The sequence below is a fragment of the Carcharodon carcharias genome, chromosome 9 (assembly GCF_017639515.1).
Source record: "Carcharodon carcharias isolate sCarCar2 chromosome 9, sCarCar2.pri, whole genome shotgun sequence".
Classification (NCBI taxonomy): domain Eukaryota; kingdom Metazoa; phylum Chordata; class Chondrichthyes; order Lamniformes; family Lamnidae; genus Carcharodon; species Carcharodon carcharias.
In genome coordinates, this window is record NC_054475.1 from 96,764,650 (window position 1) to 97,053,007 (window position 288,358).

A 288,358-nucleotide genomic window follows, 5' to 3' on the forward strand; every position below is an offset into this window, starting at 1 on the left:
TCAGATGACCACGAACTACGACCTGGCCAGGTAGGGGTGCAGGAGGCTGAAGGGCAAATGAACAGACTGATGAGGAAGAGACATCAACACTCAGAGCTAGCAGCTCAGATACTTGCAGTGCACAAGTTTTAGTGGGAATTATAGAGGTGGAATCACAACATGAGTGGGGGATTTTATGAAGCCCACAACAGCAGGAAATGTGACATGCAGGGGGGCGACTTAATTCAGTGTGATAGGGAATTTGGACTTCCAGACGGTGGGTTGAGATGCAGAGATAAAGGCAGCTGTGTGTTTGTGCGTGGTGAACATTATGCCAGCCTGTGGCGGGTTCCTACTTGTAATACATTTGCAAGCCATGAATAGGGAAACACTTGTTTTTAATTATCCCGCATTCAAGTTAAAATCAGCAGTGTAAGAGAATCTCTAAGGCACTCAGTTCAAGATCGTTCAAAGCTGGTGTTCACTTGTTATCTTTGTGCAGTTTGTGTTAGGCCAATGATTTTCTCTGTTTGACTCTATGGCAAAAGGGAGGAGAGCAGGAGAATGGACTCTTACATGGAGACCGGCAAGGGAGAGTCAGGAGGGAGGGGGGTTACTGGAGTGGGGATGGGGACTTGGATGAGTGGAAAAATGGATCCAGGGGACAGAGGGTGGGATTGGGGGCATGTAGGCGTGGCAGAGGGATCCAGGGGAGTATAGAGTTTTGGTCGGGGACATGGAGGAATGAATTGGGAAGGTGCTGGTGTTCTAGGTGTGCTGGTAGAGGGGGAAGCTGGTGGGGCTAGTCAGTCAAGGTAAGAAAATGAGAGGCCTAAAGGGCGGTATCAGGACTGTCCTAATGTGGGTCCATCTCATGGTGTTGGCTGGCAGAGGCCTTACAGGGCTTTGCGTTCACCCACAACATTTCAATTGTCCACACTGAAATTTCTTTCAGGCGTTGTCCTTCGCAATGCAAAGAGCTGAGTCTATAAGGTCAGCCAGGTTCCACAGAGAGGTGAGTACAACACTGGACACTAATATGAACATTTAATAAACATTCAACATGCAAAAACATAACATTGTTTCTTCCACAATAAAGGAAATTCCTTAAGTCCGCTGTAACCATCAACATGAGGCGTGTGCTTTTTTCATTCATTCATTGGGTGTGGGCGTCACTGGCCGGGCCAGCATTAATTGCCCACCCCTAGTTGCCCTTGAGAAAGTGCTGGTAAGCTGGCTTCTTGAACTGCTGCAGTCCATGTGGTGTAGGTACACCCGCAGTGCTGTTAAAGAAGGTGTTCCAGGAATTTGATCCAGCAACACTGAAGGAACATCAATATATTTTCAAGTTAGTACGGTGAGTGACTTGGAGGGGAACTTCCAGGTGGTAGTGTTCCCATCTATCTGCTGCCCTTGTCCTTCTAGATGGTAGTGGTTGTGGGTTTGGAAAGCGCTGTCTAAGAAGCTTTGATGAATTCCTGCAGTGCATCTTGTAGTCAGTACATACTGCTGCTACTGTGCGGTGGTGGAGAGAGTACCACTGATGATCAATAGCAGAGTCAGGACTTTGACCTCTCTGACTAAGCTAGTCTCAACAAACAATGATGATGTAGATATGAATAAAACGAAATGAATGTCATGTGAAATATTTACAGCCGCAATTTAATTTTGGAAAAAATCTGTACCACCTTTCTGCTCTCAAGTCTTAAGTTAATGGAAATAGAGTTGGGCAGGAAAATTGTGGCACAACATTCCTGTTTTACCAGAAGGCTCTTTAATAGGCCCTCTGTGAATGTAGCATTGTCTGATGATAGGTTTCACCAATGAAAAGCTTTCATGCTGCTAAATCAAACGTGCATTACATGCCTGCTGCTGACACTTAATAATTTAATCATAATCGCGTGGGTAATAGGAAAAAAGCGGTTAAGACAAAGTAGAACACAATTGTGGTGACAACATCAGGAATAGTGCACTGTTGACAAAATCCTGGTTGTTGAGTCAGCAGGCACAAGTGGGCTGGATCCAGCGTAGGGAAATGAGATAAAGTGGGTGTCAACACCCAGAAGGCACGTTGTACAGGAATTGTGCAGCAAAGGATTTAGATGAGGACTTCAGTAAGTTGGCTAACAGGAAAAGACTGAAGCCATGTGTACCGCAATGCTTACAGCATTGTCAGATCGCCAGACAGCCTGTTGTCATAGTCAGGGAGCATGGAAAAGTGGTCTCCAGTCTGACACCAGATTTTATGCAGAGCTACGCGCCCATCCTTTCCAGTGTGGGTGTGTTGGCCAACTCCATGCGAGCATGTAAGAGTTGACCTTCCAGACTCTGATGGCTGAGACTCAGCTTCCATTGCAGCCACAGGCTGAAGCCTCCCAATGTCTGAATGCTGCAGGGGAAGCATGGACTGAAGTCATGAGATCTATGCTTTTGCCATGGAAGCCCATCGTGGTGCCATGCAGGCTAAGACTGCTGCTATCATTGCTGTTAAAGCCAGTGCATCTTACCAGAAGTGATACAAAAGAGGTTTACGAGGATGTTGCCAGGAATGGAGAATTTTACTGATGAGGACAAACAATTACATGCTTAATACTCACCGCTGTCAAATTTGGGGCTTTTTTCATAAATTGTCTTTTAATTATTTGATTTGCTATTGCATCACTGTCGCTTGGTAATCAGAAGGACTGGATTGTTCCACTTTAACCTTATCTGCATGAAATTATAAGGATATTGCATGTGTGTCAGGTATAACTCAGCTGGCAGTACATCTCCCTCTAGCTTTAAAATTGTGGGTTAGAATCCATTGTTCACTTAATTTTGACTGAGATTTTGTACCCTCCCACAAGCAGCAAGTTAAACCAGTTTAGCTGCTTGGTACAAACTGTTTAGCCGTGAAAGTGAATCAGCTTTGGTTAGATGGCATGTCCCCTCTGACCACTTCACCATTGTTTTCAATGCTTTCTGAAAATAGGTCTATTGTCTGCAGCTGTTGTCACATTGGAAAGTTACGAGCCTTGGATGTTTTTCAGTCCGTTCTGGAGTTTTGCTTGGAGTGGTGTTCATGGTCGCCGCCTCAGTCCCTTCGGACATGGCCAGCTTGGCCAGTTCCCTGGGCAGTAGCAGGCACATGATGGTCTGGATCTCCTGGGAGCTGATGGTGCTGCGCTTGTTGTAATGGGCCAGGCGGGAAGTCTCACCCGCGATGCGCTCGACAGCATCTTTCATGAAGGAGCTAATGATGCTCATGGCTTTGGAGGTATAGAGGAGGGTCAAAGATCATTATCTCCACCCATTTTGGTATAGAGAAGAGATACATTGCTCAATGTTTAATGTACTATGGTAATTTATAATTTATATTTAAATAAAAATAAATAAAGGTGGAATAATTAATCATGGTGTAAATTTGATTGCTTGTTTCACAGACAATATCAGATATTAAAGATTAGATTAATTTCCAGGAGATCATTCTAAACTGACGTAGCGTTTCCCAGTCTTTTCTTTCAGCAGGTTACCTCCCAGGTGAGAAAGACAAGCACGCAAGGTGCTATTTCGGGGTAATGATCTGTGTCTCTAATTTACATATAACGGATAACAGGAGTATAACAAATAAATAAAAAGTGGAAGGGAAAAGCTCAAGCGTTTCCTCATTCTTTAAACCTCTGTTATTAACATCAATTAACATAATGGGCTGGGTTTTTGGGTTGTTGGGCAGTCGCGGACGGGATACGGTCCACCACCCGCGATCGGCTCCCGACCGCGCTTTCACGCTGATTGGCCAATCAATGGCCAGCCAGTGTGTAACGTTCGCTGAACGTCTCAGCGCACCTGGGGTGGGGGTGGGAGGAGGTCGAGCGCTGAAGACCAAGCAGTTGCGCGGGAGCGCGCAATGGAAACTCATTGAGGGCTGAGAGCTGCCTTAGGGAGCTGAAGGATTTTAAAATCAAAAGTAAAAATTTGGAAATTCTGATAAAACATATCACCTTATAGGACGCACATGGAAATAAACATCATGAAAATTATGTCTAAACTTTATTACTTTTTAAAATTAATTTTGGAAACTTCATCCTGCCCGTGGATGAGGTTTTCTCATAAACCGAAAGGCTGCCTGGCCAATTTGTCCGCCTGCCAACCATAAGGTTGGACAGGCAGCGAAAAATCTGTCTTAATTAATATTTTAATGACGTTAACAGGCCTCTTAATCGAAATATCGACATCGGGATGTTGGCCAATTTCATGTGAGCACTTGCAGAGCTTACTGTGGTGCAGAGTTTGATTGTCGAGACTCGGCTTCCATTGCAGCACAGGCTGAAGCCTCCCAAAGTCTGAATGCTGCAGTGGAAGCTCAAAATGAGATCGTACCATCTCAGAATGTTACCATAAACTTTCAGGCAGCCGCCATCAAGGCTATGGATATCACTGCTCAGGAGCTTGTTGGATCTCACAGAAGTTCAGCCATCTATGCTCCAGAAGATTACTTGGATTGCTGAGGTGATTCTACAAGGGAGTGGTGGTAGCTGAATGGATGCCAGCATTTATGATCCCTGCACTGACACTCCGCTATTGCCCTGGCCTGTAAGCATGCCAGCCTGGGTGGTGCAGTTCAGAGCCAGGTCTTCTAGGCCTAAAGCTGCTCAAGGGTGGCCTGCATGGCCATCAATAATCTCCCCACCACCCTTCCACCGGCCCTGATGTAGCTACTCGTGTAGCATTGCTTAGGAGAACTAGATCAGGCAAAGACAACTACAAGATAGGCACTAAGGGAATGCACAAGTGGTGAGTTTTGTGGGGAGTTTATTGCATAAAGTTGGTATGGAGTGGTTTTGTAGTGACTTCATTTTGAGGAATGTGATCAAGAGGACATTATGGTGGCCAGTAACTGAGGGTGTGTGACTTGAGCAATATGGATCTGCATTGTATTTGTGGGGACTGGATTGAAGTAGTCATTGATAGTCTATCTGGAACATGGACTTGTCAGCTGACTCCTCCTTTCCTTCACCTCCTCCTCATCCTCCTCTTCCCAAGGTCACTGCGAAATTGATGGTGACAATGACTGTGCCCTCATGACTGCCAGATTGCGAAGATGCAGCACAGCACTGTGAATCAGGATGCCCTTCTCAAGTTAGTACAGGAGTGTACCTCTAGATTGTTCAAGGCAGTGGAACCTTTGCTTCGGCACCCCACTTGCCTGCTCAATGCTGTTTAACATTGCAGTATGGCTTTCGTTACATGTTTGTTGAGCACAAGTAGTTGGGTTGTGGAGGGGAATCATCAGCCAAAGATGTAGAGTGTCAGACCTGGTTGCCTCTAGTTTGAACTGGTGGCTGAGAGTTTGCTGGTTCTGAATTGTGCCCTGTACGCCAAGGTCTAGACCATTAATATATATCAGAAACTGTACGAGTCATAACACCAGCCCCACCATAAACCTTCTTCCACTCTGAAAAAAACAACCACTCAGTCTCTTTCCTGTTACTCAGCCAATTTTGTAGCAATGTTGGTGTAGTGGGTCCTCCACAGCAGATGGAGTTGGTGGGGGAAAGTATCAAGCAAAGGAAATGGTCAGCCCCTGTGGGCCCCTCCATGGAGGAACATTGTCTTTGGTAAGCTGGGGTGATCAGAGTCAGAGGCTATGAGGAGGGAGCAAGGAGCAGAAATTCAAGACTTGTGAGCCAAGGCCATGAGCAGGGTAGCTTGAAGCTTCTAACTGTGACTACAGAACTGGGAAGTGGAGTGCACAGGACAAATAGCTGCTGGAGGTCTAGTCAGATTGCTTATACAGCACCCCTGAATCCAAGGAGAGGAATTCCCTTTGTTTCTGGGAGAGAAGGTAAATTGGGTCATATGGTCACAGGAGATTAACAATAGGAGTTCCACCAGCTGAACTCTGCTGTCCAGCTGATTAGAGATCAGGAGTTAAGCTCTCAACAGTATCCTAGTGGATCGGAGTGTTGGCTGCCAATATGCATTGCTAATAGTTCATTCCTCTGAATTAAGCTTTTCCATTATTGTTGATAATGATTTGATGCCAGTGGAATAAAGGATCCATGTTTTCTAACCTCCATGCAATCTGTGTGCTTGAATTTGTTCCATGAGCTCCGATGGCACTTTATCAAATGTCTTTTGGAAATCCATGTTTACCACGTGAACCACATTGCCCTCAACCACTTTCTTGATTACTTCATTGAAAAACTCAAGCAATTTAAACATGATTTGCCCTTAAAAAATCCATGATAGCTTACCTTAATTAACCCACATATGCCCAAGTAACTGTTAATTTTGGCTTTAATTATCATTTCTAAAACCTCCCCCACCATTGACATTAAATTGACTGGCCTGTAACTGCTGTTACTGGGATTACTATTACACTCTTGTTTGAACAGAAGTGTAACATTTGGAATTCTCCAGTCCTCTGGCAGTAACCCCTATATCTAAGGAAGATTGGGAAATTATGGCCATTTCCTCTGCAATTTCCACCCTTACTATCCTCAGTGTTCTTGGATGTATCTCATCTTGTCCTGGTGACTTATCAACTTTAAGTAAAGCCAGTCTATCTAAAAATGCCTCTTTGTCAATTTGAAACCCTTCAAGTGTATGGACTACTCCCCCTTTCACCATGACCTGAGCAGCATCTTCTTCCTTGGTAAAGACAGATGTAAAGTATTCATTTAATACTCAACCATGCCCCCTAACTCGTTTTAGGTCCATACTCAGCCCCACTCCTCCTTTTACCACACTTTTACTATTTATTTATTTATCTATTTAACCCATAAGCTTAGTGTTGCTAGCTCTGGTTGAGTGCATTCCAGGAGATTGCATCACATGCCTTAAATTACAGGAATGGTCCAAGCAAGTTGTTTCCTTTATTATTTCTCAATGTTAATCTCCACCAACCACTGGAAATTTCACCAGGAAAGTAAAACATTCATAGGTAACACTTCAACTTGGAGGACCAATAGGCATGCATCACTTCATAAGGATCTCTTCAGGTCTAGTTTATATTCATTTAATAAATGCAGTTGCTAAAGAGCACACACAAAAAACACACTGAACTATTACTGATGTTATATAATTGCCTTGAGTAATATTTATTAACATAATCATCAGAAATACACAATGAAAGAATTTACAAATAATCTCCTTCATACAAGAAACAGAAATATGATACAAAACCTTCAAGTATTACTTTATCAAAGCTTCATTGGTATCTCCTTCACTTTCTACCAGGATTCATAATATTTGATATTCAAGTAGTTTTGACAAAATCACACATTATGCGTGGATTAAAACCCAAGCAAATAATGACTGTGGTCATTTGACTAAGTCACACCTTTTCAAATATTTATCCAATTCCCTTTTGGAAGTTGCTATTTAATCTGCTTCCACCATCCTTTCAGGAACAGTTACAATTAAATCTAGATAACAAAACAGTACAATAAGAAGGTATAGCACCAGTTGCTCAATATACATATGTCTAAAAATTATGGTATAATATTAGCATAATTCATTTGAATGGCATTCAATTGTCTACAGTTAGCATTATATCTTTTAAAACAATCTTTCTCTTTTAAAATATTGGAAGACATGGGATTATCTGGACATTCGGATGCTGAACTGGAGTTTTTTTTTAAAAAGGGTCATAAGTTTGCCTTGGAACTGTCAACAAGCATGCCTTTTCCAAGAAATCACCTGACCAGCATGTAACTCTTTCAAGTACAAACCCATTTCCATCTGTTTCAGATGAAGTTACATTGTTTCATAGTTTGCCATTGTGAGATTTGAACTCTTGATCTATTTTTTTTTTCAGATGAAATTACATTGTTTCATGATTTTAACCATTGTGAGATTTGAACTCTTGATCTTGGGGTTACAAACCTAGTACCATAACCACTTGGCTATTTAGGCCAAGCCTGACCAGCATGTACTTGAAGAGGAAGAGCTGTTTGTTTGCTTTGAACTGTAATCACTTTGATTGTTGGGGGGGAAAAAAACTGGTGAAGGCACAGGCAACTGACTTATTGGAAATCACATGGCTGAGACAAACTTTAAATTTTGAACCTGTTGTTTGTGAACTTAGTCTTTTGGGGAATAAGCTAAGAAGGAAGACTATCCTAGCTGGCTCTCCCCCTGCCTTGCCTGAAATTCCGTGTGTGGTTATCAATCCACAGCCAGAGACTTCTCATCTACGCAGAACTTGTCTGCATTTGGGCCTGAAAGGCTGGGAGAAGAAAGATTGGTCTGGCCCTATTTACATCCATGCCGTTGTTCCTTTGGAAAGAACATCCCGACAACTACAGTGACCAATGAACAGTCTTCACTCAAGGGGGCACCAGATCGACAGTGTCAAAACCCTGCGAGTTTTATTTTTATTCTTATAACGTTTTCCCCAACTGCCCATATCTGCAGAGACTTCGTCTGTGCCTTCTGTGTGAGTGTGTGTGCTGGGGAATTTTTAAAAGGGATAGACAATTGTACTTCCAGACAACAATTGTTTTTAACCGGTTCTTGCAACTTGAAGAAGTTTTGTTTTGTAATAAATCCATCATTCTGAGTTTATCGAAAGAAGCCTGGTTAAAGTCTCTTTTATTCTGCGTAACAGTAGCAAAGGTAATAATTGGCCATTTTGGTGAGTGAATTAAACTTTTAAACTAATGGTATGACCTGAGGAGTCGTGGGTCTAGGTAAACTGCGCATTCCTCCCGTCCAGGTCGAAACACTAAAACAGAAATACCTGGAAAAACTCAGCAGGTCTGGCAGCATCGGCGGAGAAGAAGAGAGTTGACGTTTCGAGTCCTCATGACCCTTCGACAGAACTTGAGTTCGAGTCCAAGAAAGAGCTGAAATATAAGCTGGTTTAAGGTGTGTGTGTGGGGGGGGCAGAGAGATAGAGAGACAGAGAGGTGGAGGGGGGGGTTGTGGTTGAAGGGACAAACAAGCAGTGATAGAAGCAGATCATCAAAAGATGTCAACGACAATAGTACAATAGAACACATAGGTGTTAAAGTTGGTGATATTATCTAAACGAATGTGCTAATTAAGAATGGATGGTAGGGCACTCAAGGTATAGCTCTAGTGGGGTTTTTTTTATAATGGAAATAGGTGGGAAAAGGAAAATCTTTATAATTTATTGGAAAAAAAAGGAAGGGGGAAACAGAAAGGGGGTAGGGATGGGGGAGGGAGCTCACGACCTAAAGTTGTTGAATTCAATATTCAGTCCGGAAGGCTGTAAAGTCCCTAGTCGGAAGATGAGGTGTTGTTCCTCCAGTTTGCGTTGGGCTTCACTGGAACAATGCAGAAAGCCAAGGACAGACATGTGGGCAAGAGAGCAGGGTGGAGTGTTAAAATGGCAAGCGACAGGGAGGTTTGGGTCATTCTTGTGGACAGACTGCAGGTGTTCTGCAAAGCGGTCGCCCAGTTTACGTTTGGTCTCTCCAATGTAGAGGAGACCACATTGGGAGCAACGAATGCAGTAGACTAAGTTGGGGGAAATGCAAGTGAAATGCTGCTTCACTTGAAAGGAGTGTTTGGGCCCTTGGACGGTGAGGAGAGAGGAAGTGAAGGGGCAGGTGTTGCATCTTTTGCGTGGGCATGGGGTGGTGCCATAGGAAGGGGTTAAGGAGTAGGGGGTGATGAAGGAGTGGACCAGGGTGTCCCGGAGGGAGCGATCCCTACGGAATGCCGATAAGGGGGGTGAAGGGAAGATGTGTTTGGTGGTGGCATCATGCTGGAGTTGGCGGAAATGGCGGAGGATGATCCTTTGAATGCGGAGGCTGGTGGGGTGATAAGTGAGGACAAGGGGGACCCTATCATGTTTCTGGGAGGGAGGAGAAGGCGTGAGGGCGGATGCGCGGGAGATGGGCCGGACACGGTTGAGGGCCCTGTCAACGACCGTGGATGGAAAACCTCGGTTAAGGAAGAAGGAGGACATGTCAGAGGAACTGTTGTTGAATGTAGCATCATCGGAACAGATGCGACGGAGGCGAAGGAACTGAGAGAATGGGATGGAGTCCTTACAGGAAGCGGGGTGTGAGGAGCTGTAGTCGAGATATCTGTGGGAGTCGGTGGGTTTGTAATGGATATTGGTGGACAGTCTATCACCAGAGATTGAGACAGAGAGGTCAAGGAAGGGAAGGGAAGTGTCAGAGATGGACCACGTGAAAATGATGGAGGGGTGGAGATTGGAAGCAAAATTAATAAATTTTTCCAAGTCCCGACGAGAGCATGAAGCGGCACCGAAGTAATCATCGATGTACCGGAGAAAGAGTTGTGGAAGGGGGCCGGAGTAGGACTGCAACAAGGAATGTTCCACATACCCCATAAAGAGACAGGCATAGCTGGGGCCCATGCGGGTACCCATAGCCACACCTTTTATTTGGAGGAAGTGAGAGGAGTTGAAGGAGAAATTGTTCAGCGTGAGAACAAGTTCAGCCAGACGGAGGAGAGTAGTGGTGGATGGGGATTGTTCGGGCCTCTTTTCAAGGAAGAAGCTAAGGGCCCTCAGACCATCCTGGTGGGGGATGGAGGTGTAGAGGGATTGGACGTCCATGGTGAAGAGGAAGCGGTTGGGGCCAGGGAACTGGAAATTGTTGATGTGACGTAAGGTGTCAGAGGAATCACGGATGTAGGTGGGAAGGGACTGGACAAGGGGAGAGAGAAGGGAGTCAAGATAACGAGAAATGAGTTCTGTGGGGCAGGAGCAAGCTGAGACGATCGGTCTACCGGGGCAGTTCTGTTTGTGGATTTTGGGTAGGAGATAGAAGCGGGCCGTCCGAGGTTGGGCGACAATCAGGTTGGAAGCTGTGGGAGGGAGATCCCCAGAGGAGATGAGGTCAGTGACAGTCCTGGAAACAATGGCTTGATGTTCAGTGGTGGGGTCATGGTCCAGGGAGAGGTAGGAGGAAGTGTCTGTGAGTTGACGCTCAGCCTCCGCGAGGTAGAGGTCAGTGCGCCAGACAACAACAGCACCACCCTTGTCAGTGGGTTTGATGACAATGTCAGGGTTGGACCTGAGAGAATGGAATGCAGTAAGTTCAGAGAGAGAGAGATTAGAATGGGTGAGAGGAGCAGAGAAATTGAGACGACTAATGTAGCGCCGACAGTTCTCAATGAAAAGATCGAGAGAAGATAAGAATCCAGAGGGAGGGGTCCAGGTGGAGGGAGAATATTGGAGATGGCTAAAAGGATCCATTGAACTGGGAGAGGACTCCTGCCCAAAGACGTGAGCCGGGAGATGAAGACGGCGGAAGAAGAGTTCAGTATCATGCCGAGCCCGAAATTCATTGAGGTGAGGGCGTAAGAGTATGAAACTAAGTCCTTTGCTGAGCACTGAACATTCAGCATCGGAGAGGGGAAGGTCAGGGGGTATAGTGAATACACGGCTGGGGTTGGGATTGGAAGAAAGGGTGGGGACGGAGGGACAGGCAGGGGTGGAGGGTCCTAGATGGGTGTTGGTGTCGATGAGTTGTTGGAGCTTGCATTCCTTAGCACTTGAGAGAAAGAGAAAAAGTTTCTTGTTGAGGCGTCGGATGAGCCGAAGGATAAAATGAAACTGGGGGCACACGCAGCTTTGAAAAAGGGTACGGCGGTGCTGCTGGAGGGAGAGGTCGAGCGTGTTCATATGGCGGCGCATGGCACTGAGTGTGGATTTCAGAATGTGACGGGAACAGCAGTCCGAGAAACGTTTTATGTCCCGGAGATACCTGTAATCCTGGGTGGGTTCGAAACATGAGGGACACTGCTCTTTTAAAAGAAATTTTGACCAATTTTAAATAAGCAAATTAGGACCTGTGTTAAAATACCAAAGTAATGACAAAAATAAAGTGTAAAATAACTCCCAGTCATTTCTAGTCAATAATTACAATGATCTTAATTTCCTATTCAGTGTTTTCCAAAACCTTTTTTTCCATTATTTGTAAGTTATTAACTGATATGGATTCACACAGCATTTCCTGGACACATTACAACAGTATTCTAATTTAGATCTACTAAAGTAATAGAAACATATCAGTTCTGATCAATGATTCCCCCCGGAATGTTAACTTCTTTTTCACCTTCAGATACTGCTGTGTTTACTGTTTTAATTCCAAAATTCTAGAATGTGCAGTTTTCCTTTTATTTTTACTATTTATATTATGAAGGTACTGTCTTCTTACTAAAACTAGTATTGACAAAATTCATAGTTTAGTATTAGAATAGTAGAAAGGACATTCTTACTATTATACTGGGATAGAGTAGAAAAAGTGCAATTGTCACCAAGATTATGACAGGAAGAATGATGTCATATAGGTAGGTTGTAGCTTACTGGGTGTACAGGCTATTGTTTCAACAAACATGACACCACAAATAATTTGGTACTCAGCTTCATATCCTCAGGTGGAAATGTAACATGACCATAATATGGGTAGCATCAGACTTCAAAGCTGAACAATGCAGGTGTAACCCTGAGGTTTACTTGAGCTCTGTCTCAAGTTGAAGATGAAGTTTCAGCTCTTTAATGAATGAATTCAATGATTACATTGATAAAGGCTGATTTTATTACAGTTATTTATATAAATATACATCTTATGACTTTTACTTTATGCATGAGAGTGATAGAACTGATATTTAACTATTCATTAATTGCAAAGTTATTACCTGCTGATTGTTATTCAGTTGGATCAACACGCTTCCTATCAGGTCTTTGTAGCCCCGCAATATAAAATTCTGCTTTGGTAAGGTGAACCAATAACCATGAAAGTGTAGCAAATCATGATCTCCCATGTTCCCTTTAATAAAAGGAAACCACTATGTATCACTGCATTATACCTACTGCCACATCCATCATTGATAATGAGAAGTTACCCGCAGGTGTAATAATCTTATCGTTTGCACTCTATGACTATATGCAGGTGTTCTATGCATCTTCATTGCATATCAGTTTTGAAAGTTTTCATTATTTGAGGTTTGCCATTAGTCAAGCTTGTGCTTCACTTGTTCAAAAAGCTGAATGACTCTCACTGCTGGGACACAGCCTTCTCTTAGAATGGTGATTCCTTCTGAAGAAAGTAAATAATTTCTGTGAGAAGCGGATGAATCATAGCCAAAGCCCAATGCAATTACTGCTGAAGTGGTCTTTAGGGAATTATTGAGAATAACTGAAAACATGTCACATTAAAGCTAACATCATAATTTTTGAAAAGTTCATTCATGTATTAAGGTTTGTGCTAGGCTAATACTAGTTATTGGATAAAATCAGTTTACATTTGTATTTCTTCTATGAACTTCACAGCTGTCAAGATGAGTTGCATCTGACTGACCTGCACAAGTATTAATAATACATACATCATTATAACAAGTGCTCTGATGGAAAATTGCTCAGCACTAGAGACTGCCAGATGTGCAGCTAGTCCAACTGTAACTTCATCTCATAATCTAACCACCACTATGTTAACATATTAAAACTAATATATAATTTGAAGAAATAGACACATCCATGAACATTAAGGGCTAAACAAATGTTGATGCTTTTGGATACAGTCAGGTTAATCAGTAATTAAAAAAATATATAATTAACATATTTGAACAAAATTCTGTAATACCATCATCAATCTTGGTACAGTTGACGACAGTGGAAGCAACCAATTCATTGGAGTTTCCATCACATAAAACGCCATCAATTTTGTATCCGAGGCGCCTATTGATAAACATGAACACGCACATATTGAGAAATTCATGTACCATAAGGTAAGACAGCAATTAGTTCAATGGCACTATTTGAATACATACGAGATAACCATGTCATGGTGGGTACTATCAGGCTCTCCACTAGGGTTGGCTGACGTAATGGCTAGTGGACCAGTCATATTCACGAGATGGGCTGTTACAGTGTGGTCAGGAACACGGATCATGATGCTATCCTTTGTACCAACACGGTCATAGGCAGCACCAACACCTTTAATAAAGAATACATTCTGATTCCTTAGAATCTCATATAATTTCATATTGAATATAACTGATAAAACTGGCTGTTTGAATAGGGATCACTGATGCTTTGAAATGTTCAACTAATTGTGATGCATACCTAGTTTCTTCAGCCATTCTCCTTTCTTCACAATACAGCTGATCCCTCCAGGGTAGACATGGTTCATGAACTCCCAGAGCAATGGGCTGAATGGAGGATACACTGCAGACAGCTGATCCAGATTGGAGATACAGATACAGATGGGCTTCTCCATAGGACGCTCCTGGAAAATCATGGGCAGCAATCATGCATTAAAAGACTGAAAAGTGCACCCTGTGGCAAATGATATTACTGGGTAAGAATAAAAAGCTGTAAAAATCACGTCTGAAGGTACAGCATTTATGTCTCATTGCTTTTGGCATCCTTACCTTTATGTTGTAGATACGTTCAATAGCTTCTGGGTGTTTACAGGAAGCTGCCAGAGCATACACAGTATCAGTTGGGATGCCGCACACACAACCAGAATCTAAGATCTTTGTGATAGTTTGTAGACCACTAGTTTGCCGTGAAGTAGAAATGGGACAAGGCAAAGAGGCTTGATCTTTCTTTTTGTTTGTTCCAGCCTGTGATTTTTGAATAAGAAGGTTAAGATATTTCAGAAAAATAATTGGATTTTAATTGATGTACTATAATGAAAATGATCCTTCAGGTTTTTCTAAAATGAATCATCAATGTGCAAGGTCTAGGTTGCAGAACTCTTCTTCAGAACTCAATTAAAAAGTACATTGCAGAATAAAGTAGATTATAGTCAAGATGTTTATGTCAGTTTACCTGTTCATGAAATAGTATTCAATATTGTTTACATTTAAATAAACACACTGTCCTCTGTTTAATTAATGGACAAGATATTTGTAAACAAAAAATAGAAAATTGATGGAGCATTTGGAAGTTATTGAAATTTGGATGACATCCCAAACCATAAATAGTATACTTGAGCAGTTTATAAACTACCACGAAAGTTAAAGACATGTATATGATACAAGGTTTACTTCTTAACTGGTGAATCTTTTTATGGTGTTGTTCACAGAAATTCGAATGATAGGCTACTTCATGATAGGAGCATTATACCATGCAATCAATACACATGGTTGCTAAAGTGGTGCAGTGTTTAAATGCCTTCCATTTAAGGTCATCAAACTTGACTACATTCAGTAAATAGGTCAATTGGTGTTTACTTGCCATTTGGTAACAAGTTTGCAAAGTTGTAGGTGCATGAAAATGCATCTCCACGTAAGGATAAAAATGCTTTAAATGGTTACTTTAAGATATTTTTGTCAGACTACTGTTTGATATCGGAAATATAATGGATTCTATCAAAACCATATGTACAATAATGCACATGTTGGCATTCTTTAACTATTGAACCTCACATTACAAAGGACATTTTTTTAAACGTGATTATGATGTTAGTCCAACAAGTTTTACTGGAAACACATTTCACGAATGGAGTGCTGTCCTTCTTACAAAATACCTGCACATTTATAGTAAGAATAAAGCACTTATTTTCTTTATTCATTCATCATATGTGGTCATCACTGGCTAGGCCAGCATTTATTTCTAATTGCCCATTCCTAATTGCTTTTGAGAAGGTAGTAATGAGCTGCCCTCTTGAACCACTGCAGTCCCTGTGGTGTTGTTACTTCTACACTGTTGTTTGGGAGGAAGTTCCAGGATTTTGACACAGCAATAGTGAAGGAACAGCAATATATTTCCAAGTCAGGATTGAGTGGCATAGAGGAGAATTTCCAGTAGGTGGTGTTCCCATGCATCTGCTGCCCACATCCTTCTAGATGGTAATGGTCATGGATTTGAAAGGTGCTAAGGAGGCTTGATGAATTTCTGCAGTGCATCTTGTAGATGATACACACTACTGCCATTGTGCGTCAGTGGTGGAAGGAGTGAATGTTTGTGGAAGGGGTGCCAATCAAGCTGGCTGCATTGTCCTGGATGGTATCAAGCTTCCTGAGTGTTGTTGGAGCTGCACTCATCCAGGCAAGTGGAGGGTATTCTATCACACTCCTGCCTTGTAAATGGTGGACAGGCTTTGAGGAGTCAGGAGTAGAGTTACTTGCAGTGGGATTCCTAGCTTCTGACCTGTTCTTGTAGCCATAGTATTTATATGGCTAGTGTCACAACTCACTGGGGATAGTGCACTGTAATATCAAACCCCACTGTTCCCTGAGCCGCGACAAATGTAAAAAGTTTGACCAAACCACCAGATTGCCCCAATTCTACCTAACTGTTTAATTTAGGTTAACAGAATGCGAGCACCAGGTTTGTACATGTAATAATTAGTTAACTGTTTATTGAACAACTGTCGTTAACCAGTGGCAAAAGAAAGAAATATGAACTGTTAATTTCTAACCCTATAACCTAAACTCTACCCCTTCTTAAATTCATATACACACGCATACAAAAGACACACAAAAAGCATGGATTTTATGGGTGGGATAAAACAGTTCAATAGCACCAATTCTGGAGTACAGGATTCGATGGGTTGATTTTGATTGGTGTCTTCCAAATTTCCTTTCAGTTCTTGTTGATGACACGAGGTGGTCTTCCTGTACTACAGTATTTAGTTCATTGGTTGAGTACTTGCCTTTCAATGTCTCTAACAACAATTTTCCTCTTTAGCTCTTGACAGGTGTTTTCAGAGAGAGAGCAGGTTATAGAGATATGAGGAGAAAACCATGTGATCTATTATTGTGGAATTACTGGAATCTTCCACCCACAGGAGAAAGAGGTTTTAGGTCTTGGTTCTTTCAGGCTAGGAGCCATTCTGCTGCACTGCTTCTCACACAAAACCCGGTCACCTGGTCAGGAGCCAATTAAAATGCTGCTGTCAGGCAGCTCTCTTGGTCCAGGACTCATTTCCGGCACCACCCTGTCTTTCATAGCACACTCTGTTCTGGGACTGCAACATTGTATATATCTCTCATTCTGTTCCAGTGGACATGTCTTTCAACCTGCAGCCATTGTAATTCTAATCCACAGTCCAACAGAAAATAAAAAGATATGTCCTTTACAACAGTCCAACAGAAGTAAAAAGATATATTCCTCATACTAGTCAGTTCAGTTTCTGGTCAATGGTAACCCCAGGATGTTGATAGTGGGGAATTCAGCGATGGTAATGCCATTGAATGTCAAGGGATGATGTTTACATTCTCTCTTATTGGAGATGGTCATTGTCTGGCACTTGTGTGGCGTGAATGTTACTTGCCAATTGTCAGCCCAAGCCTAGATATTGTCCACTTCTTGCTGCATTTGGACATGGACTGCTTCAGTATCTGAGGAGTCATGAATGGTGCTAAACATTGTGCAATCATCAGTAAACATCCCCACTTCTGACCATATGATGAAAGGAAAGTCATTGATGATGCAACTGAAGATGGTTGGACCAAGGACACTACCCTAAGGAACTCCTGCAACGATGTTCTGGAACTGAGATGATTGACCTCCAAAAACCACAACCATCAACCTGTGTGCTAGGTGTAACTCCAACCAGCGGAGAGTTTTCTCCTGATTCCCATTTTCTCCAGTTTTGCTACTGTGCCTTGATGTTACACTTGGCAAAATGCTGCCTTGATGTCAAGGGCAGTCACTCTCACTTCACCTCTGGAATTCAGCTCTTTTGTCCATGTTTGAACCAAGGCTGTGATGAGGTCAGCAGCTGAGTGGTCCTGGCAGAACCCAAACTGAGCATCAGTGAGCAGGTTATTGCTCTGTGATAGCACTGTTGATGACCCCTTCCACCCCTTTACTGATGATCGAGACTGGGCTGATGGGGCGGTAATTGGATGGGTTGGATTTGCCCTGCTTTTCGTATAGGACATACCTGGACTATTTTCCACATTGTTGGACAGATTCCAGTGTTGTAGCTGTACTGGAACAATTTGGCTAGGGCTGCAGCACGTTCTGAAGCATAAGTCTTCAGCACTATTGCTGGAATATTGTCAGGGCCCATAGCGTTTGAAGTATCCAGTGTCTTGATATCATGTGGAGTGAATCGAATTTGCTGAAGAATGGCATCTGTGATGCTGGGTACCTCTGGAGGAGGCTGAGATGGATCATCCACTTGGTACTTCTGGCCGAAGCTTGTTGCAAATGCTTCAGCCTTATATTTTACACTGATGTGCTGGACTCCTCCATTATTGAGGATGGGGATATATCTGGAGTGAGTTGTTTAATTGTCCACCACCATTCATGACTGGATGTGGCAGGACTGCAGAGCTTAGATCTGATCCATTGGTTGTGGAATCACTTAGCTCTATCACTTGCTGCTTATGCTGCCTGGCATGCAAATTGACCTGTGTTATAGCTTCACCAGATTGGCACCTCACTTTTAGGTATGCCTGGTGCTGCTCCTGGCATGCCCTCTTGCACTCTTCATTGAACCAGGATTGTTCCCCTGGCCTGGTGGTAATAGTCGAGTGGGGGATGTGCTGGGCCATGAGGTTATAGATTGTAGTTGAGTACAATTCTGCTTCTGCTGTTGGCCCATAGCGCCTCATGGTTTCCTAGTCTTGAGTTTCCTCATCTGTTTGAAATCTATCCCATTTAGCACAGTGGTAGTGCCACACAACACGATGGAGGATATTGTCAATGTGAGAACAGGACTTTGTCTCCAAAAGGACTGTTCGGCGGTCACTCCTACCAATACTGTCACGGGCAGATGTATCTACCGCAGGCAGGTTGGTGAGGATGAGATCAAGTATGTTTTTCCCTCTTGTTGGTTCCTGCCTCAAACCAGTCTAGCAGCTATGTCCTTTAGGACTTGGCCAGCTCAGTTTTGGTGGTGCTGCCGAGCCACTCTTAGTGATTGACATTGTGAAGTCCCCCATCCAGAGTACATTCTGTATCTTTGCCACCCTCAGCGCTTCAAGTGGTGTTCAACATGGAGGAGCATTTGCTGAGGGAGGGTGGAACATGGTAATCAGCAGGAGGTTTCCTTGCCCATGTTTGATCTGATGCCATGAGACTTCATGGGGTCCAGAGATGTTGAGGACTCCCAGGGCAGCTCCCTCCCGGCTGGACACCACTGTGCCTCCACTTTGCTGGGTCTGTCCTGCCGGTGGGACAGGATATATCCAGGGGTTGTGGTGGTCGTGTCTGGGACATTGTCTGTAGGGCATGTAATGGTGAAGACAACTATGTCTGGCTGTTGCTTGACTAGTCTGTGAGACCGTTATCCCAATTTTGGCACTAGCCTCCAGATGTTATTAAGGAGGACTTTGCAGGGTCGACAGAGTTGCATTTGCTGTTGTTGGTTCCGGTACCTAGATCGATGCCAGGTGGTCTGTCTAGTTCCATTCCTTTTAGAATATCCGTATGCATATTCTGTCAACATGTTCCATTATAAATTCCTACGTACACATTTAAAATGGAAACCGCCTATTGTTATGAAAACCATACTTATCTCGTTGAAAGCGGAGGTTGGGAATCTCAACTCTCGATGGGACTTGGAGCTTTTGCACTCACGCACACCAGAAGCGGGCTGTTACATGCACAGCTGCATAGCTTTGCAATTTTTATATTCCGTGGACCCAGTGCGACATTGCAGAGAAGAAAAACAGCATGAAAACCCGAGTCAGGTGACCGGGACCAGAGCGCCATTTATGGCTAGTGTCCCAGGTAAAGGACATGGGAAGGGGGCTGGGAGCAGTCCCAAAAAGAAGAGTCCCAGACAGGGGACAGAGGCAGGTCCCCTTTAAGGTGAAAAATAGAAGAGCAAAGAAACAGGTTGCAAACAAGAAAAGGGCTGTGGTTTGCAGATTTTAACTAAAGAGAACTCAGGGGAAGCCTGATAATTGAAGGGGCCTTAGGAGAAGCCCTGAAGATTCAAGAAGGCAGTCAACGTTTGGTGACTCCGTGCTGCAGGCCGTTGCGGCAAAGGTCCCCCTTAGGAGCAGTAGTGTTCTACTCATATGGCCGACGAGCTGCAGTTGTGCTTGTGAGTTGGTGCTTGAGTGTATGTGCTTGGGAATCCAGGGAACATAATCTCGGGAGATGAGATTGAAACCTTGTGCATTGGCCATTGTTGACTTCGTCCAAGTTGGAGCGACTTTTGAGGAGAATTCCCAGGTTAGATCTTCAATGCTGAAGACTGGAATCCCTCGTGAGTGAGACAGAGTTTCAGTGAGATTGGTTGACTCACAATGTTACTAAAGTCTGGGTTGTTGTGAAATCAATCTACTCTGTCTCGGTCACATTGTGCCATTTATTGTGCCATGTGGTGTGTTTGACCACAGTTTGCTTGTTATTTCACATGTACCTCATATTAATCCTGAATTTAGAGTATAAGACAGATATTGTAAATAGTTCATCTTTCTGACCTTGTATAGTAAAGTTTATTTTTATTTGTTCAAAACCTATGGAATCTTGTGGCTTTATTCCATTAGCAAGAGTTCTGAATCTCAAACTTTGTCTACTTTAAACAAAATGTTATTAGTCCCTAACCGAATCTTACCAACAACTTTGGGGTCTAGTCAAGGATCATAATACTATGTAAACTTGTCATACTGGAATCATGCCTTCAAGCCAGTGTTGCCAATGTGTCTCTCAACTCCTCACCTTGTACTGCATAGACATTCTTGTGTTTCAACCAACTTAACTGTCTTGCTTTCCAAGCTTTATTAAGTCATGCTATTTAAATATAAACAGCAATATAAAGTTAAAAAAATAAAAATAGGAACAGAATGTTTATCTTAAAAATTGGGACCTGAATTATATCTACATGCATTGGTCCAGCTAATCCCTGCCCTGTAATCCTGCTTCAACTGAACACCAAACTTAGCCTTAACATTATTGTGCAATAAATTGAAAAATAATTAAAATTACAAACAAATCGATAACATATAGCATTTACCTTGTATAGAGAGTCACCCAGAGGAATTAGTTGTTTCCCAAACACATGGTTGGCAAAAGAGGCAATTGCTCCATAAACACAGACAAGACTGAACAAAGTCAGCATCACACCTGTGGGATTAACAATGGAGAGAAATAATTGTCAATGCTCACATGGCTATAAAAAAAACATTTTTTAAAAATTAAAATAACTTGAACTAGTGATTGACCTTCCAAAGGAAGAGGCAGTCGCTCCAGGGTGAAGAGTAAAAAGCAGATGATTATCACTTCCATAATGACTGTGGCTAGGAGTAGCACCATGTTAATATAAGTAGCTGTGATAGAGCACACCAATAAATGAATTCCTCATGGACTCAAGGCATTGAAGTACACAAACTGAAATGAATTGCAATTAAAACACTCACCTGAGATAACCAGAAACATGTTGACTATAAGGAAAGCTACCGCTCCTGCAGTGAATCCACCATCAGAACTGGGATCAATATTTAACAAATGACCTGCATGAAACACATATTTATGAAACTCCTTACATACAGACATGAATATAAATGTACAATACTACTGTCATTAGCATTTGAGCAAATTGAGCAAGAAATTAAGGCTGAGAATTTCCAGTGAAGATATGGTGGCAAGAAATTGTTCATGGAAATTTCCAGTCTACTGAGAATTGATTGAGATTTGAAACTTTCTGTGAGAGGTGTTTTTGTGTGAAATTTTAATACACATGTAATGACTTCCTGTCCTTGTTAACATGATTCTATGTTAATATGACTTCATACAATAAGTTGTTAATAGTGAGGAGAAAAGAGATAAGTTGTTAGGCATTCATAACATTTCAAGGATAAAGGAGGGAGTGCTCATCTAGATAGCTGTGCAGCAGAATGGTATCACAATACAAAATCACCTCCATTCTTGCAAATGAATCCTGAATGCATAAAGTTTAACGAGGGACCCAGGGATCAGCACATAGGGAATGATGACACAATCTTAAGACTTTGTCCATGCATTACTTAATATGCTATCTTACTGTAACACAACTGAGAAAAATAAAATGTGTTTATCAAATCTGAATAATATGCAGAAACATATTTTATAGTTGCATGGCATTGCAATGTTTCTGTGGTATGAGATTTTTAAGCTAGAAGTATGTTATGTAAGCAATGGATAAATGTTACAATGAGGTTGGTATAATAATAAGTGTAAATTAAGCCCAAAATGAATGTGCAGCACATACATGCCTACATACATATATTCGTTCCCATGAATGAATTATGATTTTAATAGTACAGAAATATTTCTGTAAAAATGATCATTTTAGCATTGGGTAGATTGATAACATAAAAAGGGCACACTCCTTGTAGCAAAGGATAAGCCGAACAAATTAAAAGTAAAATTTTGTTTAGTTAAAGAAATTTCACATTTAGAGAAACAATAAAAAATTGTTGCACATACATACATAATATACACATATATTTATAAAGGATTGCTTGTCAGAGTAATCCTGCATTGACAAGTATACCTGCAAATCGAAGCCAGGTCCACGTTGCCCAGATAGCTGCATAACAGAAGGGTAATATAGAGCCAAAACGCCTTCCTCCTCGGACTTGAATCCTGGACACGTAGAGTTGGATTAGAGTTCCAGGGATCAGGACCCAGGGAATAGTAAGATGAGCTTGGGCCTGGTCCAAGTTTGCACTCTGGATTGCGGACAGGGCTGCCAGTCCATTGCAAATGTAGAAGAGGGCGTCTGGAAGCTGCACAGTAGTAAAGGATGGGGGCTCCTCAACTTTGGTGAACCTCTGTTTTGGGGCAAATAGAATATTCTGAAATGTTTTTGAAGAGAGGATTTGGGTTCCAAAAGGAATCAGTGCCTTTTCTGCTATCGAGTTGATTAGGCTGGCAAATGTTGCATAAATGGAGAGGGCTGTATACATGGAGCAAACTGCTCCAAAAAATCTGTAATATGATACACTGTTAATCTGAGGAATGGTGGAGATGGTGAGAAGAACAAAAAAGCCATTATGGATCATTTCAAGTTTGTTTATATTCAGAGACATCAGGCACAAAATCAAAGCTGTGACCAAAAAAAACCAGTCTCCTGTCATCCTGGCTCTGCTGCTGTCTAAATTATTAACATTTATGAGGACTGTTAAAATGAACTCCTCCCAGGACTTCACAAGCCAGTACATACTATGGACACAAAACTTCGTGGCAAAGTAGACATCACTGCGCAAATAACCATAGTAGCTGGCATAAAGCTGAGCGATAGAATTTATGCTGACCCACACAGCTCCCACATAAAATGATTTAATGTATCCAAAGCAGTAAAAAGCAAAGAAGAAGGGAGAAATCACACTGCACAAGTTACCAAGTGCCATTGGCTCAGCATATTTGGTGTTCTTCTTTTTCTCTTCACCTATGGTCTTAGAAGATGATTTATTAGCTGCTCCAAGAAGCAGCACATTGAATAATGCATTGCCAAACCCTGGAAGGATGTACCTCTGGGTGACTCCCTTTAAAAGCAAGGCAGTGGCTCCATAAAGCCCAAAGGCAACAATCACTAGTTCAAAGATTCCAGATAGTATTAAAGCCCATTGACTAAAGAGGCCCACAGCCTCAAAAATGAGGGTAATTGCTATGGCCCCAAACACAAAAGGCATGATGTAATTAGTTGTAGCTGAACAGAAGGACAAAATAAATGCTACACTGATGTAAGCTACTAACCCTGCAACAGCTGACTCACTAATAGGAGCCAAAGCCACATTTAAACTATTATTTACAACACTGATGTTTTTTAGATTCAGAGTGCCCAAAGTGACATTAAGAGGGGAGTTTGCTCCCAGAATAATCCGAGTTGCCCCAAAGCTGCTCCACAAAGCTGAAAATGCTATAAAAGCTGTGCCACCTAGATGGTCGTACTTTCTGAAGGACATTAGTCCAGCAACAAGTTGTGTCACTCCACCAATCAAGACAAGGTGAACACCTAAAAAACAGAGAATGGAATCTTCAGTAGAATTGGTTCCTTCCACAAGTTTCTTATTATATGATATGAAATATACAATCTTCATATTTGTTTCATTCTTGACCACTATAACTTTAAACAAGGTCAAAAGGCAATACTTAAAAAAAGGGGTCTTGGGATTTGGAGACCTTTTAAAAAGAATCTCTCATTCAAAATCTCCTTAGCATTTGTTAATACTGCAGTTTTAGGTTAGTTGAGAAATGCTTTCTGCTTTGCAACACGTTGTTTTTGACTGACTTCAAAGGGGAGCAGTGTGATAACTTCTGGAGGAGGCAGTGTCAAGGTGCTGGGATTTGACAGCACAGAGTTTAAATAGTTAGGGAATGCATGTTGGAGTGCTTGCACTCATAACTATTATATTTAGAAATTAAAAACAAAAAAACTGCGGATGCTGGAAATCCAAAACAAAAACAGAATTACCTGGAAAAACTCAGCAGGTCTGGCAGCATCAGCGGAGAAGAAAAGAGTTGACGTTTCAAGTCCTCATGACCCTTCGACAGAACTTGAGTTCGAGTCCAAGAAAGAGTTGAAATATAAGCTGGTTTAAGGTGTGTGTGTGGGGGGCGGAGAGAGAGAGAGAGAGCGGTGGAGGGGGGGTGTGGTTGTAGGGACAAACAAGCAGTGATAGAAGCAGATCATCAAAAGATGTCAACAACAATAGAACAAAAGAACACATAGGTGTTAAAGTTGGTGATATTATCTAAACGAATGTGCTAATTAAGAATGGATGGTAGGGCACTCAAGGTATAGCTCTAGTGTGGGTGGGGAGAGCATAAAAGATTTTAAAATATTTAAAAATAATGGAAATAGGTGGGAAAAGAAAAATCTATATAATTTATTGGAAAAAAAAGGAAGGGGGAAACAGAAAGGGGGCGGGGATGGGGGAGGGAGCTCACGACCTAAAGTTGTTGAATTCAATATTCAGTCCGGAAGGCTGTAAGGTCCCTAGTCGGAAGATGAGGTGTTGTTCCTCCAGTTTGCATTGGGCTTCACTGGAACAATGCAGCAAGCCAAGGACAGACATGTGGGCAAGAGAGCAGGGTGGAGTGTTAAAATGGCAAGCGAAAGGGAGGTTTGGGTCATTCTCGCAGACAGACTGCAGGTGTTCTGCAAAGCGGTCGCCCAGTTTACGTTTGGTCTCTCCAGTGTAGAGGAGACCACATTGGGAGCAACGAATGCAGTAGACTAAGTTGGGGGAAATGCAAGTGAAATGCTGCTTCACTTGAAAGGAGCGTTTGGGCTGTTGGACAGTGAGGAGAGAGGAAGTGAAGGGGCAGGTGTTGCATCTTTTGCGTGGGCATGGGGTGGTGCCATAGGAGGGGGTTGAGGAGTAGGGGGTGATGGAGGAGTGGACCAGGGTGTCCTGGAGGGAGCGATCCCTACGGAATGCCGATAGGGGGGGTGAAGGGAAGATGTGTTTGGTGGTGGCATCATGCTGGAGTTGGCGGAAATGGCGGAGGATGATCCTTTGAATGCGAAGGCTGGTGGGGTGATAAGTGAGGACAAGGGGGACCCTATCATGTTTCTGGGAGGGAGGAGAAGGCGTGAGGGCGGATGCGCGAGAGATGGGCCAGACACGGTTGAGGGCCCTGTCAATGACCGTGGGTGGAAAACCTCGGTTAAGGAAGAAGGAGGACATGTCAGGGGAACTGTTTTTGAAGGTAGCATCATCAGAACAGATGCGACGGAGGCGAAGGAACTGAGAGAATGGGATGGAGTCCTTACAGGAAGAGGGGTGTGAGGAGCTGTAGTCGAGGTAGCTGTGGGAGTCGGTGGGTTTGTAATGGATATTGGTGGACAGTCTATCACCAGAGATTGAGACAGAGAGGTCAAGGAAGGGAAGGGAGTTGGGTCACAGGAGGTCCAAGGAACATGGGAAGAAGATTGACAATGCATTGGAGTTGTATCCCATTCAGCATTGCTTTCTGCAGTCTCTCAAAACTTATTTTAGTGGTCAGAATGGACCCTAACAACTTTAGTGTTTCTGTGAAGAAAAAACTGCTTTGCAGTGATGTTAATAAATAGTACAGTTTAAAGACAGCTTAATCTCAATGTCAAGACGCTTTTATAGAGAGCCTGAACACAGAAGCCTTGTAAAAAAGAGGGAATGTGCTGAACATTAATGAATGTGACCTCTTCCATTGTTTCTTTATGGCACATTCTATAATCTACTAACTATAGGGGAGCCAATAGTTAATGGGAGTGAAGTTCTCTGCTGGCTGCCCAAACATCGGCCATTACTTCAGCAGAAGAGCTGAAAACCTCCACAGGAACAGCATAAACAGCATCTTCATAATTTTTCTGGGGTTCCTGCAGCTCTTCCCCCAGAGTTCCTGCATAAATTTATTCCTAATAAGTACATTATGAGGTACTTTCTGATCAGCAAAACAGGTTCTAGAAATATTTTTTTATTGCACATGGTATATTAATCTTCCCTTTAGTTATATATCACTCTTCTAATCTAAAACAAATACCTGAATGGCACTTCTTTATGAAATACTCTTTATTTTCCCTATAATAACTGTCATAAACCTGACAACTAATACAAAACATGGACTAAGAATCGCATATACATTCTTTGTTTTATTTACAAAACAAATATTTCATATCAGTGTTATGAAATCCGACTGCCCTGAGCGTCAGGAACATTCCTGAGTAATGCTACTACAAAAAAACATCTCTAAGTTTTTCATATAATTGAAGTTTAGTTCCTATTGTTTTCTAAGCAAAATAAGAGGACAGTTTATATAATTTTGGGAGGAGATCACTAATCACAGCTGCAGTACACTGCTGTGTTTTTACTAACCTGCCAAGATGTTTTCAGTTCCATTGGCCAAAATGCCTGTATTGACTTGAGCGAAATTCTGAAGAGCTACAAGGAAGGCACTGATTACATTGGCCAAGAGTCCCAGGACTCCTGGCTCACTGTAGAATACAGCAGCAAAACCTTCTGAGCTGGACATTTTCTTTAAGTCTAGAATGAATAAATAAATTATTGTGTGAATTAAACAACATGCACTTCAATAATCAGACATTGCCTTTAAATCAAAATGAATGAATTTATGATTGAAATACAAAGCCCACCAAGAACTTGACATTTTCATTTATGACACAATATATCATTCACAAAAATTACCTATTGTTTCAAAAGACATAGTGGCCATAATGGGTAGGAAAAGACTGGATAAACTTATATATAATAACAAATAAACCATGTACAATACCATGTAAATGTAGACATAACAATAGATAGAGACACAAATATGGGGCCGGGTTTTCACCTTCCAATACAGCTGAGTACAGAAGCAGGAGTGTGTGGGGAGAGATCAAATTGAATATGCAAATATTCATGTCGCTAATCAGAGTGTTGATTTGCTGGGACTCTCCTGTCCCTGGGCTATTTTCCCCATAAGTGGTGGGTAGCCTAATTGAGGGCAGTTGAAAACCTGTTAAGGCCTATTATCAAAGGCTGACTGAAATTTTCCAGTCAGCCTCCAAGCCCCCTCCCACCCGGTGTCATTGGGGATTAGGCTAGTTGCTTGGAAGCTGCCACCATGCATCAGGCCCAGGGTTCAGTGCTCCAGGTATGCTTTGAGGCCCTTCCCAGCTGCCTGGCCACAGCTGTATTGAAAAACATTAAACTGTATTGCACTTTATGTATTGTCAACTTTGAACTGTTACATAATGTATTTTTACAACTTTTATGAATAAAGTATATTTTTGGGAAAAATAATTAGCTATTGTGTACATCATTTGTTACACTGAAGTTGCCTTGGTAATGGTGTAGCTCTTATCACCAACTCACAATTTGATCTCTCCCACCACTACTCTGCTCCTTCTATTATTCTTTCTCCTCCTCCACACAGAATCAGTATGGAGAAACTGTTCCCACTCATGAAAGGATCAAGAATGAGAGGGCATGGATTTAAAGTAATTTGCAAAAGAAGCAAAAGTGATATGAGAAAACAACTTTTTCACGCAGTGAGTGGTTAATGTCTGGAATGCACCAGCTGAGAATGTGATGACGGCAGGTTCAATCAAAGCATTCAAAAGGGAATTAGACTGCTATCTGAAACAATGTGCAGGGTAATGGGGAGAAGGCAGGAGGATGGCACTATATAAATTGCTCATTTGGAGAGCCAGTGCAGACATGATGAGCTGAATGGCCTCCTTCTGTGCTGTTAAATTTCAATGATTCACTATTCTCACCTTTTAAAATCCTTGCTTTCTATTATCTCGCAAGCCTCCCCTGTGATGATCTCCTTCCTTGTATCCATGAGCCTTGATGAATTTCATCTGCATCTCAGTTGCCTTTGCTTCTCTTCTCATGGTGCTCCTGTCCTCCCTAAACTTTTCCTTCCATACAAATTTTGCCTGCTCATAATGAAGGCCACCAACTTGACCTTGTGATCTTCTTTGACTTCTCTACTATGGTATTGATCCCTCACAAGACCATCTCTAACTACCATCTTGTTTGCCTCATCACAAACTTGAGTCTAATCCTGGAAAGAGGTCCTTGCAAGTCACTTCCTTTTCAAACTCCAAATTTCCTGGGCTTTGACCTTCTTTCCCCACCCTCTACACTCTCTGTTCCTCCCAAGCTGGCATCTGGCGCATCCCCTCCCTTCGCCCCATCATTGGCAGCTGCATCTTCAGTTGCCTAGGCCCCATGCTCTGGAATCACCCCCCCTTAAACCCCTCCACCACTTTTAAGATAGCATCTTTAATGCAATGAAATGTCCCAAGGCGCTTCACAGGAGCATTATAAAACAAAAGTATGACAGCAAGCTACATCAGGAGATCTTATTTTAAGAAATATCTTAAAGGAGGAAAGCAAGGTAGAGAAGTTTAGGGAGGAAATTCTAGAGCTTGGGGCCTAGGCAGCTGAAGGCATAGCCACCTTTGATGGAGCAATTATAATTGGGAATGCACAAGAGTGTAGAGATCTCGGAGAGTTGTGGGGTTGGAAGAGATTACAGAGCTAGGGAGGGGCAAGGCCATAAAAGGATTTGAAAACAAAGATTAGAATTTTGAGATCAAAATGTTGCTTGCCCAGGAGCCAATGTAGATCATCGAGCACAGGAGAATGGGGCTTGCTGCAAGTTAAGACACAGGCAGCAGAGTTTTAATGACCTCAAGTTTATAGAGGGTAGAATGTGGGAGGCCATCCAGGAGTACGTTGGAGTAGTTGAAGACATGGATGAAGGTTTCAGCAGTAGATGAGCTGAGATAGGGTGGTTGAGCAATGTTACAGAGGCAAAAATAGGTAGTTTTAGTGATGGCATGAAGATAAGTTTGGAAGTTGATCTCAGGTTCAAAGGTGACATCGAGGTTATGAACAGACTGGTTTAATCTCAGGCTGTTGCCAGTGAGTGGGATGAAGTTGGTAGCTTTGAATGGAGTTTGGACTTTGGACCAAAAACAATAACTTCAGTCTTCCCAATATTTATTTGCAGGAAATTTCTGTTTATCCAGTACTGGAAGTTGGATAACCAACTGAATAATTTAGTGACAATGGAGGAGTTGAGGGAGGTGGTGCCGAGGTAGAGTTGGTTGTTGAGATCATGTATGTGAAAACTAATGCTGTGCCTTTTGATGTGTCAGGAAGCAGCATGTAGATGGGAAACAGGGGACCGCCAAGGATTAAACCTTGAGGGATACCAGAGGTAATGGTACAAGACCAAGAAGAGAAGCCATTGCAAGTGGTTGTTTTTGGCTACGATTTGAGAAATAAGAACGGAACCACATGAGAGCAGCCCTACCCAGCTGGATGACAGTGGAGTGGCATTGGAGGAGGATGGCGTGGTCAACAGTGTCAAAGGCTGCAATCGACAAGAAGAGCAAGTTTACCTTTGTCACAGACACCTAGGATGTCATTGTGACTTCGGTAAAGCTCCTCAAAAACTCACTTCTTTGACTAAGCTGTTGGCCACCTTTCCTAACATATTCTTCTATACCTTGGCACTCATCATGAGGAGTCTGAGGACATTTATCTATTTTAAAGATGCCATACTAATGAAAGTTGCTGTTGTTAGAAGAATATTCTAACATTAGTACTCATTGAAACAATTAAGCCCATTAACTCTACATTTCGTTTTAATAATCAATTAATCAGGGCTGCATTAGACAAATACAGGGTTGTTTGGAAATTTTCAAAAGAGCTTCAGTGACAGGAGGGTTCAAAAAGTGACTAACAATAAGTGACTTTAGAAAACCTACAGGAGACCCGAAGGCCTCAGCCTTGTGAATATGGCGCCATCTATTGGTAATGAAGAATGTACAACATCAACGCAAGTTTCTTTAAATTTTCCTGCATGATGTTTCTGGGGGATCACCATCCCGGCTCCTCCAAAACAGTACCAGCAATGACCGGAAAAGAGTGCTATATTAGAAGCAAACGTTTTAATATCACATTATAACAGTAACAGCATTGCTATTAGCAAAACGGAATAATTCAGAAAATGGCTGCAGGTGTTGGAAATCTACCTGACCTGCCGAATGTTTCCAGAAAAGTTCAGAAAAAGGACCATTTCTGGGACCCATTCTTGAGGAGCCACAGGAGCCCAGGGAACCGAACTGGAAATAGAACCACCAAATCAGTGATTGAAGTAATCGTTTCCCGAGTCAGTTGTCGTATTTGCTTTCAGAACTGTGTTAACGCTTGTTTTCGAAACAGAAATGAGCCCATAAATTAGTAGAAACATTAGGTCTATTTCATCTTTTCCCTGAAATCGTTAAACTATCATTCGTCAACTCTCACTGAATCTGATCCACTCATATTTTAGAAAGAAAAATGTTGAGTACATTGCCATGAACGCATTTCTTCAATCGGATTTCAGTTGACATTAATATCAAATTATCTAACGAATTTGAGCTCTTATCATATACTCATATTCGACCTATATTTCAGTTTATTCTCTGCTGGAGAAAAACTTAGCTATCAAAGCCAAAGATTATATACATATATACACACACACATATGTATGTATTAAATTAGATCAGATTTATATTTCTTTAAATCCATATATACTTTTGCTCTAGATTTTTTGGATCACTATTGTTTCTATATTAACAAACATCATCCTCTAACTGAATGAATGTTAATGCTGCTTACATGTAATGTTCCCGGAGCACCTTCCTCGCGGTTTTTTCAAACTATCCTATGCCTCTCAATTTTATAAGTTTTGGCATCGAAAGAGGAAGTAGCAGAAATTGTGTTCCTGGCACACTTTTACCGACAACAATTTTTAATCCTCATTATCTCTCACAGTTAACTTCCTTGTTCGTCATAGTAAGCGCGTACAAATAAATTACAGGGGCTAATACGTCAAAATAAAAGCCCAGAAATTTGGAACGAGGAAAAATATTTTTTACCGCGTGACCATTCTTCATTACTTTCACGTCTTATTCGCGGAGATACTATATTTTTTATCGTAATACTAAAGTTATATTTCTTCCTTGCAGGATTAAAATAATCTGAAAGTCGTTTTTAAAAAAAGTGTTGAGGCTGCGGCAGATGGAAACTCATTTCAAAACGCGGAATGATGCTATTAGCTGTCGTCAGGGTAACGAAGAGTCCAAACATTTATCATTAACCTTGCTTCGTTCCCAAACCCTACTAAAACATTAAGATAAAAGCAAAAAACTGCGGATGCTGGAAATCCGAAACAAAAATAAAAATACCTGGAAAAACTCAGCAGGTCTGACAGCATCTGCGGAGAGGAACACAGTTAACGTTTCGAGTCCGTATGACTCTTCACCAGAACTAAGGAAGAATAGCAAAAAAGGTGAAATGTAAGCTGGTTTGATGGGGAGGGGGAACAGGTAGAGCTGGATAGAGGGCCAGTGATAGGTGGAGATTGCCAAAAGATGTCATAGACAAAAGGACAAAGGGGTGTTGACGGTGGGGACATTGGCTAAGGAATGTGATAATGGTGACATTAAGGGTAGAAAGCAGGACCAGCAAGGGACTCCACCTATCACTGGCCCTCTATCCAGCTCTACCTGTACCGGCCCTCCCTTAAACCAGCTTATATTTCACCTCTTTTCTATTTTTCCTTAGTTCTGGTGAAGAATCATATGGACTCGAAACGTTAACTGTGTTCCTCTCCACAGATGCTGTCAGACCTGCTGAGTTTTTCCAGTTATTTTTGTTTTTGTTCTTTCTAAAACATTGTCTGCAAGACTATAGAAAATGATCCATCCGGTTTTGTTAATGAACGGCAGAGATAATGTTACACAATACGCATTATATTCTTAATAGAACTTTAGAACTTCAGATGACTCCTAAGATACTGAAGACTAGGCAAGTTACTTTTATTCACATACGTTGCTTCTACCAATCTTTTGCCAGTGGCACGGGAAAGATTAAGAAGTCACGCAGGTTTTGCGGTCCTTAGCAGCATGATTTAGTAAGAGACTCTACTGTAGCCCTTGATTACAATACAGTGAGTGATGATACACGGAATAGCAGTTAAGTACAGCAATGACAGATTCAGAAGCCCTTGAGGAACAAGATAGAAAGAGAAATTAGAAGAATAGGAGGCTGATTACCAAGGAGAGATACCCCACATAAGCTGCACAAATTCTGCCCCTATTGTTGAATGAATTCTGGACAGGATATGCCAAGAGGAGCCCTGCCTCCAAAACCAACCATTTTTACAAAAAGAGGACCATGACCCCACCAGCAAACATCAAGCCATTGGTTCCAAGACCATTGCTGACTTCATCACCTCTGGTGATCTTTCTTCCATGGCTTGCTCCCAACCACATGCTTCTGCCTCCTTCGCAAGATACACAAACAGGACTGCACTGGTAAATCCACTGTTTCAACATGTTCCTGTCCCACAGAAATTATTTCTCCTTCCCTCAGCTCGATCTATTCTCCCTCATCCAACTCTTCCCACATACATATGCAGCTCTTTGATTGTACTCCATTGCATTTAACAGTTTCCAGTTTCCTGGTCCTTCTTTTCACCACAGACATCCAATCCGCCTACACATCCATCCTCCACCTGCATGGCCTGAGGGGTGGTCTGCTTCTTCCATAAATGGAGGCCCAACCCTTTGCTGGCTCAATTTGTTCTCATATTGAACAATTTCTCTTTTGCTTCCACTCACTTCCTCCAAATAAACGATGTTGTTATTGGAATCTCTCAGGGGTCCTAGCCATCCCTACCTTCTAAAGGGAAATGTTTCTATTCATGTCCCCTCCCTCACCTGCTCTTTGGGTACATTGATGGCTGCATCTATGCCATTTCCTGCTTTCATCCAGACTGGAAAATGTCAACACATTTTCTTTCAGTTCCCACCTTTCCATTGCCTTCACATAGTCCATCTCATACTCTTCCCTTCCTTAATGTCTGTCTCCATTTCTATAGATAGGCTGTTGACCAATATCCAACATAACCCAATGGCCCCCACAGTTATGTTGACTACACTTTCTCTCACCCTATTTCCTGTAAGGACTTTATTCCATTCTCCCAGTTTTTCTGTCTCTGCTGCATCTGCTCTGGCAATAGCAACTTCCATTCTAGCATTTCTGATATGATTTTCTTTTTCCTCACCTGAGGAATCATTGACTGGAATCCTAACAGGATCCTTGACTGTTTATTCCATTTCCTGTTTTCAGCCCTTTCCCTCCTTTTCAGAACCATAACAGGTTTCCCTTATCCTCACCTTCCATTCCACCAGCCTCTGCATTCAATGTATCATCCTCGACTATTTATGTAACCTCCAGCATGATGCCACCACCAAACACATCTTCTGCTATCCTCCCCTTTCAGCATTCCATAAATCCTGCTCTACTCCTCAGTCACCCACAACACTTCCTCTACTTCCCATATTACCTTGCCATGCGAGCACAGGAGCCACAACACTCCACCTTTTAGCTCCTCCCTTCCAACTGTCCAAGGCTCCAAACACTTCTTTCAGGTGATTCAGCAACTTACTTGTACTTCTTTCAATTTATTATGCTTTATACATTGCTCCACATTGGTGAGGCCAAACATAGACTGGATGACCACTTTGCAGAACACCTCCATTCAGTCTGCAAATGTGACCCCAAGCTTCAAGTCTTTTTTGACTCAGGCAAAACTATCCAATCTCCCTGGTGACTAGGCTGGCCACCATTACCTTGATGGAATTCTTTCAGCTCTATACCTTTAGTGCACCCTAGAAGAAAACTTGCCCATAAAATTGCACAAAGAAATAGTGTTCAAGCAGACATAGGGAGAAATAACACTACAGATCTTGAACAAGATCTATGCATGACTGAAAATTCTCATCTTTCTGTCAGCTGTCTGCTCAATCTAGCATAGCCAAGAGTTCCCAAAATGTGAATTCAGAGTTTGGCATTAGAATCGGACCACCTGAAAATCTAAAGTGCCACGGGAGCAAGCTTTAGGTCAGCAAATGGTAGAAAACAAATAGAAAGGAATCTGGAAACTAGACCTCACATCCATCATTCACAGTAGAATCATAGAAATGTAGAATCATAGGATTATAGAATAGTACAGCATCAAAGGAGGTCATTCAGCTTATCAACTCCACACTGGCTCTTTGAAGAAAAATCCAGTCAGTTCCACTCCCCTGCCTATTCACCATAATCCTGCAATTTTTTCTCCTTCAAGGATTTATTAATAAATGTGGATGAAATATGAGAGAGTAGAACAACAGCTCAAATACTGGCAATAATGGAGAGTAAAAGCTGAATAAGTAGAGAAAAAGAAATGTAACACATTGAAATAGTTTGAAATCTACTAAAGAAGAAAGATAGAAAGGAATATCCCTTATGAAGCAATATTGAGAGCGACCGGAGGGCTACAAGGGAGGTGGGGCAGTATTCAAATCTGGGGCGGGTTGGCAGTTTTAGAGACTTCACAATCCTGTCTTTCTTCTTCCTATGTGTTATTCATTTGGCCTATGTAGTTTTTGATCTACTAAGGCCCCAAATGTTGGTTGCTCTTAGTGGGCTTCCCAGATTAAGGCTGGGATGGCTTGGAATTTGACTTTGTTTGGATATGAGGGCCAAAACCTCCAAGGTTCCCTCGTACACTAAATTGCAGTTCATTCACATCAAGGATTCTTTTTCCTTCAAGTGATAATACACCTTGGACTGTCCATTCTAACTTAGGATTTTCTTTACTTTCTCTGGCAAGCAAACAGAGGAAGTTAAAAAGCACCCCATAGTTACAACAACAGTGTTGATCTTTAAGGAGACCACAGTTAAACTTCATAGGCACTAACCATAGCCAATTTGGTAGCGCTCTGGCCTCTGATTCAGAATATTGTGGGTTCAAGACCCACTCCAGAGGTCGAGTACAAAAATTAAAGCTGACACCACACTGCGGTACTGAGGAAATGCTGCACTGTCCTAGGTGCTGACTTTTCGATCAACATTAAACCGAGGCCAGGTTTGCCCTCTCAGGTGGATGTAGAAGATCCTACGGCACTATTCTGAAGAAGATTAGGTGAGTTCTTCCAGGTGCCCTTGCCAACCTTCACCCTTCAATCAACATCAGATAAACAGGTTACCTGGTTATTGTCACATTGCTGTTTGTGGGAGCTTGCCATACACAAATTGGCTGCTGCATTTCTAACATTTCTTCAGTGACTAAATGTCAAAAGCACTTCACTGGCTGTAGAGTGTTTTGGGATGCCCTGTTGTTGAGAAAGGCAATTTGGAAATGGAAATCTTTCCTTTTTTATATCTGCCCTTCTCTATTGGATGAATGGTGGAGAGGACAGCTTACAAATTCAACTGTTCAGCACTTGTTTTCCTGGGAAGTGATCCATTAAACTGTCTGCTGGGGCCGGTTCCCAGAAATGTTTGGTGCACCCATGATGTACAGACTAGCTTAGCTCTCAATGGAAAAAATGTATCAATTTACTCTTGCCCTTCTTCCCCACCCCACCCCTCACCTGGACCAGCTGTATCAATACTGTGGCTAAAAGAGCAGGTCAGAGGTGAATATCACACCTCCTGGCTCCCCAAAGCTTGTCCCCAAACCTGAGACCTCTACCACCTAGAAGGACAAAGAGAGCAGGTACATGGGAACACCATCACCTGCAAGCTCCCCTCCAAGCCACACAACATACTGACTTGGAACTGTTCCTTCACTGTCACTGGATCAAAAACCTGGAACTCTCTTCTGAATAGCACTGTGGGTGTAGCTGCACCACATGGACTACATAGGTTTAAGAATGCAGCTCACCACCACCTTCTCAAGGGCAATTAAGGATGGGTAATAAATGCTGGCCTAGCCAGCGATGCCCACATCTTGTGAAAAAAGAACAGCTACCTCTTTCACCACAAATATATGTATTCAGCATCTGTAAGACATAGATTAGTCATGGTGTGGTGTCATGGTCTCTGCCTAAAACTGACAAAATGTATTGAAGACTTGCCTCCTACAGGTTTTTGCAACAGCAAATCACACAACATAATCCCGCAGAAGAACAGTTAGCCTGGTGGCATTGACAACAAACTGACTTTGGTGCTCTGCTGAATAGAAGGAGTGGTCTAATTCAAAAGATCTGGCAAATGTAGAATAGATTCTGTGTACCCTGACCTGTTGCACCACCCATGGGTTGTCCATTCTGGTCCTACAGCATGTTAAACCATATTAAAAATGGGTAAAACTATGCTGTATGTACATGCCATTCTATATGTAGATACAAAGCATTTTAAGAAATGTAAAATCTTAAGAAACTGCTGAAAAGAAAGGGAAGTTAGTTCTGGACAGCAATGTCTAACCAACAATAGTTCATTTTTCATCCATGGAAATTAAAATCATATGGTGTGTAATCAACTTGTCTGTCAAGATACTGGCCAAATCAACTTCATTCTACGTGAGGCCAAAATTATAATTAAAAGCAAAGGAGGGCGGGGAAAGAATGAGCATACAAAAAGCACAGAAAAGCAATCAAGAAAGGAATAATAAGAAAATACAAATTCTCCAGTAAGAATTCCTCTGGTTTCCTTATGCAGTATTGCAAATACATTGTGAAAGTGTCCTTATTCGGTATTTATAAATGAGAAACGCAATCCACAAAAATAACTCACATTTGACAGAACTACTGAGGATTTTGTTGTGGGATTGGTTATCAGTGAAATCAATTTAGTTAAATAGTCTAAGTGGGTTCAAAAGGACATTATGCGTCTTGAATGAGCAAGTAACAAAGATGATACCAAACAAACAGCCTCTTTGCTAATCCAAAAAACAGTCATCTTATTCTATAATAATAAAAACAAAAAAACTGCGGATGCTGGAAATCCAGAACAAAAACAGAATTACCTGGAAAAACTCAGCAGGTCTGGCAGCATCGGCGGAGAAGAAAAGAGTTGACGTTTCGAGTCCTCATGACCCTTCGACAGAACTTGAGTTCGAGTCCAGGAAAGAGCTGAAATATAAACTGGTTTAAGGTGTATGTGTGGGGGGCAGAGAGATAGAGAGACAGAGAGGTGGAGGGGGTTGGTGTGGTTGTAGGGACAAACAAGCAGTGATAGAAGCAGATCATCAAAAGATGTCAACGACAATAGTACAATAGAACACATAGGTGTTAAAGTTAAAGTTGGTGATATTATCTAAACGAATGTGCTAATTAAGAATGGATGGTAGGGCACTTATTCTATGCTAATCGATGATGGGAAGTTAGGGAGGTTGTTTAATAGGTTCCTTCTCAGCATTGTAGTTTGACTTAACCAACCTGTGCCCTTACCATACCACTACTGCCACCCTCTGGAGTTGGTGGTATTACTTTTGTGCAGTCACCTACAGTTCTGTCGAAGGGTCATGAGGACTCGAAACGTCAACTCTTTTCTTCTCCGCCGATGCTGCCAGACCTGCTGAGTTTTTCCAGGTAATTCTGTTTTTGTTTTTATTGTTTCAGGGCTCTGTTATTACTCGGGCGAGCACAAAAAAGGCCATCATTTTGGACTCCCAATGTTTTGGCTCTCACTGGTTTGAGATTACTCTGGTTTGGTTTGCAGCTTCAATCAAATTCATGGATTAAGATAAAAACAAAATATGCTGGAAAAACTCAGCAGGCCTGACAGCATCTGTGGAGAGAAAAACAGAAACGTTAACTCTGCTTTTCTCTCCACAGATGCTGTCAGACTTGCTGAGTTTTTCCAGCATTTTGTTTTTATTTCAGATTTCCAGCATCTGTAGTATTGACTTTTATCATTGAGCTATTTGAGGCAAAGGAATGTTCTTATTGACATGAGGTACTTTGGATGGATTTTGATTTCTGAATGGCCAAGCTATGCCCACCAATCTGACATCAATCAGGAGCAAAGAGGCCACTGTGATTTAATGACTTGATCCTCATTTCAATCTGACTGGTGAGCTGTGTTTGCCAAGTGGGCATCTTGAAGCAACTGGTGCCTTTAAGCCACAGCAATGCTGGTCATTTAGGATGCCAGGGTTGGGTAGGAGGATTGGAGAGGTGAGGCTGACGAGTGTAAGCCTGTGCCAACAATGGCCTGCAGTAGTAGTTTTGCATGGGTCAGAGGACTCCGACTGCTCCTGGCCCCACAAAAATAAACACAGACTTATCACTGGGATCCTCTTTGGCTGGACTGCCAGCAGATACTGACCGCAGTCTGCCCAGCACATCACTCTCCTCTGATATTAATCAGTGTCTTATGTTCGTTATAGCACCCCAACTGAATCAGGAAGTGCACACGTTAGCCAGTGGAAGGCAGGGGAGGATTGTCACAGTGACAACAAGGAACAGGGCAGTATGTCATTAGCCAGGCTCTATGGCCCTATTTCCACCAGGTCTCAGAACCTCTCCAATTGAGGGTTATAATAATATCACAGAATCATAAAGTGCAGAAGAGGCCCTTTGGCCCATTGAGTCTGCACCAACATGTGAGAAACACCTGACCTACCTACCTAATCCCATTTACCAGCACTTGGCCCATAGCCTTGAATGTTATGATGTACCAAGTGCTCACCCAGGTATTTTTTAAATGATGTGAGGCAACCTGCCTCCACCACCCATCCAGGCAGTGCATTCCAGACAGTCACCACCCTTTGGGTAAAAAGGTTTTTCCTCACCACCCCCCCCCCTACCAAACCTCCTGTCCCTCACCTTGAACTTATGTCCCCTTGTAACTGACCCTGCAACTAAGGGGAATAGCTGCTCCCTTTCCACCCTGTCCATGCCCCTCATAATCTTTTACACCTCGATCAGGCCTCCCATCAGTCTTCTCTGCTCCAATGAAAACAACCCAAGTCTATCCAACGTCTCTTCATAACTTAAATGTTTCATACCAGGCAACATCCTGGTGAATCTCCTCTGCACCCCCTCCAGTGCAATCACATCCTTCCTATAATGTGGCGACCAGAACTGCACACAGTACTCCGGCTGTGGCCTCACCAAGATTCTATACAATTCCAACATGACCTCCCTACTTTTGTAATCTATGCCTTGATTGATAAAGACAAGTGTCCCATATGCCTTTTTCACCACCTCACTAACATGCCCCTCCACCTTCAGAGATCTCTGGACACACACGCCAAGGTCCCTTTGTTCCTCAGAACTTCCTAGTGTCATGCTGTTCATTGAATACTTCCTTGTCAAATTACTGCTTCCAAAGTGTATCACCTCACACTTTTCAGGGTTAAATTCCATCTGCCACTTATATGCCCATTTGACCATCCTGTCTCTATCTTCCTGTAGCCCAAGACACTCAACCTCACTATTAACCACCAGGCCAATCTTTGTGTCATCTGCAAATTTACTAATCCTACCCCCCATATGAGGCAGAAGCTGTGGTTACATGCCTTTAAAACGTTTTAGTATACTATAAGGCATCGGAGCGAAATTGGTCAAATTCGAAACCAAAGATTGTGAATAGCCAACCCATTTTACACACCGCCTACTTAAATCAAAAGAGAAACGAAAGTGTGCAAAAGGATTTCCCTCGAATTATTTTTGTAGTTATAGGGAAGTAGGAGGGAATTACCGCAAATCAAGTTCAACGACATCTCGTTTTACATCCTCCTTTTCTGATCTAAGAATGGGGAAATCAAGGAAAGTACAATTATTCAAATCTTTGGCAATAACAGCTGACCATGAGGAACGTGGGTGGAGAGCGGGGAGAGTGAGTGACGTGATTTATCGGTTCTCTAATTTCAAGATGCTATATAAATGTCCATCTCAAGAGAACAGTATTCGATAACTCAGTAAAATTTGACCCGATCGCAAGTGCTGTTACAGAGAGAAAAACACCACAATGTTTTCCAAACTGCAGGTAGATATTTTGATAACTTTGAAAAAATAATTTAACTCTTGCTCATTTGTAATTCTTTATTGTTTTAAATGTATTTTTAAAGATTAATTGCTAATACTGATTCATTGTTCCTCTTCAGAAAATTCCGCCTTGCTTCACAGTTGGAAAGCGACTGTACCATAACATTTCCCGCGAAGGTAAATATTCTCCTGCCTGGTTTCTGTCTGTTATGAAATTAACATAAAATGACAGCGGTTTATCCACTCGTGTATGCTTCTTTTCTGGAGTCAGGTGCACAGTGCAATATGCGACACTGAAAGTGGGAAGGACTGTGCGATGTCCCGGTAATCCTGTTTGCTTCAGCTCAAAGACTGCACTAAAACAAAATTGCGTCGAAACCCGTTCAACATATTACAATCGCGGAAAGCGTACAGCAATTCTATTCTAAACGAATTGCTTGTAGATCGATAATGAAGTGACCGAAGTTGCTGTTTGTTGTTGGATAGATGGGTCAGCTAATTTCAGCCCAAATCTCGGATTCTATAATAAAACCTAAGAAACAAAAGATATGTTTTTATATTTCAACTTTAACATATGAGAGCGCACACACTGGCAGGGAAATGTCTAAACCTTTACCAACGTGATTTTTATCTGTTCTCGTTTTATAAAGTATATAGCTTTAAATTGGCGGAATCAATTTAATGTATTTTAAACAAATGAAGCCCTCACTTGCACCATTTTTATGACCGCTATTGTTTTCTCTAGCTTTCGAGGCACCGGATTTGAAACAGACAGTGACAAGCAGTTTTGGCTCATTTGTCTCAAGAGTCAAAGCGGATCATCTCTCAGACACGATTTTACACAGGAGTAAACGCATGATCTTGGATAACATTGGAGTCGGAATTCTGGGCAGCACTAGCCATGTTTTTGATATCTGCCTCAGTTACTGCCAGGTAATTTACACACGAACTCGTTTCAGGCAGACAGTCACCGCAACACCCTGTGCTGAACGAGTACTCCACAAAATGACCCAGTAACATTAAGACTCCTACATTAATATCTGCACCAGTTTCCGTCAAGCAGTTAAAGTACAGCTTTAAACACAATTAACAGCCGCCGCAATGTGAAAGCGATTAATTTGGAGACCGTTCTAAGCTGATTCTCAAAGTCTGTGGGGTAGATCTAAAGGAGTGTGCGTAAATCGAGGGATAGCGAATCTCCAACTCGTTTTACATCCCTCTCGATTTTCAGTGATTTCAGTGGAACACCGATTTGCGGCTCAATCCAATGATTACTCGTCATATATTGTCCAATGATAATCACTGCCTGAGCCAACTGACACCCCATAGGCCATTTCCTACACTAAGCCGTCCAATCCCTTACTTTCTAACCCGCTCCCCTTCTTTCCAACAGCAAATGTTTGCTCAAGATCCAATCAGCTCAGTATATGGACGCAAAGGATTAAAACTTTCTCCCACGCTGGCTGCTTTCACCAATGGAGTCGCGGTAAGATATTTATACTCTACTTCCGTTGGGCTTCACATACCAGACAAATACCAGAAAAAAAATGATAAAACTCTCCTCATCTCAACGGACTCTTCTGGCATTTCTTACTGTTTCCATAGAGTTAATATGAGGCTCTGAAGAAGAGCCATTCGGACTCGAAACGTTACCTCTGCCTTTCTCTCCACAGATGCTGTCAGATTTGCTGAGTTTTCCCAGCATTTTTTGTTTTTGTTTTTGTTTGAGTTAATATGGGCGTTGCCTCTTCTTCACCTTCAGGCCCACTCGATGGATTTCGATGATACCTGGCACCCTGCCACTCACCCCTCGGGAGCTGTACTGCCTGCTCTCCTAGCTGCTGCCCAGATGTTGCCTACAAACTCCAAACCCAGTGGTCTTGACTTCCTGCTGGCCTTTAATGTGGGCATTGAAATTCAGGGCAGGTTAATGCGTTTCTCCCAAGAGGCGAACAACATCCCTAAGAGGTAAGGTGCTGATATTAAACTCCATACATTGCTGCATCAGTGACGGCCAGATTTTGCGGCTACTAGCGAACGAATAGTGCCAGCTATTCATTAAATTTAAACTTGCCTACAGAATTTCTATGGATTTTTGCATTGGAGCACCTGGTGATTAGAAATTAAAACTGTAGCACCCTCAATAAGGGGACCTGAGGCCTGTGTCAATAGCACAAAGCAGCTTTATGTCTCCTCAACCAATCAAATTGAAAACTCCCTACAATGATATGCAGAGTCCAAACCAGAAAGTTAAATTGGAATGTTTAATTTGATGTAAAATCATTTACTGAAAATAAAATAAAAATAGTGAAACAAAGATGGGATTAAGAGACAATAAAAGAATAGGAAAAAGGAAAAAATCTTCAACAAAAATTAAAAAGTGAAGGAATAAAACTCACCATTGTAAAAGGTCAGAGAAATTGTTTTTTTCACATTCTTTCATGAGATGTGGGCGTTACCAGCAAGGTCAGCGTTTATTGCCCATCCCTGATTTCCCTTGAACTGAGGGCAGTGATGAGTCAACCACATTGCTGTGGGTCCGGAGTCACATGTAGGCCAGACCAGGTAAGGATGGCAGATTTCCTAAAGGACATTAGTGAACCAAATGGGACACTAGCTTTCTATTCCAGATGTATTAATTTAATTTAAATTCCACCAGCTGGTGTGGTGGGATTTGAACCTGTGCCCCCAGAGTATTAGCCTGGATCTCTGGATTACTTATCCAGTGACATTACCATGATACCAGCATCTCCCCCAGACTTAAGACATACAACGCTGTCTAAAAATCACTTAGATTGGAATAGATATATCTTAACCTATTTCTGGTGTGTTTAGTGGGTAAGTAATACAACTTCATGATCGTCATGTATTTGAGGTGCCAAGTCTTTCAGTGAGGTACTGGAGTGGCAAAGGTTTTGGAGGAGCAGAGCAAATCAGACAGCAGCTTCCCAATTTCTCTGTTCAACTGTTCAAATGCGGATGCTAGAAGTTGCTGTCTGATTTACTCATTACTAGCCTCTATTATTTACAACACAAATCCAGGCAATAAAAGAACATACAACACCCTAAAGAATACATTTTAACATCTAGGTACAGCCCAAAAATTATCAGTTTTATTACAATTCATTAAGAGCATTTATGTAAATGACTGCTTGGTGGGTAGTGAGATTACTTGGAAATTTTTGCAATGGATCTGACCTGTAAAAGAGCACATTGCAGAACTACTAATCACAATCAAACTGTTAATTCTGTTGGATTAAAGTGTTACTGTAATGCAAAGAAATAAGCAAAAGGATCAGGTGCTTGAATATCTTTTTGTTTATTTTAACAGATTTCACCCTCCCAGTGTGGTTGGGACAATGGGCAGTGCCGCAGCCATAGCCAAATTCCTATCACTGAATGCCAATCAATGCATTAATGCCCTGGCTATTGCAGCTTCACTCTCAGGGGCACCAATGGCCAATGCAGCCACTCAGGCAAAACCCATCCATATTGGCAATGCCACACGGCTAGGCTTTGAGGCAGCTGTCCTGGCTTCTAAAGGGATGGAGGGAAATGTGAAAATTCTAGACAAGACCCTTGGCTGCTTTGGATTTTCTGCTTTCTATGGTGATTACGAACCTCAGAAGATTGCACCACTTGAGCAGACACGTTTTCTGCTTGAGGACCAAGATATTGCATTTAAGCGCTTCCCTGCTCATCTGGGCATGCATTGGGTAGTAGATGCTGCTGCCTCAGTTAGGCAGTTGGCGATTGATAATGATGGTGCCTTTTCACCCTCTATGATTGACAGGATAATTCTGCGTGTCCCTATTTCCCGATACATCAACAGGCCATTCCCAGAGTCAGAACATGAGGCTCGCCATTCCTTCCAGTTTAATGCCTGCTCTGCATTGTTGGATGGTGATGTGAACATTGAATCATTCACGGAAAGTAAACTCCGACGAGATGATCTCAATGAGTTACTTAACAAAGTGGAGCTTCAACATCCTGAAGATAATGTGGCCAGTTTTGAGAAGATGTACGGAGAAGTGGTTCTGGTCCTGAAGAACAGCGATATGCTCAGGGGAAAATGTGACACCTTCTATGGACACTGGAGAAGCCCACTGTCTAGAGAATCACTGCTCACCAAGTTCAGAAATAATGCTTCATATGTGTTGGAGCAGGACAAAATCGAAGCTATTATCAACACTGTTGAGAACCTTGAAGAAGTGAGGGACAGTTCCACTTTAACTGTTTATTTGCAGTGAAAAATATCGACTTCTTTGCACTAATATTTAAATGTTAATTAGCAGGTTGATCATAGGTTTTCATATTTGGTAGGCGATGTGTAATCTGCATTATAAGGATTTAAACTCCTGAAACCTTGGGGCAGAAGTTGTTGGTATTACAGTCCATTGCTGCAACTGGGCAAGACTTCCCTCCACTGACTAGTCAGCTCTTTGGCATCTGGCCAAATTTCCGGGATTGGTGGAGTGGTGAGTGGGGGTTTTGGGGGGGAGGGTGCGGGTGGCAGGTGTCATTTTAATGTTTAGGACAGCAACCCACACCCATCAATGTGCACTTGTCTTGATGAGGTGTGGGACAAATGGAGTGGTACCCTGTGAGATGTAGCAAATTAGTTGAAAAAAATCATCACTGCAGGGAACAAAGAAGCTGTAATCACAAGGTAATTTGCTTTTAGAGAGATATTACCCCTTTCACTTTTGGGGCCTTTAATAGGGCCATAATGCCATTCATGGGGTTAATTTTAATTCCCCAAAGTTGGTGGTAATGGGAGAAAGGTTGTCATTGGTTTCTCTCCATTTTGGAGGATGGCTGTTGCTTGTGTGCGTAGTCACCTGTTGTGCATTCTAATGTGGCTGTGGAGCCCCACTGCAAACCTGCATGGCTTTCCACAGTGTGAGCAAACGGAATAAATTGTCTGAATTTGTTAGGACAGCCAGTCTTACCAGCCTGGCTTTTGTCCTAATCTGCTTGAAGGAAACAATGCCACTCCTTGAGATTTCTCCCCAGGTAGTTCTTGTGCATTTTCTCCCAATTTGTGCTGGACATGCCACATTTCCTGAGGGAGATAGGTAATGTTCTCATCCCTTAAATGCTGCTGATCAGCTGGAATTTCAACAAAGGCCTATCACCACATGGTCCCTTTTATTATGGTTTTTCAAGGTTCAATAATGTATGTAGGACCCTGATTGCTTTTTAAAGAAAAAGCTGTATACTTGATGATAATTCCTTGAGCGAAGCAAAAATAATTTCAATTAATTTGGGCTACTGCTGGCTTTGGAACCCCTCCCACATCCAAACTAATCTTGTTGCCAGCTGCCCTAGCCAATGTTGGCCAGCCTGTATCAGGCAAGTTGCATCTAGTCGCCAATTTACTGCCCCTCAGCTTCCCAATTCAAAGTGAACGAGATTGGAGCCTCAAAATCATGGCCATCTTTTTACAACTGTTACGCGTGGGTGGCCAGCAAGCCCTACCAGTTGGCCACCCAAAAATTGAAGTTGAACCCCATGTCTATTCTCAACAGGCATGGCTTTTATTTGGCCTAAAGAGCTTGTGAATTTAGAACACCTCTGAATATAACTCCAAAACTAACTGTGAACCTGGGCTGGGGAAAAGTGGAAGTCTCAACTGTCCTTTGATTGCAATTTATAAAACCAGCGATTCTGGGTTCCACCAAAAATATGGACAATCTTCTCAAGTTGTACCCTCTCTCACCGCAGGAGTTTCAGCCTCCTGGTGTTTTCCACTTGTAATTTCCTGAACTTTGATATTTGCTACTTGATATATGTAAAGATAACAATTGACTGTAAAATATGTAATTTATTTAATAGGCAGGTAAACAGAAATGCTTAGAAAAATTTTGTTCTAAATTATGTGATGCTCTGATGATTACTTAATTAAAACTTACACTATTTAACAGAATACCTTAGGTTACATGGATGGCCACAAAGCACAAAGTAATAGGGCACTTGTAATGATTTTTACCTCAGAAAGTGTGAGCTGCTGGATCTCAGGATACATTTTACAAGTTTAGCCTTGGAGTAAAGCAGTTGCAGCTTCAGATTGACATTAAACTTGCACAAAATAGAGTGTTAAGGCCTGAATGGACTCCAACAGAAGAGGAGCAAGACCTCATCATTCAGGAAGTTTCATTCCACTTCATTCTGGCATCCAGCCAAGCCTTCACTCAAGATTTAGGCTGCATTCACACCATAACTACAGCATGGGTGTAAAGCAAAGCTGATTTGAACTGACACTTGAACAGTTATATTGTAAATGCATCCATTCTATTCCAAATGTGTCACATCATAGATTAGACATTTCTGATGTAACTCAATACATCGTTATTATAATTGTTTTGATTAACCAATAACATAATACTTTAAATGTTAATTTTGATAATTTTACAATAAACAATGCAATTTAATTTGTTAGCTTATGACTAGCCTTGTCATCAAGGGATCATTTGACTGGGCGTGCCATCAAAGAGCTATGGCAAAACTGGAGTCAATGGGAATCAGGGGGAAAACTCTCTGCTGGCTGGGGTCATACCTAGCATAAAGGAAGATGATTGTGGTTGTTGGAGGTCAGTCATCTCAGCTCCAGGCCATCACTGCAGGAGTTCCTCACGTAAGTATCCTCAGCCCAACTACCTTCAGCTGCTTTATCAATGACCTTCCATCATAAGGTCAGAAGTGGGGATGTTCACTGATGGTTGCACAATGTTCAGCACCATTCACGACTCCTCAGATACTGCAGCAAGACCCGGACAGTATCCAGGCTTGGGTTGACAAGTGGCAAGGAACATTTGTGCCACACAAGTGTCAGGTAATGACCATCTCCAACAAGAGAGATTTTAACTGTCACCCCTTGACATTCAATGGCATTACCATCGCTGAATCCCCCACTATCAACATCCTGGGGCAAGGCACAAGTCAAGTGTGTGATGGAATACTCTCCGCTTGCCTGGATTAGTTTAGCTCCAACAACACACAAGAAGCTTGACACCATCCAGGACAAAGCAACCCATTTGATTGGCACCCCATCCACAAACATTCACTCCCTCCACTATCGATGCACAGTGGTAGCAGTGTGTTCCATCTACAAGATGCACTGCAGAAACTCATCAAGGCTCCTTAGACAGCACCTTCCAAACCCGCAACCACTACCATCTAGAAGGACAAGAACAGAAAACCACTCACCATCCTGACTTGGAACTTTATCACCGTTCCTTCACTGTCGGGTCAAAATCCTGGAACTCCCTCTCTAACAGCACTGTAGGTGTACCTACATCACATGAACTTCAAGAAGGGAGCTCACCACCACCTTTTCAAGGGCAACTAGGGATGGACAATAAATACTGGCCCAGCCAGCAATGCCCACATTCCATGAATGAATAATCAAAAAAATGTTGATTATATGCTCACTTTTCTAAATGCATGCTTCTTTTGCAGAGACTTTTTAAAAAATCATTCATGTATATGTCCATCTTTCAGTCACACTACTTAAAGGATATCTCAGTGCTCAACAGCTAGTCTAATTGGATTGCCTGCATCTGTCAAGATGTCACTAAGAATATCTGGAGGCCTTGGAACACCTTCCTGGCAATGACCACAGGAAATTGTCAATGCAAGGTCTGGATCAGCAAAGTGCAGTTAAAGGATTGTGTAATTTAATGCAAAGACAATTATAGCTTTCATTTAGAATAAAGCTTCATATCCAATGAAACTAACAGCCAGCTGAAGGCGGACAAAGGATCAGATGCTTTTAAAGTTTCATGGCTGTGTCTCTATGATACAACTTTGATCACAGAGCATAAATGAGCTGCCCTCAGTCAGACAGGAGTCAGACATTCTCAGAAGTTATGTGAAGATCTATGGAGTGTCCACACTGCATGTCCTCATCATCTTCTTGCAATCCAGCAACTATTCAGGCCTCCACTGCGTTTCCATGACAGGAACATTATCACAGAGGGAATGTGCACTGCCATAAGCCAGGCTGGAGTCAAACGTTCACAGATGCAATGTGAGGATCTTATGGTGTCTCCTCACTGCATGTTGTCAACATCCTCCACAAATCTAGCAGCGATGAGGGCCTCCCGAGCATGTCTGCCTCATCTGGCCAGTGTGAGGGCCTCATCGCCATCATCGTCACCTTCAAAGTCCTCCTCACCCTCATCAGAGGAGACCTCCAGCTCCTCCATCCCCTCCTCAGCCAGCTCCTTTTACCCATTGCAGTGCCAGGTTGTAAAGGGCGCAGTAGGTGATGACGATGCATGACACCTTTTGTGGACTATATTGCAGGTCTCTACCAGACTGGTGCAGGAACCAGAACCTCATTTTCAGCATCCCAATAGTATGCTCCACCAAGTTGCGAGTTGCAGCATGAGCCTTGTTATACTTTCACTCTGCTGCAGCCTGAGGCTGCCACAGAGGTGTCATCAGTCACGGCCTCTGTACCCTTGTCCCCAAGAAGCCATCTCTGCACCCTCTGTAGACCCTGGAAGACGTCAAGGTCTGTGACTGACTCAGAATGTAGGAGTCATGGACACTCCTTGGAAACCGTACACAGACCTGCAGGATACATTTTTGGTGGTCATACGCCAGCTGCACATTCAGTGAATCAAATCCCTTGCAGTTGACATAGTCGACCTCTTGTTGTGATGGAGATCTGAGTGCCATGTGAGTGCAGTCAATGGCGCCCTGCACCCTGTGGGAAACCCGAGACCTGGGCAAATCCAATTGCTCTTGTACTCTAACTGTACTGGTCCTGAGCGAAATGCACAAAGTTGTGTGCCTTCGTGAAGGTGGCATCTGTGACTTCATGGATGCATTTGTGGGCGAAGGCTTATGATATCCCACAGAGGTCACCTGTGGAGCCCAGAAAGGAGCCACTGGTGTAGAAATTGAGAGCCGCTGTCACTTTTACGGCCATTGGCAGTGGATGCCCTCCCTGCCCACTTGGCGCCAAATCCTGCAGTAGCTAGCAGATGTGACCGACCAGTTCCCGAGACATGCGCAGACTTCAGCAACACTGGTTCTTGGTCATTTGCAAGAATGAAAGGCAGCATCTATAGACCCTGGGTCAAGCTCGGCTCCCACCAGCAACTGCTTGCTTGGCTCTTCTGCAGTGTGTGTGGGATCCCCAGCCGCCCCTTCTTCCAGAGGGTGCTGCTCTTCCCTCTGTGCAGCCAGGTGCCTCTGTTGCTCTCTTTTTCATCATCTTCGGTCTCTGTATGCCACAAGGCACACGGCTAGTTCACTAGTCTCCATGATCCTTCTGTACTCCTCCTGCAGGATAAGATGTATGGGTTAACACAAGTATACTAAGAACCTCTCTTGGTTAATTCTGAAGGCCCCTTAACGCATCCTGGAGAGCGCTGACTACCACTTGGATGGCAAGAGATTAGTGCGCTGTATGGCTGCCTGAAACCCCACCTTTCTCTGCCCCACTCCACCTGACCGATTGGCGGCAGCTTTGCTCACTGGACTGCATGCTGTGCTCAGCTCAGGCGCAGGTATTCTCCTAACCCACACTGCAAGGCTGTTAGCTTGAACCATGGAAGAGACCGGTCCAAACTGGGATGTTGATATTGCAAGGGGCTGAGAGTGCCCCCACCAGTGACTGCTCCAGGCCAGCTTTAGCAAGGAGATTGTACAACGTGCCCAGTTGTCCAACTGTTCTGCAGTCCACTAAAACACTCATTAGTTTGCACCCGAGGGGTGAAATGTTCTGGAGCACTTGGCAGCATTTTGATGCCTCTGCGTTGCTTGAGTGGGCAGATTAGCTAGAAGTTCAACTTCAGTCATATCAATGTGGCTGCGCCTGAACTGTCTCAGCTGCAGAGGAATGGTCACTTTATACAAGGTGTCCCTAATGTGTGGCCACTTCCCTCGCCTACCCGCTCCCCTACCCCGCACGTGCTTCAAGCATAGGGCAGTCTTTGCATCCCACCCCGCCAAAGTCACTTCAATCGCAGGGCAGCCTTTGCCCCCCATCCCCTCGCCGACAAAGTTGTCTCAACCTCAGGGCAGCCTTTGCACCCCCCCCCCCAAATGCGCCTCAACCTTGAAGTCCAACAGGCGTCCTTTGAAAGCACTCTGCAATGTTACTGTGCACTCACCTCCGAGTTCCCCTCAAAGTGCAGCCCGCCAAGTGCATGCCTTTTATATGCTGTTGTGAAACATGTCAGCATGCAATCACGCCAACATGGACGGACGACCCAGCAGTGGGGGTTGGAGGGGGAATGACTCTGGCAGGCTGGCCTAAAATGATATGTTGATGTATTACAATGATGTTCCCAACATCCGATGGTGGGAAACGTGAGCCGCCATCAATGGGCTGAGTGGATGATTGCAAACTGGTTTCACGACGTCATGAAACCGATCCTTGGCCTTCTCGCCATTTTGTCCGCTCACGCCACCGAACATGCCCGTTGCCAGTGAGCACGGATGATTCCGCCCAATGACACAGCACGCAGGAGTTTCAAAACAAGACCCAACTGTCATAAGACCTGGGATTACCTTGATGGCTATCTTTCAGATGCCAGAGGCCTGGCAGGCCCCAGCATTCTGAGGGGCTCATGTACAGCTGCAGGAGCCTTCCTTGTTGTTTCAGCTACATGAGGCACTGTTGTCACTGGCAGAGAGGCTGAGGCACAATTGTCCACGTTCAGAATACCCTGAGAGGAGCTTGCAGATGTGAAAGGCATCCACCTGCCTCATAAGGCACACTTGTATCTCCCTGCTATCCTCAGATGGATAAGGAGCTGAAAAGACTCCAGGTACCTTGTCCTTCTCTTATCTTGCCGCTACTCCCTTGATGGCATGCTGGTCTGTGCATACCTCCTACATTCGCTATCAGGTCTTCTGGATGTGGTTCTCCACGAGAATCACCAGTCTCTCAGTGGAGGAAACCACATGTGCAGATGAGAGGGAGATTGCATCACGGCCAGCATGGGCTCCTCCACTGTCTGAGCCAGGGTGCACATACCCTCTGGAATCTCCTTCACGCTCCTCATGCTGAACTTCCAGCATCTGTCGCCTTGCTGATGACTCCAGAGGTATGTTATCAGCCTGGGGCTCAGCATGAGCCTGGCCTCCCATAATATGACATGCCTGTACTTGGTATGACAATAGGTCAAGTGGTTGGGCAAAATATTGGCAGATGGAGTATAATATGGGGTTGTCCAGGAAGAATAGAAAGACAGAATATTATTTAATGGGAAAGAGACTGCAGAATACTGCAGTACGGAGGGATTTGGGTGTCCTTGTACATGAATTACAAAAAGTTAGTATGCATTTGCAGCAAGTAATTAGAAAGGCAAATGGAATGTTGGCCTTTATTGCAAGGTGGATGGAGGATAAAAGTAGGAAAGTCTTGCTACAACTGTACAGGGCGTTGGTGAGATCGCACCTACAGTACTGTGTACAGTTCTGATCTCCTTACTTAAGGAGGAATAAAGTTTCATTGGAAGCAATTCAGAGAAGGTTCACTAGGCTGCTTCCTGGGATGAAACATTTGTCTTATGAGGAACGGTTGTGTAGGTTGATCGTATACTCATTGGAGTTTAGAAGAAGGAGTGGTGATCTTACTGAAACATGCAGATTCTGAGGTGGCTTGACAGGGTAGACGCTGGGAAGATGTTTTCCCTGGTGAGGAACATCTAGAACTGGCTGCATAGTTTCTCAATAAGGGGTCTCCCATTTGAGACAGAGATGAGGAATTTCTTCTCTCAGAGGGTCATTAGTCTTTGAAATTTGCTTCCCAAGTCAGAAGTGGAGGCTGGGTCATTGATCATATTCAAGTTTGAGTTAGACAGATTTATGATCTATAAAGGAGTCAAGGGTTATGGCGGAAGCAGGAAAGAAGACCACATTCAGATCAGCCGTGATCTTAAAATTGCCTTGTTGTGCTCTTATTTTTATGATCTGTTGCACAGATATTTGGGAATTGAGGCAAGCTTGATTTGTGGCATGAAGGGATATGTAGTGAGGACTATATAAGTAGGACAGCAGTGAGATGTTCTGAGGTCATAAAAGACAATATATAAATGGAAGTCTTTCTTATATTTCATCACAGCAGCTTTCAGCTAACTCAAAAGTCCTCATTTCACAATTTGAAATTGTCTATGACCTAGATTCAAAAGAACACAACAAATAGGAGTTGGATATCCTATGTCACAATCAGGAAAAGAATAAGGATAATCTGTTCTGATGTGATAAACATTATAGTAATTATTATTTGGCCACACTATACTTAACCAAGTCCAAATAGCTTAAGGATAGGTTGGTGGAACCAAGGCTTAGTAATCTACAAGTGTATGCAAGAATAAAACCATATAAGCAATGATAACTTTCTTGCAATTTGTTCAGACTGGTCACACTATCCATTGACTTGGAAGGTAACCTTGAGCTGAATGGGGAAATTCCTCCACTTCAGGGGAACATCTACTTCTCCAATCGTGTTCCATCATAACACAGCCTGGAATACTACACACATGCACTCACGTACCTTGTGGACATGTATACCTTTGAGCCAATAGTTAAAGATTGTGTGATCCTCATGTAGCTGCTGAAGATAATGGATGGGAAAGTCTATGGTGTCAACATCTCAGCATAATTGCTTGGATATATCTGCCTGTGACTTCTGTCACTGACTTTGTCAAAGTTGTGGGGGAAGTGGTCAATTAATTTAAATAAAATGGGTGCTTGAATAATCTGTTGCAAATTTGTAGTGCCTGTCTGATAAAAAAAGTTGCTAACAGCTTCGAGCTCCAGGTTGTATTACAGACCTGGACCCAAGATGGGACCCAGAGCTCCTACTGGATGGTTCATTATCCCTAGCCCCTATTTGGCCCACGAGTCTCCTACTCTTCTTCCAGGGACTCTGCTTTCTCGCCTGCTCCCCATATCTCTTGATTCCCTGAGAGACCGAAACTGTGTCTGTCTTAGCTGTAAATGTATTCAATGATGACGCATCCAGAACCCTCTAGGCTACAGGATTCCAAAGGTTCATAACTCTTTGAGTGAAGAAATTTCTCCTCATCACAATTCTAAATGATTGCCCCCTTATCCTGAAACTGTGTCCTCTTGTTCTAGATTCGCCAGCCAGGGGAAACAACCTCTCAGAGTCTACCCTTTCAAGCCCCTTCAGAATCTTGAATCTTTCAATGAGATCACCTCTCATTCTTCTAAACACCAGAGAAATATAAACCCAATTTACTCAGCTTCTCATCACAGAACAGTCCATGTCCAAATGCATCAAGACCTAGACAATATCCAGACTTGGGTTGACAAGTGGTAAGTAACATTCGCGCCACTCATGTGCCAGGCAATGATCATCTCCAAAAAGAGAGAATCTAATTATCGCCCCTTGACATTCAATGGCATTACCATTGCTGAATACCCCACTATCAACATCCTGGGGGTTACCATTGACCAGAAACTAAATTGAAAAAGCCAAATAAATACTGTGGTTACAAGAGCAGGTCAGAGGCTAGGAATCCTGTGCCAAGTAACTCCTGACTCCCTAAAGTCTGTCCAGCAAAGGGTATGGGGAGAAAGTGGGAGCAGGCTATTGAGTTGGATGGTCAGCAATGATCATGATGAATGGCGGAGCAGGCTCTAAGGGCCGAATAGCCTTCTCCAGCTCCTAGTTTCTATGTTTCTATATACAAGGCACAAGTCAGGAATGTGATGGAATACTACCCACTTGCCTGGATGAGTGCAGCTCCCACAACACTCAAGAAGCTTGACACCATCCAGAACAAAGCAGCACACTTGATTGCCATCCCTTCCACAAACATTCACTCCTTCCACCACCAACGAACAGTGGCAGCAGTGTGTACCATCTATGAGATGCTCTGCAGAAACTCACCAAGAGTCCTTAGGCAGCACCTTCCAAACCCACGACTGCTACCATCCAGAAGGACAAGCACAGTAGATACATAGGAACACCACCACCTGAAAGTTCTTTTCCAAGCCCCTCACCATCCTGACTCGAAATATATCAACGTTCCTTTACTGTCGCTGGGTGAAAATCCTGGAACTCCCTCCCTAACAGCACGGTGGGTGTACCTACACCATAGGGACTGCAGCGGTTCAAGAGGGAGCCCACCACCACCTTCTCAAGGGCAATTCGGGATGGGAAATAAATACTGGCCCAGCCAGCGATGCTCACATCCCATGAACGAATTAAAAAAAAAACCCTCTCATTTCAGGGACAAATCTAGTGAGCCTCTGTTACACTGTCTTCAATTAAAGTCAATCCTTCCTCAAATATCGAGTCCAAAGTTGCACACAGTATTCCAGATGTAGTGGTTCCACTTCTTTGCCAAGCCCTTTCCAGCTGGCTTCTTTGTGGTGTAAAGATGCTCTCCACCCCTCACAATGCTCCCAGAAACTCAAAGGAAAGGCCTGGTGCCAGCATATCAAGGATAGCATCACTGTGCTATTTCTTCTGGATGACATGCTATTCATTTGGTTGCATTCACTTTCCCTCCTAGTTTTAGTTTTGTCTACTCTTTCCTGGTCATTGCCCACATTTTTCTCCTGCTCTATAAAGCATGACATTACTTGTTATATAAGAAGCATTATAGAAATGTAAGTGCCATTGCTGTGCAATTGTACATTGAAATTGAACAAATGAAGAATTGTTTTAACATTGAAGTCATTGATGTTTTAAAAATACATTCACCTCCCTTTAGGTTAGTCACTTAATTCGAATGATCTGATTCCATTCTTTCCGTACTCAATTCCAACTTCTTTGTTATTTATTCGATTTAATTTTAATTACTGGCTGAATTAAATATTTAGTACAAAAATGACTTTAATGTGGCAGCATCGGCGGTGAAGAAAAGAGTTAATGTTTTGAATCCTCGAAATTTCAAAGCTTCAACTGTTCTTCTCCGCCAATGCTGCCAGACCTGCTGAGATTTTCCAGGTAATTCTGTTTTTGTTTTGGATTTCCAGCATCCGCAGTTTTTTGTTTTTATGACTTCAATGTGACTGACCTGCCACCTATTGGCCATGGAATGTTATACGAACAAATCTACGAAGAATTGAAATAGGAGCAGAGTAAGCCATTTGGCCCCTTGAGCCTACTCCACCATTCAATAAGATCATGGCTGATCTGTTTGTGTTTGAATTCCACATTCCCATCTGCCCCTGATAATCTTTGATTCCCTTGCCTAACAAGAATCTATCTACAGAGATAAAAACAAAAAAACTGCGGATGCTGGAAATCCAAAACAAAAACAGAATTACCTGGAAAAACTCAGCAGGTCTGGCAGCATCGGCGGAGAAGAAAAGAGTTGACGTTTCGAGTCCTCATGACCCTTCGACAGAACTTGAGTCCGAGTCCAAGAAAGAGTTGAAATATAAGCTGGTTTAAGGTGTGTGTGTGGGGGGGTGGAGAGATAGAGAGACAGAGAGGTGGAGGGGGGGGGGGTGTGGTTGTAGGGACAAACAAGCAGTGATAGAAGCAGATCATCAAAAGATGTCAACGACAATAGTACAATAGAACACAAAGGTGTTAAAGTTAAAGTTGGTGATATTATCTAAACGAATGTGCTAATTAAGAATGGATGGTAGGGCACTCAAGATATAGCTCTAGTGGGGGTTTTTTTTTATAATGGAAATAGGTGGGAAAAGGAAAATCTTTATAATTTATTGGAAAAAAAAAGGAAGGGGGAAACAGAAAGGGGGTGGGGATGGGGGAGGGAGCTCATGACCTAAAGTTGTTGAATTCAATATTCAGTCCGGAAGGCTGTAAAGTCCCTAGTCGGAAGATGAGGTGTTGTTCCTCCAGTTTGCGTTGGGCTTCACTGGAACAATGCAGCAAGCCAAGGACAGACATGTGGGCAAGAGAGCAGGGTGGAGTGTTAAAATGGCAAGCGACAGGGAGGTTTGGGTCATTCTTGCGGACAGACCGCAGGTGTTCTGCAAAGCGGTCGCCCAGTTTACGTTTGGTCTCTCCAATGTAGAGGAGACCACATTGGGAGCAACGAATGCAGTAGACTAAGTTGGGGGAAATGCAAGTGAAATGCTGCTTCACTTGAAAGGAGTGTTTGGGTCCTTGGATGGTGAGGAGAGAGGAAGTGAAGGGGCAGGTGTTGCATCTTTTGCGTGGGCAAGGGGTCATGCCATAGGAGGGGGTTGAGGAGTAGGGGGTGATGAAGGAGTGGACCAGGGTGTCCCGGAGGGAGTGATCCCTACGGAATGCCGATAAGGGGGGTGAAGGGAAGATGTGTTTGGTGGTGGCATCATGCTGGAGTTGGCGGAAATGGCGGAGGATGATCCTTTGAATGTGGAGGCTGGTGGGGTGATAAGTGAGGACAAGGGGGACCCTATCATGTTTCTGGGAGGGAGGAGAAGGCGTGAGGGCGGATGCGCGGGAGATGGGCCGGACACGGTTGAGGGCCCTGTCAACGACCGTGGGTGGAAAACCTCGGTTAAGGAAGAAGGAGGACATGTCAGAGGAACTGTTTTTGAATGTAGCATCATCGGAACAGATGCGACGGAGGCGAAGGAACTGAGAGAATGGGATGGAGTCCTTACAGGAAGCGGGGTGTGAGGAGCTGTAGTCGAGATAGCTGTGGGAGTCGGTGGGTTTGTAATGGATATTGGTGGACAGTCTATCACCAGAGATTGAGACAGAGAGGTCGAGGAAGGGAAGGGAAGTGTCAGAGATGGACCACGTGAAAATGATGGAGGGGTGGAGATTGGAAGCAAAATTAATAAATTTTTCCAAGTCCTGACGAGAGCATGAAGCGGCACCGAAGTAATCATCGATGTACCGGAGAAAGAGTTGTGGAAGGGGGCCGGAGTAGGACTGCAACAAGGAATGTTCCACATACCCCATAAAGAGACAGGCATAGCTGGGCCCATGCGGGTACCCATAGCCACACCTTTTATTTGGAGGAAGTGAGAGGAGTTGAAGGAGAAATTGTTCAGCGTGAGAACAAGTTCAGCCAGACGGAGGAGAGTAGTGGTGGATGGGGATTGTTCGGGCCTCTGTTTGAGGAAGAAGCTAAGGGCCCTCAGACCATCCTGATGGGGGATGGAGGTGTAGAGGGATTGGACGTCCATGGTGAAGAGGAAGCGGTTGGGGCCAGGGAACTGGAAATTGTTGATGTGACGTAAGGTGTCAGAGGAATCACGGATGTAGGTGGGAAGGGACTGGACAAGGGGAGAGAGAAGGGAGTCAAGATAACGAGAAATGAGTTCTGTGGGGCAGGAGCAAGCTGAGACGATCGGTCTACCGGGGCAGTTCTGTTTGTGGATTTTGGGTAGGAGATAGAAGCGGGCCATCCGAGGTTGGGCGACTATCAGGTTGGAAGCTGTGGGAGGGAGATCCCCAGAGGAGATGAGGTCAGTGACAGTCCTGGAAACAATGGCTTGATGTTCAGTGGTGGGGTCATGGTCCAGGGAGAGGTAGGAGGAAGTGTCTGCGAGTTGACACTCAGCCTCCGCGAGGTAGAGGTCAGTGCGCCAGACAACAACAGCACCACCCTTGTCAGCAGGTTTGATGACAATGTCAGGGTTGGACCTGAGAGAATGGAGTGCAGTAAGTTCAGAGAGAGACAGGTTAGAATGGGTGAGAGGAGCAGAGAAATTGAGACGACTAATGTCGCGCCGACAGTTCTCAATGAAAAGATCGAGAGAAGGTAAGAATCCAGAGGGAGGGGTCCAGGTGGAGGGAGAATATTCTATCTACGTCTGCCTTAAAAATTTTCAATGACCCCCACCTCCACCGCCTTCAGAAGCAGAGAGTTCCAAAGATGCACAAGTATCTGACAGAAAAAATTCTCCTCATCTCTGTCCTAAGAGGGCAACCCCTCATGTTAAAGCAGTGCTCCCTAGTTCTGGTCTCACCCACAAGTGGTCATGTCCTTTCCACATCCACCTTGTCAACACTGTTTGGAATCTTATGTATTTCAATCAAGTCACCCCTCACTCTTCTAAACTCCAGTGGAAACAAGCCCAGTCTGTCTAACCTTTCCTCATAAGACAACCTGCTCATTCCAGTAAACCTCCTCTGAACTGCGTCCAACGCATTTACATCCTTCCTTAAATAAGGAGGCCAAAACCGCACACAGTATTCGAGATGTGGTCTCACCAATGCCCTGTATAATTGAAGCATAACTTCCTTATTTTTATATTCAATTCCTTTCATAATATAGGATCGCATTCCATTAGCAGTCTTAATTACTTGCTGTACGTGCATAATAACTTTTTGTGACTCCTAGAACATTTAGATCTCTCAGCACTTTGGAATTCTGCAACCATTCTCCATTTCAGTAATACTCTGTTTTATTCTCCCTGCCAAAGTGAACAGCTTCACATTTCCCCACATTATACTCCATCTGCCAGATTTTTGCCCACTGACTCAACCTATTTATATCCATCCCTATGTCCTCTTCACAACATACTTCCCTACCTATCTTTGTGTCAATTGCAAAATTAGCTACCATGGCTTCACTCCCATACCCATCTGGTTCACTAATGCTCTTTAGGGAAGGAAATCTGCCGTCCTTACCTGGTCTGGCCTACATGTGACTCCAGACTCACAGCAATGTGGTTGTCTCTTAAATGCCCTCTGAACAAGGGCAATTAGGGATGGGCAATAAATGATAGCCTAGCCAACGCCACCCACATCCCATGAATGAATAAAAAAAACTCCCCTCATCTAAGTCTTTGAAATAAATTGTCAAAAGTTATGGCCCCAGCACATGCCCTTGCGCGACTCCACTCATCATATCCTGCCAATCAGAAAAAGACCCATTTATGCATGCTTTCTGTTGTCTGCCAGCTAGTCAATCTTCTGTCCATGCTAATATGTTACCCCTTACACCATGAGCTTTTATTTTCCACAATAACCTTTAGTGTGGCACCTTATCAAATGCCTTCTGGAAATCCAAGTACAGCACATCTACAGGCTCCCATTTATCTGCAGATCATGATACTCCTTCAAAGAACTCCAATAAATTGATTAAACATGATTTCCCTTTCACAAAACCATGCTGATTCTTCCCAATTACTTTGAGTTTATCTAAGTGCCCAGCTATAACTTTCTTAATGATCGATTCTAACACCTTCCCCATGACAAATGTCAAGCTAACTGGCCTATAGTTTCCAGTTTTCTGCCTCCCTTCCTTCTTGAATAGAGGGGTTATATTTGCTACTTTCCAGTCTGGTGGAATCTTTCCAGAATCTGGTGAATTTTGGCAAATTAACACCAACGCATCTACTACCTCATCAACCACCTCTTTTAAGACACTAGATGAAGCAAGAGCCAAAGACTTGTCAGCACATAGCACCATCAGTTTGCTCAGCACTGCTTCCCTAATGATTGTAATTTCACCAAGTTCCCCTCTCCATTCCACCTCCTGATTTACAGCTGTTACTGGAATGTTTTTTGTATCCACTATAGTGAAGACAGAGCAAAATATTTGTTCATTTCATCGCCATTTCCTTATCATCTACTATTAACTTCCCAGTGTCACTCTCTAGAAGACCAACACTCGCATTACTTACTCTTGCTTTCTTCTTGCTATCAATTTTTATATTTCTAGTTAGCTTCTTCTCCTGTTAATTTCTTTCTTCTGATTAACCTTCTAGTCATTTCCTGCCATTCTTTATATGTTGACCAATCATCTGACCTGCCATTCATCTTTGTGCAGTTATATGCTTTTTCCTTTTGTTTAATGCTTTCCACAACTCCTTTAGTTAACCATGGATGGTTGGTCCTCCCTTTAGAATTTTTCTATTTGGTAGGAATATACTTATTTTGAGTATTATGAAATAGCTCCTTAAATGTCTGCCACTGCTTCTCTATTGATCTATCCATTAGCCTAGTATCCCAAACACAAAAACAAAAATACCTGGAAAAACTTTCAACACAGTTCTGTTGAAGGGTCATTCGGACTCAAAACGTTAACTGTGTTCCTTTCCACAGATGCTGCCAGACCTGTTGAGTTTTTCCAGGTATTTTTGTTTTTGTTTTGGATTTCCAGCATCCGCAATTTTTTGCTTTTAGCCTAGTATCCCAGTTCACTTCAGCTAGCTCAGCTTTCATGCTCAAATGGTTACCCTTATTTAAGTTTAAAATACTGGTCTTAGACCTATTCTTCTCTCTTTCAAACTGGATGTAAAATTTAATCATATTGTAGTCACTGTTACCCAGGGGTGCCTTCACTCTGAGGTCATTAATGATTCCTGTCACATTACACAATATCAAATCTAATATAAGCTGCTCTCTGGTTGGTTCCAGAACATGCTGCTCTAAAACACTATTGCAAAAGCATTCTATGGATCCCTCAGATTGGCTACCACTGCCAATCTGATTTTTCCAGTTTATATGTAGATTAAAATCACCCATGATTATTGACATTCCTTTATCGCAAGTACACAATATTTCTTCTCGTATACTTTGTCCTGCATTGTGGTTACTGTTAGGGGGCTTGTAGGCCACTCCCACTAATGAGTTATTTCCCCTATCATTCTTCCTCTCTGCCCAAACTGATTCTACATCCTGATCTCCTGAAGCAAGGTAATCGCTAACTACTGCAACATGCCATCCTTGATCAATATTGCTACTCCCTCCACCTTTACCTAGTTTCCTATTCTTCATGAATGTCATGTACCCTTCAAAATTCAGGACCCAATTCTTGTCATCCTGCAGTTATGTCTCCTAAATGGTTATCAGATCATATTTATTTACTTCAATGAGTGCTATCATTTCACTTACTTTGTTATGAATGCTACGTGCATTCAGCTACAGAGCATTTAGTTTTGTCTTTTTATTATCTTTGTAACATCCAGTCTTGACTATCAGTGTATTCTTAGGTTTTATCTCTCTGTCCCTTCCTGCTTTCTATGAACATCATTTCCCATATTACTATGATAGTCTCTTGCCTTGAATTTACCTCTGATGTATCACTTCTACCCAAGCTTGATCCCTGACCCCCCCTTGTTTAGTTTAAAGCCCTCACTATATCCCTAATTATATGATTTGCCAGAATACATGTCCCAGCATGGTTCAGGCGTAGACCGTCCTAGAGGTACAGGCCCCACTTTCCCCAGTACTGGTGCCAGTGCCCCACGAACTGGAACCCACATCTCCCACACCAGTCATTGAGCCACGCATTCATCTCTCTATTCTTATTTGCCCTATGCCTATTTCCATGTGGCTCAGATAATAATCCAGAAATTATGACTTTTGAGGGTTGCTTTTAATTTGGTACCTAGCTTCTCATACTGACTATGCAGAACATCTTTCCTTGTCCTGCCTATGTCACTGCTACCTACATGGACGATGACCACTGGATCCTTCCCCTCCCACTCCTCTATAGCCCTGAGCAGACGTCCTGAACCCTGGCACTGGGCAGGCAACACAGCTGTCTGAATGCTTGCTCTTTACTGCAGAGAACAGTGTTAACGCCCCCTCACTATACTGTCCCCTACTACCACTACATTCCTGTTTGCCCCCTCTGCTTGAAAGGCTTCCTGTACCATGGTGCCATGGCCAGCCTGCTCATCCACCTTGTAGACCTTGCGTTCGTCCACACAGGTTGTGAGCACCTCAAGCCCATTTGACAATTACAAAGCCTGAGGCTCCACCATGACTGTCAGTTCGGTCCCAATACCTGCCTCACTCATGGTCACATCCTCTTGTCCCTCACTTCTGACCAAAACAGATGACCCTATTTTAAGAGGTGTGAGCGTCTTCTTGAACAAAGTGTCCAGGTATTTCTCTTCTTCCCTTAAATGTACAGTGTCTGCAGTTCGGCTTCCAGATCAATAATCCTGATCTGGAATTCCTTAAGCTGCTTACATTTCCTGCAGACCTGTTTGTCCTGGATCGCCTTGGCGTCCAAAAGCTTTCCACATTCCACAGCTGCAACATAACCTCTGTCATGCCATTGTTACTTATGTTATTTAGTTAATTTAATTTAATTGTCACATGAGGAGATATGTAAGGGAAATTTTATTTTTCTATTTTTATCTTTTTCACAATCAGAGCCAATCTCCCTGAGGCTGCAATTAGCCTCAGGAAGATGAGTGTGCTCTTTTGTGCGCATGTGTGAAAGAGCGCACTCTCAATTTTGGGATTCCCCCACCCCCTGCCGCCCACACAGAGAGCACATAGCACTTCTGTGTCGACGCCATGCTGGGCGGGCCTTAATTGGCCCACCCATGTAAGATGGCGCTGTGCCTCCGATCGGGGGCACCGATTGGGAGCACACACGTATGCACCTGCCCATCAATTTCCCCCCGACGGGCGGAAAATTCAGCCCCACACCTCCTTCTCCGTGCACTGAATTCTCAAGTGAACTTAATTCACTGCTCAGAGTCTCCATCTCAATCCAGCATAGTTGCCTGTCTCCTCTTGCACCCCATACTACTGTTCTGCATTATGAGAGAACCAAATGTTCAGCATTTTCAGACATTAAATATTTGATTATAAAATGTGCTGAGACCCAAATTAATTACAATTTTCAATCATTGTAATTCACATGTTTGGTTGTTTTGGTAAGATTGTATTAAACAATGTGATTTAATTATTTGTTGGTGGGTGTTGATTACTTGTTCATTTTCCAATTGTATGCTTCTAATGCAGAGGTTTGCTCACAAGAAACACACGTTGAGATGCTGCTAACCAAGTTGGGAGGCCCTGGGATACCCAACTGCCAATGACTGCAGGAAAGTGTCAATGCAAGGTCTGGATCTGCAAAGTGCCAGATAAAGAGCTGTACTTACAAATATAGCTTTCTTATGCATTAGAGCTTCAGATCCAGGGATCAGTAACAGTAACCTGCAGCTTGAAACTTGGCTTACCTCTTTGTAGGCATGCTGCTATGCTGATCTGTAGAAAAGTTGTCATGAGGAGCTGAGCGGACCATTGTTCTCACAGCTATCTTTTCCAGAATGGCCTCTACTTCATTAGCCTTCAAGTACGGGGTCAAGTGTTGGGCTGTGTTGGGTTGCTTGCCTGTGGATTTGTATATACACCTTGGGTTTGCTTTCTCTGCATTTCTGCTCTTCCATTCTTAATAGAGCCTGTCAATCAGTCGGGATTCCTTTTGAGCATTTGCAAAGCCTTCCAGAAATTTTGTCCCTCCACTTTGGTTCTCTAACCACTTAAACACTTTCCTCGCTGATCTCCATCTTTCACCCTTTGAAAAGTTCAGTCCGCCCAATACTCAGCTGCCCATATCCTACCTTGCATCATGTCCTTCAGACCCATCAGCTGTCCTGGCTGACTTACATTGGCTGATCTTCCAATGCATCAAATTTAAAATTATATAGAAAAGTAGGCTGGCCCAACTCATCCATACATGTTCAATGCGAGCCTCCTCCCATCCTTCTTCATAAAAGTCAATCAGCATAACCCTCTATTACTTTCCCATATTTGTATCTTTACTATTTGTCTTAACCAATCCTCATCGTAGTGAATATCACATCCTTTCCACTCTCTGGGTAAAGAAGTTTCTTCTAAATTTCCTATTTGATTAAATATATCTTATATTGATACTCTCTAGTTTTGCTTGTCCCCAGCGAAAGGACAGACTTCTGCTGCGTTCACTCTGAAAATTTTCAGTCATTTAAAAGACCTTTATTAGGTCAGCCCTCAGCATTCTCTTTTCAAGATAAGAAAGAGGCACAGGTTGATCATCTTCCCTGATAGGTACGACCTCGTAGTTCTGGTATCATCCTTGTAAATCTTTTTGGAACCCTCTCCAATGTACTATTTTTATAATGTTTTGACCAGAGCTGTATGCAGTTCTCCAAGTGTGGTCTAAACAAGGTTTGATACAAGGTTAGCATAACTTCTTCACAACTCTGTACTTCTAGGAATAAACTCTGGTGCTTGGTTTGCTTTTATTATGGTCTTATTGAGCTGGGTCACAACTTTTAGTGACTTGTCTATCTGTACTAGAAGATCTCTTTGCTCCTCTAACCCATGTAGCTTCGTATTTTCCAAGTAAAATGTGACCTTACTTTTCTTAATAGTTGTAATAACTAAAATTAATTTGCTAATTATATTCCCATTCTTAAGTCTCTTAATGTCTTCTTGCAATTTGTTGCATCCTGCTCAGCTCTTCAGTGTTGACTATCCCTTCAAATTTGGCATTGTCTGCAAATTAAAAAATTGTTTTCTTTATTCCAGAGTCTAAATTGTTAATATAAATTGTGAATGCCAGTGGTCCCAGCATTCATGTTTAAAACTCTTCATGGGACCGCCCCTCCTGATATCTGTAACCTTCTCCAAGCCTATAACCCAATCCCCAAATTTTCTTCTATTCAACCTTCTTGTTTTCAACCTGGATGTCCAATCTCTTTACAACTTCATCTTCCACCAAGGTGGTCCAAGGGCTCTCCACTTCTTCTTTGAATAGAGGCCCAACAAGTCCCTATCCAGTGCCTCCATCCTCTGCCTCAGAGAACTTGTCCTCACATTGAACATCCTCTCCTTTGGTTCCATTCACTTCCTTTAAATAAAAGCGTTGCTATGAGAACCCACAGAAGACCTACCTATGCCTGCATTTTGTGGGGAAACGTAAAGCGTTCTTTGTTCCAGTCATATGCAGTGCCCCTCTCTCATTAACACTGTTTGACAGTAAGTTTTTTTGGCCACACTACAATTACCCAAGTCCAAAGAGCTTAGAGACATGTTGGCAACACCAGGATCTAGTATTTTTTAGGTATATGCAGGGATATTGCTGCAGTTTATTAGTTGAAACAGTACAGGCCCTGGTTAGTTTTCCACACTTGTTCTGTCTGGCCACCCCATCCATTATGGCATTGACTTGCATGGTAATCAGGAATTAATTGAGAAAAATCTCAACCTTTAGTGGAAGATTTAATTCTCCATTACTGGTAAATCAGCACATTGCCTGGAGTAGTACACACATGCACCCACCATGTGAATACTCTTTTGCTTGAATCAACAGTAAAAGATTATGCCATCATCATACAGACTTTGGAAATAACGGCCTAGAAAAACTGACATCTTGGCATAATTGCCTGGATGTATCTGCTTATGACTTCTGGCATTGACTTTGCCAAAGTTTGCAGGGTGTGGAAGGGCACTATTTGCATAAAGTGGGTAGCTGTCTCAATAATGAGTTGTAGTGCCTGTTTGCCTCAGGAGGCCAGAAATAGTAGAGGTGTGTTGAAGAGATACCAGGGCTCCCTCCCTTTAGAAAGATCAATTTTGTGCCCCCTTCACCCACTTCCCCAATTGACCTCCTGTAAGGAATCCAAGAAAAATAGATGCTTTTGGCTTCAAAGGTCCAGGTTATATTACAGACCTCGCATCTGCTTTATTACAAGGTGGGTTGCACTTATGCTGTTAGATGCTCCATTATTCATAGATCTACGTGCTTACCAGCCTGCCATTCTTCTGTGATAACTCCTGGCCTGGTGGTTCCCTCCTGAAGCAGGAAGAAGTTGTCCTTTCATTACAATAACTCACAGAAATATCCAGGGAAGACCAGGTCCCAGCATGAGGAAGATACAAGAAATCTCCCATAATTAGAGATCCAAGGGACTAGAGAGAATGAGGAATTGAGAAAATTACCATTGGTAAGGAGGTTGTGTACCTGATATTCTACATCCCAGAGCATTGAAAGAGGTAGCTATGGAGAAAGCAGATGCATTGGTGATATTTCAAAATTCTATAGATTCTGAACGGTTCCTGCAGATTGAAAGGTAGTAAATGTCACCCCACTATTCAAGAAGGGAGAGAGAGAGAGAGAGAAAACAAGGAATTACAGATCTGTTAGCCTTACATCAGTAGTAGGGAAAATGCTAGAATCTATTCAAAAGAATGTGATAAATGGACACTTGGATAATAATGATCTGATTGGGCATAGTCAACATGGATTTGTGAATGGGAAATCACGTTTGACCAACCTGTTGGAGTTGTTTGAGGATGTTACCAACAGAATTGATAAAGGGGAGTTGGTGGACATCGTACATTTCCATTTTCAGAAGACTTTTGACAAAGTCCCCCAAAGGATGTTGGTTAACAAAACTAAAGCACATGGGATAGGAAGTAATATACTGGCATTGATTAAGGATTGGCTAACAGGCAGGAAACAGCATAGGAATAAATGGATGACATAAAGCTAGGTGGGAATGTGTGTTGTGAGGAAGATGCAAAGTGGCTTTAAGAGGATTTGGACAGGCTTAGTGAATGGGCAAGGACATGGCAGATGGAATATAGTGTGGAAAAATGTGAAGTTATCTGCTTTGGTAGGGGGAACAGATGAGCAGAGTATTTTTTAAATGGTACGGGACTAGAGAGTGTAGATGTGCAAAGGGACCTGGGGGTCCTCGTCAATTAGTCACTGAAGACTAACATGCAGGTGCAGCAAGCAATTAGGAAGGCTAATGGTATGTTAGCCTTTATTGCAAGAGGATTTGAGTGCAGGAGTAGCGAAATATTGCTTTAATTGTATAGAATCTTGGTTAAATTGTACCTGGAGTACTGTGTACAGTTTTGGTCCTCACCTTAGGAAGGATATTATTGCCATAGAGGGAGTATAGTGAAGGTTCACCAGACTTTTTCCCAGGATGGCAGGATAGTCCTATGAAGAGATCTTAGGGAAACTAGGCCTATATTCTCTAGAGTTTTGAAGAGTGAGAGATGATCTCACTGAAACCTGCAAAATACTTAAAGGGATAGATAGGGTAGATGCAGGTAAGATATTTTCCCTGGTGGGGAGTGTAGAACCAGGGGCCACAATTTCAAAATAAGGGGGGGAGCCACTTAGGACTGAGATGAGGAGAAACCATTTTATTCAGAGGGTTGTGAATCTTTGGAATTCTCTACCCCAGAGGGCTGTGGCAGCTCAGTCAATTAGTATGTTTAAAGTAGAGATTGACAGATTTCTAAACACCAATGATATAAAGGGGATGGTATTGTAAAAAGGCATTGAAGCGGATGATCAGCCATGATTGCACTGAATGGTGGAGCAGAATCGATGGGCTGAATGGCCTACTCCTGTACCTATTTTCCTATGTCAAGGACAATAGCACTCGCTTTTTCTTCTGTTTGTATGACTCCTGTTCATTTGTATGCATTCATTTGCTTCTACTTGGTGTTTCATCCATTCTTTTATGGTCTTTGCTCACATTTTCCTTGTTTGTTACAAGAGTGTTATGGAGATAAGTGCTGTTGCTCCAAATTTTGACAAATGAAGCAGAATTTTTTCACATTAAACTAATTGACATTTCAGAAATACAGTCACTTAGTTCAAATGATCCAATTCAATTATTTTTTTATTGGATTCCTACTTTTCTATATTAATTATATAATGTATTTTGAATACTGGGCAAATTAAATATTTAGTATAAAAATGACTTCAACTATCAGAAGTAGGCTCAATGTAACTCTTGCCACCTACTGGCAATGCAATGTTCTGTGTTATTAGAAAAGCAAGTTTTCAGCATATTCAGAAATTAAGTATTTTATTAGAAAATGAGTGGTATCCCGAACTAAATACAATTTTTAACCATTGTTTGTTACATTCTTGCCTTCAGTTTTATAAAACTGCTTTCAGTTTATTCTATTGTAATAACCAAAACTGAGTCAGAGACTGTGAGAAACAACTTAGTCTAAAATTTCTGCTCCCAGGATTGAAGAGATTTGAAAATGCCCGCTGAGCTTCCATTATTTACTGAATGCCACAATAACGTCCAATAGGGTTGGGACTTTCCCTTTATATGCAATAACACTGCCCCCAGGATGGGAAAAAAAAAACAGGGGGCAGGAGTCCCCACTCCCGTATTTCTGGAGGCCCATTGACACCCAATTGAATTTCTATGCTATTATTTTAAGTGCAATATGCTTAAACTTTTTGCAATACAGTAATTTATATTTTACATAAGGTGTTAGTTTTAAAAGTTATTTTACAGCTTCTTTCATTCCCTTCTTTAGAGGTCTATGTTAACAAATTATATTCCTGCAGGGAGGGATTTGCTCGAAGGACTCTGAAACTGTGGCTCTAAACTAGCTTTGAGAAAAAGAATTCAACTTTAGTCTGAAATGAGCAAGTGCTTGGTATAGCCGAGTTCAAAAACTCACTACGTGTGAAGTCATAGCTAGGTCAAGGACCAACAGCGAAACAAGATATTTAAAAACAGACCTTCTTTGCATTTCTCATGTGGTGTTAGATGTTATATTGCTGCATGGGGACAGATACTATATGGTGTGCTTGGGCATGAAGTGCATATTGCAACTGAAAGAGTATTTCAACAAACTTATGAAAGATATGCTCAATGACAGTGAAGCAAATGATTTTTTTTATCAGCTCTTGGCGGTCAAATAAATAAGATTGCCTTACTTACGGAAGGTAGATTAGAAAAATGTTCTCCTTGCATGCCATAGTTGCCAAAATAATTATTTTTCTGTATGCCTATATTTCTATAGGACATATTTGCGTTTACCATCCGCCTGTTTAGGGTGTGAGTCACTTATATTACCATTGCTTTTGAGTTTTCTTTTGATGCAGGTAAAAGAGACGCAGCTGCTATAACTAGAGCCTATTACAAACAGGGTGACCAACTGTTCCTTATTTTAATGGATTGTCCTGTAACTGAGCCCATTGTCCTGTGTTGTAGACCTCCAGGATGCTATTTTACAGGTAATTTAATATTATTTGTTCATGGGATGTGAGTGTCGCTGGCTGAGCCAGCATTTATTGCCCATCCCTAACTGCCTTTGAGAAGGTGATGGTGAGCTGCCTTCTTGAACTGCTGCAGTCCATGTGGTGTAGGTACACCCACAGTGCTGTTAGGGAGGGAGTTCCAGGATTTTCACCCAGCGACAGTAAAGGAACGGCGATATGGTTCCAAGCCAGGATGGTGAGTGGCTTGAAGTGGAACTTCCAGGCGGTGGTTTTCTCGTACGTCTGCTGCCCTTGTCTTTCTAGATGGTAGTGGTCATGACTTTGGAAGGTGCTATCCAAGGAGGCTTGCAGAAGGTACACACTCCTGCCACTGTGCGCCTGTGAATGTTTGTGAATGGATGCCAGTCAAGTGGGCTGCTTTGTCCTAGATGGTGTCAAGCTTCTTGAGTATTGTTGGAGCTGCACTCATCCAGGCAGGGAGAGTATGCCATCACATTCCTGACTTATACCATGTAGATGGTGGACAGGCTTTGGGGAGTCAGGAGGTGAGTTTCTCTTCGCAGGATTCCTAACCTCTGACCTGCTCTTGTAGCCACAGCATTTATATGGTTAGTCTAATTCAGTTTCTCATCAATGGTAACCCCCAGGACATTGATAGTGGGAGATGCACCGATGGTAATGTCATGAATGTCATGGGGGGGTTGGGGGGGGGTTGGGGGGAGGGGTTAGATTCTCTCTTGTTGGAGTTGGTCATTGCTTGCCACTTGTGTGGTGTGAATGTTAGTTGCCACTTGTCAGCTCAAGTCTGGGTACTATCCAGATCTTGCTGCATTTGGACATGGGCTGCTTCAGTATCTGAGGAGTTGTGAATAGTGAACATTGTGCCATCATCAGCAAACATCCCCACTTCTGACCTTATGATGGACGGGAGGTCTTGATGAAGCAGCTGAAGGTGGTTCTGCCTGGGACACTACCCTAAGGAACTCCTGCAGCGATGTCTTGAAACTGGGATGATTGTCCTCCGACAACCACAACCATCTTCCTTTGTGTTAGATATGATTCCAACCAGCGGAGAGTTTTCCCTGATTCCCATTGACTCCAATTTTGCTAGGGCTTCTTGATGCCACACTTGGTCAAACGCTGCCTTGATGTCAAGGGCAGTCACTCTCACTTCACCTCTGGAGTTCAGGGGGAGAATTTTCTCCCTGTCGGTGGGGGGGAGCTGAGTGGGAGCGGGCATGGGTGGGTGCGCAGCTGATCGCCACACACAATTGGCTGCCCGCTGCCATTTTACATGGGCAAGCCAATTAAGGCCCACCAAGGGTGGCGTGCACCCGGAAGTGCGGGTGGGGAGAGGGGGCTGAGTCAGGGCCTATGCTCTTCCCCACATGTGTGTGAAAGAGCGCAGAAATCTCCAAGGCACAGAGCTGCCTCAGGAAGTTTAATTTCATTTTGGAAAATTTAAATAAAGAGAAAAAAATATTTTCAGACATGTCCCCTCACGTGACAGTGTCACATGAGCTAGGACATGTCAAATGAATTTTAATGAAAAAATTGAACTGATTTATAAATCCTTCATGAAACCTCACCCCACCCGTGGGTGAGGTTTCATGATAAATGTGAAGGCTGCCTGGGCCAACCAACCTTAAGGTTGGACGGGCAGCTTTATTAATTATTTTAATTAATTTTTAAATAGCCTTATTAGGCCTTTGAAAGTTTGGTGGGCGCTCAGCCGACTCTGGTGCACACCCGCCAAACTAAGCAAGTGCCGCTTGATAACACTGTTGATGACCTCTTCCATCACTTTACCGATGATTGAGAAAAGACTGATGGGGTGGTTATTGGATGGGTTGATTGTATCCTGCTCATTGTGTATATACCTGGGCAGTTTTCCACATTGCCGGGTAGATACCAGTGTTGTAGCTGCACTGGAACAGCTTGGCCATGGGTGTCGTTCAGTATTATTGCTGAAATATTGTCAGGACCCACAGTCTTTGCCCTATCCAGTGCCTTCAGCTGTTTCTTGATATCACGTGGAGTGAATCAAACTGGCTGAAGACTGGCATCTGTGGTGCTGGGGTCTTCCGGATTTGACCGAGATGGATCATCCACTCCACTCCTGCCTGAAGATTCTTGCAAATGTTTCAGCCTTATCTTTTGCACTGATGTGCTAGGCTCCCCCGTCATTGAGGATGGTGATATTTGTGGAGCGAGATGTTTAATTGTCCACCACCATTCATGCAGATGCATCTGTTCATGGATGTGGCAGACTGCAGAGCTTAGATATGATCCATTGGCTGTGGAATTGCTTTGTTCTATCACTTGCTGCTTATGCTGTTAGGTATGCAAGTTGACACCTCATTTTTAGATATGCCTGGTTCTGTTCCGGGCATACTCTCCTGCAATCTTCATTGAACCAGGGTTTATCACCTGGCTTGGTGGTAATAGTAGAGTGGGGGATAAGTTGGACTATGAGGTTACAGATTGTGGTTGAACACAGTTCTTCTGCAGCTGATGGCCTCATGGCTGCCCAGTCTTGAGTTTCTAGATCTGTTTGAAATCTTTCCCATTTAGCAGGTTGTCATGCCACGCAACACGACGGAGAGTATCCTCAATGCGAAGATGGGACTTCGTCTCTACAAGGACTGTGTAGTGGTCACTCCGTCCAATGCTGTCATGGACAGATGCATCTGCAACAGGCAGCTTGGTGAGGATGAGGTCAAGAGTGTTTTCCCTCTTGTTGGTCCCTCTCCAACTGCTGCAGGCCCATCTAGCAGCTATGTTCTTTAGGACACGGCCAGCTCAGTATGTCAGCTGCCGAGCTTCTCTTTGTGATGGTCATTAAGGTCCCCCATCCAGAGTACATTAAGACCATAAGATGTAGGAGCAGAAGTAGGTCAATCGGCCCATCGAGTCTGCTCCGCCATTCAATGAGATCATGGCTGATCTGAAAATCCTCAACTTCACTTTCCTGCCTTTTCCCCATAGCCCTTGATTCCCTTACTGATTAACAATATGTCCATCTCAACCTTGAATATACTTAATGACCCAGTCCAACTCTACAGCCCTCTGCAGTAAAGAATTCTATAGATTCACCACCCTTTGAGAGAAGAAATTCCTCATCTCTGTCTTAAATGGGTGACCCCCTTACTCTGAGATTATGCCCTCTGGTCCTAGACTCTCCCGGAAATGGAACAGCCTCTCAGCATCTCCCTGTCAAGCCCCCTAAGAATCTTATATGTTTCAATAAGGTCGACTCTCATTCTTCTAACCTTCAATGAGTACAGGCCCAACCTACTCAACCTGTCCTCATAAGAAAATCCCTCCATACCCGGGATCAACCTAGTGAACCTTTTCTGGACTGCCTCCAATGCCAGTATATCTTTCCTTAGATAAGGGGACCAAAACTGTTCTTAGTATTCTAGGTGTGGTCTAACTAGTGCCTGGTATAGTTTTAGCAAGACTTCCCTATTTTTCCCTTTGAAATAAAGGCCAACATTCTATTTGCCTTCCCTATTACCTGAACTTGCATGCTAGCTTTTTGTGATTAATGCATGAGGACCCCCAAATCCCCCTGTGCCACAGCTATCTGCAGTCTTTCACCATTTAAATATTATTCATCTCCTCTATTCTTCCTGCCAAAGTGCATAACATCACACTTCCCACATTATATTCCATTTGCCAATTTTTTGCCCACTCACTTAACCTGTCTATATCCCTCTGTAGACTGTGTGTCATCCTCACCACTTGCCTTCCCACCAATTTTGTGTCATCCGCAAACTTGGCGATAGTAAATTCACTTCCCTCATCCAACTCATAAATATGTATTGTAAATAATTGTGGCCCCAGCACTGACCCCTGTGGCATTCCACTTGTTACAGGTTGTCATCCTGAAAATGCCCCCTTATCCTAACTCTCTGTATTCTATTAATTCACCAATCTACTATCCATTTTATGATGATCAACACTGTTTTATGGTCATCATCAGACTTTTAGTTCCAGCTTTTAACTGAATTCAAATTCATGGACCCATGTCCCTAGAGTCTACTGAGGGATATAGACAGGTTAAGTGAATAGGCAAAAAATTGGCAGGTGGAATATAATGTGAGAAAATATGAGGTTATGCACTTTGGCAGGAAGAATAGGGGAGATGAATATTATTTAAATGGAGAAAGACTGCAGAAAGCTGTGGCACAGAGGGATTTAGGGGTCCTCGTGCATGAATCACAAAAAGCTAACCATACAAGTTCAGCAGGTAATGGGGATGGAAAATGGAATGTTGGCCATTATTTCAAAGGGAATGGAATATAAAAATAAGGAAGTCTTGCTAAAACTAATTAAGGCACTAGTTAGACCACACCTAGAATACTGTAAACAGTTTTGGTCCCCTTATCTAAGGAAAGATATTGGAGGCAGTCCAGAAAAGGTTTACTAGGTTGATTTCAGGTATGGAGGGATTTTATTATGAGGAGAGGTTGAGTAGGTTGGGCCTGTACTCATTGGGGTTTAGAAGAATGAGAGGCGACCTTATTGAAACATAAGATTCTTAGGAAGCTTGACAGGGCCTCCTGAGAGGTTGTTTCCCCTTGTGGTAGAGTCTAGGACCAGAGGGCAAAATCTCAGAGTAAGGGGGTCGCCCATTTAAGACAGAGGGGAGGAGGAATTTCTTCTCACAGAGGGTAATAAATCTGTAGAATTATTTACTGCAGAGGGCTGTAGAGGCTGGTGGGGAAAAGGCCAGAAAGTGGAGTAGAGGATTATCAGATTAGCCATGATCTCATTGAATGGCGGAGCAGACTTGGTGGGCTGAATGGTCAACGTCTTATGATCCTAAGTTTCTACAGGTTGAACATCTAAGTCAAGTTGTACTATTTTTATTTTTAAATTTCAATAATCTACATAATAAATATTCACGGTGAGAACCAATTTCAAATATGGTTCTCAGAGAATTGTCTGGAGAATGTCTTAAGCTCAATTCAAAATGTCGGCCTTGTTCTCGGAACATGCAAAAAAATCCGCAGCTGTTCTGGTGTAATTCAGTGTGACTCCAGCCGTCTAGCTGCCGCCAAAAAAGATCTAAAAACATAGAAAGGGACAGAGAAGGAACTCCCAGTTTCAGGATGTCCCATATTCCTGATCTGATTAGGATCCAGCAAATCTCTGAGAGCCCGTACAGCCAGATGAAAGAAGGTACCAACCGCTTCCATGGCAGCAATGGGAACCATTAGTTTAGCATCAGAACTCTTATAAAGGAGTAAAAGTGACCCCGAAAATAGTCTTTCTAGGGGGAGTCAGGAAAATCATGCCTTTGAAGTTTAGTATATACTTGCATGAGATATGTTAACTTTTAATAGGTTTTGCTTTGCAAGATAGGACTGTCATAGCAGTTGATTTTGTTTGTTAGCCGTCCCACTCACCTCACTGGTTGCACCTCAATCACATCCTGCTCCTCATTATCCATTGCTCATGACTGAATGATAGTGATTACTATGACAATAACATATTACATACAGAGCCTGGCTATAATGAAATGGAGCAGCAACTCAAAAAAGTTTTCACTACCTTGCTTTGGATTATGTAGTTAGATTATCTCAATCTATACCCCCTCTTCCTCCCTTTGTTTCTATCCCTTACTCTTCCTCTCTGTTTCTCTTCCTTTCTTTATATGCCTTATCCTCTCATTACCTTCAGTCTTTCCTGCTCTCTTCTACCCTTGTTGCACTTCCACCAGGATGTTGACATAGCATGCTAATACATGTGCATCACGTATTCTTCCCATCAACCACCCTAATGGGATGTTTTCCTACACTAAATAGAGGAAAGTTGTTGATGTTGGTCAGGTCAATTGAAGGTGTGGATGCAAGCGCTTTTATAAGTTGGAAGAAGTTCTGATAGAAACCAGGTGCCATTCCAAATTCAAAACCCGCTGTCTGGCCTATACCCATTGTGTATTCCAGGTCCAGAAATTTCTAGGTCATAATATCTGGGGGCTCACAATTCAAAATATATTATAGGACATCCTGCAATGAAAAACCACAAGTGGCATATATATCACTACAATTTCCATTTTTTTCTAAGACTCTGTTAACTTCAAATGCTGGAAATTTCTTAAGCAACACATGGATGAACCAATAAACTCATTAACTGTAACAAATAGTTTTATTTAACAACTATATAGTAGATTGCTACAACTGCAGGAAAACATCTTTCAAATTGTAAATAGTGTGGTTCTGAATTTTGATAATACAGCAGGTTTTCTCTATTTGAAATGTATTTCTGAATACTGGGGTCAAAAAATGTATTGGCTGGGACATACCCAAAGTGTTTCGGTTCGATGGAGGAAGGATTGGCCTTTGGTATCTGAGGGGTTCCTCCATCATCAGAGGGTTCATAGTGTAAGCTGAGAAAAGGAAGATGCCATCCTTCATATCCAAAGCGTCAAAATGTGGGACACTTCTTTGAAAGGAAGCTGCTCTTATTTTTGAGGTCTAGGCACCAACCCACTTACATTCCACATCTCCCTTGGCAGTGATTTGTACTGCTGTTTTCGCCCTTGGTGTATCAGTCTTGGATTTTATGCTGGGTTCCCTGCAGGCTGTAGTTGTCTACCGGAGTTTAGAAAAGCGAGGAGGGACTTGATTAAGTACATAAGATCTTGAACAGTATTGACAAGGTGGACGTGTAAAGGATATTTCCTCCGGTGGGTGAGTCCAGAACTAGGGGGCACTATTTTAAAATTAGGACAGAGATTAGGAGAATTTTTTTCTTTCAGAGGGTTGTGCAACTTTGGAACTCTCTGCCTCAGAAGATGGTGGAGGTGGGCCATTGGATATTTTTAAGGCAGAGGTAGATGGGTAAGGGAATCAAAAGTTATCGGGGGTAAATGAGAATGTAGAATTCAAACCACAAACAGATCAGCCATGATCTTATTGAATAGCGTGGCAGGCCCGAGGGGCTGAATGACCTACTTCTGCTCCTATTTTGTATATTCGTAGGAACTCCCCAACATTATGCCACTCTTGGGCCTGCTTCCTACAGCATGGATGCTCAAATTATGGGTGGAACCCCATACTGGGCCATTAAGGGACTTCCAGAAGTAACAACGACCTGGAATAGCAGTGTCCTCCATTCCCTGGGGGTGGTGTTTCCACTGGTGTCCCATGTGGGAGACCGGTAAAACCCTGAAAAATCTCAATCCCATTATATTTAAGCAAGCAACACTGATTTTAAATGGGTTAATGTCTCTGCTAATAAGGTTAATTGTATATTGTTATGCGGGGTCCCTTGGGGAAGAGCGACCATAAAATTATAGAAATGTTCATTAGTATGGATAGTGATGAAGCTGAATCCGAAACTAGGGTCCTGAATCTCAAAAAAGGGGATTATGAGGGTATGAGGCATGAGTTGGCAATGATGGATTGGGGAACCTTACTAAAAGAGTTGACAGTGGATAGGCAATGGCTAATATTTAAGGAATGTATGCATGAATTACAACAATTATTAATTCCTGTTTGTTGTTAAAAAACAGGAAAGGTGGCTCAACCAAGGCTTACAAAAGAAATTAGGAATAGCATTAGATCCAAAGAGAAGGCATATCAAATTGCCAGAAAAAGCAGCAGGCCTGAGGATTGGGAGTATTCAGCAAACGTGGACAAAAAAATTGATCAAGAAGGGGAAAATGGAGTATGAGAGTAAACTTGCAGGAAACATAAAAACTGACTAAAAGCTTCTATAAATATAAGAAGAGAAAAAGATTAGCAAATACAAAGAGATCCCTTACAGTCAGAAAGGGGGTAAATTATAAAAGGGAACAAAGAAATGATAGAAGAATTGAACACATGTTTTGGTTCTGTCTTCACAAAAGAGGACAAAAACAATTTCCCAGAAATGTTAGGGAACCAAGGGTCTAGTGAGAGGGAGGAATTAAAAGAAAATCAGTATTAGTAAAAAAAATGGCGCTAGAGAGATGAATGGGATTAAAGGCTGAAAAATCCCCAAGGCCTGATAATCTGCATCCCAGAATACAAAAGAAAGTGGCCCTGGAAGTACTGGATGCATTGGTGGTCATCTTCCAAAATTCTATAGACTCTGGAGCAGTTCCTACAGGTCGGAAGATGGCAAATGTAACTCCACTATTTAAAATAGGAGGGAGAGAGAAAACAGAGAATTACAGACCAGTTAGCCTAACATCAGTAGTGGAGAAAATTCTAGAGGCTATTACAAAAGACGTGGGGGAGAATTTTCTCCCCGTCGGGCGGGCCAGGCGGGAGCGGGCATGGGGGCAGTCGATTGATGCCCACAATCGGTTGCCCGTCACCATTTTATGTGAGTGGGCCAATTAAGGCCCGTCCAGCATGACGTGCACCCGGAAACTATGGGGGCGGGGGGAGAAGGCTAAATTGGGGCCTATGTTCAGCACAGAAATCTCCCTGAGGCAAAGAGCTGCCTCAGGGAAATCAGTTTGATTTTTAAAAATTTTAATAAAGGCAAAAAAATCGTTGAGACATGTCCCCTCATGTGACAGTATCACATGAGCTGGGACATGTCTTAAAATTTTTTCTTTTCTTTATTTAGGTTTTTAAAAATTAAACCACACAACCCCCACAAAGGGGGGGATATTCTCTCCATATATATAGTAGCAGGCTGAAAAATGACCTTTGGATTGAAGATACATGACTAAAAAGCTTGTAGCTGCATAAAGACTAGGCTCCAGTTCTATCCTTCACCTAAGTTCTAAACTGGGGAGAGAAATTTCAGACAAGTGTCAGTATTAAATTGTATAATTTCAGAACCATGTGCTCTTAGTTACCACATGCTTTATAGAATTGTACTGGTTGATTTTGAAGTGATAAGCCGAACAAAATCCTCAAGCAAGGTGTTCCTTTAATAATTAAAAATGATTACTTTACAGTGGTGTTCTGGTTTAGTTACATAAAATCACAACTTTGGGTTTGAGATATCTTGAAATTTTTCACAACTTAACTGTATAAAGGTTCCAAATCTATTATGACCATTTAGCCCATTTCATGTTTGAATAAGAGCTGCATAAAATATTAAACAGTTGGTTGTTAGATTGCCTTTGTTATATCCAAGAAATACTGCAGAATATCCTCAATACTGAAATTCATGGTTATGCCAGAGCCAGGATAACATTGAGCAATCATTTCTTCAAACTCCTTGTACTGGCGAACAAACTCTCCTTGCATAGTATACCACACTACCTGTAAAATTAGTAAGTTATGCATTTAGGCATTGTCTTTCCTGGAGCCACTTCACAATCATATTATACTGTGGTTTCATTGAATAAGCAGTGGCAACACATACTGTTGAATATTCATAAATACAATTTATTCTGCTGTAAGAAAAATAAAGTAAAAAGGGATAGAGAGAAAATTAGCTAAAAGCTTCTGCTCAAATGTGCTATTTTTCGTGCATTTCACCTAATATTGGCAAAACCAATGCAAAAGACCTCAAAATTTTAAGCACAATCGTTTGTGCTAGTTTAAAAAGCATTGTGATGGAAGCTCACCTTGTCCAAAAATGTGGCCATGCCCCCAGATTGAATCACTCACCATTGGGAGTTTTCACTAATTGCGTTCATTTGCAAGTCATTGAGCAGGTGGGAAAATTTAAGAAGGCTCTTTTGGGCGCAAGGACAATAATGGATATGCTTTTAAATATATATATTTAAAAAAATTAAGGGAGTTAACTATTATATTCCATTATAACTAGTAAATAGTTCTGTATACTTATGTAAAACAGTTTTCATTTATTTTAAATCGGATTACTCACAGGTGGTCGACTAGCCACTGAATTAGATGCTTTTTTGATGAATATAGCTAAAAATGGTTTCATCACAAACTGCAACAAGTTACACACTACAAGCATCAAGGAAAGCTTTTAAAGGATTTAAAAAAAATAATTACACTCTAAAACAGTATCCGATTTCATAAGTCATGGGAGTTATTGTGCTCACAGATATGGAAATAAGCTTGAGCAACACCTTTAGAAAAAAAACACTTCTCTAAAAAGGTGCAATTTTGGGTGGAATTTGTACACAGATTGCTGACTGCACCCAAAGCGAAATCGTTACCCCAGTGTTTTGAACAATTGTTCATTATCCCTTATTCTGTCTTTACTGATTTGAAAGTTTATGTACCTTTATATTAATTAGTAAGGAACAGGATACTTAAGCAAATCAAATTCTGATTATTTTCTTTCCTAATGTATAGAAGAATTTGGTGCAAATCAAACATGTAAACATTTACAGATTGTTGTTCATTACTTTATGGTAACCATGCATTGTTGGATTTTCCTTGAGCTAAGTGGTAGCAGAACTTAAAATATTTTATGAAGTTAATGCAACTTACTTGACCCGAGTCTTAAAAGTTGCATCGTTGTAAGACTCAAATCACTGCAATGACATTTTCAAAATGTCAAATGTCTTCTTCGAAACTAGTTTGTACGTGCATATGATTGTACCCTCATACTTAGTTATGGAGAAGTTAACATCTGAGATGAAAGCTAATGTTTAGATAACACAAAAGGGTGTACAATATTAAGCAGACTGAAAACAGGCAACCTTTCATCTAACAGTCCATGGTACCACGGCTGGCTCAGCTGTACAGAGGGGCCTATGGAAGATTGGAAGAGCAATAGTGATACAAAATTGGATAATTAGGGGAACAGACAAGCATTTCTGCGACTGCAGACAGGAATCCAGGATGGTATGTTGCCTCCCTGGTGCCAGGGTCAAGGATGTCACTGAACAGCTACAGAGCACCCTGAGGGGAAAAAGTTAACAGCCAGTGGTCATGATCCATATTGGTACCAATGACATAAGTAGAAAGAGGGATGTGGTCTTGCACTCAGAATTTATGGAGCTAGGTAGGAAGTTAACAATAATTAACAAAATAGTAATATCCAGATTAATCCTGGACCTACATGCGAGTGAGTATAGAGCTAGGAGGATAGAGCAGATAAATGTGTGACTGGAGAGGTGGTGTGGAAGGGAGAGCTTTAGATTCTTGGGACACTGGGATCAGTTCTGAAGAAGATGGGACGTACAGGCCAGACGGGTTGTACCTAAAAAGAGCCAGGACCAATTACCTTGAGGGGCGATTTGCTGTTGCCATTGGGGAGCGTTTAAACTAACTTGGCAGTGGTATGGGAACCAAGAGGTAACACTAGAAAGGGATACCAAGGTGAGAAGAATATTGGGAGAGACAGATAGCACTAAAATCGGAAATAGTGAGGCATCAGGTGGGTTCAGCATAAGAAGGAAGGTGGTAAAGTCTAGATTAGGGCATACAGTGCATGTATGTGAATGTGCAGAATGTGGTAAATAAGATTAATGGGTTGCCGACACATATAGCCACAAGGGAATAAGATGTTGTGGCAATAAGAGAGATCTGGCTCAAAGAATGGCAGGACTGGGTATTAAATATTTCTGGATTCTGAAGGTGTTCAGGAAAGATAGGAAAGGGAGGTAAGAGGGGGGAATGGCAGTATTGATTAAGAAGATCATTGCAGTGCTGGAGTGAGAGAGGATGTCCCAGAAGGGTCAAGGACAGAATCTATTTGGCTAGAGCTAAGGGATAAAAAAGGTGCAATTACATTCCTCAGTGTAGTCTATAGGTCACCAACTTATGTGAAAAATGTAGAGGAACAAATTTGCAAGGAAATTACAGAGACGTGCAAGAATGATACAGTATCAATAACTGGTGACTTTAATTACTTGAATATGGACTGGGATAGTAGTTGTGTAAAGGGCACAGGAGGGGAAGAGTTCCGAAGTGTTCAAGAGAATTCTTTACAGCAGTATGTTTCCAGCACAATGAGAAAGGAGATTGCTGGACCTGGTTCTTGGGAATGAAGTGGGGCAAGTGGATCATGCATCAGTAAGGGAGCATTTGGGGGAAAGTGATCATTGTATCATAAAGTTGAAGTTGGCAGAACGCAAATTGAGCATCAGTGAGTAGATTATTGCTGGCTAAGTGTCACTTGATAGCACTGTTGACGGCACCTTCCATCACTCTGCTGATGATCGAGAGTAGGTGGATGGGCGGTAATTGGCCAGGTTGGATTTGTCCTGCTTTTTGTGGACGTGACATAATTGGGCAATTTTCCATCTTTCTGGGTAGGTGCCAGTATTGTAGTTGTACTGGAACAGCATGCCTACGGCACAGCTAGTTCTGAACCATGTCTTCAGTACAATTGCTGGAATGTTGTCAGCCTTTGCAGTACCCAGTGCCTTCAACCATTTCTTGATATCATGTGGACTGAATCAAACTGGCTGAAGATTGGCATCTGTTGAGCACCTCAGGAAGAGGCCGAGATAAATCATCCATTTGGCACTTCTGGCTGAAGATGGTTGCAAATGCTTCAGCCTCGTCTTTTGCATTGCTGTGCTGGGCTTCTCCATCATTGAGGATTAGGATATTTGTGGAGCCTCCTCCTCTAGTTAGTTGTTTAATAATCCACCACCATTCACGACTGGCTGTGGCAGGACTGCAGAGCTTAGAACTGATCCCTTGGTTGTGAGGTTGCTTAGCTCTGTCTATCTCATGCTGCTTACACTGTTCGACATGCATGTAGTCATTTGTTGTAGCATCACCGCGTTTGCACCTCATTTTTAGGTATGCCTGGTGCTGCTCCTCATTATTGAACCAGGGCTGATACCCCAGCTTGATGGTAATGTGAGTCGGAGGAGATGCCAGGTCATGAAGTTATAGGTTGTGGTTGAATACAATTCTGCTCTTGCTGATGGCCCACAGTGCCTCACGGATGCTATTTTTGTGTTGCTATGTCTGTTCAAAATCTATCACATTTAGCACAGTTGAAAAACACAATGCAGGGTATCCTGAATTTGAAGAAGCGACTTTGTCTCCAATTGGACTGTGTGGTGGTCACTCCTATCAATACTGTCATGGACAGATGCATCTGCAACAGGTAGATCAGCGAGGATGAGGTCAAGTAGGCTTTTCCCTCTTGTTGGCTCTCTCACCACCTGCTGCAGACCGGTCTAGCAGTTTTGTCCTTTAGGGCTCGGTCAACTCAGTCAATAATGGTGCTAATGAGCCACTCTTGATGATGGACATTGAAACCTCCCCACCCAGAGTACATTCTCTACCCTTGGTGCTTCCACCAAGTGGTGTTCAACTTGCAGGAGTACTGATTCATCAGCTGGGGCGGCAGCAGGTGGCAATTAGCAGGTGGTTCCTTGCTGATGTTTGACCTGATGCCGTAAGACTTCATCGGGTCAGGCCGGAATCAGTGTTGAGGACTCCCAGGGTAACTCCCTCACAACTGTACACCACTGGGCCACCACCTCTGGTGGAATGATGATGGTGGTGTCTGGGACATTGTAAGATATTGTTCTGTGATTATGACTATGTCAGGCTATTGCTTGGCTAGTCTGTGGTACAGCTTTCCCAATTTTGGCACAAACTCCCATATGTTAGTAAGGAAGACTTTGCAGGGTCAACAGGGCTGAGTATGCTGCTGTTTGGCACCTCAGTCGATTCCAAATAGACTGTCCAGTTTCATTCCTTTTTAACTTTTCTGTAGCACGTTGATGCAGCTAAGTAGCTCTCTAGGCCACTTCAGAGGGCAGTTAAGAGTCAAGCACATTGCTGGGGGTCTGGAGTCACATGTTGGCCAGGTAAGGATAGTAGATTCCCTTACATTAGTGAACCAGATGGGTTTTTAAAGACAATCGACAATGATTGCATAGTTACCATTACTGAGAATAGCTTTTTAATTCTAGATTTATTAAACTAATTTAAATTCCACCAGCTGCTTTGGTGGCATTTGAACCCGTGTCAGGAGATCATTAGCCTGGACCTCTGGGTTGCTAGTGCAGTAAAATTATCACTATGTCACCAGCTCCTCCTATTATTCATGTTTTTTCTCTTAATCCCTTTTTTTAAAAAAAAGTTATTAGTTTCTACTGGATCATAACATATTCTAAATTTTCTTATTTAAAAGCCGGGTGCCTGGGCCTTTAAATAACACCATTGCTGGGCCGCTCTTCCAGATGAATACTTATTTTTTGGTAAGTGACAAACGAGTACATACAATGGACCTTTACAGTCCAAATTTGTAACTTGAGCCTCACAACAGACGGTAGGGATGAGTGACAATAGTGACAATGAGTAACGGGTGAGATGCTTTTGGCGTACAAAAGGTACACCCGTATGACACCCTTCTCAGCATGGAATATCAAGCAGGCTGTGCCAGAAGCTAGTTGAGGGGCATCGTGCCTCACTGTGAGGGCGTTTGCTGGAAACAGTGCTACAGAAGCCAAAGTTATGGATGCAAATTTCATGCCCTCCATTTTTAATACCAGTTGTATGAACTGACCCATTCACTAAAGAGTCACCCTACTCATTTCATTACTGGGCTTTCTTGCATGATTTTAGTTTTGATTTTCCACTTAATTTCAATTTACCTGTAAAAGGTTTCCTTCTTCACTTAGATGCTTGACAACTTTTTTGTAGAGGTTTTCCAGAGCCTTCTTCACCTCTTTGCCTTGGTATTTCTCAATCACCTTCCTCAGCTCCTGTTTGCTAAATGCCAGATGATAGCTAACTTCATCCTCTTTGACACCCTGTGCAATACGAGCCTTGACCCCATCAAAAAAGATCTGTAAATTAAAAATGTCAGGTCCGTGATCAATTAAAGTTTTTGTACAAACAATTCCATGCTCAACTAATCTGTTGAGAGAATTATTATTTGAAAAAATTCAGCAAATATTTCAAGAAAGTATGTGTAATCCTTGATTTTTCTTAAAGAAAATCATGTCACAGGTAAAGTTGTGAGCAGCTTACAAACAACTAAAATATTTTTTCTTTGTTTCAGAGGCATCAACCTGCCACTACAAAATTGGGATCCATCCTCCAATATCACACACCAGAATATAGAGGCGGAGGTGCATACATCTCCTTGTATCCAAGCAGCAGTGCGAGTAGAGGCTTCAACTTAACTGGGAAGCTGTCAACAAATTATGCCACATGCTGCAACCAGACTTGTAGCTGAACTCCATGATAGGCACAGTTATGTCAATCAAAATGTCCAAAAGTGAGATCAATAGATTTTGTCAGGGAAGTCATCAAGGGATATGGATTAAAGGCAAGTAAATGGAGTTGAGGGACAGTCACATTCCTTAGGCTAGGGTCTTCTGATTTGGTCAGTGGTCAGGGACAATGGGGTCTGACTGTGAATAAGGTAGGTAAGGGAGTCGAGAAGGTACAGTTGGAGGATCCTCAGCCCTTGTAATTGTCCAACAGGTTCAAATTCTTGCAGCTTGTATGATGAGAGCGGTGGCTGCAGGTTGGATGAGCAAACTGATCATGGCACTGTGGTGCAAGAAGCCATTCAAGTGGGGGTAGTAAATAGGAATAGTGGTAGTAGACAACAGTCTAATCAGGGGAACAGACACAGTTCTCTGCAACTGACAGCATGAGTCCAGAAGGCTGTGTTGCATGCCTTTTGCCAGGGTTCGGGGCATCTGCTCAGGGCTGGAGAGGAACTTGCAGTGGGAGTGGGAGGGTCCAGTGGTCATGATTCACATGAGTACCAACAAAATAAATATGACTAGGAGAGAGGTTTTGGTTCGGGATTATGAACAGCTATATTAAAAATGTGTGGCTCAAAGACTGCTGTGGGAGAAATGGGTTTCAATTCATGGGGGACTGGCACCAGCACTGGGGAAAGTGGGAGCTGTACTGATAGGAGAGTCTTCAACTGAACGTGCTGGGACTGGTGTTCTGGTGAGTTGTATAATTAGGGCAGTAGAGAAGGCTTTAAACTAAATAGCTGGATTGGGCGGTGGGGGGGGGGGGGGGGGTTGTTGGTGGTGGTCAAGTGAGGGAAAATGTGGTAAATTAAAGGGAAAGGACATGGCAATAGTTCAGAGTCGCAACATGGGTAATGATAACCAGAGCAGGGCAGGAAGGGACAGAGATAAGGCAAGAGTTCGCAAAAACAGTAAAAAGATAGAACTAAAGGCTCTGTATCTGAATGCACATGGCATTCGTAACAAAACGGATTAATTGTCAGCTCAGATAGAAATAAATATGCATGATGTGATAGCCATTACAGAGATATGGCTGCAGGATGACAAAGACTCTAACCTGAATACTGAAGAGCACTTGACATTTCAGAAGGACAGGAAGCTAGGAAAAAGTGGTAGGGTAGTTCTGTTAATTAGGGGTGACATTAGTAGAAAAGTGAGAGATGATCTTAATTCTAAAGATCAAGATGTAGAAACAATTTGGGTAGAGATAAGAATTAGCAAAGGAAAGAAGTCACTTGTGGGAGTAGTTTACTGATCCCCTAACAATAACTACAATGTAGGATGGAGTATACAGGAAGAAATAATGAGTCTTTTTAAGAAAGGTACTGCAATAATCACGGGGATTTTAACCTACATATAGATTGGACGAATCAGATTGGCAAAATATACTGGAAGATGAGTTCATAGAGTGTTTTTGGAACAACTTCTTACAGCAGCAGGTTCTAAAGCCAATCAGAAAGCAGGCTATTCTAGATCTGGTAATGTGCAATGAGACAGGTTATTGCAGAAATTTCAACGGTTATTGCAGAAAAGAAAAACTGATGGTGTAGGGGGTAACATATTGGCATGGATAGAAGATTGGTTAGCTAACAGAAAGCAGATAATTGGCATAAATGGGTCTTTTCCTGGTTGGCAGGATGTGACCAGTGGTGGGCCACAGGGATCAGTGCTGGGGCCTCAACTTTTTACCATTTATATAAATGACTTGGATGATGGGACCGAAGGAATGGTGGCTAAATTTGCTGACACAAAGATATGTAGGAAAGTAAATTGTGAAGAGGATGAAAGGAGGCTACAAAGTAACATAATAGGTTAAGTGACTAGGCAAAGATCTGGCAAATGGAGTATAATGTGGGCAAATGTGAATCATTCATTTTGACAGGAAGAATAAAAAAGCTTATTATCTAAATGGTGAGAGAAAGGTGCTAGGAGAAGAATGCACTATCCGTGGCTAACTATGAAAGTTCAAATTGAAAGATAAAGTGTACAATTCTGTAAAGATTAGTGGTAGGTCAGAAGATTGGGCAGAATTTAAAAACCAGCAAATAATAACTAACAAAAAAAATGAGGGAGAAATTAGAATATGAGAGAAAGCTAGCTAGAAATACAAAAACAGATAGTATGAATTTCTATAAATATTTAAAAATGAAAAGAGTAGCTAAAATGAGCGTTGCTCCTCTAGTGAGTGAGTCTGGGGAATTAATAATGTGAAATGACGGAAGCACTGAACAGATTTTTTGTGTCTGTCTTCACTGTAGAAGACAGAAATAACATCCCAGAAATAATTATAAATCAAGAGCTGAAAGGGAGGGAGGAACTTAAAACAAATACAATCACCAGGGAAAGGGTACTGAGAAAACTATTAGAACTAAAGGCTGACAAGTGCCGTGGGTCTGATGGCTTGCATCCTAAGGTCTAAAATAAGTGGCTGCTGAGATATTACATGCAGTGGTTGTAATTTTCCAAAATTCCCTAGATTATGGAAAGGTTCCATCAGATTGGAAAATAGCGAATGTAACTCCTCTATTCAAGGAAGGAGGGTGACATAAAGCAGGAAACTACAGGGCAGTTAGCCTAACATCTGTCACAGGGAAAATGTTAGAATTCATTATTCAGGAAGTTATAGCAGGGCACTTAGAAAATCTTAATGAAATTAGGCAGAGTCTACATAGTTTTGTGATAGAGAAATCGTGTTTGACTAATTCTTTGAGGAAGTAACATACAACGTGGATAAAGAGGAACCTGTAGATGCGGTATACCTGCACAGGATGATGGTATTAAGGGTGTTGAATGTAGCAACTTCCTTCCATTTACTCCAGGCAGTTTTCTTTGGTGACCTGTGTCTATCCATACCAAGGGAGTCCTTTTTCAGTTTAATTTCTTCTTGGAAGACTTGAACAGCTTAATTATAAAATTTAGCTGCACTTCTTCCCAACACATTACCCTCCTTAAATGTTGCCTAACAGTTCAATACAAGCTGCATAATATCTGCCTCTTTAAGCCCCAACCCCTCCCCATCTTCACTCACAGATAAACTCTTGATCAGAGACATCCTTACATCTGGAATTCACATGCATTTTATGAAGCTTGATCCTGGGACTGCCAATCAGGGTCAGTGTTGAGTACATATAGCTAGTGTGAATTCTGCATACTCCTAGTTCTGGTCAAATTCATGCCTGATAGTAAGACCTATCTTAAAGATTCAAGTTACCATCTTAGTTTGACATCAATTGTCCCTTAAACTTGGATAATAATAATAATGTGGAGATAAGGCCTGATCTTTTTATCACCAATGCAGACTAACAATGTAATTTTAAACTGCCAATATCAGTTAAATGTCTTCAAATTCCTTATAGAGAGATATAATGGCAAGGTACAAACATTTAGTTTCTCCAAAGGCTGCCCCAGGTATTTAGTAACATAGAGATCACGGTGTTCTGAATATTGTTGGGCGGCTTCCTTTTTTCTATCTTCAAGACTGTGGATTTTCAATTCGGAAAGGAAGCAGTAAATATGATGAAAATTCTCCATTATAACCACATCTGGTGGGGTTTTCAGGTTCATTGAAGCAATATTTTCAACTTGAAATGGAAGAAAAATTAAACAGTAGATGAAGGTTATTTCTTTTGGTAAAAATCTAAGAACAACAGAAAAGTACTCTTAGATAAAAATGACAAGAGGACATATTCAAATGGTTGGATTCTTTTGATGCAGTTTCTAGATAGCAGATTCCATGCATTGAAAGGTGAGAAGCAGCTTTATTCTGATGAGTATGAATGATCAAATGAATCAATCTATCACTACACATCAAAGAAAAGTTGTATGTATGTTATTCAAGATTTGTTTTCTTGTTAATTACATAGGATATGAAGTTTATACTCTCTTCATTATTTGCTTTAATCATTCCCTGTGATAGCAAGTTTCACATTCTCACCGCTGTCTGGGTAAGGAAGTTTCTGAATTCCCTATTTGATTTCTTGGTGACTATCTTATATTGATGGCCTCTAGTTTTGCTCTTCCCCACAAGTGGATACATTCTCTCCTTCCTCTATCAAAATCTTTCATCACGTCACCCCTCAGCCTTCTCTTTTCTAGAGAAAAGAGGCCCAAACTATTCATCCTCTCCTGATAGGTACATCCCCACATTTCTGGTTCCATTCTTATAAATCTATTTTTGTATCCTCTCCAGTGCCTCTCTATCTTTCTAATAATATAGCGATCAGAATTGTACATAGTACTCCAGATGTGGTTTAACCGAGATTCTGTACAGGCTTAGCATAATTTCTTTACTTTTCAAATCCATCTAGAAAGAAATCCTACTGCTTGGTTTGATTTTTATCGCCTTGTTAGCCTATATTTCTACTTGGTGATCTGTGTATCATACTTCTAGATCTCTTTGCTTCTCTACCCAAATTATATTCTAATTTTCTAATGTGCAACCTCCTTAGTTTTCTTGCTGAAATGTAATATCTCACATTTATCTATATGGTCGTTCATTTGCCAATTATGTCATTCTGTAAGTTTGTTATATATTTTTGTAATCTGTTGCAGTTCTCAGTATTGACTATCCCTGCAGTCTAGTGTCATCTGCAAATTCAGAAGTTGTATTTTTGAATTCGAAGTCTAAATCATTAATATAAATTGTGAACTACGGTGGTCTCAGCACTGATCCTTGTGGAACATCAATTTCCACCTTCTGAATAACTACCCTTTGCCCTTACACTCTGCTTTCTGTCATGAAGCCAGCTAGTTATCCATTGTGCTACTTGTCCCCCGATTCTGCATTCTCTGACTGAACTCGTTCATCTATTATGTGGTATCTTATTGAAGCTATTTTGAAAATCTAGATAAACTACTTCAATTGTATTTCCTTTCTCCATTCCCTCTGGTATCTCTTCAAAAAATTCAACAAGATTAGTCAAACAAGACTTTCCCTTTTGAAATATGTGCTGACTATTCATTATTTTATTTTTGGCTGCCAGATGTTGTTCCATTTTTTCCTTTTATAGCAATTCCCTTATTTCATTATTTCAATTTCTCTTCCCACCACTGATATTAAGGCAACTGGTTTATCATTTCCTGACATGTTCTATCTCTTTTCTTATACATAGGTATAAGATTAGCTATCCACCAGTCTTCTGACACTATGGGCTGGATTTAATGCAATCTGCCGTAGCAGAAAACATGGTGGCCAGGGCTACTTAATCGTGGAAGAGGCCCTTCGTCACTCTCCCAGAGGCTGGCAGCTCTCCATTGCCTGTCAGTGCCACTAGGAGTAGTGGCTGCTGCCAGTAATGCACCCACCAGAGGCCCAGGATCAGAGGCACATTTAAGGGCCTCAATTATTATCTGGGTGGGGAAGCCATCCATAAGCCTCCTTGCCTGAGACCTAATCAGGTGGAGTTGGGAAGGCAGTGGGTCCCCACCTACACCCTTTCATCTGATTAAATGCCCCCTGCCTCTAAACTCAATGTGAGTGGACAGGGAGGGACAGTAAATTCTGCCTGTTTACTCTGTTTCTCTCTCCACAGAAGCTGTCAGACCTGCTTGAGTATTTCCAGTGTTTTGTTTTTATTGTTGGAACTGGTTGTTGGGTTAGGAGATGGATGCTTGTAACGTCTAACCGTAAATGCAATGCGTGAAAAGGTTGGCTCCATTTCTATCCTTGACTAACTGGCTTTAGGGAATATAATATACTGTAGACTATCCCTATTAGCAAAGTTGTTCCTTTATTATCACATCTCTATCCATATGGAAATGATGATCATAACTCTTTCTATACCAACTGGTCCACTTGTCTATAACCCAATTTCTCCTTGAAAGCTGCTTTCATTGCTGAAGTTTGTAAACCTCACCGGAGTTTGCTTTATGGTAACTCTTTTACTGTTTAGCAAGTGAGGAAGGTGAGGCTTGTATTGTAAAATCCTGCACAATCCGTTGGGTTACAAAAATAGAAGCATCTCAATTTTGGACCAACAAAATCCCATTTTCGCCAAGAGTGCAAACATGATGGCTTCTAAGAAAACTGCAAATATTTACGTTATTTTGGTATTCAAAATGCCTTTTTTTCATTTGTACAATGATATTGATACCTTACAATAATTTAGTATTCTATATCTTACCTCCAACTTCATATTAGAGTTACACAGAATCATAATGTTGGTTCATTCTTTATAAGCAAATGGGTATTATAGTGATAGCTAATAAATTATTCACAATAACAAAGGCAGTGGGCATAATGTCATGAGTGAGACTAGAGATTGTAACAACTTACATCCTTTTTATGGTATATAGAAACACGCTCATGAGTTCCATGTCCCTCCAATGACAGAGTGAGTGTTGGACCAAGCAATCCAGTGTTTGAAGTTCATTAAGGAATATTGCCAACATGATGGATTCGGTGATCCTGCACTTACCCTGTCATTACCCGTGTCTCATATAGCAAGGCTGTACAACAGCAATCCTGTCCTTGTAGCTCGTCCTGGAAGATGTTTACTTACCACTGGCGAAGACTGCTGCAATTACTTTATTGTAAGCTTTATCCAGATCACCTCTTCTCTCAGCATTCTTAAAGATAGCTTCGGCAACAGTTACAAACTCCTCAAATCCAATAACAAATGGTAGAATGCCAATCTTAGTCTTCTTTGGGACCTTAGCTTCTTCCATTTGCTTGCACAAAGCAGACTGAATTAAAATAAAAGAAAATCTAATTTTTGGAGCTGTGGAAGACTCATAATTACATACTGTAAAAACAATTTTCCATAAGTTTGGTGCCTTTCTACAACATATCTTAATGTCAACTTCATTAGAACACATTCTATAGTACCAGTATTGAATGTTTCTTACACCAACAATTCCTGCAGCGGCTCTGACAGCTTGGTGCCAAATTGCAATTTAGACCTGGTTATAATCTTTTCTTGCAGGACCCTTAAAATCATTAAAGTACTTTCAATTAGTTTAGGCTGAATTTTAACCTAGGAATCAGGAGTGAGAAAAGTTTATAGGGATTCAATTCTTATCAATTTCTACTGATAAATTCCCATTTTTTTGGCAGTGAATAGAGATGATGGGGAGGAGGGAGATTTTCTCCTCAATTTGATGGAACGAACACACAGATGTATGTATGTTGCAAATGAGGGGACATCGTTGTTATCATATCTGAGCCTGATTTTTAGCAGGGCAAGAAAATTGTACAATTAGGATTGTTATTTACGAAGTCTGGGTTTTTAGGAATCACTGAGGGCTATATTCTTTTTTGCTGCACTTTTTCATTCATCATTAGGCATGGAACATGGACAGCAGTGCACTCATATAGTAGGAAATGAGTACTAGATGAAGGAGTGTTGTTGTGGTGAGGGGGGTGGGTGTATTGGAAGTATTGTGCAGGGTGCTCTAGGGCAGTGGGACCACTGCTGTTATTAACTTACATGAATGGCATGGATTTTGAAGTTAAATGTTATGATCCCTGTAGAGGGGACTGATAATTTTTAGAAAGAAATTTGAACTCCCAGTTAATATCTGAAAGAATGACAAATCACAATTTCACATTTTTAGATGTTTGCTGTAACAAATAACTAAAACACCATTCACTAAACACTATCTTTGGAGGTAACTTTTACTTTAAATGACAGAATGAAGTACCCCCTTCTTATTCTAAACCCAATTGACAAAAAACACACTTGACCAGTATACTTTATGCTGTCCTTTATGTTGACATTCAATTTTTCCAGAATCAATCCAAAGTGATTCTTAACTTCTGAGCATTTATTCCTGTTCTTTTCTTTTCCCAGCCTGGTAACATGCAATCTTAGAACTGTCTTTCACAGTGAAATTTTCTTTTCCCAGCAACTCTCTCTCTAGCCCACGTTAGGTGACTTCCAGCTTCCTTTTAATTCCCCACAATTTGGTCCTTTGAATCCAAGCACAAGGCTGCAGCCGCATTCCTGTGCAGCGAACTATAGAGACGTTTTTTGGCCTCTAGCTGCTCCCTCCTGAATCCAGGAAGACTCAAAACACTGTCTGTGATATTCAAAAATATTCTAGGAAAGACTGTAACCTGATCTTTACAATGGCGTCCTCTGCATCCTTCTCCATGGCAGTGTAAATCACATGGGCCTTGAATCTAGGTAGAAATGCTAATTAGTTATCCTGGAGAGCCTGACTCTTTCATCTTGAAAGTAAATAAACAGTTCAAAGCACAACTGTTTACAATCCAACATTCTCAATAATTTTCTGGGATGTTAGAGACTCAGGCTGGAATTTTCCAGCCCCCGCGGGGCGAGGCTGTTGTGTCAATGAAATCTCCGTTTACATCAGTGGGGCCGGAAGATCTTGCTGACATGAGGGGCTGGAAAATTCTGGCCTCAGTCTTTACTGTTAACAGACAGCCTGCTGCAAATGTCTCCAAGCATAAAGAATTTGCACCTCTTTCCCAGTAAAACAATCTAAGCCTTCCTTGGATTTCTAACAATCAAACCACCAAGCTTACTGTCAGGCAGACTTCAGAACAGGTCACATGACCTCCTTCATTTTACATTAAATTGAAAGACAGTCCCAAAATATAACTATCTTATAGGCCTGAATTTTTCCTGCGTCGGGCTCGGCGGGAGTGGGCAGTCTGGAACACGAACGCCACCTGTGATTAGGTCCACACCGCCATTTTACACAGGTGGGCCAATTAAGACCCACCCAGTGTAATGTGCAACTCCGGCATCAGCGTGAAACGGCGGGCGGGAGCTCAATGTCCGCTGGGTCCAATGGCGACCTGGCGGCCTATTCAAAAACGGCACAGGCAGCCATGTGAAGGTTGCCATTAACTCAGAGGACTGTTCTCATGCAGAACATTTTTGTTGAACACGGCAGGTGGGAAGGCAGGCCAGTGGGGCAGTTACGGTTTTCTGACGAGTGCCTCGCTGTCCTCCTGGAGGAGGTGGCAGCATGCCGGGATATCCTTGTCCCAAGGGACAGGAGGAGGAAGACCCCAACCCACCTCACCAAAAATGCCTGGGAGGAGGTGGCATCCAGGGTCAGTTCCCATGATGTGGTGAGGGGCACATGGGTGCAGTGCCGCAAGTGTTTTAATGACCTCTTGCGATCAGGGAGGGTGAGTACCTTGTTGGCATGGGTCACTTGGCACAGCAGTTAGGAGCAGCTACCCTGGCCCCCCACCCCCGGCCCTCAGAGTTCTTAGAATGAGGGTGGCAAATTTCAATGAGACAGCATCTGGGCAAGGAGTTGAGCCCTGGCTGCTTAGAATGAGTGTTTTGCGGCTCCAGGGTCACAAATCAGCTGAGCCCTGCGAGGTATTCGTCAGGTGGGGTTGGCCAGGCTACAATGGCAATGCAGGTACAGGGTGGACTAATCAATGCTCCTCTCTCCTTTCAGGAGAGGACATCCCACAATAATGCTGAAAAGTTGTGGACTGCTGGAGGAGCGCCCCACCTTTTAATCCTGTCTAGATACGAGCAGGGGGCATTGGAGCTTGAGGTGCCAGGCGCCTAGGTTAACCGACCGCAGTGAGGTTGGGGTGCCACAGGGAGGTAAGAGTGCAATGCATTGAGGTCAGAATGTCTGTCATAGCAACTATTCCACTGTTGTCTCTATATTGATGTAAGCCTCGAACATGGAATCCCCATTGATAATGGAAGGACGAGGGCACCCTGATCCAAGTGCCAGGCATACATAGTAACAGTGTAATGACTTCAACTAATGACATGTCCATGTTCTTCCTTTCAGCCTCACCTGAAGACCATTGGGGTCAGGAGCCTGAAGGCCTGCTGCTCACTCCAGGGGACACAGAAGATATAAACGCAGCAGCGTCACACCCTCTCAGCCAGGCAGGCACCAGCGCAGATACCAGCACCTTGGTGGGATTTAGATTGGCGGATAGTATCTTGGTGCACAGCGATGAGGGCACTTCACACTTGCTTGAGGTGCAGGTGGAGGCAGAGAGTGCCCAGGGCGGCGGCAGTTGGAGGAATGCTGGAGACCAGGAGCGTGCTCAGTCAGTGGCTGATGATGTGCCTCTGGGGGTGTCCCTCAGGTAGCAGATACTGCAAGTCCAGCAGGGTGTGCGGGAGGATCTAGCGGAGATACATAAGGGAATGTGTGCCATGGTGTCCACTGTGGAGGGGTCCATGTGGAGCAAGAGCAATGCAATGACCCTCATGGCCGAGCGCACTGCCTCCTCCAGGGAGAGTGTGGTGACACTCATGGAGAGGCTGCTCCCGGAGCTGAGTCAGCGATTCCTGGGGATGCGCTTGGACCTGAAAGCCCTCACACCAGCAATGGCCTTAGGTGGTCAGTGTCCCAGCATCCCAGCCAGGTGCCCGTCCATCAATGGTGAGTAGGGTGTTCTAAGGCGACCTGGTGTTAGCACACGAGCTGCTTGCCATCTCTACGGACTCCTCTCAGGGTGCTCTGGATGAGGGCAGCAGCTCCTCTGCCCCTCTGCCATTGACAGTGGCATCCAATGAGGTGGCAGCGACTGGTGAGATGCCAGCCGTGCCACTGGCTGTTCCTCCCAGGCGGGGCCAGCACAAGCTCCATGGCCAGAGGACCCCCGCCAACCAACAGGACAGCAGAGTGAGCAGGCTGTCTCCAATGCCGGTGCCAGCAAGGGGGGAGCACCTAGACATAGCACCTGTAAACGCAAATGCAAAGCAGCTTAGGCACAACACAGGCTTATCACTGGTGATATTTTTGTGCCCCACTTTTAAGATTTTTATAAGTAGGTGTGATGGTTTCCATTTTATTTGTTTTATGTATGCCAGGCACCACACCAGTAAATGTGTTTGTGTTCAATAAGCCTCTGGGTGCTTCGTTACTTCTGCAGGTGAAGGATAACCCATGGTGTTATGACTGACTTGTTTGTCATTTTTATTGAAATGGCATATAGGAACATTTGCTTGGTGAACAACATGCACTATCAAGTATCAAGTATGGAGCCTGCTGCCCTCGGGTTGCCCAGATCAATGTCTATCCCCTCAGCATTCTCCTGACTGTGCTCGTCCTTGGACTCACTTTTGGACTCATTGTCTGCTGCCAGAGCAGCAGCACCAGAGATGTGTCAACATCATCTTCCTCCACTGCTCCCCCCTTTCCAGCGCCAGATTGTGGAGAGTGCAGCATGCAACCACTATCAGTGACACACGATCTGGGGTGTATTGCAGTGGGCCTCCTGAATGATCCAGGCATCGGAAACACATCTTGAGAAGACCGATAGTTCTCTCTACCACTGCCCTGTGGAGGCAAGGCTTCTATTGTACCACTGCTCGGCCTCTGTTCTTGGATGCCAGAGAGGCGTCAAAAGCCACCTTTTGAGGGGATAGCTCGTGTCAACCAGCAGCCATCCATCCATCCAGCCAGTCTGGAGCACTGAAGATCCTCGGCACCTGGGAGTGTCTGAGGATGTAAGCATCATGGGAGCTGCATGGGTACCTTGCACAGACTTGCAGAATCTGCATCCTATGGTCACACACTATCTGCACATTCATGGAGTGGAATCCCTTCATGTTGATGAAGGCACCCGGCTCATCCACTGGCGCCTTGATGGCCACATGTGTGCAGTCGCTTGCACCTTGGATGCGGGTGAATCCCAGCAATCACTGCAAAGCCTCTGGCTTGCTCTGTCTAGCTGGCCTCATCCATGAGTTGGTGAATGAAAGTCAATGCACGCCTGAACAGAGCGTTTGTCATTAGCTTGACACAACTGTGGACAGTTAATTGGGAGACTCCACAAAGATCACCCATGAAGAAGGGAAAATGGTTTCTGGCTAAGGTGGGGCATCCTGTGGCAATGTAAGATTTGTCCTTGCGTGGCTGGGTGGTGGGTGGGGAAAGAATCGTCGAAGCAAGTAATCGGTAGTTGGGATTGTTAGTCTGTTTGGGACTTCTCCAAAAAGTGAGAGAAGCACTTTTTGATGGTCACTTGACATTATGACTCAGCAAAACAGGGAGAAGTAAATCCATTGAAAGAAAGGTCTGGTACCTGTAAAAACTGCAATTCTGCGGAAAGCGGGTAGGGAAGTATTACTGTGGTGTGGAATTTTCGTTTATGTTAGAAGTTAAAGTTGCTTACTAAATATTGTTTAGTTGATGTTGACTTTAGTTAGTTTGTTATTTTAAAATCTTAAAACTTGAAATCTTATTGAGCAATTCCTTTAAGTTGGTCACTGGGAATTCAAGGCCTGAATTTTTCGGTGATCAAGTGTGCATCATCGGCAAGCCTGGGAGCACCTGGGAAACGGACTCCCGATCGTGATTTCATGCTAGCTATCCAAGTAATGGCCAGCCAGCGTGAAACGCGTGCTGAAAAGCTCAGCGCTGGAGGCAGGAAGCGGGTGGGCAACTACATCACCGCAGGCGCGGGTGAGTGCTGCGTGAGAGCTCCCTGAAGGCAGACAGCTGCCTCATGGAACTGCAGGCCTGCAAATAATGAAATAAAGCTGTACAAAACTGCACAAAAATGTCCATACATCACAATCAAGCACCTAAAAGCTACCTCATATAAATGTTGTCCCCAGATATTTATTTTTATTTTATTTCCTATTGGAAATTTCATCTCGCCCTTTGATGAGGTTTGATGAAAAATGTAAAGGCCGCCTGCCCGATATGCCCATCTGCCAACCGTAAGGTTGGGCGTGCCACAAAAAATCACAGACAATCGCGCCGTTAATGGGCCTAATTGCCCAATTGTTGGCGGGCATGCTTCCGACTTTTGCGGGCACCTGCCGACCGAAATATTGCGCAAGTGCGTGATGACGCTGATACGATCGCCCGATGTCATCTCGCGCAATTTTACATCCCATCTGGACGGGTGTGCGCCCGCCCACGGGATGTAAAATTCTGTCCCAGGTCTCTTGTTTAAAGTTATTGGTCTCTATGGGGATTGTAACAAGTTAGGTTATATAAAAATGGTTTGGCAGCTGATTGGTATCTATGACATAATTACATCTTTAACTACTTGCTTTTTGTTACAGACTAAGACACTAATCAACTGGCATATATTTCCTGAAGAAAGTGATTGTTTTTTTAAATATACAAGTTAAGACATTAATTTAGATGCAACAAAATGATTTGTTTAAATGATCACTGCAATGAATACATGCAATTGTAAACTTCAGGTTATTTGTCAAGTCAACTTTCATAATTATAAACAAACATCTAATAGCTACTTTACAGTAGGTGAAAAACCCTGACTTTGACAACACCACTGCAAGGTAATTGAGGCAGTCTACTGTCTCAATTAATGCCCAAGTGTACATGTGATTTTGTCCAAATATTTCAGAAGCAGCGCTGATAACAAATATAAAGATTATCATTGACCACCAGTGTTTTTTTCTGCGTAGGCATTTAGAGTGTTCAAAATACCCACATAGACCAGGGTCTTATCACTTACCATTACAGTCTTTTCTCAAACATCGAGAAAAGTTCACTGGCCTCCAAACAGGCTGTAAATCATGACCTTCAAAGTCAACTCTATGCCTCTGTGCATAGCTTGTTGCTGATGCTGTAGAAATAGCCTCACAATGTAAATGAGATGTATCCCACAGTATCAGGGTGTTAACACATGATAATAAAGCACATTTGAATTGTATTATATGCAGAAAAGATGTGGAAAAGTGATTTTGCAGAATATCTTTCTTAGTTGGGTTAGTTACTGTCTTTGGATCACATATATAAACAAATTAAACAAAAATCAAGAACAAAATGTTAATGACTTACAATGCATTTGTCGAAGTTGCGTTTAACATGCACCAGAATGTTTCCAAATGTAGATTTGAGAAAAGAAGAAGGATCGCAATCTTGAGCTATCAGTGCTCGCTGGCTCACTATTACCAGTAAATGCAAGGAGTTGGAAGGGTTGATCTTATCACATAGATTCACAAACCCCTTTAGATCTAGTTCAAGAGTGCTGAAAATTTCACTCATCATTTTTCTTTTACTGCTTATACCAGAATCTTCCTGCCTGGTAGAAAATAAAATAAGCAAAAGCTGCAGCATAAATATTTTGATCAGAAATTGTACCCACCTTCACAGTGTAAGAAAGAAAGTGTTAATACTGTGGAAAGATATCAGGAGTGTAATAATGATCTGTAGTTACTCAGGTTTCAAGAATTACATATTAGTAAAATACAGAAATTGATGGGGAAATGAGTTATAATCTATTTTAGAACATGAAAATCTTTAAACCGTCTGAATAAATCAAGAACTTGTGCTTATAAAGTGTCTTTCACAAGCTCAGAATTCCAAAATGCTTTGTAGCCAATTAAGTACTTCTAAGGTGTAATGCAAGGAAATTTAGCAGCTAAAATGCACACAGCAAGGTTCCACCAATAACAGAGATAAAGGCCCAGATAAATTGTTTTTTTGGTGGTCTTGGCCAAGGGATAAACACTGGTCAGGGCATCGGGGAGTACTTTCCTGTTACTCTTAAATAGTGCAATGGGATCTTTTGTGTCAGATGGGCCTCAGAATATCTCTTTCCAAAGGCAGCATCTCCGACAATGCTGCATTCCCTCAGCTTGGATTATTTGCTCAAGACTTTGGGGTGGGGCTTAAAATCATAGTTTTTTGATTCAAGTATTTTGAAAATTATTTCTGATCAATTTTAATTATTTTCATGAAATGAACAACTTGTGGGATGGCAGATGTTGGATGGGGGGAGCAAAGGTGACAAACTCTTAGGTTATGAAGGATTAAATCTGATACACACAGGGGAAGCAATGATTGAATGTACAGTAATAACTTTTTCACCTAATTTTCCTCCTCATGGTTCTTACTTTTGTTACTTCTATTATCTCTTCTTAGATTCTCCTGGTGAGGAGACACACTACATTGAGTCTGTTGGTGTGGTTGTATCTACTTCAATGGTGTTTCACTTTTGAATATTACCAGCGACTTGCATTTTAGTCCTCCTCACATGGCTGAACACAGCTCTTTACATTAGAGTGAAAAGACACTGAGCAGTAAATGGCAAATAATGGGTGATCAAAGAGGACCACCAGGACTCTGCCCAATGAGAGCTACCAAAGAATTATCAGCATTTTGAATTGCTGTTTTAGTTATGTTCAAAATCATGAGAGAGAAATTGTTCCAACTGATGGAATGGCTGAGAACAGGGAGGCACTAAGTGATTGGCAAAAGAACCAAATGTGAAATAAGAAAAACAATTTTACGCAGGGAAAGGTTATGATTTCGAATGCACTGCCTGAAAGGGTGATGAAGGCAGATTCAATTGTGGTATCACGGTACAGGAGGCCATTCAGCCCATTGAGTCTGCATTGGCTCTCAAACAGCATTCTACCTAGTCCCACTCCCCTGCCTTATCCTGTAACCTTGCACATTCTCTCTTTTCAGGTAGCAATCCAATTCCCTTTTGAATACCTCAATCAAACCTGCCTCCAACAGGTTCCTTTCAGCAATTTGTTCCATACTCTAACCACCCTCTGGGTGGAAAAAAAAATCCTCATATCACAGTTACTCTTTTTGTCAATTATTTTGAATCTGTGCCCTCTAGTTCTTGATATTCTCGAGTGGGAAGAGTTTCTCACTATTTACCCAGTCCATACTCCGCAGGATCTTGAATAACCCTATCAAGTCTCCTTTCAGCCTTCTTTTCTCCAAGGAAAAGTCTCAACCTCTCCAATCTATCCACATAGCTACAGTTCTTCATCCCTAGAACCATTTTTGTGAATCTCCTCTGTACTCTCTTCAATGCCTTCACACCCTTCCTCAAGTATGGTGCCCAGAGCTGGACGCAGTACTCCAGATGAGGCCCAACTAACATCTTATACAAGTTCAACATGACCTTCTTACTCTTGTACTCAATGCCCCTATAAATAAAGCCTAAGATACTACATGATTTATTAACTGCTCTCTCAACATGCCCTGCCATCTTCAATAACCTATGTACATATACATCGAGGTCCCTCTGTTCCTGCAACTCCTTTAGAGGCTCTCCCTTTATTTTATACTGTTTCACAATATCTTTCCTTCCAAAATGAATCACCTCACACTTCTCTGCATTGAACTTCATCTGCCACTTGTCTACCCAATCCACCAACATGTCTATGTCGTTTTGAAGTTCAAAACTATCCCCATCACAGTTGACAACATTTCCAATCTTTGCATCATCTGCAAGTTTTGAAATCATCCCCTGCACACCACAATCTAGACCATGAATATACATCAGGAAGAGCAAGGGTCCCAATACTGACTCCTGAGGAACTCTATTACAAACCTTCCTCCAATCTAAAAAACAACCATTTATCACAACTCTGTTTCCTGTCACTCAGCCAACTTCTTATCCAAGTGCCTACTTTCCCTTTTATTCCATGACCTGGAATTTTTCTTACAAGTCTCGTGTGGCACTGTATCAAATGCCTTTTGAAAATCCATATACACCACATCAACAACGTTTCCTTTATCAGCCTTTTTGTTTACCTCCTCAAAAAACTACAACGAGTTAGTGAAACATGATTTTCCCTTGATGAATCCATGCTGGCTTTCCTTAATTATCTCCTTAATGCTCAGAGAGCCAGTGCAGACACAATGAGCCAAATAGCCTCTTTCTACACTGTAACAATTCTGTGCACTTGTCTAAGTGATTATTGATTTTATCCTGCACTATAGTTTCCAGAAGTTTCCCTTCCACTGAGGTCAAAGTGACTGGCCTGTAGTTGCCAGCTTTATCCTTGCACCCTTTATTGAACAAGGGTGTAACATTCGCAGTTCTCCAGCCCTCTAGCACCACCCCTATGTCTAAGGAAGACAGCAAGATTATCACTAGTGCCTCTGCAATTTCCACTTTCACTTCCCTCAGTACCCTTCGATGCATCTCATCCAGTCCTAGTATCTTATCTAATTTAAGTAAAGATAGCCTTTCCAACACTTCCTTCCACTCATTTGGAAGTTCTTCTAGAGTACCTCCTCTCGCCTCAAACTGGGTAGCAAGTTCTTCCTTTGTAAAGACAGATACAATATACTCATTCAACACCTCCGTTATTTCTTTAACCTCCTCATGCAAGTCCCCTTTTTTGTCGCCATTCAGCCCATTCTATTTTTTAACCACCCTTTTATTATTTACATGCCTACAGAAGACCTTGGGATTCCCTTTTATGTTTGCATAACATGGCAGCAGAACACTTGGGCAAGTTGTAGAATCTCCTTGCGAAAGGTGGCTATTGTGTGGTCACTAGTGGAAGCACTCACAGCCCCTTGCAATGTCTTTATTAAGGTTTCAACCAATTTATATCATGGTTCAAGCTAACAGCGCAGCCTTGCAGTGTGGGTTAGGAGAATGCCTGAGCCTGAGCTGACAGCTTAGCACGCAATCCAGTGGATGAAGCTGCCTCCAACTGGTCAAGTGGAATGGGGCAGAGGTGGGTGGGGTTTCGGACAGCCAGGAAGTGCACTACACACTGGCCATCCTAGTGGTGCCCAGCACTTTCCTGCTTGTGTGAAGGGGCCTTCAGACTTAACCAAGAGGGGTTCTTAGGGCACATATCCTAATCCACAAGTCTCTCTGTTTGATCCTGCAAGAAGAGAAGATCAGAATCATGGTGATTTAGCGGTATGCCTCATGGATTACAGAAAGCAGAGAAGGAGGAGTGCAGCGGAAGCATTTGGTTCGGCAAAGGGAAGAGCACCTCCCTTAGGATGAAGAGGCAGCAGGGCCTTCTGTGCACGCACCTGAAGAAGCCACAGAGCGCCGTTGCTGGTAGGTGCTTCGCTAGACCCAGAGTCTATAGACAGCTCTGGTTATTCCTACAGATGACTGAGAACCAGTGTTGCCGGAGACTGCACATGTCTAATGAACGGGTCAGTCACATATGCCATCTGCTGCAGGATTTGGCACCATGAGGACATGTGGCATCCACTTCCAGTGGCTGTAACAGTGAACGCACTCAATTTCTATGCCAGTGGCTCCTTCCAGGCTCTACAGGTGATCTGTGTGAGATCTTGCAAGCCTCCACGCACAAAGTATCCAGGAGGTCACGCACGGCATCTTCTTGAAGGCACAGAACTTTGTGCATTTCGCTCAGGATCAGGAAAGCCAGGAAGCAAGAGTGCTGGGATTTGTGCAGACTCTGGTTTTCCACAGGTGCAGGGAGCCATCAACTGCATTCACGTGGTGTTTAGGTCTCCGTGGCAACAAGCAGTCAACAACGTCAACCACAAGAGCTTCCAATCGCTGAATGTTCAGCTGGTGTGCGACCACCACAATGCATCCCTGACATCTTCCAGGGTCCAGAGAGGCTGCAGAGTTGGGTCCTCGGGGACAGAGGATGTTGCTGATGACGCTTGTGCGGCAGCCTCAGACTGCAGCAGTGACATTATAATGAGGCTCATGCCAGATTTTGGTGGAAAAAACAATAGGCATTTTGAAAATGAGGCTTCGGTGCCTCGATAGGTCCAGTGGAACACTGCAGTGCAGTCCACCAAGGGTGTCACACATCACTGTAGCTTGCTGCACACTACACAACCTGGCGCTACAACAGGGGAAGGATCTAGCTGAGGAAGGGATGAAAGAGTTGCACATTCCCTCCAATGAGGGGGACATCGAAGGGGATGATGGTGATGAGGCCCTCACAGGTGAGGATTCTGGCGATGAGGCTACTGCACTGGTCAGATGATGCAGGTGCATTCAGGAGGCCTTCTTAGCCGCAAGGTTCATGGGGGATGATGACGAGATGCAGTGATGACAGTCCTGACATCCTCACCTTGCATCTATGAACATTTGGCTCCTATGTGGCTGATGGCAGCGCATATACCCACAGTGCTCAGGCTCATGTCATGGGGATGCAGTGGAGGCCCTAACTAGAGTCACTAGATTCCAGGAAGATGAGGACGACATGCAGTGAACACATTCCATATATCTTCACATTGCCTCTGTGAATGTTTGACTCCTGTCGGGCTGAGGGCAGCTCGCTTGCTCTCTGTGATCAGGATCAAATCATGGAGATGCAGCTGTGAAACTTTAAATGCATCTTATTCTTGTCAGGCTTCAGCACCTGACCCCTTCAGGAGCACAGCGTCACTGGTCACAGATGCTGAAGAGATGGTGGGCCGGCCCCACCTCAAAGGTGCTGAGAGCACACAGAGAGAATTATGGAACTCTGTGAAGCCTACCCACAAAATTCTGGCAGAAATGACATGCACCATTGAGGTGCAGGCATCACTAATGTGTCTAGTGAGTGCAAAACCGGACCATCACTTTGGTTTGAAGGTTACACACTACACAGGAAAGAGGCTCTGGACTGAAACACCTGCCTTTACCTTGTGCAGGAGCCAAGGTTTCACATCTGAGTGACAACAGTTACATCTTAATCTTCCTAACATAACAAGGAGCCATTCTAGGGAATTTATTTACAATAGCGAAGATTAAGTAGAAGTGATTAACACCCATGCCCAGGCTATGCAACTACATCTTCTTAATTTGCTCACATCTTGATTTAATGTTGGTAAAGTATCCTTTGCATTTTGTCTTTTGTTTTTGCAGTTTCCCTTTAAGGGGCTGCCTTTTACTTTGTCCCTTGGTTTGTTAATTTAGTTTGTTTTGTAACAAAAAGAGTTACATCTTAATCTTCCTAACCCTGCCACTACATTGTGGTGCTCCCCCGACATCCACAGCGGAGGTGAAAGCAGCCTGCTGACTGCTACGCCCTGTGATGACCTTGGTGGGTGTCCTCTGGAAGGTCAAGACTTGGAGGCTCCCAGCCTGCTTTCAGGGTCCTGCTGTGTGGCAGTGGCACTCTCCTTAGCCTCTGGAGCTGGAGGGGTCACAGGAAGAGGGGATTTAGATGGGCTGGACACTCCTAGAGTCACCTGGGTGGATGGCCCCAAAATGTGCACCTGCTGGTCCTCCTCCCTATGGGTGCCTGAGGGCCCCTGGTTGGCTCCTTGAGGAGAAGGAGAAGCTGGAGTGAGATCCAGCTGGCCTGTACCCCTCTCGCGTACATACTGTTGGAGGCCAACTATGGCATCAGCGATGGAGTTGAGCCCGCTCAGCAGTCAGGACCAATGTCCTGGACCAAGGTCTCCATGGTGGCTGCCATCCTACCAGTGTTGACTTTGGTGTGTTGGCATGCAAGTGCTATCACCCCAGACTGAAGGCAGACGGACTCCTCCATTTTATCTTGCAATCTGAGGAGTGCAGCGGACATCCTTTCCTGACCTTCCCAAGCTTGCATTTGCAACGCCAGCAACTGAGGTATGACGGAGTCCAGAGGCTCCTCACCTGACTCGGAGTCAGCAGATTTCTGGTCTCCAGCAGTCCTCAGAGTGCTGGAATCCTGGGAAGTCCCTGCCTCCACCTGCTGTGGTTCAGATAGTGCGATGTGCTCACCAGATTGTTGGCGTCAGGTGCCATAGCAGGAATGGGGGGGATCAATGACGAGAAGGGTAAAAATCAGTTTTACGCTGTCGTGAAACCAGTTTGTGATCATCCGCTCCATCCATTGTGCCGCTGCACATTAGGAACCTAATTTCAATACTTTAGTATATCATTATAAGCCTTGCTTGCTGGAATCATACCCCTATGTTGGATCATCTGGGCAATCACACCGACGTGCTTCACAACTGTACACAAGTGGCGTTCACCTGACGAGCTGCACTTCACTGCCGACTTTGCTTCTGCAGCACTCACAGTCATCAGTGCCAGGTTTCGCAGGCAGCGCATCACATCACTTTTAGGGGGACTCATGGGCAGGTCTCTACCTACCACACCAGCTTCAGGTGGTGTTTCAATGGCTGCAGGGCTAGGGCTTGCTTGGGGAAGGGAGAGAAATGGCCTCAGGCAAAGCAAGTGGCTGAAGGATGAGGGCTGTACTGGAGATGGTGGGTATCCCAGGGTGTGCGTGGGGGCATATGTTGATCTGTGCAAGTGGCCTCAAAATGGTGAGGACTGAGGAGGTAGTCTCCAGAGGAGATGAGACTAGATGGAGATGTAAGGGTGTGTGTGAAAGAATGAGAGGTGCTGTCCCTTGAGCTGGCAGTGAGTGAGATGCCAGTGAATGTGTGAAGGCCTTGTCAGTGTGCGATTTACCCTGATGGCACAGATATGATCATTCAGTTTTCTGCACTGGGTAGCCGACCTCTAATGTGCAGCTGACCACCTCTGCCACTGCCTCCCCAGCTAGAGTGGTGAGACTGATGGGCCTCCTACTGCCAGAACAGGGTTAGAGTGCAGAAGGCGTCCCAGGGATGTGTTACTGAATTGGGGGGGCCACATTCCTTTTGGCTTTTGGGGCTAAGTCTTCACTGGAACAGTCTTGGGCTGCAAACATTGAGAAGTGTGTGTGCAGCTGCAGTTTAAACATAGCGACCTACTTGAGGAAGCGATGAGGTAATGGTGTGGCGGGCAAATCGGAAGTTACTCACCAGTGAGACGGCGTGTTTCCTGTGGCTGCATAATTAATGAGTTGGGAATGGGATGATACAGTGTGAAAAGTCGCCATTGCGGCTGTCATGTAAAACAACTTTGTTCCTGCCTGTTACCGCACTTAGTGCAAATCTGGGATGATTCAGCCCTGTGACCTTGAGACTACTCTAGAACTAGGTCCCATTGAGGTGTGTGTCTCTTTGGTGGAGAGTGCGGGTGAGCGCTGTGACAGGTCTTCAATCAGATTCTTCTTCTGAGATATCTTCGGGGCTTGAGTAGAGGACCTGGCTCATGGACCCCCTCGGCTGTTTCCCAGATGTGCCTGCTGAAACAAGAGATATAATCAGTGCATGGCAGGTGACTGTTGAACAGGGGAACTCACTCAGAGCATGGTTGTCTGAGGGATGTTGCACTGCTGGATCCTCACTTGACCGAGCAGCGCCGACCTCACCATCAGTACAGGAATGGTCCAGATCATTGCCGGCCAGCTGGAATACTCTATTTTCAATGTCTGTTAGGACCTTGATGTTGGACATTCCTCCCCCAATCTGCAACCTCTCTCTTTTGTTGTCTACCAGCTGTCTTGCATGAATACAAATAGAGAGAATGTAAGTAGGACACCTGCCAGGCCAGATAAGAATGCCTGGCATGTGTGGATGGTGAGTGGTGCAATGGACGGGACAAGGACACATGAGGATGAAGCGGTGTGAGAGAGAATGGTGATGCCTTTGAACTGGCAGTGAGTGAGCTCCCTGTGGTTGTGTGATGGGTTTGTGAGTGTGCGAGTTGAGAATGATGAGAATAGTGACTTACCGTGGCAGAGCAAAGATCATTCACCCTCTTTCGGCATTGGGTGGCTGTCCCTCTTTGGCAGGGCATTTGCACTGACCACCGCAGCCACCACCTCCCATGCTGGATTGGTTGCTTGCTTGCTGCTCTTTGCCCAGAGTGGGAGTAGAGGACTTCAAGGCAGGCCTCCACTGCATCCAGTCAGCACCCGAGGGAGGCGTCGCTAAATTTGGGGGCAGGATGTTTCCTCCCTTTGGCAGCCATGACTTTCCGGCAGCCTTTGATCCCTTAGAGAATGCTAGCTCCATGCAGGGCCACCCTTTAAATATGGCGTCTGGGTTACTGAAGGCCTAAGGTGGCGGTGGGGCGGGCAATTAAGAGGCTGCCCAACCAATCTGGTGTGTTTTCTGAGAGTGCATTATTAATGAGATGGTACGCACCAGGAATTGGACGATACAGAGTGAAAACCTGCCATTGCGGGCTAGCGGGTAAACCGACTTTTTTCACATCCGCTACCGCACTTAGTGCAAACCTGGGACGGTTCTGCCCAAGGTTGCAAAGAGTCTGGTTCAGTCTCAGACAGTTGTGAGGGAGACGCATGGATTCTAAGCCAAGGAATGGTGTTAGCAGTGGGGATTGAAGAAAGTGGCTTCAGTCTTCTCAATATTTATTGTAGAAAATTTGTGCTCTTTTACTCTGGATGTCAGCCAAGCAGTCTGATAATTCAGCAACAGTTGAAGAGTTGAGAGAGGCGGTGGTAGGGTAGTGCTGTTTGTCATCACTGTACATGTGAAAACTAACACTGTGTTTCTAGATGACTTTGCCAAGAGGCAGTATGCAGATGAAAAACAGAAGGGACCAAGGATCAATCCTTGGAGGACACCAGAGGTAAGAACACAGGAGCAGGAAGAGTAGTCATTGCATTTGATACTCCAATTAAATAAATAAGAATGAAACCAAGTGAGTGTTATCCACTCATCTGGCTGATGGTAGAGAGGTGTTGGAAGGTGGTGTGGTCAACTGTGCTAAAGGCCTCTGATAGGGTGAGAAGGATGAGGAACAATTACTTAGCTTTGACACAGTCACATAGGATGTCATTTGTGACTTTGATAAGTGCCATTTTGGCACTGTGGTGGGGCAGAGATCTAATTGGAGGGATTTCAAACATGGAGATCTGGGAAAGATTGGTGCAGATTTGGGAAGTGACAACACATTCAAGAACTTTGGAGAGGAAAGGGAGGTTGGAGATAGGGCAGTGGTTTGCAAGGTGGATTGAGGACTTTTTTTTTGAGGAGAACAGTATGATGACTACAGATTTGAAGGAGAAAGGAAAAGTTTCAGAAGAGAGAGATTAGTTAACAATATCAGCTAACAGAGACCAGGAAGGGAAGCTGGATGGTCAGCAATTTGGTTGGAAATTCCTCTGGGAGCAGGAATTAGGACTGTTACTGGGTCCCAACCTGCCCCTGGATGGAAACAGTTGCTGACTGGGATTTCCACATGAGCACCCACTTAATTAGCTTGGACACAAGTTTGCCATCCAGTTATGGACAGCAGGCAGGCTCTCAAAGCTGAAGGACTGAATCGAGACCTTCCAGCTCGCGAGGAGCAGGAGGCTGTAATGGAAGGTAAGTTGGAGGTTCCCTCTCTCCAACTTTTTAAAATCATTTTGTCCTGGATCTTGTGATCAGTGGCGAAGTGGAAGTGTTTGCCACTGAATGCATGAAGTATAGCCCTACCTTGGTTGTAGGCTGCAGCAGGAACTTGCTTTCCTGGTTTGCAGCATTGGTCCAACAGCTGAGTCAATGGAAAGGCCTAGCGGCATTGTGCATTGCTGGCAAAGCCACGGCCCTTTTTGATGCCATGAGCTGAAGACATGCTCCTTGAAGACTATGTTCAAAGACAGGTAAGTCTTTCTTGGCTCTTTGGAATTTATTTGATGGTGGCCATTTATAAATTTAAATTTTATGGCTCCTCTCGACCCCTCCCCCAACCCTAGCTCTCCTCAATCAAGTGATGTTTCTTACAATTAAGAGACTGAGGAGTAGGAGCGGAGAGGGAAAATCAGCTCAAGTTCCTGAATGACAGGTCTCAGTGGAATCATCAGCATGGGCTGCTCTGGAGCCTATTCAGGCAGATTGCAACTTCTGGATTTGAGCATAAGTGTGCTCCCAGAAGTTGTGGTACCATTGCGATCCTCAATAGCGATGAACTTCTCAGCATTTGCCACTATTGGGACCTCAAGATCTTGGTTATTAAAAATATGGCTTTTGCAGCATCACTGTGGTGATGGGCGGTGGGGGTTGGTGGAGATGTCTCCTCTACAGGGTGGCTTATGGGCTGCACCTGCACTCAGGCAGGCAAGGAGGGCTTCTAGGACTGCCTGGAGTGCTGCCCCCCAACACCTGCTACTGGGAAGCCGCCTCCAGGAATCTAAGCTGGTTCCTGCCAACTGTGGGGCCTTGGAGGCCAAATGGAAAATTCCAGTTGGCCTCCTTTAATTGGCCTCAATTAGGCTCGTAATGATGCCTCATCAACTACCTATTGCATTTGGGTAGGTAGCGCGATCTGACCTGCAAAAATGGCCTGGAGGCAGGACAGAGCTGGGGTAGCAGCATGGAAGCTGGTGGGCTATTTTTTATCTCCTGCCTACCTCCAAATCCAGCACCAAGAATGATGCAAGCTCAGAGGTAGGGCAGGGAGGAACGATAGAGGAAGTCTAGCCCAATGGGAAAGGGGAAGGGAGGGGAATGACAGCTGATCAGATGGCCTCAATATTGGTGACAACGGAATTCATGAGTTCCTCACACTTATTGTTGGAGGTAAGACTGGTGGAAACGGGAGAGAGGGGTTCAAGACAATGGTTCATAGTAGAAAAGAAAGCTGGAGTTATCTTTGCATTCCAGGATGACCATGGAATAATGAGCAGTTTTAGCAGATTAAAGTAATATCCAATAGTGCTTAAAATGGCCCAGCAAGAGCTGGCAATGAATTGCATCTAATTCCAGTCAAGTTTCCATCCTTTGGTCTTAAGGGAACAGAGATGAAAATTGTAGTGGGAGATGGCCAGTGTGAGAAAAGTGAGGGTGAGGATGTGGAAGGAAGTAGAGTTAGGAAGACAAGGGGTAAGTGGGTGAAGAGTGATACAAGGAAGTGATTTATCTGTGATTGATACAATGAGTGTGTGAGGTCGCAAGTTCAAGAGGTGGCTGTCGATATGGGTTAGGAAGTTTACATGCAGGGAGAGATTAAGGGAGAATAAGAGAGCGATGTACTAACAGGAGGGAGAGCATAATGAGTTGAGATAGAGGATAAAATTCCCAAGGATGAGAAGTCACTATTTGTAGAGGCTGAGGATGGAAAGCAGTGAAAACATTTTGGTGAGAACATTTTTATGGAACTTGGGTGGCAGTAGAGAATGAAGATTTTACATAAGAAGTGAGCGATGTGTAACAAGGTGAGAGGTTCAAAGGGGAAGAAAGTCCCAGTGGAGCAGGGGGATAGGCAGGATGTGTTGATAAGGGCCACACTTTACGGTGATAGTCATGGCAGGACAAGTGATGGAAGGTATAGCCAGGTGGAGAGGTTCCATTTGGGTTCAGCAATCGTCACCCTGAGCCAGATTTTTGTCAAGGCCATGATATTGATGCAAACATGCACAATAAGCTCATGGATGACAAGGGCCTTGTTCACAAGTGAACTGACATTCTACAAGGAGGTGTGGATAGAGGTGCTGAAAGCTATTATGCTGGCAGAGTTCACAGAGTCAGCACTGGAAGGAATGAGTTGGGCGGGTAAAGATTGGCAAGATGAGCACCTAGCCAATACTTTACCTTTTTGCAAGTAAGTCAACACTATTTGATGGAGAACAAAAACAGAATTACCTGGAAAAACTCAGCAGGTTGGGCAGCCTCGGCGGAGAAGAGCGAAGTTGACGTTTTGAGTCCTCATGACCCTTCAACAGAACTGAGTAAAATTAGGAGAGCGGTGAAAGATAAGCTGGTTTAAGGTGGGGGGAGGTGGTTGTAGGGACAAGCTTGCTTGTTCCTACAACCACCTCCATCCACACACCACCCCCCGCACCCCCACCTCACTTCTTTCCCCCCACCTTAAACCAGCTTATATTTCACTGCTTTCCTAATTTTACTCAGTTCTGTTGAAGGGTCATGAGGATTCGAAACATCAACTTCGCTCTTCTCCGCCGATGCTGCCAGACCTGTTGAGTTTTTCCAAGTAATTCTGTTTTTGTTTTGGATTTCCAGCATTCGCAGTTTTTTGTTTTTAACTATTTGATGGAGGTTGTTATTAATTAGACTGCCTCAATTAGGGTACAAGTGGAAAACATCCACATTGAAACAATTATTTTCTTGTGCTGATTACATAAAGAACTGAATTGTTTCACATGAAAATTGTGTTCAATGAGCATATATGAGTTGCTTAGACCAGAGTTACCTTTACTATTAGGACTGATATTAAATAGCTTATTATCTGCAAGTTATCTTATTATTTAGGTGACTATGAAGATGCTGTAATAAAAATATTTGCTAGCAAGTCATTCATTGTTTTAAAACATGATTATCAAAATCAAATAATTGAGTAGAATAAATAAATTATAATATATATAGATGCAGTAAGCTTAAATGTAAGATCTAGAGGATAACTGATTCTCTGACATCTCTGATATCAACCACCTAATGAATAGCCAAAAAATATAAGGGATACAAAAAATACTAGTTCATTTGTCCTGTTGAGAAATGATAAAGCACTATAATACAATATTTATTACGCACTCTGCAGCACTCCGATAAATCCGTACTCTCTCTGCTGAGTCTTGGTTAACTGTAAGAACGAGATCACTTCTACTCCCCAGCAACTAGAAAAAAAAGATTGAATTTAATGATGTACCATTTTGGGTTTGAAGCTTCAGGTCTGTTTGGGTAATGTCAATGATGAAACATTCAATAAGCAGCTTATAGATTAGTGGCATTCAGAATCTCTTTCAGATGTGGTTACTGATCAGGAGAAAGCAATATCTGAATGTCACTGATTTTTAAATTAACAGTTTGTTGACAAATTTCAACACCAAAAAGGATGTTGGCCACCTCTAATACAATAAAAATTTAGTGTAGGTTAATGTAGAATGTTAAATTGCAATCACAATATCAAATGCTACCATTACTACTTTAACTGTTCAGTAAGTAAAATCCATATTTTTTCAATGTAAAGATTTTATTAGGTTTTTTTTGAGGATATGTGAAATTCTGAAAGCACTTTGTAGTTTAAAATAATTAAAGGAAATATAGGTAGAAACTAAAGGAAATATATTTATAAAACCATTTAGAAATTTATAAATATTTAGAACTTTAGTACAAAACCTGTGGTGTTTCACTGCACGTGTCCTCTGTCAACATAAAGAATTTGGTGATAAATTCCTCCTCTGCAATGCATATGGGTTCCAGTTCTGCTAATACCTGATCTATCATCTTTAAAGAAAGGGAAAACCAACAGTAATAACATTAAACACAATGAAGCCACATATGTTCATGAAAATTATATTATAATGTAATAGATAACTGGTTAAGAAAGATCTGTTACTGACCTCTGACTTCATCCCACAGTTTAGAAGCTGTTAGGCCCTCTAGCCCTCACACTACCCACCCCATGGCCCCACATTTGTCAAAATGGCCTGATTAAGTCTGGGGCAGGTGGGCTCGTAGACAAAATTCCCACCCTGCCGCCAATGAGGCCCTTATATGGGCAATAAATGCCCACTTAAAGGTCTCATCCCTCTGCTGGGACCCGGCATCTGGAAGGGTGGAGAGGGGCAGAGGAGGGAGGGCAGGTTGGTGTGAGGGTTCCTGAAGGCCTGGGGCTCTAGTGGGTGCATTGCCGGCAGCTACCATTGCTCCTCTGGTGGCACTGTCTGCAATGAAGAACTACTGGCCTCTGACTGGCCGACAACTCTTGGAGAGGTAGGATTTCTACCCTTGGGGGCCTTGGTCCTGGGGAAGGCCCCTCACTGGCCACTTAAGTACTAGACTGGCACTTAATAAGATGGGCCTTCTCCAAAGGAGACTCTATACCCCTGTTGTCCGGATTAAATTTTGCCCTATATTTTTAGGCTTATAAATCAGTACCTCTTCTCTACAGTCAGCAATGCAGACCAAAAGTTCACAGGATTAGCATCAAAGGAGATACATAAACTTGAAAGATAAATTGAAAGGCTCGAAAGAGTATTTTAGCATTGAATCCATTTCATGCCCATTATCTTTATTTTTTCTTCTGGTGTTTGTTTTACATGGTTACTACTTCCAACGCTTTTCTCAATGGGAATCCCCCTTATGAGGCCCAGAATGGTTTCAGGCAGGTTAGGCTGCACAAGTGGTGCTCTCTGTCCACCCGCACATGTGTAGCTGTAACCAAAGGGTACCCCAAGCTGCAGACAACAGCAATCAGCTCCAGCTTTGAATGTACTTTGTGACAGCAACCTGATGTTAAAAATGCATATTTTGGCCTGATAGCCATTATGTTGGATGCTTAATCAGATGCATTGATCAAAGAATGTTGTGCTATATATAGTACTGTAGGATATAAGTCCTGCAAAGGCAATGGTCAGCCAGTACAGCCTGATTGGCTAGACCTGGCAAAATATCACCAACCATATTTTCAAACATGGTAGTACCTACCTGTGGGGAAAAGTTACAAAATCTAAGTCAAAGAGCTGATTTGCAAAGCTGAGTCATCTGTTGTGAAGATAGGCTATGAGTCTGTAGTCATGCTTGCCTTGGTCACTATCGTGTGCAAATAATTTTTTGTTGAGCGCCTTAAACAAGCCAAATAAAAGGACAGAAAATGCTGGCTGTATCCAGAGCTGGATACAAAGATGTGTACTGCTACATTTAAATAAAAAAGGTTCAAAGACCAAATATCAATAAAAAATGATTGGCACAATCAGTGACAGAGTCAGCTATGGCCTAAAGTCTGCACATTGGATTTCCTTTCCTTTCATTTTTGGCTGTCATCTGTGCACCTTCAGCCTTGTCAAAACTTCCAATGCCATTCTAAACTCATTCAGATTTTGTGTACCTTCATTGTATTATTTTCCTTTAATTGTCACTGGTAATTTCTATCCTCACCACTATTGTGCTCCCCACACATGCCGAAGTTGGCCTATTCCTTATTTGTAGTCTACTGATATCATGTCAGTATGCCATAGGACTGTATGCCTTTAGTCAAAGGTTAACCTACACATAACTCATTCAAAAAGTACTGAAGAAACATACTAATAAAATAGAACTTAGCTTGTTCACTTGGATTGAGCCATACCTGCGTACAAAATGTAGAAATGCTCCATTCTCTGTCCTGTTCGTCCTTTGCCTTAATAATTACACACCAAGCCGCAAAGAGAGAGAAAAGAATGGTAACATTTAAAGACAGTGTAATACAGATTATTGCTGTGAACAGATGTATGTGCAGTTTTTTTATTTGCTAAAGATGGCATAAGATTATGAATTATTTATAAAAAGGAGACAGTACTAAAAAATAAAAGTTAAGGTCACTGTGTACATAAATGGTACACACACATGTGATTTGTCAAACAGATTTTGAATTGATTATTTCAAATTCTGCAATTATAAAACAATGGCAAATTAACATTTGGGGCAGAATCTTGCCCTTGTCGGGGCGGGCTTGGTGGGGGTGATTGGGAAGCCAACCGTTGTCCATGATCGGGGCTGGAAGGCGAGTTCACGCTGATGGGCCAATTAAGGCCCACCCAATGTGAAATGCAAGGGGTAGTAGCACTCAGCACTGCCTGTGTGGGTGGGGGGAGGAGGGCGACTGGGGTGAGCATGAACTTCGCGCTTGCGCACAAGTGCACGCTTGACAAGCTCCCTGAGGCACAGAGCTGCCTCAGGGAGATGAAGAGTTATAAAAAAAAATAAAGAAATTAAAAATGTCATAAAACATGTTCCCTCTTGCGACTCTGTCACATGAGCAGGGACATGTTATAAATTAAGTTTTATTTTCTTTAGGAAACCTCATCCCACCCGTGAATGAGGTTTCCTAAAAAGTGCAAAGGCTACTTGGCCTTTTTGCCTGCCCGCCAACCGTAAGGTTGGACAGGCCGTGAAAAACTTAATTGATAATTTAATGGCCTTAACAGGTCTTTTAATTGTTGGCAGGCGCGCTGCTGACTCTGGCGCGTGCCCACAAACTGAAATATCGTGTGACTGCGCATTGACATCAGAACATTAGCCCAATGTCAACGCGCATCATTTCACACTCGAGCGGGTCGGGTGCGCACCCGCCCGCCAAACTAAAAGTTTTGCCCCTGAACAGGTCGGCAGCCATGACAATCGAATGTGAGCAGAAAAAGCTAAAATTCTAATGAAATAAATCTACCAGGTTTATTAACACAGATGTTCCTGATCAGCAAATTAATGGAACCTACCAATTAAATAGAAGGTAAAGCTGAGCCACATCAAATTGTTCTAATATATGAATATTTTTTCACCAGCTATTATTTTATGTTTGGCCTTCTGACTCTATACATGTTGAATTCTACAACATGTAACCTAAACATGTAATGTATTTGCAAAAAAAAAATGTCAACTTACTCACAAATTCCAAATGGCCTTTTCAATCATGTGTTTATATTGTATGTGCTAACAGTATAAACACATATAGTTCTGAAAGCAGCTTTGAGTTAGCAGTGAATCCTGAGAATGGATCAGTATTGGGGCAGCTCTGGCTTTGGCTGCCGTACCTTTTTCCCCTGAGGGAATGTGCCTCGATTGTACCTGAACCATCTCCTCTTTAAAGGCAGCCCATTCTTCCTTTATTGTTTTGCCTGCAAATCTTTGATTCCAATTTACCTGGGCAGATCTGTTTTAATCCTACTGAAATTGACCCTCCTCCAATTAAGTACCTTTAGTTTGCTTCTTTGTATTTTTCATAAATAATCTAATCCTTATGATACTGCCATGATCACTCTCCCTTAAATGCTCCCCTGATGATAATTAATCCACTTGATCCACCTCATTCCCCAGAACCAGCAATGCATCTTTTCTCAAACAAAATTATCAATAAAATTCTCCTGATGCACTTCCGAAACCCTTCGCCCTCTCTATGCCCTTTACATATGACTATTGTAATGGACAGGGGAGAGATGTAGGATAATTTCTCCCTTTTACCACCTCCTGAATGACAGCAAAAAGATACATTTTTAGAGAAAAAGTGTTTTAACACTGAGTACTGTGACCTTTAAGAACAGACACAAAAGAGGCTTTCTGGTAAGTTTAAATCAAAAGAAAGGATAAATGTATAAAAGTTTATTTCTCACAACACCCAAAAATGTATGCAACAAACACCCACTACTTATTCTCTCTCTCTCACACACGCACACACAAAAAGATGACTTCCAAAGATGTAACCTGCACTTAGATTACTTAAAATTCTGAAAGTCAATATAACTGTTTCTCCAAGGAGGTTGTCAAAACCATTGCAGACTTGGAAATTCTCTTTCAGTTCACTGAAGAAGAAGAATGAAGTACAGAGTTTTATGGTGATGAACTCACAATGGCACTCAAACCAATAACAGATTTCTGGCTTTTCAGTTGAAGTTGTGCAAATCTGTGCTACAGGGTACTCACATGAGTACTTTGATGGGGCAGCATACAGCCGAATGCTGAAGGGCATGGACATCGGCATTTTGAATGCATTGGCTTGCCTGCCAGACAATCGCCTGTCAGCATCAAGGAATATGGTGAAGTCTGGTTCCAACTTGGCATGTTTTTTTTAAATTCATTCATGGGATATGGGCATCGCTGGCCAAGCCTGCATTAATTGCCCTTGAGAAGGTGGTGGTGAGCTGCCTTCTTGAACTGCTGCAGTCCTTGTGGTGTAGGTACACCCACAGTGCTGTTAGAGAGGGAGTTCCATTATTTTGACCCAGTGACAGTGAAGGAACAGCGATATAATTTCCAAGTCAGGATGGTGAAAGGCTTGGAGGACAAAATCCAGATGGTGGTGTTCCAATGTGTTTGCTGCCCTTGTCCTTCCAGATGGAAGGTGCTGTCTAAGGAGACTTCATGAGTTCCTGCAGTGCATCTTGTAGATGGTACACACTGCTGCCATTGTTGGTGGTAGAGAGAGTGAATGTAGATGCGGTGCCAATCAAGATGCTTTGTCCTGGATGGTGTCAAGCTTCCTGAGCGTTGTTGGAGCTGCATTCATCCAGGCAAGTGGAGAGTATTCCATCACACTCCTGACTTGTGCCTTGGAGATGGTGGACAGGCTTGGCGGGGGTGGGGTCAGGTGGTGAGTTATTTGCCACAGGATTCCTAACCTCTGCTCTGCTCTCGTGGCCACAGTATTTATATGGCTCGTCCAATTCAGTTTCTCATCAATAATAACCTCGAGGATGTTGATAATGGAGGATTCAGCGATGGTACTACCATTGATTGTCAAGGGGTGATGGTTAGTTTCTCTCTTGTTGGAGATGGTCAGTGCCCAGCCAGTTCTGTGGCATGAATGTTAGTTGCCACTTGTCAGCCCAAGTGGATATTGTCCAGGTCTCTCTGCATTTGGACATGGACTGCTTCAGTATCTGACGAGTCGTGAATGGTGCTGAACATTGTGCAATCATCAGCGAACAATCCCACTGTTGACCTTTTGATAGAAGGAAGGTCATTGATGAAGCAGCTGAAAATATTTGAGCCTAGGACACTACCCTGAGGAACTCTTGCAATGGTGTTCTGAAACTTGAGGTGATTAACCTCCAACAACCACAACCATCTTCTTTTGTGCTAGCTATGACTCCAACCTGCAGAGAGTTTACACCCTGATTCCCATTGTATCCAGTTTTGCTAGGACTCCTTGATGCCACACTCGGTCACATGCTACCTTGATGTCAAAGGCACTTTGACCTCACCTCATCTCACCTCTGGAGTTCAGCTCTTTTGTTCGTGTTTTAACCAAGGCTGTAATGAGATCAGGAGCTAAGTGGCCCTGGCGGAATCCAAACTGAGCGTCAGTGAGCAGTTTATTGCGAAGCAAGTGCTGCTTGATAGCACTGTTGATAGCCCCTTCCATCACTTCACTGATAATCGTGAGTAGACTTTTGGGGCAGTAATTGGCCGGGTTGGATTTGTCCTACTTTTTGTGTACAGGACATACCTGAGCAATTTTCCTTATTGCTACGTTAATGCCAGTGTTGTAGTTGTACTGGAACAGTTTGGCTGGTGGTGTGGCAAGTTTTGGAGCACAAGTCTTCAGTACTATTGTTGAAATGCTGTCAGGGTCCATAGCCTTTGCAATATCCAGTGCCTTCAGCTGTTTTTTGATATCATGTGGAGTGAACTGAATTGGCTGAAGACTGGCATCTGTGATGCTGGGGACTTCCGAAGGAGGCCAAGATGGATCATTCACCCGGCATTTCTGGCTAAAGATTGCTGCAGCCTTATCTTTTGCCCTGATGTGCTGGTTTCACCATCATTGAGAATGGGGATATTTGTGGAACCTCCTCCTCCAGTGAGTTGCTTAATTGTCCACCATCATTTGCGACTGGATGTTGTAGGGCTGCAGAACTTAGTTCTGATCTGTTGCCCACAGATGTTAGTAAGGAGGACTTTGCAGGGTCAGCAGGGCTGCGTTTGGCACTGTCCTTTCCAGTGCCTAGGTCGATGCCAGGTGTTCTAAACGGTTTTATTCCTTTCAGAGGTTTGATACAACTTGCCAGCCATTTCAGAGTCAACCATATTGCTGTGGGTCTGGAGTCACATGTAGGCAGATTTCCTTCCTTAAAGGGTATTAGTGAACCAGATGGGTTTTATGACATGGTCATCATTAGACTTTTAATTCCAGATTTTCTTTTATTGAATTCAAATTTCACCATCTGCCATGGTGGGATTTGAGCCCAGATGCCCAAACAATTACCCTGGGTCTCTGGATTACTAATCCAGTGACAATATCACAATGCCACCACCTCCCCTGGGTACTTCGCAGAACATGTCCCCTCCACAGCTTCTGCTCCAACTCCTTCTTGTGGTACAGAATCAGAGGCACTGCAACTGCAGCCTTTGTGTGGACAAGTCACCTACTCCTCTGCCATCCCAGTGAAGGTGCGGCAACACGCTGTACCAAATGCAGAAACTCATCACAATACTTCCTAAAACACTTTGGCATACTTTCAGACACTTTGCAACATCAGATCCTCTTCAAAATTACCTTCCCTGCAAATTAGGTCCCTGGCATTTAAATAATGCTATTTTAGGGCCCATCTTGCAGCTGAATCCTTGGTGATGTGTCTAATTATGATGACAGGGACCACATTGCCAATGCAACCTTCTTCCGCCTTTATAGTCAGTGAGATGCACAGTCTTCCTTCACCTGTTCTGCCATTGAGGATTTTATGGACTGCACTTTGTCACCTCCCCACAACCTTACACAATTTGTAAGTGACTTTCACTGAATGCACCTGTGTGGTCCAAATTTGACCAATGGGCATCACATCATCTGGCAGGACTATGTGATGTCATAACAGCATTCATTCAGCTCTTTCCACAGCTCTCAGGGGATACCTGTGCGAGTGCTATACCATGCAGGTTGCACTGGGAGCAGGTGGCAAAGCAACTTGCACCTTGAGGGTGGCAACAGGCTTTAGTACCACTGCCACCACTACTGATTTGAAATTTGTGTTCAATATTTATTACAGAATCAAATGAGTGATAAGGGGTTGGCGGGTGGGACGTTGGTGGTGGTAACAAGGATCCTTAATGCTAAGAGGCTTTTGTCGCTTTTCAGAAAAGGGCAAGCCACAAAAAGCACAGGTCTGGGGCCAAATAGCCTACTCCTCCTCCTCCTAATTTGTACATTTGATTTATCAACTGCTCTCTGGCTTCATTGGCTCTACCATTTGTGCTGTCCCTCCTTCCTCTGCTTCATTCTTGCTTTCATTCAATCTTTTTGCATCTGATGACGGCAATTCTCGCTGTTGTGTCCCCTCACACTATCATCTTTGCGTTGCAGGTTGTGCGAAATGCAAAGACAACAATGATGCAGCCCACTTTGTCTGCACCATGGTGTAGGGAACCTCCAAAGTGATCTTTTGCTTCAGTGTGCCAATGGAACCCGAGTGGCTCAGTCGGTAGTGCACTGCCTTCTGGTCTGGAAGGGCCTAGAATCAAGGACCGTTCCAGGACTTGTGTACCACAGCAGCTGTGTTCATCTGGGTCAAATTTCTCCACACCTTCCATGGATTGCCACCTTGATACGGTGGAGAGGCTTATGTGCTCTGATGAGCCCTTAAGCAATGGCTTTAGTAGCTCCTTGCTCCTAATAGGGCCATCCATCACCACAAGGTTGTGGCGAAGTGACAAAGTGCAGTCCACAAAATCCTCAATGGCAGAACAGGTGAAGGAAGACCGTGCATCTCACTGACTATGCAGGCGGAAGAAGGTTGCAGTTACAATGTGGTCTCAGTCATAATTAGACACATCACCAAAATTGGACCAACACCTCAAGACTGTGTGGACAATGACAGTGCCCCAAGGTCCCCACCTTAAAGACATGCATAGGGCTTCTAAAAAACTCTATTTTCCAAGTGTTGGGACGATGGAGAATTGGCAATGGGGGGACAGGGCATAAAGCTGAGAATCCCTAGTCAAGGATCTGCACGCAGCCGACAGATGCATGAAGGTCTCTGGGAACCTGTGTTGGGACACAGAAGTCTTTGAGCAGCAGCATTTATGACTGAGTAGTCCACTTCAGGATATCATCTGCTCACCTGCTTTCTCCTGGCTAGGCAACCCCACCCTGCAGGATCACCATCTTTGTGGTCAAGAGAACTATACATGTTGCAACTTGAAATGTTAGAACACTGCTGGATAACCTCAAGAGCGGCCATCCGGAAATAAGAACTGCAATCATCTCATGTGAACTATCAAGACTCCAAACCTACATTGCCACCCTCAGTCAGACCTGCCTTCCTGGGGAGCAGCAGCTGAAGGAACAAGCAGGGGGAATACATTGCGGTGGCACAGTTGTATACAGTTGGCAGGGAGCTGCCTTGGGAGTCCTCAACAGCTCATGGCATCAGGTAAAACATGGGCAAGGAAACCTCCTGCTGATTACCACGTATGACCACCCCCTCAGCTGTTGAATCAGTATTCCTCCATGTTGAACACTACTTGGAGGAAGCACTGGAGGTGGAAGGGTGAAGAATGTACTCTGGGTGAGGGACTTCAATGTCCACCACCAAGAGTGGCTTGGCAGCACCACCACCGACCAAGCTGGCCAAGTCCTAAAGGACATAGCTGCTGGACTGGGTCTGCGGCAGGTAGTGAGGCAACCAACAAGAGGTAAAAACATACTTGACCTCATTCTCACCAACCTGCCTGCTGCAGATGCATGTCCATGACAGTATTGGTAGGAGTGACCACCGTACAGTCTTTATGGTGACGAAGTCCTATCTTCATATTGAGGATGCCCTGCATTGTGTTGTGTGGCACTATAATCGTGCTAATTGGGACAGATTTCAAATAGATCTAGCAACCCAAGACTGGGTAGCCATGAGGCGCTGTGGGCCATGAGCAGCAGCAGAATAGTACTCAAGCATAATCTGTAACTTCATGGCCTGGCATATTCCCCACTCTATCATTGCCATCAAGCCAGGGGATCAACCCTGGTTCAATGAAGCATGCAGGAAGACATACCAGGAGCAGCACCAGGTATACCTAAAAATGAGGTGTCAACCTGGTGAAGCTACAACACAGGGCTACTTGTGTGCCAAACAGCACATGTAGCAACTGATAGACAGAGCTAAGTGATTCCACAACCAACGGGTCAGACCTAAGCTCTGCAGTCCTGCCACATCCTGTTGTGAACAGTGGAGGACAATTAAACGGCTCACTGGAGGATGGGGTGAGACAGTAGTTAATGGAATTGGCACACGCTTGTATTTTCCTCCTGAGGTGATCACATACATTGCACGTTAATAGAGTGTAAGTCCTGTTCACAAAAGCTCCTGAATCACCTTCTTGTGCCCCGAGAGCAACAAAAGGTATCTATTATTCCATGCACATGAGGGAAGCCAGCCACTTCTGAAAATCACAGAGCTCTCTCATTCTGGATCTTGGTATCTATTGGGAAGATAATGTACTGGTTTGCTTTGGGAAGGTAAGCATTGATGACCCATCTAAGGCAGCTGTGTACTTTAGACTAAAAGATATAGGTGATGTCCCCTTAGCAGCCTGGAAGGATTCTGGAGATAAAAAAGTGTAAGGGTGCTGATTTTGACATTCATGGGTAAAATGTGGCCTCCTGGTACAGAAGGCAGCAGGTTCTGCTGCAGGAGCCTGCATAGATGAGCAACAGCCTGCTTGATGAAACACAGTGTCCTGATGTAGTATTCTTCGGAGATGTCCAGGAACCCGACTCTTGACCTATGGATTCCATGGGCTGGGTATCACTTTCTAAGAGATCCTGTCACCTGCTGTCCTCTAACTAGTCCACTTGTTGCTTGCCCTGGTTGTTGAGGTTGCTGTTCCTGTTCCTCCAATTTATGCAAAGGAATGAAGCAATTCTAACACCAATGATAAGAGGTGAGTGCTTAATCAGGGCAACTAAGGGAAAACAAAAATGACAAAGAAGAAATCTCCAACTGGGGAGATAGTAGTGGTGTTGGGGGACACAGGGCAGAGCATAGCTACCAAGAATTATTGTTGAAGTTATGTAACAAAACAGCATACTCACTGACTTATCATGAGATCCACTAGTATATATTACATACACAAAATATAACACCATAAGTTGCAAATGTTGTTGTCTTAGGATTTAAATTATATTGCCATTTTTCATTGTAGATTATAAAGAGATAACTAATAAATACATCAGTGCGTTTGCGGCTATCAGCAAAAATTCAAGCAACCATTCGGTTTTCAATGCTATTTCACAAATAGCTTTTCATGAGATTAAAAAGAAACTACTGACATATCTCAACATTCTTTCTGTAGTGTGTGTTACAGAACACTTGGGGATCCAAGTTGCTGTGGCAACATGCACTTGTCACATGCATGTTGTAGTCCTGAGCTATGAATAGTGATGGTAGAGGCTCCAACTTTCTTTCCATCACATAGTTGACTAGAAATCCCTCCCGTTCTTGCCACCTGCCTTTGGCATGTATTGGAGGGATTTACAGGTTGATAATCAACCTGTTTGGCCGCGTTAGGAATGTACCTTCTTTGGCCACCAAGTCCCGAGGTGAGACTCAAATCAGGAGCCTCTGGCTCAAAGGCAGGGACACTACCTACTGTGCCACAAGACTGCCCAGCATTCTTTGTACCAATGCAATGTTTTGTTTTATCAATATTTAAAAATTACCTTCACTGATTGTATAGAAATATTACTAAATGAAATAATTATCCAAATAAGGACAGAGATAGTTGCTGCACCTTGTCCGTCATTCCACGATCTGCAAGGTCAGTTTCTGATCCTAAATGCTCATACAAAGAATTTCTGAAAAGTGTTTTCTGCAGATTGGATGTAGAAGCAGTCAGCTTTTCAAAACTTTCCTGAATTCCTGAAAATCATGGCACACACAAAAAAAATTAGGTACACACATTAAATGTTTCACTCTAACTCCTGCCGTCATACAGGAACAGTTGTGCATGCCCACTTGACACCCACTGTCTGCTGGCGCGTGCGGGGTTTCTACCCCTTAAACTGATGTCATTGTTGTGCGCCAGTTACATGCCTCTGCTAGCTACCCTCTGCACTTGTTGCCTGCTTGCTGCCTCCTCTCCAGAGTCCTTGCCACCCCTCTTCAGAGCCCTCGCCATGCCCCTCACTGCCCCACTTGCTGACTTCCGCTCACTGCCCCTCTCCTGAGCCCTTGGTACTTCCTTCCCACTCACCCCTCCACTCCTGAACACTGCTGCTTCCCACTTGCCACCCCCCTCATGAACCCTCACCTCTGGGGAGAGGTGGTGGCACAGTGATATTGTCACTGGACTAATATTCCAGAGACCTAGTTAATGCTTTAAGGACCTGGGTTCGATTCCCACCACGGCAGATGGTGAAATTTGAATTAAATAAAAATCTGTAATTAAAAGTCTGACATGACCATAAAACCTTTTCCGATTGCTGTAAAAACCCATCTGGTTCACTAATGCCCTTTAGGGAAGGAAATCTACCATCCTTACCTGGTCTTGTGACTCCAGGCCCTCAGCAATGTGGTTGTCTCTTAAAATGCCCTCTGAACAAGGACAATTAGGGATGGGCAATAAATGCTGGCCTAGCCAGTGATGCCGACATCCAATAAATAAAAAAACCTCCGCTTGCCAACTGTGGTAAGGACTCAGGAGGGGGGCAGTGAGTGGAAGGCTGCAAGGGTTCAGGTGGGGGTGACGAGAAGTCTTCCTTTCTGGCTGAGTCTGGTCTGCACCATCTTTGATGCAGGCAGCTGCCTGGGACATTGCTGAAAATGATATCACAGGCACAGATACTGTATGCTTTGCAGTGTCAGCATACAGCCTAATTTTTTAAAAAAATGTTCTTTCGCAGGATGTGGGAGTTGCTGGCTAGGCCAGCATTTGTTGCCCATCATTAATTGCCCTTGAGAAGGTGGTGGTGAGCCACCCTCTTGAACTGCTGCAGTCCGTGTAGTGTAGTGCTGTTAGGAAGGGAGCTCCAGGATTTTACCCAATGACATTAAAGGATTGTCAATATAGTTCCAATTTAGGAAGGTGTGTAGCTTAGGTGGAACTTGCAAGTGGCAGTGTTCCCATACACCCGTTGCCTTGTCCTACTAGGTGATATAGGTCGCAGGTTTAGAAGGTGCTGCTGAAGGATTCTTGGTGAGTTGCTGCAGCATATCGTGTAATGGTACTCACTGCTGCCATTGTGCACCCGGCAAGCCCGAAGTTGTTCGGTACCTTTCAAACTGGCCCATCGTTGTCCTTGCTGTGGGCTCTTGATGTGTTTGAAGGGCTGTGGAAGGGATAGTGGCTGTTCAGTGGCTGTAGACATCGTGAGTGGCTCGCTTGTCCCCTACCAAGGTGCATCTTATTTTTCTTGTTCTTTGAGGCCGATCTGTTCCTAGGTCTTCACCTGATGGAGGGAGTGAATATTGAAGCTGGCATATAGGGCAACAATCAAGCCGGCTGCTTTCTTCTGGATGATGTTGTGGTTCTTAAGTGTTATTGGAGCTACACTCGTCCAAGGGGACAGTATTCCATCACACTCCTAATTTATGCCTTGTAGATGGTGGACAGACTTTGTGGACTCAGGAGGTGAGTTACTCACCACAGAATTCCCAGATTGACCTACTCTTGGGAGTCACAGTGTTTATGTGGCTAGTTCTGGCCAATGGTAACCCCCAGGATGTTGATAGTGGAGGATTCAGAGATGTTAATGCCATTGGATGTCAAGAAGAGATGGTTGGATTTTCTCCTCTTGGAGATGGTCATTGCCTGGCACTTAAGTGGCAAGTAACATTCACCACACAAAATCAGCCCATGACTGAATGTTATCCAGGTCTTGCTGCATTTGGACATGAACTGCTTCAGTATCTGAGGAGTCATGAATGGTGCTGAACATTGTGCAATCAACAGTGAATATCTCCACTTCTGACCTTATAATGAAGGGAATGTCATTGATGAAGCATTTGAAGATGTTTGGGCCTAGGACACTACCCTGAGGAACTCCTGCAGCAATATCCCTGGAGTGAGATGATCGACCTCCAACAATCACAACCATCTTCCTTTGTGCTAGGTATGACTCCAATCAGTGAAGAGGTTCCCCCGCCCCCTCACACCCCACCTACCACACCCCACCCCCCCCAATTTCCATTGGCTTAAGTTTTGCTGGGGGTCTTGATGTCATACTCGATCAAATGCTGCTTCAACGTCAAGGACAGTCACTCTCATCATGCCTCACCTCAAGTTCAGCTCTTTTGTCCACATTAGGACTAAGGCTGTAATGAAGTCTGTAGAAGCTTGCACAGTAAAGGGTTAATGGTTATGTTAATTAGATATTGATGTTCATGGTAATGTAAGCATGACATCAGGGCAGATGATCAAGAGACTCCAAGGGAGCAAGTTACAGAACAGTCTATGTCCACAGAACAATGTACTTACCATGAGGTCTTGGACGTAAATAGTTGTAAACAAATGGTCTGTACTATTTTAAGAATAGTTTCTTAAAACAAATGGTCTGTATTATTTTAAGAATAGTTTCTTAAAACTATGTGCAGAGTAAAAATTACCTCATCCAGCTAAAAGACAATACAAGTAAAGGGCAACAAGCCAAACATGGTGGAAGTGCTAGAGGCTGCAGTTTAAGAAAACTGATAATAGAGATTGGTAACCCACAGGTGAAGACCTAGGAACAGATTGGCTTCACAAAGAACGAGAAAAATAAGATGCACCTTGGTAGGGGTCAAGCGAGCCACTCACGATGTCTACAGCCACTGAACAGCCACTAGCCCTTCCACAGCCCTTCAAACACATCAAGAGCCCACAGCAAGGACAACGACGGGCCAGTTTGAAAGGTACCGAACAACTTCGGGCTTGCTGGAGAAGGCACAAAAACACCAGATCTTTTGTACTCAGCTGGGGACAGAGTTGACAATGCCATAGTGAGACAAAGAGTTGAGGAAACCTCAGCATCCTAAAAGGAGGTTCTGAAGGCATTTTAAAAAAATCATTCATGGGATGTGGGCTTCGCTGGCTGGGCCAGCATTTATTGCCCATCCCTAGATGCCCTTGAGAAGGTGGTGTTGAAGTACGTTCTTGAACCACTGCAGTGCATATGTTGTAGGTACACTCACAGTGCTGTTAGGAAGGGAGTTCCAGGATCTTAACCCATTTTGATAATTACTAATTATGATAATTATAATAGCCCCAAGAAAAATCTGGACATCGAACGGGCGAGATTCAAGCAAAGGAGCCAGAGGCTGGGTGAATCAATCAATTAATTTATTAGTGACTTATGCAGACTAGCCAGTAGCTGTGGCAATAGAGCTTTAAAATATGAGTTAATCCATAACTGCATTGTAGTCAGCATGCTCGACGACACATTATCGGACATCTTGCAAGCCACAGAGGATTTAATGTTAGAGAAGGCTGAACAGTTTACAAGGCAGGCGGAGCTGCAAAGGCAGAATTGGGGTGTATTTCGGGGAGACTTCGCAGCTTGAGAGGGGTCCAGTATTTAGGCACAAAGTCGGGAACCCCTCCCACCGAAAAGCAGTGAAAAAGCCCACCATAACCATTGAAGGGGTGGGAAGGACACTTCCAACTATTTAAAAATGTTCCAGATGTGGTGCCAAAAAGCAGCATCACTGTGGAAAATGTCCAGCAGGGGGAGCCAAATGCTTTCTCTGGGGCAACGCTGGACATTTTAAAGAATTCTGCAGATCGAAAGCACAATTTAAAGGAAGAAAGCTGGAGCAGGTTTCCAATAATTTTAAAGTCCAGGAAATTGGAAATACAGCAACTCACTGGGCGATTTCCTCAGAGAAATAAAAGATCCCAATAAACAGCTCTGGTCTGTAGAGCTGGTAGTCAAAGGAAACAAAACAGAATGTCCCATCCAGAAGACAGGAAGGAATATATATGTATGTCTACGTCAACCTGGCTAATTTATAAAATTATTTTATATTTAAAATGGACAAAGGCTTTACCAAAACCCAGGAGAGGAAGTGGAAGTGGGAGGGATGTCACATTCCCCCCCCCCACTGCCCCCCCAGCTGCAAAGGGTGATAGAAGTTTGAAATTCTGTTCCAAATATATCAACTGATGCCCTGTCAATTGCTAATGTTAATTCTGAAGTTGAGAGGTTTCTGTGAACCAAAGGTATTAAGGGAAATGGGAGCAAAGGCGGATATGTGCATTTTGGTCATAGATCAACCATGATCTCACTGATTGGCAGTTCAGGCTTGAGGTGCTGAACGGCCTACTCCTGTTCCCATATTCCTATTATAAAATTTTTTAAGGGGGTAATTTTTCTTTTTACTCGTTTGTGGCTTGCGGGTGGCTCTGGCATGGCCAGTAGTTATTGCTCATCCCTATTGTCCTTGAGGAGATGGTGGTGAGCTGCATTCTTGAACAACTACTGTTTGTGTGACCTTGATACATCTACGGTGCTGTTAGGAGGGAAAGTCAACATGGATTTATGAAATGGAAATCATGTTTGACAAACCTACTAAAGTTTTTTGAGGAAGTAACTAGCAGAATAGATAACGGAGAACCAGTGGATTTGGTGTATTTGGATTTTCAGAAAGATTTTGATAAAGTCCCACATAAGCGGTTAGTGTGCAAAATTAAAGTACATGGGATTGGGGTAATATATTGGCATGGATTGAGAATTGGTTAGCAGACAGGAAACAGAGAGTAGGAATAAATGGGTCTTTTTCAGAATGGCAGGCGGCGACTAATGGGTTACCGCAGGGATCAATGCTTGAGCCACAGCTATTCACAATATATATCAATGATTTGGATGAGGGAACCAAATGTAATATTTCCAAGTTTGCTGATAACAATAAACTAGGTGGGAATGTGAGTGGTGAGGAGGATGTTAAGAGGCTTCAAGGTGATTTAAACAAGTTGAGTGAGTGGGAAAATACATGGCAGATGTAGTATAACGTGGGTAATTGTGAAGTTATCCACTTTGGTAGGAAAAACAGAATGGCAGAGTATTATTTAAATGGTGATAGATTGGGAAATGTACAAAGGGACCTAGGTGTCCTTGTCCACCAAACACTGATTGCAAGCTTGTAGGTGCAGCAAGCGGTTAAGAAGGCAGTTAAGTTGGCCTTCATTGCAAGAGAACTTGAGTACAAGAGCAAGGATGTCTTACTGCAGCTGTATAGAGCCTTGGTGAGGTCACGTCTGGAGTACTGTGTACAGTTTTGATCTCCTTACCAAAGGAAGGATATGCTTGCCATAGAAAGAGTACAGCGAAGGCTCACCAGACTGATTTCTGGGATGGCAGGATTGTCGCATGAGGAGAGATTGGGCCAACTAGGCCAGTATTCACTGGAGTTTTGAAGAATGAAAGGAGATCTCATTGAAATGTATAAAATTCTGACACGGTTGGACAGACTGGATGCAGGGATGATGTTTCCTCTAGCTGGGTGTCTAGAACAAGGGGTCACAATCTCAGGATACTGGGTAGGCCATTAAGAACTGAGAAGAGGAGAAACTTCTTCACTCAGAGGGTGGGGAACCTGTGGAATTCTCTACCACAGAGGGCTGTGGAGGTCAAGCCCTGAACATATTTAAGAAGGAAATAGATAGATTTCTAGACTCTAAAGGTGCCTAAAGGGGAGAGAGGAGTATGCCATTGAGATATAGCATTGACCCTATGATAGAGGAAAGGTGAACCACAGTTGAAGATGGTTAAATCTACCTCGAGGAACTCCTGCAATGATGTCCTGGGAATGAGATGATTGGCCTCCAACAGTCATAACCTTGAACTAGGTTAGACTCCAGCCAGTGGGGAGTTTTCCCTTGATTCCCATTGACTTCATTTTTACTGAGGTTCCTTGATGCCACACTCAGTCAAATACTGCCTTGATGTCAAAGGCAGTTACTCTCACCTCCACCTTTGGAATTCAGTTCTCTTATCCATGTTTGGACCAAGGCTGTAACAAGGTTTGGGGTCAATTGGTCCTGGAAGAATACAAATTGAGCATCAGTGAGCAGGATGTTGATAAGTAAGTGTTATCACTTGATAGCCTTGTCGATGACACCTTCCGTCACTTTGCTGATGACTGAGAGCAGACTGGGACTAGAGATGGGACGGTGGTTGGCCCAATTGGATTTTTCCTGCTCTCTGGGGACAGGATACACCTGGGCCATTTGCCACATTGTCAGTTAGATTTCCGTGTTGTAGCTGTACTGGAACAGTTTATCTAATGATGCCGCTAGTTCTGGAGCACAAGTAGTAGAGCTGGGATCTTGTTGGGGTACATCAGTCCAGATTTTCACAAGGTTGTGGAGACTCTGCAGACCTTTAAAAATGGTGGACAGTACCCAGATCTGGAAGTCCCCCCCTTCGTTTCCAGCAGATCCCATTTTCGCTGATAGGGAAATGGAATGAAGCATGAGGCGCATAGACACAAATTATGAATCACCTTGGCCATTTAAACTCAGTTTACAGGGCAAGCAGACCCAATTTTTGCTCCAGGAATGGCTCCGATCCGCAGTATATGTTAAACAACTTTATGGTGGAAATGTAAATATTTGGAAAGGGCGAGAAAGATATACAAAACTATCAAGCTGTCAAATTATTTAAATCCCCACCCCCTTACAAATTGAAAAGAAATGCCAGCCTGTGTCTGAGAGTTGAGAAAAACTTGCAAATTCAATAGCTGTTTGTTGACATAACTCTGAGTGCTATCATCATAACATTATTAATGCATAACTACTTACCTCAATCACAATGAGGGATTGTAAATTCACAGTTTGATTGGTAGCTCAAAGAGGTTATGAAAGGTTTAGCTGTGGGATTATCTATACAAAAGTTTGATTCTATAAGGGGATTTAAATGTATTGAATGGGCTTTAATGAATGAATGTCGTTTTTATATAGTGATGTCTTTAATAGATATTTAGAATTTTATTCATCTCAGTGCGGCTGTTAGGTTTTGAGATGTGGGCATCACTGGCTAGGGCAGCATTTATTACCCATCCCTAATTTCCCTTGTTCAGAGTCAACCACATTGCTGTGGGTCTGGAGTCACATGTAGGCCAGACCAGGTAAGAACAGAAGATTTCCTTCCCTAAAGGACATACTGCAGCTGTACAGCAATCAGCAAAGTTTCATGGTTACATTAGACTTTTAATTTCACATTTTATTGAATTCAAATTCTACCATCTGCCATGGTGGGTTTTGAACCCCGGTCCCCAGAGCATTACCCTGGCTCTCTGGATTACTAGTCCAGTGAGAATACCACTATGCCACCACCTCTGCCCATGGTGGATAATAGATAAGTTGACATAAATGGCCATGGGAGTGAGTGTGGGAGCCGGTGGGGGTGTTGAAAGGTGAGGGCTAGTGGGCCTAATCTTTAAGTAAACAACTGGGGCAAAGTCCCAGAAAGCAAACAAAGGTGGGCCCTTTGAACAGCTCACTTCAGCACCTGGCAGCCTCTGTGACTGCCTCCAATCTGTGATCAGGGCGATGGGCCTGACTTCATCCCTCAACACCCCACCCCCGCTGCGCACATATCGCCCCGGAGTGAAAAAAGTGCCATTCAGGGCTCTTTTTCTCAAGGAGGGTGTGGTGAGCAGAAAGTTTCCCAACTCAAGCTACCTGCCTCAGGAACGAAAATCTAGCCAACAGGCTTTCTTTGCTACATCCAGTGCCTTCAGTCTTTTCTGGATATCATGCAGAGTGAATGAAATTGTCTGAAGACTGGTGTCTATAATGGTGTTGACCTCAGGAGGAAGCTGAGATGGATAAGCTATCTACTTATTTACCCTTCCAATTCTACAATCTCTTCACCTTTTCATAACTATTACTCTGGTTTGTTTTTGTGTTTTAAATGCCTTCAACAATGTAACCTCAGGCCCATAGTAAAATCTGCTTAAAATAATGCAGATTCTTGGGCAGAATATTGTACTCGTTGGGTGGGCACACACCCGACCTGAATGAGTGTAAAATGACATGCAATGACGTCGGGTGAGTGTCCCGGTCGGTGGGCACAGGTGGGAGTTGGCAGACCAGTTTGGTTGGTGGGTGGGCAAAAAGGCCAAGCATTTGTGTTGAAACCTCATCCACGGGCAGGATGAGGTTTCATCCAAAAAAAACTTTTTGTGCTCATCTCTAACGTGTCCCTGCTCATGTGAGAGTCATTTCTAATATCTTTATTTTTTATTTTAAAAATCTTCAGCTCCCTGAGGCAGCTCTGTGTTTCAGGGAGCTTTTATTGCGCGCACCCACGCATATGTGAACTTCTGCGCTCGCCTTCCTCCACCCCCCCACCTCGGCAGTGCTGAGCACTGCAGCGTGTGATTCACGCTGGCTGGCTGTTAATTGGCCAGCCAGTGTGAAATAGTGGGTGGCGGTTGGCTTCCAGATTGCTCCCGGGCCTGTCCGCCAAGCCCGACTGATGACCGGAAAATCCTGGCCCTTGTTTCTAACACACATCTATCAAACTTTTCTGAAGGCAAGGAATGACATTTTGCTTCAGATGCAAAACTACTGTTTTATAAAAAAAGAGAAAATAGTCACTGCCTGGAAACTGTAATTTATAAACAATTACATTTGGCTTGTGAATAACATGAGCCGTTTATAACCAGGCACAATTACCTGAATTTGGCTAAACTGGCAGCCAAACATTACAATTGTGTTTCAGAGCCCAGATTACCCATGAGCAAAGCTATGCTAAGTATTTATGCTGTTATTTAACAATGAGTTTTCAGTTTTGTAGTTTGTCACTTTAAGAATACTTACTGAATCTCATGCCTTCTTTTATTCCAGTCAGTCTAAACTTCACCAGATCAAAAAATTCTTTGGTTTGTTTGTCATAAAGTTTTCTAATGTTTTCTGCATATACCTGATTAAAAGCAACACAGTGAATAAAAATTGAGGGAAGGGAGATTATAACATTTATCAGGAGCAATTTCAATGTAATTTTATAGTATTTCACACATTTTTCCTTGTATTTTAAGTCACAGTATGGACCTGTAGATATAAATTATGCAAAGAATTTCAAAGGCAATGTTGATGACCCATGTCCTTTCCATCCAGTGGAATGAACAGTTGTTGCCAGTCTCCCACCAAAACTGGTAAGGTGGCTCAGGTGCTGGCGGCTTCTTAATTGAGCTTTTTAAATTGCAATTACATCTGTGGGCAATCATTGCTCAAACTTACTTTCCAAACTCCTGGATTACTTTGCTCTCTGTAAGAATAGACAATCATGACTTTGTTCTGCTACTCAGTCACTTCAAGTTTTAAGACAACCTTTTTTAAGCCAACAGTCCATAACTGTTGCTGTTACTTGCTAAGCTTCTGACTGTACTTCAATGCAGTGTTTATCTTTCAGTTTTATTTTTCAGTTGTGTAGGCCTTACGTGGAAATCCACCATCTCCCATGTTAAAGTCCATTCCTCCACTGGTGTCTGGACCTTACAGTGGCCTACACCAGCACTGCTATTTTCTATAGAAATTGTATTCTCGTGCCAGGTCTGTTCCTGCTCCTCTGACAGGAAATTTCACTTCAGAGTAGATCTGCTGCTACTGATTTCCATCCTGCTCTGGGTTTTTCTCTGAAGGACCTTTACTTTGCCTTGCTTTCCGCTGACTTCCAATGGCTGCAGACTCCACTCATTCTTCAGAGCTACTCTGTCACCCTTTATTGAATGGGTATGACTGGCTCCCCTAGCCCCTACTGCTGCTCAAGATATTGTGTTCCTCACCTCCTAAAGGCTATTCCTCAAACCAGCTCAAAAGGAGATATAATTTATCTTCCACTCCCTTTTCCAGAGGAATGTCACTTGTTGATCATTAGACAACTAATGGTGTATAAACTAAATTTCCTGAACTTCTCTGAAGTGTTAATTTCTTCAGAAATTGAACTTATTCTGAATAATAGTATTGTCCTACAAGATTATTTGTAACCTAATAAGGTAATCATTGTGAGCTTGAACAGCAACAGGGAAAGCACATGTAATCATGCTGTGTTTTGGAAAAGGCAGTTTCAAGCACTGGAATGGTCATTAACTTTGAAAAAAGCCCCATTGGTAATGCATAATCTGCTTTCTTTATAAATCTGGGTTTTATAGGAGCCAATTCATGTAGACTCCCTATCTTCTTCCATCAGGAAATATATAAATAATTTTCAATAATGATTTACATATTAATAGCTGCAAATTTAAGAAAATAAATAAATCAAATCAATTTAAATATATGGGCTAGCAATTACTGTTTGCAAGATTAGTGGAAGAACACTTATGCACTGGATTTTACACTTTTATCTGTCCATAGCAATCTTATGGCCTTTTCTACTGGAAGTTCCTGTCAGCCAATCATGGAGAAAATCTATCTGACACCTGTGTAAAGGGCAAGAACCTGTGTTTCTCCTTAATCAATCAGACTGAAGAATCGTTAATGAGCATGTAGAGTCTGAACCAGAAAGTGCCTGTTAGAATTATTAATTTAATGCGAAATGAAGTACGAATAGTGAAATAGGGAGAAAGAAAGTTTGGATAGAGTACCAGAAAAGATTCAGAAAGAAAAAAAATACATTTTTTAAAAATCTCCAACAATTGTTAAAATCTGAAATTACGAGCCTTCACATTTCTTAAAGTTAACTCTGAGTATCTGAGAGGTTATTTGGCAGTAATTAAAACTATGATGCCTTTAAATACACTAGAATGGACAGGCCATAGAGCAGGATTTTGAGGCGTGGTGGGCAGGCCTGGGAGCAGCAGGGAAACAGTCCACCACCTGCTGTCAGCCCCCAATCGCGATTTCACACTGGCAGGCCAATTAAGGCCCTCCTAGCGTGAAACGTGGCTCGGCACTGTCTGGGAAAGGGCGGGTGGTGGCCTGTTGGCTGCCAGGTCCAATGGCGACCCGGTGGCCGGTTTAAAAACTGCCCAGGCAGCCCCGGAAGGATGTGTGTTCAGCATTCCCAATGGAGTCAAGTGCAGCTGGACACGGCAGGTATCAGGGCAGGTTGGGCGGGCACTCGGCCCACCTCCTGGAGCATGGGAGGAGGCGGCCACCGCACCTCATCAAGAGGGCATAGGAAGAGGTGGCAGCAATGGTGAGCAGCCAAGATGTGGTGCGGTGCACATGGTTGCAGTGACTTTCTGCTCTCAGGGTGAATACCGTGTTGGCATGGGTCAGTGTGCAGAAGTGTTAAGGTGTGGCTGTCCCCCCACGGACTTCAGGGGTGCTAGAATCTGAGTGCCAACTGTCAATGATGATAGAGCTGGCCAAGGGGATGACCCTGGCTGCTTGAACTGAGTACCTTGCGGCTCGAGAGCCATGACTCGGGTGTGCCCTGTGAGGTGTTCCTCAGCTGGAGTTGTCTAGGCTGCAATAGTGAAGGTAGAGAGTGGACTAATCAATGCTCCTCTGTTCTTTCAGGGGAAGACAAGCCATAAACAGGCACAGAGGGTGGAGGGCAGCCCAACATCCTGCTGCTCAGCAGTTTACAGCAAGGCACCCTGGAGCTCAAGCTTCATGTGCAACCGGGTGTGGAGAGGCAGGGTGCCAGATGAAGATGAGAATGCAATGCACAGAGGTGAGTGTTTTAGACTGTGCAACCATTCTAGTGTAGTGTCTTCATTGATGTGAACCTCAAACCTGGAGTCCCCATTAGTCATTAAAAGATGATGGCATCGTGATGCAGATCTCCATTGTCTCACCAGGTACCTGGCTTGCACAGTGACAGCCTGATGACTTTAACTAATGGCATGCCCTTGTTCTCATGTTTAGATTTGCCAGCAGGCGTTCGCTCTGAAGAGCCACCCCTGATGCTAGAGGACCATCAAACCTCTGTTACAGCTGCGTCACACCTGCTCTCTGAAGCGGGCACCAGCGCAGATACCAACACTTCGGTGAGCATTAGCTCAGTGGTTAATATCTTGGTGCACATTGGTGAGGGCACTTCACACATCATTATGGACTGAATATGCTTCACCTTTTTGTTTTATTGTTGCGGGTTACATCAGTATGTAATGTTGGACATAAGTAGCTCTGAACTTTATTGCACAGGCACGGAGTGTTCTTTGTGTTGTGTTCAAATGAAAGGGTCCTTTTGATGTCTGGAATGGAGGCTGCAGCCCTGGCATGTGGTTGAAGCTGATTTTTGGTAGCCTTGTCTTATGAGGAGTTTAGGCCTAAATTTGCTAGAATTTAGAAGATGAGGGAAGATCTAATTGAGGTATATAAGATGCTAGAGGGGATAGACAAAGTAGATGTGGAGCAGATGTTTCCCCTTGTTGGGGCTTTGAAGAATGAGAGGCCATAGTTTTAGGCTAAGGGGTGGTAGATTTAAATCAGAGATGAGCAGGATTACTTTTCTCAAAGGGTCGTGAATCTGTAGAATTCACTACCTCAGAGTGCAGTGGACACTGGGACACTGAATAAATTTAAGGAGGAGATAGACAGATTTTTAATGAGTAACGTGTTGAAAGGTTATGGGGAGAGGGCAGGAAATTGGAGATGAGGCCGAAATGAGATCAGCCATGATCATATTGAATGGCGGGGCAGGCTTGAGAGGCTGAATTGCCAACTCCTGCTCCTAGTTCTTATGTTCAATGTGGTACCATTATTCAAGAAGGGAGGAAGGGATAAACCAGGGAACTATAGGCCAGTTACTCTAACCTCAGTGGTGGGGAAACTATTGGAAGCAATTCTGAAGGACAGAATTAACCTACACTTGGAGAGGCAGGGATTAATCAAGGGCAGTCAGCATGGTTTTGTTAAGGGGTCATGTCTGACCAATTTGATTGAATTTTTTGAAGAAGAGGTGACCAGGTGTGTAGATGAGGGCAATGCATTTGACGTAGTCTACTTGGACTTCAGTAAGGCTTTTGCTGAGGTCCCGCATGGGAGACTGATAACGAAGGTAAGAGCCATGGGATCCAAGCCAATTTGGCAAATTGGATCCAGAATTGGCTGAGTGGCAGGAAGCAGAGGGTGGTGGTTGAGGGGTGTTTATATAACTGGATGCCTGTGTCCAGTGGGGTTCCACAGCGATCTGTGTTGGGACCCTTGCTACTTGTGATATATGTAAACGATTTAGACTTGAATGTAGGAGGGTTGATCAGTAAGTTCGCTGATGACATGAAAATTGTTGGGGTGGTTAATAGTGAGGAGGATAGCTTTAGATTACAGGAGGATATAGAAGGGCTGGTCAGGTGGACTGATCAGTGGCAAATGGAATTTAATCCGCATTATAGGAAGGATGTGGTTGTACTAGAGAGAGTGCAGAAGAGATTTACCAAGATATTGCCTGGGCTAGGGAGCTTTAGTTATGAGGAGAGGTTGGATAGACTGGGGTTATTTTCCCTGGAGCAGAGGAGATTAAGGGGGACATGATTGAGGTGTATAAAGTTATAAGGGGCATAGATAGGGAAGACAGGAAGGAAATTTTCCCCTTGATGGAAGGATCAATAACCAGGGGGTATAGATTTAAGATAAGGGGCAGGAGGTTTAGAGGGGATGTGAGGAAGATTTTTTTCACTCAGAGGGTGGTGGGAATCTGGAACTCACTACCTAAAAGGGTGGTTGGTAGAGGCAGAAACCCTCATAACATTTAAGAAGTATTTGGATGTGTACTTGCAATGCCATGGCATACAAGGCTATGGGCCTGGTGCTGGAAAATGAGATTAGCATAGTTAGGTACTTGTTTGACCAGCGCAGACTCGATGGGCCAAAGTGCCTTTTCTGCACAGTAGACCTCTATGACTCTAACACCTATGGTCCTCTCTACCACCGCCCTTGTGGAGGCATGACTCTTATTATAATGTTTCACTACCTCTGTTCTTGGGTGGCAGAGAGGTGTCATGAGCCACCTCTTCAACGGATAGCCCTGGTCACCCAGCAGCCATCCATCCAGTCGGGCTGGGGCACTGAAGAGCCTTGGCACCTGGGAGTGTCTGAGGATGTAAGCATCATGGGAGCTGCCAGAGTACCTTGCACAGGCTTGTAGAATCTGCATCCTGTGCTCACACACTATCTGCATGTTCACGGAGTGGAATCCCTTCCAGTTGACGAAGGCACCCAGCTGACTTGCTGGCGCCTTGATGGCCACATGTGTGCAGTTGATGGCACACTGGACGCGGGGGAATCCAGCAATCATTGCAAAGCCTCTGGCTTGCTCAGCCTAGTTGGCCTTGTCCATGTGGTAATGAATAAAGGTCAGTATCCACCTAAATAGAGAACTTCTGTCACTAACTTGATGCAACTGTGGACAGCTGATTGGGAGACTCCACACAGATCCCCCACTGAACCCTGGAAAAAGCCGGAGACATAGAAGTTGAGGGCTGCTGTGACTTTCAGAGCCACAGGCATGGGGTGCTCCCCACAAAGTCAGAGCTGATCTCAGGCCCAACCATCTGGCAAATGAAGGTCACGGTCTCCCTTGAGAGGCGGAGCCTCCTTTGGCATTGCACCTCAGACATACTGAGGTAGCTGCATCGCTGCCTGTAAACCCTGGCAGGATTGTGACATCCTCTGCGGCCCCCTCTGCCTTGGACTTCCTATTGGCCCTGTTCTACTTGTGCCTGTGCCTCTCCTCTCACAAGCCCCTCCCCTGGAATCTACAATGGGACATTTGGCCTCCTTTCCCTTCTGACCCTCGATTCCTCCTCAGAGGTGGTGCCACCAGCGGAGACCACAACTCCCATTACCAGGTTAATGGAAAGCTTTCTGATACCTGTAAGGATCCACACAGTCTGAATCCTCCTGGCGCCTTGCAGATGCCAAGGAATTCTGAAACGAAGCTTGGAAATGCTAAGAGTGAAACCCCGAACAGAGATGAATCTGCCAAGTACCAATAAGTCACCAGCAGCAAATTATCTACCAAACTCCTCACTACTCATTTTGGCAATGCTACTGACCCTTTTTATCCTGCCCTTGGATAAGGTTTTTGAAAATGTTGGCTGGCCGTCTGCCTGTGCGACAAGCACGAAATTGCACTGGCAATGAAAAATCGCTGTTAACTGGAGTGTTAATAGCCTTAAGTGGCCTGTTAATTAATGGCACTCGGGGCTCTGGCACACACTCACACCTGCCAAGTGAAATATCGAGTGTGTGTACGATGTCGTCGGGATACTCACTGACGTCATTGGGCGCTATTTTACGCCCGATTGGGTCAGACGCGCACCCACCCATGGGATGTAAAATTCTGCCCCTAATGTTTTCTGGCAAGCTTATATGGCCAACTGTTTTCTTATGCCTCTTCGATTTTAACAGAGGCATTACCCAATTTATTACAAAGAAGTTAATGTCAAAACATCAAATAACCAAGTTAAGAAATCGTGCATCAGTACTGCCAACAGAAATTTCCAGCCTATATACCTTGTAGGCCGCTTTCTGACAGCCAAGAAACATACCTTAGATAAATCAGCAAAAATAGCAGGGCTGTTGTTTTTTATCCAAGCCATTAGAGGGCTATATGGCAATAATTCATCCTGATAAAGCTTATGGTTGGGAAAGATTAGCTCTCCAGATTGTTGCATCAAGCTAATGCTTTGCTCATTTCCCTTAAACACAATAGAAATAACATTTTTAAGGCTACAGAACATTTAACAACATAAATTAAATCACTCAGTTAACCCCATCCCTCAATTTATGAGTATTTCAAACCAAACTATTAGACTGCATAAATGAAAATACCAAAAGAAAGAAATATCAAAGCAGTGACATTTGGTTTCATCATTAAAAAAAACATCTAGATCAAGACATCCCAGCTTCAATTTCTGATGCATACCAAGTTAGTTGGTCTCAACCAAGTCAGAAAAAGGGATACAACAACTTAATATAGCACAGCAACTCTAAGGGAAAGAAAAAATGTCATTCACGATTCCTGTTAATGAGTGATATATGGAATCGGTGTTTGAAGTTGTTCACGAATAGACATTCACAAGGTTCAGCCGTTAATACTGGCTGCCAGCATATATGGATTATACCCCAGAATAACTCGGCTATCATGAATAATGCCCAATTTAGTTGACAGCTGGAGAGTAATCAACAGTCAGTGGAGCCATCTGCCAACAAAGAATCAAACTCTTCAGAAGGGGAGAAAATTGATGGAAATATTTAATGAAAAGAAAACAGGTCTTAGTCTATCATGTTTAGTACTTTGGCGCAAGAATGTAAAAAATCTGCAGAGACTAACAAATATTGTTGCTAATAATGTCTGGAACTTTCCGCTCCTGCTGGCGGCAGGTGGGCGGGAGGATAATTTGGCAGGAGGGACAGAAATCGTTTTCATGCTGGCGTGAAATCAAGCGGGATCATCCCATGGTGTTCGCCATGACGGGTCACGAATCCCGTTGCAGGCTGGTGTGAACTCTATTTGCATCCTGCTAATGGGATGCAAAGTAAAGCCCAACTGGAATTGTCCCCTCACACCCAATTTACCGTTACACCGGTGGGAAAACATGCCGGCCCAGAATATGTCTGGATGAGTATGGCATACATAAATCGGGATGTATCCTTAGGGCCTTGCTGAGGTTGCAGACATCCGAGAAGTAGAAGATGCTGGAGCCCTACAGTTGCCGGACCCTGGAGGAACACATGCAGCGCATGCTGGGCAGATCCTTATGCACATGGCTCCGCTGTGAAGCAGCTCTCGGAAGGTGAGAAGTATCCACGCAGCTCCTTTGACTTCACTGAGGCTTCAGAATTTCACTGACTTCACCCATGGGATCAAATTCCACAATCTCCGTTGGTGCTTCGGGCCTTCTTTGGATCTTCACAGACTTTGCCATGGACTGGTATGGATGATAGGCAAAGTGGTGGGGGTGAGGGAAGATCTAGGTGTGAGTGGGAGGGGAAGGTGTAATCGGGGCAAAGGTGTCACAGAGGTAAGCTGCAGGGGGGTGGGCGGAGGACGATGGTGTCAGTGTGGGTGAGGTTGGGAGGGGGGAGGGAGTACATGGAGAACTGCGCATGGGAAAGTAGGTGTAAAGGGGGGAGGAAGGTGCGAGGAAGGGTGTTTGGGGGGAGGAAGGTGTCCAAGGAAGGATGGAGTTCGGAGTGGGGAAGGCATCCAGGGAAAGGAGGGAGTGCAGAGGGCGGATGGTGTCTGGGGGAAGGGAGTTCAAAGTGGGGAGGAGGTAAGGGTGGAGGAAGGAGTAAGGGGAGTGTGGAACGAACAGGTGAATGTGCAAGGGAAAGTCAATGACTGCCTCCTGGGAAGCAAACACAAAGTGGGCATGGTAGGATGGAATAATGAGTGAGACAGTGGTGGGGGGGAACCGATAGGGTGGGAGGGTGAGGCTGCTTCGGTACCGGTAGAAGGGGCATGAGGGTAGTTGCTGGGGACATGGAGGCAAACACAGACCCTGGGGGTGGAAAGGAGGTCAGAGAGGTCAATGTGAATGGGCCGGGATTTTCGGGAAGGTAGGGAATGTGCACACTCACCTGGACATTCTGGAATGACAAGGTTTCAGTTGTAGGGTAACGCTGGGGAGGTGGAAGTTGATGCCAGGGGAGTGGACTGTGATGGGGGAAAGGACATGGGAGACTGGGAGAGGGCGGCTAATCAAAAACTTAATGAATACCATGAAGTGAGCGGAGCCATGTGTTGGATGGGCACAGGTGCTGCATGAGAGTGCAATCAGTGGCAGATATGCAGGTCAGCTCAGATGGACAACCGAAAGAGAGCTCCACCAGGCAGCATTGAAAATGCTCGGTACAGTGAGTTGAATGTGATGCATGAAGGCTCTGCGAGTGTGGGAGAATGCATGCACAAGGCTCTAAAGGCCCTGCCACACACACATGCTTCTCCCTCCAGAATCATCATGGGGAGGCAGCGTGCAGTTGAACTGCAGGGGGAGGACTCATGAAGCCCGTAAATGAAGCTGAATACAACATTACACGTTATTCAGTGAAGCTGAATATATTTTCAGAGTACAAAGTGACAAAATGTGTTCAGCTACGTAGCCACTTGTGATAAGAATTTCTTAACTTTTCTAGGCCTACCACTTCTTCTAGGTGCTGCCCTGACATCCGGAGCAGGGGTGGAGACAGCCTGTGCAATGGTTGGCCCTGTTGCCTCTGATGACTTTGGTGTGTCCCCTCAGGAGAGCTGAGGCCTTAAGAGCACTGGCTGTTCTGCTGCAGGCGAGCTTCTTCCTCTGTGGTGACAGAGGATGAGGTTGGGGGGTGGGTCACAGGCAAAGGGGACTCGGAGGGATCGGATAGCCTCTGAGATTCCTGAGTGGATGACCCAAGGTTGTCCAGCTGCCGCTCCACCTCCCTTTGGGTGCCCGAGGCCCTGGCCTGACTCCTTGAGGGGAAGGAGCACCTGGAGGAACATCGTGGTGCCCTGTTTCCCTCTCGCATTGCCACGGCAGGGACACCATCACGGCTACCACGATGGAGTGCAGGTCTGTGAGCATTTCGGCATTCTGCTGGACTGGGGTCACCATGGCATTCACCATACTTTCCATGGAGACCTCCATGTGCACAAATATGGGTACCGTTTCATCAGAGAGCAGGCGGACGCACTCCTCCGACTTGCATGCCAATTTGTTCAGGGCTTCCAATAGGTTTTGTGTAATGTTTCCCCACCTTCCACTGACTCTCCACGATGAGTTGGAAGCTCAAAACCAGAGGCTTGTCATCTGACTTGGATGTCACAGATGCCTCTTCCCCAGAAGCCCTCTGTGTGCCAGGGAGCTCAGCTGAACTTGCCTCCTCCTGCTGCGGACACTTGTCTGTGCGGTGACCACCAGATTGTTAACCTGAGCCTGCTCTAGATCTAGGTCCCACCAAGGTGTGTTTTTCTGTACTGGTGCAGGGTGTGGGTAAGTGCTGTGACTGGTTTCCAGGCTGCTTATTTCCAGCTCTTCAATGGAGGAGGTGTCATCTCCACTGGAGGCAAGGATCTGGATGGAGCTAGGGGATTGGCTGGCTGAAGGCATCGGTCGCTTGGCAGAGCTCCCTGTGAACCAAAGTAAAGATAGTTAGTGCATGGCAGAGTCAAAAACAGGAGAGAGCACACAGTTGCATTGAGAGAGGGATGATCTGGTGCAGGATCCTCACATGGGTGTTCACCATCGAACACACCATCGCCGTAGGCACGGTCCACGTCCTCACAGTCAACACGATGGCATGCTCCTCAAAGTGAGTGAGGGGCCTAATATCGGTCACAACACGCCCTGGTCCAGGACCTCTCGCGCCTATTGTGTGCCATCTTCTCCTGCAAGAAAACAGGTGGAGTGAGTGTGACACATGCCAGTGCGTGGACTATTTGTGTGGCGAATAGAGACATGGACTGGATGGGGATGCAAGCTCCAGAGGATGAGTCTGATGGAGATCTGGGGACGTGTCTGACAGTTAGTGGTGTTGTCCCTTGAGGTGTGAGATTACTATGGATATTTGATGGGTTTGGGAGTTAGTGTTGAGAGTGATGAGGTGGTTGACTTACCCTAGCGGAGTAGATGAGAGCTTTTATCCTTTTCCTGCACTGGATGGCTGACCTCCTCTGTGCTCCATTGGCACTGACCATCGCTGCCACTGCCTCCCAGGCTGGATTGACGACTCCAGTGGACATCCTGCAGCCACAGAGGGCGTAGAGGAATTTGCGGTGGCCTTCCACTGCGTCCAGCAGGCGCTCCAGAGAGAGGGCTGCCGTTACCTTTGCTTTCAGGGCTGTCTGTCACCTGGAGCAATCCTGGTCTGTGGACGTGAAGTAGGCTGCGCCCTGGTACACTTTAAATATTATGCCTGGAGCAAGGAAGCGCTGAGGTCATGGCAAGGCGGGCAAATCCAAATCCACCCACCAGCGATCCAGCGTGTTTCCTATCAATGCATGTTTAATGAGCTGGGAGGCGCCATGAGGGGGACGATATGGCACAAAAATCTGCCATTGCAACTGCCGGGTAAAACTTTGTTTTTCACCCCCGCTACCGCATTTAGTGCAAATCTGGAACGAGTCCGCCCAATGTCATAATGAACTGATCTATTTTCGGCCAATTCGTCTGCTTGAATCAATGCTATAACTAGGGAGTGAACTAACAATGACTATCTAATCTCAGCAATTCCAAACAATACAAAATACATGCAGATACTCAGTCTTTTTCAATGTTAGCTGGACGTTTGATATAGAAAATTTAGTTGCAGTTAGACTGCTGATTACTTGTGTTAGGACTCATTCAGCAAGAAGAAATGAGAAACATTTCATTAACAGAAGAGAAAGCAAATGGTTTCCAGATACAGTCAATATGTGATGAGCTTACCTCCATAGCTGCATCTAATCAACTCTGGTGAAGAAATGTTAGCTCAAGCTGATATTCCAGACTGATACAGCTAACAAAACAGACAATATGCTCAATGCATTTGATTTAATTTGCTCGGATTTCTGGTTTCAGGAGTATCTGATGAATTCTCCCCCAAATAAATATCAACAACTGGAAATTATTATACTCTTGAAGCTACTGTCTATAACACAGTAAGCTTTACAAAGTCTTTGTCACCAGATTTTACCACAAAAAAAACAGCAAGCTACATTACTTAGCATTGAACTTACCTGTAATACAAACATAGCGTTAATATGCCGTATGAATCGACTTTCAAATAGCTGCCGCAAGTTTTCAAACTTTATTAATTGTTCTACCACACTTTGCAGTTTCCGATGCCCTAATAAAACCAGAGTTTTAAAGGTAGTTTCAATTGCTGCTAATAACTGAAATAGTATTATCCATTCATATAGTTATTTCACGAACCTAGGCTTTTTTTTGTCTTAAACAGTGGATTAAAAATGAATGCCTGGCACAACTTTTTTTAATGTTAAACAAAAGCTTGCAGCATTGTTTACCTGGAATATTACAATTCTGCAACAACTGCCTAATGAAAATCTTCAAGTGGCAGCTATTGCTAAATGGGAAATTCCTTTTCTTACTGTGCCAGTGAAAGTATAAAAATGAATCATTGTGAAGAATCAGTATTCAATGTGCTTGTTATTAACTATTCAGGGTTTAGAGTCAGGGAATTATTATACAGTTTAGGGTTACATCAGCTTTTACTGTGTTGTTCTACAGCTTGTATTCTACTCTGAAAAGTTGTCATGACAATATCACTTGTGATGTGTGTCCACTGATAGTGACCAGCAACACGTTAAGCTATTAATACCAGTGCAAGTATGATTTTCCCACCTTGGGGCTCCAAAAAAATGGAGAAAGTTTGTGCATTAACAGTAACATAAGCCCACCTCATTTTTCCTTTTTGCGGTGGTGCTAACAGAGAAAAGGCCAGGTAAAATCTAGTTTTACTTCCATCACCACTGAAATGTCAGGTCCTATTAATGATTGTGAAAAAGTCACTGTTGGAGTTCTGTCCCAGAGAGAAGAATTCAGGGGAGGTCTACTGATGACTAGTCTGCACTTCTGAGCTCAGCTGGACTATCTTTATTTCTGTGAATATGGGAAGACACTAAATATGAAAATAAGTAAAATGTGGAAACTTCCTGCACTAGACCACATTACTGTTTGCAGTTGTTTCATAGCCAAACAAAATTGTAACCTCAGACCATAAAGCAAATGCTGCAGATGTATAGTTTTTAACAAATGACCACTAAAGCCAGAAATCCCATTTATGTGAAAAGAAAAATGCTGCAATAACTGAAAATACTACATCTAACCCAGATTTATTCAGCAGTGTTTGGTATGGCCAACTATTCCATTCCCCAAGAGAATCATTGTTTACCTTGACAGACTTACAAAAGCCCACCAAAATATTTTTACATCAACTGTGAAAGGTATGTCATATCTCTTCTGATTTGAAATATCTACTCCCAGCAAAACTTAATACTTAGTTGATGAACATCAGCAAATTATTTAACCATGTGATGCATCACAGTTGAGTCCAACTGTGTTTACACTCAACAGCAACACATTCACACTTTTCAGTTGTGAATATCAATCAGAACTAAGGACTTTGTTCATTTCGCCTCGCCTTAGTCAAAGGGTACGTAAGACAAATGTAGCATATCCATTGTTGCCCTGGCTAAGATCATGCAGCATTGCACAAATGAAGGACTGCAGACTGGACTCTCCAGGCCTAATGTTCATTTTTTAAAAAAATTAACGATGGAGCTTTTTGTGTAATTTGTGCTCATCAACATGAAGGCTCTTTGTGCCAGGGAATAGAATACCTTTTCTAACTGACCATCAAGCATCCCCAGTTCTGGTGCAAAGGAAAGCTACTGAGCAAGGTATTGAGGAAGAGGAAAGAAAGGAGTTTCATTTAAATACACCTTCCACAACTTCAAGACATTTCAAAGCACTTCACAGGATTTGATTCGAAACTAATTCCCAGATCTGAAAGGTCAGTGTCTAGCTCGCTGCATCCCCCAGTTCTCCCAAGCTGATTTTAAAATACACATTAACACAAAGTGACAAAGGGCTTATTTTGAAGAGCGGTTAGTTAGCTATAATATTTTCTTCAAATATTTTGAGAAGTTATCCAGTTATGAGCAAAGTTGAGGTGCACCATTCTGCCTCAAGAAGATATCTGATTTTATTGAAAATGGTACAAAGCAATCTGAGTAGTTTTAATACCAATTAAATATACATTAGCTCAAACAGCTATTTGGGTTATGAGCTACAAAAAAGGAAAGCAACAGGGGAGTGAAAATATAACCATACCTGGAAGTAACCTAACATTCATGCAATTATTCAGAGCTTCAACAGCAGCAATGCAAGCCTGTAAACTCTCAGGTGTGGATAGATCACCATTTCTTAATGCATGCTGATGTTCTTTAGCAAGGTCCAGCTCGTGCTATTGGAATAAGAATAATTATTTTAAAGAATCAATCAGGATGTTTACATTAGATTTGTTAACACTAAAAAACCAGTATAAATGCTCTGAGAAATTATAAACAATATTACACCGCTCTAAATTGACCAATGTATGCTTAAGTCTACATCAAACAGTCATTGAATAATAACATTAGAAGGGAGTAAGGAAGGATTGTGCTATTTCCTAATACATCAGAGAACCAGGAAAAGCATTCTTGCTAGCAATCCAGGCAGAGAGAAGGTGCATGCTCTTCATCCTCCTCTTAAACTGAGCTATTCCCCGAATAGCATGGGGGAATTTGGATTGTTAAAAACCTTAATTTGGTACTGTTTCCTTCAATCCTCAACTTAAATACTCTTTGTATAAAGGGTGGAGGTTCAATGTAACTGATCCATACACAATGGTGAGGTCAGGTACCCATCTGTCAAAGAAACAGGCTTTGCTATAGCTCTTTAACTGAGCCATAGCATTAACATCCCACTTTTAGGTTCCCTGACAATTCATAGAGGATAGGCGGGATGACATGCCAAATCTATCAAAGGAAGGATTTCTAATTAAAGGGACTCTGGTGTGAGTCTGAATAGTTGACTTGAACATGGGCTCTTGAGGCTGCAGCAACCATAAGAATGGAATGGAGACTCAGGAAGGCTGCTTCCCATGCTGGGGTCTCTTAACTGGAGCTCTTATTGCAGAATCTGAGGGACTGAAGTGAGATAATGCTTGCCAAGATGGAAGAAGCCAGGCTCTCCAACCAAGCAGATGTGGATGTAAGAGTCCAAGGAAGTCAGCAGTCCAAGTATGATCCCTCCAACCTGGAGACAGTGCATCAAGAGGACCAAGGACCTCAGGACAGTAGGAAACGTGAATGGCACAACAACTTCAGATCCTAAGCCCCATATACTGTCTTTTGTAACATTCTCCTACATAGCATTCCTCAAAACAACACACCTTGCGGTTCCACTTATTCCTCCCTCTCCAGGCACCTCCTCACATCCTCATCAGGACAGCCAATACTCTCACTCACCTTCATGCCACACAGTCACTCTCCACAAATATTCCCTCCTCTCCAGACAATCCATTTCTCATTCTCTTAACTCCGCTTTCTTTCCTTGAAGACAGCACAGAACTTCAGTAAGAGGCAGAGAATTAGGATGGGGTGTGGCCCTCCAGTGACAGCCACTTTGATGGCCATGAGCAATGTGGGTCCACCTGATCAGCTGGGGAGGGGACTTGTTCCAGGAGGCTACAGCTGTCAGCAATAACCTTCTTTAAAAACATGAGGCTCCTGAGGCACTAGTAATCCCCCATATCGAGAGAACTGATCTTCTCTCTGAAGACATCCTGTTGGGAGCTTCACCTCTTTCAAACCAGATCCTGTGCCCGTGCCATCTAACCTGTGCAATGACACATGGCTGAGGAGAAGCTCGGTTGATGTTGCTGCTGGTGCTGTTGCTACTTCTTTTGTTCCTCTTTAGAGGTCTGAGGTGGAGCTGCATTAGCTGCTCCCATGCTATGTTGAAGGCGAACAGCAAGAATGTGCAACTGAAGGTGAGTGAAGTGTTAGACAGGTGAAGTGCCTTCCAAGAAGTTGGAAATCACTGTCAAGTAGTGAAAAAGAACTCATTTAAAAAATACTTTGCATTTCTGTTTTTCTTAGCAAAGTGGATTTTTTCACATTATATTCCATCCACCATGTTTTTTCTCACTCAACCTATCTAAATCCCCTTGAAGCCTCCTTGCATCCTCCTCACAACTCACATTACCATCTAGTTCTGGCTCATCAGCAAACTTGGAAATATTACTTATGGTCCCCACATCCAAATCACTGATGTAGATTGTGGATAGCTGGGACCCAAGGATTGATCATTGTGGTACTCCACTGGTCACAGCCTACCAACCTGAGAATGATCCATTTATTCACTATTCTGTTTTTGTCTAACCAATCCTCAATCCATTCCAGTATATTACCCTTAAACCCATGTGCTCTAAATTTTGTTTAATAACCTCTTATGTAGGACCTTATTGGAAGCCTTCTGAAAATCCAAATTCATTGGTTCCCCTTATCTATTCTGCTAGTTACATCCTCAAAAAAACTCCAACAAGTTTGTCGAACATGATTTCCCTTTCATAAATCCATATTGACGTTGCTCAATTTTACCATTATTTTCTAAGCGTTCAGTTTTCTAAGTGTATTACGTTTTCTATAATAGATTCTAGCATTTTTCTTACTACTGATGTCAGGCTAACAGGCCTGCAGTTCCCTATTTTCTCTCTCCCTCCTTTCTTAAATAGTGTAGGAACCATTTCAAAATTTATAGAAGTTTGAAAGATGACCACCAATGCATCCACTATCTCTCTAGCCACATCTTTCAACACGCTGGGCAGGATTTTTAGGTCAGTGTGCGAGTGCGATTGGCGGGCCCAGGGGTGGCCGGGGAACAGGCCACCGCTCATGATCGGCCCCCAACCGCGATTTCACACTGGCTGGCCAATTAAAATTTAAACAACATTCCCTTGCAAAGTATTTTGATAGTAGAGAAGGATTGATTATTTTAACCTACTCTGACAGAACATGGCAAAGGGATACTTCAATGAGAGGAATAAAGAATTTTGAATTGGAATAAATGAATGTAAAAATGAAAAACCTGGTCTTTAATTTCACATGGGTTGCTATTTTATCTTTATGATAGAGCCATGGCTCTTGTTCTTTATATTCTGACACCTTTTGAAGACTGAGCTATTTATTGGTCTGAGATGCACATATACACATCTGTAACTAGAATCAATCATTTTTACTGGCAACAGTGGGGTGTGGGAAAAATAGGCATACGTATATACAGATATACCAAGTTATTTTAAAATTATCAACTTACTTACCTGTCCTCCCACCTTTAACCTAACATAGCTTGCTTACCACAAGAAAAATGACTTCCTCTAAAAGTTTTTGTTGGTTACAATCAATGACTTGTAATTGATAATTGCTTTGATGAATATGGTCCATCTGTTCTTTAACACTCTGCAGCAGCTCTTCGTAGGTTTGAAGGGTCTGCTCAATGTTTTTCACTTCAACGAGACCCACATCAATTAGTTCCATCATTTCAGTTACTTGCTTCTCAGACACAATGATTGATCGTATGTTTGCCTAAAGGATAAACACAATACAATCACTAGCACCTACACAATCCTATAATGTGTCTTGTGACTGGAAGCATTATATATTGTTACGACTGGTCCCCAAGCGAGGTTCCCCAATTTGTTAATTTCCCAAACAGGACCCCAATTTTGTTATGCTCCTGGTTGAGGAACGAGCTGACTCTCTTTCTTTATTCAACTCCCTCAGTTGGTCACATCAAGGTTAATTTAATTTTAAAGGGACTTCTTCCCTGCCATGGATACCTTTTCCCAGTCACAATGTATTTATTTTTTAGAAGGAGCCAATTTAACCAGGCTTTTTTGAGTCAAAGAAAGAATAAGTTTGTCAGTTACTACAACCCGAGAAAAATGATAAAAATGTAACACACATACACACAGATCAGAAATGAGAAGTTAAGAGTCCAAATAAGAGTAAAAAAAATACAAGTCAGTCTTCAGCTTGTCCGTAAGGCGTGGTTAGTGGTATGTTGTGGCCGTTAAGTTGGGTGATTCCAGTAGAGCTGACTTTGGCCGTTTCGTAGTTAGTTTGGAGACACTTTGCTCTGCAGAGTGGCTGAAAGGCTGTCCTATTTCATTTACGATCGTGGCTTCTGCTGACCTGTGCCTCCAGCAACAGAGGCAGAGAAAGAGACAGAGACAGAGAGATCTTTCACCTGCAAGCTGCAAGAGGGTGGGTGACTGATTTGTTCTTCTGCTTGCTATCACACAGTCACATACCAGTACACCAGCTTTTTAGCTTTTTAAAGTGATTATTCCCTGCGTATTCTGAAAGGGAAAAAACTATGAGTTGCACTCAGAGTTCATGTTCTTTTCATCTCAGACCATTTACACATTCTGAAATATAAATCAACAGGAGGTGGATTTTGGATGTCTGCTGAGACGTGCAAATCAGTCTTTTGTCTCCGCAACCACCAGAGAATAAAGTTCAGTCTTTTGCATTTTTCCTATCTCCCTTCCAAGTATCTGTTTGAAGAAGGCCATGGCACCTTTCAGGTGTGACATTCCATGTCGTCTCAGGACCAGTCGGTTAAATATAATCAACATAGGGATTTTCCAGAAAGTGGTCACTTTATATTATCAGCCATCTTTTGCTCAGTGTCTTTACATGTATTTCTTTTTGAAAAAAACACAGGTCTTACTTAAAAAGTTCACACTGCCCATAGGGAATTGGTACCGTTAATCCACTGTCAGAACAATATGAACACGTACACATATATTATAATTTTAAAAATTGGCGAATTATTCTTTGTTCCATGAATTATATATTTTTGGTGACAAAAAGTATTGCATTTAACTGAAAAGCAGCAATGATTTCACATGCCTTCCCAATTTCATAGTGAATAAACTGATGTGTAGTTGTAGCATTAAATTCTTTTTTCTATTTTTGAACATCTTCAATGATCATGGGACAATTTTAAAATCAAGTAACATGTAACTGCTAGAAATTCACAAGAATTATTAGAATAAGTTATCCGAGTACACATGCAGCACATTCTCTAGTTTTAAATGGAGCTTCAAGTACATAGTGTTATGGACAGGAGAGGGGTCAGTTTAAACAGCACTGTTTTCCTTATACCACTTGTCCGTAAACAGAAGTGTTTTGAATTGGTTTGTCTTAAAGGATAAGCAGTGGCATATTTTTTCCCAACTCCTCAATTTGTATGATCCAATTTCATAATAATCTACAACAAACTAGAGTTAGGTTTAACTCAGAAGGTTCGTTTATTTCACACAAAGTCTGCGAAAGGAGTACCTGCAATGTCCCACTCTGCATTCACACAGTAATGGAGGCTAGAGAAAAAAGGAGGCTTACAGACAAGCATCACAGAAAAATGAAAATTGGTTCACGTGAGTTCTTTAGTCCCAAAGTCAGAGACCAATAAGAAATTTTTTCATGTTAGCGTTTAGAGTTTGGCCGGCTGGAGCTCGGTGTTGTAAGATTCACTTTTCAGGTGGTGTTGATGTCACAAGATGAAGTAGGCACACACGGATTGAGTTGGTTCTGTAAGCAATGGTACGAAATCTTCCAGCAGAGTCAGGTTGTCCTGTATGGACAAAGCCGGCTTTTTTGTGTCTTGCCACTCTGATGGTAAAATAGCAAACTGTCGCGTGCAACCCACAAATGTAATATTAAACTGTTCCAAGAGCCAGAGATTTGGGTCCTGTGACCTTCCTCCTCCACAATGACTTCAAAAGGGATGTTTATTCAGTGTCTGGAATTAGCATTGTTTTCAGGACTGATAATTTCTCAGCCATTATGGGTCGAAAAGGGTGCCATTTATATTAGGGTCTGGCATTGGTCTCAGTAGGCCTACTGACTCCAACAGCATGACTGGCTTATCAAATGCAAATAGCTTTCCTGTAGCTCTCTGAAATTGGTCTGTCCAGTCCCAGGTTGTCTGGTCATAGCTCCTTAGGCCTAACAAAGTGTGACATTCCCGAAATTGAGAGGAGAATTGTTTTGTTCTGGAGGGTGCTGAGGATAACTCCCAGCCAGAGGGTCAACCATCTTAATTGTCTTTGTCCATTTTAAAAATAAGAAATAGCAAAATGGGTAAAGTTTTCAAATATGCACAGGGTTAGGCTTTTTTTCCATGTCGGAGAAACTCAAAACTGCCAATGTTCTATATCTTTTCATTTTGGTATTACTCCTTCACTGACAACAAGCACTTGAAAAGCATATGTGTGCACAAATATTTTCTTGCAATCGAGAAAAGCCAAAACACTTAACAAAATAAGTTTCTGTATTGGTTATTCTATTCTCCATTTCAGTGAACAATGCTAAGCAATTATAATAAACTGAGAGCTGGTGGTTGAATTTGGAACGTCAACTCAATAATCTTGCTTACAACTAGAACTCTGAAGCTGCCTTCAAAATTATGTGAAACATATTCACATGTGGTTTAATATATTTTACTTATCCCATATTTTTTTTAACCTCCCATGTAAAAATGAGTAGATGTAGGTCACAGGCCTTCAGTAATTAAAGTACTAGAACAATCCATATTGTAGAAGAATCTTGGCCAGGAATTTTAAGGATGGCAGGGTTTGCCTTCCTGTCATCTGAGGACTCCATGGAGAACACATCCCCTGATACTGGCTGCCCCGCAGCCAATTAATGCTCTAACAAGTAGAGAATTAATAATGGAAAATAAAGAGAAGACAGATTAATTGAACAGGTATTTTGCAATAGTCTTCACTATAGAGGATACAAGTAACATCCCAGAAATAGCTGTAAATCAGGAAATGGAAGGGAGGGAGGAACTAAGGTAATTACAATCGCTAGGGAAGTGGTACTGAGCAAATTATTGGAGCTGCAGTCTGTCATGTCCCAGGGTCCTGATGGATTTCATCTTAGCGTTAGGAAATAGAGGCAGTTAAAGTAAGTTATATTTGTATCTGTGGGTGTTAGGAATGAGTTTTAGCTTTAATGTTTAAGTTTGATTTGTATTTCTGTATGTGTATTAAGAAAGGTCAAATTGAGTTTTAGTTTCACTTTAAAAGGTGCTTGCACTTCTAATGAGGTTTTTACAACTGTTGCAGCTAGGTTAAACAAACAGGAGTAGAAGAATTGGGCTGTTGCCTGGCAACAGGGGCCCAAAGAGGCCGGTTCCTCTCACAGACACACAGAAAAGCTAGAAACAGCAGTTTGATTTTGGAAACTGTTTGAGCTCATATGGTTTTGAAAGCAGCTGCCAGGAAAGGTTAGAGCAAAGGGGACAGATAGCAAATCCCAAGCTAAAGAAAAATCCCAAGAATCCAGAGTGTGGAATAGGGGAAAGTCCCAACTAGACCTTCTAGTCAAAAGAAGGATAGGAACCTGGAAAAGGTCCTGTTAAGTGAAGTTAAGAGTGAGGGGCAGAGAGAAAGAATCCAAGCCTCAGATATAAAGAGACAAAAGCTGCAGAAAGCAGATTAAAGCAAGACCAGTTTACAAGGGGTAAGGAGGTCCAAAGAGATGGCTGAAAGTCTGTAACTCTTTGCTTTGGTCATGTGAAGCAGTGATACTGTTGACAGCTGAATCGGTGGGAGAGACTGTGTGGAAGAAAGCTTGAATTCATGTGGTGATCCAGGGGAGAGGAACATCTGAAGGAGAGTTTGAAACCATAGAGGTGAAACCTTGCAGAGGGCATTGGTGAGAAAGCATTCGTTTGGGAGAAGATTCCAAAGCGAGTTCTTCGAGAGTGGTGATTGGAAACCCTCGTGTGAAAGATAGTTCAATGAGACTGGTTGGCTCACTGTGTGACAAGCATCTGGGGGGAGTTGAGGAGAGATCCATAGCCTCTGGTTAAGGTGGCATCTGTCACTAGGTTTCAGCGTGTGGTGTGTCTGACCACAGGGTGCCAATCGGTTTACATAGGCTATCTGCTAGTTTAACATCTGTCATAGGGAAAATGTTAGAAGCTATTATTAAAGACATTAAAGCAGGGCACTTAGAAAAATTCAAGGTAATCAGGCAGAGTTAACATGGTTTTGAGAGAGGGAAATCATGTTTAACCAATGTATTGCAGCTCCTTAAAGTAGTAACATGTGTTGTGGATAAAGGGGAACCAGTGGATGTACTGAACTTAGGTTGCCAGAGGCATGTGATAAGGTGCCACATCAAAAGTTATGACGGAATATAAAAGCTCATGGTGTAGGGGGTAACATATTGGCATGGATAGAAGATTGGCTATCTAACAGGAAACAGAGAATAGGCATAAATGGGTCATTTTCTGGTTGGCAAGATGCAATGAGTAATGTGCCAAAAGGATCATTGATGGGGCTACTTTTTACAATTTATATAAATTACTTAGATGAAGGGATTGAAGGTATGGTTGCTAAATATGCTGATGACACGTGAAGATAGGCTGTGAAAAGGACATAAGGAGGCTACAAAAGGATATAGATAGATTAAACGAGTGGGCAAAGATCTGGCAAATGGAGTATAATATGGAAAAATGTGAAATTGTCCATTTTGGGAGGAAGAATGAAAAAGCATATCTAAATGGGGAGAGATTCCAAAGCTCTGAGATGCAGAGGGATCTGGCTGTTCTAGTGCATGAATTGAAAGGGTTAGTATGGAAGTATAGCAAAACTGAAAGCTAATGTTATTGTTTATTGTGAAGGGAATTGAATACAAAAATAGGGAGGTTATGCTTCAGTTATACAGGACATTGGTGAGGCCACATCTGAAGTACTGTGTACAGTATTGGTCTCTGAATTTAAGGAAGGATGTAAGTATGTTGGAAGCAGTTCAGAAAAGGTTTATATACCAATACCTGGAATGGGCAGGTTGTCTTATGAGGAAAGGATGGACAGACTAGGCTTTTATCCACTTGAGTTTAGAAGAGTAAAAGGTGACTTGATTGAAACATATAAGATCCAGAGGGGTCTTGACAGAGTGGATGTGGAAAGGATGTTTTCTCTTGTGGGGAAATCTAGAACTGGTCACTGTTTAAAAATAAGGGGTCGCCGATGTAAGAAAGATGAGGAGAATTTTTTTTCTCTCAGACGGTTGTGAGTCTTTAGAACTTTCTTTCTCAAAAGGCAGTGGAAGCAGGGTCTTTGAATATTTTCAAGGCAGTGGTAGATAGATTCTTGATATGCATGGGAGTAATAGGTTATCGGGGGTAGGGGGAATGTGGAGTTGAGGTTACAATCAGTTCAGCACTGATCTTTTGAATGGCGGACTAGGCTCAAGGGGCCAAGTGGCCTACTCCTGCTCATATTTTGTATGTTGATATCACAAATTTTATGGCCTCCAACCCCTCCCCCCCACCCCCCCCCAACTACAAACGTACCGACAAGTGAACATAAATTCTGCCCCTAATGTAAAAACGGTAGCTCTTTAGGATTAAGCGTATTTTTGCATTATCATTTCATCATCCGTATTAAAATAATTTTATAATTCTGCTTTCTAGTGAACTACCCAAAAATATCAATTTATCAGCATTCTTAATTCAGAAATATACAACATTGTAATTGTAAGCATATATTTTGCCTTCCTAAGGTTACACAGCATGGTTATTTAATACATGAAGGAAATCTCATTACTTCAGAAGAAGGTTGCATTTTCTGCAACTTTCTATATCTACATTGTTATGATCTGAGACCAGACCCCCAAGTTTTTGTTAAGATCCTGCTAGGTACCAATAACGTTTTGTTTAAGGTAGACAAAGTTTGAGATTCAAGACACTTGCTAAGAGAATAAAGCCACAACATTCTTTTGAACACACAAAAATAAACTTTACTATACAAGGTCTAGAAGTTAAAACAATTTCTAGTTGAGTGTCTTGGGCTACAGAAAGATATAGATGGGATGGTCAAATGGACAGATAAGTGACAGATGGAGTTTAACCCTGAAAAGTGTGAGGTGATACACTTTGGAAGGAGTAATTTGACAAGGAAATATTCAATGAACAGCATGACACTAGGAAGTTCTGAGGAACAAAGGGACCTTGGCGTGTGTGTCCAGAGATCTCTGAAGGCAGAGGGGCATGTTAGTGGGGTGGTGAAAAAGGCACATGGGACACTTGCCTTTATCAATCAAGGCATAGATTACAAAAGTAGGGAGATCATGTTGGAGTCGTATAGAACCTTGGTGAGGCCACAGCTGGAGTACTGTGTGCAGTTCTAGTCGCCACATTATAGGAAGGATGTGATTGCACTGAAGGGGGTGCAGAGAAGATTCACCAGGATGTTGCCTGGGATGAGATATTTAAGTTATGAAGATAGGTTGGATAGACTTGGGTTGTTTTCGTTGGGGCAGAGAAGACTGAGGGGCAACCTGATTGAGGTGTACAAGATTATGAGGGGCATGACAGGGTGAATAGGGAGCAGCTGTTCCCCTTAGTTGAAGGGTCAGTCACAAGGGGACATAAGCTCAAGGTGAGGGGCAGGAGGTTTAGGGGGGGATGTGAGAAAAAACTTTTTTACCCAGAGGATGGTGACGGTCTGGAATGCACTGCCTGGGAGGGTGGTGGATGCGGGTTGCCTCACATCCTTTAAAAAGTACCTGGATGAGCACTTGGCATGTCATAACATTCAAGGCTATGGGCCAAGTGCTGGTAAATGGGATTAGGTAGCTAGGTCAGGTGTTTCTCACGTGTTGGTGCAGACTCGATGGGCTGAAGGGCTTCTTCTGCACTGTGAGATTCTGTGATTTACATTATCTTTCTTGTACTCTAATGTTCAGGGTTAATATGAGGTAAATGTGAATTAACAGACAAACTGTAGTCGAACGCACCACATTGTACGATAAATAGCAAATGTGACCAAGACAGCAACCCCACCCGCATGTTAGGAAGCACCATGAGTCAACCAATCTTATTGAAATTCTGTCTCCCTCATGAGGGACTCCAAACTTTTCATTTTTGAAGATTAAACCTGAAATCCCTCAAAGGTGCTCTAACTAAGACTACCTCAACGAGTGCACACCTCCCAGGGTTTCAATCTTGTCTCCCGAGATTGCATTCCCTGGATTTCCAAGTCTGCACTCCAGGCTCTATTTACTGGCACAATTTCAGCTCTTTAACAGCCCCTGGGTTTCACTCCAATCTCCCCAGCTACACCAAGCTACAAATGGCTCCCGGGGCTTCTTCTGAGTCCTAATCCTTTCTAGCGCGAAGCCAGTGACCTTCTGCCACATTCTCAGTTTCCCAGGGCTTCTCTTGAGCCCTAACTGCACACAGCCAGCCAACAGTAACACTTTTGCTGCCTGGAGACTGCTAACAGCAGCACTTTTTTGGATGGCCTTTTCCCCTGCACAGAACACTCCCTGCCCCGGCAAACACACAGCTATGTTGAAACTCTAGAACTTTCTTAAGCTCTATCCATTTCCATGACAAGGTAGCCTTCCAGGGCTCACTGAATGCTTTTAAATTTATCGTAGCTTTAACTCCCAAAGAAATCCAACTCTCTGGGCTGCATTTCTTTGCAAGCAGTGTAGGCACCTCATCTTCAATTCTTCAGCTTAGTAAGCTCACCTGCTGTTATAATCTTACTTTTCTAGCTGTTAACTCCTTAGGTCAACATGGCCCTCACCTCTTAAGTGTGAGTCTTTAAGCTGCTTTAGTTGCATTTACCCCATTTTCTACAGTCAAACTTTAATCTTCCCAGAACTAAAAATTCCTTCTAAAATATTACTATGAACCATGAATTAGGTATTTATAAACAACAATCGTACTTAATTACATAGTACTTCAAACCCTAATTACAGTGCACAATATTCATTATAGTATGTTGCCAGTAATATCAATAGATAAATGGTTAATATGTTCGGCTCACACTTTTCTGCCCATTGTATAAGTGGGGGCTTATAACTCATTCAAAATAAAATAACATTTGTCTTAAAATAGCAAACTGATGAATACCATACAGATCCATTAAAAATTTTGCTCATTAATTTCAGTAACTAATTTCCTGGATCATATGCCCACATCTTACTTTAGACCAAGTATTGTAGAATTATTGAAAATGACAGTTATTTGTGACTGTTCTATGTTTCAAGTAGAAACTTGTATGCACTTTATTAAAGTATTACCTCATCTAACACATGGAGATCTTTGCTCATTTTCTCTGCAAAAGCTTCTGAATTGGAAATAGACTCATCAAACTGTTCCATTAATTTCTCAATATCAAATGCCTCTTTTGATGATAATTCTTGATAAACACCAATTCCTTCTTCCTCTTCAACTGGTCTTCTTGCTCGCTGTTCCATTGGAGGACGCAGGCTCTCTGGAATACAATAAAATTTTATATCTTCCCATTATGTTCTGGAACCAAAAATTTCATCATTCAAACCAATGTTCCCTAGAATTTACCTAAGCTGTGCACAGTCCATTTGTTGCACTGTGCAGTCCCATTAAGATTTTTTTGCCCCCAAAAGTATTTTCTTCATAAAATTTATAACAGCACATGGCATGACAATTCAAAGTCCCTTTACATAAAGTGCAAACCAATTCAGTTTCTTTCAATACGTTCTAGGTGCCTCAACAGCTACAATTACATATATTCATATATCAATACAGCCTGAGGGGTCTGACGGTTTCCAATCCCTCAGTGTACTACAGTGTCTTTGCAGCAACTGCCCCAAACTTTAGCGTGTCCCTGAGCATGTGGTTCGGAATTTGAAATGTGCCAGTCTGTAACACTTGAGGGCAAAATCTTTAGCTCGGTGGGCGGGCACAGTCCTGGCCTGCTTGAGCCGAAAATGACGTGTGTTGACATCAGGCAAGCGTCCCAACTTCAACGTGCAGTCATGTGATATTTTGCACGCCTGCCAACAATTAAAAGGCCTGTTAAGGCCATTAACAAGGTTATTGACTGACATTTTTTGCAGCCCGTCCAACCTTATGGTTGGCGGGCAGGCGAAAAGGCCAAGCAGCCTTCGCACTTCTTAGAAAACCTCATCCACAGACGGGATGAGGTTTCCTAAAGCAAATAAAAATAAAATAAAAAATGTAAAATTTAATTAATAACACGTGACAGAGCCACATGGGGGGACGTGTTTTATTACATTATTTGTCTTTTTTTTGAAAAGCTTCATCTCCCTGAGGCAGCTCTGTGCCTCAGGGAAATTATGAAGCGTGCACTTGCACGCATGTGCAAAGTTCGCGCTTGCCCCGCTCAACACTCTTTCCCTTGCCCCAGCTACATAGGCAGCACTGAGTGTTGCCACTCGCGTTTCATGCTGGGCGGGCTTTAATTGGCCCGCCAGCGTGAAATTGCCTTTTCGGCCTCAATCGCGGGTGGCGGTCGGCTTCCCGATCACCCCTGCCCACTCCCGCCAAGCCCGTCTAACAAGGGAAAGATTCTGCCCTTAGTTGTCAACAGCTCTTTGCACTGGAAGACCATCAAGAAAAATCTGTGCAAAAGAAGGGTGACAATCCCAGGCAGCTAGGTCAAAGTGTCCCTGTACATGGACAACATTGCTGTCTTCTGCTCAGATTGGCTGCCAATTCACAGAATGAAGGACATCTGGGACCAGTTTGAACTGGCCTTGGGAGCCAAAGTAAATTGCGGCAAGAACAAGTCCAAGTTTCTTGGGAGCTACACCAATCAATTCTTTGTCCCCTTCACTGTCAGGTCAGACTACCTGAAGGTGTTGTGAATGTGGTTTGGAAGGGCCAGGCATGTGCTAAAAACTGGAAGGAGCATGGTAAAACAAAAACTGGGCATTTGGGAACAATGTTCCCCCTCCATTGTTGTTAAGAACCTGGTCATCTGGTGTGAGATACTCTCGCTGTTGCCTCACATGGCACGACTGGCCCCCACCCTACTCCTGCACAACTGCAGTCACCCGAGCCATATTCTATTTTATCTGGAGATCAAAAATAGTCTGTGTCTGCAGAGGCATGAAGTATAAACCTCTAGATAAAAGGGGGGAAAAAATGTACCCAACATCATCCTCATCCTGATGGCCACACCTTTGTGTGCAACTCTATCAAGCTGTGCTTAGACCCTTGGTATGCTAACACCAGGTGTCACCATGTGCTGAGGTTCTACCTGTCCCTGGTGTTGCGAAGGATGGATCTGGCCACGTTCCTGCAGAATGCTCCATTCAGTTGGATCATGCCATACCACCTGTCCCTAGTGGAAAAGTTTATACAGAAAAACAACTTTGACCACAAGTCCATCAGGCAGTGGTCCACATGTAATGTCCTCAAGGCTCTGCAGGAAAAAGAGATAGTGGATCCTGTCAATGGTATCATGAGCAGACTGTCAGAATCATTTAGCAGAATGTCTCATCGCGTGATCTTTCAAAGTATTGTTCCGAAATGAGATGAAGAACGTGCTAACAACCACTATCACAATACCTCAATTTTTAATTACAACAAATACAGGCAATTGATAGCACAGAAAGAGGCCATTCAGCCTACCATGCCTATGCAAGCCCTTTGGAAGTTTATTCATTTCCCTGCCCTTTTCCTACAGCCATGCAACTTTTTCCACTTCACGAATTTAGCGACTTTCAATTTGAAATTAATTATTGAATCTGTTGCCGCAACCTTTCAGGCAATACATTCCTAATCATAGCATCTCAATTTCCCCCCCCCCCACCCCCCCCCCCCCCCCCCCCCCCCCCCCAATGTTGTTTCTGCTTCTTTTGCAAAGGGTATTGACCCTTCTGACACTGGGAATAGATTCTTTTTAACTCTGTCAAACTCTTCATGTTTTGAACACCTCTATCAAATTTCCCCTTAGCACTAAGGAGAAGAAAACCCAGTTTCTCCAATCTCTCTACCTGACTGTTGTCCTTCACCTTAGCTTCTAATTCTTCTTTGATATATATAGGAATGGTGCCAAAAAAACTGGAGGTTTTTAAGCAGGTGTAATCTGCTTATAGAGAGGGATAAGCTCAGCAACTTTAGACCAGTCAGCCTAATGTCAGTGGTGAGGATACTATCAGAGGCACTATTCCACAACAAAACTGAATGTTTTGTAGTTGGTGTGTTTATGCACTTTCAAAAAACTTTTGCTGAAGTACTACACAGTAGATTTGCCAGTTTGTTGTGGCCAAAGCCACAATTTCGATCCTTACTTCCCTTACCAATTTAGCATGCATCCCACCCTGATGGGTAACTTTTCTACTTTGAGTGCTCCCAACCTTTTTAGTACCTACTCTTTATGTATTTTAATCCTATCCAATTTCTCTACTACTTCCTTCTTTATTGTGACTTTGAATAGTTTTCCTCACTATGCCAACATATACTTGTATGTAAGCCAACTTTTAGTCCTTGGGCCTTGACAAAATGATGAACAAAATATTGTGCTAATGGAAATATTTTCTGAGAATTTGGTATAACTCAATAGCATATGAGGATATTTACTTAAAAATGATCAAGTTTCCCTGTGATAATCACCACGTGAAAAATTTGCAGCCACGCTGTTAGGTGATAAATATGATGAAGTGTCCCCTGGGTGAGGTACCAGCATAAGTCAGTGCCTTCAGAGGAGATGGGGTGAACAAAGAAAACTTGAGGATGAAAAGAAAAACAATGAAAAACTCTAGTGGCAGGGTGGTTCAAACTACTTTCACATATATTCTGATTAAAAAGAAAATAGGCATTGTAATTTAATAAATATTTTAATGTAATAACAATGAAGCAGCTTACAGGATAATAACGTTAAAAAAATTACTTGCAAATTGACCACCTCAAATCAAATGTATCAGTGTCTTCATTGTTTCATCAGTTCTTGCAAATACACCATTTTTGAGGGAGGTTAAAATATTTTCTCTGTTAAGGACCTAGATGAAGCGACTTTAAAGTAGAAACACTGGTGTTAATTTTCAATGCCATCGCCTGGTGTAAACAGCCTCAATATAGGGTTGTTAGCCTTTTGAGTGATGTAGCTGGTGCCATTTATAAAAGAAGCCTATCACATGGTGTGAAAAGCCTCTACCTGTTTCAGGCAATTGGCCTCTTTTGGATCCTATGACTATCAATTTAGATAGGAATTGGTCATAGAATGCTCAGCACAGGCTTCAACCAGTTTTGGGTGTGATGGAACAAATGAGGTTCAGCAGAGGTAATTCAAACTATTTTTGTGGGTCTTGAAGGAGCAGGAATGCACCTTCATGACTGACAAAAATAATCTGGGCTGCTGCTGCCCTGGGATCCCAAACCTCTACGATGATGATAAACCCACCCTCCCACCACAGTTTGTCTTCCTAGCAGCTTCCTGTGCCAAATTTTTGTGAATTGCATGGGATGCCTGCTTGGCACCCTGCAACTCACCCAGCCTATGTGAACGAGGCCAGAGCCTCAAAATCATGGGTGTAATTTTACTATGGTTCAGCTGCCAACCAATGCATTCCATCAATCGGTCAACGAAGAGTTAAAATAGACATGCTGTGTTTCTTATCCTGTACCACACGTTAACTTTTTTAAAATTAATATAAAAGAACAGAACATAATGGAAATACCCAGCAGGTCAAGCAACATTTGTTGAAAGGGAAATACAGTTAATGGGCTGAGCCTTCATTTTAAGGCAGAAGCAGATCTGCCAGCAATTTCTTGCAACTGACCAACATGCCAGTCTGCAGATAAGTTCCTACCTCCAGCCTATTTCCATGGACACAGCTTCCAGGAGGGCAGGGAAGGTTTTCCACTCGTCAGTTGTGGGCAGTCAACTAAGCTGAGGACATTTGATACACCATCCAGGTTTTCCAGTTGACAAATAGCCCCCCATTCCTTATATGACTGGAGACCTTGCATGGCTGTGGCCTCCCGATGGCAGGCAGTGTTACTCACAATAAGAGGTTGGGGCGGAAGAATTAATCCATGTAGGTCTCTTGGTTAAAGCTGATTTATTTTCAAGACAACTCCTCAGTACTGCTAGCTTCCTCATAGCTTCCCCACAAAGTGTTCCAGCTGTACCTTTTTATTCTATTCAGTTGGGATAATTAATGCCCATCACCTGTTTAACTACCAATTGGTTTTTAACAAGATGATCGCCATATTAACAGATTCCCCTCTTTTTAAAAAAAATTGAACACTTTTTTTAAAGCGAATAAAAGGAAATAATGGGCAGAATTTTGCCGTCGATGAGCAGGGGGTTGGCCCGCTTGCCGACACATAAAATGACGCGGGATGATGTCGGGCGGAACCCCCGACGTCACTGCGCCCCATTTAAATTTTCAGGAAGGTGGGGGCTCAGCAAAATCAGCTGCAGGCCCGCTGACCAGTCAATGGCCAATTGAGGCCATTGACAGAATCATTTAAACAATTAAAGTACCTGCCTGTCCAACCTTAAGGTTAGCGGGCAGGCCAGGAGCCCCGGCGGCAAATAGAAAAAACATGAAACCTCATCCACTGGCAGAATGAGGTTTCATGCAGGGTTCTAAGAAGTTTAATAAAGTTTTACTGTAATTTATGAACATGTCCCATCTCATGTGACATTGCCACATGAGGAGGACAAGTTAGGGAATTTTTTTTCTATTTTTAATGCTTTTAGAAGTGTAAGTGATCTCCCTGAGGCAGCACTTAACCTCAGGTAGATGTGCGCTCTTTAATGCACATGTGCAAAAGAGCGCACTCTCGCTTTTGGGGAATCTGCCCGCCCGCACAGGAAGCGCTTCCCGCCAGACGTTACGCGGGGCAGGTCTTAATTGGCCCGCCCACGTAAAATAGCGGCAGGGCCCGCTTCTCCAGCGGGAATCATCTCCCCGCCTGCCAAAGATTGGGTCGGGCCCGCCCGCCTGGCAGGCAGAAACTTCTGCCCCATGTCACTCCTTTTTGTAAAACAGTCTGATAGTTGGTGACTTGCGTCAACCCATTTTATCTTAGAGATCTCTTTTCTTTCTAACATCTCCTTTATGCTGGCTAGGGCAATTCGTACCCTTTTTTCCATCACACTTTTCGTGGAATGAACATTGTCCCAAAGAGACCGGTTATCAACATAACATTTTAATGGTCAAATTTTTCCCACATTGCCCCCTTATATAATATTTCTGTCAATATATTGGGCAAGTAAACCCCCATATCTAATGCCTCTACTAAGGCTAACGTTTCAGCAGCTAAGGTGCTTTTCACTACCCTTTTTATTTTCTTGGTCTCCCAAGCCAGTAGGCAACATTTATCGTTCTTTCCCACCAAGAATATGATGAACCCTGCTGTGCTAGAGTACCCATCTGGAAGATTGGCATGTGAAGCAGCACTAAAAATGACCAACCTCATATCTTCTGAATCACCCAAGGCTGGGTCTTGAGCACACGTCTCTCAGAATTTAATTTTTTTTGAAAGTGTTTTATTTGGTCTCAGAACTTGCTCAACTGTCGCATGTTTCATCATGGTACTCAGCTCCAACGCATCATAACTAGCATCAGGCTAGTCTGAATGCACAACCAGTTCAACTGCCCAATCAAACTTCTCAACTGTTCGGTTTCTTCCTTTGTAGCAGGATCCTCTTTTTGTGAGGATCTATCACAAGTTATTGGGATATAATTAATATTTTCTAGATAAGATTGTTGATTCAATGTCACTTCTAAATTGCTCTGCTTAATGTCTAAACCTATGTATTTAAAGGCCCCAGAAGCCTGACTTCCGACCTGGAATTCCTTCTTTATCTTCTCAATTAACCATTGTTCAAATTCTACAGATCCTCCCCACAGGAAATCATCAATGTGCATGATAAAGTTCCCAGCTAGTTTCTCCCTATGGTACCAGTAGAACATCGCGGGGTTTGTCTTTAACCGAATGCAAACTATTTTCAACAAGACAGACCTCACAGAAAAATACCATACTCTTGATGCATCATTCAACCCATAAACACACTTATTCAATTTCCATCACTTTCCTTCTACATCCCCGGCTTCTTCGGATGGTTTCAAAAAAAACTTCCCTTTGAAACTACTCCCCCTTTAAAATCGCAGCCTTTATGTCAATCAATTTGCACTCCCAGGAATAGGATGCCAAAATAGCTAAAAAAAATCTTCAAACTCACTTTCCCCACAGTAGGCGAGTCCACTCTGACATCCTAATCTCCTAGTCTCTCTTCAAAGCCTCGGGCTACTAATCTCGCTTTGGCCTTATATGTGCCATCTGGGGGTACCTTTTCTGTACAGATCCATCTGTGGGACAAAGCTGGCTATCCACTGTCAGGTATTTCAGAATGTATCCCAAATTTTTTCCAACTTTCTAACTCTTTCCATTTGGCTTCCTTTTTCAGCTTACTTTCCAATTTATTAACAGCTACTAGAATTTCTCTGTCATAAGGACTTCTACTTCTATTGATATTGTTAGCTTGATCTCTAATCTTCTTTGTTAAATTACGGCCTCTACTCACATTCCACTCCCTTTCTGGACTGCTACTATATGATCGTCCTCCAATGCGAACAGAACTCCGTTCGCAAATCCGTGATCTTTTTCTAGGGCCACGGCCACTTTCTGGTCCACTGTCAGAATTCATACTGCGCTATCTGGGTTTCCACATCTTTACCTCGGTTTGCAAATCGATAGGTCTTGTCTCCTGTCCTTCATCCTGGACATTTAGCCAATGTTTGTATTTACCAGTGGCCTTTCCTGCTCTCCCTACGATGGTGGCATCCCTCCACACACTGGTCTCTTCTGGCATGAATGTTACCTTTGTTCCTACTTTGGGTAATTGCCCTTTCAGACGAATAGCGTTGTCCTATACCTCAGTATTACTTTGTTTATAGTCAGTCAACCCTGTATCTGCCGTCATCTACTTCTCATAACTACCCAGTGTACGTGTATGTGAAGTGCATGGTGCTTCCTCGCCTTGTTCAGAACCTGTAAAGGTATAGTCAGCACCAATTAATAGTGAAGAATGTACCCTAACAGTTTGATTATCATATTGCACAATTACTAGTTTTCCATCATTCCTTATAACCTTGCCAGGTCCTTTCCACTCTCTGGCCTTTCCTTTTATAATATACCATGTCTCCTTGTCTAAACTGTATTCCCGATGGTCTTACGCGGTGCCGTAGGGCCTGCCGGATTTTCTCTGAAACCTCAGCTTTAACGAAAGCTTTTCTGCCCGCATGCAAAGCCTTCAGATGAGTAGAAAAAGTGGAGCTAATGTTAGTCCCTTCTAGAACAGGGGGAGCATCTGACAACACCAAAGGTAACTTCGGATTTCTTCCATACATCAACCGACATGGACTGTACCCCCCCAACCATTTGCAGAAAGTTCTTTGCATGCACCGCCCATGCTAGCGCCGTTAGCAGTTTACAACCTGGTTGATCAACTAATATTTTATGTAATATGTCATTTATTACTGCATGGTTTCTTTCACTGAACGGGCTCTCAGCTGCAGTGTGCATAACTATGATGTTTAAATTTTCGCATATATCTCAAAATTCCTCATTGGCGAATTCCCCACCATTATCTGTGAAGAATTTCATTGGTGTTCCTAATCCTGTTCCTACCCATTTCTCCATGAAATTATCGACAATGGTCCTTTTGTCTTTACTATGTATCACAGTGGATAGACTAAATCTGGTTGCCATATCTATGAAGTGTAGTAAAAAAAAAACCCCTATCCTTGTCCCAAACTTTCAAGTCCATTGCCATTGCATTGTCAAACTCCCTGGCTAGTGGCAAGCTCACAACAGGTCGTGGTGGTGTCTTGTAATCTTTAAGACAAATTTCACATTGAACAGCGACTCATTCAATAAGATCATTATATCCTTTATCAACCACTCCCGCATCTCGAAGCGAAGTTTTCAGATTCTGTGGCGCTGGATGTGCAAACTGTCTATGTAATTTCCAAATGATCCTTTTGTCCACAAAATTCTCATTCTCGGCAGTTAACAAAACTTCATGAACTTTTTGATGAGAAATCTCTGGATTCCTTAGTGGTAAGCAGTAATGGCCTAACCGAGTAAAATGGAGATCCACATTTTTCCCAAACACAACTGCTCCATCATTCTTCATATCTAGCGTCATCTTGAGCCTTCTTCAGCGCAGATCGACTCAACAATAGCGGTATCTCGCTAGAAACCACATCAGTACTGATAAACAGATTGATCCCTGCTATTTTACAAGGGAGGACCACCCTTTTGCAGGATGTTAATGTATTGTCATCTCCGAACCTGAAGCAGATAGAGCTTTCATACTCCTTGACCCTCCGTCGGTCTGCCGCATCAAGAGACTCCAGATAGCAGTTAAGCCAGTCCATGCCGCACACCACAGAAGTGCAACTACTGTCCAGGCCTGCACAGTTGAAGGAATCTACCATCAAGATACTCATTACCGGATTCAAACCCTGATCAATATAATTCCATCATGGCAGTCACCATCATTTTCAGATGAATCCGTCTCGTGGGTCACTTCAAAAACACAATTCCTTCGCTGTGGGCAGTTCATTGCGTAATGGTATTGGGAATCACACCGAAAACACCAATTAACCATTCTCGATGCATTTTTTGGGTTTAAATGTCTACGGTCACCATCCCAGACATGCTTTTTGTCCCGACTCTCAAATTGGCTCGGGTTACAACCATTTTCAGACCTCTTGTCATTAACCCCATCCTTGTATTGGAATCTTCATCTAAAATTTGGTCGACCGCAAAATTCGGTCACCATTGAATCCTCTATCCTTTGTTTTACAGCATAGCTGTTCGCATTTGCTAAAAAATGTGGCAGGGAACAACTGTTTCCCCAGGAAATTTTTTAGGGCAGCAGTCATTTGATCTAAGAGAGGTTCTTTCCCTCGGAACTGAACCCCCATTAGTACTAAAAGACTATCAATATGGGAAATGCGAGCACAGTCCAGTAGTTTAAATGCAAATACCGATTCTGGAATTTCAAGTTCAAATCGCTGTAGTCTCCTGTACCATTTATCAAAATCCATGATATATTCTTCCATGGGCTGATCATCTGATTTCCTAAACCTATCAAAGATCATCCAAGCTTCATACGCTTCCAATAACTCATCCTTTTTGTATAACTTATCCAAAAATTGTATCAGACGGTTCAATCACTCTTCATGATCCAAATCACCCACTTTCCACTCTGAAAATACTTTACTTCTTATCTTACTTTTGGCTGGGTAATGATAACACCAAAGCCATACCTTGTTTCTTCTGGGGTATAGCAGTAACCTGTGTCCGCATTTCAACTTCAGCCTTCCATTGCTGATAAGATTCAGTGTCAGAAAAAATTGGGGGATAGTCAAAGCTTGCGATTTTGCACCATCCTTCTGCCATTCCATAACTTGTTAGCAACAGTGCACTTCTTTTCCCTCAGAGGACTGAGACAGAAAGCTTCACGTGCAGCAATCAATCAGCAAAGCTTAAAGTTCATTCTCTGCTATCATGTTACTCACAATAAGAGGTTGTGGTGGAAGAATTAATCCAGGCAGGTCTCTTGGTTAAAACTGATTTATTTCCAAGACAACTCCTCAGTTCTACTAACTTCCCCACAAAGTGTTCCAGCTGTACCTTTTTATTCTATTCAGCTAGGATTACTGATGCCCATCACCTGTTTAACTACCAATTGGTTTTAACAAGATGATTGCCATATTAACAGGCTGGAAGGGGTGGAGGGGGCTTGGTCCAGGGGGCATCCTGCTCAGCAGCCCAGCATTAATCCGCTGGGCAGCGAGAACCACAGCTATGGCTGCAGGCCATTCCTTGGAAGGGTTCTTACTCCACAATGATGGCCTAGCAGCCGTGGTCCCCCACCTAAAGTCACACTGCGGGATTATTAGCCATTCAGAATCTTGAGGCCCTCCTGTTGTGAAACCTGTCTGCCGTCCCTTAATTGGATGGGGCTCCCAGAGGTGGCCTCTTAATTGGTTATCTCTTCTAAAATGTCATCCAGCGCCACACCATGACCACCTCTGGGTTTCTGACCTAGAATTCAGCCCAATGTTGCGATCAGGACCCTGGAACTAAACCTCAGCCCAATGTTCCAGGTCAATGACTTGGCAAAAGTTACAGTGGAATAGATTTTAAGCTTGTAAAACTAAGCTGCCACTCATTGCAGAGATAGTGACTGAACACTGTAAATAAAGAATTTTCTTAACTGTGGGTAAATAAAGTTATTACTCAGCTTAATCTACAAAAAAAGCGTAAAAATTTCTTTGTGTATTTTTTTGAAATAGTAGAAGGTAATAAGTTCCAATTCTTTTCAAAGAGTGCCCACGGTTACCTGTGATATAGGTGTTCAGTGTTGGTATCAGAGAGAGTAAGTTCACAAAATTTTGTGTCATCTTTATTTAAAAAAGCTCCCTGCTTATGGAAAAGTGAGTCCGGCCAGGCAAGCTAATGGCTAGGTGTCACAAAATCTGATCAGAAGCAGTTCATAAAAAAACTACTGCTAACCCGTGAAGAGGAGATTGCATTCAAAAGGAGAAGTGTTTTAATCAACATCCTTGCCAAATAAGACATTTTTTATGAAAATAAATGGAAGCAAGGAAAAATGTGGCCAGAACAGTTCCATTCCATGACGGTACTTCTGGAGATGTTGTTGCTGGATGTGTCAAATGGATGACAATGAGAAAGGGGACGGGAAATACAGCACTGAAGGTATTGTATCTGAATGCATGCAGTATACAAAATAAGGTAAATGAGCTTGTGGCGCAGATTGAAATTGGCAGGTATGATGTGGTGGGCATTACAGAGACATGGCTGCAAGGGGATCAGGACTGGGAGCTAAATATCCAAGGATATATATCCTTTCGAAAAGATAGGCAGTTTGGCAGAGCGGATGGGGTTGCTTTGTTAGTAAGAAATGAAATTAAATCGATAGCAAGGAATGATGTAGGGTCAGATGATGTAGAATCTGTGGGCAGAGTTGAGGAACCGCAAAGGTTAAAAAAACCATAATGGGAGTTATGTACAGACCTCTGAACAGTGGTCAGGATATGAGGCACAAGATACACCAGGAGATAGAAAAGGTGTGTAAGAAAGGCAAGGTTACAGTGATCATGGGGGAGATTTCAATATGCAGGTAGACTGGGAAAATCAGGTTGGTAGTGGATCCCAAGAAATGGAACTTGTGGAATGTCTATGAGATGGCTTTTTGGAGCAGCTTGTGGTGGAGCCCACTAGGGAACAGACAATTCTAGATTTAGTGATATGTAATGAGGCAGATTTGATAAGGGAGCTTAAGGTGAAGGAACCCTTAGGAGGAAGTGACCATAATATGATAGAATTTACCCTGCAATTTGAGAGGAAAAAGCTGGAATCAGATGTAACGGTATTGCAGTTGAATAAAGGCAACTACAGAGGCATGAGGGAGGAGCTGGCCAGAATTGACTGGGAGATGAGCCTAGCAGGAAAGACAGTGGAACAGCAATGGCAGGAGTTTCTGGGAGTAATTTGAGAGACACAGCAAAAATTTATCCCTAGGAAGAAGAAGCATACTAAAGAGAGGACGAGGCAACCATGGCTGACAAGGGAAGTCAGGGACAGCATAAAAGCTAAAGAGAAAGCATACAATGCGGCGAAGAGCAGTGGGAAACCAGGAGATTGGGAAGCCTACAAAGACCAACAGAGGACAACTAAAAAAGAAATAAGGAGGGAGAAGATTAAATATGAGGGTAAACTAGCCAGTAATATAAGAGAAGATTGCAAGAGTTTTTTTTAGATATATAAAGGGTAAAAGAGAGGCAAAAGTGGACATTGGGCCACTGGAAAATGACGCTGGAGAAGTAGTAGTGGAGAACAAAGAAATGGCAGAGGAACTGAATAGGTACTTTGCGTCAGATTTCACAGCGGAAGACACGAGTAACATCCCCAAAGTTCAAGAGAGTCGAGGGGCAGAGGTGATTATGGTGGCCATTACCAAGGAGAAGGTGCTAGGTTAACTGAAAGGTCTGAAGGTGGATAAATCACCTGGACCAGATGGATTACACCCCAGAGTTCTGAAGGAGATAGCTGAAGAGATAGTGGAGGCGTTAGTGGCGATCTTTCAGGAATCACTGGAGTCAGGGAGGGTCCCAGAGGACTGGAAAATCGCTAATGTAACCCCCCTGTTTAAGAAGGAAGTGAGGCAAAAGACGGGAAATTACAGGCCAATTAGCCTGACCTTGGTCGTTGGTAAGATTTTAGAGTCCATTATTAAGGATGAGATTTCAGAATACTTGGAAGTGCATGGTAAAATCGGGCAAAGTCAGCATGGTTTCATCAAGGGGAGATCATGCCTGACAAAGCTGTTAGAATTCTTTGAGAATGTAATGAGTAGGTTAGACAAAGGAGAGCCAATGGATGTTATCTACTTGGACTTCCAGAAGGCCTTTGACAAGGTGCCACACAGGAGGCTGCTCAGTAAGATAAGAGCCCATGGTGTTAGAGGCAAAGTACTAGCATGGATAGAAGATTGGCTGTCTGGCAGGAGGCAGAGAGTGGGGATAAGGGGGTCCTTCTCAGGATGGCAGCCGGTGACTAGTGGAGTTCCACAGGGATCAGTGTTGGGACCACAACTTTTCACTTTATACATTAATGATCTAGATGAAGGAACTGAGGGCATCCTGGCTAAGTTTGCAGATGATACAAAGATAGGTGGAGGGACAGGTAGTATTGAGGAGGCGGGGAGGCTGCAGAAGGATTTGGACAGGTTAGGAGAATGGGCAAAGAAGTGGCAGATGGAATAAAACGTAGGGAAGTGTGAGGTCATGCACTTTGGTAGGAAGAATAGAGGCATAGACTATTTTCTAAATGGAGAGAGAATTCAGAAATATGGAGTGCAAAGGGACTTAGGAGTCCTAGTCTAGGATTCTCTTAAGGTTAACTTGGGTCAGTAGTTAGGAAGGCAAATGCAATGTTGGCACTTATTTTGAGAGGACTAGAATATAAAAACAGGGATGTGCTGCTGGGGCTTTATAAGGCTTTGGTCAGACCACATTTAGAATATTGTGAGCAATTTTGGGCCCTGTATCTCAGGAAGGATGTGCTGGCCCTGGATAGGGTCCAGAGGAGGTTCATGAGAATGATCCCTGGAATGAAAGGTTTAACATATGAGGAACGTTTGAGGACTCTGGGTCTATACTCGGAGCTTAGAAGGATGAAGGGGGGATCTGATTGAAACTTACAGAAAACTGAAAGGCCTGGATAGAGTGGACGTGGGGAGGATGTTTCCATTAGTAGGAGAGACTAGGACCCGAGAGCACAGTCTCAGAGTAAAGGGAAGACCTTTTAGAACAGAGATGAGGAGAAACTTCTTTAGCCAGAGGGTGGTGAATCTATGGAATTCATTGCCACAGAAGGCTGTGGAGGCCAGGTCATTGAATGTATTTAAGACCGAGATAGATATGTTCTTGATTGGTAAAGGGATCAAAGGTTACGGGGAAAAGGCGGGAGAATGGGGTTGAGAAACTTATCAGCCATGATTGAATGGCAGAGCAGACTCAATGGGCCGAATGGCCTAATTTCTGCTCCTATGTCTTATGGTCTTAATACAGGAATGATAGAGGACTGGAGGGTTGCCATGTTACACCGCCTTTCAAGAAAAGGGAAGGGTTTAAACCAGGAAGCTATATTTCAGGTCAGGCTAACATTGGTAGTGGGGAAGTTATTTGAGACCGTTATTAGGCACAAAATAAATTCTTGTTTGGAAAGACATGAGTCAATCAAAGAGAGCTACCTGTTAAAGGTAAATTGTCTCTGATTAACTCGATTGAATTCTTTGATGACGCAACAGAGGCCACTGATCAAGGTACTACACTAAATGGGCATTTGGAAGGTACTGGACAAAATACCACACAGAAGGCTTTTCAATAAGATAGAAGTATGTGGAAATAAGCAGAAAGTGGCAGTACAGATACAACACTGGCTCAGTGACAAGGAAATGTGTGACAAGTGATGGATGTTTTTCAGATTGGGAGATAATTTGCAGCAGTGTTCCCAAGGGTTAGTTTTGGTCCATTACTTCCTTTAAGTTTTATAAATGACCTAGACTTGGGCTTAAGCAGCGGTATTATAAATTTGTAGATGATACAGAACTGATGAAATAGTAGATCATGATGGGGATAACTATAGGTTTTGGGTAACAGAAAGGATGGTGCAATGGGTTGAAGCATGACTGATGGTGTTCAATGCAGAGAAATGTGAGGTCGCTTACTTGAAAATCTCCCCCAGGGCCACGTCATCGTCACTTCTGAGTTACTGCCTGGAATTCAGTCCAGTGTCAGGATCAAGACCCTGGATCTAAAACTCAGCCAAATGTTCCAGGTCACTGACCTTTCACCAGAAACGACAAAAGTTACTGTGTAACTGGTTTTAAGCTTGTAGAGCTAAGCCACTACTCACTGCAGAGGTAATGACTGGCCACTGTAAATAAAGCATTTTGTTAGCTGTGGGTAAATAAAGTTATAACTTAACTTAATCTGTTAGTAGTTCAACTAAAAAAATTGCATAAACTTCATAAATGTATTTTTTGAAAAGGCAGGAGGAAGATAAGAAGTTTCAATTTTGTAACAGTGCCCATAGTCACCTGATTTTCAGAAGGCTATTTTTTTCTATTCATTGGATGTGGGCATCGCTGGCTAGGACCACATTTATTTCCCATCCCTAATTGCCCTTGTTCAGAGGGCATTTAAGAGTCAACCACTTTGCTGTGGGTCTCGAGTCATATGTAGGCCAGAACAGGTAAAGGCAGCAGATTTCCTTGCCAAAAGGACATTAGTGAACCAGATGGGTTTTTACAACAATTGGCAATGGTTTCATGGTCATAATGTTTTCATTCCGCGGTAGTCCAAGCTCCATGATGCTTTTGAACTTGCAAGCATACTTATGGGACGGCTGCTAGGAGCCAAGTGATACCCACTTCAAATTTGGCTGATTCCATCCATCAAAAACCTGAACAATGAAGTGCAACACTGCCTCGTGTGTGGGACTTTATCAAAGCTTTCTGAAAATCCAAATACGCCACATCCACTGGTTCCCCCCTTATCTATTCTGCCAGTTACATCCTCAAAAAACTCCAACAGGTTTGTCAAACATTATTTCCTTTCATAAATACATGTTGACTCTGCCCAATCATACCTTTATTTTCCAACTATCACATCTTTTATAATAGAATTTTCCATAGTACTGAAAGTCACCGTAGTCCCAGAGGACTACAGGCTGCTCTCTCATTAGAGATAGACGACTGATGGTGAGTTTAACCTAGGGGTCACCATGCCTCAGACGAGGGGCGAATTGAGAAGACAGGGCCTTCATTGATGAGCTTAGCCAGTATGGGAATTAAGCCCACGCCACTGGCATCACAAATCAGGTGCCCAGCCAACTAAGCTAACCAACCCCAACGTTAGGCAGTTGAACTGGTTGTGCACTCAGACTAGGCCTGACGCTAGTTATGATGTGTTGGAGCTGAGTACCATGATGCAACATGCGACAATTGAGCAAGTTCTGAGAGCAAATAAAACACTTAAAAAAATTAAATTCTGAGAAATTCGTGCTCAAGTTTCCAGCATTGGGTGATCCCAGTGCATCCCTATTGTCTTTCTAATAATCACACCTTGGAAAATTTGGCAGGCAGTCATATCACTGATTTTACTGCCCATATTGGCACTGGGGCCCCATAAAATTTTAAACATTATGTGTAAAATGCATTTTACATTTTTGTAAGAGAATAAAGAACCATTCTTGTGTGGATTTTACCTTCCAAAATGTGAGAACTGACGTTTACAAACTTAATTCTGTTGTGTAGATAACGACGATTGAGCTTGAAGAGACAGGACATAAAGTTATTTTTCTCTCCAGAATTACCGGCGATCCACTTGTATACTTTATCAAACTGCAAATCAAATTCCGGATTATCCTATAAGAAAATAAAGTGCAATATCAACTCTCAGGCACATGAAACATTAAACTGTTCAAAATATTCAACTACCATTTAACAATTTTCAATCTCAATCTAAATGCACCCAAGAGTTTTTTCTTAGCGTTTCATAGATGTCAAACCACAATCAGATCAGCTGTGATCTTATCAAATGGCAGAGGACGCTCAAGGGACCCAATGGCCTACTTCTGCTCCTAATTTGTTAGTTCATATTTATAGTCCTATCAATCAAAACTTTTGGAAAGTCAGAAGTTATGTCGCAATTGGAACATCCATGCCAGTGTCTTAAACTAAAGGCATTTACAAAGGTATGAAGATGAAGTTGGCTAAAGTGGACTGGCAAAATAGATTAAATGGTAAAACAGTTGATAAGCAGTAGCAGGCATTTCAGGAGACATTTGATAATTTGTAACAAAGATATATTCCACTGAGAAAGAAAGATGCCACTAGAAAGATGAATCATCTGTGAAGAAAGAAGGTAATAAAGGATGGTATCAAATTAAAAGAAAAGGCATATGATGGTCGTGTAGTGGTTAATGGCCCAGGCTAATCCTTTGGGGGACATGGGTTCAAATCCCACCATGGCAGCTGGTGTATTTTAAATCTGGAATTGAAAAGCTAGTTTCAGCAATGGTGACCCTGAAAGCATTGTTGTAAAAAGTGAAAGGTAAGAAGGTCTGACCTCCTTGGAACTCAGATCCACAGATCCAATGTCCCTTGGAATTATCCTCTGAAATGACCTGGCAATTCACTCAGTTTAAGGAATGGGCAACAAGACCCACATCCAAGTAAGAATAAAATAAAATGTTGTGAAGTGATGCTGGTGGGCCAGAATTTGGAAAAATTTTGGAAATCTAATATAGATTGAGAAAAAGAAATAAACAAAAACAGTAATAGCTACTACAAGTACATAAGAAGGAAGAGAACAGCTATACTAAATGTTGGTCCCTAAGTGGATGAGTTTGAAGATGTAATAATTGTAAACAAGGAAATGGCAGAGAGTGTCGCATATGGATAGGGTAATAGACAAAAAAGTAAGAAAGTGCAGTATGAGTTCTAATGGTGGGCTCGAGAGCAACTTTTGCATTAGAAAATGACCGGAGAGAGGGTCTGACCACACGAGAGATCTTACAGCAGTTCCGAAAGAGACCGAAGTGAAAATGGAGATCACAGCTCGAATAGATTGCATAATAAATGAGGGCTGTAGAACAGTCTCAAGATCGTTGTTTGGTATTGCTGAAGAGAGACATGGCGAAGCTTTTCATCTTACACTCATCAGGACACTTCACAAGAATACCAATATAAGGGGAAAACAACAATATATACTGTATGTGACGGTAGTGCTGATTGGTTGGCAAGCGATTCCGATTGGTAGAGGCATTGCCATGAAGTATGTACCAGAGATGGTTAACTGCCAAGCATTGTTTGAAATTTAAAGCAGGCAGCTAGACCCTGATTGGTCAAAGCATGAGGAATGAGTCAACAAATGGCTGTCACTTATTTTGTTTAGCTGAAAGAGGCACAATGTATACACATGTTCTTTCTGTCTGCAAACAGGTTCCTGTGTATTAATATATGCCGTTTCCAGTACATGCAAATGCGCCGCGCTACAAGCCTGACTGACACTCTTAAATTGGTTGTCAGCGTAATTCTTAGCACACTGAGAATTATTTAGCAAATGCTGTCCAATCACGGAACCACATCTAATGTTGAACACCGTGGCCGGGATTTTCCAGCCCCACTGTGGCGGGACCGGCGAGTGACGCGAGTGATTAAATTTCAGCGGGACTGGACGATCCCAGCAGTAGGTGGGACTGGAGTTTTGCAAGCAAGGACTGGTTGGGTACAGTCTGTACCTTGCCCATTGTGAACAGAGGCTGGGACATGCTGTTTGATATGATCCGCCAGTCTTTGGGACGTACAGCCTACACATCACACTGGCATTGAAATTCATAAAACACATTACTCATTTGTGTGATAGGCAGAACATCTTTTTGGCTTGATAGCAGCATCCTGTTAGTGATAAATACCACTCATGTTGCTATTGCAGCATTGCAGTGTGAAACAGCTAGTTTCACCTGTTGCTTGAATTTTTGAGAAAACTTGCTCTTCAGGGCCGAAAGTGACAACTTTAGGCCCGTTCATTAGTTTGTGTGATATACAGCACAAAATTATCTGATCAGGGTAGCCAATATCCTCCAGAGTACCTTTTGTGCATCCTATTTTGGCATCAAGCTTGCATGGTGAACAAATGGCTCGGGCCCTATTTACAACGTTGCTGACAAGACAATCTTATAGCATGTGGAACTGTAAGGGTCCCAAAACGTATACTGACCAGTGAAGGGAGGCTTGCGGTAGACTGCGGTAGAGAACTCCCTGGCAGATTTCTTGTCTAGTACATCAAGGAAGGGGAGTTCATTTGACAGCTCCATTTCAAATGTGAATTTGAGTGCAGGATGGAGCCCATGGAGACATGTAAGGAAATTACTACATGCAGCTGAGGATTTAAAAATAGCAAATGTATCATCCACATATTGGACATATGTGAAGGGAGGGAGGTTAGGTGTCATCCATTGAAGACATGTTTCTCATGGAACCCAACAAGGATATTTGGAAGAACAGGGCCTAGAGGGGATCCTATGGCAACACCATCTATTTGGGCATGCATGGTGTCATTAAAACTGAACTCAACTCTGTGAGTTGCCAAGTTCATAAGTTCAATGAATATTGATTCACACAATGGTGGCAGGTCTAGATTGCCATGATATAATGCTGCAGCGCAAATATCTATGGCTTCCTTAAGTGAAACATTAGTGAATAGGCTAGCAATGTCAAATGAGTACATGGACAAAGCATTGCTATTGATATGCAAGTCTTGTATGGCCTTCGCAAATGTGAAAGAGTCCTTCAATGTGTATTTGGAAAACTTGGTCAAAAGTGTTTGAATAAATTTGCCCAACCATTTGGCCAATTCATGTTGTGCTGAAGCAGTCATAGGTAAGATAGGGCGGAGAGGGACATCACTTTTGTGTGTCTTGTGTTTGTTCTTGCACATGGTTTCAATTTTGGTGTGTCTTCATCCCAATTCAAACAGGAAGAAGTACTTGCTGAGTTTGAACTCATCTACTCCCAACTATCCCACCACAAACCAGCGTCCACTGAAGACGCTGAATCCTTAAAAGTGCACCCAGCTGATCTAGTGAACGCATATTGCGGGATTCTGAACAACCTGTCTGACTTACACATGCAATGCAAACGTCTTAGAGTTGTGAGGCCTTAAGACCAACATCAGAAAGGGAATAGTCATCCTTAACAAGCATGACTGTATCAACAAAATGCATGCCATATTTAATGACAGGTCCAAATTTGTATCCAATGGACCTGTCACTCAACAAGGCTGGACAGCCTTGCCTGAAAGTAAACTAAAAAAAACCCTTGCTAGACTTAGCTCATCGCTACCGCGTGATATATATGACAGGGTTCGTCCTCACTGTTAGCTATGTCTGCATATGTATGGGCTGCCCAAGAGACACAAAAGTGATGTCCCTTTGAGTACAAGATGAAATGCTCTGACATGTCTCTCTTTTCAGCAATACTCAAGTCTCAAGATTAGACTAAGCAGAAGTCCTCATGACTGTGAAGTTTTGGTGGCTGCTAACAATCTAGAGGGTAAACTAATAAACAAGCAGAACAAAAGGAAATAGGTAGATGTAAGGAATTTGGAATTTATTCTTAAACACTAGATAGGGGACAACCAGCCTTATCACATAGAAGAATTGTATGGAAAACGTCAATTCATTTGGGACTTTTAAGGCTAAAGTAAGGCTAGTAGCTCAGGGGTTTTGAAGAGCGATACAGATGTTAAAGTGGACCCTCCACACCTGGAAACATAACCATGAAAATATTTTTTTTTTGTTCTTTTGGCCACATATTCATGGGAGTGTAGATCAATTGACATAAAAGTTGCATTTCTACAGGGTGAACATTTTCAGGGAAGTGAAACCTGGGCATGTCAGTGGCGCAGCTCCAGGGACCTGGGTTTGATCCAGACCACTGGTGTCTGTCTGTGTAGAGTTTGCATGTTCTCCCCGTGTCTGCGTGGGTTTCCACCGGATGCTCTGGTTTCCTCCCGCCAGCCAAAGATGTGCTGTATAGTGGATTGGTTATGGTAAATTGTCTGTGTGTGTGTGTGTTTTTTTTTGTGTGTGTGTGTGTGTGTGTGTGTGTGTGTGTGTGTGTGTGTGTGTGTGTGTGTGTGTGTGTGTGTGTGTGTGTGTGCTCTGTGATGGACTGGCATATCATCCTGGGTGTACCCCGCCTAGTGCCCATTGCCTGTCAGGATAAGCTAAGACTTCCCATGACACTGAATTGGATGAAGCAGTTCTGGAAAAGTGAGTGAGTGTTTCTGAAACTGCCTAAAGGGGCAGGTGATGCAAAAGGGAAACTATGGAAATTAAACAAATATGTTTATGGCCTGAATAATGCCTCGAGGGTGTGATGTTTTTTAGTTCCTTTTAGTGCAGGAACTAAAAGCAGATCCTGCAGTGTTTTACTGGCATCAAAAAGGGAAACTTTCAGCATCTTTGTGGTGCATGTTGATGATTTCTTATGGGCTGGTACTGTGGAATTTGGGAAATGTGTATTAAAGATCAGAAGTCAAGCTTCAGGGACTTTTAAATACTTTGGTTTAGACCAGGGGTCGGCAACCTACAGCATGTGTTCCAAAGGTGGCATGCAATATGATTTTGAGTGGCACTCATGCTGCTGGTCCAGTTAACGGCATAAAAAGTTCTAAATCTAATATTTTGTCATATACTTATCCTGAGAAGGTATGTTACATTGATAGAATATGTATTTAAACAGTAAATGCTTGTGTTTTATTCATTGCTGGGATATTTTAAGGGAGACAATGGTGTAGTGGTAATGTTGCTGGACTAGTAATCCAGTGGCCCAGGCTAATGCTGTGGAGATATGGGTTCAAATCCCACTATTTGAATAGGTTGAATTTGAATTCAGTTAATAAATCTGGAATATAAAGCTAGTTCAGTAACAGTGATCATGAAATTATTATTGATTATTGTAACAAAAAACCATCTAGTTCACTAATGTCCTTTAGGGTAGGAAATCTGCTGTCCTGGTCTGGCCTACATGTGATTCCAGATCCACAGCAATGTGGTTGACTCTTAATTGTCCTCTGAAATGGTCTAGCAAGCCACTCGGTTAAAAGACAATTAGGGATGGGCAACAAATGCCCACATCCCATGAAAGAATTAAAAAAAAATCAGGGAGGGGAAAAGTTACCTGGACACTTTGCTCCAGGAAGCAGTCACACCCCACAGGTTAGGTAATTCAAAATTTGGCAGGTGATCAGGGACTGGAGGGTGTGACGGCAGGTATGGGGACACAGGGGGTAGTCTTCGAGGAGCCTCAGCCCCTGTAACTGTCCAACAGTCACGAGGCTCTTGAAAGCTGTGCGGACGAGAGCAGGGACTGCAGGAAGGATGAGCAAACTGACCATGGCACTGTGTATAGGGAGCCATTCAAGTGGGGGGAGGAAATAGGAACATAGTAGTGGTAGGGGGACAGCATAATTAGGGGATTGCTACTGTTCTCTGCAGCCGTGATCATGAGTCCCAAAGGCTGTGTTGCCAGGGTTAAGGATATCTCCTCAGGGCTGGAGTGGAACTCAGAGTGGGAGGGGAAGGATCCAGTTGTCATCAGCCATGTTGGTACCAACAACATGGATAGGAGTAAGTAGAAAGGAGGTTCTGCTGAAAGAATTTGAACAATTAGGAACTAAATTAAAAAGCAGAACCTCCAAAGTTCTTGGGATTACTACCTGAGCCACATGCAAACTGCCATAGGATAAATAAAATCAAGGAGTTAAATGCGTGGCTCAAAGATTGGTGTGGGAGGAATGGGTTTCAGTTCAATGGGCACTGGCTCCAGTACTGAGGTAGAAGGGAGCTTTTACGGTAGGATGGGCTTCACTTGAACCAAGCTGGGACCAGTATCCTGGAGAATCGAATAACTAGGGCTGTAGACAGGGCTTTAAACTAAATAGAGTGGGGAAGGGTTCTGGTGTAGAGGGGGTACATAGGTTAACAAAGCAAAATGGCAGCATTGCAGGGCAGCTATCCTGAGTGTGTCAGGAAGGGACAGAGTGTATGAACATAAAAAAAAGCAGCAAATAGGGTCAAAAGGGGAAAAATGGTAAAAAGGTACAATTAATGACTCTTAAATGCACGTAGTATTTGGAACAAAATAAATGAATTAACGGCTCAAATAGAGGTTAATAGGTATGATCTTACAGACATTACGGAGACATGGTTACAAGGAAATCAAAGCTGGGAACTAAATATTCAGGTATATGACTTTTCAAAAGGGCTGGCAGGAAGGAAAGGGTTGTGGGGTAGCTTTGTTAGTATGAGATGGAATAAGTACGATAGCAAGAAATGATCCTGGATTGGAAGGTGTGGAATCCATATGGGTAGAGGTAAGAAATAACAAGGGGAAGAAGACACTGGTGGGAGCAGTCTGTAGGCCTCCTAACAAGGAGCTGTGCTACAGGACAGAAAATAAATCAGGAGATAATGAAGGCATGTAAAAAAGGCAGTATATTAATCGTGAGTAACTTTAATCTTCATGTAGATTGGGAAAATCAAATTGACAGAGGTATCCACAAGCAAGAATTCATTGTGTATTCAGGACAGTTTCCTAGAATAATATGTTGTGGATCCAACCAGGGATTAGGCTATTTTGGATCTGGTAATGTGTAATGAGGCAGGTTTAATAAATCTCAGAGAAAAGATCCCCTAGGAAACAGTGACCATAACATGGTGGAATTTAGCGTACAGTTTGAGAATGAGAAACTTAGTTGGGAAACAACTATGCTAAACTTAAATAACGGTAATTATGATGGAATGGGGGCAGAGTTGGCTGGAGTGGACTGGGAAAGCAGTTTAGCAGAAAAGATGGTTGATGAACAATGTCAAGCATTTAAGAAAATTGCTCATGACTTGTCAACTAAAATATGTCCCAGTGAGGAAGAAGGATTCAAGGAAGGGAATAAATCAACCATGGTTAACTAATAAAGTTAAGGACAGTATAAAATTGAAAGAAAAAAACATACAATGTGGCAAAAATTAGTCGTAAGCCAGAGGATTGGGAAAGTTTTAAAAACCAACAGAAGATGACCAAAAAAAGAGGGGAAAATAAACTTTGAGGGCAAATTGACAAGTAATATAAAAATGGACAGTAACGGCTTATTTAGATATATAAAAAGGAAGTGAGAGGCTAAAGTCAACATAGGCCCCTTAGAGAACGAGGCTGGGGAAATAATAATGGGAAACCAGAAAATGGCAGAGGAGTTGTAATAAATACTTTGCATCAGTCTTCATGGTAGAAGACACCAACTAATAGCATATGAGAAATACTAAATAATCAGTGGGCAAAAGTGGGGGTGGGTGGCAGGAATAAATACAATAACTATCACTAGAGAAAATGTACTAGCGAAACTAATGAGGTTAAAGGTCGATACGTCACCTGGACCTGATGGGTTGCATCCTAGGATATTAAAGAAAATAGCTGCAGAGATAGCGGATGCACTGGTAGTAAGTAACTTCCAAGAATCCTTAGGTTCTGGAAAAGTCCCAGAGGATTGGAAACCTGCCAATGTCTCCTTTATTCAAAAAGGGAGACAAAAAACAGGTAACTATAGGCCAGTTAGCTTAACATCCGTGATTGGGAAAATGTTAGAGTCTGTTAAAAAGGATGTAATAGCAGAGCATTTAGAAATGCGTACTATAATCAAGCAGATTCAGCATGGTTTCATGAAGGGGAAATCATGCCTGCCAAATTTATTGGAATTCTCTGAGGAAATAACAAGCAGGATAGATAAAGGGGAACCAGTAGATATATTTGGATTTCCAAAAGGCATTTGACAAGGTACCACACATAAGGCTACTTAATAAGATAAGAGCCCCTAGTGTTGGGCGTAATATATTAGCATGGATAGAGGATTGGCTAATTAATAGAAGACAGAGAGTTGGGGTACGGGGGGGGTGGAGCATTTTCAGGATGATCACCTGTAACTAGTGAAGTGACACAGGGATCAGTGCTGGGGCCACAATGATTTACAATATATATTAATGACTTGGATAAAGGAAATGAATGTACTACTGCCAAGTTTGCAGATGATACAAAAATAGATGGGAAGGCAAGTGGTGAGGATGACACAAAAAGTCTACAGAACAATATAGACAGTTTAAGCGAGTGGGCAAAAACTTGGCAGATGGAATATAATGTGGGAAAATGTGAGGTTATGCATTTTGGCAGAAAGAAAAGAGGAGCTGAATATTACTTAAATGGAGAAAGACGGAAGAAAGCTGCAGCACAGAGGGATTTAGGGTCCTCGTTCATGAATCCCAAAATACAAGTTCAGCAGGAAATAGGAAAGGCAAATGGAATGCTGGGGAAATGGAGTATAAAAATAGGGAAGCCTTCCTAAACTATATAAGGCACTATTTAGACCACACCTAGGATACTGTGAACAGTTTTGGTCCTCCTTAGCTAAGGAAAGATGCACTAACATTGGAGGCAGTCCAGAGAAGGTTGATCCTGGGTATGGAGGGATTTTCTTATGAGGAGAGGATGAGTAGGTTGGGCCTGTACTCACTGGAGTTTAGAAGAATGATAGGCGACCTTATTGAAACATAAAAGATTCTTAGGGGACTCGACAGCGTAGATGCTGAGAGGTTGTTTCCCCTTGTGAGAGAGTCTAGGATCAGAGGGCATAATCTCAGAATGAGGGGTCACCCATTTAAGACAGAAATGAAATGGAATTTCTTCTCTCAGAGGGTTGTTAATTTGTGGAATTCTTTAGCACAGAGGACTGTAGAGGCTGGGTTGTCAAGTATTTTCAAGGCTGAGATAGACAGATTTTTAATCAGTAAGGGAATCAAGGGTTATGGGGAAAAGGCAGGAAAGTGGAGTTGAGGATTAGCAGATTGGCCATGATCTCATTGAATGGCAGAGCAGATTTGATGGGCCAAATGGCCTACTTTTGCTCCTACGTTTGTGTCCTGATTTGCTGCTTGCATCAGTATCACATAATGCAAAACAGCACATTGAGTTTCACATTGTGCATGCCATCTGTTGTGATTTTTTTCATTGTAAATTGAGCAGTACAGTAGACAAAATATCAGCTCCTAAGAAAGCAAAGCTAGATGTTCATTCATTTCAGCCTTCTTGGGCAGATGAATTTGGATTTCTTCAAAATAAGGACCGTGTTGTCCTTGCTTTCTGTTGTGAAAGTGTTATCTATCACACATTAAGTGCTCAATGACATTTTCAAACGAAGCAGAAGAAAACCTTTCTTGACAAAGCGGATTTGTTTTGAAATATTGTTTGTGAATATTATGTAAGCTTTGTTTAAAGAATAAAGTAATCTGTTACTTGTATCAATTAAGGTTGAGTGGATATAGGTGGGGGCAATCATTGGATAATTAATTGTGCATGAATAAAGAGACACTGCAAGGTGGCCATGTACAGGAGGCAGTAGGCAGTTGAGGGGGTCGTTTGACCTGACTGTCTGCCGCTCTTTCCTGCTTACGTCCATGGAGAGGGAAAACACGGTGTACACCAGTACCCTTGAGGCCTTCCACAACTAGTGGGCACCGCAGGGTCCAGAGTGCACCATCTCCCCGCAAAGTATTACCTTAATTTAAATAAGTTTTCTTTACAGTTTTGATTTTTGTTATAGTGCCCCTTTATGGTGTTGATCATTTGATTGCTCAGAGACACTGCTTGACGCTGGATTGGTGGTGGGTTGTAGAGTTAGGAGCTATACATTTGGAATGTCTCACTTTGTGAATAAATCTAAAACTGAGTAAATGTTGATTTCTTATCTCCTCCTTCACCAACTGGCTGTAACAAGTTTAATATACTGTGCAAGATAAGAGTTCATGGCATTGGGGGTAATGCATGAGCATGTTGAGAGAACTGGCCCACTCTCAGAAAACAGATTTGGGATAAATGAGCCATTTTCAGATGAGCAAACTGTAACTAGAGTGGTGTCACATGGATCAATTCTCAGGCCTCAACAATTTCAATCTATATTAATGACCTAAACAAGGGAACTGACTGTATTGTAGCCAGATTTGCTGCTGTTACAAAGGTAGGTGGGGCATGGCCTAAATAGCCAAGTGGTTATGGTACTGGGTTTGTAACCCCAAGATCAAGAGTTCAAATCTCACACTGGCAAACTATGAAACAATGTAATTTCATCTGAAAAACAGATAGAAATGTGTTTGTACTCAAAAGAGTTACACAACATCTGTTACATCATCAAAATATCAATCAAGAGTTCAAATCTCACAATGGCAAACTATGAAACAATGTAACTTCATCTGAAACAGATGGAAACAGGTTTGTACTCGAAAGAGTATCAAGAGTTCAAATCTCACAATGGCAAACTATGAAACAATGTAACTTCATCTGAAACAGATGGAAACAGGTTTACTCAAAAGAGTATCAAGAGTTCAAATCTCACAATGGCAAACTATGAAACAATGTAACTTCATCTGAAACAGATGGAAACAGGTTTACTCAAAAGAGTATCAAGAGTTCAAATCTCACAATGGCAAACTATGAAACAATGTAACTTCATCTGAAACAGATGGAAACAGGTTTACTCAAAAAGAGTATCAAGAGTTCAAATCTCACAATGGCAATCTATGAAACAATGTAATTTCATCTGAAAAAAGATGGAAACATGATTGTACTCAAAAGAGTTACTTTATCCCCCCAAGGGAACTCCGGGACTTTTTGGCGAGTCATCGCGGTCGCCGAGACAGGGTTCAGTTGGCCTTGGACCGGTGGCATTCTTTTCCGCTGGTGTTCTAGTCCACTCGCGAGGCTCTCAAGTCTCCTGAGTTGGATAGGAACGCGCGGCGGAGGGTCCAAACGTTTCTCGCTGGGCTCCTGAAGGAGAGGAAGGACTAAAAAGTCCTCTTCTTCTTTTTAATGACTTAAGGTGAAGGTTTGATGTACCTTTGACAATGAAGACGACTATAGCCAGCCTCAACATCCGCGGCAGCAGGGCCGCACAGCGCAGGTTCCAGAACTTCTCGGTCCTCAGGGACGGGAAGTATGCGTTGTGCTTCCTGCAAGAAACCCATACCGTTCCGGGAGACGAAGCCACGTGGCTCCTGGAGTGGCGAGGGGGGGTCTACATGAGTCACCTAGCCTCCAATTCTGGCGGGGTGGCTATCTTGTTGGCCCCGCATTTTCAGCCGGAGATCTTGGGGGTCAAGGAGCCGGTGCCAGGCCGGTTGCTGCACCTGACTGTGCGTCTGAGGGGTGCGGTGCTTCACTTTGTGAATGTGTACGCTCCCCTGGGCACGCAGCAGCAAGCGAGCTTCTTTGAAGAAGTGTCCACTCATCTCAGCTCCATCGACGCTGGCGAGTGCATCGTCCTCGGGGGGGATTTCAATTGCACCCTCGGGGTCCGGGACCGTCACGGTACCCCGCACTGCACGCGAGGTGTGAGTAAGTTGCGGGACCTGGTCAGGTCCTTCGACTTAGTGGACGTCTGGCGAAATCTCCATCCTGACTCCAGCGTGTTCACCTTTGTGTCACCTGGAGTCGGAGCGTCCAGACTCGACCGCCTTTACGTTTCGAAGGCGTACGTGTCCTGCGTTCCGGCTGCTTCTATACAGCAGGTTCCGTGCACGGACCACCGTCTGGTGTGGGCGGAGCTCACTTCGTTCTGCGCTCGGACGGGGTCCGCGTACTGGCATTTTAATAACCTGTTGTTGGAAGACCAGCGGTTCCTGGACTTGTTCCGTCGCTTCTGGGCCGGCTGGAGAAGGAAGCGGGGAGGCTTCCCCTCCTTGAGGCTATGGTGGGACGTGGGCAAGACTCACGTCTGAGTTTTCTGTCAAGAGTACGCGAAGGGGTCGACAAAGAGACGCAAATACAGGGTCGAGGAGTTGGAGAAGGAGGTGCTCGACCTGGAGGCACGTCTCCGTCAGCCCGACGCGGACCCGGCCCTGCGGTCGGTGTACGATGAGAAGAAGGGCGCGCTGCGGGACCTGCAACTGGTCGGGTCTCGGGGCGCGTTCGTGAGGTCGCGGATCTGTTTACTTAAGGAGATGGACCGTGGCTCTCCCTTCTTCTACTCACTGAAAAAAAGGCACGGGGTCCGTAAGCAGCTCTTTACGCTGCTGGCCGATGAAGGATCCCTTGTCTCGGATCCGGAGGGCATCAGGGCCATTGCCCGAGATTACTACACTGCCCTGTTCTCTCCGGATCCGTCCAGTGAGGAAGCTTGCAGAGTTTTGTGGGAGGACCTGCCGCAGGTCGGCCCGGAGTGCGCCGGAAAGCTCGACTCCCCTATAAGTCTGGGGGAGCTGACCGGCGCACTCGACGGTCTTTCTAGGGGCAAAACCCCGGGACAAGACGGGCTGACCGTGGAGTTCTTCAGGGCGTTCTGGGACGTCTTGGGGAGCGACTTCGCGGGGGTCCTGGGGGAGAGCATTGCTACCGGGGAGATGCCCCTTTCGTGGCGCAGGGCCGTGATTGCCCTGCTGCCGAAGAAGGGGGATCTCCGCCTTCTTAAAAACTGGCGCCCGGTCTCCCTCCTCAGCACGGACTACAAAATCTTCGCCCGAGCCATGTCTTCTCGGCTCGGCACCGTGCTGGACCACATGATCCACCCTGACCAGTCCTACACTGTCCCGGACCGAACCATTTATGATAACATCCATCTGGTCCGGGACATCATCCACCATTCCCAGACGGCTGGTCTGTCAAGCGCCTTCCTGTCTCTCGATCAGGAGAAAGCGTACGACAGGGTGGATCACGAATACTTACTCGGAACTCTGCGAGCTTTCGGGTTCGGGACGCATTTTGTCGCCCGGATCCGACTTCTGTACACCGCCGCGGAGTGTCTAGTGAAGGTTAACGGGTCCCTGACGGCGCCCCTGCGCTTTGGGAGAGGGGTACGTCAGGGCTGCCCCCTGTCTGGCCAGTTGTATTCTATTTGCGTGGAGCCTTTCCTGCGCCTCTTGTGGAGGAGGTTGTCGGGATTGGTTCTGCGCGGGCCGGGCATCGGGGTGGTCCTTTCGGCTTACGCCGATGACGTGCTCCTTATGTTTAGTGACCCGGCTGACCTGCGGAGGATGCGCGAGCGCCAGGAGGTCTACTCTGCCGCTTCTTCTGCCAGGATCAACTGGGGTAAATGTTCTGGACTCCTGGTCGGTCAATGGCAGATGGATCCCCTACCCGAGGAGCTCAGGCCTTTCACCTGGAGCAGGACCAGTCTCCTCTACCTGGGGGTCCATCTCTGCCCTGCTGAGGAATCCTGGCCGGCAAACTGGCAGGAACTGGAGACGAAAGTCACCGCTCGCCTGCGGCGCTGGACAGGACTGCTCCGAGTGCTATCTTACCGAGGTCGAGTTCTGGTCATAAACCAGCTGATCGCCGCCATGTTGTGGTATCGGCTGGTCACTTTGACCCCTCCCCCGGACTTTGTCACAAGAATCCGGAGATTGTTAGTCGACTTCTTCTGGGACAAAAGATTACACTGGGTCGCTGCCGAGGTTCTGAGTCTCCCGCTTAGGGAGGGTGGTCAGGCGCTAGTGTGCCTACGCACACAGGTGGCGACTTTCCGCCTTCAGACCCTGCAGCGATACCTCTACGTTGAGCCTCCTCCTAGATGGTGTGCCCTGATGACTTATTTCTTCCGTCAGGTGCACGGCCTGAATTATGACGTGCAGCTCCTGTTTATAGAACAGATGGGCCTCGGTGGCTCCTTGCAGGCGTTGCCCGTCTTTTACCAGGACCTGATCAAAGTTTGGAAAGTGGTCGCCTCGCGACGCAGCTCACCCCGTCAGGAGTAGCGGCTATCGTCAGAGAACCGCTGCTCAGGAATCCGCCCCTCCGTCCTTTTCAGTGGTTGACGGAGAGGAGGGCTGTGGCCGCAGGGGTGACCAGGATCGGGGACGTGCTGGGTGGCGGAGGACTGGGCTGGATGCTCCCGCAGGAGTTGGCGCGACGCGCGTCTGTGAGTGTCCAGGTCGCAGCCGATGCCATCCAAGACCTGAGAACGGTCGTGCTCGGACCCGACGTTATTTTGGGTCTTGAGGTGGCCCAGGTGCGCGGTGGTCTTCCGTCTGAGCGTTCCCCTGTTCGGACGGAATTCCACATTGGCCCCAAGCCCCGAACCCTCCCTCGGGTGCTGGTGCCCCGCAATATGAGCCGCCTCGGGGACATGCCCTCTGTGCCTTTTGGCACGGCAAAGAGCAGCTTTTTGTACGGACTGCTGCTGCACACCTTCCATTTTCTCGCCCTTGTCCGTCGACCGGACACGCCCTGGCGTGCCTTGTTGCCGTCCGGCGGCGGAGGCCCCCGATGGGAGGCCCTCTACGGAGGTGTCCTCCCCCTTTCTATCGGGGACCTGGGTTGGAGGGTGTTGCAAGCAGCAGTCCCCTATAATAAGAGGATGCATAAGTTCACGGACTCTCAGGACACATGCCCTTTTTGCGGTCTTGTGGAGTCCGTGGACCATGTATACATAGGGTGTTGTAGGCTGCACTCCCTTTTTAGTTATTTGAAAAACCTTTTATTGATGTTTTGTTTGCACATCAGCCCCACGCTCCTGAACTATGGGCACCCGGTGCGGAAGGGGGTCGGGAAGGAGGAGGACCTCCTCGTGAACCTGCTCCTGGGCCTGGCCAAGTTGGCAGTTAACAGGTCCAGGCAGCGGGCGATCGACGGGGGAGTCCCACCCGATTGTTTGTCCCTCTTCCGTGGCTACGTTCGCTGCCGGATGTCCCTGGAGAAGGAGCACGTGGTGTCTGCTGGCACTCTCGAGGCCTTCCGTGCTTGGTGGGCACCGCAGGGACTGAGGTGTTTTGTTGACCCCTTTAATCACATTTTGATTTAAAGTTTGTAAGTTTCCTTTAAACTTTGTTCTTGGTTTTACAGCTGACCTGAATTAGGGGCTGTGCCTGATTTATCCCAATTTTGTTGATTTGGTTTTCATTTAAAAGATTATCAAGAGTTCAAATCTCACCATGGCAAACTATGAAACAATGTAACTTCATATGAATAGGAACAGATGGAAACGTGTTTGTACTTGAAAGAGTTACCTCCATTTAGCTTGGCCTAAATAGCCAAGTGGTTATGGTACTGGGTTTATAACCCCAAAATCAAGAGTTCAAATCTCACAATGGCAAACTATGAAACAATGTAACTTCATCTGAAACAGATGGAAACAGGTTTGTACTCGAAAGAGTTACAAAGAGACTGTCAGAGGGTGCTGTCTTTTACGTCGAGCCTCCTCCTAGATGGTGTGCCCTGATGACGTATTTCTTCCGTCAGGTGCACGGCCTGAATTATGACGTGCAGCTCCTGTTTATAGAACAGCTGGGCTTCGGTGGATCCTTGCAGGCGTTGCCCGTCTTTTACCAGGACCTGATCAAAGTCTGGAAAGTGGTCGCCTCGCGATGCAGCTCTCCCCCGTCAGGAGTAGCGGCTATCGTCAGAGAGCCGCTGCTCAGGAATCCACCCCTCCGTCCTTTTCAGTGGTTGGCGGAGAGGAGGGCTGTGGCTGCAGGGGTGACCAGGATCGGGGCCGTGCCTAGTGGCGGAGGACTGGGCTGGATGCTCCCGCAGGAGTTGGCGCGACGCGCGTCTGTGAGTGTCCAGGTCGCAGCCGATGCCATCCAAGACCTGAGAACGGTCGTGCTTGGACCCGACATTATTTTGGGCCTTGAGGTGGCCCAGGTGCGCGGTGGTCTTCCGTCTGAACGTTCCCCTGTTCGGACGGAATTCCACATTGGCCCCAAGCCCCGAACCCTCCCTCGGGTGCTGGTGCCCCACAATATGAGCCGCCTCGGGGACATGCCCTCTGTGCCTTTTGGCACGGCAAAGAGGGGCTTTTTGTACGGACTGCTGCTGCACACCTTCCATTTTCTCGCCCTTGTCTGTCGACCAGACACGCCCTGGCGTGCCTTGTTGCCGTCCGGCGGCGGAGGCCCCCGATGGGAGGCCCTCTACGGAGGTGTCCTCCCCCTTTCTATCGGGGACCTGGGTTGGAGGGTGTTGCATGCAGCAGTCCCTTATAATAAGAGGATGCATAGGTTCACGGACTCTCAGGACACGTGCCCTTTTTGCGGTCTTGTGGAGTCCGAGGACCATGTATACATAGGGTGTTGTAGGCTGCACTCCCTTTTTAGTTACTTGAAAAACCTTTTATTGATGTTTTGTTTGCACTTCAGCCCCACGCTCCTGATCTATGGGCACCCGGTGCGGAAGGTTCGGGAAGGAGGAGGACCTCCTCGTGAACCTGCTCCTGGGCCTGGCCAAGTTGGCCATTAACAGGTCCAGGCAGCGGGCGATCGACGGGGGAGTCCCGCCCGATTGTTTGTCCCTCTTCCGCGGCTACGTTCGCTGCCGGATGTCCCTGGAGAGGGAGCACGTGGTGTCTGCTGACACTCTCGAGGCCTTCCATGCTTGGTGGGCACCGCGGGGACTGGAGTGTTTTGTTGACCCCTTTAGTCACATTTTGATTTAAAGTTTGTAAGGTTCCTTTAAACTTTGTCCTTGGTTTTACAGCTGACCTGAATTAGGGGCTGTGCCTGATTTATCCCAATTTTGTTGATTTGGTTTTCATTTAAAAGATTATCAAGAGTTCAAATCTCACAATGGCAAACTATGAAACAATGTAACTTCATTTGAAACAGATGAGAACGGGTTTGTACTCGAAAGAGTTACAAAGTTAAGTGGGGCTTGGCCTAAATAGCCAAGTGGTTATGGTACTGGGTTTGTAACCCCCAGATCAAGAGTTCAAATCTCACAATGGCAAACTATGAAACAATGTAACTTCATCTGAAACAGATGGAAACAGGTTTACTCAAAAAGAGTATCAAGAGTTCAAATCTCACAATGGCAAACTATGAAACAATGTAACTTCATCTGAAAACAGATGGAAACATGTTTGTACTCAAAAGAGTTACATTTCTCATTTATCCGCCCCTCCGTCCTTTTCAGTGGTTGGCGGAGAGGAGGGCTGTGGCCGCAGGGGTGACCAGGATCGGGGACGTGCTGGGTGGCGGAGGACTGGGCTGGATGCTCCCGCAGGCGTTGGTGCGACGCGCGTCTGTGAGTGTCCAGGTCGCAGCCGATGCCATCCAAGACCTGAGAACGGTCGCGCTCAGACCCGACATTATTTTGGGTCTTGAGGTGTCCCAGGCGCGCGGTGGTCTTCCGTCTGAACGTTCCCCTGTTCGGACAGAATTCCACATTGGCCCCAAGCGCCGAACCCTCCCTCGGGTGCTGGTGCCCCGCAATATGAGCCGCCTCGGGGACATGCCCTCCGTGCCTTTTGGCACAGCAAAGAGGGGCTTTTTGTATGGACTGCTGCTGCACACCTTCCATTTTCTCGCCCTTGTCCGTCGACCGGACACACCCTGGCGTGCCTTGTTGCCGTCCAGCGGCAGAGGCCCCCGATGGGAGGCCCTCTACGGAGGTGTCCTCCCCCTTTCTATCGGGGACCTGGGTTGGAGGGTGTTGCATGCAGCAGTCCCCTATAATAAGAGGATGCATAGGTTCACAGACTCTCAAGACACGTGCCCTTTTTGCGGTCTTGTGGAGTCCGTGGACCATGTATACATAGGGTGTTGTAGGCTGCACTCCCTTTTTAGTTATTTGAAAAACCTTTTATTGATGTTTTGTTTGCACTTCAGCCCCACACTCCTGATCTATGGGCACCCGGTGCGGAAGGGGGTCGGGAAGGAGGAGGACATCCTCGTGAACCTGCTCCTGGGTCTGGTCAAGTTGGCCATTAACAGGTCCAGGCAGCGGGCGATCGACGGGGGAGTCCCGCCCGATTGTTTGTCCCTCTTCCGCGGCTATGTTCGCTGCCGGATGTCCCTGGAGAGGGAGCACGCGGTGTCTGCTGGCACTCTCGAGGCCTTCCGTGCTCGGTTGGCACAGCGGGGACTGGGGTGTTTTGTTGACCCCTTTAATCACATTTTGATTTAAAGTTTGTAAGTTTCCTTTAAACTTTGTTCTTGGTTTTACAGCTGACCTGAATTAGGGGCTGTGCCTGATTTATCCCAATTTTGTTGATTTGGTTTTCATTTAAAAAGATTATCAAGAGTTCAAATCTCACAATGGGAAACAATGTAACTTCATCTGAAACAGATGGGAACGGGTTTGTACTCGAAAGAGTTACAAAGGTAGGTGGGGCTTGGCCTAAATAGCCAAGTGGTTATGGTACTGGTCTTATAACCCCAAGATCAAGAGTTCAAATCTCACCATGGCAAATTATGAAACAATGTAATTTCATCTGAATAGGAACAGATGGAAATGTGCTTATACTTGAAAGAGTTACAAGCTGTCCGAGTATATACCAATTGCTCGGCCTAAATAGCCAAGTGGTTATGGTACTGGGCTTATAACCCCAAGATCAAGAGTTCAAATCTCACAATGGCAAGCTTTGAAAAAATGTAACTTCATCTGAATAAACAGATGGAAACAGGTTTGTACTCGAAAGAATTACAAGTGAATGTCATCCGATGATGTCAAACCCAATAGTTGTATTCTTTGCTTGGCCTCAGTAGCCAAGTGGTTATGGTACTGGGCTTGTAACCCCAAGATCAAGAGTTCAAATCTCACAATGGCAAACGATGAAACAATGTAACTTCATCTGAAACAGATGGAAACAGGTTTGTACTCGAAAGAGATACAAAGGTAGTTAGGGCTTGGCCTAAGTAGCCAAGTGGTTATGGTACTGGGTTTGTAACCCCAAGATCAAGAGTTCAAATCTCACAATGGCAAACTATGAAACAATGTAACTTCATCTGAAACAGATGGAAACGGATCTGTACTCGAAAGAGTTACAAAGGTAGGTGGGAAAGCAAACTGAGGAAAACACAAAGAATCTGCAAAGGGAAATAGATGGGTTAAGTGAGTGGGCAAAAGTTTCACAGATGGAGTATAGTGTGGAAAAATGTGATGTTTCCACTTTAGAAGGGAAAATAGAAGAACAAAATATTATTTAAATGAAGAGAGACTATAGAATGCTGCAATACAGAGGGATCTGGTTGTCCTTGAACATTAAACACAAAACGTTAGAATTAGAAAAGCAAATTAAATGTTTGCCTTTATTGCAAGGGAGATTGAGTATAAATTTCGACAACTCTTGCTACAACTATACAGGGCATGAAGTACTAAAGTTTTGGTTTCCTTATTTAAGGAGGGATATACCTGCATTAGCAGTCCAGAGATGATTCACTAGGTTGATCCTGGATGAAGGGTTTGACTTATAAGGGATGGTTGAGTAGCTTGGGCCTATATTCATTGGAGTTTAAAAGAATATGAGGTGATCGCATTGAAATATAAATGTAGTGAACCACTTGAGTCCATACTGACTCCTGTGGAGCAATCCAATCAGTCCCATTCCCCAATTCGGACCCTGGAGCCTTCTAAGTTTATTTCCTTCAAGTGCCCATCCAATTTCCTTTTGAAATCAGATTGTTTCTGCTTCTACTAACCTGGTGGGCAGTAAGTTCCAGGTCATTAGCACTTGCTGCATAAAACAGTTCTTCCTCACACTACCCTGCATCTCTTTTCCAAAATATTAAATCTGGGTATGCTAACCTTAGTGCCATCAGCTAAAGGAAGGAATCTTTCCTGGGCTACCTTATCTAAGGCTGTCAGAATCTTGTACACCTCTGCCAAATTACCACAATCACCTTTGCTCCACGGAGAACAACCCCAGGCCTTCTAACCCAACTTTATAACTAAACCCTCTTAGCTCTGGGACCATTCTGGTAAATTCTTCTGCATCCTCTCAAGTGCCTTCACATCTTTCCTGAAGTATGGTGACCAGAACTGGATGCAATACTCTAGTTGGGGCCTAATCAGAGTTTATATAGGTTCAGCAAAGGTTAACCAACCTTTTATGTGGCACCTTGTCAAACACTTTCTGTAAATCCACTTAGGCAACATCTACCAGACTACCTTCTTCAAACTTCTCTGTTACTTCATCAAAAAATCCAATTAGTCAAGCACCATCTGCCTTTTACAAATCCATACTGGCTCCCCTCAGTTAACTCATATCTCTCCAAGTAGCTGTTGATTTTTTCCTTGATTATGGATTCCAGAACCTTACCCAGCACTGACATTAGACTAACTGAAGCCTGTAGTTGCTAGGACTGTTCTTGCACCCTTGTCACATACACCACTCTCCAATCCTCTGGCACCTCCCCTATATCTAGGGACGACTGAAAGATTAAGACAAGTTCTTCCACTAACTCCACTTCCACTTCCTTTAGCAACCTAGGTTGCATCTAGACTAGATGACTTATCTACCTTAAGCATAGCCAGCTTTTCCAGTACCACCTCCCTTTCAATTTTCACACGATCCACTGACTCCACTAACTCCGCTTCTACCGACATTTTTTGTCAGAATCCTCTTCCTTAGTATAAACCAATACAAAGGACTCATTAAGTATTCTAGCCTTGCCCTGTACCTCTAAGTATATATCATTCTTTTTGTCCCTAAAAGGACCAACTCCACCTCTTACAACCTGCTTATTATTTGCATGCTGGTAAAGATTTTTGGGTTCCCTTTTATGTGGACTGCCATTCTATTCTCGTTTGCTCTCTTTGCCAGTCTTATTTTCCTCTTCAACTCCCCTCTCAACCTATTGTATATGACCTGGTTTTCACTTGAACTCACTTGACATGCGTCATACACCTTCCTTTTTTGTTTCATCATAACCTCTACCTCCTTTGTCATCCAAAGAGCTCTGTTTTTGGCTTTCTTACCTTTTGCCCTTGTTGGAATGTATCTAGCCTGCACCTGAAGCATCTCTTGCTTAAAAGATCACCCATTGTTCCATTTCAATTTTTCCTGTCAGTCTCTGGTTCCATTTTACCCTGGCAAGATCCCATCTCATCACATTGAAATTAGCACTCTTCCAATTTAGAACTTCTTTATTAGATTATTCCTTTCTCTTCTCCATTACTAATCTAAACCTTACGTTATGATGATCACTCTTATCAAATGTTCAACCATATGGTCCACTTGATCCACCTTATTTCCCAACACCAGATCCAGCAATGCCTCCTTTCTAGTTGGCTGAAAACATAAATGATCAAGGAAGTTCTGTTGAACACAGTGCAGAAAGTCTTCCCGTTCCTTACCCTTTACTCTAACATTAATTATCCAAATATTGATTAGGGTAGAGTCCCCCTGTTTCACCACTCTATGGTTCTTGCGCGTTTCTGTGATTTCCCTGCAGATTTGTTTCTCTCTCTCTTACTATTTGTGGGCTTATAGAATATCCCAAATAGTGTTTTTTTTTGCTTCTCAATTCACCAAATGGATTTGTCCTTGTCCCCTCAAGGACATCTTCTCTTTCCATTACTACAATGTCTTCCCTAATCAGTGCTGCCATCCCAACCCCCTTTTTTGCTTCTCCATCTTTTCTGAACACTTTATATCCTCATGTAACAAGCACCCAATTCTCACCATTTTAAGCTATGTTTTAAGGATTTGAATACAGGAGTAAAGATGTCTTGCTGCAATTGTATAGGGCCTTGGTGAGATTGCACCTGGAGTATTGTGGAGAGTTTTAGTCTCCTTACCTAAGGAAGGATATACTTCCAATAGAGGGAGTGTAACAAAAGTTCACCAGATTCCTTCGATGGTAGGATTGTCCCACGAGGAGACTAGACCTGTATTCTCTGGAGTTTAAAAGAATGAGAGGTGATCTCATTGGACCAAAATTCTTACAGGGCTCGACAGGGTGGATGCAAGAAGGATGTTTTGCTTGTCTGGGCAGTCTAGAGCCAGGGAACAGAGTCTCAGAATAAAGAGTAGGTCGTTTAGGACTGAGATGAGTAGGAATTTCTTCAGTCAAGAGGGTGGTGATTTCTCTACTCCAGGGGACTATGGAGACTCAATCACTGAACATGTTCAAGAGAGAGATCAATAGATTTCTAGATATCAAAGACATCAAGGGATATGAAGATGGTGCAGAAAAATGGCACTGAGGTAGAAGATCAGCCAGGATTTGGTTGAATGGCGACGTAGGCTCGAGGGGTCGAATGGCCTACTCCTATATCCTATGTTCAGTCATTGCCACCACAACATATTCACACACTGCTATTTGTGCTTGTAGCTTACTGTTATGGACAGGAGGGAGGCCAGTTCAACCAACATGTTTTCGTCTTACCACCTGTCCCTAAATAGGTGTTTTGAATTAGTTTGTTTTAAAAAATAAGCGGTGGGCATATTTTTTCCCAACCCCTCAATTTGTGTGTGATCCAACTGTCCAAATAATCCACAACAAACTCGATTTAGGATTAACTCAGAAGGTTAGTTTATTTCATACATTCAAAATCCATGAAAGAAACACCTGCAACATCACACTCCACATGCATACAGTAAAGGAGGCTAGAGAAAAGGAGTGTTACAAGGATCACAGAAAACTGAAACTCATGTGAACCAATTTTCAGAGTCCCAAAGTCAGAGTCCAATGAGAAATTCTTTCATGCCAGCGTTTAGAGATCGTTGGGCTGGAGACCGGTGTTGTAAGATTCGCTTTTCAGGCGGTGTTGATGTTGCATGATGAAGTAAACACACAGAGATTGAGTCAGATCTGTAGGTATGGTATGACATCTTTCAGCAAAGTCAGGTCAGATGAACCAGTTGTCCTGTCTGGACAGAGCCGGCTGCTGCGTGGCTTGCCAGTTGGATAGTAAAATATCAAACTGGGTGTGCAGCTCAGAAAGGCAATATTAAACTGTTCAAAAGGCCAGGGTCTTGGGGCATATGACCTTTCTTTTTCACAATGACTTTAAAAAGGGTTGTTTACCCAAAGTCTGCAATTGGCTTTGTTTTCAGGACTGATAATGTTTCGGCCATTATGGGTTGAAAGGGATGCCAATTATGATGAGGGTCTGACATTTGGGAAACCACTGTCTCAGTAGACCCACTGACTCTGCTAGCAAGATTGGCTTATCAGATGGAAATGGCCTTCCAGTGGCTCCCTTTGAAATTGCCTGACTAGTCCAAGGTTGTCCATTAGTAGCTCTTTAGGCATAATGAGGCATGACATTCCTGAAACTAAGAGGAAAGTTCTTTTGTTCTGGAGACTGTTGGGGATAACTCCCAGACAGAGAGGCAACCATCTTAATTGTCTTTGTTCAGCAGAAAAGTCCAGTTTAAAAGTAAGAAATAGCAATAAGAATAATGTTTTTAAATATATACAGCATTGGGTTTCTGATCTGTGTCAGAGGAGCCCAACTTTATGATCTGGATTAAAGGGGAAGCATACTTTATTTTGAAATGTTTGGAGTAATTATAATTAATTCTGAGTTGGGCTAGATTGATCTTGGGTTAAAAACCTCCTGCAAAGTTTAAGGATTTGAGGACTTTGGCTCCTGCCACAGTCCTCAAAAGAACAGAGGCAATTTATATTTAATTTATATTTAATTATCTAATTGGAATTTGGAAATAAACATTTTAGATCTGAAAGAGCAGGCGATCCAAACTCAAAGAAAAGACAAACCAAGAAGTTTGGATACGCTTGACAATTAATCTAAAATCCTGCATGCTACAGGGCTGAGGGAAATTAACTACATTTAAAAATTCAACTTACTGGGTAAGAGTGACTTTCAGTGCAACTGTAAAACTAAAACACATTAGTGCAACTGTGGATGAAGCTCTAGTCATTTTTAAGTTCTAAACTTTCGTATCAAAGTTACAACATATACATAGAAAGTAGGTATGCATTTGGGAGTAGTGCACAACTACATGATTGCATGGAGTAGTAGAGGGTATGTCACTTCAGGGGGAGGACAGATACAACATGAAATGGTGATTAGAGGCCTGGTAGAGGAAGCAGTGGTGAAAGTTAAGGCACACAGAAAGGTACAGGCCACGTTCAGCAAGGTAACCAGCAGGCAGATGAGGCCGTCAAGGAGGCAGCTACAAACAGCCCAAAATGTCAGATAGCAGTAGCAGCAATCAGGACAGAGGAAGTAAACAGCATTGGGATTATGACAGAAGAGGTAATTCCCCTCTTGGGGTTTAGCATTACGGACAGATGCCGGGGAAGAGACACATTTTACGGGCGGCTAGTAAAGGAAACATGCAGGTTACTGGGAATAAAGCAGAAATTCCACATACCATATCACCCACAAAGCTCAGTACTGGTTGAACGAACGAACAGGACATTGAAGAAAGCTTTAGCCAAAGCCATCCAAGAGACAATGAAAGGACTGGCTGATTTGTTGCCCATGGGATTAAGGACACCATCTAATAGGACAAATGGATTAACTCTGTAGGAACTAATGACAAGTAGGGCTATGAGATTGCCAGGGGACATTGTTAATGGGAGTGAGGAAGTCGGACCCGCGAAAGCAACGGTCAAGCAGTTAGTGAGGGAGCTGTGAAGGAACTGGCCAAAGATCAGCAGGTCATATCAGATATGGAATTGGAAGCAGGCATGGAGAGGGTGAGTGCTCAATGTAGGAGGGTAATGATAAAAGTAGTGCCCAAGAAGCCGAGATTTGCACCAAAGGGCAAAGGCCATATGATGTAATAATGACTAGTGATCCTGTGCCTGGATTGATATGAAGGGGGAGGGGCACTGGAAACATTGGTCACAAGTAAAACAATTTAATGGCTGATTTGTTTACTCCACAGGGAGATCAAGGCAGATCCCAGGAACTAACTATATCATTATAGGTTGAAACATGGGCCCTGACACATGGATCGTGACATACTTTGGACTACTGGCTACATGGTATCCGCGTATGCTAGACGGTTTGGAAGGAACAGAATACAACCCACTACAGGACCTGACAGATGAACTATGCCACACTGCCTGGATCTGGAATCAGGTCCAGTGAATGGATTAGTGTTAGTAAGAGAAAACAAAGGTATTATATGATAACGTACACCATGAGCTGGTACATGTGGTCCTAAACATATCAGATGTAGGTTTATCCCTGTGGTATTCGGCTAAAACCCAGGCATTGTACATGGCTCTGTTAAAGCGAGTCTTAAAGCAAGCAGCCTGGTATAACGGCAGGGGTGCACAGGCTCCCCCTCCTAGGAGAAGACGGAGGAAGCGTAGCCCAGTCAATGACACGGCCAACAAACTTACTACAGGAAGCTCAGTAGTAAACGTAATTGATTTGGCCTCAGTGGACCACAAGGTCCACAAATTAAGCACCCGACATATGAAAACGTTAGAGAAAGAACAGGAAGTCCAAGACTGACAACTCGGTATGGACCAAGATCTGACCCAGATGGTTCATGCCTTGGCAATAGTATTGGAGAGTCATACAGACTATTAATAATTAATTAATGAAGGGCATAATGTCTCGCAGAAAGCAATCCGAAATGATGTCTGCAGTATCTATAGATTTTGGGTGCTCAAGCAGACATGAAAGAACCTAAGGCAGGTACAAGAGGGGAAAGTACCCTTGTGAATCACAAATGAACAACTGCCCACCCTGTCTAGAAAGACAAGGGCAAGCGTGACCAGTTACCAGCTTAGAGGTTTGGTATGTGTATATCCAATTAATGTGGCATGTATTGTGAAAAATGGTGTGTTGCTTGGTATGGTCCTGCCGTTCCCTGTATTAACAGAACTGACACTTGAACTGAACTGAATATTATGCAGGGTGGAGAATATAGGGGTGGTTAGAGGGAACTATTATGTGATTTATCACAATGTGCCATTATATGCAGTAGAAACAGAGGGGAACATGATTGGTACTATCTTAGACAGATGTAGTGTAGCATCTTCCTCAGAAGTGTGTCCCCATCCCATATATAAGGCAGAAGAGGCGATGTGTGAATTTAATGCAACAGCCAATTGTACAGTTGAAACCATATGGGCTACAGTGGAACCAAATCATGTCACATACTTAGGAAAAGGAAGATACTGTATTACCATGTCATAGCAAGAATACCTCTATGGAAATCGCCTATGCCCAACTGACCAGTCACACAATGTAGGGAGGGTGGGATTCGTGGATATCCACAAGCAGATGGTCAACGTGCAGATCGAAGAAGATATAAAGGATAATCTGACACAATACAGTGACCAGTTCTCCTACCCAATTACACCTCTATCTGAACACCTTACTGCAATATGGAAGGAAGTTGAGAGGGTGCACAGGTCCTACTACATACTGCAACAGAGGAGCAGGGTATAGATAATGATATCAAGCAAACAGACCATACCACTCAATGGGAGGACCTCTGCAATTGAGGCCTGAATATTCAGTTCGACCCATGGATCAGGATTCTCTCCCATGTCTTGGTAGTAGCCCAGTTAGTACTGCTGTTGTACTTAGCATGGCTCACATATATTTTGAAGCAGCAATGGAAGGCCCAAAAACTGGTTAAGACTTTAAAGCATATGGAAGAGAAGGAATTTCTGAAAAAGGGGAGCCACTGCTTGAGAGTGGAGAATTTAGCCTTCAGCCTAGGAGGGTTGATTTGATAAGGAAAACATATACAGAGCTTAGCGTAGTCCAAATGATATAGCTAGCTCTCTGCAAATCCAAGTCAGTGCCTGGCCAGCATAAGGATGATGAGGAGAGGGGCAGGGAGGTATCAATAGCCAATTTAAGGCCAAACAGGGGGGATGGTTAGAGTGTACAAGGTGTTTGTCATTTATTAGGAAAGGTAACCTAGGATAGTAGTATCACAGCATAACGGTTTAGCCATGAGAAGGTATCAGGAAGGAGCCTGTAAAACAAAGGCTGCTGGGATGCTTGACATATGCTAGCTTAGACAAGGACACAAAAACTAGCCCACTGCTAATTTAGTTTAAACCCTCCCCACCACACTGGTGAACCTTCCCATGAGGACATTGGGCCCCTGTCCTGTGGAGATGTAACCCGTCCTTGACAGCTTTGCTCAACGCAGCTCTCAAATTTCTAAAGTCAGGAATATACAACCTAAGTAGGTATAATCTTTCCTCATAATTTCACCCTTGAAGTCTAGATATCATTCTAGGTCCCATCCTATGCTGGACACCTTTCTAAAGTCTGGTACTCAGAACTGCTCACAGTATTCCAGGTGCGGTCTAACTAAGGTTATATATAGCTGAAGCATGACTTCTATCCTTGTATTCTAATCCTCTTGACATTGTTGCGAATATTTGATTTCATAATACATGTGTTTTAGAAGTGTAACTTTTAGTTTTAGAAATATAGTATTGAAGACTTGTGCTCCACAACTAGCCGTTCCCCAGCCAAGCTGTTTCAGTACAGCTACAACATGGGCATCAACCCAGCAATGTGCCAGGGTATGTCCTCCCCACAAAAAGCAGGAGAAATCAAACCTGGCCAATTACCGCCCCATCAGTCTACCCTTGATCATCAGAAAAGTGATGGAAAGTGTCATTGATAGTGCTATCAAGTAGTACTTACTCAGCAATAACCTGCTCACTGACGCTCAGTTTGGGTTCTGCCAGGGCCACTCAGCTCCTGACCTCATAACAGCCTTGATCCAAACATGGACAAAAGAGCTGAACTCAAGAGCTGAGGCAACGGCCCTTGACACCAAGGTAGAATTTGACCGAGTGTGGCATTAAGAAGCCCCAGCAAATCTGAAGTCAATGGGAATCAGGGGGAAAACTCTCTACTGGTTGGAGTCATACCTAGCACAAAGGAAGATGGTTGTGATTGTTGGAGGTCAATCATCTCAGTTCTAGGACATCACCGCAGGAGTTCTTCAGAGTAGTGTTCTTTGCTCAACTATTTTCAGCTGCTTCACCAAATTCGCTCCATCTTAAGGTCAGAAGTAGGGATATTTGCAGATGATTGTACAATGTTCAGCACCATTCATGACTCCTGAGATGCTGAAGCAGTCCTTGTCCATATGCAACTAGACCTGGACAATACTCAGGTTTGGGCTGATAAGTGGTAAGTAACATTCATGGCACATAAGTGCCAGGCAATGGCCATCTCCAACAAGAATGAATTTAACCATATCCCCATGACATTCAATGGTATTACCATCGCTGAATTCCCCACGATCAAGATCCTGGTGGTTACCATTGACAGAAACTGAACTGGACCAGCCATATAAATACTGTGGCTACAAGAGCTTGGAATTCTGTGGAGAGTAACTCACCTTCTGACTCCCCAAAGCCTGTCCACCACCTGCAAGGCACAAGTCAATAGTCTCCATATGCCTGGCGCAGCTCGAACAATACTCAAGAAATTTGACACCATCGAGGACAAAGCAGCCTGCTTGATTGGCAGACCATCCACCACCTTAAACATTCACTCCCTCCACCACCAACATACAGTAGCAGCAGTGTGTACAATCTACAAGATGCACTGCTTTAACTCACCAAGGTTCCTTTGACAGCACCTTCCAAACCCATCACGTCTACCACCTAGAAGGGCAAGGGCAGCAGATGTATGGCACAACACCACCTCCAAATTCCCCCTCAAAGTCACACACCATGCTGACTTGGAACTATATCGCTGTTCCTCCACTGTTGCTGGATAAAACTCCTGGAACTCCCTAGCAACACTGTGGGTGTTCCTACAACATATGCACTGCAGCGGTTTAAGAAGGTAGCACACTACCACCTTCTCAAGGACAGTTAGAGATGGGCAATAAATGCTGGCCTAGCCAGCGACACCCACATTCAATGCAAGAATTAAATAAACTTTAGGTTGGGGATTCAAATGTTAAAATGCAAAATAGCCAAAAAAAAACTGTTTAAGAACCTAGCTAAAAAATACCTAAAAGTGAATGCAACTCAAACAAGGTTGTATTAATTACATTTAAAAGGTGATTTATGTTTATCTTACAAGGTAGAAGTTAGAAGTGTAAGCACTGAACAATGGATGACCAAACCCTGGACCTCTTGGTAGAGTCAGTGTGTCTATCATAATCTTAATTAAAGATTTAAAATATTTATGTAGTTCCCAGATGAAAGAAGTTAAAAGCTAGCAATTCTGGAGAAAAGGGTTGTATTATTCAGAATACTTGGAAGTGCATGGTAAATTCGGGCAAAGTCAGCATGGTTTCATCAAGGGGAGGTCATGCCTGACAAATCTGTTAGAATTCTTTGAAGAGGTAACGACTAGGTTAGACAAAGGTCTACTTGGACTTCCAGAGGGCCTTTGACAAGGTGCCGCACAGGAGGCTGCTCAGTAAGATAAGAGTCCATGTTGTTAGAGGCAAGGTACTAGCAGGGATAGGAAATTGGCTGTCTGGCAGGAGGCAGAGAGTGGGGATAAGGGGGTCCTTCTCAGGATGGTGGCCGGTGACTAGTGGAGTTCCACAGGGTCAGTGTTGGGACCACAACTTTTCACTTTATACATTAATGATCTAGATGAAGGAACTGAGGGCATCCTGGCGAAGTTTGCAGATGATACAAAGATAGGTGGAGGGACAGGTAGTATTGAGGAGGCAGGGAGGCTGCAGAAGGATTTGGACAGGTTAGGAGAATGGGCAAAGAAGTGGCAGATGGAATACAACGTGGGCAAGTGTGAGGTCATGCATTTTAGTAGGAAGAATAGAGGCATAGACTATTTTTTAAATGGGGAGAGAATTCAGAAATCTGGAATTCAAAGGGACTCAGGAGTCCTAGTCCAGGATTCTCTTAAGGTTAACTTGCAGGTTGAGTTGGTAGTTAGGAAGGCAAATGCAATGTTGGCGTTTATTTCGAGAGGACTAGAATATAAAAGAAGGGATGTGCTGCTGAGGCTTTATAAGGCTCTGGTCAGACCACATTTAGAATATTGTGTGCAATTTTGGGCCCCGTATCTCAGGAAGGATGTGCTGGCCCTGGAGAGGGTCCAGAGGAGGTTCACGAGAATGATCCCAGGAATGAAAGGCTTAACATATGAGGAATGTTTGAGGACTCTGGGTCTATACTCGATGGAGTTTAGAAAGATGAGGGGGATCTGATTGAAACTTACAGAATACTGAAAGGCCTGGATAGAGTGGACGTGGGGAAGATGTTTCCATTAGTAGGAGAGAGTAGGACCCGAGTAATTAAGGGAAGACCTTTTAGAACAGAAATGAAGAGAAACTTCTTTAGCCAGAGAGTGGTGAATCTATGGAATTCATTGCCACAGAAGGCTGTGGAGGCCAGGTCATTGAGCGTATTTAAGACCGAGATAGATAGGTTCTTGATTAGTAAGGGGATCAAAGGTTACGGGGAGAAGGCCGGGAGAATGGGGTTGAGAAACTTATCAGTCATGATTGAATGGCGGAGCAGACTCGATGGGCCGCATGGCCTAATTTCTGCTCCTATGTCTTTTGGTCTTATGGTAAAACTCCATTAGATATAAATTATTCATACGGGTTACAGAATCAAAGAGTTGTACTGAAGGTAAAGCTGATTACTTTGCATTACTGTTTGAATCATTCCAAAGCTTGGAACATTGAGATGGAGATGGGATGTGGGAGTTAGAAGAACCATTTGTTTAATTTATTTGGGTGTTTTTCACAGAAGGCTGTTGCAGTTTTTGTCTTGTGTAGGCTTAAGCTCACTAAGTGGTGGAAAAAAGGAGAAAAATGTTAGGCCTGCTCCTTAAAGCAAAAAAAAATCTAACTTTATCATTCACTGTGCAGAATGCAAATGGGGGCTCAAGCTCAATTTAGAGACAGAATTCGTGAGGGGGAAAGAAGTTGGAAGATTTGGTAAACTTGAAGCTATAGGAAGAATCCTACAGTGGTCCTCACAGTGAAAGGCTTTATAGCAAAAAGCAGTCAACATGAACAGTTAACATGGAAAAAGCTGTACAGAAACTGTGGGAGCAAACTGGGAAAAAGCAGTTAATGTATGTCCAAAGCCAGAACAAGGAGCTGAAGAATCCATAGTCATGAGGTCTAAAAGTTGGACGGTCGCTTGGCCAAAATCTGCCATCCTTACCCGGTCTGGCCTTCATGTGACTCCATGCCCAAAACAATGTGATTGACTCTTAAGCGTCCTCTGCAATGGCCTAGCAAGCCACTCAGTTTAAAGGCAATTAGGAATGGGTAACAAATGCATGCCTTGCCAGTGACGCCCACATCCCTTGAAAGAATAAAAGAAAAAAAAATCTCCTGCCTACTACTTTAGTCACCTCTTCAGAAAATTCACTCAGGTTCATCAGGCATGACCTACCCCATACAAACCCTAAATGTCATGAGGAAGTAGTTAGATACTCACTTGTCAGAAATGGTCATTCCCCAGTAATTGAGGGTAACTTGCCACTTATCAGCCCAAGCCTTGATGTTGTCCAGGTCTTGCTGCATGCGAGAGTGCTTCTCTATTAGGAATTGCGAATGGAACTGAACGCTATGTAATCATCAGCAAACATCTCCACTTTTGATCTTATGATAAAGGGATGGTCATTAATGAAGCAGCTAAAGATCGTTGGACCGTGAACACTTCTCCAAGGAACTCCTACAACAATATCTTGGGGCTTAGGTACCTCACATCCAATAACCACAAGCATCTTCCTTTCTGCTATGTATGGCTCCAGCCAGTTAAGAGTTTTCCCCAATATACCCACAGACTTCTTTTACAAGGGCTCCTTGGTGGCACACACAGTCAAAGCTATCTTGATGTCAAAGTCAGTCACTTTCATCGCACCTCTGGAATTCAGCTTTTTTGCCCACATTTAGACCGAAGATGTAATAAGGTCTGGAGCAGAGACATCCTTGCCAAACCCAAACTAAGCATTGGTTATTAGTGGGCCAGTGCAGCTTGATAACACTGTCATAGCACCTTCTATCAGTGATGATGATTGAGTGTCAGCTGAAAGGTGGCAATTGGCAGGATTGGATTTATCCTGTTTTCTATGGACAGGACAAAACTAGATAATTTCCCACATTGCTAGGTAGATGTTGCAGTTGGTATTAGAACATTGGCTAGAGGCACATTAATGCTGGACCACAGGACTTTAGCCCTAAGAGCTGGGCTGTTGACAGGTCCTATAGCCTCTTCTGTAGCTATTGTGCTAAACAGTTTCTTAATATAATGTGAAGTGAATTGAATTGACTGAAGACTAGAAACCTATGAAGGCAGGGACCTCAGGAGGTTGCCAAGATCTACCAGCCACTTGGCACTTCTGGCTGAAGATGGTTGCGAAAGCTTCGGCCTTGTCTTTTACACTGAGCTGCTGAGCTTCCCCATCAATGAGGTGGGGATGTTTGTGGAGCCTCCCCTCTGGTTAGTTGTTTAGTTCAGAACTGGATCTGGCAGGACTACAGAGTTTTGACCTGATCCAATGGTTGTGGGTTCACCCAGCATGCTGTTTCCACTGATAAGGATGCGTGTTGTCCTGTCCTGTAGCTTTATTCAGTTGGTGTCTCATTTTCAGTTAGGTCTATTGCTGCTCTCAACATGGTGTTTTATGCTCCTCTTTTGAACAGATTTGGTCCCCTGCGTTGATTCTAATGGTAGAGTGAAGGATATGCCGAAACAAGAGGTTACAGGTTGTGGTGGAATACAATTCAGCTACTTCTGATATCCCATAGTACTTCAAGGGTGCCCAGTTTGAACTGCTAGCTCTGTTCTGAATCCAACCCATTTAGCACAATTGTAGTGCCACAGAATACAAGAGAATGTGTCCACACAAAGAAGTCAGCACTTCATCTCCACAACGACCATGCGGTAAATATTCCTACCAATATTGTCAGGGACAAATGTATCTGCAACAGGTAGACTGGTGAGGACAAGGTCAAATAAGCCTTCCCCTCATGTGGGTTCTCTCACCATCTACCCCAATTCCAATCTGGCAGCTATGTGCTTCAGGTACTCAACCAGCTCGGTCATAGTGGTGTCACTGAGCCATTCCTGATGATGGATTTATTTTTTTTTTAAATTCATTCATGGGAGGTAGGCTTAGCTGTCTGGGCCAGCATTTATTGCCCATCCCTAGATGCCCTTGAGAAGGTAGTGGTGAGCTGCCTCCTTGAACCTCTGCAGGCAATGTGGTGTAAATGCACCCACAGTGCTGTGAGGAAGGGAGTTCTAGGATTTTTACCCGGAGACAGTGAAGGAACAGCGACATATTTCCAAGTCAGAATGGTGAGTGACTTGGAGGGGAAACTTCCATTTTTCTGCTGCCCTTGTTCTTCTAGAAAGTAATGGTTGTGAGTTTGGAAGGTGCCGTTGAACGAGCCTGGGTGAATTCCTGCAGTGCATCTTGTAGATGGTACACACTGCTGCTACTCTGCGTCAGTGCTGGAGGGAGTGAATGTTTGTGGATCTGGTGCCAATCAAGTGGGCTGCTTTTTCCTGGATGGATATTTTCATTCATCCCCTTTTCTATATTATATTAGAAAGTATTGTAAATAACTGATGTGGACTTGAAACAAAGAATACATCTACCCTAAATTCCAGAAAGTTTATCCTTTGCACAGTTAAATCATATAGACCAGGAAGATTCCAGGTTCATATCTGATCTCAGCTGAGTCAGCTATACTGTACTTCTGAACTCAGTGGCCTTAATCCTTTCATGCTTTTGATCCCTATTCAGTAATCCCTATTAAAATACAGCTGTCTTGAGTCATCCTTCAGGCAAATTGCCTGCCAACAATTACTGTCATGGCTTACATGAATAATATCCAATGGAGCAAGATAACAGTGAGCAACCACGTGCAGAAGGAAAACGTTAGCAGTAACACAAGACTTAACAAAGAGGAAAGAAATTAGAAAGAAGAAAACAAACACTTAGCTTTCACATTTAACACTGATTTACAATGTTCATAAAACAACATTGCTTCTTCTACCTTGTCTGCATCCTTTCCGTCAACTGCCAGCAGATCCTCAAATGACCACCATGCCACTTGTTTGTACACATCACCTTTATCAGCTTTTTTAAATTTCACAAGAGAAGCCTGATATGGACGATCAGTTGACACTGCATAAGAAAATAAATGGAGAATCATTGTATTATGTTGCCTCTAGGAATGAACAAAACTTGTTGTTTTATTGAGTCCATATATCCAGTCCATCCAAATGAACTTGACCTTAAACCATGTCAAAGTTAAAAACACAGGTGGAAGGTGAACATGCCAATTTTGCAATCTTGCACATGACATTTAATGTGATCCTAATTATAGGCAGACAGTGCAGTCAGGCTGAATAAGCACATTGATATGCAAATACTGGATCAGGTTTTCTGTTCATTCTCCATCAGTTGAAAATCCAGCCCATTTACTGCCAAAACTTCACCTTCAGTATTTTGGGCCTCGATAATAATATTTTGCAGCACTGACCAAACGACAGCCACCCCCCAACAGGCGAGAGGGCAATCAAACTGTCAAATGCACAAACTGCAACCCTAATTCACCAGTATGTTGCCATTTTACACTGGCAGGTTTTGAGAGTCAGCAGGCTAGATTTTCATTTTTGGGTCGAGACACTGACGTTGGGATAATTTCAAGGTCTGGACCCCACATGCATTAACATGGCAGGTACACTGCAATTTTGAAAGAAAGACCAATTAATGGCCAAAGGGCACACTCACCGACCAAGTCCGATGCAGGACGGACTTCTGAAATTAAAAGGTCAGTAAGAGGCACTCAAGCTCAAGGTGCCCTCTCAGCACTTCTTAAAAAAACTTTTAAAAAATGGCCTGGAGGGAGGAAGATGCCAGCAAACTGGCATGCCAATGGGATCACTGAAATTCCGGGTTCACCCTTCCCACCCTGACGAGCTTCCAAAATTCAGCCCAGAATGTCCTGTGGAGAGGCAGGACACTTGATTAAGATATTTAAATCGGGCTTCCACAATGCAACTGGGAGCCCAACTTGAAATTGTTTTTCCCAGGGGACATGAAACCAGTCGTGAAAGGGAGGCCACAGTTGCTGGCTCTACAAGGTTAGTACTTTTTTAAAGTAATCCTAGCGGTTAAGGAAGCCTTCCACCATTCCTCGACCAATTCCAGCCTTTCTCCTTTCCCACCGCCCCCCCCACCCCAAACAGCTTTGAGCGCTAACCTTCTCCCTCCCACCCTCTCCCAAGCCACAACTTCTGGTTGATGGGGACGAGCCAAAAAGTCCTTTGCTGTACCCTCCTGCTGCTGGTTTTCCCTTACAGCCACAGGCCAGGCTATCATTTTGGCTGGCAGGAAGTACATCCAAAAAAATGATAATGAAGTCCTGCTGTTAAATTCGGCAGAACCACCTTGTCTCCAGCCTTGTTGACGTCCTTCTCGGCATCCTTTGCACTCTACCTATACCAGAGACTGAGTTTTCTTGTACAATTGACCAGAGAGCTACCACAAAGGTAACAATAACCATGTTGCACTCTTATTCAACTTGGAAAAGAAAAAAAATCATGAAATATGCTGTCTGGTGCGTTCCCAAGACGAGGTTTGTAGGAAAGGCTGAGGCTTTCAAGCACATGTTTTAATGAAGGCATTAGAAAAGTAATTTAACTAATAAATGTAATTCTGGTATTGTGGAATATATACATATTATTTTTTTAAACAACTTGTTAAAAGCTTATTTTGGACATTGGTATGAGTTCTCAAGGAAGTAATTAGCAGATGGACAAAAAAGTATTTTGGCTCGAATTATTGGAATCTGTTGGCCAGACTGTTGTCAGAATGAGTTGATAAATGTGTTTGCCACTATAAATACCGTTTAGGATGGTAAAATTGTAACAAACTGACAACAGGATATGTACTTGCTGTTACATCCCATTTTTAGGCTGACCTCTTCAAGATTACTGCTGGTGTTTACTGGCTGGCAACTGCAGACTGCTTGTTGAGCTGAATTTCCAAAGTTCAAAATTTAACATTTGGATGACCCTAAAAGATCAGTTGAATGTCTCGAGGGGATGGGATTGTGTCTGTTGAGTCAATGCGTTCTTGGCTCCGAAAGATCAGCAGGTAGAACTAAATTATTATGGCAAATGACAAAGCAGGCAACATCCTTGAGAACTGGTATTCAAGATCAAATTAGATATACATTGTATGCCAGTCCTGTAACTGGATTCAAATTCTGTTTCACCTGCACTATTGCCTTTTACAGTTATCTTGATTAAGAAAAACATCAGTAACATACTTATTTACATTTCTACAAAGCAATATTTTCAAAACAGACAAATCAGGCTCCCATAATAGATCAGTAAATCTTTCAATCAACATAGCATTGGGTTGCAAAACATCAGGAGGATTCCAGGTTCATTGTCTGGGACATATTCCAATTTTGAGGCAGCTACAGTATTACAATTGGCTTCAATGCTTCTGAAGAAAAGGGAAAATCCACCAAAGGTCCTGTATTTGATTATTAGTCAAGTGAACATTTTGAATGGGACAACACCAGAGGGTTGGCAGTTATACCCTATCCACAGTTCAAAAATCTAAATCCATTCAGCTTTTGCTCAGTTGGTAGCACTCGCACCTCTTGAGTCAGAAAGTTGTAGTTTCAAGTTCCACTCTAGGACTTAAGCTCAAAATAAAATCCTACTTGGGCAGTACAGCATTGTGTGCATGGAGTCTCAGGCAGGGCTGCACTCTAAAACAGAGATTAGCATGGTGACCAGGGAGGCAGGGCGGGGGGGGAGGGTGGGAAGATGACAGAAGGTGAAGGGGGCTTGGTAGGGTTGGAGGTGGGGGGAAATTATGACATGCAGTGGGAAGATTGAAGGTGGGGGAAGTTGGAGTCTGACACGAAACAGTAAAATGCAGATACAAAAGGTAGAGAATGGGATTCAATTTGCTTGAGAGGGTTGCAAGTAGACCCAAGTACAAAAGTGGGGGGGAGGTTAGTGTGGCGCAAGGGAAGGGTTGGACAGAGACTCATGAGTGTGCTGGGGGGTAAGTTTGCACAAGAGGGTAGGGTTGCAGGGACTCATGAACGGGGGGGGTGGGGGGGTTCGGTGAAGGGAGACGATCTTGTGGTCATTCATTAAGGAGCCAGAAAGCTGAGTGAAAAACAGTCATTGTCCCTGGGAGACATGGAGCAGGCTGAGAACTCCTTGTATAATGAAGAACTGGAAGGGCAGGAACCTGAAGAGGGCGATGATGGGGAGATTCCACATGAAGATGTGATCGAACCCGCAAGACGCGGAAGACGTGTTCGTGACACACTCATAGCCACAAGGTTCCAGGAAGAGTAAAGTGCAGGCATGGGTACCCGAGCACATTTCTCCTATGTATCAGTGACATGCCATTGATCTGAAAGGCCTTTACAACCACTAATATTGAGAGCAATGTCAGCACTGGGCTTGGACCCTCATGTTTCACCAGGTCCTAATCTTTAGAAAGGTCAGTAGCCAAAGTATATGTAACTGCTCTGGGAAGTAAAAGGCAGCACGACAGGGCAAAGCCTGTGTCAAGTGGACTTTCAAGTGCAATCGTGACATTCTAAATGAGACACTTCTTGCTGTCACAGAGATGCGCACATGGCTGGAGAGACCATCATGGCTGCAGGTCTTGTGTTTTGGCTCAAACAGTGAAGAAAGCTATTTGATGATGAGACGAGTGGTAAAACACAAATACAATTGAGCACGCATAACTACATGGTGTCTTTTCATGAATATCACTTCCTAACGCAATTTGCAGCCACTTTCAATAAAGAGGTTAACACATCTCTCTGATATTAGACAAGGGACGAGTAACTAACACGAGTCTGCTAAACATCACAAGAATGTGAGGCTCTCAAAGGAGGGCAATCACGGAGTGGTAACTTGGGTCACCCTCTCAATAAGAGATCACATATGTGGATATGAACGACGCATTCAAACGACGAGACCATTGTCATGAACAGCCAATGTATTTACAAAGGTGCATGATACATACAGTGAGTGGCCACTCGTGACTCAAAAGTGATATCAAGATTTCATAATCTTTCTACCCCTACTGCTTTGTCTTGGTGCAACCCCAACATCTGCAGCAAAGGTGGAAGCAGCCTGATCACTGTTACGTCCTGTTGTCTTTGATGACTTTGGCGTGCGTGCTCTGGAGGACTGAGGCCTGGAGGGCCCTGGCCTGCTTTGGGTTTCCTGTTGTGAGGCAGATGCAACCTCCTCGGCCTGTGCAGCCAGAGGTGATGGGTCACAGACAGAGGGGATTTAGATCGGCTGAGCATTTGCGGAATCACCTCAGTGGATGGCCCCGGGGTACCCAGTTGCTGGCTCTTCTCCCTGCAGGTGCCCAAGGACCTCTGCCTGAGTCCTTGGGGAGAAGGGGCATGTGGAGGGAGGTCCAGCTGTCCCCATCTCCCTCTCGCCTAGCCACTAATTGATCCCACCAATGTCTATAGCAATGGAGTACAAGTCTGAGCGCAAATCTGGCAGGAGGTCTTCAAGGCGACTGCTACCTTTCCCAGGGAGACCTAGAGGCGCCTACATGTCAGAGCCACAACATCAGACAGAATGCGGATGGGTTCCTCCATCCTTCACTCTAGTCTGTTGACTGTCTCTCGCAATTCTGCCTGATGTTCTGCCGCCTGTCTCTGCATCTCCAGCATGTCTGCAACAGCTGCTTCCAAAGTCTCATCATCTGACTCAGACTTAGCGGCTGGCTGTTCTCCAGCAGTTGTCCATGTGCCAGAAATCTGCGCTGTCACTGACTTTGACTACTGTGGAGACATGTTAGTGAGGTGTTCCCCAGAATGTGACCCCTAATCTAAAAATATGACCCACGGGGGTGCATCCCTGTGCTGGTGGAGGGTGCATGTGAATGCTGTGATAGGTCTTCAAAGGGATGGGATGTGATATGAAGGGATGGAGCAGAGGTTGGGAAGCATGCATTGCCTCCTATATGTGCTCAGCACCACTGTCTCCCCGCCCCCCCCCACCATGATACCGTTTGTGCAGGATGATGGGTGAGATGCTCGTGAATAGGCTTTCAATGCTGATATCTTCCCCGCCAATATTGTGAGAGATCCCTGGGCTGTGTGGTGCTTTGAGTGCATAATGCCATTATAAGAGTGAGAGTCTGAAGTGAGCTGAAGGTTGACTTGACAGTGCAGATGTGATCATTCATACTCTTCCTGCACTGGATGGCATTTCTCTGGAGGTTGGGAAGGGGGAACAAAGGTGTCAAGGGAGTTGTGGTTGGGAGGGGGAGAATAAAGGTATTAGGAGGGGTTGAGGTTGGGATTGGGGAGGGAGTATGTAGTGAGGTGTAATGGGGGAGAATGCGGCAACCAGGGAGGCATGAGTAAGGGAGGGAGGAGGGTATAAGGGAAGGAGTTCGGGGAGGGGAAGGAGTTCGGAATGGGAGACCTTAAACACTTGTTGTGTAAAAAGGTTTTTACTCATATTATTATGTCAGAATATAAAAGTGAATGAATATAAAATCTTTGTAAGATCACAGTTGTAGTACTGTATGCAGTTTTGGGTTCCACAGCATAGGAAGCATATTGACACAGAACAGTGGGAACAGTGCAGATTCACTAGTATGCTGCTTGGTTTGAGGAAATACAAATACAATGATTTCAAAAATTTATGCAAATTCCCATGTCTTACAGAAATGTTTCAAAGTGATACACTAATGATATATTACTCTGAAATGCAGTCAGTTGTGTAAGCAAGTAGTGTAAGTACAAGGTATTGAAGAAAGGACTAAGAAATGTTATATTAAAACTTTCTTTGAAATATTAATGTAGCTTTTTCTTTCCTTTACAGACACACGAGTACCCAACAAAGTCCAGGATTATGGTCTAATATGCTGTTGGAGTAACATATTGTTAAATTACTTGTGCCACTAATAGGAACAGCATCACAATAATTACAGGCCTAGTTCCACTATAGAAGAAAGCATCTCCTTTCAAGTCGACAAGTCCATTAATATTAGAAATTGCTGTCATTTTTGACTCAAATTGAGGCAAAACTGAATTTATGGGTATAGGTAGCAGAGTGGCCATATTACAGGCTGAGTAATCCAGAAATCTAGGCTAATATTCCAAAGACATGAGTTCAAATCCCACCACAACATCTGGGGAATTCAAATTCAGTTAATTAAATAAATCTAGAATTTAAAAAAAAACCTAGTACCAGTAATAATGACCTTGAAACTACCAGATTACTATACTAGAACTTTCTAATTTAGTTTTAATTTATATTCCATTAATTCATTTCTTGTTATGGTAGAAACATAGTGATTGCAAGATTAAAAAAAACTTTAGGATGCATGTCTTCGTTGGTACATAAAAACAATCAAAAAGGTAAATGGAAAGTTAGCCTTTACCTCTTGGGGGCTAGAATACAAAAGGAAGCAAATAATAGTTTAGTTTAGTTGTATAGTACCTGGGTCAAATCCTTTTGGGAGTATCAAGTTCAATTTTGGCCACTGCACCTTAGGAAGGATTTATTGGCCTCGGATTGGGTGGAGTGCAGACCCACTAGAATGAAACCAGGGCCGGCATTTTCCTCTCCCCAATCGGATGGAATAGAGGCCGGATAGCAAACAAAATGGCCACCGAACGGCATAGCAGAAATCTTGTCTCCATTTCTACCCTCTGCCATTTTCCAAGGGCAGGGAAGGAAGCAGGCCTCAAACAAGCCCACCTCTATTAACGAGCTAATTTATGTTATTGTGGGCTCATCTCTGGAAAGTTTTGTAATTATCAGTGAGGCTGCATGGAGGTAAGCCATGAGATGGAGATGGGAAGAGTTTTAAAAGATAAGTGAAATGGTTTTCCCTCGCAATACTTAACAGGTTTAAATTCTAATTCTCCCTGTATTGCACTTAACCTTTGATAACTAAGCAGTTTTAAATTTATGTTTTAAACATAGCTTCTAGTAATAACCTACATTTTAAATACCGTTTAAAGTGACTAAATTTGATGCAGTTTCTGCTTGTGCGCGCTAATTCTGTTAAAATAATTCACATTTAAAGAAATTTAAATAGTTCATGCGTACCCATTTTCGTGGAAACAAATTTGCTGAGTACATCCCCTGATCATTTGAATGTAGCAACTCTCCAAGGATGGTATGAATAAAGCTTGTATCTTTCACAGTTGCCTAACCTGGAATTAAGTTAAATGCAAGCTTTTTCACAGTTACATAAACCCTAAGAGCAGATATTAGATCATAACTTCTGCTGACATTCAGAACTGCATTATAGGATGTCAGATAATGAGGAGGCAGCTGATTGTGCTTACTCCACCAGCTCTCTGGGCAATGAAAGGCCAACTAAGGGTGGGAAGCATATTTAGAGACAGAATGATTATAGGACAGTAGGTCCGGATTCTCCAGCAGAACAGAGGGCCTTATAACTTGCCACTCCGGAGTCGGCCTGCCTCAGTTCTGCCTAATCGGTCAAAAGACCATCTGCAGGCCAATTAAGGCTCCAACTTCAGGAAAATCCCACTTCCTGGCAAGCTGGTGATGGAGTTGGGTTTATGACCTGGATTTGAACCCATCGTCTGACCTCTGAGGGGAAAGTCTGGTTTCAGGACTTCTGGTTGTTAACTTGTGAGAACATGCTGTATCCCTCGAGTATGGGAGATTGAAGGCCACAATGATTTTGTATAGGAAGCATATTGAAGGCGTGGTAAGGTTTGACATCTTCTGCCAAGAGGGCAAAATCTATGTGACCATATGTCATATGCCGCAGTCTCATGTAGCACTCGTTCTCCAACATCTCCAGGTAGTTCTTAGTTCTGTCTTTGTCAGTAGCTCCTATGCTGGCTTCCTTTGACTTCCTGTCCCTTATCCATCACCTCTTCCTTCTTTTGTTGATCCTCATCACCAACAGATCCAAGATCTGAGAATTGTGCTCCCATTACCAGCTACTGCCTTCCCTGCACTCAGCTGGACTCTCAATAATGTCTGGATGCCTAACATGGCACACTCTGCCACCCCCAACCATGCCACCCCTGTCCCCAGCCCCAACCACTCCTTTTATGCCCTTGCGATGTCAGGAGAGTTATGACTCCCTGCACTGCCCAAGCATGTACAGACCACTCTACCCACAACCTCTACACAATGGTATCTGTTTGCCAATGGCTGAGTGCCCTTCTCAGCCACGCTCCCTCTGATGGCCTAAATAAGTTGATGGGTCGGCCATGACTGGCTCCCCTTGCTTTGCCACTTCCATACGCCTGGCCCAATGCTTACCCAGCATGCACTTGTGCACCCCATCAAAAACCCAAACTGGCCCCTCAATGAGCTGACAATGAGCTTGTTAACAATGGTCTCATTCCCAAAATTAGTGGGTTGCCATGTCCCACATTCTCCTTTCCTGAGAGAACCACACCACCCTTCTTCATTCCTGCCCCCATCAGGACCTAAAAATCCTGTCACCTATTTGTCTCATATGACACAATCATTTAAATCAGGAAACAATAGCTCAGAGACCTTCCAACTTGCATTAGGGAAAGAAAGAGCCTGTAACATTATCGGCAGACTTTTCTCTGTAGAGATCTCAAAAGATAGGTCTCAAAAGAAAAGGAAAATAATGGGATTTAAGGGTTGGAGAGGATATATTTTAATCAATCTATTCCCAACTACACTTTCCTTGGTCTCTTAAGCTACTGAAGTTCAGCAAAAAATAAAATTATTCCATCTTTTGGCAAACATCAATCCCATCAAGATTCTAAAGAAATATAAAAATATAATTCTATTCAGCAACATATTTAAATGTCAGTTATTGAAAAGGCATGAAAAATATCTCAGATGGTTGTCATATAAATACTATAAGCTCATCTTTGTAAGCGGAATACACTTCATATAACTTGGTTTGCTCAGATTCCATCAAAAGCATCAGCCCATGTTGGTGAATGTACAAGAAATTCCTATTGTATTTCAGTTGTGTTTTCCATATAATTCTCTTTGATCTTTTATGTATTACCCAAGCAATAGATAACACTATTCTATTGGGTAATATTCATCTTCAAGTTCTCTGCCCGAAAGCAGGTCTGACCCACAGTGCCACGACCTCCAACACACCAGCCAGAACAGGAATGAAACCCGTGCTGTTGGCACCAATCTGATCCACAGTCAAATGGCCCCTCCCAAGGAGTCAGAGTTGCTGTGGCAACATACACTTTAACATACATGCTGTTATCTATGACATATTTGATAATCTCATCTTCGCCTCCACCTATCACTGGCCCTCTATCCAGCTCTACCTGTCCCACCCCCCCTCTACCAGCTTATATTTCACCTCATTTCTCTATTTCCTTAGTTCTGATGAAGAGTCATACAGACTCGAAATGTCAACTGTGTTCCTCTCCACAGATGTTGTCAGACCTGCTGAGTTTTTCCAGCTATTTTTGGTTTTGTTTCAGATTTCCAGCATCTGCAGTATTTTGCTTTTATCACATGATATACTTATGTTACTTCTACTCTAATGTTCATAGGTTAGCAAAAATGATCTTATTAAGTAGCATATCCAGAGTTGAGTAGCCTGGAGCTGTGAATAATGATAGTAGAGGCTCCAATTTCTTTCCATCATATGGCTGACAGGAATCTCTCCCGAATCCCTACCACCTGCCATTGGCATTTGTTGGAAGGGTTTACAAGTTGATACTCAATCTATATGGCCACATTATGAATGCATCTTCCTTAGCCATCAAGTCCTGGAGTGGGATTTGAACCCAGAGTTCTGGCTCAGAGGCAGGGATGCTACTCACTATGCCACAAGACATCCTCATTCAATGATGTACAGAAGACCAAATCAATTTCTGAACACTGAAGCAGAAAACAAAGTATTGATCACAACTTCAACAAAACTGATTTTTCTCTAAATAAATCAGGGTTTGAATCTGTCTACTCCATTGGCCACCTATCACCAACTGAGAATAGAGGTGGGCAACTTATCCTTTGAACTCTGTAGCGGATACCAGAAGGAAAAAGTAACAGCCGAGAAACAACTCGAATTTCGGTATAACACCATAGAGTGGAGGTGATATGTTCCTACAATGTTAGTAGCATGTTCCACTATGATGGATATTACTGAGGAAGTGAGCTATAGAATCAGTCCTGCTGGATTATTCATGATCAGCCTTTCACAACAGCCAAGGCAAAACATGACAAATAACCTGCAAAAAAGGATGAGAATGTTATTCTAACGATCAACACTAGTATACGCTGCTGAAATCTAAAAGCCCTTCAGGGCTCAGCCACAGCAACAGCCAGGTTTCTTCAACCACCAATATTTCAAATGTCATCATCAGTAGATTGATTCAATACCTGCATGATCATCATGTTACTTTGAAAATACTGCTCAACTCTGGATATGCTACTTAACAAGATCATTTTTGCTAACCTATGAACATTAGAGTAGAAGTAACATAAGTATATCATGTGATAAAAGCAAAATACTGCAGATGCTGGAAATCTGAAACAAAACCAAAAATAGCTGGAAAAACTCAGCAGGTCTGACAGCATCTGTGGAGAGGAACACAGTTGACATTTTGAGTCCGTATGACTTCATCAGGACTAAGGAAATAGAGAAATGAGGTGAAATATAAGCTGGTAGAGGGGGATAGGACAGGTAGAGCTGGATAGAGGGCCAGTGATAGGTGGAGGCGAAGACAAGATTATCAAAGATGTCATAGACAAAAGGGTGTTGATGGTGGTGATATTATCGAAGGGATATGCTAACGGGGACATTAAGGATAGCAAGCAGGACAAGCAAGTGGCAGATGGCCCTAGTGGGGGTGGGGTGGGGGGAAGAGAAGGGATCGAAAAGGGCTAAAAGGTGGAGATAAAACAATAGATCGAAATAAATTTAAAACTAGGTGGGAAAAGAAAAATATATTTTTTAAAAAGTAGAAATTATTGGAAAATGGGGGATCGGAAACAGGGTGAGGATGGAGGAGAGAGTTCATGATCTGAAGTTGTTGAACTCAATATTAAGTCCGGAAGACTGTAAAGTGCCTAGTCGAAAGATGAGGTGGTGTTCCTCCAGTTCCTGCTCCCAATGCGATCTCCTCTACATCGGAGAGACCAAACACAGACTGGGTGACCACTTTGCGGAACACCTTCGGTTTGTCCGCAAGCATGACCCAGACCTCCCTGTTGTTTGCCATTTCAACACACCACCCTGCTCTCATGCCCACACCTGTCCTTGGCCTGTTGCAATGTTCCAGTGAAGCTCAACGCAAACTGGAGGAACAGCACCTCATCTTTCGACTAGGCACTTTACAGCCTTCCGGACTTAATATTGAGTTCAACAACTTCAGATCATGAACTCTCTCCTCCATCCTCACCCCATTTCCGATCCCCCTTTCTCCAATAATTTATAATTTTTAAAAAATATATTTTTCTTTTCCCACCTATTTTAAAATTTATTTTGATCTATTGTTTTAACTTCACCTTTCAGCCCATTTTGATCCCTTCCCTTCCCCTCACCCCACCCCCACTAGGGCCATCTGCCACTTGCTTTTCTTGCTTGCTACCCTTAATGTCCCCATTAGCACATTCCTTAGATAATATCACCACTGTCAACACCCCTTTGTCCTTTTGTGAATGACACCTTTGGCAATCTCTTCTTTGCCTCCACCTAACACTGGCCCTCTATCCAGCTCTACCTGTCCCACCCCACTCTACCAACTTATATTTCATCTCATTTCTCTATTTCCTTGGTTCTGTCATACAGACTCGAAATGTCAACTGTGTTCCTCTCTGCAGATGCTGTCAGACCTGCTGAGTTTTTCCAGCTATTTTTGTTTTTGTTTAAGTATATCATGTTCTTGACTGCTCAATTTCTTTAGGTCAATGACTGTCAGACCCTTTTGGTTGAAGGACCCCCTCCTAAAATGGGTTAGCACTCATGGGCATGCAAATGTAAATTATAATACCGTATAACATTTATGATACAGAGTTGCTGATATATTTTCTTTTTTTTCATGAGGTCTGGGCATTACTGGCAAGGCTAATATTTATTGTTCATCCCTAATTTCCCTTGAAAAAGTAGTGGTGAGCTACCTTCATGAATCACTGCAATCAAAGTGGTGTTTTAATAATGCTTTTAAGAAAACAGGTAATGAGATATATTTGCAATTTGAGGGGAGGCGGTGGCGTAGTGTATTGTCACTGAACCAGTAATCCAGAGAACCAGGATAATGCTCCGGGGACCGTGTTTGAATCCTGCCATGGCAGATGGTGGAATGTGAATTCAATAAAAATCAGGAATTAAAAGTCTAATGATGACCATCAAACATTGTCATATGGCTCACGAATGCCTTTTACAGAAGGAAATCTGCTGTCCTTAAGTGGTCTGGCCTACGTGTGACTCTAGAACCACAGCAATGTGGTTTACTCTTAAATGCCTGGAACCTATACCATATGGACTGCAACGGTTCAATAAGGCAGCTTACCACCATTTTCTCAAGGGCAATTAATACTGTTCTAGCCAGCGATGCCCACATCCCATGAATGAATTTTAAAAAACAATTTCATTAATGTGGACAGCAATGAGAAAGACCGGACAAGCCAAAAATAAAAGATGTGTAATTCCACTCACATTCTCATGCATGTCAAGTGAACTTCATGTAATACATTTAAAGATTGCTGGAATGGCATATATGTACATAATCAGTTCATACATCACATCCAATACAAACTGTTGTTGGCTAAATCAAAATCAACAATATGTTCACTTATTTATGCATTTATTAGATTAAAGCAGGTTGCTACTTTAAATTTAAAAAAACTTCCCATAAATAGAAGAGTTTCCTTCCCTCCAATTCAATTAGAGTACCTATTTGGCCATGAAAGTCTCAGAATATTTTACAGACCTGTGCAAATCCTTTCCAGTTTTTCAGCTTTCATTGCAACATAGCAGAAGATTTAAGTACATCACATTGACAGAATTTTCCACAATTTCAAGAATCAAATCAACATAAGGTTAACATAAACTGAAAATACTGGAAATGCACTCAGGTCAGACAACATTACTATAATGTTTGACCACTCCATGACTTTGAAATTGAATGCGACAAGAGCATCTGGCGTCCCATCTTCCAGAAGTAAATGTGAGATTCATCGTTGAAAATCATGACAACTGAGGCACCATTACCAGAAATAGTGCTCAGAGCTTCAGGAGTGGACCTCTTATCAGCTACTTGTGCGAGGCTAACTCTCAGTACTATTAATTTATGCAAAGCAAGCGGCTTGTCTTTTTTTCCTTCCTCCTCTTTCTGCCTCTTATGTTTTTCTCTCTCTTTCCAGTTTGAGAACCAATGCTTTAGACGATCAGATACACCAAGAGTTATTCTACAAGCTGCCCAGCATAATGCAGAGCAGTGGCACCTGTTGTGATCATTAAGATCAGGTGTAGAATTTTCCCCATGTTAGGCGGCCCGGCCAGGAGTGGGCGCAGGGCTGATCGCCGCCTACGATCGGCTCCACGCCGCTATTTTACGTGGGCGGACAAATTAAGGCCCGCCCAGCGTGACACACGGCCAGAAACGCTCAGCGCTTCTGGTGCAGGCGGGGGAAAGGAAGGCGAATCGGAGCCTGTGCGCAAAAGAACACCGTAATCTCCAAGGCATGGAGTTGCCTCAAGGAGATTAAGTACATATTGAAATTCTAGAATGAAGAAACATAAAAAATCATTTACACATGTTCCAGCTCATGTGACACTGTCACATGAGGGGACATATTTATGAATTGTGCAAAAATGTATTTATTTCATAAAACCTTCAGGAAAACTCATCCCACCCATGGATGAGGTTTCCTGAAAAACGCAAAGACCGCTTGGGCTCTTCACCTGTCCGCCAATCTTAAGGTTGGATGGGCAGCGTTGATAATTACTTTAATTGGTTTTTAAATGGCCTTAACAGGCCTTCAACAGTTTGGCGGATTTGCAGCAGCCTCTGGCAAGTGCCTGCAGAACGAAAGATCTAAATGACGCGCAGTGACGTCGGGACGCACGCTGACATCACCGTGCATCATTTTGTGCGTCGGCATGTCGTGCCCAACCCTACAAGCCGATGTCAAAATTCTGGCCCACGTGAAATAATACAACTGCATACAGATTGCAAAAAAAATGATCTTTAGCAAAGCCTGTCTTTTTCTTACATGGTGTTATTATAGTCTGGATACAGGGTCAATAGCTCAGATTTTCTCAGCAAAAGCAACTGTTGTGCAAGCACACACCACAATTTTCTATGTCATTTCCAGTGAAGAGTGGAAGAATGTCATAAAATGGTATGTGTGCACCTACAATGCACTGGATTATTAGATACTTTACAATGATTCATAGAATCAGCCATTCATTCCAAAGAATCTACTCACCTAAACAGCATTTCTCTCACCAGAAACTGTATGGACCCCAAGACAGAATAGTGCATTTTAGTTCCTGTTGATCTACCTGCAAAAAGGGTGCTGGTTTGCAAATCCTGACATCTGCCTCTAAACTGGTAGAAGCTTTTAACTTAATTATTTTTTACCCAGCAAGCAAGATCCTACACCATTTCTCCCAGGATGAAACAAATGACACTGACCCCAGAAATAGGTATGACATCTGAATATTGTAGGCTGGGTGGGTTCTTTTTACAAAGCACCTCCCTTGTATTTGGGGGGTGAGGGCAGGAGGAGGGGGGGGGGCGAGGGCAGGAGGAAGGGGGGGCAAGGGCAGGAGGAAGGGGGCGAGGGCAGGAGGAAGGGGGCGAGGGCAGGAGGAGGGGGGGCGAGGGCAGGAGGAGGGGGGGCGAGGGCAGGAGGAGGGGGGGCGAGGGCAGGAGGAGGGGGGGCGAGGGCAGGAGGAGGGGGGGCGAGGGCAGGAGGAGGGGGGGCGAGGGCAGGAGGGTGGGCGAGGGCAGGAGGAGGGGGGCGAGGGCAGGAGGAGGGGGGCGAGGACAGGAGGAGGGGGCGAGGGCAGGAGGAGGGGGGCGAGGGCAGGAGGAGGGGGGCGAGGGCAGGAGGGGGGGGCGCGGGCAGGAGGGGGGCGCGGGCAGGAGGGGGGCGCGGGCAGGAGGAGGGGGGCGCGGGCAGGAGGAGGGGGGCGCGGGCAGGAGGAGGGGGCGAGGGCAGGAGGAGGGGGCGAGGGCAGGAGGGGGGGCGAGGGCAGGAGGAGGGGGGGCGAGGGCAGGAGGAGGGGGGGCGAGGGCAGGAGGAGGGGGGGCGAGGGCAGGAGGAGGGGGGGCGAGGGCAGGAGGAGGGGGGGGCGAGGGCAGGAGGAGGGGGGGGCGAGGGCAGGAGGAGGGGGGGCGAGGGCAGGAGGAGGGGGGGCGAGGGCAGGAGGAGGGGGGGCGAGGGCAGGAGGAGGGGGGCGAGGGCAGGAGGAGGGGGGCGAGGGCAGGAGGAGGGGGGCGAGGGCAGGAGGAGGGGGGCGAGGGCAGGAGGAGTGGGGCGAGGGCAGGAGGAGTGGGGCGAGGGCAGGAGGAGTGGGGCGAGGGCAGGAGGAGTGGGGCGAGGGCAGGAGGAGGAGGGCGAGGGCAGGAGGAGGAGGGCGAGGGCAGGAGGAGGAGGGCGAGGGCAGGAGGAGGAGGGCGAGGGCAGGAGGAGGAGGGCGAGGGCAGGAGGAGGAGGGCGAGGGCAGGAGGAGGGGGGCGAGGGCAGGAGGAGGGGGGCGAGGGCAGGAGGAGGGGGGCGAGGGCAGGAGGAGGGGGGCGAGGGCAGGAGGAGGGGGGCGAGGGCAGGAGGAGGGGGGCGAGGGCAGGAGGAGGGGGGCGAGGGCAGGAGGAGGGGGGCGAGGGCAGGAGGAGGGGGGCGAGGGCAGGAGGAGGGGGGCGAGGGCAGGAGGAGGGGGGCGAGGGCAGGAGGAGGGGGGCGAGGGCAGGAGGAGGGGGGCGAGGGCAGCAGGAGGGGGGCGAGGGCAGCAGGAGGGGGGCGAGGGCAGCAGGAGGGGGGCGAGGGCAGCAGGAGGGGGGCGAGGGCAGCAGGAGGGGGGCGAGGGCAGCAGGAGGGGGGCGAGGGCAGCAGGAGGGGGGCGAGGGCAGCAGGAGGGGGGCGAGGGCAGCAGGAGGGGGGCGAGGGCAGCAGGAGGGGGGCGAGGGCAGCAGGAGGGGGGCGAGGGCAGCAGGAGGGGGGCGAGGGCAGCAGGAGGGGGGCGAGGGCAGCAGGAGGGGGGCGAGGGCAGCAGGAGGGGGGCGAGGGCAGCAGGAGGGGGGCGAGGGCAGCAGGAGGGGGGCGAGGGCAGCAGGAGGGGGGCGAGGGCAGCAGGAGGGGGGCGAGGGCAGCAGGAGGGGGGCGAGGGCAGCAGGAGGGGGGCGAGGGCAGCAGGAGGGGGGCGAGGGCAGCAGGAGGGGGGCGAGGGCAGCAGGAGGGGGGCGAGGGCAGCAGGAGGGGGGCGAGGGCAGCAGGAGGGGGGCGAGGGCAGCAGGAGGGGGGCGAGGGCAGCAGGAGGGGGGCGAGGGCAGCAGGAGGGGGGCGAGGGCAGCAGGAGGGGGGCGAGGGCAGCAGGAGGGGGGCGAGGGCAGCAGGAGGGGGGCGAGGGCAGCAGGAGGGGGGCGAGGGCAGCAGGAGGGGGGCGAGGGCAGCAGGAGGGGGGCGAGGGCAGCAGGAGGGGGGCGAGGGCAGCAGGAGGGGGGCGAGGGCAGCAGGAGGGGGGCGAGGGCAGCAGGAGGGGGGCGAGGGCAGCAGGAGGGGGGCGAGGGCAGCAGGAGGGGGGCGAGGGCAGCAGGAGGGGGGCGAGGGCAGCAGGAGGGGGGCGAGGGCAGCAGGAGGGGGGCGAGGGCAGCAGGAGGGGGGCGAGGGCAGCAGGAGGGGGGCGAGGGCAGCAGGAGGGGGGCGAGGGCAGCAGGAGGGGGGCGAGGGCAGCAGGAGGGGGGCGAGGGCAGCAGGAGGGGGGCGAGGGCAGCAGGAGGGGGGCGAGGGCAGCAGGAGGGGGGCGAGGGCAGCAGGAGGGGGGCGAGGGCAGCAGGAGGGGGGCGAGGGCAGCAGGAGGGGGGCGAGGGCAGCAGGAGGGGGGCGAGGGCAGCAGGAGGGGGGCGAGGGCAGCAGGAGGGGGGCGAGGGCAGCAGGAGGGGGGCGAGGGCAGCAGGAGGGGGGCGAGGGCAGCAGGAGGGGGGCGAGGGCAGCAGGAGGGGGGCGAGGGCAGCAGGAGGGGGGCGAGGGCAGCAGGAGGGGGGCGAGGGCAGCAGGAGGGGGGCGAGGGCAGCAGGAGGGGGGCGAGGGCAGCAGGAGGGGGGCGAGGGCAGCAGGAGGGGGGCGAGGGCAGCAGGAGGGGGGCGAGGGCAGCAGGAGGGGGGCGAGGGCAGCAGGAGGGGGGCGAGGGCAGCAGGAGGGGGGCGAGGGCAGCAGGAGGGGGGCGAGGGCAGCAGGAGGGGGGCGAGGGCAGCAGGAGGGGGGCGAGGGCAGCAGGAGGGGGGCGAGGGCAGCAGGAGGGGGGCGAGGGCAGCAGGAGGGGGGCGAGGGCAGCAGGAGGGGGGCGAGGGCAGCAGGAGGGGGGCGAGGGCAGCAGGAGGGGGGCGAGGGCAGCAGGAGGGGGGCGAGGGCAGCAGGAGGGGGGCGAGGGCAGCAGGAGGGGGGCGAGGGCAGCAGGAGGGGGGCGAGGGCAGCAGGAGGGGGGCGAGGGCAGCAGGAGGGGGGCGAGGGCAGCAGGAGGGGGGCGAGGGCAGCAGGAGGGGGGCGAGGGCAGCAGGAGGGGGGCGAGGGCAGCAGGAGGGGGGCGAGGGCAGCAGGAGGGGGGCGAGGGCAGCAGGAGGGGGGCGAGGGCAGCAGGAGGGGGGCGAGGGCAGCAGGAGGGGGGCGAGGGCAGCAGGAGGGGGGCGAGGGCAGCAGGAGGGGGGCGAGGGCAGCAGGAGGGGGGCGAGGGCAGCAGGAGGGGGGCGAGGGCAGCAGGAGGGGGGCGAGGGCAGCAGGAGGGGGGCGAGGGCAGGAGGAGAGAAAGCACAAAAGTGGTTGATGATTCATGTGATGGCCTACTGTCAAAACTGAATAAAATTAGAGTTGGAATAGCTTTTAAGCAAATACAGAGGCAGGGAAAATGAAATGGGCTAAAGTAAAAAGGGAAGATGTGTGACAGGGTAGACGACAGGGCAAATTAACTGACAAAAAGGATGCAAAATGAAATGGTAATGGGATAAATAAAGAAACAACAAATGGGCCTGGAATGGGTGCAAAGTCGAAAATTGCATCATTATCAACTGCTGCTCTCTGAAAAAATGGGGATAGGTTTTATAATTAGATATTGGTGAATTAATTGTTGAGTCTAGAATGCTACTCAGTGCCTTTGTGAAAGATGAAGTACTGTTCCTCGAGCTTACATTGAGTCTGACAAGCATATAGTAGGGGGCCAGCCACAGAGAGGCCAGAGTGGGGCTGAGGAAAAGATTTAAAATGAAAGATAACCAGAAATGCAGGGTCATACTTCCGCACTGAACATAAGATGTTTTGCAAAGCTACCACCCAACCTGTGTTTGGGTCCCCAGTCTAGCAAAGACCAAATTGTGAGCAGCAAAAACAGTATGCTAAATTGAAAGAAGTGCAAGTGCATTCGAAAGTGTATGTGGGACTCTGGACAGTGACTCTTGTATGTTTGAGAAAACATTCAAAAATGCTTTAAAAAGTATATATAGAATGCTAGTCCTTAGATTAAGTTGCTGCTGCAACAAGCCAATTAACCTTCGCCAGTTGGCATTAATTTCTACAGTATCTTGAAGAAATAAGCCATTTGCACAGTTTTAGTTGCAATAAGTAAGACCAGTGGCACACATTCTTCAGATTGATGGTTCTGGATCAGCTCTCAGACTGATTCCAATTAACAGTCTGCATTACCTACAGGAAACTTTTTCAAGAATCAAGGGATACTCTCAGCCACAAACACCAATATTCTAAAGTCTAGTGGTCAGGAAACTATTGATGTTTTAATTACAAAAAATATTCCATATAACTATCCCTTTCAATATAAAATATATGTAAGGTTTTGAGGTGTTTTTTAAACAAATATCATTCCCCTCCTTAAATTTCTCGCTTTTCATGCAAATCTGATTAATCAACTCAATCAAATTCATCAAAGATCAAAGTTATGCATTGGCTAAGTTTTGACAAAGTAAATCTACCAAATCTCCCATGATAATGTTATTCATAAATCGGAAATGCCACGATGCATTTATGTCATGCATTTATTATTTTGCTGTTAGGGTGCTTAATTTGACCCATCCCTTTCGGGCCACGTCTTATTTAAATAAGCACACCCTCGGATCAAATACAGCTGAGAATGGAAGTTTGCAGATTGGAAGATTGCTTAAGCATCCCCATCTCCAAGTCAGTAGTTGTCAAGCGATTCAATTTCTTATACCTGGCATTTCAAGACAGATAGGCAGACACGTGGGAGTACTAAGTAATTGAAGGTATCAAGAATTTGGGATGTGAGAAACAGCTTGCATAAAACTAAAACTTCTCAACGAAAATTGCATGATGGACCTGCTCCCAGCATAAAACGTCAAACCAAACAAGAACAGCAATCGCTTGTAACGGATGCATCTATTACACAGGTCACGCACCTGCGGCGCACAAAATGCAGTTTTTTCGTTTTTTTCCCGGTTTCCAGACGAACACCAAACCCAGCAACCTCTCTTCTTGCGGTGTGAAAACATCTTTTTGCAACTGATTCCGAATTGCAATCATAGCAGGTGCAGAAAGGGAACAAATACAATGATGGTTCCCTCCCCTTTTGCTTAAAACTCAATCCAAAAAAGTCTCAAGTCCAATTAACTTTTTTTTTATAATATCACGGCGCATAGAGTGTGCAGTCCTCACAATGGCGACGGAAAAAGTTTTTATATATTCTTTAGGTAACTGGATATAGTATAATCTATAATACTGAAGAAGAAACCGTTCCTCTAACACATCCGCCCTTGATCTCAATTTCACCAACTGACAAGAGCTTCCTGCCAACGGAAGCGCGAGGGAAAGAACGCGCGTGCAAACCGGCTCCCTCAACCAAACCGAGGCTCGATCCGGCTGCGCTTGATGCCCCGCCCCTTTCACCGCCCACCCGAACGATGTCCCTTGCCCCGCTCCTCCAATCGACGCCCCGGCTCTCCGATCGTCGCTCCGCCTCTTTCCCCGCCCCTCCATCCGAAACCTTCTCTTCCAACCAACCCCCGACCCGCCATGGTTTCAGTTGATTGACAGCAGTTTAGCTGGTAATGAGAATGCGTGGGGTGTTTTAGTTAACGGTTTTCTTTCCTCCCTCGTTTGAAGTAAAGGCAGCAAAGAACTGGAGGCTGGCACGGTGCCATCAGCTGTCAACACCGATGATACCCGTTTAAACATACACAACTGTGTTCGTTTTTAGCTCTGAAAAATTGAGTAATTTTATGTTTATTTTAACATAAATCGAGTTGATTCTCATTCGCAGCGGATCACATTTGACGGGGTAGAAATTGGTCGAAGGCGCGTTTTGCATTGCAACAAATGGTTATAAATAAAAACCCGAATTCAGCCCCTATATTAATTTCAAATAAAACAAATTGCATCGATCGCGGTTCTTCGTTGTTCCACTGACGAATTTCGCATGTTGTTGACGCCGTTTAAGGGCAACACCTGTTTAGGGGGAGCTGTGTTATGTCTGTGGACATTGGTAGTGATACAGAATAAACCGCAATCCTCTAGCCGATTTTCTGATATTGTTGGTGGAGGAAGCCAGCAGGAATAGTGGCATTTTATCGAAGGCAGGGAGTTATCAAAGCAAACTGCTGGGAATTAGGTGGTAGAGCCAGAGTAATGCCAGAAGTAAAACCAAAAAATGCTGGAAAAACTCAGCAGGTCTGACAGCAACTGTGGAGAGAACGACAGAGAGTTAACGTTTTAAGTTATGACTCTTCATCAGAGCTCCATTTCAGATTTCCAACATCCACAGTATTTTGCTTTTATCTTAGTGCTGGAAGTATCGCCCTCAGGAGTGGCTGCAATGTAGGAAAAGGATCAATGACCTTCCAAGACCAACTTAGGTAAGCCTCTTAGCTCTTGACTCTCAATACTCTGTTTAGCCTTGCACTACCTGTTGGCCCAACACTTACACAAACCCCAGTCACTCCAATGCACACTGCACTTTACTTTTGTCCTTACTCACTCTGTATCCCCCTCCCAATTATTTACTCCAGCTCCTCACACCTCTGTAATTTTTTTATACACCATCTCAACCAGTCCTCAAAACTTCTCATTACATAACACTGACACATTTCTTTCTTCCTTAAAGGGCAAGCTCATGTGGGTGTGCCATGCATGCATTGGAAGCATCAGGAATGGTTGAACTGTAAAATCAAACAGACATTCCAGCTGATTTGGTGCATGTTGTAGAAACTGCATGTATTAATCATGTGTTCAGCTGCATGAGCCCTGACCCCCTCCAATAATGTGATTTACAGGAACAAGCAGAAATGAACTTGCAGATGAGGTGCTTTGACTTGCATATGCTGTAGCAAAGTTTGAAAGTACTGCGGTTTGCTTTTGAAGGTCTTTAAATGAGGTGGTGCATCTTTTCAGAGAGGGCAGAGAATTTGGCCACCTATATATATCAAGTCTATAAGAGATATAAGGGCAGAGTTGCAGTGCCCCTGGGTCCACAACACTAAAAAAATTGAGTTGAGGCTGCAGGGATGAGAAGCTCTGCAGAGGAAGAAAGCTTTACCATAGGTTTCAGAGAGCACTTCACATACCTCCACCCCACCCAGGCGGCATGTCTGAAGCAACTTGAATTGAACAAGCAGGTTGTCACAGAACATTGTCACCTCCTTAAAAAGGACCTGCAGCCTCACACTAGGGTAAAGACAGCAATACCAGTGGCTGTAAAGGCTGCATTGAACTTATCCATGACCAGATAATTCCAGGCAGAAAAAGCAACCGAGTAAACATCACCCAGCATGCCATCCATTGTTGAATTCAGAAGGTCACAGGCACCTTATGTGAAGAGAGGCAATCTAATTGTTTTCTGTCCAAACAGAGAGAAGCAGGATGAGTGGGCATCTGGGTTAGCTAGGTGTGGGAGAATAAAATACATCTACAGGATAACAAAGGGTTAAGTGGTTAAACCATAATGGAATACTACAACGAAGTCTCCTTGCATCAGTAGCAGACAAACCTGCACTGTCAACTATTGTGAAGGAAGAAAAACAAGTATCATAAACAAACTACCAAGAGTCCTTGAAACAAAGTTAGGATGTCTGTTATCAGCACAGGAGACAGGGCCTAGTCATGCTATCTGTTGTCTGTCCCAATGACTAGTCACCAGATGGGCTACTCAAGGTTTTTGCGTAATTATAAACTAAGACAGAACAATTGTATGCATGCCAAAGATAAAATTTCAATGTTATTAATTACGCAAGCTTTTATATAACTATGTGTGTACTCTGATGCTTCCTCAGAGTGCCGGCTAGCTCCGTTGTATGCTGCTGGGCTCTCCGTGATATCACGATTCAATAAAGGCTTCCGAGACAAACCTCCTGGGTCTGAGTGTTCACTCTGTTTTCCGCGACAAATTGGTGACAAGGATGGGATCCGATTGAAGTCCAGCTACCTCCTTAAGTTGGAGAGGTGAAAGGGGGACGAAAAGAAATTCTGGGCCGTCGGATCTCTAAAAAAGAACCCTCGTGGAAACAGGGAGGAACTACTGTCCCAAGTTGGGGAGAGTACGGACTGCATCCTAGCTGAAAGGGGGAGTGCAGTTAAATAGCGTTCCAGTTACCTCTTAAGTTGGAGAGGTGAAAGGGGGACGAAAAACATTCTAGCTGAAAGGAGGAGTGTTTGAAAAAGGGTAGCTACCGACCAGACTTAAGTGACCCAAAGAATCAGAGGACTTGTTAAGGAACTCTTAAACACCGGTGAGCGCATAGGGTAGGAAACGTGCCGCGCTGTTAATTGTGTTTTCTTTTCAGAAAAATGGGAGGTCACAACAGCAGAGCGGGCTCTGCCATTCCCTTTGCTTCGCAGAGTACTAAGAACAAACTGAAACCAGTGAAAGCGGAGTTTAAATCAGGAACTTTGAAGATGGGTAAGAAAACAAAAAAAGTAATAGTAGTATACCCAGGGGTTCGAGTCCCCTGGAGGTAAAAAGTAAGTAATTTCGGTGTTTTCTTTTGTGTATATTATTAAGTAAAATGGGAAATATGACATCAAAGAAACCCCAGGTTCCCCCTTTGAAGGGAACCCCAAATGCTTATATATATGTCCATTACGGTCCTGACATTGTCCAGTATGTTTCTGATTGGGTTAAATGGACTCAAAGTAAAGGAGAGAGCTTCCCACCGGCTGGAACTTTTAATCAGGACAGAATTGAGCGCTTATAATATGTTTTAAGGGAAGTAGATAGTCCACTACTGAATTTTCTGTAACTTAAAAAAAATGAATTGATCTAAGTTACAAGAGTCGTTTGTGCTGAAGAGAGAGAGAGAGAGAGGGTACCCCCTAGGGGCTTAATGAGCAATTGACAAGCAGCAGCAGAGAAAATGTGAGCTTTCGTCAGTTTGAAGATCCCTATAGGTCGAGCCTTCAGGATCCCTTTATTCCCCACTGTTACTCGAAGCTTCGTTTAGAATTAAGTTCAATATTATAGGAGTATCGATACATACCTTTATGTGTTTGTATGTATGCAATGAAGCATTTGTATGTGAGCTTTAATGTGTTTTCTTCCCTGAATTGTCTTTTGTGTGTGTAACTCTTTCGAGTACAAACACATTTCCATCTGTTTCGGATGAAGTTACATTGTTTCATAGTTTACCATTGTGAGATTTGAACTCTTGATCTTGGGGTTACAAACCCAGTACCATAACCACTTGGCTATTTAGGCCAAGCCTTTTGTGTGTGTAGTTGAGCACTTTAGAGTCGAAAGCCCCATATTAGATTAAAGGAAAAGTTTATTCAAACATTCCAAATTTTTGAATATAAGGTTTGAGTTGAGATTTCTGGCAAAAATCGTAATTTGAAGGTAGTGTAAAGATAAAACAGGGCTTGCCTTTGTTTGAGATGAACCAACACTTGTACCACCCCCTTGCAGACTAGTAGGGAATAACCCTCATCATCAGCTTCCAAGCTGATTGGGATTAATACATACGAGTTAGTGTTCTAAAATTCTGAGAAAAAAGAAATTACTTGAAATTCAGAAGGATTCTAGGAAAATGAAAAGACATAAACACAAGGTCTAGGTGGTTCCAATGGATAAAAAGGGGTTTCTTATGAAGAGATGAATTAAATATTAAGGGAAATCTGCTTTCCAAAAGCACTGGAATTTGAACTTGGGACAATCTTGAGATGTAAGGTGCAGTGTAATTTAACAGGTTATTTTTGAATCACTAGGATGCTATCTAAGATAAAGAATGTGTCAATAAACATACTGAAATTATAACTTGGATACAAATCATTACACATGAAAAAGAGGTTGTTTTAATTTTGATAGTGTAAATTACAGTTCTTAAAAGGTTTAAAAATTTGAGGTTTGGTTCTTGATAAAGTTCTCAAAAAGGGAATTTTCATTTTAAAAGGTCTGACAACAATTGGCACTAATTCAAATGCTGCAAGCTTTTGTGTTTGTAAGTCTGTTCCCAAAATATGAAGCTAAGCTCAAGACCTTGACAAAGTTTGGCAGAAATCCAACTTTTGGCTGAGTTAATGAATCTGGGATAATTCTAAAAGAAAAGGGTCAGACACAATTTAGTGGGTTACTTTTAAGACAATAAAATCTTTGAGAAGAAGAAAAGGAAGCAAAACATGTCAATACCTGATTTCTGTTTTTAGAGCTGTTATGAGAATATTTTATTTATTTTAAAGTCTCTCCAGGCAACCTGAACAAGATAAGATGGTAGCTGTTGCAAGTGTAATATGGTATGAGGCAAGTAGGAGAATGAGTTAGGGAAAGAGGACATAATGTACAAACTGTTTTAAATTTGATAATCTGGCCATCAACTGAGGCATTGGAACTGCACGGGGGAGATAAGCAAAGATCGAGAGACAGAGATCCCCGTTGAAATGGAATAGTTAATATGGCTTAAAGAGTAAGGAAACATTTTAAACAATCAAGACAATAGAGAAACTGAACTCAAGAGAACCTTAGGATGATCATGGTCAGGAAAGAAAACTTAGAGGTAAAACTATGAGGAATATGTAGTTCAGGAATTGAAATGTAAGGAGAAATAATACTTAGCAACAATTTGCCACAAGATGGATACAGGTAAAGGGAAAGCTAGAAAAAGGTTAAATAGATGTATTACTGAATCTATTAATGTGCCTATGAGCTACAAAAAGTAAAACCATAGGATTAACATCTTGATGACAGGCAGAGTTAAGCGGTTTCCAGAGAGAACCATCACTGGAAGTGAAGATACTGAGCCATTGAAAGATAGGATAAGAAGGTGCATTGTAGAGTTGTTTAAGGAATTGAGGCCTGACATGAGACAGCAGCAGGAGAGAGTAAACTGGAAGGAGTTGGGGTGCCTACCCATATGAATTCAGATCAGGGAACTAATTTCACAGGGAGAGTCATTAAAGAAGTGTGTGATTTTACGGAGATTAAACAGAAATTCCATATTCCTTACCACCCCCAGAGTCCAGGGATGGTGGAAAGGATGAACTGAACTTTTAAAAAAAAACATCAATCAAGAGACAGGGAACAGCCCAATATTCTAATGCACTGTGGGCTACCCCAAGCAGGACCGACAGGTTCACCCCATTTGAAATGATAACAGGAAGGGCCATGCAATTACCTGAAGGCATTATAGTAGGAGGTGTAGGGCCACTGAAAGGAAAAATATGTAAGGGAATTAAGTAGGCAATTACATGAGTTGAGAGAGGAAGTTAGAGACTGACAGATGATTAAGGATATGGAAACAGGCAAATCCAAGGAGCAACAAAGGACCCCCCCCCAAGTGAGGAATAAGGTGATGGCTAGGGTGAGCTCGGAGCTGACAGACACGGACCATACCAAGTAATTATGACAGGTGATACATGCGCACTTGTAGATATGAGAATGGGAAGTAAATGGAGGCATTACACACAGTTAAAGATACATGACAATTGACCAGGTGGTAACCCAGAGAACGGGAGCCGATGTTAATGTCTCCAAAGATCTACGATTCTGATCGTGGGCCTATCAGTACTGGCAACAAGGTCGGGGATCATCATTGCTCATCCCGCACCGCAGGAGGAACTTTGGTACAGCATGGACAGTGCCGAATGCGACACGCAACGGGGAATGATAAATGTAACAGTAGGAGAACAAGTGCTTTCAAATTGTAGTAAGGGTTTGCTTCAGATCGAGCATGGGAGGTCCGCCACTACCCAGCCACCTCCCACCTCTACTTTCACAGTCTGGGTAGAGATAATTGAAGCCCCTCAAACCACACCGACTGATCCATCTTGTCCGACTATGCATCCAGGACCGATGAATGGTTTGATACTGGTTAATCAGAAGTTTTGTATGATAATGTACACCATGAGCTGGTACCCATAGTCTTGAATGTTTCCGGTGTCGTCCTGCTTCAATGGTGCTCAACCCATACCCAAGCACTCTATACGGCTCTGACGTGCAATTGACGACTAAAGCAGTTCAGTTCAGTGGTGAGATGCAATCAGGCTTGGGAGGGAACCGCGTTAAGCACAGCCCGATAAATGATGCCACTATGATATTCAATATAGGGACATCATTGGTTACTCCAAAGTCTAGCTACCGTGCTCAAAAGTCATGCGGGGACTATCAATAAATTAATTGAAATAGGGAAAAATATTTTGGACGAAGCGAGCAGAAATGATGTATGCAACACCTATGGATCTTGGGCACTGGAACAAGCCGGAGAAAATTTAAGACAGACTAAAGAAGGGCTAGTCCCTTTATGGGTAACTAATGAGCATCTATTGAATCTCTCACGACACAAGAATCATGCCTTAACCTGTTGCCAGCTCAGGGGTTTAACACGTGTATGTAGAATGAATGTTGAATGTATAGTGCATAGTAATATGCTAATTATTAGTATTAGTAATACCTATAATACCTATGTCAATGACATAACCCAGGCAGGACGCCCACAGTGACTGCTGGTACAGGACCCCAGCCATAGGGCCCATTTGTACACCTACAAATGGACTTTATACAAATGCCTAAATGTATGGAATATAATTATGTTTTAGTTCTAGTATGTTTGTTCTTGCGATGGGTAGAGGCGTATCCCACCCGACGAAATGATGCTGTTGTTGTTGTAAAATTGTTGTTCATTTTACTGCTAAAGTGATAAAGGAACTGTTGAAGGCCTTACAATGCAACCATCACCTTTCCTGCCCATACCGCCCCCAGTCTACTGGAGCGGTGGAAAGACAAAATGGTATTCTGAAAAACAAACTAGCTAAATTATGTGAAGAAACCAGTTTGAAAGGGCCTGAAGCTCTACCCTTGGCACTCATGACAATGCGCTCTCACCCTAACTATCTCAAGAGCTTGCATATACAGGTAGTAGAAGCTCAGAAAAAGCCCACCATTGAAGATTGCCATCAATACCAGCCCGGGGACCTAGTCCTAGTAAAGACCTTCAGGAGAAAGAACTGTTTGGAACCTCGATGGGAAGGGCCTTTCCAAGTCCTGCTCACCACCCATATGGCTGTGAAGGTTGAAGGACACCCTTGTGGATCCACGCATCGCACGTCAAGCGGACGCTGACCTTGGACGGAAGTGTTTGTGCAAGAACTTTAACTGAGCCGTCAGAATGCTGACACTGATTTGGATCCTGTCCTCCGTGGTCCTTGCGGGGGCATGGAATACCAATTCTGCGGTTCAACGAACGCAGGCCATAGCCTCGCAAGTTAATCGGACTAAATATTGGATTTGTACTCATTTTCCTCTATGCAAAACAGCAGCTGAATTGCATGAAAGGACCCTACCTTGTGCTGCTAACAACTCGATCGACCTTGAAGGTTAAAGGGTAGGAAGACGGTCCACACCACTTGCTGTAAAAGACCTTGTCCAGCAACAATATAGCAGCTGTTACCAAGTGATCTAACTTGTATTATGTATTGAAATGGAAAGTTTGAGTAATTTTTATAAAAAAGATTCTTGGTGGTCTGTAATACTAGGTTGGTTCTCCGGTTGGGGAAGTTGGTTGCTATACGTTTTAATTGGGTTAGTCATAGTAAGTGTTATAGGATGTAGTGCATGTGTTGCTCTGCGAATTTGCTGTTCCCAGGTTATTAACAGTGTCTCTACTGGATTAGGAGGGGCTCCAGATGTCCCTCAAATGATGCACACTGGCCCCAGTGAAGCACACTGGTGGGGAGATAAGGTTTACCCTGCCGGACATCAGCCTTTTCCTTATGGTTATGAACTCCCTTATGATAATGAAGATACTATTCTTCATTGGTATTAATCTAGAAGATTAACAAGGAGGGATTGTGGGAGAATAAAATACATCTACAGGATAACAAAGGGTTAAGTGGTTAACTTAAGTACAACGAAGTCTCCTTGCACCAGTAGCAGACAAACCTGCGCTGTCAACTATTGTGAAGGAAGAAAAACAAGTATCATAAACAAACCACCAAGAGTCCTTGAAACAAAGTTAGGATGTCTGTTATCAGCACATGAGACAGGGCCTAGTCATGCTATCTGTTGTCTGTCCAGATGACTAGTCGCCAGATGGGCTACTCAAGGTTTTAAGTAACTACTCAAGGTTTTTGCATAATTATAAACTAAGACAGAACAATTGTATGCATGCCAAAGATAAAATTTCAATGTTATTAATTACGCAAGCTTTTACTATAACTATGTGTGTACTCTGATGCTTCCTCAGAGTGCCGGCTAGCTCCATTGTATGCTGCTGGGCTCTCCGTGATATCACGATTCAATAAAGGCTTCTGAGACAAACCTCCTGGGTCTGAGTGTTCACTCTGTTTTCCGTGTCACTAGGGTAGGGGGTGCTTTCTAATGTTAAGGGAAGCTGTTGACTGTACTCACGTGGCACTGCTGCCCTCACATCCAATGGAGAGAGGCTCAGGAACTTGAAGGACTGCCATTCCATTAACATGTGTGACCATGCACAAACCATTATGCCATTAAATGCCTGCTATCCTGGCAGCAGCCACATTGCCTACATCCTGAGGCAGTTTGCCATTTCCACCAAGAAGAAACAAGGTTGGCAAGGGACTATTCCCTCTATAGTTGGCTAAAGATTCTTCTCTGCCACAACCCCATGCAAGGACAACAGATGCATAGTGAAAGCCATGCAGCCGCTAGAAATATCCTGAAGCAGACTATCGATATTCTCAAATAATTGTTCTGCTGTCTGGACCGCTCAGGGGCAGTCATTTAATACTTGCTAGAGTGTCTCCCAAGTTTTTGATGGTCTATTGCATGCTTTACAACCTTGCTATCATGAGGATACAGCCATTGCCACCAGACTTCCAGAGTTGACCATGGGAAGAGGAGGAGGGAGAGGAGGCTGTGGGATCCCTTTGTTCTGGACTGGCTATCCAAGACCGTCTGCTCAGATGCCACTTTCCCTAGGGGAACATCCATGCAGCACCATGGGTCCATCATTCCTCACTTTACCATCCATTTGATGTGCTCCCCTTTGGCCAAGATCCCTGCAACAACAGTTACCAACATTAACCTTTCTGTAACATTTTTATCCAAAAGCATATCTGTTTCTATGTTGGAGCTGAACTCCTCCATGCTCCTTGACAGTGCAGGGAGGTTATCTGTTAGGTCAGCTAATATACCAAACATTTCGGTGTACATCCTCATCAGCATTCTATATGCCAGCACATCAAAGTCCTTATCTGAGTCCCATGTAGCAGAATTTGTCTGCGACTTCGCCCTCTGATAAGCTGGCACATAAACTATCTTTTTCTCTTAGGCTTGCTGCAGCCCACTCATGCTTAGCGACTTATCAGGTGATCTTCCCAACTCCTTACTGTACTATATAAAAACAAAAAACTGCTGATGCTGGAAATCCAAAACAAAAACTTCTGTTGAAGGGTCATGACGACTCGAAACGTCAACTTTTTTCTTCTCTGCCGATGCTGCCAGACCTGCTGAGTTTTTCCAGGTAATTCTGTTTTTGTTTTCCATACTGTATTAGCCTCTACAGTTCCTGCAGTGACAGTAGTCAAGCTAGTGACTGCAAGTGTCAGATCAAGGGCCAGTGCTTCTTGATCAGTGGTGTGGTGTTTCTCTTGCCCTCCTCAGGCTGCTGTGGCCGGGAAGGTGGTAATTCTTGGGTATCTGAAACCAGAACATTAGAAGGGGAGGGTTAAGTGAGGGATGGGGAGTTTTGGGTGGAAATCAAAAGGTCTGTGGTCACATTACCCACCTGCAGCTGACACTTAATGTACAAAACGGTGAAAGGTGGGAATTGAGAAGGTGCATAAGGCTGTAACATGCAGTCATCCTCAATGTTCTCTGATGCCTGTTACAGTTGTCATGTTTCTAAGATTATTATGTTTTAGGACTATATCTTTTAAGGTAGGGTAGATGAAAGAGATCATATGACCCATGCTGGCTCCTGCCTGACAGTCAGTTTGGGTAGTTTAATTATTAGAGATCAAAAGAGACTCAGATTATTTTACTGAGAGGGAGGTGAAAGGTAGTTGCACTTGAAGGCAATGCCAGCTATTACTGAGTATACCATGAATAGACCCTAACTCTCCCGAAGAAAGATGTTATAGCTGTTAAGTTGTTAACTATCCCTTCTAAGATGAAAGGATAGTTGAGATCAGAGATAACTGATTGGCTTTGTATCTAATTAGAAATGTGAATGTGTTTCCTGTTGCCATGGTGTAGGGTAAAGTCATTTTTAGGTACGGTTATAGCCTTCCCTATAAATCTATGAATATGACAGGCTGGGTTGCAATTTTGTCTTCTATAATCTGCAGCCAATTGAGAGGTAGAGAGCAAGAAAAATATGTAATTAGCCAGGCCTGCACTGCTCTGGCCACATTCCCTTTGGAGCACATTGCTTGATGACCCCCTAGCTCCCTGCAGAAACCTGGCCTCTGACCTCTTGTTGACCTACATGACTGAGGCCTCCAGCACTGTATCCATTAACCTGAGAGCCTTCTCTCTGCCCTGGTGCTCCATTTGCTTTGTTTCAAATTGAAACCAATTTACAGCATCTTCCTTTCAGTCAGTACAACTCCAGGGTAGACTGCCTTTAAGAGCTGGAGACTAGCTGGAACATGCTAAAATGCCCCCTGTTGAGTATTCAGCCAATCAGCAGCATAGATCCTACTCAGTTGAATGCTACAGTCGATGTCATGAATGTGTAGTTATGATATTATAGATTTTTAAGAACAACTGTTTGAAAAGCACATGCTTGCTTAAAAAATACCTTTGTTCAGAAAAGGGATGTATGGACATACAACTTGGCATCCTTATGCATTGGTTCTGCAGCCTTATCAAACTGCTTATCTCAAGAAGGATCACAAAAGACAATGAGTGTTCCCCATGTGTAAATGAGATCCTTTCACTTGCTGGTCTCCTTTCAGAACAAAGATATTCAACTGATAAGGAGCTTAGTGAAAAGCTAAAGAAGTTGTTTGGCTAAAACAAAAACAGAATTACCTGGAAAAACTAAGCAGGTCTGGCAGCATTGGCGGAGAAGAAAAGAGTTGACTTTTCAAGTCCTCATGACCCTTCCACAGAATTGAGTGAATATAAGGACAGGGGTGAAATATAAGCTATTTTAAGGTTGGGGAGGGGTTTGGGTGGGGAGAGAGAAGTGGGGGGGGGTGGTGTGGTTGTAGGGACAAGCAAGCAGTGATAGGAGCAGATAATCAAAAGATGTCACAGACAAAAGAATACAGAGGTGTTGAAGTTGGTGATATTATCTAAACGAATGTGCTAATTAAGAATGGATGGTAGGGCACTCAAGGTACAGCTCTAGTGGGGATGGGGTGGAAAGACTAGCAGGGCATAAAAGATTTAAAAATAATGGAAATAGGTGGGAAAAGAAAAATCTATATAAATTATTGGAAAAAACAAAAGGAAAGGGGAAGAAACAGAAATGGGGTGAGGATGGAGGAGGGAGTTCGAGATCTAAAGTTGTTGAATTCAATATTCAGTCCGGAAGGCTGTAAAGTGCCTAGTTGGAAGATGAGGTGCTGTTCTTCCAGTTTGCGTTGGGCTTCACTGGAACAATGCAGCAAGCCAAGGACAGACATGTGGGCAAGAGAGCAGGGTGGAGTGTTAAAATGGCAAGCGACAGGGAGGTTTGGGTCATTCTTGCGGACAGACTGCAGGTGTTCTGCAAAGTGGTCACTCAGTTTACGTTTGGTCTCGCCAATGTAGAGGAGACCGCATTGGGAGCAACGAATACGGTAGGCTAAGTTGGGGGAAATGCAAGTGAAATGCTGCTTCACTTGGAAAGGAGTGTTTGGGCCTTTGGATGGTAAGGAGAGAGGAAGTGAAGGGGCAGGTGTTGTATCTTTTGCGTGGGCATGGGGAGGTGCCATGGGTGGGTGTTGAGGAGTAGTGGGTGATGGAAGAGTGGACCAGGGTGTCCCGGAGAGAACGATCCCTACGGAATGCCGCCGAGGGGGTGAAGGGAAGATGTGTTTGGTGGTGGCATCATGCTGGAGTTGGCGGAAATGGCGGAGGATGATCCTTTGAATGCGGAGGCTGTTGGGGTGATAAGAGAGGACAAGGGGTACACTATCATGTATCTGGGAGGGAGGAGAAGGCGTGAGGGCGGATGTGCAGGAGATGGGCCAGAACGGTTGAGGGCCCTGTCAAGGACTGTGGGTGGAAAACTTCGGTTAAGGAAGAAGGAGGACATGTCAGAGGAATTGTTTTTGAAGGTAGCATCATCAAAACAGATGCGACGGAGGCGAAGGAACTGAAAGAATGGGATGGAGTCCTTACAGGAAGCGGGGTGTGAGGAGCTGTAGTCGAGGTAGCTGTGGGAGTCGGTAGGCTTGTAATGGACATTGGTGGACAGTCTATCACCAGAGATTGAAATAGAGAGGTCAAGGAAGGGAAGGGAAGTGTCAGAGACGGACCATGTGAAAATGATGGAGGGGTGGAGATTGGAAGCAAAATTAATAAATTTTTCCAAGTCCCGACGTGAGCATGAAGCAGCGCCGGAGTAACCATCGATGTACCGGAGAAAGAGTTGTGGAAGGGGGCTGGAGTAGGACTGGAGTAGGAATGTTCCATATACCCCATAAAGAGACAGGCATAGCTGGGGCCCATGTGGGTACACATAGCCACACCTTTTATTTGGAGAAAGTGAGAGGAGTTAAAGGAGAAATTGTTCAGTGTGAGAACAAGTTCAGCCAGATGGAGGAGAGTAGAGGTGGATGGGCATTGTTTGGGCCTCTGTTCGAGGAAGAAGCTAGGGGCCCTCAGACCATCCTGGTGGGGGATGGTGGTGTAGAGGGATTGGACGTCCATGGTGAAGAGGAAGCGGTTGGGGCCAGGGAACTGGAAATTGTTGATGAGACGTAAGGTGTCAGAGGGATCACGGATGTAGGTGGGAAGGGACTGGACAAGGGGAGAGAGAAGGGAGTCAAGATAACAAGAAATGAGTTCCGTGGGGCAGGAGCAAGCTGACTCGATCAGTCTACCGGAACAGTTCTGTTTGTGGACTTTGGGTAGGAGGTAGCAGCGGGCCGTCCGAAGTTGGGCGACTATCAGGTTGGAAGCTGTGGGAGGAAGATCTCCAGAGGAGATGAGGTCAGTGACAATCCTGGAAACAATGGCTTGATGTTCAGCGGTGGGGTGATGGTCCAGGGAGAGGTAGGAGGAAGTGTCTGCGAGTTGATGCTCAGCCTCCGCGAGGTAGAGGTCAGTGTGCCAGATGTTTGGCCGTTTGAATGACAAATACTTAAAATGGGAACATGACTTATCAGTTTGGGAGTAGACATCTTTGGATTTCATATTATAGGAAAAGTCTGGAAGCTGCCTAAAGGGAGAACCATCTACCACATCATGACAGAGACACCTTGACACAAACAGCTTCTCAACAGGGAGAGACCGAGGAGGGTTTCCAGAAACAGCTATTGGACTGCTGTACTACATCAGGCTACCATGGGCCACCACCCGCAGTAACGTAAAAGTTAGTAAAAGGGTCTGTTCTGCTTGAGTGCATCTGCAAAAGCGAACTCCAACTCTTCAACTACATAATCCATTGCAGCTACTAAACTAAACCTCAAGTTTCAACCTCTTTGCTTCAGAAAGAAGGAATTCAAGCAATGATATCTCACAGACTGACTTGAAATCTCATCTTTAAGTATCTTTTTATCTTTATTTTCTTTTAAACTTTGTATCTGTGTTTTAGTTAATTTCTTTATCACTTTTGCCTAAACTTTCAGCAGTAGCTTTTACTAATAAACTGTCCATTATCTTGTATAAGACTAAAGCATGTCTTCTGGGTTATTTTTAAATTGAATCACTCATGAATTAAAAGCGAGCTACATATACACATACAAATTCTTAGTTTGCGGACCACTTTGAGGTAAGGTCTTTTACATGGCCATGACAATCGAACAGATGAGGGCGCTCATCACTCAGTTTGCATGCTGGCTGCCTCAACAGGTTCGGGGTGCGGGTGGGTTGAGAACTGCAAGCCCATAACTTAAAATTGGTCAGATGAATTTTTAGTTTCTTCCCCCTTCCTTTTTTTTTTCCAATAATTTATATAGATTTTTCTTTTCCCACCTATTTCCATTATTTTTTAATTTTTTATGCTCCCCCACCCCCCCCCCCCGCTAGAGCTATACCTTGAGTGCCCTACCATCCATTCTTAATTAGCACATTCGTTTAGATAATATCACCAACTGCAACCTGTGTTATTTTGTTCTTTTGTCTGTGACATCTTTTCATGATCTGCTCCTATCCTAACACCCCCCCTCCACTTCTTCCCCCCCACCCTCAACCTTAAACCAGCTTATATTTACCTTTCCTTGTAAAGAAAGATCAGTTCTGTTGAAGGGTCATGAGGACTCGAAACGTCAACTCTTTTCTTCTCCGCCGATGCTGCCAGACCTGCTGAGTTTTTCCAGGTAATTCTGTTTTTGTTTTGGATTTCCAGCATCCGCAGTTTTTTGTTTTTATCTCTGTGTTTAATTGACTGCCACTGCTCTTCAAGAAATGCCTACCTTGAAGAAGTTCTGTTCGTCTCTGTGACAAGATTTCCGTATCTCTCTTTTGTCTTGTTCACCTTCATTGCTTTCCATTTCTCTCCTGCTTTTTGACAAGGTGTTTACTAAAACCCGCTTTCACAGCCATATCTCTTTTCTCAGTGACTGTCTCCATCTTCAACTTACCCAACGTGGATTTCAACTGAAATTCCACCCCTCATGTTCGAATCCACCCAGGATTACAGGTATCTCCGGGACAGAAAACGTTTCTCGGACTGCTGTTCCTGTCACATTCTGAGATCCACACTCAGTGCCATGCACCGCCATATGAACACACTCGACCTCTCCCTCCAGCAGCACCGCCGTACCCTTTTTCAAAGCTGTGCGTGCCCCCAGTTTCATTTTATTCTTCGTCTCATCCGACGCCTCCGCAAGAAACTTTTTCTCTTTCTCTCAAGTGCTAAGGAGCTCAAGCTCCAGCAACTCATCGACACCAACACCCATCTAGGACCCTGTCCCTCCGTCCCCACCCCGTCTTCCAGTCCCAGCCCGAGCCGTGTATTCACTCTACCCCCTGACCTTCCCCTCTCCAACGCTGAACATTCAGTGCTCAGCAAAGGACTTCATTTCATACCCTTACGCCCTCATCTCAATGAATTTCAGGCTCGGCACGTTGCTGAACTCTTCTTCCGCCGTCTTCATCTCCGGGCTCACTTCTTTGGGCAGGAGTCCTCTCCCCGTTCAATGGATCCTTTTACCCACCTCCAATATTCTCCCTCCACCTGGACCCCTCCCTCTGGATTCTTACCTTCTCTTGATCTTTTCATTGAGAACTGTCGGCGCGACATTAGTCGTCTCAATTTCTCTGCTCCTCTCACCCATTCTAATCTCTCTCTCTCTGAACTTACTGCACTCCATTCTCTCAGGTCCAACCCTGACATTGTCATCAAACCCGCTGACAAGGGTGGTGCTGTAGTTGTCTGGCGCACTGACCTCTAGCTCGCGGAGGCTGAGCGTCAACTCGCAGACACTTCCTCCTACCTCTCCCCGGACCATGACTCCACCACTGAACATCAAGCCATTGTTTCCAGGACTGTCACTGACCTCATCTCCTCTGTGGATCTTCCTCCCACAGCTTCCAACCTGATAGTCGCACAATCTCAGACGGCCCGCTTCTACCTCCTACCCAAAATCCACAAACAGAATTGTCCTGGTAGACCGATCGTGTCAGCTTGCTCCTGCCCCACGGAACTCATTTCTTGTTATCTTGACTCCCTTCTCTCTCCCCTTGTCCAGTCCCTTCCCACCTACATCCGTGATTCCTCTGACACCTTACGTCACATCAACAATTTCCAGTTCCCTGGCCCCAACTGCTTCCTCTTCACCGTGGACGTCCAATCCCTCCACACCTCCATCCCCCACTGGGATGGTCTGAGGGCCCTTAGCTTCTTCCTGGAACAGAGGCCCGAAAAATGCACTTCCACCACTACTCTCCTCCGTCTGGCTGAACTTGTTCTCACACTGAACAATTTCTCCTTCAACTCCTTTCACTTCCTCCAAATAAAAGGTGTGGCTATGAGTACCCGCATGGGCCCCAGCTATGCCTGTCTCTTTATGGGGTATATGGAACATTCTTTGTTCCAGTCCTACTCCGGCCCCCTTCCACAACTCTTTCTCCGGTACATCAATGATTACTTCGGTGCTGCTTCATGCTCTCGTTGGGACTTGGAAAAATTTATTAATTTTGCTTCCAATCTCCACCCCTCCATCATTTTCACTTGGTCCATCTCTGACACATCCCTTCCCTTCCTTGACCTCTCTGTCTCAATCTCTGGTGATAGACTGTCCACCAATATCCATTACAAGCCTACCGACTCCCACAGCTACCTCGACTACAGCTCCTCACACCCCGCTTCCTGTAAGGACTCCATCCCATTCTCTCAGTTCCTTCGCCTCCGTCGCATCTGTTTTGATGATGCTACCTTCAAAAACAGTTCCTCTGACATGTCCTCCTTCTTCCTTAACCGAGGTTTTCCACCCATGGTCATTGACAGGGCCCTCAACCGTGTCCGGCCCATCTGCCGCGCATCCGCCCTCACGCCTTCTCCTCCCTCCCATAAACATGATAGGGTTCCCCTTGTCCTCACTTATCACCCCACCAGCCTCCGCATTCAAAGGATCATCCTCCGCCATTTCCGCCAACTCCAGCATGACACCACCACCAAACACATCTTCCCTTCACCCCCTGGCAGCATTCCGTAGGGATCATTCCCTCCGGGACACCCTGGTCCACTCTTCCATCACCCACTACTCCTCAACCCCCACCTATGGCACCTCCCCATGCCCACGCAAAAGATGTAACACCTGCCCCTTCACTTCCTCTCTCCTCACCGTCCAAGGGCCCAAACACTCCTTTCAAGTGAAGCAGCATTTCACTTGCATTTCCCCCAACTTAGTCTACTGTATTCGTTGCTCCCAATGCGGTCTCCTCTACATTGGAGAGACCACATGTAAACTGGGCGACCGCTTTGCAGAACACCTGCGGTCTGTCCGCAAGAATGACCCAAACCTCCCTGTCGCTTGCCATTTTAACACTCTACCCTGCTCTCTTGCCCACATGTCTGTCCTTGGCCTGCTGCATTGTTCCAGTGAAGCTCAATGCAAACTGGAGGAACAACACCTCATCTTCCGACTAGGCACTTTACAACCTTCCGGACTGAATACTGAATTCTACAACTTTAGGTCTTGAACTCCCTCCTCCATCCCCACTCCCTTTCTGTTTCTTCTCCCTTCCTTTTTTTTTCCAATAATTTATATAGATTTTTCTTTTCCCATCTATTTCCATTATTTTTAAATCTTTTATGCTCTCCCCACCCCCACTAGAGCTATACCTTGAGTGCCCTACTATCCATTCTTAATTAGCACATTCGTTTAGATAATATCACCAACTTCAACACCTCTGTGTTCTTTTGTTCTTTTGTCTGTGACATCTTTTGATGATCTGCTTCTATCCTAACATCCCCCCTCCACTTCTCTCTCTCTCTCTCTCTCTCTCCCTCCCCCCCCCCCCAACCTTAAACCAGCTTATATTTCCCTCTCCTTGTAAAGAAAGATCAGTTCTGTTGAAGGGTCACGAGGTTCGGAACGTTAACTCTTTTCTTCTCCGCCGATGCTGCCAGACCTGCTGAGTTTTTCCAGGTAATTCTGTTTTTGTTTTAGTCCACAGTATCTATCATACATAAGAAGACTAATAATCTACACTGATCATCTAACTATACTGGGCTGTTGGTCAGCAAGTTATTGCATAATGTTGGAGATCATTGAGGTGTATGGTACCAACTCTGCGTTGTCATTACACATGCCATCAAGTTCATGCAGTCAAATATGGAACAAGTCATTGGTTGTGCAGTAATGGGGCTCCTGGTGACAGTTTTGATGGCTCTGGGGTCCAGATTCTCCTCTGGCTTACAACGACTGCAGGAGAGCATGAATAGGGACATTGAGAACCTTCAAGCATTCTTTCACTCTGTTCTCATGCAAAACAGTGGGAGTTCTGAGTCTCCATCCCCTGAGAGTATTATTGGTTCCTTGGTGGACACTCCTGCAGGCCTCTCTCAGATGGCAGTACCCTGTTCCCTTGCCAAGAACAGTGCTGTTGTTGGTACCAGACTGCCCCAATCAAAAGCAAGTTCCAGCAGTTCACAGCCAAGTCCACTAAAGCCATCTTGAAACTTCAGATGTTCATCATCCTTCCACCTGTCAAGCTGTAGTCACTGAGGAAGCACCTCAGAATCACCAAGACTGTCTATTTCTACTTCTGTAACTTTGCCCAATTCTGCACTGCCTCAGCTCGTCTGTTGCTCCTTGCCTTTGTTAACTCTAGTTTGGCCTATTGCAATGCTGTATTGGCCGGGCTTCCTATTTTCCATCCTTCTTAAATTTGAGTTCATCCAAAGCTACTCACAGCAGGTAGCCTGTTTACCCATCACCCCTGTGTTTGCTGATCTACATTGGCTTCCGGTCCAGCAGTGCCTCAGCTTTAACATTCTGACCCTTGTTTTCAAATCACTCCTTAGCCTTGCTTCTCACTATCTCTGTAACCTCCTCCAGCCCTACATCCCTCTGAGATATCTGTAATCCTCTAATTCTGGCCTCTTGAGCATCCCCAATTTGATTGTTTCACCATTGGTGATCATACCTTCATCTTCCAAGGCCCGAAGCACTGAAATTCCCTTCCTAAACCTCTCTATCTCTTTCTCCTCCTTTAAAACACCCCTTAAAGCATACTTCTTTGACTAAGCTTTTGATGCATACCCTGACAGTATTTATGGGCTCAGTGTCAAATTTAATTTGACAATACTCCTGTGAAGTGCCTTGTGGTGGTTTATTGTTTTAGAAGTGCTATATAAATACAAGTTATTGTTGTATCTGTTTAGCAAATGAGTACACAAAAGCAGGCACTAGGGTTTTGCACAAGGGTGATTTATAGATAGCCATCATATAACCTATTGTCAAATCAAGAAAGGAGTCTTTAGGGCTAGTGAAGTTTTATGTTTTGTCTGGTATAGTTTTGGTTTGTCTTAATCTGAGTTATTAACAAGAACATCTATAAAGTTGTACTATTTGAGGGCATTTATATAGTAGGCATGAGGACTGAGTCAAATGGAAGGAGGGAGTTGGGTGCTTTGAGATGGAGTGGGATACTTGCTACCTGGCAGCTTGCAGTACTGCAGAGCTGCTTTATCATCTGCTATCTCCTATTTCTTATCCCTTTCTTCATCATCCTATGCCAATTCTTCCTCTTCAGACCAGTCCAAGTACAACTTTCCTTTTTTTTATAACAAGATTATGGAGCATACATATTGACACTCACTCAGGGCTGTGCTGAAGGACCCTGCTTGAGCTGTTTTAGAATGTCAATGGTTTGTTCAATCAGAGCCTTGTTGCAGCATAGTTCTCATTACATTAGTGCTTTGCACCTGTGTCTGGATTCCTAATGGGAGTCATGAGTTAGATGGTGACTGCCTAGCATTTGTCTTCCAGCAACCAGCCTGTGACTTGATGGTCTGGATGGAATAAAGGGATTTGAGGACTAATACAATATGAAAGTGTCTTGACTATCGCCAGAAAACCAGGCACAGACCTTCATAATTTGTTGCTTGTAATGAACTATAATGAACATTTAATTAACAGAAGCCCTTCTTTTGGAGAAATAGTGCTGTCTCATAATAGAGAGTGTGCAGAGTTATGTGTGGATGGTTTATGTTGCCATGTAATGCAGTAATGCAAGTAAATCCCAGTACTTTTCCTTTCTGCTTGTTGGTCTCCATGCAGAAGCTAATGAACTGTTAATGCCTTGCATACAATGCATTACTGACCTGACAGATTATTGTGTGCCCAGCAGACTGCTGTTGCTGATGCCACCAGAGGCAGGTTGGAAGATGCCAGAGGCATTACAAGTGAAAAGCTATGGTAACCTTCACTGCCACAGTGAATGCCCCAGTGCTAGGGACTTTATTTGAATACATTAAGCATTCATAACAAGATAACTTAATTAATGGTATAAATAGAGATAAATGAATTTTATGTAATGGTCCTTGCAGAGATTTGGTTGCATGGTTGCCAAGATTGGAAACTCAACATTCCTGGATATTTGATGCTTCAAAAAGGTAGACAAAACGGAAAGATGGGTGGTGTAGTAGGGGACTTAGCCCTGCTAATAAAAGGATGACATATGGACAGTAGTAAGGAAGGATCTTGGCTTGGAAAAGCAAGAAGTTGATTCAGTTTGGGTGGGGATATTAAGTAACAAGGGGCAGAAAGTATTTGTGAGAGTACTTTATAGGCCCCTAACAGCATATACTGATCAGCAGAATATTAATAAAGAAATAAGAGGAGCTTGTAACATAGGCAAACCAATAACCGTGGGAGACATTCATCTTCATATCTTCAAATAAAATTGGCATAAGTAGTTTAGAGGACAAGGTCATGGAATGCATTCAAGTTTGTTTCCTAGAACAGTAAAACCTGAGATCAACCAGGAAGTAAGATACTTTAGACCTTGTCTTATGTAATGAGACAGGCAATATTAATTAGCAATCTCAAAGTAATGGATTTTCTGGAGAAGAGTGATTAGCTTATGATAGAATTTCACATTGAGTTTGAAAGTGACATACATATGTCTAAGGTATTAATCTTAAATAAAACTAATTGCATGGGTATAAGGAGTAAATTGGCTAAGGTTGATTAGAAAATTAATTAAAAGGTATGATAGCAGATAAGCAATAGGAAACATTTAAAGATATATTCCATAGTTCTCAGTTAATACATATTGCATTGAGAGATAAAAATCCCATGGGAAAAGTGATCCAGCTGTGGTTAACTAAAGAGGTTAAAGCTAGTATTAGATTAAAGGAAGAAGATCATAATGCCACCAAGAAGAGTAATACACCTGAGGATTGGGAGAGTTTTAAAAACCAGCAAAGGATGATGAAAAAAATTATAGAGGGTAAAAATAGAATGAGTACACTAGCAAGAAATATAAAAACAGATTGTAGGAGCTTCTACAAGTATGTAAAAGGAAGAGAGTAGCAAAAGTAAATGTGGACCACTTAGAAGCTGAGGCAGGATAAATTATCATGGTGAATAATATAATGGCAGTAATGTTAAACAAATATTTACCTCTGCCACTGTTGTCTTTCTTTCATCTCTGACACAAATTCTATTTCCTAGCTACCGCCACTATCACTCTTCTTGATAACTGTCTGAGGCTGAACCAGACTATTTGCAACCTTGGCATCACAACTGACCTCAAGACAAGGTTCCAATCACATATCCACTCCATCACCAACATTATCTACTTCCATCGCTCTATAACATCATCCAACTTTGCCCCTGTCTCAACTTATCTAGTACTGAAATCCTCATTCATGCACTTGCTGACACTAGATTATTCAAATGATCTCCTGGCCAGCCTTCCATCTTGAGCTCATCCAAAAATCTGCTGCCCCTATCCTAACAGGTAACAAGTCCCATTCACCCCTGTGCTTGCTGGCCTAAATTTTGCTCCTGGTCTGGTAATGTCTCAATTTTAAAATTCTGATCCCTGTTTTCAAATACCTTAATGGCCTCATCTCTCCTTATCACCATATCCTCCTCTAGCCCAGCAAGCCTTTGAGATCTTTGCGTCTCTACATTTCTGGTATCTTGCACATCCCTGATTGCTGATAAACCTATTATATGGCATTTTATCAAATATTTTTTGGAAGTCCATTGTGCACCATATCAATCACATTGCTCTCATTAACCCTCTGTTACCTCATCAAAAATCTCAAAATGTAGTTAAACATGGTTTTCCTTTAACAAATCTGTGCTGGCTTTCTTTAATTAACTTACATTTGTCCAAGTGACTATTAATCTTGAACTGGAATATTATTATTACCACTGAAGTTAAGCTTACTGGATTGTAGTTGCAGGGCTTATCCTTATACTATTTTTAAACAAAGGTGTAATATTTGCAATTCTCTACTCCTCTGGCCATCACCCTGTACCTAAGGAGGATTGGAGGATTATTACCGGTGGTTCCGTAATTTCCACCCTTACTTCCCTCGGATGCGTCTCATCTGGTCCCATTGACTTATCAATTCTAAGTACAGCCAGCAGAGTTCAGCATGGCACTCAATTTAACTTGTTAAATATGTGAAACTTAGAGCAATTTCAACTCTGACAGATCTGTAATATGCATCTTTTAGTAGTGAAGTTTGTATTTGTTGCAAGTTTTTAATTTGACAAATAATTCCTTCTTCACACAGGTTAAAGTTGTAGTGTTTTGAGTAATATTTTAAGCTGTATTACAGAACATTATTTATCTGTCCATTGCTCTATTGATCTAATGAATTTTTTTATCTCAGTTACTGAATTTATTTGTTGTCTGAAATGAGGGTTTTGGCAAAATCATAACAAAAATGTCATAAAATATAATCAAATTAATTATCAACTTGTCTTTTGTACCATAATGCCTTAGTTATACTTATTATTTGAAGCCTCAACCAAATGTCTGGACTTGGGCTTGATATTTTTTCCCAGATATGAGGTTCTTAAGATGAATTTTAATTATGCAGAATATCTAAAGTTTCATAATGTGTCGGTACTGTTTGGGTAACTGTACTAATGGCATTGTACTGCAGGAATTCACCAAGGATCCTTAAACAGAACCTCCAAACCCAGAACCACTACCATCTAGAAGACAAGGGCAGCAGATAGATGGAACACTACCACCTGGAGGTTCCCCTCCAAGTAACTCACCATACTGACTTGGAAATATATCGCTGTTCCTTCACTGTCGCTGGGTCAAAATCCTTGAACTCCCTTCCTAACAGCACTGTGGGTGTACCTACACCACATGGACTGCAGCGGTTCAAGAAGGCAGCTCACCACCACCTTCTCGAGGTCACCTAGAGATGGGCAATAAATGCTGGCCCAGCCAGCGAAGCCCACATCCCATGAATGGATAATAATAAAAAAAATTCTACCCAGCAGTTTTTCTACAAATAATTTTGAGGACAAATGTCAAAAGCTTTAATTGAGATAAAATGTATATGCAGAGTGTTTTTAAGAGCAGGTGTATAAGTGTGTGGGAGAAAGAGAATTGACCCATTCAATTTACAAAAGGTAAGTTCAATTTTGGAGGCAAATGTCTTTGCAAATGCGTTACGACAGTGAGAGGGATATCTGAATTTATAACAGCAATAAGACCCCCAACCTAGCCTCCTGGGTGTCACCGACTCTCCCTGTTGTGAGACTCCCTGCAGTTACCTGGCCCTGGACTCTGGCATTTAGAATCTGGGGACTTCATTTGGTTGCAGTCCTGGCACTGCTGGGACTACAGAGCTGCTGGTCAATTAGATTGGCTGGCAACTCTCTGAGGCAGGATTTTTGCCCAAGTCCTGTCTCCAGCCAGTTGCCACTCCTTGCAGTGTTAAATGGCTACAGGGCTGCTGTGATTGGCATTCCCTGCTGTCTCTTTGCGTGGCAGTGCAGGCAATCCTGCCATACGAAAAATCCTGCTCTAAAAAAAGTTGCACATTGAAATCAATCAAAACCACTGAGAGAAACAGGCAGGAAAGGCAGGGAAGTGGGATTATGAGGGAGACTGGTTGAGGGAGAGGAGGCTTCTAGCTTCTTGTCACTTACGCTTGGGCGAAAGTGCATGGAAGCTTTAGGATGAGGTAAATTAAGGCACAAGGGTGAGGGAAAGAATAATGTGGAAAGTAAATGTGGACCACTTAGAAGCTGAGGCAGGATAAATTATCATGGTGAATAAGATAATGGCAGTAATGTTAAACAAGTATTTACCTATGCCACTGTTGTCTTTCTTTCATCTATAGGAACGAATGGATAGTTGAAAGGAAAAAATGCAATGGAGTGAAGGGCTGGTGAGAAAGGGAATGGGCATGGATTGTAGGTATACATTATTCTGATTCTTACCAAGGAGCCTATGTGGACAATGCCTTGTATATGCAGGATGCATTAGGATTTGCAATTCCATAATGGAATTCAGCATCTGTCCCTCTAATTTTGGAGAATTTCTAGCTCTGACACATCTTCATTCACATCCTCAATTTCTGCTGGCAAGGGAATGGAGTTTGTGGTGGGAACTAAAGACAATGGGTGGCAGTGGGGGGACTCTAACCTGTTAAGGTGTGTGGATGCCTGTAGGTGGCAAGTTAAATCAGTTGAAACTGCCAGAGTGTCAAGAAGCCGGCAGGAACCCGTCAACTTCGCCTTTAACCCAAGCATGCTCTTCAGTGTGCAGGGAACCCATGTGGAACAGATGGGTCTGTCATTTGAATATGTGAAATGCTCAGTAACTGCTATTTTAACCCAGGATCCTGTCTTTAACTCTGCACATGGGTTCCCAGTTTTCTGGAACTCACCAGGTAAAACGAGGTGAAAGGACAGTAGGTAATGATGGGGCTGAGCACTTGACAGGCTACAAAGGCTTTAAAGAATGAGATCTGACAGCTGCTTCATTGCCTAAGAATAAAGCTTCTACTCAAGATTTGAGAGTATGCTTTCACTGCTTTGGAGGTCATTTCCAATACTTTGAAGGCCATATCTGCTACCTTTAAGTTTTTTTGCCTTTAGATCTGTACTCATCTACACTTTTGATCAGCCTTTATAGGAGCATGAAAGCCACTTATGCAGCTCTACCTTGGATCACAAAAAGCTAAAGGAGCAGCAGCAGCCTTCTTCTCAACCACCTGCAGCTCCACATGACAGTGGCAATGAGCGCAGAGCTCTAGCTCTCAGAAGATGATACCTACAATACAGGGTTTACAGGCAGAGGATAAGTTTCCTGGACATGACTGAGCACCAGTGCCTCAGGAGGCACAGATTTTCCTGTTGCTGATATTTTCAGCCTTCTTAGAGAAGACTTTCTGCCAAGTGGCAGTCAAGGCCACCAGACGTAGACAGCCATCAAAAATTCATGTCTCTGCAAAATACTCGGGAATTGCCAAGGTGCATTCGTCCTGCGCCAATCAAATCTCCCACAGATACTCATACCTTGAAGCAGAGTCAGCAGATGACTCCTTGGGACATGAGGCTTATTTTTTAAAGACTTGGCTGATGATATTTGTGAAAAGCCCAAGTGCTGAAGTCTAGGAAAGATCTACATAGGTCACATGAACTCAAGGGTTGTAACTCTTTCGAGTACAAACACATTTCCATCTGTTCCTATTCAGATGAAGTTACATTGTTTCATAGTTTGCCATTGTGAGATTTGAACTCTTGATAATCTTTTAAATCTTTTAAATAAATAAGGGTGAAGTGTTACATCTGTATTGCAAACAAGCATTGATAACAGTCACAGTTTGGGTTTCCAAGTAACTCTTTCGAGTACAAACCCATTTCCATCTGTTTCAGATGAAGTTACATTGTTTCATAGTTTGCCATTGTGAGATTTGAACTCTTGATCTTGGGGTTACAAACCCAGTACCATAACCACTTGGCTATTTAGGCCAAGCAAGATGTAACTCTTTCGAGTACAAACCCATTTCCATCTGTTTCAGATGAAATTACATTGTTTCATAGGTTTCCATTGTGAGATTTGAACTCTTGATCTTGGGGTTGTAAGCCCAGTACCATAACCACTTGGCTATCATACCGGAACTAAAGTCACTCAAGGGTTGTAATTGAGCAAGCAATCAGGATACTGAAAATGCGATTCAGGTGCCTGGATGGATCTAGGGTACCCTTAAGTAAGCAACGGCAAGGATTTCCATAATGTACCTTGTACAATATTGCCCAGCAGCGAGGAGAAGGAAGGTGATGAAAAAGCTGCATGTTTGGAAGAGGAGGAGAATCCTGCTGGAAAGAGAGCAAGTGCAGTTGCACACTTGGCTGTCAGGGATGTCCAGAAGGGACTGATTTCAGAGAAGCTTCAGTTAATCTGCAGCAGTGCAGCCATCTGGCATATTGATTCTGAACCCACTGTGCTCCCTCACTCACCCTGAGCCCCCAGTCACAAATCAGTCCCACAGGCAACAATTTATACCTCTCACATACACACATTGTTTGTCGTTAAGTCTTGTCAAACCAATTTCATAAAGTAGAAGGCCACTTGGCAGATGTCAGGTAAAAATGTGGAGGGCGGAACAATCAAGCTTTGAAATAAATCTCCTGGTTCATAAACATAAAATAGAAATGTGACAAGTGAATACTCATGTGCAGCTCCAAATCGTTTTTGTTCTTTTTTCTCCTACTGTGTGATGCAACCGCTGTGGCTTCAGCAGAGCTAGAGTCAGGCAGCTCATATGACTGCTTAGATGTTCATGGCTGATATCGTCTGTGTTTTGGAGTCTATGAGGAAGTCGTCAAAGACTATTCAGCTGTACCTGTGCAGGGGCTTTGCTGCACTTCAGTGAGGCTCTCAACAACCAAGGTGAGGATTCCTTCAAGCCTACTTAAGGCGACAGTCTGAGTGCACAGTCTATTAGTAAGGGTTAGCATGCAAGTATGCCTGGCATACTTGATGCTCCAGGCTAGTGGCCGCTCTTTCCTTGGACATAGACATGTAAGGCTTTTTCTGGTCTTAACAAGTTTTAGGGTTCTGACTGAGAATTGCAGGAATAATGAGACTGCACTCAATTGTTTCAGTTAACCATAAAAAATCTTTACTACTCTTTTGCATGCAAACACATCCAATATACTGTTAATCAAGCACTAAAACACACAGAGATATGAAATTATAAGGAGTTTGCATCCATAAACCACACACGAGTGGTCAGGTCCATGCTGATTATTGGCTTCAGTGATTGACTGGATCATTTCGCTCTCTTGACTGCAATAACCAAATTCAAAAGTCACAGTTAAAATCAGCATGTACTAAGTTGGGGGAAAGATCCTCACTTCCCAATGGTCTTTGGCAGAATTCGGTTAAGATCAACTAAGTGTGCATTTGTGCTAGTACTTGTGTTTCTCAAGTCCCAGTGACACTGAGGGACACACATACATCTATCTTTCCAGACTTCCAAGGCCTATTTTGAAGCCCTTCGAATAAGCATCCTTTTTCTTAGTCCTGATAAAACTGCCTAACTTTTTATGGAAACAAGTTACTTCTTGAAGTGTGTTCACAGTCAGTAGTTTTAAGAAAAATAAGCTGTTTCCCATTGGTCTTGTTGCTACCAATGCCTCAAAGCATGATGGACCAGGTTGGTCAAACTTTAACATTTTTATCTGTATGTGTACATACCGTCATGATTAGGTGGCCTATGCAAGCCTCAACCATAACTATGGTTATTCTTTCCACTGCTTCCAGGTCCTACAGACATCGGATCAAAGGTCTGAGGCAACATTTATGCTAGAGACAGACTCCTCCAATCTCTCTCCAATGTTGCATAGTGCTTCTGGAAAGGCTGACAGAACCCTACATATTTTCTGCTGTACAGGATTGTTCTCTTCATTAATGATCACTGAGGTTCAGCAACTGTGTTCAGCTTAGCAAAGTTTGCAGGGTCCTGTGCTATCCGGGGCTCACCACTGCTGTAGCTGTCTCTAATGTCTGCTCCATCTCACTTGTGATGTGTGCTTCAATGTGTAACAACCCACCTGCCTGTCTTGGTTGCCCCACGGAGGTTTGTTTATCCTGAGGGTGGTGAAGGGTGAACATGAGTCATGTGATAGTGCATCCTCAGAGTGAGTGACCGCCTGTGAGAAATTTACCGCCTCCAACTCCTGGGCCAGGATTTTGTCTTCATCAGGCAGGGGCGAGTGGGAGCGGACGGGAAGCCAACTGCCACACGCTATCAGGGCCCGACCGTGATTTCATGCTAGTGGGCCATTTAAGGCCCGCCCAGTGTAAAACCTGTGCTGCAGCGCTCAGTGCTGCCTGTGTGGGGGTGGGGGGGCGGTGGTGGGGGGGAGGGGAGAGGGCAACGCACAAGTTTGCGTATGCGTGTGAGTGTGTGCAGAAAAACTCCCTGAGGCATGGAGCTGCCTTAAAGAGATGAAGATTTTGAAAAATAAAAAAGAAAGAATTTAAAAATGTTAAAAACATGCCCCCTCATGTGACTCTATCACATGAGCAGTGACATATTAGAGATTAGTTTGAAAATTTTTTTTTTTAATGACGGATTGAAACCTCATTCTGCAAAAAATCCAAAGGCCGTTTGGCCTTTTCCCCTGCCTACCAAAGGTAAGGTTGGACAGACAGCAAAAAATTTAATTCAATTAGATTTTTAATGACCTTAATAGGCCTGTCAATTGTTGGCAGGCCGCTGCCGATTCCCATGCGCATGATGACATTGGGACGTTCGCCCAGCATCATTGTGGATCATTTTACACTCGTTCGGGCGCACGTGCACCTGAAGAACGAAAAGTTCTGGCCCTGAGGGACACATGAAGGACCCATGGGAAATGAAAGATATGAATTACAACTGACAAGATAAGAGGGTTCTGGGTTATCATTGTGCAGATCATTATATTTTAGCAGTTACTGACATCAAATCAACATGACCGAGTGTTGTATGTCATGCTACTGTGTGGTATTTCATTCTGTGACCATGTAGCTAGGAGACCCTTAGCTCCATCTCTAATGGCCAAGCATGGCATATCTGCATCACCTCATCCTCTGCAGCTACCAAGGCTGTTCTGACTGGAGGGCCACCTCCAGTTCTTTGCCTCTCCCTGATGTTCTCTGCTCCCTTCTTTTGAAAGGAGGGAATGTTAGTGGGTGAAGTGAAATGTTCTGAGGGGATGGACGAGGTAATGGAAGATTGATGCAGCAATCACCGACTGATAATTGCTTCTTGTAATTTCCAGATCTGGTCCCTGCATAAAGTATGGCAAACAAGTAGAAAAGCATACCTAGAAACAACATGCTGTGCATTCCATCTGCTGCGGCTCCTGTCAGCTCATACCATCTGCCCTCAGCTTTTACTTTAATGGTTCCTTACTAAAAACATGTTGGCACGCTGCAAAATTAAAGGTCTGCAAGCTTATGTGATACTTAGATAAAGTTTTTCTGAATCGATCACCACGGCGTCACTTTAAAATGTGCTATCCCACTTAATCTAGTGCTGTTTGAGTGGCAGAAGCAAATGTGAAGCAGGCTGCTGTTGTTCACTCATCAAAGGATTGTAATGGAATTTTACCCTGGGTACAAGGGCTATAAGATGGTCCTATTAAAACTGGGACTGGCTGCCAGCACCTGCCAACTGACTGGCACTTAAGGAGTAGGCTGGATTTAATGGATGTGGAGTCACCCTGAGAAAGAATTCTCTGATCTTTTTTCTGCATTTCTGGAGGCAAGTTATTGGCAGGAGTATAAACTGAAAGACTCCAATGGGGACTGGGAATCCTGCCATAATAAATATCTGGAACTGATTCCACAATCTATCCAGTTACTGGCGGGTTTTTGCAAATTGGAGCATCAATCTCAATAATGAGAATCATAGCACTCCTGAGAAAGTGTATGTCTATTGCTTGGTGTCTCTGTCCTCAATTCCCCTGCAAATAGCCTTAAAGTGGACATGCACACCAGAATGCATTGTAGTTATGAAATTCCATGAAGCATTTTTTGCAGAGTTTGGCAGATGCACTGTTGCATATTCTCCAAAAATTCCATACAGGGCATGCACCATAGTCTCAAAGGATGACATGAAAACCTTTTGTTCAGCAATCAATTCCCTTTCATGGATAGGCCCAGTTGAGTACCAATTCTTGCAGCTGAATAATGTATTGGCCTAGGAAGCTGATTACTGTCCCTTAGCTACCACTTCTATTTATATTGCCTCACGTGTTGGTTCTTTTCTTTTTCTGCCTCTTGCTGGAGAATTATATCCAAAAGGACCCACATGAGATACTAAGTGCCATGCCAAAAGCTGCTTAAAAGTTCAGAAAACATCTACATGACAATAACAATACTATAATACAAATAAAATGCCTCCCAAAGCTTTCTAGTTTTACTTGACACTCCATTAAATGTCACTGGAATTGTCTGCCTTCTAACTTGTACCAATCATGATTTCTGGACAAAGCAGAAACAGGCCAATTTGTCACTGATTACATTATTGAGAATCCCATCAATTTTTGGCAGAGGTTCTCTGGCCACCTAGATTGAGGTCTGCATGAAAAATCACAATAGTGAAATCTATACGGTAAGTTGGCACTTCAACCATTTCACCACAATATACCACAAGTTGCAAATGCGGTGTTTGCAACATGAACATCATCCCCATTATTTACTTACCCAGCTTACATAGGATCACATTGGATATGCTGCTGTTTATACTCCATTCAAGCCTCCTCCAACCTTCCCTCATTGAACACCATCATCGTAAGCCTCTATTCCCATCATATGCTTGTCTAGCTTCCCTTAAATGTATCTATATTATTTGCTTCAACCACTCCCTGTGGTAGTGAGTTCCGCATTCTTACCACTCCTTTGGTAAAAAAGTTTCTTCTGAATTCCCACTGGATATCTTTGTGACTATCTTGTACTTCTGGACTCTGGTTACGCTTTTCTACACAAGGAGAAATATTGAACTGAATTTTTTTGCAGCCCAAGGGGACATAGGGAGACAAAAAATTAGGGTGGGACAAGCTCACCAGAAATCTGATGTCATGATGTCAGGTCTGGATTTTATCGGGGTTGAAAAAGCTCCAAAGCAGTGGGATTGCAATCTGAATTACTGAGCAGGCACTTGCCGTGAATTTGAATAGAGCTCACCTCAATTTTATTGGGGGCATTTCAAATTTAATCAGTGGCGTACAGAGAACATGTGCCTTCTGATCCTCACCTTGATTAGAGGTGGCGGTATTGAGGTGAGGCTGTGGTGCCTACTTGGGAAGGCAGCCATGAGGATTGCTGGGTGAATGCAGGAAAGAGAATATTGGGCTCAGCAGACACTGGCTGACAGTGGTGCTCCATTCATGGCCAGGGTCGAAACAGAGGAGATGCCGCATTCATGGCAAGCATGGGAGCAGAGGGGCTATCATGTTCATGGCAAGGTTAGGAGCAGAGGGGACATCAGCCCACATTTAGAGGATCTGAGTGGCAAGGGGAAGGTAACAAATGCAGGGTCCTCTTTCAAGGATCAGCGCATAGGAGAGACCAGCGAGCCTGGTTCTCATACACCCAGACTTTGTAGGCCCCTGCACTATGCAGCAGAGGCTCAGAAGGAGGCAGGGCCAGGTGCTAGCTAAGTAAGCTGGTGAACCTTGATTAGGGGAATGACAGCAGCCAAGAAGGGCCTGTCTGTGGCACAGACTGTACTGGAATTGCCTCAATTACTGCAAATGTCAGAATGCCAATGTCAATGAAGACTGCAGGGAGGCTGTCACCAAATGATGTGCCATGTTCCAGGTGTAGCTGAGACCCAGGGGCTTCGCTGGACACTCAATATCCGTGGTCTTGAAAATCACTGAGGCACTAAACTTTAATGCATATGGATCTTTCCAGGGATCCACTGAGGATATGTCTGGGGTCTCCCAGGCAACAGCCCACCGCTGCATCAAGGAAGTGAGTGATGCCTTGTTCAGGAGGGCCAGTGACCCTGCGTACTACTGAACTGACTCAGAGTCAGGCAGAGAGGGCCATCGACTTTGGAACCTTCACTGGATTTCTTGGTAGAAGATATCATTGACTGCACACATGTGGCCATCAAGGCTCCCACGGAACAGCCATTGGCCTTCATCAACTGGAAGGACTTCCGGGCTCCTTCAACAGCACCTTCAAAACCTGCGACCTCTACCACGTAGAAGGATAAGGGCAGCAGATGCATAGAAACACCACAACCTGCAAGTTCCCCTCCAAGCCACACACCATCCTGACTTGAAAATATATCGCTGTTCCTTCACTGTCGCTGGGTCAAAGTTCTTCCCTAACAGCGCTGTGAGTGCATCTACACCACATGGACTGCAGAGGTTCAAGAAGGTGGCTCACCACCACCTTCTCAACGACAATTAGGAATGGGCAATAAAAACGTGTTGCCCTAGCCAACAGCACCCACGTCCCACTTAAGAATTTAAAAAATTGTTTGACTCATCTCTGACCACTGGTAGGTGCTTCCTGCACAATTTTCGGAAGCAGCTAGTACACCTATGTAGCCAGGCAGCCCCAGGTACCACAGCTTTCCCAGCCACCACACTTGCCTTCATGGATGGATTTTTGGGAACGAAAGGACTGCCCACTGAAGACATGGTTACTCACACCTGTGAGGAACCCTCACCTTGCAGCAGGGGTGTGGAGATATGCAGAAAGTGCGAGAGTTTACTCCAAGAGTCGGCGAGAGCAACAGGGGATAAAAGTGCGGAGAGAGAGCGGAATTCACTCCAGGAATCGGCGAAAACAGCAGATGATGAAAGTGTGGAGAGAGCAGGAGTTCACTCCGAGAGTTGCTGAAAACAACGGGGGTTAAGAATGTGGAGAGAGAGCAGAAGTTCACTCCGAGAGTCAGCGAGAACAGCGGGGAATAAAAGCATGAAGAGAGGGACAGGAGGACAGGCAGTCAGCAGCACCTGGAGGATCTGGTCTATTTAGAACATAAGAATATAAGAACTAGGAGCAGGAGTAGGCAATTCAGCCCCTCAAGCCTGCCCCGCCATTCAATACGATCATGGCTAATCTCATTTCGGCCTCAACTCCAATTTCCCGCCCTCTCCCCCATAACCTTTCGACCCATTACAAATTAAAAATCTGTCTATCTCCTCCGTAAATTTATTCAGCATCCCGGCATCCACTGCACTCTGAGGTAGTGAATTCCACAGATTCACGACCCTTTGAGAAAAGTAATTCCTCCTCATCTCTGATTTAAATCTACCACCCCTTAGCCTAAAACTATGGTCTCTCATTCTAGAATGGCCCACAAGAAGAAACATCAAACGTCTACTTTGTCTACCCCCTTTAGCATCTTATATACCTCAATAAGATCTCCTCTCATCCTTCTAAACTCTAATGAGTATACGCCTAAAAAGGTCAATCTCTCCTCATAAGACAAACCCTGCATGTCTGGAATCAATCTAGTGAACCTCCTCTGAACCACCTCCAGTGCAACTACATCCTTCCTCAAGTAAGGGGACCAAAACTATGCACAGTACTCCAGGTGCGGTCTCACCAATGCCTTGTACAGTTGCAACAACACTTCCCTATTTTTATACTCTATTCTTTTAGCAATAAATGCCAAAATTCCATTTGCCTTCCTTATTACCTGCTGTACCTGCATACTAGCTTTCAGCAATTCATGCACGAGGACACCCAGATCCCGCTGAACTGAAGCATTCTGAAGTTTCTCTCCATTTAAATAATGTCGCCTTTTTATTCTTCCGACCAAAATGGATAACCTCACACTTATCTATGTTAAACTCCATCTGCCAAATTTTGGCCCATTCACCTAACCTGTCAATATCTATGTGTAAATTTCTTATATCTTCATTGCAACTTACTTTCCCAACTACTTTGGTGTCATCTGCAAATTTAGCTATAGTACCTTCTATCCCTGAATCCAAGTCATTAATATAGATTGTAAATAGTTGGGGCCCAAGGACCGAACCCTGTGGCACCCCACTAGTTACAGCTTGCCATCCAGAAAAAGACCCATTTATCCCGACTTTCTGCTTTCTGTTGGTTAGCCAATCCTCTATCTAAGCTAGTATATTACCCCTAACTCCATGTGATCTTATCTTGTGTATTAATCTTTTGTGTGGCACCTTATCAAAGGCCTTCTGGAAGTCCAGATATACTACATCTACAGGATCCCCATTATCCACTTTGCTTGTCACATCTTCAAAGAACTCTAGCAAATTAGTCAAACACGATTGATGTGGATTTAAAAGTAGGGGAATGATCAAGAAGTTCACAGACGACACAGTAATTGGTAGGGTAGTATATAGTGAGGAGGATAGCTATAAACTGCAGGATGATATTAATGGACTGGTCAGGTGGGCAGAGCAGTGGCAAATGGAATTCAGCCCGGAAAAGTGTGAGGTAATGCACTTGGGGAGGGCTAACAAGGCAAGGGATTACACTATGAAGGGTAGGACCCTGGAGAGTACTGAAGGTCAGAGGGACCTTGGTGTGCATATCCACAGATCTCTGAAGGTAACAGGGCAGATAGATAAGGGAGCTGAAAAGGCACATGGGACACTTGCCTTTATTAGCTGAGGCATAGAATACAAGAGCAGGGAGGTAATGTTGGAACTGTATAAAAGGCTGGTTAGGCCACAACTGGAGTACTGCGTGCAATTCTGGTCACCACATTATAGGAAGGATGTGATTACACTGGAGAGAGTGCAGAGGAGATTTACCAGGATGCTGCCTGAGCTAGACGGTCTGAGCTATAAGAAAAGATTGGATAAGGCTGAGGTTGTTTTCCTTGGAGCAGCGAAGGTTGAGTGGGGACTTGATAGAAGTGTATAAGATTATGAGGGGCATAGATAGGGTGGATAGGAAGGCACTTTTTCCATTAGTAGGGGAGTCAATAGCCAGGGGGCATAAATTTAGGGTAAGAGGTAGAAGGCTAAGAGGGAAGTTGAGGAGAAACTTTTTAACTCAGAGTGTGGTGGGAGTCTGGAACTCACCGGATGAAAGGGTGATTGAGTCAGAAGCCCTTGTAACATTAAAGAAGTATTTAGATATTCACTTGCATTGCCATAGCCTCCAAGGCTATGGGCCAAGCTCTGGAAAATGAGATTAGTGTAGTTAGATCCTTCTTGACCAGGGTGGACATATGGGCCGAATGGCCTCTTTCTGTGTTGTAAACATCTATGAATCTATGAGGTACAATGCACATCACACGTCCTCCTGAGCAACCATCAAGCAGGCCATTGGTCTGCTGAAAGTGAGATGCTGATGCATTGTTTGATCTGATGGAGGCCTGCAATTGTCCTCAGTAAGGGTCTTGTGTATTGAGGTGGTTTGCTGTCCTCCACAATCTAGAACTACAGAGGAGGGGGAGGGCTTGTATCAAGAGGACATGACTGATCATCAATCTTCATCCAACAAGGAGGATGTAGGGGAGGATGCTGAGCAGGCAACACAGGGGTGAGGAAGTTCACTCAATAGAGACTCAGCTTGATGTATGCCACTGTTATGAGGCAGCCTTTTGGTAAAGTTGAGTTATTTAAAAATCCCAGAGGGAAACTTCAAACAACTGTCATAACCTATATTTTTAAGTGGTTATGTTCAAGATGCAACTCTAAATTCAGGAATCAGACCACCAGTTCTCTAGAGGTTTTAAATTAAATTAAATGAAGCATTTTATTAATTTACACAGGTTAAAATATATATACACATGGCTACAAATGATGACTATCATAACTTTTAACAAATTCCCAAGCTAATCTCCATTAAGGCAACAGCAACCCATAGACTTAAGCAGACACCAGACAAAGCATTTTCACCTTACAAATTAAAAATGAGATTCCTCTCACTTTGGTTCCTGTGTTGACAGTTGTAGGCTTACAGCTACTTTGATCTTACACTGCCTGTGCCCCGCACACACAAAGCTGCTATCCTTATACCTAACACATTCTTGAATGTAAATTCCCATTGTATCACCAACCTCTTCTAACAATAAAACCCCTTTCATAGTACCAATTTTATTAGTAATATAAACATATTGCTTGGTTTCTGCCTGCTAGGTGTCTGATTTCACCCTACTTCCTGAATGCTCTATTCAAAAAATGCAAATGCACGCTATCCCTCTTACATCTTAAAACTAGTAGACATCAAAGCACCCAGACTAGCTGGCTTTAATCCAATTAAGACACACCCACAGACTAAACCTCAATTTTAAAAGAAAAATATTTTTCAATAATATTATATATATTAATAACTTCATGACAACCACCCGTCACCTCCATCCTTTCATGTTCCAGCACCTAGCACACATATTCACCATGTGCACAAGGGATGTGCTGGGGATGGTGGAGGGAGGGGGTGGTTGGGTGGGGGAGGGGGGTGGAGCTCAGACAGAGGGCTGGCTATTCTGGAGATGTGGTCATTTTTCTGTCAAAGCATGTCACTGCTTCAGCCCCTTGCCACCCAATTTGTGGCCAGACCGTATCCATGTAACACACCCTTCTGTGTAGCCATATGCAAATCCCTGAGAGGAGCAATGCATGGAGGACTCTCCTTGGTGGAGCAGAGGAGGTTTTTGACACTCTTGTGGCATTGGACCCATGTTCAGCAGGTGACCCATGGCTGCTCACATCCTCTGCAATCTCTGTCCAGGTTTGCTTGTTCAGGCAGGAGGATCTCTTCTTGCTGTCCCTTGAAAAAGGGACCTGCACCTTTCCCTTGCAGCCTGGAGGGAACCTACAGAGAAGCATTGTTAAACCTTGGGGCTATTCAATGTCATGCCATCAACGTGGTCCCAGTTGGCTCCCAGTCTGTCCATTGGACCTGGAGTCCTGATAGTGGGGTGCCGGGGGTGGGGGGGGGGGGTGGGGGGCGGGGGTGTTGGTGGTGATCATGTAGCTACAATGGAAGGGGATCCAGCACCACGGGGAGGTGTTGGGTTGTTTGGGGAATCGTCCAGCAACAGTACCAGTAGAAGGATAGGGGGAACCCAGCAACAGCTGAAACAGAGTGGGTGTCCAGCAACAGCAGCAATAACAGAAATGGAGGGCGGGTCCAGCAGCAGCAAATATGGAGGTCAAGCCGCAGCACAAGTGTGTGGTTGGGGGTCAGGCAGCAGCAGAATTAGGTGGGAATCCAGCAGAAGTGGAGGGGAGTCCAGTTGCACTCCGAACTAGGCAGGAAGTGCAGGAGCCCCCTGGGTCTATCTCCCTCTTTAACAGATTTTCCATTTTGGATACTGCTGAGGGAGCTGGTTTCTTTGGGGAATGCAGCAAGAGCCAAGTCCATGGCACTGCGAGTGGCTCAGCTGCACAGGGTGGGAAAAAAAAAGAGTGGGAGAGCAATAGTGATAGGGAATTCTACCATAAGGGGAATAGATAGATGTTTCTGTGGTCACAGATGTGACACCAGGGTGGTACTTTGTCTCCCTGGTGCCAGGGTCAGGGATGTCACTGAGCGGCTGCAGGACATTCTGAAGGGGGAGGGTGAACAGTCAGAGGTCGTGGTCCATATTGGTACCAATGACTTAGGTAAAAAGAGAGATGAGGTCCTGAAAGCAGAATAACGGGAGCTAGGAACTAAATTAAAAAGCAGGACCTCAAAGGCAGTAATCTTAGGATTACTCCCAGTGCTCATCTAGCGAGATCAGGAATAGGAGAATAGACCAGATGAATGCGTAGCTGGAGAGATGGTGTAAGAGCGAGGGATTTAGATTCCTGAGGCATTGGGATCGATTCTGGAGAAGATGGGACCTGTACAAGCTGGATGGGTTGCTCCCCCTCAGGGAGCAATATCATCACAGGAGTACTTACTAGTACTGTGGGGGAGGGTTTAAACCACACTGGAGGGGGATGGGAACCTGAACAGGGAGACAAAAGAGTGGGAAACAAAGATAGGAATAAATGACAGAGAAGTAAAAATCAAAAGTGGAAGGCACAGTAAACAAGGGCTAGCAGCAAATAGGGCCATAATACAAAAATGATGTGTAAAACTGTTAAAAAAGACAAGTCTAAAGGCAGGTATCTGAATGCACAGAGCATTCACAATAAGGTAGATAAATTAACAGCGCAAATTGATGTAAACGGGTACGATGTGATTGTAATTACTGAGATACGTCTGCAAGGTGACCAAGGCTGGGAATTGAATATGCAAGGATACTCAATATTTAGGAAGGACAGATGAAAAGGAAAAGGAAGTGACATGGCACTGTTAGTTTTGATGAAATTAGTGCAATAGTGAAAAGGGATATTGGGTAAGAAAATCTAGATGTAAAATCAGCCTGACTGGAGCTAAGAAGCAACAAGGGGCAGAAAACATTAGTGGCAGTTGTCTATAGGCCTCCAAACAGTAGTGATAAGGTAGGGGATGACATCAAACAGGAAATTAGAGATGCATATAACAAGGGTGCTACAGTAATCATGGGTGATTTTAATCTACATATAGACTGGGCAAACCAAATTAGCAATAATAACATGAATTCCTGGCCTGTGTACAACATTTTTTTAGACCAGTATGTTGAGGAACTAACTAGGGAACAGGCTATCCTAGTTTTGGTATTGTGCAATAAGAAGAGGTTAACTAATAATCTTCTTGTGCAGGGTCCTTCAGGGAACAGTGATCATAACTTGATAGAATTCTTTATTAGGATGCAAAATGAAATAGTGCAATCTGAAACTAGGGGCCTAAATCTAAACAAAGGAAGCTACGAAGATATGAGGTGTGAGTGGCTAAGATAGATTGGGAAACTTCATCAAAAGGCATGATGGTGGATAGGCAATGGCTAATATTTTAGGAATGAATGTATGCATTGCAACCGTTACACATACCTTTCTGGCACAAAGACACAACAGGAAAAGCAGCCCCCCCATGGCTAACTAAAGAAATTAAGGATAATATTAGATCCAAAGAGGAGTCATATAAAGTTGCTAGAAAAAGTAGCAAGCCTGAAGATTGGGAGCAGTTTAGAATTCAGCAAAGGAGGACCAAGAGATTGATTAAGAGGGGAAAAATAGAGTATGAGAATAAACTCGCAAGGAACATAAAAGTGGACTGTAAAAGCTTTTATAATTATGTAAGAAGAAAAAGATTAGTGAAGACAAATGTAGGCCCCTTACAGTCCGAAACAGGAGAATTTATAATAGAGAAAAGGAAATGGCAGAGCAATTAAACAACTACTTTAGTTCTGTCTTCACAGAGGAAGACACAAATAACTTCCCAGAAATGCCAGAAAACCAAGGGTCTAGTGAGAAGGAAGAATTGAAGGAAATTAGTATTACTAAAACAATAGTGCTGGAGAAATTAATGGGACTGTAAGCTTATAAACCCCCAGGGCCTGATAATCTGCATTCCAGGATACTAAAGGAGGTGGCTGTGGAACTGGTGGATGCATTGGTTGTCATCCAAAATTCTGTGGATTCCAGAACAGTCTCGGCAGATTGATGGGTGGCAAATGTAACCCACTATTTAAAAAAGGGAGGGAGAAAACAGCAAATTACAGACCGGTTAGCCTAACATCAGTAGTAGGGAAAATGCTAGAGTCTACTATAAAGATTGTGATATTAGGACACTTAGAAAATATCAACAGGATTAGACAAAGTTAACATGGATTTATGAAAGGGAAATAATGTTTGACAAACCTACGTGAGTTTTTTGAGGATGTAACTAGCAGAATAGATAACAGAGAACCACTGGATGTGGTGTATTTGGATTTTCAGAAAGGTTTTGATAAGTCCCAAATAAGAGGTTAGTGTGTAAAGTTAAAGCACATGGGATTAGGGGTAATATATTGGCATGGATTGAGAATTGGTTAGCAGACAGGAAACAGAGTGGAGAAATAAATGGGTCTTTTTCAGAGTTGCAGGTGGTGACTAGTGGGGTACCGTAGGGACCAGTGCTTGAGCCCCAGCTATTCACTATATATATCAATGATTTGGATGAGGGAACCAAATGTAATATTTCCAAGTTTTCTGATGGACACGGAACTTGGTGGGAATGGTAGCAGTGAGGAGCATATTAAGAGGTTTCAAGGTGATTTAGCCAGGTTGCATGAGTGGGTAAATACATGGCAGATGCAGTATAACGTGGATAAGTGTGAAGTTATCCACTTCAGTAAGTAAAAGAGAATGGTAATAGATTGGGAAATGTTGATGTATAAAGGGATCAGGGTGACCTTGTACACCAATCATTGAAAGCAAGCATGAAGGTGCAGCATGCAGTTAAGAAGGCAAATGATATGTTGGCCTTCATTGCAAGAGGACTTGAGCACAGGAGCAAGAATGTCTTACTGCATTTGTACAGGGTCTTGGTGAGACCACCCCTGGAGTATTGTGTGCAGTTTTGGTCTCCTTACCTAAGAAAGGATGTACTTGCTATAGTGGGAGTGCAGCGGAGGTTCACCAGACTGATTCCTGGGATGGCAGGAGTGTAGCATGAGGAAGGATTGGGTTGATTAGGCCTGTATTCACTGGAGTTTCAAAGAATGAGATGGAATCTGATTGAAACGTATAAAATTCTGACAGGGAGGGACACACTGGGTGCATGGATGATGCTTCCTCTGGCTGGAGGGTCTAGTACAAGGGGTGACAGTCTCAAGATATGGGATTGGCCATTTAGGACTGAGATGAGGAGAAACTTCCTCACTCAAATGGTGGTGAGCCTGTGGAATTCTCTACCACAGAAGGTTGTGGAGGCCAAGTCACTGAATATATTTAAGAAGGCAATAGATATATTTCTGGACTCCAAAGGCATCAAGGGGTATGGAGAGGGAGTAGGAGTATGGTTTGAGATAGAGGATCAGCCATGATCATATTGAATGGCAGAGCAGACTCAAAGGGCCGAATGGCCTATTCCTGCTTCTATTTTCCAAGGTAGCTGTACATGCAGGCAGGCAGCATTTTAAATATGACACTAGCACCTGCATTCTTGTCACCTGCGCCACAATCAGTGCCACAATCAGCAACTTTTAAAGACAGCAGAAGTGTGAAGTGATGCATTTTGGCAGAAGGGATAGACTTATTGGCGCAATAGAAAGACCGTGCATGAACAAAAGGACATGGGGTTGCATATGCATCAATCTTTGAAGGGGGCAGGACATATATTAGAGTCATAGGGCTAAATTTTACACTCCCCTGCCAGCTGGTTTTATGGCAGGGGGCATAATAAATTCGGTGGGTGATCTACGCGTTGCCTGTGTGCCTACCTTTGCCTCCACTGCAATTATACCAAGGGCGGTGGTGGCGTCGGGTGGCTCACCCTACAGGGAGTCAGCTGAAGTCCTTAAGTGGGGCATTAATGTCAGTTAAGGGCCTCATCCCAGAGCTACCGGCATTTAACTGGCAGAGAGAGAGAGAGGTCCATGCCAGCAGCCTGGCAGATTTCTCTGCACAGGTTGGTCATGGGTTGGGGGGGGGCGGTGTGGTATCACACCTTACCTAGCCACCTGGTCTTATTGGAATGCAACCCCCTCCCCCTCAAAGTGTAACCCCTGAGATTGCCCTCCTTCCATGGCTTCTGAAACCTCAGCCACACCTCCTTCACCAACATCCCCCTCGTCAACCCCTTAGAACACTTAGAAAGTTCCAATCCATCGCAGTTCACCTCCTCTTTGCCCAAGTGCACTACCAGCAGTGGCTACCACTCCTGCTGGCGCTACCAGTACATCCAGAGCTTCTAGCCTCTGATTGGCTGACAGCTCTCTGAGATGAGATTTCCTGTCCACAAGAGGCAGAAATCCTGCCTCCAGCCTATTAATGGACAATTAAATGACTGCAGGGCTGCTGTTCTTCTCCTGGCGGGGGTGGTGGGGGGGGGGGCGGAGGGAGGGAGGGAGGGGGGGCTGGGACCTATATAATTCAGCCCATAAGTCTGGTTAGCAAAGCAAATGAGATCTTGTGCTTCATAAGTAGAAACATTAAGTAGAAATGCAGGGAATTTATGTTGAAACTTAATAAAGCTCTGATTCGGACGCAACTGGAGTATTGCATCCAGTTCTGCTCAGCACACTTTAGGAAGGACGTGTGGGCCCTTGAGAGGGTGCTGAAGAGATTTACCAGAATGGTTCCAGAGATGCAGAATATTAGTTACAAGGTTAGGTTGGAAAAGCTGGGGTTGTTCTCCTTGGAACAAAGGAGATTGAGAGGAGATTATAACAGGTTTAGATAAGGTCGACAAGGAAAAGCTGTTCCCATTCATTGACAGTGCAAGGACTGGAGGACACAGATTTAAGGTTTGGATAAAAGATGCAGGGAGGATGTGGGAAAGAACTTTTTATGCAGAGAGTGGAAATTACCTGGAACTTGCTGCCTGCGGTTGCATAATGTCCAGCAACATTTGCGACTCCACAGATACCAAAGCAGTCCGTGTCCAAATGCAGCAAGACCTGGACAATATCTGGGCTTGGGCTGACAAGTGGAAAATAACATTTGTGCCTCACAAGTGCCAGGCAATGACCATCTCCAAAAGGAGAAAATCTAACCATTGCCCTTTGACATTCAATGGCATTACCATCGCTGAATCCCTCAATATCAACATCCTGGGGCTTACCATTAACCATAAACTGAACTGAACTAACCATATAAATATTGTGGCTGCAAAAGCAGGTCAGAGGCTAGGAATCCTGCTGCAATTAACTCGACTCCTGACACCCCAAAGCCTGTCCACCATCTACAAGGCACAAGTCAGGAGTGTGATGGAATAATCTCCACTTACCTGGATGAGTGCAGCTCCAACAACACTCAAGAAGCTTGACAACATTCAGGACAAAGCAGCCCACTTGATTGGCATCTCTTCCACAAATATTCACTCCCTCCATCACCGAGGAGCAGTGGCAGCAGTGTGTACCATCTACAAGATGCACTGCAGGAACTTATCAAGGCTCCTTAGGCAGTACCTTCCAAGCCCACAACTGCTACCATCTAGAAGGACAAGGGCAGCAGATAGATGGAACCACCACCACCTAGAAGTTCCAGTCCAAACTACTCACCATCCTCATTTGGAAATATTTTGCCGTTCCTTCAGTCATTGGGTCAAAATCCTGGAACTCCCTCCTTAACAGCAATGTAGGTGTAGTTACACCACAGGGACTGCAGCAGTTCAAGGAGGCAGCTCACTACCACCTTCTCAAGGGCAATTAGGATGGGCAATAAATGCTGGCCTAACCAGTGATGCCAGTATCCTGTAAATGAATAAAAAAATGAAGGCGGTGGAAATGGCAACAATCGATTCTGTAATTTCAAAAGGAAATTGGATGGAAACTTGAAGGAAATAAACTTGCAGGGTTATGGAGATTGAGCAAAGGGAATGGGACAGACTGGATTGCTCCACAGGGGGCCGCCATTGACTCGATGGATTGAGTGGCCTCCTTCTGTGCCATAAGCTACTCTATGGTCTGGATTTTGTGAAGGTGAAGGGGCTTGATAAATCCATTGGGTGGCTTGCCCACCAACTACCTGCCCACCCTGCACCTACAGCAGTTATAACAGCTGTGGGGGTGGCGTTAAGTGACCCACCCACCATTGGGATAATTGAGGCTTTATGTGGGCAATTAGTGCCACTTAAGGGCTGCATCCCACCATGGCCCCTGCCGGGATTTAATCGGCAGCTGGACAGGCCCACACCAAGTGCCCAGCCTGACAGGTTTACCTGTATGGGAAAATAGGCCCTCCTCCTCCCCCCGCAACCCCAACCCCAGTTGCCCTCCCTCCATGTCATCTCAAACCACAGCTCCCTACCCTCTTGCCGGGGACTGACAGCTTGGCATTCAGCCCTATGACACTATTTCTATGAAGATGATTTACAATGTACTACCACTAGAGGTCACTGTATTAACAATTTGTTAAAATATTAGTAACAAGTACTGCATTGCATTAATGGCAATTTCAGACTATAGTCCCTTAAGTTTGCATTCAGGATGTTTGAAAATCCTTCAATTCATGCTATTGATTCTAACCAATTTCATCTATAGAATGAAAATCAGTGCATTTGATGTTCACACTAACTGCAAAATTTACATGCAATGTATCTTTCTACTAAACTTAACATATATTTTAATTATTCTGAACTGTGCTATTAACATTCTGGAGTAAATTATTGTATGATCCAATGGAAGAAGGCATTTTTTTCTCCCTTGCCCACATTTATCCCTCAACTGAACCTTGAGAAAGGGCAAATTTAACTGGCTATTTATCTCATTTTCTTTGTGGGACCTTGCTGTGCCAGAAAGTTGCTGTCTCATTTATCTAAATAATAACAATGACTATATTACAATAAGTAATCCATTGGCTGTAAAAGGTTTTGGGACATCTTCATGACATATTCACTTTTTTGCTGGCCAAAGAGAAACTGTGTTCCCACTATATATGGCACCCTTATCTGTTCTATTAAGATAAGCATGGTTGGAAATGTATTTTTGTAATTAAAATGCATTTTTAAGTTTCTAACAAGATGTTAACACTATATTGGTCTCATTTATAATATGAGTTGCAGTTGGAAGTAAAATGTTAAAGCGACAATATTTTCTATATTTAATCTTCCTGATCAAATACATTCTTCTACAGCTGACCACTCAGTTATAGAATTAAAATCCTACTCTTAACTATATCTAAGAAATGAAGAGAAAGACAAGCATTCTAAGTAACATATGAATAATAAGGAAAGAAAGTTTAAAAAATGTGAAAAACTAAAGCTGTAAATACTATTTTGGGCTAAGTCAAATATAAAGTTATCAACATGGACTAAGGAGAATGGTGATATCTCAAGAGGTTCGGAGAGTTTGATAATGCAATAAGCTATGACAGTAAAGTGGATAATTAATCTGGAAATATGTTACTACTGTGAAACATACTGAAATGTATTATTTCACACAATTCAATCTCGGGGATTTCCTTTTTGGCAACAGAAAGGTTGGTGTGAGGCAGTGATCGAAAGCAGGTTTTGTTAGATGAATCAGCTTGACAGTGATTTATGATTTCTTAAAATGGAAAGGCCATGTAAGAGAATATTCTTGTTCAAGGCACTTCCCTTTTCTCATTGAAGGATGCTACACTCTTCCAGGCATTTTCTCTATGTCAACTTTCTTGGTAGCAATCCTAAAATAGGTCTCCTTTCCTTTGCTGCTGCTTCCATGACATTATTAAGGAAAAAGCAGTTCTTGTTCAAATTACATTACAGAGCATTCAAAAGCCAATTGGTCCTTGGAAACCTACGATTGTACAAGAATACTCCTAAATTTATTTTGGTCTTAGCTGAAGGAAACCCTGCTGGATTGTCTCCAAGCCATTGATAAAATTGATACCTTACAAAAAACCTCAAAAACACATCTGGTTGTTAAGAGCACATTTTCTATAATTGTCTTCACTGTAATTAAACAGTACAAAGTCATTGTTTTAACAAATCACAGTAGTTGCACTGTTTCATTTAACTGTGATATGGTTTACTTGTATTTCTTGATTGTCATCCTTCTAGTAAAAATCCAAGTTAATTAAACAAAAGATATAACATATCACTTGGATATTGTAGAGAGAAAAAAGCGGTTTTTGAACTGGCACAACTTCACTAATAGTGTGTGACATTAAAGGAAAAATAAACCACTTATATTACTTTGTAATAGTTTAGTTTTAAAAAATGTCAGCTGAAAATATCACCCCATGTCTTATTGGGAGCTTAGATATTGTGGCTGAAATGAACACAGAAAGCAATGACGGTTTGAAAGGAAATTACAAAATATTTAAATAGAGGAATTGAAACAAATGATCCTATCTATATCTATTTTGAAAATGTTGCATTGTGTTATACAGCAAATAAAGTATAAGATCTTAGGACAGAATAATTGGGAGTTCCATACTCTAACCTGGAATACCACAAACAATCTGAAAGGACACGTTTTACTATATGTTTCTTAAATGAAATAAAGATGAGTCATACTTAAAGAGAATGGCTGTGTGGATTTTATATGGAACAAACAAAGCCCAAACAACTGCAATCATTGTATCATTCAAATACTGTTGCATAACATGTACTGTTACTGAACTGTTTTCTTATGGTTCATTATGTTTTAAGTATAAATAATGCAACAGCTGAATTAAAATATTAACTTTGCTGACCCTATATTATTCAACTAAACATGTGGAAAAATTGGGCACTTTTTTATAGTTCCATAAACACTATTGGTATTCACTTAGCAATGCAGATTGATTGCCTACAGCAACACAGAATTCGTCTGTGGGTATTTGAATTTGTATTTTATTTTGCATTTTGTATTTCATACTGGGTAGTGATTGCAAATTATCTTCATTTCAACCACAGTACGTCAGCTCCCAATAAGGCATGGAGTGTTATTTTCAATGGACATTTTGAAAACTAAATTATCATTATAAATCAGTGAAGGTAGGAGTCATTTCTTTAACTTCATACACAAGTCATGCCAATTCCAAAACACAATAAATAAATATCTGGAGATGTTTCATTTAGATGTGGGGCTTTGCAGTTGTAGAAGGTAAAAACAACTATAAAAACTACATAGTAGGAGTGACGGAAGGTTACAACAGTGAATTTGAAATTAACAGAGGACTGGTGGGTGAATGTAAGTTGATTCAAAGTGAAACAACAGAGGCAGCAGGAAATACAAGTTACTCCACTAAGATTCAAACGGACAGGATCAGAAGATAGATGGTCACCAGACCTGCCCAAGGCCAGCAATTTTCCAATACTAGCCAAGTCAAAAACCAAAGAACAGGAAATTCAAAGCTACTCTTCAAAATAGCTCTAAGTTAAACTCTATCACGATTGTAAATATAAATTGTAATGGTATTAGAGGGAAAGTAGCTCAATTGGAGTTACTCATCAGCTAGGAAAAAACTTGATGTTATTATAATGTCCCCGAGCTAAGGCCTCACTCTATACTTTTATTATTTAATATATCAGCATGGCTAATTATGTAAAATCTTTAAAACTGGACAAAGGCTTTGCAATGACTGAAGTCATTGCTGACTATGACTCAAACACTAGGAACTTCCTGGCATTCAGAACAGCTACAATCTCATTATCCCTGAGGAGGTGCTAACAACCCTGTGCTTGGAGAGACCAAATTCCTAAGGAAATGTACAAAGGCCATTAACATTTCTAAGGCCAGACCCAGCCAATGGAGACTACCTGTCTGAGAGGACAAAGGACCCTGAAATCACCTTTGAAATTATTAATGGTTGAAACATTAATCCATCTTAAGGATCTAGACAAAGGAATATATAACCGTCATCCAAACTGAAGTGGAGAAGTGGGAGTCATACAACATGACACCTCCTTCCTCCTCCTGCCACTAGCTGGGAAAACCAGTTATCCTGCTTTGTGGAACTGCAAAGACAGTCTGCCATCTTCCATCAGCCAAGCAGGAGTAGAACCAGAGCTCTGTCCAGGTTGAAATAGCAAATTGCCTGTTCCCGTCTTTTCCTCCATCCATATTGTTTCTACTGAAACTTCTGAACTTCTGTACCAGCGCCTAAAAGACTAAATCATCTCTATGTGCCTATCCCATCGTGGAAGTCATCTCTACTGGAAAAGTGGATTATCCAGCATCTGTCTTCAGTTTGCCAACTCTGTAAAAGAATATACACCATGGGGCTTTGATTCTGGACTCTGGACTCACATGAAACAATAATTCTTATTTTGTCTGTGGTCTTTGCCCTGTACCTCTTTCTGTTCTCTATCCCACCTTTATTGTGTAAATGAAAAGGAGGCCATGCTGTGACCTTCTTCTTGCATTTAAGTGTGTGCAAATAAATTAACACTTTTAGTTCATCCTATCTCAAGTTTGTTGTGGGGCTAATAATAGAGAATTGTAGCACACCAAAACTGAGGGGTTGGGAAAAACGCCACTGCACAAGAAGGAGAAATCAAAAATAAAAAACACCTTTCTGTTTAAAGACGGATGGTGAGCGGAGAAATCAGGGCTGCTTAAGTTAAACCCCCTTCTGTCCATAACAGAAATTGGGAGCTCAAGTCCGAATTGAACTCAGTTTGAATTTGACCAGAGCCCAAGTTAAGAGCTGAGCCAAATATAATTTGATATAAAAAAGCCATTGGAAGCTAACATGAAAACCTGGTGGCTGAAACAAATTTTAAAACACAAATAACTTTCACAGCAAATTCCTTTTCCCTACCACTGTGTAAATGAAACCCCCCTCCTGTCCATAACTATAGGAACTGAATCCAAACTTGATGAAAACGTTCACACTGCAGAAATATTTCCAGAAGATTTCACAGTATAATATAAAGATAGATCTACTAAAGACAGAGGAGTCTTTATCGTAATCAAGAACTTTATTTCCAGTCTCGCAAGACATGATTCATCTTCAACAGATGAGAAATTAGTATGGTGAGAATTGACCCTCCAAGGGGGGAGATGATTTTGTTGGAGCATATTATTGGAAACCCAGCAATCCAAGGATTCTCTAAATGACTTAGATGCTAGTCTAACAACACTTTATAAATCATCTGCATCCATCATATTAAATGGGGATTTTAATGGTCCCAATCTTTCTTGGAATCAAGACGGTCCCCAATGTGCAACAAATTCACTTCAGGAAAAGTTAATAAGTATAGTAAATGACCACTTGTTAATGCAGATCCTCAACTTTACTACTAGGAGGCACACCAATGGAACTGAGCATATATTGGATCTTCTTGTTACACATCCTGCTTTGCTGAGATCTGTCAGGCCCCATTCCGGGATTAATGGTCACTCAGTAGTTTTGGGTGAATATTGCTTTACGTCACCACTGCTCCGAAAACTACCAAGGAAGTGCTGCAGTGACAGGGTATCAGTAATGATGCCTTTAAGAGCCAAGCTGCACAGATGTCAAAACAGTTTTTCAACACCTCTCCTGAGACCAACTCAGTGGACAAGAACTGGAAGGCTTTTGCCGAATGTGTATTTCATCATGTTCCTCACAAAATCTACTCTGGATGGAGGAGTACTCTATGGTTTACAGGCTATCTCATAAAGAAAGACTGCAAAGAGAAACAAATTATCCATGCTCATTCTTGGTGGAATGACGATTCTTCAAAGAGGGAGGAAGTCTGCAGTAAGTTCGAACAGTGTCAAACTGTGTTCAGCAAGGAGATTTGATGCGCCAAGTGTAAAAACAAAATTGGTTAGCCAGGACAGAAAACCCCAGGGAATATTGAAGGTCTGTTAAATCAAAAAGAAACTACTGGAATATCAATTCAGCATGTAGGGGATAAGTTCCTATTGGATGACAACGAGAAGGCTGAAGTTCTAAGCTTGCAGTTTCAGAAATCGCCTTCAAGGAAGGAATCAGAGTACCTGCGTACAAATCTGTAGTATGAGGGCATTCTTACAAGAACAGTCTCCAGAACCAAAGAAAAGCCCACAGGTTGACATGCTTCTAGAAAATTTTGAATGAACAATTAAATACTTCTAAGCATTATATTCAGTCCAACCGACATCGAAGAATTCTTTACACCACCCACCCTGCCCTCACCCCCGCTTTTTTTCCAAGAACAATTAATGACTGGAACAATCTTCCACAAATCTTAATGTCCTGTCCTCTAAGGATGCATATAAGGAAAATCTGTTATTTTTAAAAATTAATATGATCATAGAGTGCACTCATTGTGCATTTCCTTTGAAAATTCCCTAGCGGAAGACTACCAAGTACCAAGGTGTTTGCAAAAATTGTCAATATTAGTGTGAGCTTTGTGATCAAAAAGTGAAACCGATTGTAGCGCCAAAGATATGGAGCAGCCTGATAATGAAGCACACTAAAACGAATTACAGAAAATAAGTTAACTTTTCAGGTCCGCTGAACACTCCAGAGTTGCTGCAGACTTTATGAGTATTTCCAACATTTTCTCTTTTTATTTCAGATTTCCAATAGTTGCGGTATTTTGTTTTTACATTTTGCAAACGAAAATTGTGCTAAGTAGAGGAAGACACATTTGGTTGGCGGTTCTAATGAATGCAGGTGACAATCGCATTGGCAGCAACGCAAGGGCTTAGCTCCCGGGAATGGTATTCACGCGCGGCTTCAAATTGATTAGTTTGCCCACCGATGTCCCGCCCAACCCCTGACGTCACGGGCTCCAATGACTCTTGCGCTGCACGCGCTGTTGTTCTGTTCAAAGTTCACTGAGAGGCAGATCGAGGAGGGAGAGAGCACGAGGAGCTCGCGAGTGCGGGCAGAGGTAGCACGAGGGGGTGGGTAGCGCGTTATTTCAGCACTAAAGCGCACGGCAATGGCTCTGGCAGATACCCCGAACTCCATCATGGGCAGCGAGGAGACACCTTTCCCTGAGATTGTCGAGCTGAATGTCGGCGGCCAGGTGTACATCACCCGCTACTCCACCCTGCTGAGTGTGCCCGACTCCCTCCTATCTCAAATGTTCGGGCGGAAAAACGGTTTAGGGCTGGCGAGAGATGGGAAGGGGCGTTTCTTCATCGACCGCGACGGCTTTCTGTTCCGCTACATTTTGGATTACATGCGGGACCAGCAGCTGGTGCTACCCGATCACTTCCCCGAGAGGAGCCGACTGCAGAGGGAGGCCGAGTACTTCGCACTTCCCGAACTGGTCAAAACGCTGAGTCCCAAACTCAGTAAACAGAACTCCATTAACGACGACGCCTGCCCCAGTGACACCGAAGATGGATCGCCCAGCACTGATGCAATCCGCAGCATCATCTCGGCCGCGGCGGCTGCCAGCGGTACCGGGAGCGAGAGGAGAGCGGGGTTCATCACCATCGGTTACCGGGGCTCCTACACACTGGGCAGGGACAGCCAGACCGACGCCAAGTTCAGAAGGGTAGCAAGGATCATGGTGTGCGGGAAGACAGCTTTGGCCAAGGAGGTATTCGGGGAGACCCTGAACGAGAGCAGGGATCCGGACCGGCCACCCGAGCGCTACACGTCCCGTTATTACCTGAAGTTTACTTTCCTGGAGCAGGCGTTTGACAGGTTGGCAGAGGCTGGCTTCCACATGGTGTCCTGTAACTCCACCGGGACCTGTGCCTTCGCTCACGATCAGACCGATGACAAGATATGGACCAGCTACACTGAGTATATTTTCTACCGTGAGTGACCTGTGCATCACCAACCTCTGCCTGCTCTTCCCCAAATGATTAGATCTGAACCCGATCCACTATCCCTAGAACTGCCCCTCAGTGCTCCTCCATGTGCCAGTGCTGTCTAATTTGCCACGCTTTCCAATTAATTTGGATAGTTGAACTTTTTAAATTATTGTCTGTTGCCTTTTTATTTGAAAAACACGATGCTGTTTATTGAGTTGATATTTTTTAGACGAGCACAAAGTTTTGTAGTCTAGGCATGTGTTTGGCACACATTGGGTGTTGGCACATCTCCCGGTGCCTTCAGCAGCTTGATAGCGTTTGAGGCAAAATAATTTAAAAAAAACACAATGGTCAATGACAAAGAAACTGGGGCGAAAGTGAAGAGTGTTGGTATATAAAAAAAACAACTGATTTTTGGATATGTCAGTTGAGGATTGATGAACCGTCATTATTTTATCAAAGCAAACTGCGAATGTGCTCCTTTCCAAGAATATTTAAAGAGCAGGTTAACCCGAGAGTGGGGGCAGTATTCCTCTTGATATCGCCGCAAGAATGCAAAGCAGTGAACTTTAAAGAGATTTGCCATTTTCTGACAACGTGTTCTGAGCTCTTAAGATACACGGTTTGTATCTTGTAATAAATGTTTGCCAAATAACGCGTAGCCTTTAAAAGATAAACAAATTCAAATTTCATAGTGAAATTACTGTTGTGAAATTTTGGATAATTTCTGCATGGGTTTCTGCCAGGATATTTGTGCAGATATTTCTAAATAAACGTTGATATTTCTTATGATATGCGTATGTGATATCATTTAACAATAAAGCTATTTTGTGACTAGATCAAATGCCAAAGTCTTCACAGTTTAATTTGTATCTTTACATAAATATTAATTATCTTTTTGATACACAAGTTTATAACTTATTAGAAATTAATTTTTTACTGCAATCAAATAGTGTCCAATATATTAGCATAGTTTAAGAGCAGGTTAGTTTAATGATAAACACATTCTAAATCTGATGATTTATCCCTAGTAAAGAACTGAGTTTCCAAGTGGTAAGTAAGTGTGAAAATTTGTTTCAAGGAGAACTTCAAAAATAACCATTTATTTAATAGTGGTTGCTTTCCTTGAAATTAGTGAAAGATCAATTACTCTTTAATAGATTCTAAGGTGCCTCACAGCTGCAAGTGCAATGACTGGATATTCATGACTTCAGCAGGATTTTCAAGCTCAAAAGTTATATGAAAGTAGCATAAATATGAGACTAAATTTAAACTGTTCTAGAAATGAAACTATTTAAAATTTCCTTACTGATCCAACACCAATGAAAATTTAATTTTAATAAAATATTGCTACTTTGACATCGGTTCAGTCTGTGCTTCATGTGTTATTAATGGAATAAATCTTTTGAAAGGAGACTTACTGTCAGTCTTTTGACATGAAACATAAAGAATTATTAACTTTGTCTTTACTGTAAAAATGTTGTAATAGTATATGCTAGTTATACTGCTGTTAACCAACTTATATATGTTACTCAGTTACTGGCAATGTATTGAAGTTTTATTGACGTTAGAGAAATCTTTATTAACCCGAGTTGTTTCCGTAGATGTGCCATTTCAACTGTTGGATAATTTATCTTGCTCACAAGCTGAGGCTTAGTCAAAAACCTCTTGTGCAAGCAGCAGCTGTCCCACTTTTGTATGCAGAAAGGCTGCATTGAATATCAGTCGACTTAATGCATTGTTTCTGTTTCCAATGAATTTCTAAGCAACCCCCACCCCCATCCTCCTGTAACATTGCCCAGAACTCTGGAAAAAAAATGAAATTAAATTTTGTCACCTGCTGATACATGGTTCTTATTACATACATTGGATCATGGGAGAGATTTGGGAGTATAAATTTGATGAGCCTTCTTAGCCTCTTAACCTCTCAGTAGTATTTTTGAGAGATATTTGTCCTTGTCAGATTGTCTTTGTAAATAGAGCATTTGACCATCTCATTTATTCACAGGTTACCACATATGTGAGAAAAGAAAAAGCAAAACAAATGGGATATTAACTGTATTGCAGATTCAAAATTGGCTTTGTTCCTGATAATACCCTGTTGAATGGATTTGAAAAAATGTTTCAGGAGTGATTGCTAATATGTTTCTGGCACTGACATTTGTAGCCTGTGCTCTATTCATACCTTAATTTTTATTGGACCATACGCTTGTCTTTTTTGTAACATATCACTGAAACCCATTTGTAACTATTACAAGCATATTGTATGCAAGAAATCAGATGTAACATCCTTCCATCATCAAGCTCCAAACTGTTTAGTTTATGATAAAATTGCAAGAAGTTTGATAAAACAGCAAAATTTCTGTGGTCACCATATGTTACTGTATTGTGAAGTTTTAAGTAACAGCAATTTACTTGAGAGAGGCCAGTCCTTTCTTCTTAGTCCATTCAGCGTAGGGTGATGTCGAAGTGATTAGTTACTGTTTTCTTTATCATTTTGCGCTTCAGTTTAAGTGAAATTTTCTTCTATAAAAAGAAATTAAAAATGAGCTCAACATATTCTAGCAGTTATTTAGTATCATGCATTTTCCTTCACATTGTAAATATTACATTTTTCCAAATTACAAGAATTGAGCTTAATCCCACAAAAATATTTATGCCTTTAAGTACTTCAGAAATGTATCTGGAATATCAGTTGATCAGTTTCCAGTTCTTTTTAATGATTTAGTGCAATTAGATACCTTTTAAAGCAACACATTGATCATTTTTGTGTCCAGCATCAAAATCATCAGACTGGATCCTGTGACCTAAAATCTCATTTAGTATTAAATCAAACAATGGATGTATTTTCAATCTGATATCCTCGTGTCAGCCAACTCCAAAATACTGCCTGTTTATACTGCATGCAGTTTTTGGAACTAGCAAATTGGTAATAATATGGCACTCCCAACTATTTTCTCTCTACTTTGCATCCCCTCACAGGGTGTTTATAACTTGCCTAGGCCAATCCACAGGACAAGGTAAAGAAACCTAGCTGTAAATCTTTGAACTGTAGTGAAATTCAGTCCAAAATGACTAGGAACTTTTGCAGCTTTGCCAGATTTACGGTGTGCCAACTGATTGTAATTTTCTTGGGTCTGTTTATTTGCATAATTTCTAATGCAGCATAATCTTATAGTGTATGTGCATTTCTGCCAGTGCTTGTGGGAGGGAATAGAAGATGGGCACAATCCTCATGCTGAGACACCAGCTTGCTGCTATCCCTTAATTGCTCCTTTAATGTTTTAAGATTGTAAAAATAACTTTGGTCACATACATCCTTTGTTCTACAATCCCCAATGTTCAAACATAAACTGATATAGCACAAAGTTTTATGTAATTAATACTTCTGTAGTTAAATGGACTTGGACATTGATTTTTAGAAATGAATAGAGAAAATTAAGAATTCAAATTTCTACTTACAGGTTCTTCCAGTGACCATGATATATTTTTTTACTTGCTTTCATTTTGTACGTTGTTTATTTTGTATGTCAAAGTTTTGAGGAAAGTCACATACAAAGATTAAAATGATCTATTTCTATGATGGTCACTTTAGTCAAAGATCACTGCTGGGAGAGGAAGGAATACAATCTCTCAGCTCTGATTCAAGTTAAAGTCAATAACAACTTGTATTAATATTGCAACCTAATGCATTTAAAACATCCTAAGGTGCTCCACAGAAGCGTAATCTCACAGAGCTAAATAAATAGATCTATGAAGTGGTGTCAATAAGCTTTGTCAAGCACATCGGTTTTAAGAAAGCCTTAAAGGAGAAGAGAGGCATAAAACTTTAGGGAGGGAAGTCTAGAACATGGGGCCTAGATGGGCAAAGGCACAGTCACCATTTGTGGAACAAAAGGAGTGGAGGATAAACAAGAGATCATAGATTGGTTGTTTTTTGAGGAGATTAATCAGATGGGAAGGGCAAGATCATGAAAGGATTAAACAAGAGGATGAAATTGGAGGCATTGAGGTACCAGGATTCAATGTGAGTCATCAAGTGCAGGGGTAAAAACAAAAAAACTGCGGATGCTGGAAATCCAAAACAAAAACAGAATTACCTGGAAAAACTCAGCAGGTCTGGCAGCATCGGCGGAGAAGAAAAGAGTTGTGAAGAAGAAAAGTGCAGGGGTGATGGGTGAGTGAAACTTGGTGTAGATTAAGGCATGGAAAGCAGCGTTTTAGATGACCTTAAGTTTATGGAAGTGGTGGATGGGAGCCTGGCCAAAGAGCTTTGTAACTCAATTTTGGAGATGACAAAGGCATGGTGAGGATTTCAGCAGCAGGTGAATTAGGAGAGTGGCAGAGGAAAACAATTATACAGGGTGGAAGTAGTCAGTCTTCATGAGGGTGAGGATATTCAACTTGAAGCTCGGCTTGAAAGAAAATAAGATGTTGATGTCAAACATATTTTCACCCAGCCTCGTGTGCTATTTCCAGGAGAGGCACCTGGATTATGATCAGCAGTAGGAAGTGTGGCAAATCCAATTGAGTTTAGCCAACTCAACACAGACCACAGATGAGACCTGGTTCCTTATGGATCAATATCAAACCAAGGCTCAGTTGAACAAAGCAAGTTGTTCTCATTGAGCTTGATGCTTTAAGGTAGGGTTAGAAAAAAAGTCAGAATTAACATTCACATATAAAGTTAGCCAGAAAGCAGATCATTTTAAAAATATATCACCTACTAGAAAAAGTTTAATTTTTGTATGAGATTGGACAACATTGCTCAATAATATTCTTTACCACAATCTGAAGTATGCAATAAAAAAAAGTTCCTGCCAAATTTTAGATATCAATGTGGGAAGTTTATTGAACTTAAATTGTGTTTATTTTGTTTTTGTGCTATTCAGCCTGGATTGTCAATCGTGATGTTGTAGTCTTGTGTTTTTAGGTTTGAGCTAAATATGTATTACTTGTATATAAGATGCTTGCAGGGCAAAACAGTGGAGACCATTACTTTTTTGCCATCTGTAATTGATGTCTACAGTGTCTTCCTGTGTTTTAATAAAATCTTATTTAAACACAGATCTCACACAGTCCTGATTTAATCTGTGTGGTTAGAATAAAAGGATGAAGCAAAAATGTCCACTTCAGAGGAATGGAAGAAGTGTTGCTGGTGGTGAATGAAAATATTACCAATAATGGTGCTGGCTGCCATTATCTCTAGCCTTGTGATTCCTGAGTGCTTAGGGCACACATACAAGCCAGCAGTGCAGTTTACAGATTGTTAGCCCGAATGGAGCTTTCTCAGCCATCAAGAAAGACATTCAGCAAGAAAATTAACAGCTTTAAAGACGTGGAGCTGTAAACAGGATGAATTCCACAGTAGCTGGAGTCTGAGCCCCAGCAGATTTTAATACAATTTGAAGTAATAGTAGTACTGTAATATAAAAGTGACATGAATAAAATGTCAGGTGCTTCACCACAGAAGGGGAAACAATGTCAAAAGTATGATTCAATGATGCACACTCATATTCTTGGTCAATGAAAGAGCAAGATTGGTAAGAGGAGAGGTATGAGCCATCTGTTCATCTTAGTGCAAAGGGATCTGAAGACATGATTTTAAAGAAAAAGCCACGGAACAAATATTTCAATAACATCTTAAACTTGTCAATTATAACAACGAGAATTTGCGGTCAGCAGTGAATGAACAGTGCTAGCTGTTTATTAAACCTACTCTTGCCCAGACGTGTTGGGCTTTTGAATTGGAATGTGTGTGAAAGCCAAAACAGCATGGTGCACCCTAAAAAGAGCTGGGACCTGTGTAACAGGGCAAGCAACTGTATGTTTCTTTAACCAACCAGATTGAAGAGTCTTTACTGAGACAGAAGCCACAAAATTTACTTGGAGATACATTGGGATGTTGTGGGTGTGGGTGTGTTGGAGGGTGGGGAGGGTTCTGGCAATGCAGAAACCTGGAAGGAAATTCAGTCTGTGTGTCAGTGGCTTTTTAACTCAACCTCTGCATTAGCATTTCTGAGTTTGGCTTTCAATACACAGCAGTGGGCATGATGAGGAACTGCATAGTGTTATCCCAGCTTCAGTATTTAAAGGGCCAATTCAAAGATGCAATTTGGAGGAGTTGGTGTTTGGAACCAAGGAATATTGGATGTGAAACAGGAAAGGTTGTGCCATATTTTAGTGATACCTGCCATGATGTGATGCTGGGAGCTATAAGGAGCTGCAGAGATCAAACCAAGAAGGCATGGCTACCGGTTGTTAAGGAAGTGAACTGCAAGGACATCAGAATATTGTGCCAGACTCTTGGATTCAGTACGGGGATCACTAATGACTTAACCTGAAAAGGTGAATAAAGTTACACATTCACCTACACCCTGCTGTGCCTATCACAACGCTGCCTTACAACGCCTAATGAAACGTATGACACATCATTCCTCACACCCAGTTATCTTGCACATGCTCTCATTCTCTTTCTATGTACTTCTTCAAATTCCCATCTACTCATCCACCACTGCCACACACATGTTTATGCATTTACCTCATAGTCACCCTCAACAAAGGCACTCCATCCATCAGGTGAACACATGCCATAACACTCAGCCATAGATATGTTCTTTCACTCTTTGCAGAAGAGAACTCAGAACATGAGAGAGAGAAGCGGAGGTGGGCCTCCACATTTCCCAGTTCACAAATGCCGAGGAAGAGGCGCTGGAGATCAGTGGAGTTTTGGTGTCTCTAGCCATTGGAGATGGAGAGCTCCCAGATACCTGGTGATAAAATTGAATATTAGCAACCCCTATGTCATATGGCACTCAGTTATACTGACTTCAACTCATGAAATATCATCTTCATAACGATAAGATGTGACACATTCCTACCTTGCCAGTACTAACTCATGTCTTTTATCTCCAAACGGGCCTAATGCATCCAACAGAAGTTGGTGAAAGACATAGCTGCTGATTTCTCAGAGGAGCAGAATCTCTGAGGGTGCAATGACAGCAACAACAACTTGCATTTATATAGTGCCCTTAATGTAATGTGATGTCCCAACGCACCTCACAGGAGCACTATAAAATAAAATTTGACACTGAGCCACATACAGATATATTTGGGCAGATGTTCAAAAACTCAGTCAAGGAGATAGGTTTTAAGGAATATCTTAATAAAGAAACTGACACAGTTACCGGGGTGTGGCCATTGCTGTGCACAAGCAGCTACCACCCATCCACTGTTAATGGGGTAATTATAGACAAACTTCTAGACTGGCTTAAATGTGAAAACCCACACAGTAAACCATCTGTTATGGAGGTCCTGACCCTCAAGGACACCTCCAGGCTCAGGTGGGATCCCAGGAGAAATTTACAAATCTGGGGGACCCCAGCTAACCATCAAATTCACTCAATTATATCAAAGTTTGTGGGATCAACAAGGCATTCTTTAGGAGTTCAAGAATACCACGATTGTTCACTCATGCAAAGGAAAGGACAAAAATCTGTGTGTGACAACCACAGGGGAATATCATTGCTTGTGGTAGCTGGCAAGATTCTAGCAAAAATTCAACTCCTCAGACTTGCAAGCTGCATAGTAGAAGGTGTACTGCCAGAAAGCCAAAGTGGGTTCAGGAAAGGCAGAGGCATTTGCAACATGATCTTCACCTTTCAGCAAATACAAAAAAAATGCCACAAATAACAGATGGGACTCTACCATGTCTTTGTTGACTTAATGAAGGCCTTTGAGACGGCCTTGTGGAAAGTCTGAGCCAAAATTGGATGTCCTGATAGAGCTGTAAATCTGATGCAGCAGCCTGGAATAATGGCGAGGGTGTTGCTGACTATGGTGAATACACTGACCCCTTTGATGTAACAATTGGTGTAAAGCAGGGATGTATCATGGTCCCTGAGTTCTTCAGTATATCCTTTGCTGCCATGTTTTCTGGAGAATTTGATGAAAGTGTTGATGAAATATATATCCAATTCATAATGGATGACAATCTCTTCAACCTGAGATAACTGAAATCCTCAACTAATATATCAGAGTTGATAATATGGGAATTGCTGTTTACCAATATCCCTTGTATCACAATGTGAGCATGGCCTTCAAAGGATCATGAACTGTTTTTCAAAAGCGGCAGATGACCATGGGCTAGCTTAAGGAAGGTAGAGATACTCCACCAACCACCATCAAATTCTGATTATACCCCACCTACCATAACTAGCAATGACACAACCTTGAAGGTTGTAGATAACTTCACCTATCTCTGAAGCACAATCTCCGAAATGTCTGCATTGACAGTAAGGTGGCAAGTAGAATTGCCAGACTGAGCTCAATATTTGCTCATTTACGTAAGAGACTATGGAGGAAACAAGGTATCAAACCTGCTGTGTGCAAAGCTGTGGTGGTACCTTCCCTCCTAGATGCCTGTGAGACATGGACTACCTACCCCAGGCATATTAAGCAGTTCAATAGGATCCACATGAGATGCATTTGGAACATCATGGAGATCAAATAGGAGGACAAAGTGTCCAACACTGAGGTACTCCAAAGAGCAGAAATATCTGTAACTGAAGCACTCATCATCAGAGTCCAGCTCAGATGAAGTGGAGTGGAGATTGATGACTGATGATAAAATCCCTAAGGAAGTATTCATCGCTCAAACTTGGACACTGCCTGTGAGGTAGGTTGAGATTAAGGTTCAAAGACTCCTTGAAAGTGAACCTCAGGAAATGTGGCAGAATGAGAAACAAAAATGCACAAGAAAGAACTACCTGGGGAACAATCTCAAGTAATGCTGTTTTTACCTATGAACAGCTAAGAACACAGGCAGAAAAGGACCTAAGGCAAGCTAGAAAGACAGTATTATCAGATAATTAATTCTTGCCTGTACTGTGGAAAGCCATGCAGGTCTGCAATCAGACCCCACTGCCACATTAGAAGACACAACAGATGACTCTATACATGCTAGAAACAGCTGTCTTCGATTACAAAGGGAAACCAATGATGACAAAAGGAGGAACGAGAGGTAGGGAGGTGGAAGGTTTAGCGAGGACGTTCTAAAGTTTAGGGCCTTGGTAGCTGAAGGCATGGCCATCAATGGTGGAGTGATTAAAATAAAGGATGTTGAAGGGGGTGAGAATTAGAGGAATGCAATTATCTCAAAAGGTTGTTGAACTGGAGGACATTACAGAGTTAGGGAGGGGTGAGGCCATATAGGGTTTTGAAGGTATTACAGAATTAGTTATACAATGTATCAGCTCAGATACCGCACTTTGGTGAGCCCACTTAGACAAATAGTTGGGACATTACCTAATGACTCACATTTCACAAGTGAGCAAGAGCAGATGGTAGTGACAGGGACAGC

The 288,358-nt window shown here is 43.6% G+C and overlaps 4 protein-coding genes across 6 annotated transcripts; 2 read left to right on the top strand and 2 right to left on the bottom strand.

Annotated features, from left to right (window-relative positions):
• Nucleotides 1-11,580: 11,580 nt before the first annotated feature.
• si:ch211-153b23.3 lies at nt 11,581-33,447 on the bottom strand. The gene is made up of 11 exons (XM_041195909.1): nt 33,425-33,447; nt 26,665-26,832; nt 22,356-23,819; nt 21,241-21,333; nt 21,046-21,150; nt 20,838-20,947; nt 14,341-14,535; nt 14,033-14,195; nt 13,738-13,903; nt 13,551-13,645; nt 11,581-13,007 (listed from the first exon to the last, which is right to left on the bottom strand). Exons 2-11 carry the CDS (start codon nt 26,819-26,821, stop codon nt 12,922-12,924), a joined length of 2,634 nt encoding a protein of 877 aa, XP_041051843.1. The 5' UTR covers nt 26,822-26,832; nt 33,425-33,447; the 3' UTR covers nt 11,581-12,921.
• Nucleotides 33,448-40,025: 6,578 nt separating this feature from the next.
• irg1l (immunoresponsive gene 1, like) lies at nt 40,026-46,050 on the top strand. Its single transcript, XM_041194782.1, has 6 exons — nt 40,026-40,125; nt 40,244-40,301; nt 40,870-41,057; nt 41,518-41,610; nt 41,887-42,092; nt 43,456-46,050. Exons 1-6 carry the CDS (start codon nt 40,108-40,110, stop codon nt 44,372-44,374), a joined length of 1,482 nt encoding a protein of 493 aa, XP_041050716.1. The 5' UTR covers nt 40,026-40,107; the 3' UTR covers nt 44,375-46,050.
• A 31,589-nt stretch (nt 46,051-77,639) lies between these two features.
• On the bottom strand, nt 77,640-227,747 carry LOC121282545 (exocyst complex component 1-like). Of its 3 annotated transcripts, none has more exons than XM_041196280.1 (18): nt 227,290-227,747; nt 207,718-207,848; nt 173,735-173,894; nt 157,201-157,394; nt 148,438-148,665; nt 145,370-145,502; nt 143,254-143,363; nt 138,107-138,256; nt 131,487-131,589; nt 122,478-122,605; nt 113,353-113,403; nt 111,498-111,509; nt 110,817-110,899; nt 97,578-97,821; nt 90,353-90,536; nt 87,234-87,433; nt 83,226-83,420; nt 77,640-77,994 (listed from the first exon to the last, which is right to left on the bottom strand). In XM_041196280.1, exons 1-18 carry the CDS (start codon nt 227,411-227,413, stop codon nt 77,842-77,844), a joined length of 2,583 nt encoding a protein of 860 aa, XP_041052214.1. In that variant the 5' UTR covers nt 227,414-227,747; the 3' UTR covers nt 77,640-77,841. The 3 variants fall into 3 exon arrangements, with proteins under 3 accessions (XP_041052214.1, XP_041052213.1, XP_041052215.1); XM_041196279.1 differs by having other exon boundaries at nt 111,402-111,509; XM_041196281.1 differs by lacking the exons at nt 97,578-97,821; nt 110,817-110,899 and having other exon boundaries at nt 111,402-111,509.
• Nucleotides 227,748-278,071: 50,324 nt separating this feature from the next.
• kctd12b (potassium channel tetramerisation domain containing 12b) lies at nt 278,072-283,349 on the top strand. Its single transcript, XM_041196258.1, has one exon. It carries the CDS (start codon nt 278,169-278,171, stop codon nt 279,006-279,008), a length of 840 nt encoding a protein of 279 aa, XP_041052192.1. The 5' UTR covers nt 278,072-278,168; the 3' UTR covers nt 279,009-283,349.
• Nucleotides 283,350-288,358: the final 5,009 nt, after the last annotated feature.

Excerpts from the sequence above, each read along its gene's own strand:
- si:ch211-153b23.3 (XM_041195909.1), bottom strand. The coding sequence starts at position 26,821 with ATGTCCAGCTCAGAAGGTTTTGCTGCTGTATTCTACAGTGAGCCAGGA. Across the intron at positions 20,948-21,045 it reads ACTGCCTCTTCCTTTGGAAG|GTGTGATGCTGACTTTGTTC; the intron begins GTCAATCACTAG and ends TTAATCCCACAG. Across the intron at positions 13,904-14,032 it reads AGAATGGCTGAAGAAACTAG|GTGTTGGTGCTGCCTATGAC; the intron begins GTATGCATCACA and ends TCTTTATTAAAG.
- irg1l (XM_041194782.1), top strand. Across the intron at positions 40,302-40,869 it reads CCATAACATTTCCCGCGAAG|CTTTCGAGGCACCGGATTTG; the intron begins GTAAATATTCTC and ends TGTTTTCTCTAG. Across the intron at positions 42,093-43,455 it reads GCGAACAACATCCCTAAGAG|ATTTCACCCTCCCAGTGTGG; the intron begins GTAAGGTGCTGA and ends TTATTTTAACAG.
- LOC121282545 (XM_041196279.1), bottom strand. The coding sequence starts at position 227,413 with ATGATTGCAATTCGGAATCAGTTGCAAAAAGATGTTTTCACACCGCAA. Across the intron at positions 138,257-143,253 it reads ACGCTATGTTTGTATTACAG|GGAAATGAGCAAAGCATTAG; the intron begins GTAAGTTCAATG and ends ATTGTGTTTAAG. Across the intron at positions 97,822-110,816 it reads ATTTATCGGAGTGCTGCAGA|GCAGGAAGATTCTGGTATAA; the intron begins GTGCGTAATAAA and ends ATTTTCTACCAG.
- kctd12b (XM_041196258.1), top strand. The coding sequence starts at position 278,169 with ATGGCTCTGGCAGATACCCCGAACTCCATCATGGGCAGCGAGGAGACA.